We start from the raw sequence: 243,793 nt of genomic DNA on the forward strand, positions 1-243,793 counted from the left end.
CTGAACACTGAAGACAGAATAGGTCAGATGCACATGCTAAATGGCTATTTAAACATTTACTGTATAAGTGTACAAATTTCCTATCACATTTATAGGGGTTCTTTTTACAAATTCTTGATTCCTTAAAGACTTGTGGGTAATGAATCCACAAGTGGTTTAAATTTATTGAACTAAGCTGCTTTTTAGAAAATAATAATTTTATTTAAAACCAATTGCAACACTAATTACTGTTGTAATAAGTAAGCAAATTATCCTTCTAGAATTGAAGGAACAGCTCAATTTTGGGAAAACCAGGTTTTCAAAAATGAAGAATCCTGGGTACCAAAATTTGTGCACATTTTTTGTAATATCATCATAAGACTGTTACTATTAAGGGGGTTTTTCAAGCTTGATTTTGCTATTTTGAGCTCTCAAGTTTGAATAAGCAATCCAAATTCTTGATGTCTTTCCTTGCAAAGAGAGATAGAAATGTGCTCATATTTCAGTGTAAAATGAGGTTCCCATGTTACTACTTAGTATCAGATGTTGGGAATTGATGGAGCTGAAAACCCTGTGTACCACTTGTGAGGTCCACTTCAAACACATCTTCGAGAGAGTAGGCTCAAAACTTTGTAAAGAAAACTTTTCACAGCAACCCCTTTTCATGCTTTTATCAGAGTTTCAACTGATAGATATCTAAAAGCATTTTGTGTTCTTTCCGGTTTCTTCTTTCCTCACTGGAGAAATCAACAGTTCACTCTGTCCCATTAGGAATAATTAAATGGAAATACAATATTTCCCATTTTCTCAGTTTCCCAGATGTATCTTCCTTTAATTTTGTTTGCAAGTCATCAAGAATTGATCACACAAAACAATGAACCCTAGTAAGCCTCTAGTCTGAATAGCAAAGAAGAGGAACTTGCACACAGAGCTGGTGTCTGCCTTAAAGAAAAATATGTTAGTGGGTTTTTTTCTTTTTTTTTTTAACCAAAGTTAATTTTTCTGGTACTTTATGTTCATTCTGATTTCAGAGATTTCCTGAAAAATACCATGTGTGTATTTATGTATCATGTCAGTAAATAGCCCTATCAACTCATTTATAAAAGAGCTATCCTAAACTTAAAGACATATTACTAAAATTTCCCTTCTTTTTGGCTGGCAGATAAACGTATTATGTAAACAAAATGCTGCATTGAGTGATGTCCTATATCTGGAGAGAATATTAGAAATTGATAGCAATACAGACTGAAAATTAAGTAATGTGGTTAAACACATCTGAATGATGCCATTTTAAAAGTTGATTAGAAATAAATATGCCAATTGCTATGGATTCTATGTCTGACACAGAAAGATGGTTATTCAGTTTGTCTGTGAGAGTGAGGCTGTCTCCAGAGCCATAGAGTATGCTGTGCATGGATTGCCAAGAGGGACAAAAGATTGGACCACTATTGACACAGAAACTGGAATAAGATGCTGCAATAAGATACTGCATGCAGACTCAGGGAAACAAGTTTAAGAGAGGTTAAGAGAATCAAGATCCCCACTATTCAGATGAACTGGGCTAAAGATGAATAAGGAAACACTATTAAGATGTAAAGTGGATGACCAGACAGGATTATATGATTCTGATGAGAGTAACCTACTAACTTAACCTACTAACCCAGGGGGAGCACCCAAAAAAGAAATGAGGTGACCACTGTAGGCAGTCCAACACATTCAGTTTTGTTTGAGATATATAATTATCACAGAATCACAGAATATGCTGAGTTAGAAGGGACCCACAAAGATCATCAAGTCCATCAAGGCCTTCATAGGATCATCCTCAAGAGTCACACCATGTGCATGAGAGTATCATCCAAACGCTTCTTGAACTCTGTCGGGCTTGGTGCTGTGACCACTTCCCTGGGTAACCTGTTCCAGTGCCCAGGCACCACCTGGGTGAAAAACCTTTTCCTGATATCCAACATAAACCTCCTGCGAGAGAACTTCAGGCCATTTCCTCAGGTTCTGTCACTGATCACCACAAAGAGATCAGTGCCTGTCCCTCCTCTTCCCCTCACGAGGAAGTTGTAACTACAATGAGGTCTCCCCTCAGGCTCCTCTTCTCCAGCTGAACAGACCAAGTGCCCTCAGCGACTCCTCATACAGCTTCCCCTCAAGGCCCTTCACCATCTTCCTTGCCCTCCTTTGGACGCTGTCTAAGAGCTTAATGTCTTTCTTATATTGTGGCACCCAAAACTCCTACAATATTCAAGGTGAGGCCACCCCAGTGCAGAGCAGAGCAGGACAATCCCCTCCCTCGACCAGCTGACGATGCTTTGCCTGATGCTCCCCAGGACAGGGTTGGCCCTCCTGGCTGCCAGGGCACTGCTGACTCATATTCAACTTGCCATTGACCATGTCCCCCAGGTCCCTTTCCACAGCACTGCTTTCCACCATCTCATTCCCCAGTCTGTCCATACATCCAGGGTTCCCCCATCCCAGGTGCAAAATCCAGCACTTCCCCCTGTTGAACTTCATATGGTTGATGATTTCCCACTCTTCTAATCTGTGGAGGTCTCTCTGCAGGGCTTCCCTGCCTTTGAGGGAGTCAACAGCTCCTCCCAGTTTTCTGTCATCTGCAAACTTGCTCAGTATCCCTTCCAGTCCTGTGTCCACATCATTTATAAAGATGTTGAAGAGCACAGGACCTAAGACGGAGCCCTGCAGAATCCCACTAGTGGGAGGTCACCAGTCTGATGTTACCCCATTCCCTCTTACCCTTCATAAACTCACAGCAACATTTGCTATATTCAGCCAGCAGCAACTTCTGTTTGACACAGAAAACACTTTCTAGTTAGCAAGGATTTGGTATATAAATAACAGGCCATGGTGAGGGTTGGGTTTTGTTGTGGGGTTTGTTTTTTTTTTTTTACTTGTTTGGTTGGTTGTTTTTTTTTTGCTTCAAATGCTCTATTGTCTAAAATTTAGACCCATAACAATCTTTCCTTTACCAGGAGTCCTTCTGAAGTCAGTAGAATTATTTGTGATTTAAAAAAAATCTTCAGAGTAGGAAGAAGAATTAATCTGCTCCACCAGGTACTGCTAATAGTTGAAATAAACTCTTTCTCTGGCAGTGGTTTCAGTTAACCAGATGTTTGTTTTTTATTAGGATCATCATCTTGCTTAGAGAACTAAATACTGTTTTTTCTTTGGCCTTGCTGCCAGAAGTTTACTTTCAGGGAGTTCATGCCCTCCCTCATTCTTACCTGCTGGAAGAATGGGAGTATCAAATTAAGCCCTACTGTGATTTACAAATGTGAAATAGGCAAGAGAAGAGATTCTCGCTCTTTTGCAGCTCCTGTTTTTACATCTAAGCCAATGACCAAGAGAGATAAAATGTCAATATGCCCTTAAGGAAATTTGTCCTGATTTCCATTGCATAATGATTAATTTAATTCTCTGCATGAGTCTAAATACATGAGAGTTAAATGAAAAGACCAATCCTGGAAATGTGCTGAGACACCAATATTATCCAGGTAATGGAAATTTTGCCCTCTTCTTTTTCTAGTTTGTCTAGAAGTTTTCTAGGACTTTGAAACACAGAAGATCCTTGACTTTATTTACCTTTTAAGAAAAATGTCCTATCTCCGTTGAACTTCATAATATTTTTAAGGTTCTGAAGAGAACAATCTTCTACTTGTACCTTACTCACCCAGATTAAGGCATTGATGCAAATCAGTATTTCAGATATGGAGGGTTTGCCTCACACTCTCACATTTCAGAGTGAATCCAGTACTAATATGAATATCTCTATCTCTGTCTGAATTTCCATTGGGTCATGAATTAATTTTTGTAGATGTTTTCTGCCCGTGTCATACCACTGGCATGATAAAATAAATATTTTGAGTCAATCCCTTAAACTGAAATAAACAAATAAACTGATGTACTCCACTGCGATAGGACCATTTCCCACTGGTGTTTTGACTATATATTTCTTCTGAGTAAAACAGAAGATAAAAGGAAAGAATGCTAATTTTCCTTTATAAAATATCTTGAATTTTCAAATATTTTTTTAGTTCTTCTACTTCACTGTATTTCCTATGCTTAAAAAAAATGGAACCCTTACAATCTATGGGTAGCAATAAAACCTTTGAGAAATGTTTTTAATAAAAGAACAGTAGCCTGTGAAATGTGCTGCTGTGGTGTGCAGTAAGTATAGTGGTTCACCTTGAACACTTCTTTTATTGAATACTTTTGGGCAAGGATGTCTGATTGTGTATAAAAGCGTCTCGTGTGTGGTATGGAGACCTTGTGTGCTCCTTCCTTCCTGCCCTTTTCCTCCTCCTCTTTTTATTCAAGGATGCAGCTGCCAGACACAGAACTGTGCTCCTGTACAGTCTTCCCAGGAGGCCACGTGAAATCAAGTTGCTCACTGTGTGCCAGCATGGCTTTTGTTCCTTCGAAGGCAGAGCTAGGAGTCTGCTTCCACTGCCAAGAATGCAGGCAGGCTACACTGAAAAAAAAAAAAAATCCCTCTATTTTATTCACTGCACTGTTTCATCTTTTTAAGTAGCTGGCATATGCAGCTGGTTGTGGCAGGGAAAACCTACAAACATCACACTTGATGTTAATAAATGTGTTTGCCATTAAGTGGCTGTTGTAATGCTCTGCTTGTTTGCCTTTCTATGTGCACTTTAATCCTTCACTGTAACACTGCTGCTGCCTTGTAATTTGTCTCAGACATTTACATTGCTGGTTGCAGGTATACAAACCTCTGAGATCAAGTAACTGCTCAGACACTTGATAAAAGGATACGTTTAGCGTCTTCCCTATTCTGTCTGCCAAATTCAAGCACAGCCTTGATGCATGGAATACAAACTGCCTTATAGTCACAGACCACATTTCACTTCTCCTTGACTCCTGACTGAATGGTACAAACCATTAAGGAGTTTATGTGAGATCTTTAGTGCAGCTGCTGGTTTTACCAGAGTCTAACGATGTCTCCTGTGACAGCTTTCTATCTCTCCAGAACAGCTGGAGCAGCTATTCCTAGAATCCTCTGAGTGAAGTCCATATTTCAAATAACTGAAAGAGGATCATATAACAGTGCTCTCAGCAGGATGGCAGCCATTATCTCCTCTGGAGCATGCCTGCTGTAGAGAGAGAAGGCATCTCAAAACAACACCTCTGCAGTTCTGTCAGCTGCTGGGGAGATGTTTGCAAACACACGGAAGGGACAGTTCTCCTCCCCTCTCAAAACTACCCTCTCTTCTTTCTCCTCTGTGCAAAATGTGACAACTTGATAATGGCAGGTTTGTCTTAGAGACTGACTAATGAAAGTGTTAAAAACAATTTGGATCCAGTCTTGTACATGGAAGAGCACACAGGCTGGTCTCTGACACTGTGCTTTACCAGACTGTCTCTTTTCAAACAAAGCATACATAAGCTTAACTTTCAGGGACCTTAGCGGGACTTAAGCATATATTTGGTAAGATTAAGTGCTGTACTGAGCTGGGATGACTTGAGTGTGCAAGAGCCTGAATACAGTGATATGTATGAGACAAGGGGAGAGGAAGTGAGGGGGAAGTCCTGCTCACTTTCGCTTCATTACGACTGGGCAAAGGTTATACGCTAGGAACTAGCAAAAGGAGAGATGGGAAGATGTGAGTCCTGTAAAGCTAATCTTTCATATGTTCTCCTGACTTTGGCTCTTCATGTAGTTAGAAGATATCATAGCAGGCAAGCATAAGTGGAAGCTAATGTTCTTTCTCATAAAAATGTCCTGTTTTTATTTAACAAAACAGAAGACAGAAGAAGACATTATGGCAGTTTCTTTTGTTGCCATCAGTCACAGTAAGCTTAGTGTTTTGGAGCTGTACTACTCTTATAAGAAATAAGAGCAGTTTTGATGGCTGCAAAGCAACATAACCAGGGTAACTGAAATTAAATTCCCTACACTTGGAACTGAACGCTTTTTCACATTCCAGACTGTGAACTACCTTAACTTCCAGCATTACGATAACCTTACTTATTCTGTGTTGAAAGAAGACGTGCTTTTTGCAAAAGAATAAGCCGGTTTGCATTGCTCCTGTGTGCATTCTGCTCTGGCAGTCTTTTTTTTCAGCTGAAGTCACTTTTTTTTTTTTTTTGTCAGGCTGGCTTCCAAGGCAGGGAGCAGAGAGAGACTTTCTGTGCCTTTCAATTCAGGAACAGCAAAGAAGCTTTTCATAGTGGAGCACATGTAAGTTGTATGCTAAAGAGTGAATGAGTAGCTAAAATACCTCAAGAATTACTAAAAATAACTTAATGACCTATGGATTAATAGTTCAGCAGTGTAGATGTATAGCAATCAGAAAACTTATCAGACCCATGCAAAACAGAAGTATAAAAAGAGAAAATAAGGCAGAGACTGCATTGTACTGTAAGGGTTTGGGGGCAGATCTACAACCCAATGGAAAATCAGGAAGCAAGGAAAGGAGGGAAGAAAATCCACTACAAAATTCTATGGATCCAGGCTTGCCTTATTTCTAGTTTCTTAGAAAACATCTGAAGGCTAAGACAAATTCCTCAAAACTACTTTTCTCCCTTGCACCAGAGAACAAACCAACAGCAAGGGCCCCCTCTGACAGCTGTAGGAATCACTCAGAAAGACCTTTTTATATTTCCCCACCTTTAGGATTTCTTGTAAAGGAATCACATCCTCTCTGGGATAAGACAGAGAGGACAGCTATCTCAAAGCATGACAGTGCTCAAGGAGAGCTGACAATGAGAGAAGCATAACGGGTACAAAAGACCAGCAACCCCAGAAAAAGGGGATTATTTGCTTTTGCTTTTTCTTTTCACCAAGGCAAACCTGAATTGAGCTCTCTGTTGCTATTATTTTCGCTTGCAGTGATATGTTCTTCCAGATGTTACAGGCACTTCAGCTTTACTGTCTGTCCCCTGTCCTGTCTCGATGGCATGGCATGAATATTTAATTTTCTTTGGGCTTATCTGAAGATCTGTAGATTGCAGCTAAGTAACTAGAATTGTTCTTGTGTGTTCTGAGAGAAGGGACAGAAGAATTTTGAGCAGTGTCCTCAGACCTCTGCACTTAAACCAGGCTTTGTCATTGAAGATTTTCTGACTGAGAATTTTCACTGTTCTAATTCAGTATTTCAAGACAAGTGAATGGTAGAAAGGATATGTTTTGTAAGGTGTAATTATCTCTTTTTAGCAGTGAGCTCCTCAATGCTGCTTTGATTGTGATACCTCCACATCGCCTGATTAAATCAAAGCCAGGTTAGAGCATTAGGATTAAGGACATAAATTAATTGTAATTACATCAGAGCCAGCCAAATTAGCGAGTCATCAGTAATATAAGCAATGCTAAATGGCATCTAATTCTGTATAATAATTAATTGGGTTCTTCCACTAAATAAGACCTGACACATTGGTCCTTTATCAATCCACTAAAGACTGATTAGCCTTGGGTGCTTCTGACATGAAACAATTACAAAGGTTCAAATAAACCCCAACATGTTTATCCCCATTTTCATTTTAAGCTCCGACACCTTGCATTTACATACCTCTCCTAGTTTTCTATTAATTAGGTCCTACCACTCTTGGATTACTCTTATTCTCTGTGCCTGTCATTCTGGACAGCCCATTGCTAAAATTATGCTGCTCACAGAGCTTGGAAAGAAAGAATCTAACAAGATGGAAAGGGCAATCAGAAAATGACCAGTGCTGGTCATTTGATCAGAACAAGCATTCAGAGGAGTGCTGATTTCTGAGGCAATATCAAAGATGGGTAAATAAAGGTAAAGAGGAAACCTTCCTCTAGGTGGGTAACCATCAAGAAAGCAAGAAATTATTTTCTTATTTTATTATTTTAGAGAGTTATTATTCTAGAGGGACATCCAGATGTAGTCTAAGGAATTCAAAATAGTCTGGATAACAGTCCCCCCCTCTTCCCTTCCTCTTGTCAGGGAACTATGTGAAAATTGGAATAAAACCTTAAGGGAAGTGGTGGGATCATCAATACGTAGTCTTCTGAGACCAGTCTAGAAAATAAACAATAGCAGACATCCTGTAGAGTACAGTCTTAAATTTGCAGGTAGCTGGGCTAGCAGATCAATAGGTCTTTTTCATTTCTAACAGCAGCCGTTCTGTTCCACATGTATTCCAGAGGTGCTGCTGTTGGTTTCTTACTGGAAGTGATTTGTTTCTTGTTTGTGTGACAGAGGAAATGTGCTACCTAGTCTCTCAGAACTGTATGGTTGCCCTCCTGCTGCTCAAAAAGCATTCCAATTGCAGATCCTTCACAAAGAAAAACATATTAGCTGTTCTGAAACCTTCAATGTAGTCTGACTAACCTTTGTTCAGGGCAGGATCTCAAAGGAAGCAGAGCAACCCCAAAACCACCTTTGTATTCTTCAGGTCCGTTGACTTGCCAGGAAGTAGCTTGGCACTGCTCCTAACAGTCACGGAATATTTGGACAGCATTTACTGTAATTCTGGGTGCTGTTCTACTGTAAAAATTACATACCAGAGATCTTTACAACTTTTTTTCTGGTTATATCACAGACAATTGAGTTCATATGTTGCTTTTTGGATTGCAACTTTTAGTTTCAGTGCCACATGTAGTACTGGTATTTTAGAAAACATTTTTTGGGTCTTAAACCCAGAATTCTATCCTTCCTGAGTGGTTTTGTTCATAAGAAGCTCAACAGAGCAGTTTTTCACTATATCCATTTGCAAACCATTTACAAATATAGCAAGAGCTGTATAAATCCAGGTTTGTATTCTGTTTTATTTCTCTGAACAATGCATCAGTTTTCTCTCTGACTGTATCTGAGTTTGGGGACAGCCAGTGCCAAGGTGTCACCTGGTGAACTCGGAACTCTGGAATGAGCTTCCTGCCCCACTGCTGTTGTGCTGAACGTGGCGAAGCTCACAGTTCTCTCTGCTTGCTCACAGAAATGTTTATCTCTGACAGAGATGATGTTAAAAAGAAAACTAGACCAGTAATGCAGAGATTCATGTAAAGTAGAGGGAGGAGGATCTGGAATCATATAGGATGTAGGGAACAGCATCTGCAAACCACATTGAGAGTGCATGAGTTGGTACTTCTGAGAGCAGTAGCCTGAGCAGACTTGTGACAAGTGCTGTGGATGTAACACATTCTTCACCGGCTCTGCAAAGGCATAGGTTTTAGACAGGTAGTCATTTTACAAACAATGGGAATGGTTAAAATCATTGCTTCTAACCTACAGCTTGCTTTTTTCGGTCAGTCACATAAGGTGAGTTTACCCTTTGCGTCTGACTGCACTGAACGAGATTTGGGAGCACTCACACATTCTTTTCTTTCAGTTAAACAGCAAGAGAAAGGGGGGGAAAATGGATTTAAACTGAGAAGTAATTAGGACAGCAAATTCAGCTCCAGAGAAGACACTTGAATATGCCCTTATGTGCATTTTTGAATGAGGTGCTGCGTCAAGAGGCTTAACATGGTGTGCAAAGTTAACTGTCTGTATGACTTTATGGCTCAGAGACTTTGTGTTTTGCAGATGTAAAACCAAAGGCCAATATGATTCTGCATGGCTCTTTATTGTCATTTGTGTCTAAAAGTGTCATCTCTAAAGATAAAAATGGTGCCTCTGACTTTTAATGTAATTTAAACAGCTGACTATCACTATATCTCCTTCTGCTTTTTCACAGAAATTTTGCCTTACCTTTCAAAACAGTTAACAGAGATTTGCTGGGGGAAATAAATAGAACTGAAAAAATACTTCCTGTAATAATTTTTCTCTTGTCCAAAATCTGACATTTTCTATTCAGGGTCTGTATTTAAAACTAACATTTGACTAGTTTTATTTTAAAACATTTCTGATGCATTTAGTCTTTTTCCTCTTAATTTTTTTAAACATAACTCACAGTTGTTGTGCTTTTTCTGTAATATTCCCTATAGAAAAGTCCTCTTCATGTTCACTTATGCTATAACAAGGCAGGGTACCTTTGTAATGCATTTGCCTAATTGTCAGATGTTCTGAATTCAAGAAAAATGGTAGCCAGGGTGAGACCTGCTCTTATTTGTTCTACAAAATTTCCTGCAAGGACTTCTTGCTTCTGAATTCACCTAAGAGCACCCTGCTTTTAAAACCTGCCAGTGCTAGTTCTGCATGAAGTAGAGCCAATATTATGGGATTTTTATAAACGAAACCCAGTGACATTCATAGCCCTGTAATCAATTACTTGGTCACTTGGCCAAAGATCTGTTTTACTGTAAATGTTTATACACTCAGAGTGCCTCAAGGCCTGCATAATCGTTTGGCATACACCATTTGGTCCACAAGTGTAGCGTGGCCTTGCTTACACAACACACTCATGATGGCAATTGGTAGCAGCACACTGCAGTGCTCACAGGGTAATGGAAACAGGGAATTTAGTCCTGGGTATGGCAGAAGAGGTGATTAATCTGAGACTCTTTTAACCAAAATGTTTTCTACTGAAATATATGTTCCTATGGAAACAAGTGAATGAATAGATATGGAAATAAGTGCAGAAACAGACACACCTGCAGTAGAAAGTATATTTTATGTATTTTATAAAAAATCTAAAAAAGGTTGATCATATTAGTTGTAAAACTGAATGCCCTGTTTTAAAATATGAGACATGTCATAGCATATATGTTCAGAAAACACAATGTGAAAGGGATAAAAAGGTTCAGCTGTGCTACAGAGCACCAAAGAGAGAGGAAAATAGACAAAAATCAGCAGTAAAGAAGATTCTGCCTCTAAATCAGATTTGTTAGGGCTCCTTTTGCTTGCTACCTGCCTCTTAATTTCCAATGCTAAGCTGCCATGAGTGTTGTCTTACAACTACTTACAAAATGAAGATAAAGTTTGTTGTGTTCAAACTACCTGTGTGGCGAGTTCTCAGAATCTTCTGTCCCATAAAGCTCCAAAATTGAAAGCAATTACTTTTTAAAACTTTTGCTTTTTAGAATTCATCTCTTGATATTTTGTCACTTGACTACTCATTATTGACATGTAAGGTTACCAATATTGCTCTCATTAGTCAAAAAACAAGCAAAGTGAACAAGTTATAGATAGAAAATGGAAAGAAAATAAATGCATAAAATATACAGTTTTCTTTGCCTAATATAGATGTGGACAGATGAAAATCTAGATGACTTCTCTGAGGACAAATCAGTAAGGAAGACGTAGACAGCTTAATCAGAAAAGCTTACAAGTGTCCTCTCAGTGAGGAACCATTCTTGCTGAAACTGATTGCAAAACATTTATTAGGGTTTCTGACTCTGATTTGACAGACTATCCACTCTGTTCTGGATAGTCAGTGGGTGGCAATGAAGCTGTGTCTGTAATATGTTATTATTTGTAGGTGGTACAGTGTACAGGGTAGTGATGCTTAGGAAGGGTTCATTAGGGCAGGATGTCTGCACTAAGCATTATCCCTTATGTCTGGGAATCTTCTGTGTTTTCTAGGCAAGCTCTTATGTTTTTCATAAATTGGTTTAGGAGAGTAAGTCAACAACTTATTGTCCCATAATCAGAAGAAAGTAAAGGTTTCTTAAAACAAATTGTTTTATGCAGATGAGAATCAGAAATTCTAACACATTATTGGCTTACCTCTGTCATCTTGTGAATGCTTTGCCCTCAGGTACATCCTGATGGTTCAGAGAAAGTAGATAATTTCAGACAGTTGCATTGTAATGAAAAGATATTCAGAAATTTTGAAATTAGTGTGAACTCAGCTGATTTGAAGTATCACGCCCTCAAGCATTAGTTCCTTTTAAGCTATCTTCCTGCTGGGGCCAACCAGCTCCTGTTGGAGTTCAGCTGAGCTGAAGCACAAGAACAGGTTTCACAGAGTGGTGGTGGTAGGAAGTACAGAGTGCTTGATTGCCTGATCAGAATTTCTAACAGATTGAATAATCCTACTAATGTGACCTGGGGCATCAACTATTGAATGCAGAGAAAAAAAACTAAGGTCTGAAAACCAGATTTTTAAAGGTATGACACTTTCAAAGACAGAATTTGCAGGACAGACTTTGATTTAGCACTCTACAAACTAACTTGCAAATAACTGACAGAAAGTCAAAAGCTTAGACCCAGAGCCTCAAGGGGCTTCAAATACTTAAATACTGACTTCTGAAGGAACTCACACTACTCAACCCATGGGTACAATCTCTCCTCTACCATACCCCAGATGTCTTGTTTTTCCTAGATGAGTGTAGTGAATGTGCTACTTCTACTCATACCTAGAACCTTCTCCATCTTTTTGAAAATGGAACTACAAGGGTCAACCTTATTGTTTACCCATTCAAGATCCTCAAACCGTGCTTTTCTCTGCCTATGTGACAAGGTTGCTTGTTAAAAGCACTGAACAAAACGAACATGTGCTCTCAGGACGGAATTCCAGGCAAAAGAGGGAAGCAATGTTCCCTTCCACTCAAAAAACACACTGAAAGAAGGAGCTGATGACTGTACCCTTTTATACAGTGCTAAAAAGGCAGGTAAAAATTACTGGGTAAAATGGATGAAGAATTGGTGTACTTCTGAGTTCTGTGGGGATTGTACATTTTCTAAGTAAGGTAAAGCAGATTGTGGAATATAATCTGATTTCTGTTATTTTTCTTGGGATCTAAGTAAGAGATTAGGTAGTTTACCTGATAGCCACTATGTGTTTTGACAGTGCTATCAAAAACTAAGTGTTTCTCTGCTTGTCCAGAGTTTAAAGGAAACTTTGGTGTTTTGAAATATATTTGTCACTAAAGTCAGATTAGGATTGAAGGGGTTTTAACTTGCTGTTTTGGTTTGTGGGGTTTTTTTTAATATATGCATTCAACAAGCAACTGGGTTTTTTTACATATGCATCCAACAAAAACCCCCTTCATGTGGGGCTTTTATGCACTTCAGCTATTGATTTTTGTAGGTAGCAGGCTGTATGTGCTTACGTCTTTTGAAAGCCACACTTAGAATCTTTAAAAACCTGTCCTTCAAAATGCCGAGATGGTTTTGGTAAAGAGGATTCCAGTTCCTGGTCAAATGAATAAATATAATCCCTGGAATTTACAGCACATAACACCTTCTGCTTTACCTTTGCTAAGCACTCTATTCCTCCATGGGTACTTGCTTTTTGTACTGTGGACAAGCACTGGAATTCAATGGTGAATACTTTTGTTGCATGAGGAAAAAAATACTTGCTTGTCATTAGCTGCAGAACTTGAAGAAATCATCTGTAACTTAATAATGATTCTGCAAATAATGTAGAGTCACTTTAGTTCTTAAAAAAAAGTACATATATGTCCAAGTTTCATGATAATTCCTGCATAAAGAAGTAGAGCACCAAAGCTTGAGGTTACTGTGGCTCAGTGTATTTTATTCTAGTGTTAAATACCTGTCCTCTTGGTAGTAGAAGCCTGTTTCTTGACATCAAACTGTGCCTAGACTAGCACAGCTAATACTGGGAGGAATAACAGTAGTGTCCTCTGATCCAACCTTAGGAGGCCTGGGCAAATTGCCACAGATTACATTTTAGCAAGCCAGGTGATAAAAAAATGTTTTTTCAGGTCTGCTGTTTCTGAACTTTGGCGGTTATTGTCCTGCTCTTAACAGTGAAATGGAAAAAGCTTGTTATTCTAACAAGCTATTTCATTTAACAATTCTAACAATTCTATTTCATTTCAGGTGCCTTTCTTTTCATTGCCATGGAAATTATAGCTATAAGCAGTACAACTGGGGGGGGGTGGGTAGGGAGGAGGAAATGCATATTTCTGAGTTTCAAATGGCTCTTAAATTACACTATTTCAAGAAATTTCTCTCTTTGGTTCAACACACATTTATTTTATACATGCTAAGAGAGATACTACATTAATGTAAATAATTACTATGCATAGCTAACACCATCTTACACTTATCCTAATTTTGAAACCTTGTCTGTATGGTTATCTTAAAATGTTTTGCAACCCTAACTACATTTCACAGCACCTGAGACACTTTTATAGAAGCTCAGTTGAATTGACTTGGTCAGATTTTGATAGACAGTCAGTAGCAAAATAAAGACTGGAATCCTTCAGTCCTTGTTCTCTGTTCTAGCCATTAAAATATCTTCTTTGTGGCAATTTTATTTCACAAGGCAGCATATATGTGAAAACTTTAAAATCTAGGTTTTCCAAATAAATTAGTAAAATTTTACTTAATAGTTGTGGTGTTGGAAGGGATGAATCATGGTTTGAAGACTGTGTTATTGAGCTTTTCCCCTCATTACAAATATTCTCATGGGAAAGGCTTGCCTCATACATATTCAGATGTGCCTCACAGAATCATAGAATTGTTTAGATTGGAAAATACCTCTAAGATTATCAAGTCCTATTGACCTAACAGTGCCAAATCCACCACTAAACCATGTCTCTAAGTGCTACTTCTGCATGTCTTTTAAATACCTCCGGGGTGGTGATTCCACCACTTTCCTAGACATCCTGTTCCAATGCTTGACAACCCTTTTGGTGAAAAACTTTTCCTCAGTATCAAATCTGAGCCTCCCCAGCACAACTTGAGGTTGTTTTCTCTTGTCCTATTGCTGTTATTTGGAAGAAGAGACCAACACCCACCCCGTTACACCCTCTTTTCAGATAGTTGTAGAGAGTGATAGGGTCTCCCCTGAGCTTCCTTTTCTGCAGGCTGAAAACCCCCTGGTCTCTCAGCTGCTCCTCATAAGACTTGTGCTCCAGAGCCTTCCCCAGCTTTATTGCCCTTTGGACACACTCAGGCACCTCAGTGTCTGTATTGTAGTGCGGGCCCAAAACTGAACACAGTATTGGAGGTGCAGCCTCAATGTTGCTGACTGCAAGGGAAATTATTACTGCCCTAGTCTCACTGGTCACATTATTCCTGATACAGGCCAAGGTGCCTTTGGCCCTCTTGGCCACCTGGGCACAGTCCTGGCTCATTTTCAGCCACTTGTCAGCTAACAACCCTAGGTCCTTTTCCAGCGAGCAGCTTTCCAGCCACTCTGTCCCAAGCCTGTAGCGCTGCCTGTTGTTGTGACCCAAGGGCAGGACACGGCACTTGGTTTTGTTGAATCTCACATAGTTGGCCTTGGCCCATTGATCCAGCCTGTCCAGATTCCTCTGCAGAGCCTTCGTACCCTCCAGCAAATCAACACTCTTCCCCAGCTTAGTGTTGTCTGCAAACTGAGAGTGCACTTGATCCCCTCATCCAGATTGTAGATAAAGATATGAAGCAGGACTGGCCGCAGTACTGAGCCCTGGGGAACACCACTGGTGACTGTACATCAGCTGGACTTAACTCCACTCACCACCACCCTCTGGGCCTGGCCATCCAGACTGTCTTTTATTCAGTGAACAACGCATTTGTCCAAGCCATGAGCGGACAATTTCTCCTGAAGAATGCTGTGGGAGACTCTGTTTTACTAAGAGTGAGGTAGACAATATCTGCAGCTTTTCCTTAATCCACAAAGTAGGTTATTTTGTCATAGAAGGAGATCAGGTTGGTCACGAAGGACCTTTCTTTCGTGAACTCATGCTGGCTGGACCTGATGCCCTGGTTGCCGTGTATATGCCATGTGATGGCAATCAAGGTGATCTGCTCCTGAAACACATACAGTCATTCAATGTAAACCGCATTTTTCTTCTGCCCTTTGTGCACCCTTCTTGATTTGTACTTAATTGTGTACAACAGCAAGTTTTAAAATTGTCCCTGGCAAATTGAGATTATAAACAGAAGTAAAAGCTGCAGGGACGTGTTACATATTGGGTCAATCTTTCTATGTGGGATATCTCTCCTAAAATATGATAGAACCTGGTCCTGTGGGAGTCTTTTGTTCCCTGCTGGAAAAGGAATTTGAACTGTTGGGTTTTTACTATGTGTTTATATGCCTATAACAAGATGAAATGTAAGAAAGAGGGAATCCCACTAAAAAATCCTTTTGGATGCATTTTTGTTTCATGAACTATTAAAGTGAATGAGATGGGAGGGGAAGCTTTCAGATTTGGGGAAAGACATTCATGTAGTGAAAGAGTTGGGGTAGATTTCAGGAAATTTGCTGTCTGTTCCTGCTTCCTGTTGCTGTATACTTGGGAAAGTGACTTCATCTGTATAAGCCTCTGCTTCTAGTGTATGAAATGCAGATAACTACTTCTTTTGTCTGTCTTGCCTGTTTTGTGTCTAAACTTACCGAGGCAGAGACAGTTACGTTACGTGTTTTCTGAGGAGAGACTCTTCAATGGGGTCCTAATCTCACCCAGGTTCTCTGAGTGTCTCTGGTTGTGACAAAAATAAAAAATCTCCAAATATTTGTAGGGCTGCACACTGTGTTTCATAGCTGACTGTGTTACTGTTGCAAGGGTAGAAACAGACAGTGTAGTTACTTTTGGAGGCTGTATAGGAATCCTGGCACATTAGGTGCCTAATTTCTTTTGCTTGTGGCTTTGAAGACCTTCCATTTTTTATGAAAACTAGGTTGAAATGGAGAACTGCATCCTTTGTACACACACACAACATCATTTCACTCCCCAGCTAGGTTTTCCCCAGGTTAGGAACTTTTAGGCCTCTCCCTGCTTCTCTTTATGATAAGGTGCATAGCTGACATTAACATTAATGAGAACTGCATGTGCACTCGGAGGAGAGAATCCATGCCTCTGGGCATATTTAATTGCTATCAGACCAAGACTTCTTCTGCATAACATAGGGTATGCATAGAACATGATAATGAAACTGAGAGGCAAAGGGCTTGTTTAGGAAGGCGTGTATTCTGCTCTGCGGGGAAGCTCTGCAGAACTTGAAAAACTCTGCCAACATGGAGAGAAACATAGATGGCATGCAGGAGGAAATGTCATATTTGGGGAGCATATAGGCTGCAGTGTGTCTGAAACTGATAGTTTGGATTATCTTTGTAGTATACAATCAAGACATGCTGCTGAGAACGATTAGCTGTAGAAGCAAGATGCTAACTTTTTTCTTTAAATCTCTTTTCTTTCCTGCATGAGACTTGGAGGTTGCTGTGTTGTCTCTGACTTTCCAGCGACCTTGCTTTAGGTTGTAGTGAAGAGGAATAAAGCGAGTGAAGGCAAGATTAAAAGGCATATCATTATATTTCAGGGAGTGGAAATTGAGTGCTAGGAAAGCGCAGAAGGGTCTAGTGCCTGTGCTTTAGTCCTATCTCTGACTTCCTCTTTGAGTAGTTTGATTCACATTAGATTTTACTCTTCAGAATAAAGAAAAAATTTATAAGTTTCTTTTTAATTTTTCTATCCCAGAAAGTACTGAGTAACTTTCTGCAAATAAAGACTGAATATAAGCATATGATTAGCAGCAAAAATTCAAGCAGCTCATTGACTTCATGTACTGAGGGAGATGATTTCTTTGGAAATACTAATTTGTCTAAAATATTTTTCTGGATAAAAACCAGGGTGTTGAACTAAAGAATCAGGGACAGTTCTTCTGGATGACTGCATTATAGTGCCTGTGTGCTAAGGATGAGTATACCCTGAAGATATTGTGCCATACTGAGTTTCTCCTGAAGCCATCTGAAGTTAAGCACTTCACTAGATGAAAGGACGGAATATTGTACAATAAAGTTGAATACAGAGAAATTAATATAACTTGATCTAAAGCATATCAGAGATTTCTCTCTCTCTCATTTAGAAAGGTTGGGCCACCTCTTATGTGGTACAAAGCTATCTTAACAGTAACATATTTACCTATAAAGAAAAGAGAGGGATCTTTCAGCTATGCTGAGTGTTTTGGCCCCAGTAAACTGCCCTGGGATTTTTCTACAAGTAGGAAGAGGAAGACGTGACTGTGGTCACTCTGAAAGCTGTAAGGCCAATGGTCATTGATACCAGTTAGAGAAATCTAGTTAGAGAAACCTTTTGGAAGCTGTAATTTATACCATTTATGTTCAATGCACACTTAATCTATGAAGTGAAGGAAAACGAAGACAATTTAGATCCATTCATCCATAAAATAGGTCACCAAAGAGCTGGTTTAATATGGCACTAGTAAGAGCATAGTTGTGATGAGATAATGCTGGACTGTGATCAAATGAATGTATATTCTTTCATGTAAACAATGGAAGAGGCTTTTAGTGGAATTTCATAAAAAAAAAGTCATTGGATCAATGAGCCAGTTTCTACAGCATTTAATGAAGATTCTATTTAATATTGGGAATGGAAGTCTGCATATGCCTGTAGCTGATTTCTAATTAAAGAATAGAAGGTTCAGCTGAAGAGTAGTACTAAGAAACGTGCATTCAAAGCATTAGGAATAGCCTACTCATTTAGTGATGCATTATTACGCTTCTTTCTCTTGGATATCTTCTAGTTTTCTGAAGTTAAATATGATACATATGGGAAATAGATTGAAGTACATTAATTGCCTTATTCATCACGTCATTAAAGTTATAGGTCTTGCTGCAGACTAGCTGCAATGTCTTATTGTGTTTCTGGTACACATCATTAATAAAAGCACTCCTGCCAGTGGTATGCAAAATGTACTTTCTAAATAACTGTACAGTGATTTGGGGCTCACTTATGCAACATATTGCTACAAACTATTGTAATACCCCTGGCACTTGCTTAAACTCATTGGGCTAGTGATGGAATTAATGAGACTGGTGCTGCTGCAGTATGCTGAGCACGCTCAGCTCCTCCGATGCTCTTTGTCTGCAGCGAGGCTCTTGTCTTTCAGAGCTGGCTGCCGCTCTGTCTCCAGGGCTGAGCCTAGGATCAGATAATGAACAGCATATCACTGCAGCAGAGGGGGTAGGGGGTGATGGGAGAAGACTTATTATTCCTTCACTCTCAAACAAAACAAAATCATTGAACTGTCAGGGTCATTAAGGACCCTGGGGTTGTCATGGAAACGACCTTTGGGGGTTTATGGCTGTTAATGCATGAGTGACTGTCTGTATTATATGAGTGTGGAAGGGGTCACCGTTTTCTTGGTGGCTTCTAAAAAAAGCTGGATTGGATGGCTAATGTTCAGAAAGGAATCTCTGTGCTCTGTGGTGTGACTAACTATTTTGAATATAGCAGACTTTGAAGGGGGAGGCAGGAATAAAAAGCTTTAATGACAAATATTTAGACAGAAACATAATTACTTTTGAATTTTGTTTCAGTAGCAATGCAACTTTATTTCCAAGTGTCAGGAAATAAAGTCAGACTCCCTTATCTTTTTAGGATGTTGAAAAAAGCCTGAAAGCAAATGATTTTGCTTCAGATGATTTCAGGATAGCAGTGCAGACAGGGAATGACAATAGGGAAATGACAATAAATTTTAGAGCTATCACAGCCAGAGAAAAAAACATATTAATGTACACAGCTAATAATATCTCCCTCATCCTCATACAGTCTTTCTGTATGACCCTGGGCATATCATTTAATTGTTGTCCTGTTCAAGTCAATGCAAACCGTCAATTGACTTCAAATTTGTAATAACATTTGTTGAAAATTAAGGACGTTGGATTTTAAGAACATGAGCTTAAGGCTATAACTACGCAGAAAGAGAAGTTATGGTAAAAGTACACCAAAGATCGATTTTGCCTAACTTTTTATGCTATCAGCTGGAAGTCATCCTGGAATTTTGCTTTATCAGCCAATTTCTGGTGGCTGATTAACAAATAGGTGGTTATACTTCAGTTTTCAGTAGAGACTACAGCACTTGTCTCCATATGAAGAGATAAAAGGAGGGGGAGGGGGAGACAAAGAGGCAGCAAAGCAGGGATAATATTAATGATTCGCTTTATAGGCAGTGAGGAAATACCATCAGAAGCCAGAAATACTGAAGATAAGGAATATTTGGTGCTTTTTTTTTTAAGTTGTATGGAACTTAGTATCTATTCAGTTTGATTTTTCAGCTCTTCATTTTGGCAAAAAGTTCTGTGCTTATAGTATATTGACAAAGGGGCTGGATCCTTCTCCCCCCTTTCTCCCTTTCTACCTGCTTCCAACTGTGCTCACCCCCAGCCCCTGACTATTTAGATAAATGACTGTGATTGCCAGGTTAAAAATGGAGGTAGAATTTTACTTAACCCATGTTGTAGAGGAGGAAGCCTAGGTTTGGCTGTTCTGCATTAAGTATCCTTGATTTCGCAGATTTTATTTTTTTTTTAGGTTGTCTCAGGAAAATCACATCATCTTTCTGGACCCTCACCTTTTGTCTGTAAAGGAGGAATAGTCACACTTTTGTATTTCATACATTCCTTGTAATAAAGATCATAACACACTCAGGTGATCCATCAGAAGGGCTGCATAAATATCTCTGACAGCACAGTCAATAGCAGGATGTTAAACACAGGCACTTCATAGCCTATAGCTGATCTTCCCTCCTATTTGTGCAGCCTCAGAAGTTTCTTAGAGTGATCAGGCAGAGCAAATACAACAACGAAGTTGCTGAAGAACACAGTCTTATTGGTGTATCGGTGTGCTTGATGTATTTCAGAAATTCTGCTTTCTTGTAATTGTACTGGTTACAGCACATCTTTGTTAAATAGATTAGGAAGATAAAAGAATGTCATTGTATCTGACTGTGGTCAAATTTGAGTAGTTAAAAAAGGAACTGTTTTTCTATATGTTGGTGGTTGTGTAGAAAAAATTTAATTAAGCTAAGAGAAAAACATGTCTGGAGAGAGTCTTACTAGGCTTTCATTCACTGGACTCTTTAGAGATCTCCATATGTCAAATATATTCCCAGCCTAAGACTAGTTTCAGAAATAAATTTGTCTGTACTAGATAGAGTGAAAAATTTTGATGCCCATAAATCTTATTAGGTAACTAATTTTTTATTTCATTTGTTGAGAGTCTCTTAGTTTCCAGGCATTAGAAATCACTTAGAATCTAGACTCCCTCCTAACACATTTTATTTATCATCTCTTATAAACCCGAATCTAGAAAGAAACACAGACATAAACATGTGAAATAGTGAAATATTCAGAGAATCACACAGAATGAAGGGGAAGATTGCAAGGGACTACTGTGGGTCACCTGGCCCCACCTCCCTGCTCAAGCAGGGTCATCCTAGAGCACGTTGCGTAGGATTTCATCCAGGCACTTTGACTCCACAACCTCTCTGGGCAGTCTGTTTCGGTGTGTGGTCACCCACATAGTAAGAAGTTCTTCCTCATATTCAAGTGGAACTTCCTGTGCATCAGTTTCTGCCCATTGCCTCTTGTCTTATTCTTTTGTTCACTATTCTACAAGTTGCCATATATTCCAATGTACCGATTTTCTGCAGCCTCCCTCTGTTCCTGCTGTTTTGGATATATGTTGTACCTTTCAACATAATAATTCAGAGCGTAGTATATTGCAAGATTTGTTTTGCTTTTCTTTTTTCAGTAATGTTTTCCACTCAGATTCTAGTTCAGTCAGAGTTTCAGTAAAGGAGTCAACAATGATAAAATTAGAGGACAAATTATTTAGAGCCACAGCTATCACTGATGTAAACTGGACTAACTCCCTCAATTTCTCCTGAACTGTGCTCATTTACACCAGTTTAGGATCTTCATTGCTATTGCACTGCAGGGGCTGACCTTGGCTGGATGCCAGGTGTGCATCAAGCCTCTCTATGACTCCCCTCCTCAGCAGAAGCAAAGAAAAACAAAAGATTTATTCTCTGTTCCATCAACTGACAATGTACAGTCACTTCCCAGGAAGCAGAGTTCAGTACGCATAGTGGTGGTTCCGGACGACAAATGTAAAAACGAATGCCTCACCACCTCCTTCTTTCTGTCAGCTTTTATTGCTGAGCAGGCATATGGTATGGAACATCCCTTTGGTCATTTTGGGTTGGCTGTCCTGGATATGTCTCCTCCCAAGATCCTGCCCACCCCCAGCCTATTGGTGAGGGGTAAATGTGGGAAGAGACAGCGCTGACGCTGTGTGAACACTGCTCAGCAGCAGCCAAAGCACTGGAGTGCTAGAAACACTTTTCTGGTTACCAGTGCAGCACAGCTCTGTGAGGGCTGCTGTGGGGTAAATGAACTCCATCTCAGCCAGAGCCAATACATGCACTTTCATGGCAGCCCAAGGGGAACTTAGTGCAGGAGTACCATACAAACCAATCAGAATGAAAAGAGATGATATTCATTTTCTTTCTTGGTCTAAAGGGATTACTTTTGTAATTACACCAAGTTCTGAAATGACCTTAGATTTGTTCAGTGCCAGGGAATCTGAATTTACATCAGATGCTGCATAATTCATATGGCATGGACAGCAATTATGAGTTAATTGAGGGGTGTAATGTTTAAAAAAGACACATTATGAGAACATCAGGAATGTCAGAATGAAAAAAGGCTCTTCAGCCCATTGAGGCTCATTTTTTTAAAATATTATTTTCTTTAAAATTATACTGTCTTTTGAAGGACACGAGAGAACCCTATGCTCCCTGCTTCTGCACCATTTCTTGTTTAGGAAGCATCTGAGATGTTAATTTTTTTTTTGAATAAGTAGTTCTGATGAAATTATTCCTTTCCATTTTACTCACTGTTCTAAAATGTGTGCTTGATTATCTCTCAGCAGCAACCATAATCTTAAAATCAGATATACTTCAGTTAATACAGTCCTCTTGATCCTTTCTCACCTTTCAGATTATAGGGATTAAGTACTATAAACTATCTATGCTGTCGTTGCTTTTGTTCCTACAGTCAACAGAGTCAACACTTCTCTGTACCTTCTCACATGTATAATACCTACTTTTGTGAAGCTAGCTTGAATGGTTCACTGGTAATCTGAACAGAGTTTCTGGCCTGTTTCCATGCCTTTGAATAATGAGGACATTTAACACTGTTAAGAAAATATTTGTGTTTTGCATTTCAAGTGTTACTGTGCGGACACTAACTATAGAGGAAATCCACCTCACCTACACAAAGCCAATGTCATCAGGCTTTCAAAGAAACTTAGTGGAGGCAGGGAGATGAAATTCAAATATCCCAATCTATAAGCAGGTCACAACAGGAACAAAGGATCTTCATATCTGTTATTTCATTCTTGAGGCCAGAAAAAAGGTTGGGGCTGCTAGGTCCCTAGGATTCCTTCCTTAAGTTGCCTCCCTACTGCCCCTGCCATGCCAATTTGCTGAGGTCTGAAACAAGGTTCCCACTTGTAGCATGCAGGATGAACAAATTCACATAGTTTGCAGATCATAATATCCTATGCTGCTCACTGATAAGAAAGGCTTTGTTTACATATTAACCCTCTGAACCTACTATTTGAAAAAAAATCACTCTTGACAGCTAAAAATAAGTGCACATTTCTTTTTAAACTTGGATATATGGTAGAATCATTTTTTGTCTGGACTAGAAGTGGACTGAGTCCATTTCAAAAGTTACCTGTCACTTTTCAAAGAGAATTTTGATTTTGAATTTAAATTTATATTGAAAATATTCACTGAAAAGAATAAGGACCAAAACATTGTTTGGTAATTTTGGTAGATTTTTTTCAAAAGTCCATTTTAAAACCTGTGAAGTAGTAATTGATGTCATATTCAACAAATAACTTATCCTTTCAGCAATGGAATATACAAGTATAAGAATTTGCTTAATAATTTAAGCGACTTTTAATCTAAAATACATGAGATACACTGAAAACCAAGGGTAAATCCTCCAATTCTTTGGGAGAATTAATCAGTGACAGGGAAAACAATGTGTCTAAATTGCATGTATGAGTTACCTGGTATATAAAAATTGCCTCCATTGTATCTGGGCACTGTATGTGTGCATGTCACAGTATCTGAGGCAGCAAAAAATAAGTATCTGTTTTTACCAGAAGAATTGTTGGATGCACATGGAAGACTCAAGAGCTGAGGACCAAAGGAGAGAGGAGGCACTTCAATTAGCTTAATTTCATAGTACAACCATGTCACACACATGGATAATTATTTCATCACTATTAGTGATCCATGCATCAAAAAAGGCCAGTGCCAGCTTCCTGAAACACTAGTGAGTCCACTCTCACTTATTGTCAGACTCTGCAGCACAATTGCCTAGGACTGTTCATGAGGAGTTGCTTTCTTACCTCATTTCTGTGAGCCCTCAAAATCCTCTTCACTCATATTATCCTGAAAAAAAATTATTTAGGACTCAATGTTCTTACTGTACTCTTCATTTTCAGAGTCATCCATAGAAATTCTAAAGGCTGCCTATTTTAGTTCAAAGGCCCAAGGCATCCTTATGCCTACCTTTTTTCTCCCTAACACAAGTATTTTCTTTCCTGTTATTCCCTTTTGTACAGTACCTATTTCTTACTAAGATTTTTATCTAAACTCAACCCTTGGTTCCCAGATTTCTCTAATAGCTTGTCTGAAGACAAGGGAAATGTGGTAGTTCTAATCCTTCTGGCCCTCAGTACAGTATTTGGTGCCACATGGGAAACTGATGAAAGCAGGCAAGGTGGGGATTAGTGCAAGAACTATAAACTGAATAAGGCACTGGCTAAAAAGACCTGACAGAGGGTTGTGCTGAAGAGGGAAGGAAGGCTAGGCAGTTAGGTCCTCAAGGACCACTCTTAGGACTAATATTAATATTTCTATTTGTTGACCTGGGCACAGAAAATAGATGTAAGCTAATTACACTTGATGAGAAGTGGATAAAGGAGGCATTGCCCACAAGCAGGAGGTTAAGAATGTCACAAAAGGACTGGATGCTGCTCTATATTACTAGAAGTGGGATTTAATGTAATGTTTGAATTGTAAGACAACGGTTCCTACTGTAACAATGGGGAAGGCAAAATTCTGGGCCTTTTAGCTGATCACAAATCAGCTATGAATCACCAGTGCAAAACAATCGTGGAAATAGTGTGATCTGAGGGTGTGTCTGGTAAAATAATTAATATAGGCAAGCATTGATAGTGTTGAAGTAAGATTCCTTTTGGAATGATGAGTACATTGGTCTCAGATAAGAAACATGATTTCAAGGTATAACAGAAAAGGTTTGCTGGGATGAACAAGGAAACATATACTACTCCATGAAAGAAGGAAAAAATCTTTATTTGTTTAGCCTAATATAATACTCTTTTTTCTACAAGGCAAGTCTAGAAAAGAAAAAGGACTATTTGTCTTTAGAGAGAATACTGATACAAATAGAACTGGGCATCATATGTTACAGAAATTAGAAGGACTGCTCTGAAGCAGTTGTCCCAGCATAAAAGGCGTTGAGGAACTTCAGTGTCTTTTAAATGAGACTGGATGCCTTGATTAACTCTGAAAAAAAAGTCCCTTCCTGCTTAAGATCAGTAACATAACATCATCTTACTAACACAAAGACTAATTTATGAAGTCATCAGGAGGATTAGCAAACTAAAACTTTGAATTTCTGTGTACCTTTCCTTTCCTAGAGGGGGCTTGAGTTCAAAGGGAATAAGAGACATAATTTACAGCTATAGTTAAGGCATGGCTCAAATAGATCTACTGTCTTACACACCCTGTTATACTGATAAGAAAGCAAAGGGGAATGAGAGAAGGAATGAAGGTTAGACTTTGAAAAGTCATTTAGAACACATATTCTAATTAGTGTGCTAAATTTATATTATTTATTGGGGTTTCTTGGTTGCTGTTGTTATTATTGTGTGACTTAGAATGCCAGTCATGCATCATCCATATCTACAGAACAAAAAAAACCCAGGTAAAATATTTAGTAAATATGAGAAAGTTCAAATTGTTTTCCTTTAATAAATATAGTAGAAAGGTAATCAAATTTTTTAAATTGTATCTATTTTATTCTAAGTAGTGGTTTATGTCTTATACTTAAAGCTTCCAGCCCTTGTCAGGTCCTCTCTGGGCAGTTGTTCTCTGGAGCTGACATGTTGATGCTTTCAGTCTTGACTAGTACCGGAGGCTGGATAAACCTGACTAGCCTGACATGTTTAATAACCATATTTGTACAGCACCAGCACATGGTTCTTGCATCATAGAAATGTCATTTTTCAGTTTATTTCAGTGAGGAAATGTGAACATTTGACTTTAATTTTCTATTTATAGACTGTGAAGAAGGCTGAAAATGGTGGATAGATAAATAAAAGATTAGTAACAAAAAGTTGCTAGTTTTCTCTTCTAAATTAGTGGCTCTGATAATGATTTGGGAGATCTTGAAGGGTGGCAAGAGTTGCTAAGAGCCTTGAATATCTTCAGCAAGGAAGGACTGGTCCAGGAAGCAATAATTTCAATGGACATTGATTTGGAGCTGTAAAAGCAGCAGTTTTAAAAGGATTTTTGCATGTTGCTTGCTTTTATGCTAAGGCAGCATATATATCCATCCTCCTTACATTTTTGCTTTCCCTTTAAAATTGTAGCGTCTTTCAACTTTGGCCTCACAAAGCCATTGAGCAAATCTGTGGGGGAATTCTAATAAAATATTTTTGAATTGGTATCATTATCTAGAAATCTGCTTGCATTGAGTAGTATTCTGTATTCTGTTGTAAAGGACACAAAAATAATTGTCCATGAGAATAGGGAGTAAAGTCTGTGTTCCATGGATTATAACCCTTCCTGCGCCCCTTGAGGATAACAGACGGACTCTTCTTCAGACTCACTTGCTGTTTGAATCCAGGCAGCAGGGTTATCACTGTGCCCAGTCAATAGAAGCAGGTTGGCTGTGAAGGGGGAAACAGGGCACACTCCCTTACTTCTCACAGGCAGCAGTGCTTATTCATTCAGAACAAGAGTCCAGGAGCATCCCTGCTGCCTGTGACAAAGCACATAATGCCCCAGAGCCCAGGTCTCAGGAGAACAAAAATGAGACCTGGCTTTACGAGTACCTTAGCTGAGTGCAAGTAGTGCAAGAGGACTGAAAAGGCAAAACCAGTATGAAAGGAAGAGACTAGAGAAACAATCTCTTCAGGGGGAAGATAAATGTGGAATCTCATCAGCGTTCCTGAGCTCAGTCCTTTCCCTCAGGCCTATGCCAGGCTGCTCACAAGAAAGGAAGCCCATTGCCTAAACTATTTAATCCCTTCTTCTGGGTAGTTCAGAGAAAGCTCTCTGGCCTAGGTGAGAAATAACAGAGTTTTGTAAGGTTGTCTGTAGTCTTCATGCCTGATCAAACCAATCAGTGAATGCTGAGTGCAACGTAGCTGATAGAAACAGTAGTAATTTGATCAGAATAACTTTCCATCAAAATAATTTTGGCTGATATATTAGCTTAAAAAAAGGCAGATCAGGGTAATATGTATTACTAGAGCAGCATGCTAATATGGTCATATTCTTTCTGGTACCTAGGCTAATTCACAGCCAGCTCAGGTTATCTGGCAGAATACTGCAACATAATACACTGTAGTATCTTAAGGATCAGACCAGTCTTGAACTATATAAATGGTGACTTTAGTGTTCATAAAATTCAGTAATAAATTCCTATTAATATGATTTTATTCGTTGAATCATGTGAAAGACATGCCTCTGAGCCAGGGCAGGTGTCTGTTTTAGTTCTGCAGCACCATGCCATCAATATAAAACACAGTACAATGAAGTCAAAACTTCCCTGAGGATCATATCCAGCACCAGTGATTCATTAACTCAGGCCTCATGCTGGATGGGAACAGATTACTACAGTAAGAACAAAGGTGCCAGATGTGTAGTTTCTTGGCCATGTTTTAAAGTCTATGTGTCAAAGACCAAAATTAAAGGAAATGTTTGACCTTTATTCTGTAAGTCCCAGGAAAAGACTTCTGGCTAGTTTCCTTTATGTATGGTAATGTTAAAAAAAGACTTATGTAATTAAAAGCATTTTACATTAAAAAAATATTTAATTACTTTATCAGAACTTAATGTTGTCCTCTTGGGGCAAATAAAATAGGTTTCAAGGCCTGAAAGGACTAGGCACATGCTTACCTTTACATATGTGAGCAGATATTGAGAACAAACAGAAATAGCAAACTTCCCTGGTGAATTCCATGTCTTCAGGACAGAAGCCAAGACATGGTCATTCTCAATTCCTCTTCTGAGAGCAAAGGCCAAACTTTCAATTAGGTGTGGAGCCATGGCTTGTGGCCTTACCTTATTAATGGAGTTTCTGAAGAAAATAATTGGGAGCTGGTGGCAAGTTTCTATGCAGAGCAAATTATTAGGTTCTGTCTACCTAGCTACAGAATGCAGCTCTGTTATCAAGACTTTTCACCAAGAACATTATTTCTTATTTTCAGTGTAGTTCAGAATAATGAGAGATTCAAATAACTAGGAAATATATCTTGCAAGTGAGAATGAAGTAAATGGCTTGATACAAACATTGCTCTAGCTCATAATGCAGCAAATAAGTAACAGAAGTGTGATAATGTTTATTTTTTTATTTTTGAGATGTATTTTAGAAGATAATGGGCTGGAAGATTGGTGAGACAATGGTGCAGAAAGGCACATTCCTTCATGCTTCTGCAGTGCTCCTGAGTTCAAGCAGGTGGGGTTCGAAACTGTGCGACACTGCAGTGCCTTTGCGGGGTCACAAGTCTCATAAAAATGTTAAAATAATCCAGTAACAGACAGAGTGCTAAAGACCACAGTGCCAGCAAACAGGAGACAGGTTCATTGGGGATTTACATAAAGTATAAATTGATTAACCCTGAGAGCCCTGTGGGTGATTACTCTGCTGATGAGTAATTTCTCGTGCTGATACGTAGACCCTTCCTTTCCTCTGGGTCACTACCAAGTGCCCTGAGCATTATACCTTTGATGTTCTTCCTACAGCCTAGAAATGCCTCAGTCCTCTCTCTTGGTTTTACACTGTTAGTGAGGGCTGTGGTCCAGGCTGACTGTGGGCTTGCTCCTGGAGAGGGAGTTGGGGATGGAAGCCTGTGGTAGTGATGCAGAGAGCCAAAGCACTGGCCTGACCACAGGTCCTCCCACCATGGGCTCTCCCACCTGTGTGTGCAAAGATTTACAGAAGAGATGGGAAGTCGATCTGATTTTGTTCTCATGACAAGTAGCAGACTGCTCTGAAGACAGTATGAAAACACAACAGCCTGTTCAGGTGGGCAGTGCTCAGGGTCTGAAGACTTCTATGAGCAGATGCTATTTTATTGCACTGGCTGCTTTCAGGCTGGATCTGTGGGTTTTTTTGTCATTTGAAACTCTAATTGAAATTTAGGTCTTTCATGCAAAATTCAAAGAGAGAAACATTACAAGTTACTTGTTTTTCAAGTTTCTGGATATAGAGTTTGCTGAAAGATTTGTCACTGTTTCTCATTTCACAGCTTGCTTTAAAATGTCTTACGCAACGAAATGAGAAAATATTTGAAAAAAAAAAAGAAGGTATTGTAACAGAAATAAGGAGTGATTATTTTTCTTTGGATAATATTTCCTTTAATTTCCTAAGGTATGCTGGATTGTGTGTTAATGTAACCAGATATTCAATATATTCTAGATCTTGTTATTATAACTCTAATTATTTGTCCTGATAATTTGCTCCCAGTATGTAATAGTGCTTATATATAGGAGTGGGTTAGAGCTAATTGCCACATAGTTCTTTTTATTAGGGCTATAGAGATTAGTAGCCCACCCAAGTTTATGAAAAATATACACATTTTACAAGCATGTTGATCTGATTAAGGCTGAGAACAGTCCTTCTGAACATAAATACATGTAAATCTGTAAATAAATACATGCTAAAAAAGCAAAAAAAAAAAGGAGTGACTATTTAAGGAATGTCTTCCTTTGGTTTCCCTTGTGAAAAGCCAGACATTTTTCAGTTGGTGTTTTTATAGAGTTGCTTATATTTTAATTTTTTTATGGAGTAATATTGATTACTACTACTTACTGTTCCACTGAATCAAGAAGACTCTGCATCACCAGATTTGAAGATCAGTTGGTTTTATTTGTGTTTTGTTCCTATGTTGTGCATGGATTGCACAGTTGCAATGCATTTTCAGACTCTGATATCATACATATAAACATACCTCGGAAGGCCATAATAAGGTTGTTGCATAAGGTTGTTTATAAAATGGCTATTATTTTACAAAATAAAGGTTATTCTAAATTCCCATAAGTGGGTTTCTAGCTTGCCAGCTGAAGGCCATGCAGAAGTAAATCCTTTAAACTTCTGATATATTTATTTTGTAGGATTTTTATACTCTCTTTAAGAACTCAGTTCAATTAAAAAAGTATTTAACTATATATGGGAATTCTATTTACATTCAGAAAAATTTTATAAAATCAAATACATTTGCTATATTCACGAGATGTACAGATTTAGTTTTTTTATATTAAATGAAGATGTGTTAATGATATCTGGAATAATAATACATGGAAACCTATGAGGAAAGTGTTATGAAACATGGGTTTCTTATATACCTTCTGTTCTTTGTTCTTTTTAAAATAAATTATTATATCTATATATAATTTTTAATCTTTGTATAAGGGAAGTGAAAGGGAAAAATGCTATAGACATCAACATTTGAATGTATTCTTTTATGTGTCACATTTAGCTGGGATTAAGTGGAGCACTATATAGTATGTTTACAGTAATATTGTGCTGATATATGTTTCATGCTATAGCACTCATAAGTTTTGCACAGTGGTTGTGTCATAAGTTTCAAACTAGTAAAAATAAACCCTGAGGTGAAGGATTGCAATATGAAGTGAACAATTACAATATTTTTAACATAGTTATTATTTCATATATTGTAATACTTTTTCCTCTCAGTTTTGACTTATTCAACCCATTTCAATGCCCTTTGTTGAGCAGAATTCACTCAAGTGTTTTTCTCTTTGGACTCTGTGCTTCTCTTGTATTACTTCTCCTTCTGTTTCAGACTTTATTCTGGCAAAGGCATATATGTGTCCATTTTATGTACAGAGAACTCTACTTTCTAAAATCCTGCTAAACAGTTCACTGTCTGTCTATGAACCTGGATTCCTCCTTTGGCCGTTCTGAAGAGGTTAGACAGAATCAATCAGAAAAAGACCAGCTGGTGTGAAGTAATTTCCATATACTTTATGGGTGGTATTCTCACTGCTTTTCCAGCCTCTGCAGACTGGGTAATGGGATCAAACAGCTCTGGGAAGGAGTGTCTGTTAAAGATACCTCAGGTGCATCCAAAGTAATTTCTTCTTAAGGATTTAGTCAGCTTTGGGGCCTGAAAATTTCTTGTCTAGCTTCAGAAGTTACAGCAATTCCCTCTGCTGAGACTGTGTGAAGATTCAGACAAATACTGCCCTGTGATGATCTGCCCATGCTGTCAGGCTGTTGCTCTCACTGAATCCCGGAGTGACAGGAGCCTGTGAAAGTAGACGAGATTCCCATATTCTCAAGTGGACAAGAGATCTGACTGCCCAGAACTTAATTGTTGATTTATATGAGATTATGACTGAGGCAAAAAGAGACCAGTAAATCCTGCTGAGATTCAGTGGGGCAGGAAGTGTAACTGTGAGGCAGGAGGGAAAAGATGGCTTTAGCAAAAGGCCCAGTCATGTTTCTTATATTGCAGCACGTAACTGTCCTTGCAATCATGAGGAACTGAGTATGCGAAGCCCTACACTGATACAAATAATTTCAGTTATTTTAAAAACCTAGATTCAGTTGTATAATTATTTGATCTAGCTGCACATGTTCTCACTAGGGATAGTAGCCAAACAATTGCTGTTGCTATTAATATTATTTGGATAAATCCTCAGGAATACTGAACAACTGCATCTTTCTTGGGAAAACACCTGAGTCTGCAGGTGTTCAGCATAGTAGGCTTCTGGATAACTTAGACTGCATCCTGGACTTAACCCTTTTATATTGTCAGGATTCAAAGACATAGCTCTCCCCCAAGTCCCATCTTGCATTTGGAGAGAATATGGGATATACTGGCACTTAAGTTCCCAGGAAAATATGCTACACATATTTAAACCAATTACTGGTTATAGCATCACCAAGTATCTTTCATCTTTCTATGTAACCAGGTAAGGACTGGATCCTGAGGAACTCTTCACATATCAGGAGTGGGGGTTTTTTCTCAGGAGGACGTTTAAGATGGTCAGGAGAGCTTTATCTGAGGAAGAAGCACAGTGCCATTGAACCAAATTGCTTAATTAGTTGCATTAGATATTTAAAGTTAAATAGAGGCAGCCTGTGGTTTTTATTCTTGTTTTGAAAAGCTGCACTTTGTGAGGTACTAGCTGGTTATTTGGCATATGTGCAATCAAAACATATATACAACTTGAGTTATTTGTATGACAGCAGTAGAAAGATTATCATCATAACATCCTTCACGGAGTATTTCATATCAGGCAGCCTTCCACCGCTGTAGTTCTCAATCTTTATTAGATCTGTTATGCAAACACAGAAGGCTTCTTGAGTCAGCAGAAACTCAGCAAGCTGATATGTGTTGTTCATGCTGCCTTGCAAATGACTTGCCCTAATCACCTAGGAGTTGATTAAAGAGGAGGTTGATTGGTTAATTTGCTCTCAACCTTGGAGAACCCACGAAATTGATTATTATGGTAGTTATTTAAAATATGAGGTATGTCATTCTTTCTCACGGTTTAGGTGTATCAATATAAATTTATTGATCATTTCAAAAAAAAAAAGAAAAGAAAAAGATAACCAGAACTTCCCTGCTAGGCATTTGTCTATGTTGTTTTTAAATTAAATAAATTTTCATTAATATCCCTACTTGTACACTGCATGACAGGTTCCTCTGACTGATTCACAGAAGGCATGGAAAATGTGAGCAGGAAGATAATAAAACCCCCCAAACTATTCTCTCACTCTCATATGTACCTCAGTTTACCTTACCAAACATTTTCCTCTCTATAAAGAGTTAAAAACAACAAAGACAATTGGGAAAATCTCCTTCACATACAGTAGTAGCAAAGATAACCTAGAAAATACCTGATGTTCCAAGGGAAATGATGGGAAAGCAATTAATGGGGTGGAGTACTGCTATCCTGGTTCTAATGTTCTAGAAAAATGTTACAGTTCACAGCCCTGCCCTGGTGATGAAAAGGGAGAAAGGGAGCTGAGTAGTTTCCCAGCACTGCACTGAAAATGTCTGTGAATGCTGACAGGGCTTCATGGTCTCACACAATATACCATATGTTTCTCCTGGCAAAGATGGGAGTAGCTGTACTGAAAAGAGGGTAGTAATGCTTGAACGGTCAAGCATTTCGTGAAAGAAAATATTTTTATAGTCCTGCATGTCATTTTACTCTTTTTCTCTACATACTTTGAATGAATGAATAAATGATGTTTTGTTTAGAAGACAGCATTTTAAAAAAAATTATCTTACTAGTGTATTGTCAGTTTCCCAGAGGAAAAGACTTTACAGGTAGGAACACAGATGAGCTTCCTAGCCAGAGATGCAGACCAAAGGTCTGCTCCCAGAGTGATTGGTCAAGGGAGCATCACCATTCAGGAGAAGGGTCAAGGTGCAGCTAACATGGATAAAGAGGCTGTTGAAAGCATGGGCTGCCCTGTCACACTGTTTCTTCCTCTCCTTCTTTGCAGAAAAGAAAAGATAGATACTTGGTCTCCACATGGAAAATTACTCTGGTTTCTTCTTGGTCCAGATATCTTAGTAGAACTCAGCGGAATTTGCACTCTACTTTCACAGGCAAGAATAGTCACATTTCAGTATTCCTGTGGAGTAGGCCTAGTCCATGGCATGGACAACTGGCTTTCTCCTTTGTGTTTTGTCAGTTCCTCACCGACCTCACAGGAGGTTGGGGCCTGCCCCCAGTTCCCCAAAGCACCACCTCCTGTCTGAATGAAAGTCATTGATTGGGTCTTTGTCCCTTTCTCCCTTGCTTTGTCACCAGCATGGTCTAATCCCACCTGATAGGTTTTGGACTGGTTTAGTGTTTAGCTTTTTTTAACTTTTATCAGCTATATTAGTGCAAATCCTCATTTTCTGACTGCAGACTGTTCTCTGCTGGCTGCTGTAGTGTCTCCTGCACGGCTTCACTTACCTTCACTGGTTTCCTGGGTGCTTTAATTGAGGCAACTTCTGTTATCTGGCTGCATTCATTGGAGGTGCTAAAAGCCATAAAATGTAAGAATTGCACGCATGTGCCTTTTTGTGGTTGCATCTTTCTTTCTGCATACAGTTGATTAATTCTTCTGTACAATGCCTTGAGGAATTAGTGTGTCAAGTATCACATCTGATAGATCTGCTAAGTGCATTTATGAAGACATCTTAAGGCAACAGTATCGTCATACACTAAATTTATAGAGGGTATGTCTTGGGTCCTGTCCTTACTGGTAAACAATCATGCCTGTGTATCTCCTGGTAACTAATTTCTGCCTGAGAAGAGATGTTTGAGGGAGACTGCCAACAACTGTTATACTAAAATTATACACAAAAAAATGTGTGCATGCTTTACATCTTCTGCTCATTTCTTTGTCAGGTAAACGGGGTGCCATTCAGAGGTGTATAGTTTTTATTTTCATGATTTATTCAAAAGAATAGAGGTGGAGGCAGGAAAGACTGTTCATGAACATCTTTGGTCTTTTTAGTTGCCTTCTTGCAAACACTGGCACCTTCGAAGAGCTGCAGTTTCTCAGAACCCCGGTTTTCTAAAGATCAAATCCAACCCAACTAACCTGCAAGGAATGATGATTTGCTGCCTGTAGCTTTAAGCAAATAGAGCAGTAGATTTTCATTCTGAACAGGTGCCATGTTCACTACTGTGTACAGCTTTTTCCAGCTGGGGTTCATGCTACCAGTTGATTAGAGGCTTTTCATGCTGCTAAAGGACAGCGAATTGCTGTAGATCAAATGCTATCAATAAAGGCAGATGACCTCCTCTACTTACTGGGAGAAATTTGGAAGAGGAAAATCATATATATTCTATAAACTGCCACATTCATGTGTCAGAGAAAAAATACAAATGTCTATCACCTTTCAAATGGGTATTTCTGAGCAGATATTTTTAATCACCTATTTTTTCAAGTGACATTTTTCATTCACTAGAACACACTAGCACAATCCACATTTTTTATTCATACTCTGTTACCTGAATCTCAATTAATACAACTAACAGAGTGGCAGGAGAACAGACAGGACTTTAAAACAGCTTTATCCTGGCATAGATGGAGTCTTGTGATTACTGCATGTGAATTTACTTTCTGTTATCCCTGACCAAATATGGAAGCAAGCACTAATATCGCAAAGTTCTGCTAACTTCCAATTTGCAGGAGTTTCACAATGGAGGTATGACCTGTGTGCTGAGGACTGAAGCTTGACAAAATGCATATTTTCTTTACACACCTTCAGTAGATTTCCTGAAATAATGTATAGTCCACAGGTTGAAACTGCTTGAGTCTGCAGGTTTGCCCATATTTGGGCTGTGGAAGCAATGCCTCTGTAAAACACCTTAGCCTTTTTGATGCTATGCAGAGGCCACAGGATAAGGGCTCCCCACAGAAGGTGTGTTTTCGGGGAATGGTTTACATCTAGTTTTAGAGCATTCATGCTGTCAAAGCAGTATTATCATAGTTGAGAAGTAGATCCATAGTCTATCTTACTGCACAGTAAGGTAGCTAAAGAACAGAAAAAATTGAATACCAAAGTGGTAGTGCTTCGCTGTATTTCATCTCTTAACACACAGCAGCAGCTTTGCCTTCCAAAAAGCGTACTGGTGCTACAGCTTGACTGACTAAAAGTTTTTCACAATTGCTGATAAAGAGTGGGACCTGACAGTGCTAGGCACTGCATAGGGAGAAGCAGACAGACACAGCTCTCACTTGTGTAAAAGAATAGACAAAGATATACAGAAGGAAGAAACATAACCAGCAAGCGGCACATAGGTTAGTGCAAGCAAATCTCGGGTGACATCCAGGGCTCTGGTTTTTGAGAAAGACTAAGACAAAATGAAAAGGATAGAGAGTTGAAAAGGAGAGAAGATCATTCTGTTTTCAGTCATTAAGTATGAACGAGAGTGGAAAGAGAAACGCATGGAAAGTAATTCAGTTATGTTCCGTTCTCTCCTGTGTGTCCTGGGTTACTGCCTCAGCTTCAGAACAGTGTGTGAACACTTGTCATCTGCCTCAAGTGTGATGTCCAGCAACTATGGATAATACTCTCTATGTCAGTTTTATAAAGACATTAAGAAGGTTGCTTATGTAGTTGTTTACAGTTTTTAATTTGTGATATTTGATATTTGTGTCATGCTTTGAGGACACAAGATGAATGAATTCTGCTTACAATGTTTTAATACACTGTTACTGCATAGAAGCTTAAAGCATGATTAACAGAGATGGATGGGTTCATCTTAAAACCCCAGATCAGAATTTCCCTAACATCAAGATTCACAAATTCTTACCCTAGAACTTAATGCTGTTGGAGCAGAATAACATTCAGAGACCATTTCAGTGTTACCACATTTCTCTTCATATGGACAGCACTTGCAGGTCTTGGAGAAACATTCAGGCCGTTATTGCATTTATTGAGATTCTTAAACTATCAGTAATCAGAATAAAAATATTTATCCTCAATGTCTTTTAAGAAGAAAATAAATGCAGAACAAAGGCTTTAGGAGAAAAAAAAGTCTAATTTTTCATCACTTCCATGCTTATTTATCATTTTATTCACATTATTTAATAACACCTTGTATTCTGAGGTATTTTTGAACTTTGTCAAAAAAGAAGGTTTATTCAAAACAGTCTGCAGTGAAGAACTGTTTCAGTGACATTTTTCCATTTTTCATAACTGATAATTTGTGTATTATGACATTATTTAATAACTGGCCAGGTTGTACTGTCTCTAACCTCTCTAATCTGTCTAAGGGAAACGCAGACTTATCTCAGTTGGAAATACTACTCTCCACATTTTACAGAGCCAGCCCCTCATGGTTACCAACTTTTGAGGTTCTTCTTAATGCTTAATATTTTCTCAAATCAATATTCAGAACAAATTTAGTCATGATATCACACAGAGAATAGCTGGTCAAAAATTCCTGATATTACATATTTTTGCATAAGAAAATGTCAGCTCATTTAAACATTTTGCTGAAGCACATAAATTTTGATGCCACTCCTTTAGAAGCTGATAAACAAACTACTGAAAGTATTTCATTTAGAGTTTTTGAAAAGCATGAGTGTTTCAATAATTTATGTACAGACTAAGATGCATAATTTTATTAAGTGAAAATGAGAAATAAATGTATTGAGTTTATCAACACAAGTATTTTTCTTCCATTTCTAAAGTCCACAACATTTCCTATGAAATCAAGCACCAATAAATTGTTGTAGGAACTCTAAACAAAATTTCTCATAAAATGGAAAATCCGGGTTTCACAGAGTTCTACTGAGGAACTCTGTAGGCAACTCAGTGCTAGGCTATGTGCTTAGACAGCAATAGTCTGCTTCACAGACATTCACCAGAGAACAACTGCCTGTGTGGTAACTTTGAACAAAAGGATCTATACCTTTTAATAGAGCTTAAGTGAGTAAGAATCAGCATTATGTTAATTTCCTTCACTGGAAAATCACAGGCGTTGTATTGGAAAGTATAAGAGAAGCATCTTTAAAATATATGAAATAAGCCCTGCCTTTCACACTGTGCCAATAAAGTCTGGCACTGCACCTCTGGGTAGGTGTGGAGTATTTAGAGCAGCTCCAGATGAAAGCAAGGAGAAAAGCCTTGAAAGAGTAAAGGATTAGGTTGTGATGTCTGTAGAAGGCTGAGTGAAGACAGTATTCTGGTATGTAAATGTTATTTTAAAAGAGAAAGGGAATTTGTTTCTCAGATAATAATTTGTTTTACTGTGTAGAATGAGAAGTAATGGTTCTAAATTAAAGAGTTTAAGGCTGTAACCATGTTGGCAGATAATTAGGCACAATAACAGCTTAGCAGTAGATCTAAACAGCTGGTACTGTTTAGCCTTTATGTCTACCCTAACTGTGGGGTTTTCCTCTACACTAAATGCCCTGGACTCTGAGAGTGAACATCCTGACTGTCCATGAAATCTGAAACTGCATGAAGAATGAATTGGTTCAAATCCATATTTTCCCCATAGGCATTGATGCACATTTGATGTGCACCTGTAACAGATCTTTCAGATTAGCTTTCTCCAAATGGATTCTAAGTTATGAGTACAAAAATATTCTAAGAACAGAAATAACATAGGATACTGACTTAAAAACTGTACTGCTGCTCTGAATCAAACCATTAATGTACGTACCTTGAGTCGTACTCCACACAAACTTCTTGCTAGTGCTAAAGGCTTTGAACCAATGAATGAGACTGATGCTTTACAATTTAGATGCATTTGTCAGGTATTACATAAGTATAGCTCTTTTCCCCAAGGTCCTTTCCACTACTGTTTTCTACCCAAAAAGGGAAAAGTGGGATAGATAAACACGATAATTAAAATGTGGGAAGGGGTCAGTGGCCTGAGTGCCATGAATGAGATATATCTCTTGCAGATATGAATAAATTAAACCTTCATAATCCTTCTGTGGATTATACAGGGATGGTGTTCTGTTAATATTTCTAAGCCAGTTTCACAACTTTCTCTTTTCAGAAGTGGACATTTTGAAAGTTTTTTGACTTTTTTGACTTTTTATTTTTTTTATTCCTAACACTAAAATGGATTTCTTAGAGTTACAAAAAAAAGTTTAAGCTAAAAATTGCAAAAGTTTCAGCCTACAGCAAGTAGTTATGATAGCTTTATTAAACTATAAAATGGTCTTCTGGTTTCTAAACTAACAGTTTGAGTGACATGAACTTTAATTAATTAAATGGTTGCTCTTATTTTTAACTGAATTAGGATCTTAGATCTATGTTTCCTTTTTCAAGAAAATGAAAACAACTGGGGCACTATAAAACACTAAAATCAATATATTATTGTATTCATATTGCTTTTGATTATTTGAAAGTTTCTATTACTATTAAATGCTCAAGGAGTAACTACTTTCAAGCAATCTGATAACACTGCAGCCAAAATGAGACATACCTGTCAGGTTTTGCCAGCTTCCTCCAATACGTTGCACTGTTTTAATTTCCCCATTCATACATACCTGGACCAAATTCCTTTTCAAATGAAAATACCATTCTGCAAAAATTTATGCCTATACTTTAATCAATTAACCATGATTAATTTAATTCTATTAACCATTATTTAATCTCATTTAATGATATTATGACTGAATAATAATTTTATATGAAAATTTTTCCAGCTGAATATATTTTCACTCAAATTAGTTGGATCCTTACCAGTGGTACCAGGATATCTTTTTGAAATTGGGGAAATTACTTGATGAGAATTTTTGATAGTGACTGTGAGATGTGCAGTCAAAGAAGGAAAATGCCATTAAATTTAGTGTGTGGCTTTACTTTCCCAGTGCCTTTCCAGAAGCAGGATGATAGACTTTTTATGTCTCTGTGTTGATGTTGCTTTTTAGTAATTTTTGGTTTCTGATGCAATTGCTATCTGTGCCTCTTCAATGGGGAATTATAGTTCTGTGTACCACTTCCTTGCTTTCTCCTTTCCAGCTGTACAAAGCATAGACACATTTTTTAATCTCCAGTGGGTTATAGCAATCTGATTTCAAGTTAATGTCTACTTACAATACAAATGTCAGTAATATATGCATCTATGCTGACCTAACATGACCTCACTACAGTCAGAACAGTTTTTAATGGCCAGTGGGACCTTCCAGGTTATGTTTCTGGCTACACTGGTATGTAAAAGAAAGTCCTATCATGATTTTTCATTGCTGTGCAGCTGGTTACATTTTTCTGCAATAAGTGCCATTTGGGATAAGTATTATCAATTATATGGCCTGAGGCGTACGAAGAAGACTTATTTCTCAGTTACATGTGGACTTTTTTTTTTTTTAATTGATTCTTTGTAGACGTCTCTAGAAGTATGAAAGTATTACTAATCCCATTTCTAAACTTTGGAATAATGACCAAATGTGATCTAGTTAAAATGTTAAAAGATCTCAGCAGTGGAAATGTCAGTTTGTGTCAAAAACTGGGTTCTCATTTTCATATTCTGGGAATGAAACTGAACCCAGGTAGCTTTGTTTATCAACTCAACTATCAGTTTAGAGAGGTACGTGTCACACTGGTAGAGAGCTAGGCTAAAAGTCCTTTTACACCACTCACTTTCCCAAATTTTCCCCAGAATCTTCACACATAATGAAAAACCCATAATGAAAATCATAACCCTGATGTTACCACAGCTTTTGATTTATGACTGGATTTATTTATGGGGGTTTTCTCCCCAAAGTAAAGAAAAGCAATAACTTTATTATAAGATAAGAAAACTTCTCTAAATGAAATAGTTACATGCAAGCCTGGATATAAAATGAAGGGAAAATGCCACTTAATTTTTTAAAATCTATTTGAAACTTTTGGGACAACTTACTGTTTCCTCTTCAAATATCTAATTCAGAAGCTGTGAATTGTTATTTGGAAGTCCATATATATTGAATGCATAATTTAGGCTCCACATTTTAGATTCTTAAAAGCACCTAAACAATCAAAAGTAGACACTGTCTGTGTCCCCATTGCCACCTTCTATGAGAACAAGGGCCAGATAGGAACTACTGTGAAGTGGGAAAGGGATTATGAACTATGAACTGGAAAACAGTTATAGTGTTACCTTAGAGATATTTTTATAGTAAATTTTTCATTTGCAAGCTGTATTTTTAGTGTAAATGCTTGCAATTTTCAAAATATTATATGTGTTGTATAAAAGTTTGAACATATAGCTGCAGAATTAACATAAATATCTGAGAAAGTTTTAACTTTGCTTCAAAAAACACCAGATATTTTTATTTTGAGTTTGCTTATGTATAGACATACAAGGCATAAAAAAAGCATATTTTGATAAAGGTTCACTGTAACCACGTTCATTATGTCTGTCACATTTCTATAATTTTGTATTAAATTTAATTTTCTAAATTGTTTCTAAAGTATTACCAAAATTCTTAGAGATGTTTTGATAATCGATTACTTTATTATTATACACTTTTATGTAGTACAACAATTCAATAGATGGTTCAAAACCAACTCTCAAACATATACCTTACTCTGATGTTGCTTAAGTATGATCCTGAAGTTACCTAGTTCTTTAAATACTTTGCTGAATTGAAAAAGCTGCTTAAGACTCATGTAACAAAGACCATTGGAAAACAATGCATATAAAGATGATCTTTTAAAGCAAGTTCTTCTAAACTGGTAGATTGCTCATTTCAACTAGAGCATGATTTATCCTGGTTGCTTTCAACCTGTATCCCAGATGACTGACAAGCAGCTTCTAAGGAAAAAGCATAAAGAACATTAGCTGAGCTAAATTTTTTGTAATGGAGAGCATTGAAATGGGACTGTCTATACAAGTAATGATCTGGAGGAAAAGATAAAAACAAGTTTGGATTTATTTTCATCATATTGGAAAAACTGTGTCCCCTCTATTTAAAAAGATGCTGAAAAAAAAAAAGTTAGCTATTCCTTTGATCCAATACTTAAGGCTCCCAGTGTTTTTAATCATCTATTTCCAGCCTATATACCTGGTTAGCAACCAGCTCCCCATCACTTTCTGTCATATCCAATAACACTCCCTTCTTTTCAGCTGCCACGGGCAACTTTTGAGGCTCTTTTTTGTTGCTGTTTCTTGTCAGAAGTGTAATGGTTTATGCCCAGAGAATGCTTTTCTCCTAGGACATGCTGCCTAAGAGTATTAGCACCCAAAATAGTCCTTGAAGGTTTTGAGAAGACATATTTCTATTCCTGAGAGTCCTAAGCTTAGTTTTGGGTTACTGGTTCAGGTGAAGAGCTGCTTGCATATACCGGTCAATGGATTCATCACTTCCAGAGAAACAGCAATAACTCAAATGCATTTGCTCTGTGCACTCGCCTTTTTCATAATAGATAAGCTTAAGGGAAAAAAAAATTTACTCCAGCAAACTATTATTTTGGGTACTATATTAGAAAAAATCTACAGGGGAAAACAAAACAAACAAACAGAAAAGAACCCAAAACCAACAACAACAACAACAACAAAAGTTTAAGTGCAAATCTGATCCCAAATTCTAGCTGTCAGTAAAGATCTCTGACACAAATCACAACAGTACAGGCTGACAGAAGGACAGAGTTGTTCTTCATTTCCAGGATGCTGCCTACTAAACTTTGGTCTTGCCTCTCCAATTATATGAAGAGAGCTTTGCCAACAGTTAGTGGATATGATGTGCTAAAAGCACATCATGACAACCCTCCATTTCCTTCCTTATTTGTAGGACCCTGTGATACAGCAACTTTAGTTGCTTCTTTTGCAACTGTGAGAAATGAATGGAATTACAGCTCGGCTTGCATAGGAAGAAAATATTACTTCTGAAGTATAATACCTAATTTTTTTTGTCACTTGTGTTTACTTTGTGACCAGGAGATCAGTGGTGTATCTCTACTTTTCCACTAAAACACTCCTGGGACTGATGTTTTGCAAATCACGTAACAAAATTCTTTTTGTAAAGGCCACGTATGATCCATTAATAAAACAGATGTTGGGACTGAGACACAGGTGCAGCTCTCCTCCTACACATAAACACACAAGCACAAGCATACATACACACCCCTTTACTGCATGCTTTCAGTGTTACCATGTCACTGCACATTATCCCTGTCTTCTGGTACTCAGTCTGTCAAATTCTGCAGCTCTTGCTTGTGCTTCAGTTGCTTCATGGAAATCCACCATAGCATAAGAGAAAGGCTCTCATTTATTCTCCCATTAAAACAGTGGTGAGTCCCTTCCAGTGCTTCCCAAATATTGGACTAATGAAGATGAACAGCAGTAAGCAGACTCAGCAAGGCAATCTTCAACCTTGTGTCAAAAACGTGGCTATTGGTGTTTCATAGGGACTTTTCCTCTCTTCCCTCTCTTTCCTATGGAGAGATTGTAGCCCTCAGCAGCTCTCAGAGGGGACAACTTCTGACATTTTTAACATTCCATCCTTTTAAGGATGGAAAGGGTTACAGCTGTCACCCATGGAAGCTGGGCAAAGGCCAATGCAGAAAGCAGTGTTTCATGTCAGGTCTTCCACATCCTGAGCTGCAAACTGCCCCTTTCAGCAATGCAGTTAAACATGTGCTTATATCCTATTGACTTTCTAGCACTTAAACTCAACAGCTTGTCTGAACTGGGATAGACTTAAGCAAATGATTAAGTGCTTTTCTGTATCAGGTGTCAATGGAAGGGTGTTTTCTCTGCTTTAAATCTTCAGTCTTACAGTACAGGAGTTTACATAGAAAATTCTGGGTCAGCCAACCTTTCTCTGAAATGCTGTATCCTCTCACGGGTGCATGTGTGTCATTGTCTGGTTAACCAGCATGAGGTATAGTGCACGAGGTGGACTGCTTCTCCCTTTCCTCCTCCCAGCACATTTCTCCGTCACTTCCATTGAGGTACTTTTTTTTGTATTGATTCTGGAAAAAAAGTATTGACTGCTTGTTTCAATACTGCCCAGCATAGCTAGATGTAGCAATTTAGCTCTCTTAAGGCAGAAATGAGCAAACTCCCACCGAGACAGCCATCCATTGATTAACATCAAATACTCACAGCCTTTAATGTCATTCTGTACCTAGACTCCTATATTATTAGGCAGTGTCTGGTTCAGAAAACACGGGGATATAAATCCAATTCCATTCTTGCCCCCTCCCAAGAGGAGATTCAGAGATAAAACACAATCCACCTGAAGCATAAATCTGCAACTTAAGCTTAGATGAACAATATCAGACAACAGTTCTCCAGCGCAAGCTGTTGAATTCCTTTCCATGGATCTGTTTCCTCTTCTCCATCATCATGGAAATGGATGACTATTGGGTAATATACATCTGAATAAAAGCTTCATACTCTCACTTTGTCCCATGGTGAGTATGGCAATCATAAGAGCAATTCTTTTCATGAGCTTACACACCAACTTAACTGGAGGACCTTTGGGAAAGGGCTAACCTTTGATATCTTTTAGAACAGTATAGGACAGTTTGACTGTTCTGATTTGCTCTGAACCCATTTACCAGTATTAATCAACTGAGAAAGCCACTAATGAACTAGTATCAAATTCCCTAGCTCTATCACATAGCATAGAACTGCATAGCAGGGTTTCTGCTGCCTGCTAGTGAAATACCCCCCTGTGTGTTTCTAAATAGCAAAGATTTTCACTGTGGCGGAGAGTTGATTTACTTTTTTCCTTCTGAAATATTAGATTAATTGGACATTTCCTGAACAGTGTCTCACTGCTGCCTTTCCCAGTGTAAGATGAACTTTTCCAGAAAGGACCTATACAGCTGTGATTATTTTTACCATGAAGGTCTTGGCAGCTTCAAATCTCATACAGTTTCCACACAGACAAGAAGCTATGGCTGGTAGCGTATGAGGCTGAGCTGTATTAACCTTAAAAACTGTGGGGACGCTTTGTGTATGTGTGTGTTTTATTCAAGGCCAAAAGTCAATGCAATGAATAAGAATATAAGTTTGAACAATTTTAGAAAAGCTTGGTTTTAGTCCATTCTTTCCCGTTGGGGATGACATGATTACATTATATAATTACTTCATAGGAGTAAACATCATGGAGACAAAAGAGCTAAAAAAATTAGCTTCCCGTGAATTAAAATAGATTGGAAAGTTGCTGAGCCTTTTACTACCTAAGGGAGAGGTCTTGGAACAGCCCTGTAGATGGAATGAAACTGAATAGATGTCTAATAAACATTGTCAGAAGTTGATACGTTTATGAAAAGGGCCATATGAAATGGACGTTAGTACTTCAGCAACACAGGATTTGATACCCTGGGAAGCCATTTTCATGAATTTTATGTCCAGCATATATGGTATTGAAGTGATAGGCAGTGTAACTTGCAATCATTGTTGTCTATAGAAGCAGTTAAAATATCTATTATTTGATTAATAGGTGCTGAGTTATCATTCACTACATTTGAATTATACATGAAATAAATATATCTAAAAAATACCCATTGCATACCTATACCTTTATAAACCAGTCTGATGCATCACTGCATACAGGCACAGAAGTTTTGTCTGGATGCAGTAAATGGCAATATCTAGATCCACAGCTTCATGCTCACAACAGATAGCAGGTTCTGTAACTGTGCCAGTGGGAGGAGGAGGCCAAGTGGCCCAATACAATTCCTGCAGCAAGGGTAATGATGTGTGTAATGGGTAATGACCACTATATCTGTGCACCTCTGGTTAGTTATCCAGCCTCCTAATGGTCTGGAGAGTCCATTATCATGAACATATACAGAGGTTCCCCTGGACCAACACTGTGGAAAGTATATACAGTATGCAGTGCATGGTGGAAATACGTTGTTGGGGTGGTTGGAGCCAGCTTAGGTACATATGGAGACAGGAGGAGGGAGAGGCATTCCTTCTTCTGCACTTGTGCTGTGACCAAATGAGTAGATGAGAGAGCTCTGCTTCATACACCTCATCTCAGCTGCTGGCTTTGCAATCCAATTTTGTTTTTCATAATACTAAACAGACTGGACTGCTTAATTGATATGTAACCCCACACAGTTAGAAAGTTTAATGGAGCAATGGATCTAGGCAAATTTAGCCCCTAGGTTGATAATTTGATTCAATATCACTTTGTCATTACCTCTGTGTTTTAGTTCTGAGTTGTATGGATTTAGATAGTTTCTTCTCCAAATGTCAGTAGTACAGAGACTTTAGTATTATGTATTTGATTAATTTATTAATCATCATGGCTGGATTTTAGCTCAATATCAGCTGAGTGCAAAATAGCATAAACCAAACTCTCAGAAAATCTGTTTACTTTTCAGGGAAAAAATGTGAGACATCTTCTCTGAGGAAGACTTCCAATGACATAAATTGAAGAAATATTACCCTGTCAGAGTATTTTTAGGGAACTGTAGCATTTAATCATATGCTCAGTGCAATCTTGCTTTCCAAGCAAACACTGTGCACAGATGGTGGCTGGAGCCCGTCTTGGAAAGAGTTAACTTCCTCCTGACTGGGGGGAAGTCCACAGCTGCATCCCCCAAGTGCAGGGATTTCCAGTCTCTGGGCTGACCCAGCTGTCAAGAATTAAGTAGTTCCTCAGCACTCCGTAAAAGGGAGGTGCTCAGAGGGGTCGATTTGGCTCCTATTAGGGGTTAGATGCTTTGTGAGGGACAGCAGGGGAAAACACTAGTTAAAACGAAAAACATGCTCCTTTTCTTGCTTTTTTTCCTCCCTTTATTAGCTTCATACTTTGCACAAAGTTCTTTCATGTTTTCCTTTTAACCTGTTATACATGGGCAGATAGGGTGTGTTTTTGAGTTAGCCTGTTAGCAGTATTAAGCAAAGAGCTTTTTTCTTAGGTTTTACTTCTATTAGGGAGTAAAGGATTCCCAGGCAATTGTCCTCTTAAAAGCTGGGGAAGTTGGTCTCAAGTCTACCTTTGGTGACTGTGACTTGTCATGAAACATTTAGCTGAGGTGTTATAAAATTGAGCACTCTTTCTATCGAGTGAAGTTACTCTTCTTCTTCTTTAGATCTAAATGGTGTCATGGATAATTTTCAAAACCTTGATTAGGGATAAAGCTGCTGCTCTATCATGCAGTGTTCCATTAGAGGCTGTAAGTTAACCTAAGAAACTACAAGAAAGGCTGTGGAGGGAGTGGAACCTGGTAGTCATTTGAAAGATTAAATCTGATGAATTAAAAGCAGCTCTCAGACTCCAAAGAGAGGTTGTATAATCTATAACAAACTATAGTAGTAGAGAAGCCTTATCATGATTTGATCAAGGGTATTTTGAAAACCAGCATTAGAAAGTAGTCCCGTTAGCTCCTTTTGTGCTCTGGCATTATTTGTCAGTGGTGTCTGTGCATGCTACCTGCAAAAATAGCTTCAGCTGTGCTGAGTCTGGATCTTCCCAAATAGGCAACCATATAACTCAGTAGTTACGAAAGTAAGAATTTATTGAGGGCAACAGATTTGTATCAACACTGTGAGCTTAATTATTTTGTAAGAAATAGTGGGCCACCATATGCTATGAATAGTAAGGATACCCTCAAGCAACTCTGTTTACACAAGTCTGTTGTTCTGTCAGGTTGTTTTTCATTGCAGTGAGAATTGTATCTCATATGCTGGTTTTGAGACAAGACTTCTACTTCGCAGCAAAAAAAGAATCTTGCCCTCTGCCCTTCTTCTTACTGCTTAATGTCTGTATTCACTTTGCTATTACGTGTTTCTAGATGATTATGGAAAGTTTTTCTTGGATTCAGTGTGTTTCTCCTTTATCCTGTGGAGTGCAGATGTCATAATCCTGCAGCTGTAGCCTCACTTCCTTTCACTGGGTGAATGTTTGATACCAGGAACCCACTTTGAATTTACGTCAGGCTCAGGAGAAAAAACAGCATCTGACAGAACACTTTTTACAAACATATTGAATAAGCAGGCAAAAGGGTCAAGGGGAGCCATCCAAACCACACAACTTAGTAAACTACTGATGTATGGAAAGTCCTCCTCCTTTCATAATCCACATGTAAGCTGTTGGTTGACTAGGAACGCTCACTATTGCCTGCAACTTGCTAGCTGGTCCTTGTTCAGATCAACATCCCCTTAGTGAACTTTGTAAAACAGCAAGGGAATGGTAATATTTCCAGAGGAGAGAATCTATTCATGAAAGTCAGGAAGCACTTGACAGCATTTTGTTTCTCTTGCTTATGATGACTCTATTTTTTGTTCTTGCACTGTAGAGATTTATTCTTCCATGCTCTAAGGATGGATACAATAAAATACAATAATAAAACTTTTATTATTTTTTTTTAAAGTCTCTTTATAAGGTGTAAAAAGGCCTTTTACTGAAAGGAACCTTAGAACACCCCAGAAAGCAACAGGGGCCTGCTTTTAGAAGGCCAGATAAGACTAATCTCATGTATTACTAGGATGTAAGTTGTAATGGGCACTGATGTCTCAGAAGCATATGAAGTGTAAGGGCCAGCAGGCTTTACTGGACTAGTCATGTTAAACGTTAGGTCTACTAGAGCTGTTAATTATCAGTTTAAACTGCCACCTCTTGTATTTTTAATTAGTAAAGAATGACAATTTCTTTCTTCACCACGGGACAATGAAATATATTTTATAAGGCAAACAGCAGCTGCAGGGTGTGGGCATGGTTATTATAAAATAATCGTGCCCACAGGGATCAGGGAGGCATTTGGTTCTGCCTCGTGCCTCTTAAGAACCGTAGGGTGCAATTGCTGTGCAATGGCAGCCTCCCTGTCATTTCATATTATTTAACGAATTCCGCTACATTGTCTCCAAGCTCTGCCTTGCGGTTATTGTGAAGAAACTAAAAAATCTGCCATACTGACTGCATCAGCACTTTACCTCTTATTTGAGCTTACTGCTGCTACCAAACTAGCCTGGGACTGTTGTCTGTATGGGGTGGAGTGGGGGGGAGGACCTTACAAAGTTGTGAAACCTAGTGCCCAGATCCTGTTAGAAGGGCAGTCCTACATTTCAAGAGGCACATAAGTTGAGCAGGTCATAGACATTCATTAGCACCTTAATCTGAAGGGCTGTCTCTTTTTTAATTCCCATAATGCCTGTTTTACACCGGAAGCAATTACAGTGCTCCCTTCTAGTATTACTTTATAATCTCAGCTTTTGTATTTCACAGACCATTGTGCTTTACACAGTTAAGTGTAGTCAGTTGAGAAATTTGTTTACTTTAACTTGTACGTGAGCAGTATGTCTGTTCAGGAAAATTTTCCTGTCTTAATTTAAACATATCAAGGGACTCTTTTTTGGCTATGAGAAATGGTCTTCACCACTGGTCAAGTTATTTGATGTTTAGCCAACTAAATATTTGAATCTCCGTGTTCTACCTCTCTCTGTAAAGCTTTTTTTTTTGCCTTTAGAAAGCCTTTGTGATGAGTCCACTCTTCAGTCATCTTTTGAAAACTCTAATTAGATGGAGCCCACTGCTTTCCCTGCTCCCCCACCTTGAATCACTTTGTTGTTCTTTTCATGTCTTTGTCCTTAGCCCTATTATTCTCATTTCAAGTTAATTATTTCATTTTGATTTTATAGCATCTGTCAAACACTCTAGGCATTTTCCATAAATTAAATCTGTAAGCTTCAACTGAAAGCTTAGCATAAACAATGTAGAACAATTTCATAAAATAATCATTGTGCTCAAAACTGCGTATCACTGTTTCTTGCCCCAGTGTATCAACTAGCATAATGGAGCTTATGTTAAGGTTATTTTCCTCTACTTGTGGTAAAAAAAAAAAAATAATGAAAAATAACATTACTAAAAGGTCTTTCATGTATTATTGTAAATCTTATGAACTCTCAGAAGTCTTCCTGTTGACTACAGTAATTTTTATATTAGACAAAATCCTTGCAAAACTATTTAGAATAAAATTTCAACTATTGGTAGCGAAGTCAGAATTTTTGTGGAATAATGAGTCTCCTAGAAGTGGTATTGTATATCTGTCCATAAAAATTATGAAGTACTGACAAAGCAAACTTTATATTACATCACAAATTTCCCTTAACCCTATTAAATAGTGATTTAGGAAAATACTTATACTGCCATAATGAATTTAGTGAATTTCTGTGTATTGGTAGATGATTCAGAACTAGAAAATCTGTCTGAATTAAATAAAGTGCCTAATAAATAGCCTAACCAGTTTGTGTATTGCTGAGTTGTTGCAAATCTGATTTATGATTTAATGAGGTAGGATGTGACTATATATAATCTCTAGTATAGTAATCAACGCTGAAGGATCTGAATACTTTTTAGATGTTGGTGACTGTTTTACTCAAAGAAGAAACAAGACATTATCCTGATTTCAGGACTTGAGATGATTTGCAGAGAAATTACAGCATTGCCAGGAGCAGAACCTCTGGGTCATCAAGTCCATTCTGCTGCTATTATAGTGGCAGCAGCATAAAACCCCATCAAATTCCATCTTCAAACCAGCTCTTTGGCTGCATTAGAAAACTTCATTTCTCTAGTGACTGAAATATCTAACTTTCCACCAAAACTTTTCTGTCCAGTTCTTATACTGCTACTTGTCCTTATACCAGCTTTGTATCAGAGCACTGAAAGCTCTGCTGTTGATCACACTGACTCCTTTGAAAGACTATAATCATAGGGCTGTTAATTTGCAAATGAATAAACAATCTTAGCTTCCTTCAACTTCCTTGGAAGACTGTCTTCCATGTCATTTCCTAGTCAAAACCTTTCTGCATACTTTTTGCACGAGTTACTCTTTGTTGAACATGCATGATGCAGCAAAGCAGAGTAAGTTCTACCTATGCTTTATACTTTGCACAATGCAATTTATACTTTCCCACTTCTGCTGGAAACACCAATACTAACATGTCAGAGACATATTTACCTTTTTCATGAAAATGTAGCATTAAGTAGTTCCCGCTTACTGTGACACCTATTTAAAATATACAATATCTACTTTTCACGTTCCAGCTGAGAAAACTTCAGCTTATAATGGTAATTAATATTAGTCCTTAAACATGTGAGTTTGTGACTTGTTTATTTTCACATGTGAATATTAGGACATAGCTTGGAATAAGACCTTGAACTCTATAACTTGCATCTTGCACTATGACCACAGGACTCCTCTTCCACTTACTGCAATCTATATATGAGATATTTTGCCTGAGGTCAAGAAAATGTTACATCTGAAATGATAGCCATCTAGAAGTGCTCCATTTCTTAAATAGTAAAAGTCATTCTGTATTATCGTTTTTTGGTTGTAAATATACATTATGTAAACTTATTAGGAAATGGATTTTGCCCCAAAAGAAATGTTCACTGCACAGAAATGACAACAAACTAAAATAAACCCCAAAGCTAAATAAGAAAGTAGGTTTTAATTTTCAGAAGATTTATTTTTATTCTGTTTAGATTAATATTTAGTCCAGTTTGACTTGATTCATTAAGTACTTTGTAGTCCCTTCCTGTCACATTTTAATCCACATTTTACACATTAAAGTAATGAACTTTCAGTGGTACATAATAGTAGATCATAGCTATGTTCTGAGACTCATTTGTGATACAGAGAATACCATTATAACACAGATTTAAGAACGGAGCTTTGTTTATTTTCTCCAAGCTAGTCTCTTTTCTTCAAAACAAACAAACAAACAATAAACAAGGCATTCTTTGTAAAAAATGCATTAAATTATTATATGTCCCCTTCCAAAAAAAAAAAAGAGAGAGAAAATGAGATGAGGGGAAAAATGTATTCTATGATTTGATCTTGGGTCTACAATACAATATAGTCAGTATACTGACAATACAATATAGTCAGTATACTGACTACATATTACTAATATCTGTACTACTTATAACTTTTTGCCTAAATTGAGATATTTCAAGTCCTACATCTTTCACTGCTGATTTACATTGGTAGTTTGTCTTGAACAAGTTCTTTAACTCTCAAGATATATTTACCTTTACTTGTCTTTCTTTAGAGAAGAGCCTGTGCAAAGACCAGCTGGACTGAATGGTCCAGCATCTACTAAGAAATAAAAAATATGTTGTGAGAAAGGAAAGAAAACTTTACTTTCGGAAGGAAAGCAAAGCTCCTGATATATTAGGTAAGAGACTTCAGAACAAAACTGATGCAGAAATCATGCACTGGTTTTCTTTTAAAGAAAACAATATATTTCAATAATTTTTTTCACCTCCAAGGACCGTGTATTACTGCTGACCTTTATGGAGAAGTCACCTGTCTCTGAAGCGCAGTAATCTGTCTAAGACTGGCTTGCAACATCAAACTATCAAGTAGGAAAGGAAATCAAGTACAACAGCAACTGCAGCTGGAAACAAGAAAAAAATGTAAGTAAGCATAATTAACTAAGGACTGGGAATTCTAGGCTGTTTACCATAGTATATAGTTTAATTCTTATTTTAAAAAGAGCAGTTAAAATCTGAAGAAAGATCTCAGCTCTCACGCTGTATCTGAGAGCCATATGGTCCAATTACTGCCCTAGAGATTCCTATAGTCTTGCTTAATTTTAGTCCTTTAAGTGCCTCAAAAGTTCCTCTGAACATGGCACCCTGGCTCATGAAGGAGTAAACTGCAGACCCACTTCTCCCCTGCCTTCCGTCTTGTCACATTTTCAGCGTACGTTGTAAGCAACTCTGTGTGGCTTCTTACCTCAAACACAACAATGCATCAGGTAAATCTCATGTTTCTCTACAAAGGGAAATGGAGATCTTGTAATTAGGGCATTGAATGAGGCTCTGGAGATTGGGCTAAATTGGTGTATGACCTTGGCAAGTCCTTCAGTCTCTCTATGCCTTCGTTTCTGAACTGTAGGATCTAGTATTACCTATCCACTCACTGGGGAATTTGAAGCATAGTTGCAGTGCATGGCTGTCATTGAATAGTAAAATACCAGTCCAAATATCATCCAAAATATCCAGTCCAAAGCATTTGACTGACACTTTTTAACATGTACTACTGCACCCAGAACACTGAAGATAATAAAGATTAAAACTTTCCCCCTGCGAGTTTTACTCTCATGCTAAGAAAGTGATTTGTTTGGTTGTGATAAGGCAAATCTTTCTCCCCTCTGTACTTTCCAAGGCAGAACTTCCATTTCCTAGGACTGGTCTTCAGTAAAAAAGCGTTGCTACTAATCTGACAGTTTGTTTCCAACTGCTGAGAGCATGTCATTAAAAGGATCTTCCTAAACCACACATCAGTCTTCTTGACATCTGTCATACAGCTTAGATCACATGTATCTCTTTCTGCCTTATGAGAAAGAGTCATACTGTAGACATTCTTTCATTAAGTCTCATATCAAAAAGAATCAGATAGTTATTTTCGGCATGTCCAGCTTTCCCTACTAATGCTAACCACAGATCTACAAAAACATGCCTCGATTATCCTTTCTTTGCATCAGTTTTCTGGTTACTGACAAGCTTCAGAAAGACAGATGTGGCCTTTGCATGAAATCAGCTGTACATATTGCTAACAGATTGCTGGACAATCCGATAATGAAGCCAGTTAACTCTTATCACTCTATCTCTATTCTTCGTTCCCACTGATAGATGGGACTCTCTTAAACTATTCCCAGCCAGGCTCTTCAAACTGCCGATGCTATTTTTTACTCATTTTTCTCTTCTGGTCTTTCTATTGAAACTCTCTAGTTAAGTAATTAATTGCACTATTCTCTTCTTCTGGTTGCCCTCACCTTTGAGGTTGTTTCGATATTGTAAATAGCTTTTGTTTTCCACTTTTACGTGTGCACTTTCATGTCAGCAACTAAAATCTGGCATCACACTTGACTGTAATTCAGATGTCAGTTTGGATTGAAGCCATACCTTGGAGGATGTGCATTTGAAGTGGCAGGGAGTAAGTGACTGATAATGAAAATAAGCACTTATTTTGTCAGAACCTCAGCAGATCATTTATCAGGGAGCATATTCTAATGAGTGCCACCCACACCTACCAGATATGTCATTGAGGATTAGTTCAGACCCTTAATAAGTATATTGGTTGATACCCAAAGCAACTTGAAGGAAAAAAAGGGGGAGATTTTACAGCTTTAATCCAGAAGATAGTGGGTCAGAGACCTCTGTCACCCATATTAAAATCTCAGGCTTATTTTGCACTCTGAGTTATATAACTCAACAGTAGCAATTTAGCTAGACTGAATCCTCCACTTCACTTTCTGACTGTGCCTTTCTATGCATAATGTAATTGGTAGAATGTCATGATCTAATTGAGAGATATAGGCTATGTATTGTCACATGTTTTGAAATCCTTGGCCCTCAGGACTAATGCTGACTTGTCATTTCCATATTCCTCAGCAGCATAAACATAAATATTCCTACAGCTTCAAATGTGGAGGCAGCTTTGTCTTCAGTTCATATGTATGTCTGGGATTTGCACGGGTTTTCTATCAAAGTTATTTTAGTATACATGGGCAAACACTTAAAAAAAGGTGTTGTTTTCCTTTTTCTTGCCTCAACTTAGTCACTAGGGGTATTATTATTATCATCACAAATTTTAAACACTTTTGAGGAGTTTGAGATTTCCTCCTCTCTACTTTCTCACTTCCAGAATACGGAATTTATTTCTGCTGCCATTTTTCATGTTCTCTTCTTCACACTGCAATAATGTCAAAGTGATGAGGTCCTTTACAATTGCTTCCCCCCTCTGTCAGAGGCTTACTGATCATCATTTTTAAGTGTGAAAATTCCCCATCCAGTGATCATCTGACCAAGCTTTTTTTTCCTAGTGTTTTCCAGCTATGGAAATGACTTGGTCTTACATGTTTTTTTCTGTCATTTATGGTATTATCATAATTCTCTTCTTTTAGCCTTCTCTCTCTATCTCTCAAAAACCAGGCCTGACCTGGAAATAAAATCCCAAGAGAAATATATTCTGAATAAATTTAGCATTCAAAAATAAATAATGTGAGTATAGTGTTGCCAGGAGAAATCCAGAATCGTTACATAAAATAATTTTTGTTAAACATGAAACAGAAATAACAATAAAACTTCACTTGGACCATAATAAAATATAAGAATGAAAATTCTTTAGAGTTTAATAAAAATTTTGAGGTTTACTGTGAATTGTGAATTTCAGGTAACTAATGATAACAAGCTCATTGTATCCCATGTTGAAAAATATGCAAACCTAACTCTACATGAGTTTGAGTCAATAGACAGTGTTGTAACTGGTTGCCCAAAGGCTCAGTTGTATTTTAAATTTTCATGTATTTCATAAAAATCAGTAAATCTTCCAGTGAAATCACTGAGACTGAGGATTCAAAGTTTGGAAGCATGTTGCAGTTTTTCTTATTATGTATTTCAGTAATAGGAGGGCATAAGATGCAAATTAGGTTAGATGTTCACATCATTCTGTGCACTGGGGCAGTCAAACATCCTCTGGATTCCTGTCAGAGGTCCCAGTTGCGGGATTGTTCAGCTTGTCATCAGTGTCAACAAAAGAATCCTATTCCCTGGTTTTGCTCAAATATACAGCACACTACAGAGAGGTGGTCTGTCATGACTTTTGCAACAATGAGAAAAAGAAAACTAAAATGGAGAATAATGTTAACCTTGATTATGAAGTATTAATGTCTTCAGGAGGCAAAGATATGAGAATTTCTAGAGAACCGAATTTTAAAACTTACGGTATTGCCAAATGTCCTCCAATGAAAAATGTCAACCACACCAGACTGATCATGTTTTTACATTTGGTCCGCCCTCCAACCTCTTAATCAAATTTATGTGTTTAAGTTGGAACCATTTTGATACAGATTCCTATCTCTTTAGTTGTCTGGGAGGCACCTAGTGCACTTCAGGCACCCAGTAAAAACAATAACACTGAGACTCAAAATCATTCTCTTTATGTTTCAAGAAAGATTTGAGCAAGAATTAAAATCTGAGACTATCAAAATTTATAGGCTGACTGTTGTATACAGATTTTTGAACAATCTACTAAATGATTCCATTAAGAACCACTCTATTCTGACTGAAATCTCAGTCACTATTGTCATTATTAACACCTGGTAAAAAAAGTAGTAAGATCTGTTCCCGAGTTAACTGATTTTGGGTTTACCTGTTTTGATGAAGAATATACAGATATTTTAATTTATGCATGTATTTTAATTGTTTATGAATATTAGTGTTACTGACAACTTTTGCCTCTGTCCTTACAAAATGCTGTGCATCCATGATACATTCCATATTTTACATGCAATTTTAAAAAGAGAAGCAGAGAAAGAAAAACAGAAACCTTCTTTTGCTGAGGTAAAAATGTGTGAACAAAATACTGTCTGCAGTTACAGTTTCTCTATTCTTGAAAAGGTTTTAGGAGACTTAGAGAAGCAAAAGTGTGTGAAAGGATGATCAAAAGTTTGGAAGAGCTTTCAGAAAAAAAGGATTAAATAGACTAGGATCCTTCAGTTTGGAAAATAAATCAATGAGAGGGAATATGACAGAGGTCTATTAAATCCCAACCAGCATGCAGAAGTGACTCAAAAATTATCCTTTACTGTCACCTCTAATACAAGAACTACTAACTGACCTCAAGTAATGACAGGGTCAAAACAGTGAAAGGCGACGCATGGCAGAGAGGCTTCACCACAGGATACTTTGGACATTAAAAGTTTACATAATTTTAAAAAGTCATGTAGACTTATTACTGGAAGGAAACTTCTGGTTTGTATTATTCAAACACAGAAATATTTCCTCTACCTGAGAAAGTCTCTAAACTGCAAAAACTGATGAGTGCCAAAAGAGCGTATGGCAGAGATATATCACTGTGTGTTCACCCTGCAAAGGCATTTTTGCCTTTGGCCACTGTGGCAGGCAGGGCAGTGGGCTCAGTAGGTGGGAGGGTATGTCTCAGAGACTGGTAGAGTGACAGAGAAGGGTGGGCTCCTGCCCCTCTCGTTTAAACTAGTGTAATGTAGCCAAGTAAGTGAAATCACAAAGAGGTAAAGTCTGTGTGAGAGAAAGCACGTGCCTCATAACAGGTTAACTGAGTAACAGTACGTAAGTTAATGGTCATCATTACAGGCAACATAAAAAGTACAGTAGGGAAGGGATCTGCTTATGAGTGGTATTGAGTTTATATGTAAGAAAAATAGGTGTGTTTGTTTATTCTTTCTAAATATCTTTATGCTTTCTAAATCTAAGTGAAACTCCTCATTGACCAATAGTTCTATTTTCTGCAGTGATCCTCTTCGCTCATGTCTGTGTAAAAAAATTGGATTAGATGATCCTTGCTTCACATTTATATTTCTGTGCATTTTATGGTTATAACAGTCAGGGGCAACAGCACCAGGGATTGTGTAATATTTTGAGGAAGTGGGGAGAAAAGAAGAAAAATGTGTTAGGATTTGGACTGGAGCTCCTGCAGAGAGCAATGACTAAGATCCCATAAATATTTCCTGTTGGTCCATCAGCTGCAGAAATTAGTAAGGTTTTCCCCACCCATTTATTTTAAGCCTTCACAGTGCCATGTCTTCTCCATGAACTGTATTTAAAATGTAAATAAAAAGAAGGCTTTTAGGAGATTTAACTATTTCCCTTGATATTTAAATTATTCAATTATAACTAAAGCTATTAAAATACAGTTAATTAAAATGGTTAGATTGTTTTTCTTTGCACTGATCACAGCATTGCCCTACTTCTCCCTCTAGCTGTTTAATTCCTATTAAAAATTATAATGCTTTGCTTTATTCATAAATGCAGTAACCTTACGTACATTCTTCAAGTGATATCTTTGGTACAAACTGTGCTGGTTTTCTTCTTTTTAGCAGTGAAGCAGAAATTCTCCTGTAGTCTTTGGAGGTTTAATCAGCAGTAAGAGGACTCAGAATTTAAACATTTGTATTACCAAGTCATGAGAAATACCACAGCTCCCACTAAAAAGCTTTGGCTTTGTTTTGATGCAATATTATGTCACTAGGGACAGTAGGAGAGCCCTGGAGGTTAGTAAAAGATAGTACCTAAATAAAGGTTTTATAATTCAAAATATAAAATTACCAGATCTACACTTTTAAATATTTTATCTAAATAGTTTCACAGCACTCTGTTGGGAATACTGATCCAACTGAAGTGCGGAGGGGTAAGTACTTTAAAATACATAAAAGATGCATAGGCAGGTTCATCTCATCTCATCTTTATCTTCACAGATAAGGAAGAAAAGTTACCCCTCTGTTTTTTGACATTACAATCAGTACATTACAATACTTCTTCCTCCCTCAAGATCATAGAGACCTTTCTTGCAAGGCACTTGTTGCACTCTCCTCTTGGAGACAAAGCTAAGTTATAGTGAAGTGAGGAGATCTTGATAGGCTCACATTCTCACTGAATGGGCTTCTCTAAAAGAAGCTCCTTTCAGCTGTTTATGCAGCTTTGCATGGATTCATGAAGTACAAGACAAATGTCTGTGGAGGCCCAAAGGATGTTATGCAGCTACTGTAACAATAATGACATCAAGTCAAGGTGAGTGTGACAGGCCAGGAAGATCAGACCTTGATATATCTTTGGTTATCAAAGCACCGAGGAATTATGAGGTCAAATCCACAATATTGATTTTTTCCCTCCCTTGCTGGGGAAGGTTCACAGAGAGGGATGTGGATATGTCTGTTAAAGAAGGAAGAACCATAAATGATTTAGTGCTGTTTCATCTCCACCATGAGTATCTGCACAGAGGGAGAGCATATCAGCCTGGGAATATAACAGTTTATGAGATTTACATCCATAGGCCATTCTTGAAATTCCAGTCCTGCTGGAGCAGATATTTGAAATCCAACTTCTTCAGATTTCAAATTGGCCACTCTTGCTTATTTTGATGAAATATCAATTTCCCAAGAAGATACTTTCTCTTCCATGTTTCTTAAGAGCATTTAAGGCCTTAGACACTGTTACAACCCACAAACCTAATAAACATCATTTGCCATATACAGGATCGCCTAAAATAACAATGCTGTTGGGAATCTATGCAACGATTCAGTCTGTCTCCTGCTGTGTGACAAAGAACATGTAAGCATGGGGCAGTGGTAATGAGACAGCTACAGCCTGCTCAGGTTATGTATGAATGGGATGGGAAAGCTAAAAGGCTAATTTGAGGCTTCCTGATGTAGCACATGGGGAGGAAAAGAGTGCAAATACTGGAAGTTTAGTTTCAGTCCTGAACAAACTTAGGACCAGCTCAGCTTGTTATAGTTGATGGAAGGGTGACGTAAATTCAGGTGTTCTTGATGATTATTTTATATCTGTTTTCTGCAGTAGGTATTGCTTTATTGTGGACCATAACCTTGACCATAACAGGAGAGTAAGTGGAGAAATACAGTTTCTCTGCAGCAACCTAGAGAACTGCAAGCTGGAGAACACTTGGCTGGAATTTGAAAACCTCTAGTATTTCAGTCCATGCTAAACTTGTAACTAACTTTTAGCCTAAGAAAGGCCTGTTTGTTTCCTACAACCCTACCTGTCCTTGTGCTGTATGGCTTTTATTGTAACTATTGATATCTCAGTGGAATATAGCATGGATGGGTTTACTTAGCCTAACTGTGTCTTTCTGTAAGATGTAGATTTTCACACAGTGAAATTCATCTGCCCCTTGTATGAGGGTTTCCAGACATTTTTCTCATTGTTTTCCAAGGGTTTGCATTTATCTGAATCTTTTGGAGTCTTACAAAACAGCTGTCAGTGGGGCAGCTTCCAGAACCTATTCCAAGTGTACAGGTCTGGTGTCCAAGGCTTAGAAATACTGGGGTTTTCTATGATCTCAAATGAAAGATGTTGTTGACAGCTTTAAAGGAATTTTTTTTCTTAGTTGAAAATTGATTTGCCAGTAAAAGGTATCTGAGGCTTTTATGCTCTTTAATGCTTGAATAGTTTGACTAATTACCTCAAGTTCTGTTTCCATTTTGTCCTCCTTCTAGTTCAAGTTCTTGTCCAAGGACTCTAAATTAGTCTGAGGGTTCAGTGAGTAGTATTAAACAAACCAGTGATTCAGATACATACTACAGACTATGGCTCTTCACTTGTTCATTCAGTGGAGCCTCCTGCAGAGACATCTGCTTGTTGACTTATGATGAGGTGTGTGGATAGAAAAGTTTCTTCTGGTGTTTCTAAAGTGGTGGTTTTTATTCATACAAACCTTTTCTGATAGATTTCATAAGGAATTCCCTCTCCTTCCTTATCTAGGCTTTTAAAGTTGCAGTTGTTATCAGCACTCCAAATTTTCTGTCACTTGATTTGGTTAGCATGACTGATTCAGCTGGGACTGTGCTGGTAGAGGTCATTCATCCTACAGATATGCTTAGCACTTTCTCATATTAAGTATTCCATATCACATCTCCTTTACTGAAGGGAATAGCAGAAGCAATTTAAATATTTTGTTTCCAGAGAAGAAATTATAACTGTTGTGCTGAGGGTATATCAAAGAACATTTTTTATGGACTTTTTACATTATTATGATCACATTTTTCAAATAGGTGGTTGGCTTGATGCAGTCCTTGAGAAATCAATTTTGCACTGGCATAAATCTGTGTATTTAGAATAGTGGATTCCCGTTCTTTAGCAGGATTGGATTTCCTCATAGTTATCCATTTGTTCTTGCTATTGTATGTCTTTACTAGATGTGGGAAAGAGTCTACATGGAATTTAAAAATGGAAATTTTAGTTACTACTCTATTTTGTGAGCTGCTTAAATGGCATAAGTAAACCAAGTCTAGCTTTTCTTGCAAAACTAAAAAGTCCACAAGTCATTTGAGAAATGCAACATTAAAGTAAAAAAGACAGTTTGACTGATAGAACATGAAATAGTAAAAGTATTAGAGCAAGCCAAGTCTTGAACTTTATATTCACCCTCTGTGGTTTTTTAAGTACTCCTTCTGCAAAGAGCTAGTCCTCTGCTGCTGAACTGTCACACTGTATCTTCTTATGTGTTCCTATATGACGAAAGTTTGCTCCACAAAGAAATCTGATTGGTAGTGCAAGTTAAATCACAGGCCAATGCAAAATACTGGTTGTTTGATTTTGAAGTTCTACATCAATTTGATATTGACAGGGGGTAAAGGCAAGATAGAGCTTCAAATTCTGTCTTGATTTTAAGTCAATATTAATTCTAATCTCATCCATATATTTGGGGTTGGTTTAGAAAGTACCACAATTTTGCATAAATTATAAAATAATCCTAATTCGTATAAGATTTTCAAGCATTTCTCATGATATAGAACATAATTCCTAGAATCTTATCAATATAATTACTTTTTTATGGTCCCAAATTAATCAGGTTTTTTGGGTGTTTTTTTAGAATGCAGATAGGAAGCTTTCCAGGTGCAGAATAACTGCTTCCTGGAGATGGCAATATTTTATTGTAGGTTACTGATTCCCTGATACATTGGTGTTCTGTTGTAAAAACAAAGTGAATCAATCAAAAAAAAAGGTCTTAAAATCTGGAACGAATAACAGTTTTCCCCCAGCTGAAATTACACACAGTAAGAGCACTAGTGCTAAGTTGCTTAAAAGGAGAATAGAGATCAGAGGGTCTGTTCAAATGTTTGCTGCAACGACTGAGCACACCCTGCAACTCATCTCTTTTAATCCTGGGAAGCATAAGGACTGCACATCAGTTTTAACTGCAGCTTATCCTGACTCTTAAGATGCATTCATCCCGTGTATGCTCTTTGACATCTGTCATATGGTTATGTAAAAGTTTCCAATGTCATGCCTGACTGCTAATCTTGGATCAGGGTCAATTCCAGTCATCGTTCCATGCAGTGAGAGTAGGGTTGCTGTTACCTTTGTGCATTGCCAAGCCTGGTATCATTCATGTATGCAGTGCCATCATTCTCTTCTTGAATAGTCTTCTGTATTTTTTTGTCTTGTGAGACATACATATTTATTTAACATCATTCTTCTGTCGTGTAGCTCTGTGACCTCATTATTTGTAGTTCAAATCAAATAAAGTATGGATAAGATATCCAATGTGAATGAGCCATTAGGAGCTCTTCATAAGTAAAAAAAAAACCACTACCACTAAGTAATGTTTGAGATGCACCATTTAGTCGCATTTCAGATATTTTCATTGGTCTAACTGATACTCATTTTTTCCTAATTCTTATTTTATGTAAGAAAATTCATTCAGAATCTGATATTACCTGTATGCAAAAAAAGTTAATGATTAGAATTATGAACTTAAAGCAAATACTGGAAAGCACAAAAGCAGCCAGAACACAGTGCAGTAGGAATAGTTCATTCTTTTTCTTGGCTGCTTGTTTGTTTCAATATTAGAAACTTCGACTTAATCAAGGATGCTTGTGACCCATATGTCAAGTCAAAATGAACAGTGAATGAGATACCAGGAACTGTTCACAGAAACTATGTAATGAATAATTAACACAGTCTAGAATACAGAAACCTGTACGAAAGCAATTCAGTGCTAGAAATAGCAAAGAAAAAAAGCCTGACCCACACATCATACCGCATTTCTAGAAAGCCTTGATGCTGCCACACTAAGAAAAGCTAGTAGATTTAACAGCTGTTCACTCTCATTCCAAAATCCAAGTTAGAAGCCTGAAGCAGGTGTCACTTTCCTCCTCTCCTGTGACAAGTCCAGGTCAAACCCCTGGCATTTGACATGAATTCAAAGCAGGGACCTGCAAAGTTAAAACTATGAACATATACATGAGCTGAGCTGAAACAACCAGCATGCTTTGCAGGGAGTTGCATAAAACTCACATTCGTATGGACAGTTAGTGATTGTACCATTCAGTTACTGTGACATTCTTCAATAAATGCCAGTGTAAATCTAACCAAAATATCCATTTTTAATTCTACAAGAAATATCACCATTTTAAAGTTTCAGTTTGGATCAAGAAATACAGATTTTCAGGGAAATACAAATTATCAGAAAAATATAACTTGACATTTAATATTTTAATGTTAATTTTTACTTTATAATACAAATTGAACCGATTATTAAGGAAATGCCAAACTAATTAAAACAAACAAACAAACAAAACAATAGATCCGTTGATTCTTGGAAAAATATAGCTGTTTCACTTAGTATGAAGTAGCAATTTTCCAAAACTTCTTTCATTATAACAGCAGTTATAAAGCATTTTGTGACATTACTAGATTGTGAAACGACATAAAAATAAAAACAAGTATACAGGAGGTAAAAATGCCTGACCTGATATGCTTTGTCCACAGGAATTAAAAATGAACATCATCTCACCATATTTTTTATGAAAGTGGAGTTCAAAGAAAATCATAGAGGTGCAGTTAGAAGCAGCTAAAAATGGTTAACGGTAGACATTTGAGTGCAGTGCTAATGAGGCTACTGAATACTTTGGTGGCTCCCTGGAGTCTCTTCAGTGTTGGTAGATCTGAGTGGTTTGTGACAGGGGGAGCAGGGGAAGAGTTTGGTTAAAAATATTTAACAAAGGGCATAGCTTTTCTACACAAAATAGAAATACTCTATGGTATTGCTTTAAAGATAGATCGATAGTCATCACTTGAGCCTGACGTGCAACTGTACCTGCCTCTGCATACGGATGTCCAAGGAGGATAGTGAGGAACAGGACTGAAATCTCCTTGTAGCCATACAGCAGTCAGAGTTAATCTCCCAACAAGCTGATCCAGGCCAGCCATGTCAGAGTCCCAAAAAAGCCTGGAGAGAGAGGGAGCTTCGTACACCATGTCCTTACATCTGACAACCTGTAGTGTCAAATAGTGACACATTACAAATATATTCTCCAAGATTGTAGTGAGCTGGTTCTGGACACGCTGTTCTAGTAGCTCAGGAGATCTTACTTGAATCCCCACAGTTACTGCTGAGTTCTCCTACTGCATTGCTACCCCCTCTTTTTTTCTCTTTAGTACTATTAAATGACCATAAGGTTGTCCCTATGCAACTTTGAGATTTTTTTACTGTCTTTGCATTAGAATACTGTGCAACAAAAGTTTATTTTAGCTTCTAGCTACACTGGGTTTGCTTCTGTGCTTGTGAGCTATTTTCCAGTCTCTCCCACTTCCTTTTGGGGCCAGTATGCAAATCCAGGCTGTGTAACTGCTCTCTCACTCATTCTCCCGGTTCATCTCTTTGTGTGGGCCCTGCTGGCTCTCAGTTAACTGTCTGTACTCTCTTTGGGCAACTCTTGTGTTTGCAGGCATGATTTTTCTCTGTGAGCAAATGACACATTTAATTATAACAGTCATTGCCATTTCCAAGGCCTATAGAACAGACAACATGCAAGGCAGTGTCTGCGATTGTATCCTGTTTTAGTCATTCTGACTTTCCAGCATCAATAGATAAACCAGACCTCTTAAAATTTGCATTTTTTTCCTTAAACAATGTTTACTTGTCAAAACTGTAAAATGACAGACACAAAGAAAACAAAAGACTTGCTATGTTGATTTCACTGTGGAATTCATCAGTCTGGTCTGAGGCTGAGAGAATGTTCCTTTTATATCAATTACTACCATTTCATTGTGTTTGTTTATTTAAATCATGCTATTTTATTTCAAAAGAGTAAATCTAAAGTCTGTTTCTTAGGAACTTGGTAATTATACAGAAATCATATTGCTTATGATTGGTTAGTCCTTGCCCTCTGTCTCATGATTATCATTACAAGTGAAATGAAAACATTATAAACCTCTTATTTACTGTGCAAGAGGTAGAGTCCTCGAGGAAAGGTGTATAAATCAAGTGGACATTAAAACCACAGTGTGTTTGAAAGTTGCTGCCTGCTTGCCACAGATTTTTCCTTTTAATAAAAATTTTGAAAAAGAAATCAAAAAATAAGAGGCATTAAAGTGGGGTAGTATTAGCTCCTCAGTGTGATTATTCAGGAAGAGGGCTTGTTATCAAGCAGTAGAGAAACAGAAATTTGTACATTTTTCCTTCATGAATTCAGATATGGAATCCTTTGAGACTGTCATCCATGGATTTTCTAAAAGACAGGTTTCATAAACAGCTGTATGAGGCCAGCATCCAAAATCACCTTTAGTAAGAAAATAAATTTTATTTGTGACAAATAGAAAAAGTTCTGAGTGAAAGCAGAAAGTGGAGGCTTTTCAATTAAGAAAAAGAGACTATGTCCCAGTTCTGAATCTCACACAGAATCTATGGAGATTTTGCAAACAAGTGATGTTTAGATTAAGCATTCATTGAATGACCTTAAATAATAATCTCTGAAAATTATGCTTTACCCAGAGACAATAGATAAAAACAGAGATACCTTCTACAATTTAGAGAAATCTCTTCAGATTTCTTGGAAAAGAGCATCAGCTGCACTTGGCACAGTTGGGGAGAGGGTAGAAAATACACCTGTCAATCATACGTGTAATTTCTGATATTCGGGATGTTGCAGGGCCATTTTGAACCCCAAATTACTTTAAATGAGCATCAGAACTGCTCTAGCTCATGTCTTGACCTGAGACTTCTTTTTAGCCCCCAGGGGTCTTTGTAATTTTTCTGACACGTTACTTTTTCTGGGCCATCTATGCAAGCCACAGACTTCCCACATTCTGAAAGACTGTGTAAAGACCAAATCCACCCATCAACAAAACACAAAAAAACTTGAAAATGATCACGGAATTGGCATTCTAAAGGAAAAAAAAGAGGCAAAGAAAAGCTAAAGCATTTCCAAGTAACAGGGCCATCAGTCCCAGAGAAGACACTGCCATGTTTTGTAAAGCATTCCAATCCTTGAACAAGGGCAGAAAACTGGTGAGCAAGAGAGGTTTGAAATCAATATATAGGACATAACTTTAATGATAAATAAGACATGAAAATCAATTCTAAACAATTAAAATATACTAAAAGCTATGAATCAAGTGAATCAAGTCCAAGCAATGCAACTACTGGGGACAAATGATGGAAAATGAGATAGTACAAATTGACTGGAAAAAGCAATAGTCCCCAAAAATAGATTTTTTTAATTTTATATGAACAATAATGACATTTCAGAATGGAATATGGACACTCACTGTTCATGACGTTATTTGAAGGAAATCAGGAAGTACTAGAATACATTCTTGACAACTGGTTAAGTAACAAAGTTTTTAGAGTATGAGAAACTGGATATGGTAAATCTCTCAGCAATGAGAGGGAGAGGTATGCTCTGAGGAAAAAAAAATGTAGGATGAAGAACTAAGATGAGATTTTTAAAGGTACGTAGGAACTACAGTCATCTAATGTAATCTGTGGAAAATATTGGTGATTACAGAATAATGCAGTGTGGGATTTCAGCTTTAATAAAGGCAAATGATGTTTTAGTGGACCTATTTAATCTGTTTTCCAGGCACCTGTGCCTGGGCCAAGAGAACTGTGAAATGTTCCTCCTGCATTGGGCTGAACTCATCTGACTGCAATTAAAGCTTTGCTCTTTCCGTTAGGTTGGAAATTGTCTCTGAAACCTAATGATATGGAGTAACAGGTTCATACAAATTACTAGTGGTGCCTTTCTGTTGATCCAAATATGCAAATAAGGATCATTGTTAACAAGAGGTTGGTTAAATTCATTACTGTATGGGGGTTTTTCCACTACAACAGTACACTATCTTAAATTCTTTGCCTCTCAGTAAGTTGTGACTTCAGCAGGGGATTATATTGAAGACGCAGTTTCCATTTCCTCATTCCTTTGATTTTAAGGAAAGCCAAAAGGACTAATACACGCCGTTGCACTTCTGCTCTCTAATGCTGATCTGGCACATGACATTGTATTCATATTTTTACTTTAGGATTAATAAAAACATGGGAAAGCTATAACAGATAGGTTGCTTCTTAGCACTGATTTTTTTTTTCCTTTCAGATCCTAAAAATTCACTGTGGGGTTATTCGTAGTTAGCATTTGCATGGTGAGAAGCACTGACTTAGAAAATTGATAGGCACGTGAAGACCTTTCCTAAAGTTGGATTTTGCCATTGTTTCCACCACCAGTGTAGCAGCAAGATAAAAGTCACTGGCAGCAGTAATATCAATATTAGCAACAGTGACGTCTGAAAGCCAGTTGAAAGAGGGTAGAGGGGAATGACAGAGTGAATTGGCAGCCACCATCTCATCAGGAACGTTTCTCCCATATCTTTTGAATGTGGAAGAATTTTACAAACTTTTATTTTCCTTTTGTTGTATTATGTAGTTAAAAGCTTTACTCCCTGCCCCTCTCATTGATTAAAGAGTCATCAAAGGGTGTGGTAAGCTTTGTAAATGGTTGATAAGAGGTCTTGAAATAGCTGTTTAAAGTTACACATATAGGTCTATATCGATGAAAATGAAATAATTTCAGAATGGAAATATCTAGCCTTTAACTAACTCTCACTAAAAATGAGCTCACATACCTTTTTTATTATCTTGTTGTATAAATATAAATATGTAGTATGACTATAAATGCATTATAATTATCCATCTGTATTTTAAAAACTTATTAGTGGTTTTGAGAAACATTCTCTTTGTGAATATTAAGACACTCAGAACCATTTGACACCTCTTAAAATATGAGCTGCTTTTAATGGTTGACTATGCAGTTACGGTTATTAATATGTCCATGACTTACACAATTATAGCTGCTCTATCAGAAACCTCTCCAGATTAGAGGACTGTTCACATAACACCAAAAAGAAATGGATATAAAGTTTTGAATGTGTTACACATTTGTCATTTGAATGACCTATGATTAAGGTGTTTTATTTCAATTTTTTTTCCTCCCTATTGAGACCCTAGAATGAATCATTATAACAGACTATGAGATTCAGTTATTAAGATGTTTGAAATCAGAATTATTACTATCATCCTTTATGTGATCTTCTAATGAAGCCTCCAGTGCCAACAATGGAAATTTTCTTACCACAGGCATATATTCTAACAAGAACTAGGGTATCGTACTCTGAGATTAAAGTTCAAGGAGAAATAAAAATTAATTTCATCAGCAGTTTTCTAGTTCTTTCTCTTATAATTACCCTATTTCGACACAATATCCCAAAGATTAAACTGTCACTGAAATTTTAAGTTAGATCTGTTTTCTATTTGTAATATGAATGTTATCTTTGAAATTTACCACAAATTAGCCTTCGGGGAGCTGTAACAGATTATATTTGGATCTATCCCAGCTTGAATAATTGGTTAGGCACATGCTTAAGTTTGTCCATCTTCAGCAAAGTGTTTCAGCACATACCTAGGGCTCGGTGAGGACAATGAGGTATTAGTTGTGTGCTAATGGCTACATTTGAAAGTGATGTTTGTGCTGGTGTACCTTGGTCTGAGGTGGTCTGAGGTAAATAAGTAGAATGAAATTCCTCTGTCATTCTCTTGGGTTGAAAACCGCGTGAGTTTTGCATAAAGGAAAAGGAAGCCACAGAATAGAATCCTATTCTCTGTAACCCATATGAACAAAACAGACTACACTATATATTACATTTCATTTCAGCCCAATCTTCTTGTTAATTTCCATGTACAGTTTATGTTCAGTAACTGAAATCAAAAGATGTACTTTATATTTAATGCTCTTTGAAGATGATATTTAAAACAATAGCAGTAAGAATAATCGAGACAACAGAAGCTCAGTTTTTAAATTTAACAAAATAACTTACAAAAGGACAACTTTGTTTTGACTGGAGACTTTCTCTGAATGATTTAATCCTTCCAGATACTTTATTTACTTTTCTTATTTTAAGATAATGTCTTTTTACCTACTGAGCAAGCTCCTCTTTTCCTTGTGGAGGAATATCTCATCTCTGCTGCAACAGAGTGGTACAAGAATACATTTGCATTAAAAATATAATTTTTGGTGATAAGTTTCTTTATCTGAAACACATAAGAAAATGCAGACCACTGTATATGCCCTTTTTTCACATGTTAATTGTAATGACTGGCCTACTAAAATCTTCACAGAGCAGAAAGGAATTCAGTACAACTTGAGACGACAAAAAAAATGTGAACTTCAAACTCGATCACAAATGCAGACAAAAAAATCCATTCTTCTCTAGTCTATGGCTGAACGTTACTGTATAACAGTAACTTTCATGGATAATTTTGCTAACTCAAAACAAGGAAAATGAAAATTTCAAAATGTTTTTTCCATCAGCATGCCTTGTTTGGGGCACAGGACAGATGTATCAATAGTTCAGGTTCTGTCCCTGGCTCTATTTACAGATTTGCTGCTCATGTCATTCTGTCCAATTGTTTCATTGTCTTTTTTTTTTTTCATGAGCTTAGTTCAAAAGAAAACAAGCTACCAGTTGTACTAGTCCCCTTTTCTACCTACTCCAGAAGACACAAGTCTTCATAGTATCACAGCCTACTCTGTGATACACTTCTAAGGGTACATTGCACTGGCAGTAAGGCACTGTCTGGCCAGCCCAGCCCAGCCCAGCCCAGCTCACCAAAAGATTCAGGAGTGGGAGCCCAAAAGGGTCACAAACATATTATACTCTGAGAATGAGGCACATCAACATTATGTTCATTTCTTTGCTCTGAGGTAGTGTCAAGACTTAGAAAGCCCTTATGAAACTTGTGTCAGTAATTTATGTTAATTACTGATGTTTTAAAGCCAAACTTATTATTAGTTAAATGTCATGCAGCTCCTTTTCTTTTGGTGATTTTTTATTCATAGCAACAGAGATTATGGTCTACGATGTTCTTGAAGCTTGTTAAAGTGACAGTTCATGGATAACTCAAAAACTGTTTCTTTATCCAAAAATCCAGGATTACTTTTCTGCCCTGGGGACTGACAACTCATTATTGTCCCAATCAGAGCATGTGTAACTCAAAACTTGACTTAGATTCAGCCATGGCCTTTGTTTAGAACCTCCCACAACACTAACATCTGTTCTGTTCAGTAGGATTTTTCCATTTGGATTCTGAACAGCTCAGCCATCAGCTGTCTCTGGACCTTCTCCAGACTAAGGCTGCCAGTAGCACACAGTGTCCACCTCCCCACACCTGTCTGCTGCCGCAGCCCAACGCGGGCACAGGACCAAGGCAGCGCCGGCTAGAGCAGAGCAGGGCATGGGCCACAGGCCAGGCTGAGGTTTGCAGTGCCCTGCACTAGCAGGAATTTGCCAGGAGGGAGATGTGGCTCCCCTGAAGTCATCATTACTAACAGACCCATCTGGTGACAAATCCCTGCGCGAGTTGTGGTCCAGTTTCTCTTCTGATCCATATTATGATGTTGATAACCTCCATACATTAAAGTGTACTATCACTATTATTTTACCAGTGGTATCTACACAGCCCATTTGGAAAACAAGTGTTTAAACAAGATGAGATAAATCCACCTTGGAGAGAAAACACTTGTTTCAGAGAGTGTAATTGGAAACCTCTGAAACAGCAACTAACTATCTCACTGAAAGAAGGTAGCTTTTAAAAATATTGTAAATAAAGTCCATTGTAAATAATTGCTGTCACTTGGACCAATGACCTAAAAGTTTGCAAAACCTAACTCAATTTTCCATGTACTAATGCACTTGCATTATCATCTCTCCTGAATTATTCACTTGCTTGGTGTTAGTGTTCAAAACCCCAGACCATGAGTGTGTCTCTTTTCTGTTTGCTACTGTACAAACACAATGTAGAGAGAAGATTTTGTTTTGGAGTGACCACCAACATCAGCATTTAAAATATATACAATATAGTTAACTTCCTAGAACTCTTGTAGTAAGTGAATCTGTACAAATTCTTTAAGAATCACGTAACTAGTAAATTTTTAGCAACAATTTACAATTTTAATTCTTTATCTTTAGATTTCCTAATCCTTTTTTTGCCATGTGCCCTTTAAATTCCCTTTGCAGCCGCTCATCTCTCATCTCAGAAGTTTTCTTTAGGAGTTAATGTTAAATAGATTCATAAAAAATTCTACATATTGTTGCTAATGAATACTTCTATATCATTCCTACTATTAACTTGTAAAAAGCCTGAAATCATAGCCTGGATAAGACTATCAACTGTACAAAGTGTGGGATATATTTTCTCGTTTCTTTTTTGTTATAAACAGCTGCTTAGTTGTCAGAAATGAGTGTTGGTGCCAAAGGATGTATAGAAATATACATAACTTCCTTAGGTCTGGATGCATTTGCTTCATGTAGGTGCTCTTTTTCTTTGTGAGTAAAAAGGTATGTTATGACAGAAACATCTGAGATAAAACAAAGCTAGAAAATTTTAAACCATATAAAAATATAGGTCTGAATCTCTATGATGTTTATGAAAATGAGAGACAATATAAAACAGATGTGAGGGGTTTCCTTGGTTTAAAGGATTCATCAAAGCCCATGGCAACAGTGAGTTGTTTCTACTGTGTTTGTTTAGGAAATTGTTTGAAAATAAAGCAGGATGGTTTGTGAGGTTTTTGAGAGTTAGGAAAGAGAAACTCTAAATTTTGCTCTAAGACCTTGAGTGTGAAGTGATTCAAAGTCTGATTAATCTATTTAGTAAAAAGCAGCTTATGTTTTTAATTAATGTCACTGTTCAGACTCTTGGCAGAAATCTTTTGGAGTGGACGAAGATGCTCTTTATAGACATGTCCTTAATTTTATTTTTTTTTAAGTTACCTCCGCATATCAAGTGTGTTAACCTCTGTTTCCATGGACTCTCTTTTTAAACAACAAATGGCAGAATAGTCTGGAAAATGAGTATTACTACTAGCCTGCAGTAGCCTCTAGTGGCCTGAGGCAACTGGTTGTACACAAAATACAAATGCTGCTAGCACCCATGACTTTCCCTCTTTAGCTACACGGAAGTTAAATGTATATTTATATCTGCTGTATTTGTGGTAGCACTTAGTCTGAGGCCAGTGTAATGAAAGAGAAAAGAAAGTTTATGAAGTTTATGCACCTTTTCTGCAGAGCAGGAAAACAAGTCTGAATTTAAATTCCTGTTTGTCATGCTTAAACATTAGCTACAAGGGCTTTTGTGAAGATATAGCCAGAATATCAGAATGGATGTTTATTCTAGGTGAGTCCATGCTTGCTCATGGCTTTCAGGTCAACCTGTTTATATCTAGCTAGAGTCTGAAAGATCCCAAGATCCTTGAAACACATTGTTGATGGAAAAAATCCCAAACTTCCTATTAAAAGTATTTTAAAAATTAGCACTAAGAAAATGCCATCACAAGTGCTAGGCTACTGTTCATAACAGCAAAATTAACATTTTCTAAAACAATGCAAATCAGACTGTGAGGAAACCAATGAGCTGGTCTTAATAGTAGTTTAGAATTCAATATTGGAGTATATTTATGAGATTGTGTCAAGAATATTTAAACCTTTGTCTGACATCTTCTGGGTATAGATGTTGTAGAATCATTGAGACATATGTACATACAACACACTTTCACAGTCTATAATCAAAGGATAAAAGTCTTGTCCATCTCTCAGCTAATAAAAACCACAAGACAAAAATAAATTTAAAAAAATGAAAGGTGCGAAGCCTAAACAAGTATTGGAAAACTTTCAAGATTCTAACCTCAAGATTCTTGATGATTTAGACCCATATTCAAGAAATCAGAACATGCTGTTTCAAAGCACTTAGCTAGTGGTTTCCTTTCAATAGAGAGACACAGGTCGAAGACTAGGGAAGAATCTTTCTCGATAAAATGATTACTTTATTCAAAGATGATTTGGGCTTGGATTTCTGGTAATTCAATTTTCCATCATAGAGCTTGTTGGATTGAAAAGCAAAGCTTCTCCTCCTTATCCTTAATTCCTGTGGTTTAGGAGTATCACTCTCTCTCTCTTATTGCATTTCCACCCAGTCTCTTCAAACAAATCAAGTGTGAAACCTGAAACCATACAACTCATTCCAATAAGGTCTAAGTTACATCAGTCATTCATTTTATTAACACGATAAAGTCAAGATTTTTTTTTTCCTTGAAATCAAGTCTTTCTCTGTAGGATCACAAGCGAAAATGAGAGATTTCTTTGGTCATTTACAGTACCTTCATCAAGAACCTGCTTTGACTTGAACTCCAAAAAAGCTTCTCTCCCTCTACTGTGTGTATACGATTACATATATTACAAAAGTAATTCCTCACTTAATCACCTGAGTTAGGAGCCTAAAGTAAAGTGCTATGAATGCTCTCTGTCTATCACAATTTTACACAAATGCCACCTCAAGCTGTATTTAGCTAACAGACTAAGAAGCCCTGACAACATCGAGTCACTCACTGGGTGCCCACTAGTAAAGGAAAGTGTTAACCCTATGTAACCCAGCTGTCATCTTTCATCTTGCCAACAACATTAAATAACCAGTATTTTGGAACTAATGCATAAATCAAACTTTTTGTGTTTTATTAGAATTCATCTCAGTAGCAAAATGTTTCTAACCATGGTGGAAAGAAAAAAAGAAAAGGTCGTCTAAATTCTGTGCTTCTGTGTAACTTGTTTTATAATCATGAGTGCCCCAGGCTTTATGTTATAATTTTAAAAGAAAGATGTATCTCAAGGAAAGAAGGAAAGGGAAATTATGCCAGGGTGCACTTTCATTATTACTTTCAACTAATATAAATTCACAAGGATACCAAATGGGGTAGCTCCACTTTTATTGCATGTGTAATCTCTTCTGTCAACACAAATCTTACAGAGCCCTGTGGACAGAAGGATCAGGTATCGATCCTGATGAAAACTATCCCTTTTTGGTCTTGGATTAATTTTCATTTTTTCTTTTTGAACCCTGGTCAATCATAAAATCACAATTTTTTACAGGAGAAAAGTAGCAGGCATATGCAACTGAAGGACAAGAAGGGACCATTCCTTCTGACAGAAGCATGGACTTGGACCAGTTTTAGTTGAGAATGAAACTATTTCCTTGAATAAAGGAAGTAGAAGTAAGATTTAATCATCTGAAAAGAATCCATTAGTGTCCATGTTTACATGAGGAAACATACCAGCTTAGCTACTTCAGAATAACTGCTCTGGAAGAGTTAACTATGCAAGCTTCCTATCCCAAAGCTGAAATCACTGTTGTCTTTGAAGAGTTACTCCAGAATATTATAAATTTTTAATATAGCATCTCCATGAAAATTATTCCAGAAAAAAATGTGTTAGCCGCTTTCCTCAGAAACCAAGAGATAAAATTATAGTTTGGCTCACAAGGAGTACTGAGAATGTACTCAGCATTGATTTCCTTCTCGGACAGTTTGAAAAATTCAAGTTGTTTGCACAGTGTAGATAGAGCAAACAAGCATTTTCTTGCTTAACACTTGATAACTCCCCTTTGCTCTTTTCTGTTCTGCTGAATTGTAGATGCTTGGTCTAATTGTTTGAGAGGGGAATAAAATGTAGTCTAATACTTAAGAGTCACAGGAACAGGTCTAGTGATTTAGTATTACATATAAAACCATTAATGCAGCTCCACACCTCAGTAGAGCTGTAGTTCCGAATCTATAATCCTTTTTAAGACTGGAATAGACTAACCCAAATGCAAGCACACCTCAGTGCTCAGATTTTCAAGTTGCTCTGTTACTTATTAGCATTATGTGAAGGAAAGGGTAAAGCAGTCTGGATTGTATAAAACACACACTTTACCACTGTGATTTCGCCCAGTCCTTCACTCAAATTCAGTCAAACCTTTTTGAGTTAAAGGTACTTTAGGTTATTTTCTTTTCTCTTCCTTTTTTGTATATTCTTCTTGGATCTTAGAACAAGAAATAAAGTGATGAAAGTGCTAGGATGGATCTTGATTCCTGCTGGCATACAGGAATCTCTAGAAATTGCATTAATTTTCTTTGACTCAAGAAAATCTGGAATGTGTGGTCCCTGGATTCCCTTGGAGTTTGGTATGATTCAGTCTTATCTGCTAGACAGCATGTCTGGCTTGATTGGGAGGAAAATTGTATGTTCAGAGAGGTGTTTCCACCTTCTTTGATTTTCAAGCGAGCCTTGAGGAAGTTTCTCTTTTTTTCAGAAGTAATTTAGCTTTAATTTAAAAACTTGCAAAGCAAAGTTCTAACTCCTACACTTGGAAGATGTATTTGGAAAGCTTGAAAAATGAGATTACCCATTGATAAAAACCATTAGGTTTTTAGGATAGTTCAGAAATAGTAACTGAAAAAAACCCTCACAGTTTTGAGGTCTGGCTCATATTTTTATTATTTAATTATTAGCTGGAGTTGGCAGAACTAGGAAGAGAAATCTACAAAGATGGAATTACATATGTCCCAGATGTCCTCAGCCCTGAATGGTTGATGACTTTATCTAAATATATCTCTGATATTCACAAGGAGTGACAGGATGATTCTGTTTTAAAAGCACAACTATGTCCCATAGCACTGGGAAACTGGAGCACTGGATTTTATTCTGCTTTCCATATTTTAAAAATCAAGCTAGGCTTTTTCCACACTGTATGCACAAGATGCTCTGCAGGTGAAGACGATCTCTCGGGAAAACATGGTCCTTTATCTTTGCACGTCTCAGTTCCATATACATAAAGGAGAGATAATCACTCATATTTCTGGACTGGTACTGAGTGTTGTGTGGATACTGTATGCCACATATGACAGTGAACCTTTAATCAGGATTGTGAATTTATTTCACAAAAACTAAGTATCATGGAATTCTTCTGTGACAAATAAATATGTAGAATTTTTATAAGGGTATAAGGAATCATGTCAGTGACTGGACCATGTAGCTCAAGCTAACTCATGTAACCCAATGCCACAGAACCTCAGCTTTAGCTGGTATTTTCATAAGCCCGTAACTTACAATTTTATTTTATTTTTTTCATAATTACAGAAGTTGAATGTTCTGAGAAATGACAGAAAGTCTGCACTGGAATCACAAACCATTTATAGTGTGTGAAAAGTTAATAAATGATTACTGGATGTTCTAATAAATAATTATGGGTTGTTTATAGGAGGGTCAAATGTGACTCCTAACCATCTTTATCACTTTCTACTGATGTGCATGAAACCATCTGCAACCATCCATAATCACCACAAAAACTACAAGAACTTGCAATATGCGTTAAAAGAATCTATTAACCACATATTAACCCTTTCTTAAACCATTCAAATGGATTTTTAACATGAAGTGTGACTAAGTTAAACTCCAGGTTCTGAATTTAAGCTCTAGCATGTTGAGTGTCTTATGTTGACAGTGTGTCTTTAAGACCAATATGCCACCCTAGATATAGAGGTGTGACTCTTTCTTTGTGATTTTGTGCCTTAATGTAATTATTTGTGTGCTTTCTGTCTTCCCCTGTTCTAGCTATATGGGGAGTGATGCTTCAACAAATAATGGACAATATTCGCAGCAGGAGGCTTCATGGTTTTGTTACAAGCCCTTGGTTATATCTGTAAAATGTTAGAACAGTGGTTAATGACCAGTTTCTGCAAAACAACTGAAGTTCACTAAAATGAACTGTTCAACTATTGCCCACTTTTACTTTTGTTGCTGCCAGTTCATTATATATAAGCAGAGATGGTCAGATATTTTGTGTTAAATTCCTGCTCTCTCTCCATTTCTGCTTTTAGAATTTCTCCCTTATTGCCCAGCAAGTGCAGTGGTACTCATGGCAGTCTAGAGCTCAACACTGGCCAAGTGCTTTAGAGTGAAATGTGTGCACATGAGCAGTGAGAGCGGTTAGAAACCCCCAGACCAGCAGGTTGTGTGCCAAATTCATCCTGGGAGGAGGAGCTTGTGAATGAATGATGAGCTCAAATATGGGGTTAAGCAACTGTGTTGCAACTCCTTAACAGAGACATTTGAATATCCACTGGTTTGTCTCAGACTGAAATGAACACACAGAAATATTCAGACTTTAAGGAATGTGGGGTTGGCTCAGGACTTTGCACTGTTGCTGTTGGTAATACAGTGCTGGTTAATAGTAATTCAGGATGAGTTACGGGTTGTTTTACCACTCCAGTGATCACTCCCAGGCAGACTAGTTTCAAGCCAACTATACCTTCAAACATGGCCTTATGGGGCCACTGCAGTAATTAAACAAAACCTCTGTTATCTTGTGAGCAGTGTGTGTCGGTGGTTTTAACTCCAGAGTTATCTGAGGGAGGCATTCTTTGCGTGAACTGCATTTCATCAGTGCTGCTGATCAGCTGACTTGTCTGAGATGCATTGGTTTGGGTGTCAGCTCTGTACTATCTGGTCTCCTTTCCCACTGGGGCAGGCACTGTAAACTAGACATTAGTGGTTTTCTCAGTGTGGTACTTGTTTAATCCCATATATTGTTTTTACTTCACTACCTATAGACTGAAGATACTATTTCAGTTATTTTTAATTCTGTCATTCATAACGTATTTCAGTGGAATCTGGAGGAGTAAAAACTGAGTTATTTGAAAATCTCTAGTATAGTTAGACTTATAATGATTGGAACAGCTTCTGTGTGTTTACATATGTGAAATGAGTTTGATATGTTGATTAAATTCCTGCTATACAGATTCAACATTATAAAAATTGTGATGATGACTGACAGCAGCTAATATGTTTTTGATTGTCAGCTGTTGGAACAAAGCGGTTGAGTGGGAAAATTTTATACTTAGCTCTTTGCATTTTCTTTTTAGTTCAGATTTTTAATATGCTAGAGTACAGAAGTTTACAAGAATATTTGTTCTATGCACAGGAGTTTTTCACCAAAGCATTGTGACCAGGTGTAGATAGATGGCTGATGTTTGAGAGACTGCACAATATTAAATTTCTTTTATCAGCAGGGAAATGAACTCCTACATACTGACACGCTTTTCTCCCCCCATTGCCTACAGAACTGTTGCAATGTGAGGATATCTACCAGCTGTGTTAATGTCATTGAGGTTTTTATACTACTGTCGTGAGTTATTTTTATATTCTACTTCTACTACACAAATGTCAAAGTCAGTTTTGACCAACTTGTACATTTATACTAGCAGCTTACAATTTCACTGTTATTACATTGCTATACCCTCACCCACACCACTTAAGCTTAAAATTACTAATGGTACTAGTAAAATATACTTCCATTGATATTTGTATCTAGCTGCAAATTTGAAAAGATAACATGAATTTGAGAACATCCAACAAATTTAGGGCTAAAATTGCTTCTAGGTAGAATAATAACTAACTAACTAGGCATGATTTTAAATGAGAGAACTCTTTCGCTGCTGTGCAAAACACCTACCTTAGCCACTTGAAAACAATGAACACTCACCATTAAAAAAAAGTGCCTGCTTTTCTGGCATGCTGAGCACCTTCTCCTTTCACCATCTTTTAGATATTGAGTAGAAACAAGACTCACTGAAAGTGAGTGAGACTTGAATGACAAGATGGTCCGTGCAGTCTTTCTGCACAGATGTGAATTTTGACCAAAATGCTGAGAATTTGCTCAAATTGCTTTGCAGTTAGGACAGACAGTTGTCTGGAATGTGCTTCAAGAGAAGAAGAATTGTAAATTGAGATAATTTTACTTTTAAAATTATAGTCACAGCTTACATATTTCAGATAACAGATGCAGCTCTGCCCTGCAGCGCAGCCTTATTCTGCATATCATGTGATTTTTATATTGGGAATATATCCCATTTAAAATTAGAAATGCCTGCTGCACCAGTTTTAGTAGTGAAGAAATAAAAGTCATTATTAACAGGAATGTTTATCATACAATTTTCAGTCGATTAAGTTTCACTAATCAAATCCACATGACCTGAATCCACATACCACACCCCCTTAAGCAGCAAGTATTAGCATATTCAAAGAACCAGAAATCCTGATGAGTATTTGCTTTGTTTGCTCAGGAATGTAATGGAAACTGGGTGAAAGAGCAAGAGAGAGAGACTGCTCCAAAGGATGTTGTTTAAAATTCCCATGGAATTTCAGAGAAAGGAAAGGTGTTATTCTCACTATCCTGACATAACTGCAAGTTGGGTGATTGTATCTTACTGTTTAAATTTCTCTTGAAACAGGTCTCAGGAGGGAATGTATGATATCACTTAGTGATATCACTTCTGTGAAAACAAGGCAGACACTAGGAAATGTCCAAAATTTCCAGAAAATAAGTAACTTTTATTCTGAATAATCTTTGGTCAGATATGAGTGGTGTCCTTCAGAGGTCTGTATTGGACCAGTGTTATTTAATATGTTCATTAACAACATAGACAAAGGGATTGAGTGTACCCTCAGCAAATTTGTGGATGACACCCAGCTGAGTGGTGCAGTTGACACCCTGACGGGATGCCATCCAGAGGGTCCTGGACAGGCTTGAGAAATGGACCCACAGGAATCTCATGAGGTTTAACAAGACTGAGTGCAAGGTGCTGCACCAGGGTCGAAGCAACTCCCAGGTATCAATCCAGGCTGGGGGATGAACAGATGGAGAGCAGGAGCAGCCCTGACGAGAAGGGCTTGGGGGTGCTGGTGGATGAGAAACTGGACATGACCTGGCAATGTTCACTTGCAGCCTACAAAGCCAGTATCCTGAGCTGTATCCAAAGCAGTGTGACCACCAGGTCAAGAGAGGGGATTCTGCCCCTCTCCTCTGCTCTGTTCTGGTGAGACCCCACTGAAGTGCTGCATCCAGCTCTGGGGTCCCCAGCACAGGAAGCACATGGATCTGTTGGAGTCCAAAGGAGGGCACCAAGTTAATTAGAGGGGTGGAACACCTCTTCTGTGAGTAAAAGCTCAGAGGGTTGGGATTGTTCTTCCTGGAAAAGAGAAGGCTTCCAGGTGACCTAATTGTGGCCTTCCAGTACACGAAGGAAGCCTACAAGAAAGATGGAGAGAGGCTATTTACAAGAGCATGTAGTGACAGGACAACAGGGAATGGCTTCAGACTGACAGAAGGTACATTTAGGTACATTAGGAAAAAATTCATCACCATGAGGGTGATGAGCAGTGAAACAGGGCCCAGAGAAGCTGTGAATGCCCCATGCCTGAAAGTGTTCAAGGTCAGATTGGATGGGGCTTTGGTCAGCCTGGTCTAGTAAAAGGTGTCTCTGCCCATGGCAAGTGGTGTTGGAAGAAAGGGTGTTTAAGGTCCCTTCCAACCCAAGTCATTCTAAGATTCCATGATTGATTCTATGATATTTGTTCATTGCATAGGCAAGCCTAGCATAGGATGAACTGGCATTGAAACAAAAATTACGGTGTAGTATGAGACATACAAGGCATTGTGCTATTTTCAAAGCTGCAACTCTGTCACTGGTTGCACTACTGATTGCACTACCAGTTATAAGATTTCAGCACTCTGCCTGCTGTAATAGCATTAACATGTTTTACATCTCTGAAGCAACTTAAAGAGGTGTGATCTTCCTGCACTAGTCCTTCTCGGCTCTCAAAATCAAATGAAATCTCTTGTCCCACCCAGATCATTTCATTCCCTCACCCCATTTTATTTCACTGCTAGTGCCTGAAAGTCAATAGAAAGCCCTTAAGTGGATTACAGACTGATCCAGGGTAGCTGAATATAGAATTATTTCCAAACTGAAAAGAAAACCCAACCTAAACAACAACAAAATCTGCTTCTCAAAGGGAGGGAACAAAACAGGAAAATGTATCAACTTCCGTTATTTTTTTAGACCACTAACTGTTTTATAACATACTTCTGACTTTATGACAGACACTTTTTCACCTCAGTAAAAGATATTGGTTGCTGCTGCTATTGCAAGAGAAAATTTTAAAATACTGGGAATTGATTTTAAGCCTAAGCACAGAAAAAAATGCATGTATTGCCTCTATTGAATTTTTTTAAACTTAGTTGATGTCTTGCAAATATTTTAGTGCTATAATTGAGCAGAGCACCAAGGGTTTGGTGTGAGACAAACTAAAGCCATAGACAAAGTAAAAGGCCACAGAAAACACTTGTACGAGGTGTGATTGCAGTTTGTGTGGAATCTGAACAACTTTGGTTCTCTGATAGTAACATGGGAGGACAGAGAGGCCAGCAGGGAACATGTCCTTTCTGAGCTTCCTAACAGCACTCTGCCCCCTAACCAAGCACTAAAGACTAAGCAAAACCAGGTTAATCACCATAATTGTGGACAATATTTCCTCTTCTTTCCATGCCCTTTGTTAACTTCAATTCAGTATATTTAACCAGCTGATACTGTAACAAAACATATCAAAATCTGTGCTGAACTTTGGGAAGTGATCAATCACCTGGTTTGTTTTAAAAAAAGAGTATTGAAAATGAGAATTAAAACAAAAAAAAGGAAATGCTTGCTTTCTTTTAGTTTCTTTCTATTTACCCTGTTGCCCCCTCCTCCAAGTACATCTGTGACTGAGAACACAATAGCTGTTTGATAAGACACACATTGTGGGATCATTTTTCTAGCTTTGTTCTTCTGGAACAGTCAGGAGTTGGACAGGAGAATTCCTGAAACTCCAGGCCATCACAGGTGGGCAGCAGCCAAAATGGCCAGTGTCAGGATGTATGATCTGGAGAAAGGCAGATAGAACAAGACTGAGAACTCCTTGACACTAAGGCCCTTTTAGTTTAGCATCTGATCCAAAATCCACCTGCACCACAGAACTCTTCCAATTACAAGGGGATTTGAGTCAGGTTCAGGACAATAAGTACAACTGAGACCCAGCAGTTGTTGGGAGAGGATACTTTCAGGGTCTGATTTTCCAGGTCTTTTCTGTAATACATCTGAAAATGGAAGTTGCTGATCTGAACTGAACTTGCCCACTGAGAATTTCCTGCTTGGCCTTTCAGTGTCAAGCATGAACCTTCTTTAGTGGGCAGGAAAGCAAATAGATTTATTTGTTTACAAACTTCACTTCCCCAGCAAACAGTAGCTACAACAAATTTGTTGATCCAGGATATAATAAAATCTTATTATTATAAAGCAAAAGCCTTTCCTTTTTTTTCCAGCAGTTAAAGTCCTGGCACGCAGTGCTCATTGTTTAACAAAGGAAATTATCCAGCTCTTCTTTCTTGCTTCTGTGTGGTCTGTCATATGCTTATCCAAAGAATAGTGAATTGCAACTTGCTGTTCAGCCACAACATGGTCATAGTGCACCCCTTGGGAGGGATTATATATATTCAAACCAGAGAGAATCTCCTGCATTACTTTTTCCCCTCCCCTGTGACAACTCTACTTTCTAAATACAAGACACTGTTCGAAGCAGGCTAGCTGTGGAGGCTGCTTTGATGTCCTGCCATCACACTGAGCTGTGGAAAGCCTTCTTGTTGTCTTATGTAGGGAGCAGTTGAGGATATCAAAGGGAAGATGGGATGTTAAATTTTTATTGATGAATGTTTAATAGTTTGAGTTGTAAGCTGTCATGAGTAATGCAGTAAAAGGATTCATTCTGAATCTTGCTGTTTGCCATACAGTGCCTGAAAGTGATTAGTCTTTAAAGAGTACAAATCTTTATTTTTTTTTTCTTCAGCAATTTATTTTCTGCAGCAGATTAAAAGAAATCTATCATGATACTTAGGAGAGAGTCAAGTGGGCACATTAGGTTAATTCACCAGCCTCTCAGTTTGATACTTGAGTTTAAATCAGGTTTACGGAAAAAAAGCAATGAATTTAGCACTGTTTTCTGAAAACCCAAAAATGTGACAGGTTTGGCCACATCCCACTGGGCTTATTAGGGTCATGCATCTCATGAGGCGCAACTTTATACCTCCCGAAACATGAAATATGTTAACTAAGCAATGTATAGCAACACTAGGCGCAGTCTCCAAGATATCTGAGGAGTGATGTGTCCCCCTTCCCATTACTCCTACAAAAAAACCCCAAACCAACAAATAACCCTATTCTTCTGCCTCCTGGAACAACAAAGTTTTAAAATAAATGTAAAGAAAAACATTTTAACACCACTGCTCTCTTGTTCCTCACTCCCCATCGAAAAAATGTGCTGAGTATACATCTAGTGTTATAACATCTGAATATAACATCTATTGTTATAACATCTGAATATAATATCTAGTGCACACTGTTTGAAAATAAACCTGTGCCGACATGTGGGAAATTCTGTGGAATGGGGTAAGATTCATGTTGTTATAGGTTAGTCCTGTAATTAAATGCTTCTAGAGACAAAGAGCAAATCAGGTGTGTTCCTGAAGGAACTGAGCGTGCAAGAGGGCCAAGAGAAAGGGGATAGAGGGAGAAGGAGTGGAGAAATCACTGCAGGAGGTTGCTTGACTGGTACATGTTTCATTACCCTGCCAGGTAATTATGGACAGATAGAATGGGCCTGGTAAGTCTAAGTGATGATACAGCTACAGGAAACAAAAAGTTTTCTTTTATATTAAATGTGATTCAGGAATAAGTTTTGGTTAAATATAAGCTCTAACCAGCTATGGTTAAGACATATTAATTTACAAAGTTTTAGTAAAGTACAAACGTAATTTTGGGAAAGATGCAAGATACAACAGCCTTAGGTTCAGGTCCATATTTTTTTGAACTCTGTGAACATATAAAAACTAGCATCATCCTTTAACTGATACCCTGCTCTGTACAGAGCGGCTTTTTAGATGGGGAAAAAAGATGAATATCCTTTATGATTTCTAATCAACCCTTGATCACAGCTAATTTAGTGATTTTTGACAGCATGAGAAGCATTTGCATGCTGTGAATCCATATTTATCCACTAAGAAATGGACTGAGGTATTTCACTCATGTTCTCTTAGATTTCTGAGCAACCATCCAATATATAATGATTTTGGTTTCCTACCATCTGAGCTGGTGATGAAAAGCTTTCTCAGTTTAAGGTCACATTAATAATAGGTTAACCTCGTAACTATTGTCACTGTCAATGGCTTTGTAAAAGATAATTTTTTCTCTCAGTCATCCCAAAAAATAACAGGAAACAATGATTTTTTTAATGAGAAATCTCAGAACAAGTCTGGCTTAAACAAAAAAAAAAATTCTAAGGGCCATGCAAACCTGTGAACATAAAGTGGTGAGGAAAGAGAATTTTTCATGTGTGTGTCATTTATGAAGTGCATGAGAATAAATTTATGCACAGGGGTAGGTGTGTACCTGTGCCTTACACACCCTCAATCTCTGGTTTACACATCTGTGCAAAAGCAAAAGCATGTCTGAAAACCTACACTGCCTCTTTGTTGTCCATGTACTGATTAAAGGCAGCTGGAGTTTCCCTTGCTTGGAATAAATAGTTCTGGTTTCTGTTTTATTTTCCCTTTTAAAGACAGACTTTGTTTGCATAAAAAAATCTTCAGCACAGCATGATTTAACAGTCTACTCTTCAAAAAAGAGTGAGCTTTACATAGGCACCTTGAGAGGTAGACTTGAAGGGTGATAAACACTTAGGTGGACCCGAAGATTAACTGAATCCGGTTCTCAGTCTCAATTACAGAAGGCTGTAGTGAGAAGAGATGACAGGATTTTCCAAAAATATTGTTTGGGATTAGAAGACCCGTGGGGATTTTCCCTTGGATGACAGGCTGTTAAAGACTACTTAGAAAGTGTAAAATTTTCATTACTTTCCAAAATACATGCTTCACTACATCTCTGACTTTTTTCGTTCTCTGCAGATTCGTGACAAAATGTCTCACAGTTCAATGGTGAATCAAGGGGAAACAAAGAGCTAATTAAATTATCATGAATAATTGTCTACCAATTATATATGTTATAACAGTTCTTTGATGTAGGCATACAATCTTATCTGAATACATGTTTATCTAAACTATATCGACATGAACAATGGGAATGTTTATTACTAATTTAAAAAGAAAGTTTTTATAGCAATGCTTTTCCACTCCCTCTCTCAATAATAAGGGCAAGCACTGCCAAGTGGCTCCCTGATTTTTGAGAAGAAAACTGGAAATTGGAAAAAGGCCTGCAGAACATTATCTCATTGGGATCTCTCTCAGGCAGTGCGAGTAAACTTCAAGCAGAATACTTCTTGGCACAATAACCACACTTTTCCAATGCATATCAGAAAAAAATGATTTTTTTTTTCAAACATTATTTTGCGTTGCAAAATATTTAAGTAAATGTTCCAGGAGAAAAAAAAAAGCCTTATTTCACACAAAAATCTATCCATCCTTCCATTAAATCTATTTTGATATTTCTATCTTTGTTACCTCGTTTTGCTATTCTCCTCTCTGGGTTGGATTCTCTGACTGAAGTGTATCACCTATGAATGCTCAAGCCTGCTGGAGACCAACAATGGTAGTGCAGCACAGGGGCTGAGCAAGGAGGGAACCTGTCAGCATTGTGACTGCTTCTGTCACAGAAGCAAGGATTTTCTTCCGTAATGCCTCATTTCTATAACTTGGAAATTTGCTTTTATTTAGTGCTTGTCTTTCAATTTGCTGGTGTACAAAACTTTAAAAAAAATGCCCAAAATTTTTTTAGCTGCTTCCCAAATTATTGGGAAATAACATCCGCTGCATTTTCTGAATAAGAGCTAGGCTGTTGGGTTATTTTTACCATCCAGGCTTTGTCTAAAGCTGTGGTATTATGATATGTTAATCAGTGTATTCCAGTATATTCACACTACCTAATGTGGAGCAGTCAGTGAATATTTTATCATACACTCAGTTGCCTTAGGCCTTTAAAACATTTTTAGTACATATTTGCTAATACATGTCAACCACATTCCTTTTCTTAGTTTTTAAGCAATGCCATACATGGCCATCAAACAAAGGTGGGTAGGTATTGTACTCATCTCAGAGTCCGGTCCCAGATGTTTTGATATGCTGCATATTAGCTACAACTCTCTTCACAGTATATACTGACTTTGTTATACTTCACTGCAATGTATTATAAAAATACAAACATACCTTATTTCCCAGTAACTTTTTGGTGACACGTTAGAAAGTAAATGGTTGGGTCTAGGTCTCTCAATTGTTATATGCTGCTTAGTCTTTTCTTCATAATAACTGTATATTAAACATTATGCAAGGTCATATAAAGTAAGCCTTAGATAACCTTGATGGACAAAAACAGTGCCCTTGCAAGCACATCCTAGAATGATCCATTGCCTCTGGCACTCCTCTTGTTTTAATGATAGTGTTTTTCTCAGTCACGAGAACTCCGTGTGTTGATGGTGTCAGCAATAAAGTCTTCATGAAAGAATTGCTTCAGTTTCAGTGTGCAACTCCTTCACCCTGCCTTGCTGGAAAATTGTTCCCCTCCTTTCTTCTTTTTAACTCTGACCTTAAGTTTAAATTCTTGGTTACAGGAGTCCACAGAAAAGTATCGCCTCTTAATGCCCAACAGCCAGGGCTTATATTAGTGAGTGAGTGTACTTGATGCCTACAGATCACCATGGAAGTTAGTGAAAATACTCAGCTGCTTAGGAACTAAACAAGCAGAAGTCAGGCCCATGGTCTCCATCCAGTTCTGTCACAAGATAACATTTCTCTCATTCCAGAGGGATCATTTCCCAGTTCACAGAGCTAGAGTTATGGCACAGCAGCAGAGAAATATTTTTCTGGGCACAAGTGGAAGAGAGGATAATTTTGTTGTTTCCTGGTTTTTGTATATTCATTTGCAGACACCAAGGCTCCTCTTCGGGGTGGTCATTTAAATCTCTCTTTGTCTTTAAGGAAAGACGTAAACTTAGTCAGCAAAACTCAAAGATTTCTCTGTGTGTGTGTGTGTGTATGCACACCAAGCAAGTTTTAACTGTGTGTATACGAGTGTTTTCAAGCAGTTTCTAAAATTAATGAAAAAATTTATTTGAGTCATTAGAGCAAAAATCTGATAATATTTTAGATATGCAGATGACCCTCAATATTATCTAGAACAATTATTTTAAATTTAAAAAAAATAAACTGAAAGGTGTCAGGTTTTAGGTTAGAGCAGGAGGTTTCATTTAGACACAAGTCTGTGTCTAAAAGTGCAGGATGTGAAGATGATTAACATCAAGGGCTACAGAGGGGGTTATATCTCTGATACAGCATATGACTGAATTGTAGTAGTGCCCCTGAAGGCTGTACTGTCTATGGGAACACAGAGCTGGTGCAGGGATGTTCCACTTTCAGTGAAGATATAGTTGGTTTTGCCAAGCTCAGATTTTCCAGGACAGTTTAGAGGGTGACAGCTAAAATCTAAGGGTTTCTTCAGTCAGCATCACCTGCTTTGATAATGTTTATGCAGCCTCACTTGCACACATCCATAGCACAGCAGACTGTGGCCTTAGATTTATAATGGGTCACAATGTGGTCTGGGCCTCCTAACTACTCACAATCATTTAGTAATTGCATATATAAAAGTAAAACTTAAGGAAGAGAAATGTCTGTGTTTTGAAGTAAGGAATTCTGCTGACACTACAGATTTTGAAAGCACAATGTGCTCAATGAAAGTACTTGAACCTTGAAATAGAAATACAGACCTCTTAATTAATCTCTCTGTTATTCTGTAAAGTGCAAAGAAAACTAATACAGAGAATTTTCCTGTTAATTACAAATGGAATCTGTGTGTGTGTGATGGGGAGGAGAATGTTGGACCAGGGCAGGCAACACAGCATTACACTTCCTACATAATTATGTAGGAGGGGTAGGTTTATTAGGCTGCAGTAAGCCATTATTTATGTGGATGGAATCTTTATTAGAAAAGTACCTTTTAACACTGTTTCTGTTCAAGTTGAAGCAGAATATTTCATCTAAATCCATTCTTTCATGAATGTATATATAGGCTTAAATTATCTTCCTTAAGGAGAAGTTGGCCATACAAAAAAGGTAGCACTTCCTTTAATCTTTACTGTTATAGATTTAGTTGTGCTGGGTCATTTTTCAATTGCTGTAAACATTAAAATTGCTTCCTTTTAAGGTGCTACTATTAAGGCTAGGAAATACATTTAAGGGTGTCTTTGTTTTGTTGGTCGACATATGGAAGCATTGTTCACTTTCTTCCCATGTTGCCTAGCTGAGTCTTGCAGCACAAAAGGAGGATTTCCTTACTGCCATCAAACAACCTCTCATCTCCAAGGTAAAAGTGGCAGGTCAGTGAAAGAGGTCCACTGGCTATCTCAAGTTTTTGGGTAATCATTTAGTCTTGATGGTTTTGCTGACACTGACTGGGACTCTCTACCAGTGATTGTTCCCTGAGCTGCAGCACCCTTGCAGATTCACCCTTCAAATTTTTAAGACAGCTACTTACCCAAAGTGAATCCCATCTACATATCACATGAGTAGACAAACCAGGAAACCTTTCAAAGGCTAAGATCTTTAAGCTCCCTCAGCAAGGTCCTTCTGGTATTCACCTTTACTTCACTGATCTGCCTAGTACATGCTTTTTGACATATAAAAGTCCCTGCCCATTCCCACCTTTCTTTTTTCTACACTGTTTTAGCATCCCAAAAAGGGCACTCAAACAGATATTTTTCAGGAACATATGGGTGCCCTGTGCTACTGTAACAGTCTATTCTCTCCCTGCGTGATAACTTCCATGACCCTGCTGCAGTCAACCCAGACCTTGGCAGTTTCTGAAAAGATGTGATTAACTGAAAAGATGTGACAATATAGTAATCAATTACCATGACAAAAGCTGCATCAAGTGGAAATATTTTGCCCCGTGCCAAAAATCTGGATAATGGATGATCCTGCAGTTTGGACCCAAACACAGAGGTCTCTTGCCCTACCCACATTCCTGTAACAAAGATTTGGTTCAATGCCAAATCCCATTTCTAATCTTTCCCTTTCTGAGAGCAGAATAACCCAGAAATTTCACTGGCATCCTGCATCACTTCTTATTTGTTACTAAGCTTTTTCCAAGAAGATGGAAGGGGTTTTCCACTAGGAAATTATTCAGAGAAGATATACTAAAAGAATCTTAATCAAGACATCCAAATTACAGCTGTCACTCAAGAAGGAGTTGGCATGCTTTCTATAGAACAGGACCTATTTCTACCCAAAGGAGTCATGGTCATTAAATGGAGCAGAAATTGACCGATATTGGCCAAATACATAGCACTAAATAGCAATTCTTAATGGACAGAGGTCTATGGTCAGCCCTGGGATGACAGAAGTACCACAGAGACTGCATAAACTGGGCATGGGCCAGGCTATCCAAAACTTTCTTTGGCTGGAGAAGGCCCATAACCGCATCAGTAAACCAGATGTTTCAGTATTCTCTTCCCTGGAAATATTAGAGTCAAAATACAGGATACCTGTCCTCCTCTTTTGGGATCATGTATCTCAGCAACTTCCCCGATAAGGATTTAGAGTGGTTGCTCAATCCTATATCCAAGTCTAAGTAGGAGTGACTATTCACAGCCTTATTTTCAATTTTTCTCTGTTTATAATTCTGACACAAAACTGATTTTCACCCAACACTCTAAACCAAGTTAGTTTGTGAATGAAAGTGCTGTTTCAGAAAAGCTTTCCAAATTTTTGTTCTCAGGAATAATATACCTTGTTGAAGAGAAGTACTTACACCACCTCTCACCTCAAAACTGGCTCCCATCCCCATCCCTTGGACACGAAGCTGACAGTGGATCTAGATATGCTGATCAGGTGTGTGAAAAGGATGCATGTTCTGCCTGTGCCATAGAGCCATTAAGAAGACACTGTGTGCTTTAGAGTGGCAGGATATTTTGGGAAGGCCTAGTGGTGAGGATTATGTCATAGTACCCTGTGATACAAAGACTGGTGGATTTAGGCAACCCTCACCAGGAACACTGTGGGATATGGTTCATCCAAAACCTGGAGCATTGTTTAAAGGCCTTGAGTTACATTTCCTGGATCTCCAGCTAGGAAGCATACAGTACTCCTGAAGAGCATTCCAGAGACTAGGTGAGGTATGGGCATTTGGCCTGGAGGTCACCATCACAAGTGTTCCAACGGAGCAGTTGGAGCCAAAGCCTGGGTTCCCAGCTTAGGAGAAGGGCAGTGTCAGTACTCCCAAGTGACTAGCTAAAGGTCACAAAGCTGTCAGGGCTACATAACTCCTTCAAGAGCATACAACCTGGACAGGCCAACCACTTTTTCTCTTCTAGCAAATGTGTACCTGTCCCTCTTCCCCATCCTCTCAGCAGTGCGTTGTTCCAAATTACTTTGCACTGCATCTGATTTCTTGTCTTATCAGAATGTCTCACAGTCACTAATTCTATGATCTGTGTCTATTCCTCAGGATAACGATATAAAACAATCGAGGAGGGAAAAAATGGGTAAATGTAATGTGCCTTGTGAATGAAATATAGGCAGAATGGGATGTGTTGAATCTTGCTTTTCTTCTGCCCCACAGGGGAGAAACTGGATTAATTCATCATTTCGCTTAAGCATGGAAGAGGGCACCATTAAAGAATGCTTAGAGAGAATTAAAATGATAGGGCAAAATCATTTTAATCACTTGGTCTCAGCTTCATAAAAAGAGGTGAAATTCCTTTTCATTGGTCTTCAGAGTGCATGGATTTCATGCATGATTCCTCATCGACTTGTCTGCTGTACATAATTAAAAACTGTGATTTTTTTTTATATGCCCTATATAGCTCAGTGAATGCTGTATTGAAAAAGATTTGCACTGTCTGAGTATTTTTCTTCTATCATTTGTTCACTGTTACTCTCCAAGAAAGTAACAATTATTGAAATAAACACATAGATGCCAGAGTAAGACAACCTGCTGTGCGCAATACAAGCTGTTCTGACCTAGCAAACAGATCTTCTAGAATCAAGAAACACATTATTATGAAACAGAAAGGGAGTGAGAAGTGGAAAGCATAAAAAAGCAACACACAGAGTTCTACTGAAACATACACTAACCTCCCTCCAAAAAAAAAAAAAGTGTTGTTTGTGTTGTTTTTAACAAATGAACAGTAGTGGAAGGAGCAGAGACAGATTTCTTTAAACAGGCAATCCCTGAGCCCCATCAGAAGAGGTGGGTCTTGTCGCTGCAGTAGAACTCAGCTATTTCTAGACCTCTGCCTTTCTGAAACAAATGACAGCTACTGCTTTGTGACATTGCTTTACCAGGCACTAAACTGGGACATGGAAATAAAAGGATTAGTTATGCAGATGACATAGTTACACAGAAGCTGGCACAGCGGATGCTCCGTATGTGGAATATAATGTCAGAGTCAATACGTGAGCATCAAACTCTGAGCCTGGGTTTCTGCTGCCCTTTGTCTTTTGTTATTTGCCATCATGAATCTTCCTTCGGTACTACAGTCCTAAGGAAGTCACTGAAAAGAGATTCTCAGTAAGAGGGCTCAACTGTACACAGTAACCATAACTGGGAAAAGAAAGGTTATCTTGATGTCCTTCCAAAATAGGGGTGGGGAACAGCAAGCCCTCAAAATCATTATGAGCTTCACTTGCCTTCATACAATTAAAATATAATCCAGTTGCTGCTATATGCATAAATTTTACCTGTATGAAAGTGCTAAGTATTATTAGCAAGTAGATAAATTTATGTGAAATCTAGGGATTATTATGTTATAAAAAACCCGAACAAATAAACAAACAAAAAAAGAAATTTGGAGATTTGAAAGTGCAATGAGAAGAGTGCCTGCTTAATCATGAAGGACCAAAAACCTCTCTAGAGCTAGTGAAACACCCAGCAATCATTTGGTGACTCGTTCTGCTATACTGGCAAGAGTTAACATCTAAGTGCATTGCCAGAGTCAAACAAGGCAGGGACAACCACTGGGAGGAGGCTTAAAATTCCTTCCATCTGAGTTAAGGCAGGTTGGTGGGGTAAGGGAAGCATTTGATCTGGATGGGACCCCATTCAGGCTGCAACCAAGCCCTGCACAGCTGCTCACTCAAACTCTTTCTTGTCATTGCACCCTGAAGCACAGGGAGCCAGTCTTGAAAACTTGGGTGAGATTGTCAATTGGATACAGCATGTGACAGAAACACCTTAAGGATTTCATCTCAGTGTAGGGGCAGTTTTTCTCTTTCCTATAATGTATGTCAACTAAGTAAATGTTTCAATTTTTGTAGTGTAAATAAAGACCTGTCTTTCCTTTTACCGTAAGCTGATTCATACTGCTGCAAACTCAGGGTAAGAGGTGAAAAACCAAGGTCTTGATCCCCAAATCCATCATTGTCAATAGGAGTCTACCCATTCATGTAGAATGATTTCAGAATCAGGCCCTAAGCTGTTGTGTCTCTGTATACAAACACATTTCTGTATCTGTGTGAATATGTGCTAATGTGTGGATGTGTATAATGCTTTGTGTATGGGTGCATATATGTGTGTATTTACATACACATTCTTACTAACACAAATATATATTTAAGATTTACAGTTCTGGAAAACCTAGTGAATAATGTAAATGATTAAAGCAGATGCCTCACAGAAAATATTGTTCAGAACCCCTCATTTAAATTCAGCCTCTTATTCACACTTGGTAATACACTCTGCTGTATGAATTATGGATTCCTGTTTTTATCTCTCACACTACACATGAATGTTTGATAAAGATTGTTTCCAATATTATATTTTGTCATAATGCTCATCAAAAATTCAGTCAGAAATGCTTTCCAGTAATTATGCATTGACTTAGCACTATGGGGGAAAAAAAAAGGGAAAAAAAAGCCAAATGATATTATCATTGTTTTTCCTGAATATTTGTCCTAAATAAGACTATGAGACTGACAGGATTTGCAGCCAAAATTCCTTATTTATACTCCACCCAAATGGAGCCAAGGCAGTTACAGTATGTTTTTCACACTGCTCTACAAATGCTTCCGTCTCAGCGCTTTGTCTTGTGAGGAAAAAAGGCTGCTTTATGCTAAATTATTCGTAATGACTTTGTGAAGTGGATTAATATCCAGAAGGGGTCTGGATTTACACTGGAGAAATATCAAATTTACCTCCTTAGGGAATGAGGATAGTCTTATTATAAGGTTTCTAGGAAAAAAAAAATGGTACTGTCCACAGTAAGCCAGTAATGTTTGCATTTATTTTCTTTTCTGTGTTTAAAATTACAGCTCCTGAAGAAAGGCCCAATTAGAGAAAAACAAAATATTTTTTCCCATTTTAGCTGGTAACCCGTGTTGTGACTCAAAATGCTACCCAATTTTCCCCTTTTGTGTAGGGTTCTCTTCAATTTTGTCAGACTGTGCCTAGGTCAGCTGTCCAGAGGGGAATCTCTTTGGCTACGTCTTTATTCACAAGGGGGGCAGCATAACAGACGCTTATCTGCAGCTTGAAACAGTGGCCACTAAGGACCCGGTACCTACAGTGTGTGTTTGGGAAAGGAGAGGTTTGGGTTAGTTCTAGTCTAGTTTCATAGACTGACTTCCTAACCCCCTATCATGAACTGGCATGCATAGATGTGTGCTCCTGGAATGCATTTCCCATTTAGTTTCATTTAAAAGGAATCCAGTGCTCTCCAAGAGCAAACCAAAGCAAAGAGGCAAAACTGGAAGATTTGTTCTAGAAGGACTAGTCTTAGCTCATCCGAAATGCTAACATAAATGTAGACATTGACTTTGGATCAGTCCTCAGATGAGGCTGTCAGAGTTAGGAGAGACTGAGGCTCCAAGCAGATGTGGTTACTGGTGTGAACTTTTTGGGGAGGAAGAATTGTAATCAAGTGTAAGTGACCAATCTTGAAGGCAAGTTACTCTTGTTTGGGAGAAACCTTCTTTGAAATTGTCCACACTGGCAACACAGTCATTTTGATTCTCTCTCTCTCTCTATGTGTGATGCAACAAATGCAAAATCCCTCTGTATCTACTGAAGAACTAGAGGAATCCTGTATGAGGAAGGATGGGTTTCCTTTCTAAAAGGAAATAGCAGCAATAGTGGATTCATTTTTGCTTTTCTGTCTGCTTCTCCCTGCTGCACTTTTAGCTGGGGAATAGCCTGCTCTCCTCAGCATATGGACTGTGAGGAGATAAAAGGCAGTCTTCTTTACAGAAAGACCACTTCCTTTTCCAAGTGCAATTCCCATTCCTTCATTTCTGTTGACATGTGTATTCTCTTAATGTTATTTGAAATCCTTTCATGATTGTGTTGAAAGCTCAAAATGCAGTGATAAGGAAAAGATTGATCCATAATGGAGCAGTCCAATATTGACAAATTTCAAACATGTTTTATGTAGTATATCACATAAAGCCTGCCATTACTAATCTGCCTTAGATACATATGTACTCCATATTACCAAAGATATTGCCATCTCACAATCTTTCTTCACAGTCAGTTCTCGCAACACTAGTTGTTCCTACATAGTTGGTAGGAAAATGTCAAGGACTGGCTTGTCCAAGTTCACACGTGTAGACCGCCCTCAAAATAGTGCACTATATGGTGGAATGAAGTAATGAATAACTGAAAATGTTTACACCTTAATATCACATATAACTTCTTCTGAAGAAGGCAAAGTGAGAGAAAAGCAGAAGTGCTCTATTTCTTTAGCAGTGCTTTGCAGCATGGTGCATGTGTACCTGTGGAACAAATCAAAAGATAAAATTAGTATCAGGTTGTACAATCGCTATTCTATGGAACAGAACAAAAATTTTCAGTCACTCACTTCCAACTGATGTATCCCTTTAATTTCACAGCTGCTGCTTTATTATGCAAAAGTTTTTCAGGTTACTTCATGATATGTTGTCTTCTCTTAAATTCAAATTTGTGAGTAGCTAATAGGGAGAGATCACCATTTATTTTTCACAAGTTTTTCAATTATGACTTTGATGGGGATTTTTGTTTCTGTTTCTTGTCTTCCTTTTGATTTTCTCTGTAGAGTTAGTAAAGCCCTGCACATCTGCGAGAGTAGAAAAGGAATAGTCTTTTATACTGTGATGAGGTGTGAGGCATACATTTTGTACCTGATAAGGACTGCTTCCTCAAGAAGAGAGGACAACTTCTAGCTATAGATTTCTCAACTTGGGTATCTCTGTCCTACCCACCAATACTTCCACCACTTCTTTCCAGGGCAGAAATTTCAGTCGAATCCAGCTGCTTAGTCAGACTTACCTTCTTGCTTCCCCTGACTTTACACCTGGGAAACTCCCTGCTGCCAGGCTCCTCTGGGACAAGCAGGGTTGCAAAGATAGCCCCGTTGCTCTTCCTTCAGCAACCAACTTGCTGTGGGAAGTTCAGAAATTTCTAAGACAAGAACACGTGTTTAAGTGGTGAGAGAGTCCTACTGACTTTCTGGATGCAACTGCTGTACTTTATGCTTAACTTTTTTCTATCACATTTTATTAGAAGCTCCATTGTGGAAATCATTAGCACCTTTCTACATGAAGATATGATGACAGGACTTCTGCCTGTGGTTTCCAGAGGCATGTCCTTCAGGGAGTGCCACAACTAACATAATGTTAGCAGATCTGTGTGTGAGCGTACACATCCATCTATCTATTTAATAAATGTTACACACAAGTTACTCCAGCTAAAGGAATTATTCTGCCCCACGTGGACATCACTATGACATATTTCAAGGCAAAATACTGCATATTTGAAGTGTCAAGTCCTTAAAAAAGGCACACTTTGTACTAGTTTTGGTTATCCATGGATGCAAGCCCAGATGCCATCAGCATCTCTTAGGAAATAATTAAAATATGAAAATACTTACTGAAGTTGGTACTTTCACTTTACAGCCAAGGGAATTCGTCACTTCTACTTCTTAGGCCAGATCTATCCTAGTGTTCTTAAAGGCAAGCTTCACATTAGATGACTCTTATGTTTGCTGAAGGCATTATTGACATTAATCAGATGTATGCCAACAAATGAACGTAATGCCTGCATGACAACAGCTTAAGGTCCATAAATACTTCAGTGACAACATAGTTGTATGTGGGTTTTATGTATCTGAATGGATGACTTGAATATACTCCGAAACAGAGTTCACTGACTGGATAAAAAGATCAGAACATTCTGCCTCTTGAATCTTTTCTTTGTTGCATCACTCTATGTTTTCCTCTTTTATTTTGGAAATGAGTAAAATATTTCTGGTATCAGGCCAGATACTCAGTGGAGCTCTATCCACACCATTCCAAATAGCAATAACATATAATTTTGGAATATCACACCAAAAAAGAATTTTGCCCTACACATCAGGAATTTATCCGCTAAACTTTTTGCATCAGTAACCATAACAAATCATTATCGGTTCCTCTTCTACTGCCTATTTGTTCTGTGGTTAAAGATGAGTTACTGCACAGTTTGGGTTAATGGAGGCATACTCCCCTGAGACAGAAGTACACACTGGTTTTAAGATGGGGATGGGTATTTTATTATGGTCTATGACTGATTTCAATGCTGCTTTATCATCTGCCAGCATGCACACACAAACTAATAAGCTATTCACTGCTTTTTGCCCCTGAGGGCACCTTTCAATAAGGCAAGTCATTGATTTTTACCATCAGACACACAGACCATAAGCCATTCCCTGTATGATTCTATCCTCAGTGGTGCATTCTGCAGGGGAAACTGGTCATTTTAGTCACACACATGCACATTCACACATGCACACGCAGTAGCCATCCATAATCTAGATCAGATTCCCAGATATTTACTTTACCTGCATTAGAGGAACTCTTCATATTAACCTCTTCCGCAATCCTGTCAGCATAATTTGTGTTAAAAATACTTTAATGTAGTGCTGAGGCCTTACACAATGGACAGAATACACCTTTTTTTTGACCCTGACAGCATGCCTCTAGTATATAAATCAGCAACTGACCATCACTGCCACTCTTTCAAGCAGTCCTAGCAGGGAGCCCAAAGACTCAATTGCAGTAATGTATATAATCATGCCTTTTAGGTTTTTTTTTTCCTAGGTATGAGAGGGTCTCTCCTGTGGAATTCTGTGGTGTTGCCTTAAAACCTTTTACTGTTTTATAGACCAAGTGTTCTTAAATTTTATGACCTAGCTCACTCTATTTAAAATATAAAAAGCACAATATGGGTCATTGTGGTTTTAATCACTGCCACTGTCTTCTACTCTTGCTCTGATAATGTGCTTTAAATCCATCAATTTAGCTTCCTTAAGCTGACCAGACCAAAAGAACGCAGATGCTTAGCTTCTATCATGCAGAGTAATTCAGATTTTGGTGAGATCATACTGATGTCCTGCAGCCAAATATCTGTCCATTTTGTACTTGCCTCTTCAGCAAGCTGTCCTTAGGAAAACAACTGACATACCAGCTAGTGTCTCTTCCCTGGCTACAAGGTGTAAGGAAGAGCTCCAGTGCAGCACCTCATTTTCCCCTCTCATCCCTTCTTCAGCCACCTGCCCAAAACAGCCAAGGGAAGGGTTAGTTCAGTACCTGGTACTACATGGTGCTTGTAACACTGAAAGCATCCTGGCCTGTCTAGAAAAGTGACCTGTAATGGCCTTAAGCTATCTTACCTCCATCTGAAATCCTAGTGACAATTCCCTCTGGGCCACTTAGGCACAAAATACTATGCTATCCCAGAGGCTTCACTTTCAGTGAAATAAAGCAGTTTTTAACAGCTTTAGTAGTACATAGAAAAAAGACCTTGAAGCTATATAATGTGGATTATACATTTTTATCTGTTCCATATATGATATTTCTTAGCATTTGTAGCACATCTAAACTTTAAATAATCAGAAGTATCCCAGTTTAAAATATTTTAAGCAGTTTCCCCAGCAGCAAATAAGGATTCCCTAAAAGAAAACTTTCTTAAGAAAAAGTTAATTATACTTCTGATGAAATTACAGAAACTAAATACCGTAATGAGGTAATTCAAAATTTCTCATTAAGAGGTTTCTGGAATTTTTAAAAAATATTTCTTAATTCTTATTCCTTTGCACTAAAAAGCCCACTAAAGAAAATTATTCTGAATGCCAACATTACTGCAGGAAGTAAGTTAGCATTTATTTTTCAGCTATCTCTAAGTATTCATTAACTAGCTTGATGACTTATATTTTCATAGTGTACACAGCCTTGTTTAAAATTCAAAATATACATGTAGCCTCTATTAAATACTACAGTATTGAGCTGATAGCTATACTGCCATCTCTTCCACAATAGCACTATATGCATTGAAACAAATCAACTTCATCCAGTCTGTAGATATACTGTGAGCTTTGATGCCTATCCTCCCACAGGGGAAGGGCTTTATGTGTTAAAATTATGAGTTCGAAATATAAAGATTTTTACATAATGAAAATTGTTTTCTACAACCAAGGAAAAGGCACTTTAAAGTGTATCAGGTACATAAGTCTTTCAAAATCTGTTTGGAAATCTAGGCAGAAAAATACATGTGCAGTTAATTGGCATGTGTTGTTGATCATAAGCATCTAAGCAGCCAACTGCATGTCCTGGTGTGATGAGGCTATAAAATATGTCTCTGGTTAGTGCAATGTAAGTTTGCAATATATTTTTTATATACAGACTGGACTGTGAATGTCTCCTACAGCACTGTATTACATGCTCAAATTACATGATCTCTGACCTCAAGAATTTGTGAATTTTGTTGTTTAAGTGAGGAAAATTTCAAGTTCTGGTTGTCCAAGGTTAGGGAGAAGGAATACCTGTCTGGAGGACAACTAGGAAATTGAGATATTTATGACAGTGGTGTTGAGAATAAAGAATAAAAAATCAGAACTATCTCAGTTCATCAAACATCAGTAGAAATCTGTTTCTCCAAACTTAATATCAAAGGATCACTTTTTCTTCTGACAGTGTCTCTGAGAAAAGCAGCTAAGCCTCTGATTGCTAATTAAACCATTGCAAAAAGCCCTTAAACGAAGCACCCCCATGCCTGACTAACAACTCAAATCTCAAAGGCTTTCATAATTGAAAGGAGAAGAGACTAAATTAGGAAAATGTTAGAGAGTTAATGCATGACAAAAAATGTTGTTTTGTTTGTTTACAATGAAACAAAAATCAAGAGATTGTCTTCCCTAGCTGTTAGAGGGCATACATTTTAATACCTGTCAGGACACACATTGAAAAGGAATAACCACACAGTCTCAGACCCACTGTCTAGCCAGAGGAGTGTCCCGTATCCTGAAAGAACCAGCCTTGCCTTTTTTTCTTCCTATTTTGTCTGAATTTATGGAAGAGCTGTTTAATTCTATCCCAAGCTGTCCCTTAAGGTCTGTCTGAAGGGCTCTTGGAGAAGAAGCATTTGAAATTCTTACATTATCACTTACAATTCAGTCAGGACAAGTGCCCCAGCCCCCCATCCTGACTCCCCGATACTCAACAGGATGAAAAGGCCTCCCGTGGCTCTGATTAAGGTGTTCCTCCCTTCCATGCAGGTGTGCCATGCACAGCTCCTGACTGATAGCTGCTCTACAGAGCTCGGTGCTGGGGGAAAGTCAAGATTCATGCAGATCTTCTGAGGAAAATCTTTAATCAACTGCTACACTACAAGGGCTATTTTTAGGAATATTTCTAGTTGAGGTGATAAATGAGTGGCAAGCAAAATAAACATATCTTACTCCACAAGTCCTGCTGTTAGAAAAGTATAATGCAAAGACTGACAGACGCCTGTCTCCTTTCTTCCATAGTCAAGTGGAAACATAGTGATGCAAAACCAAATCATCCAAATACATAAATATATTGTTATTCCCAAATAGAAGGTGATCCCATTCTCCTTCCACCATATCCCATAGTTTAAACATGACCTTCTCTTTTTACTTTGGCTTTCTTAAGTGTCAATTTTGCCTCCTATAAATAAACTTCATAGTTAGATCTCACTAACGAAAAAAAATTTGTGTGGATTTGGGCAGGCCTTTGCTGCTCTGACAGTACCCTTCACAATGAACGTTTGTCAGCACGCTGCTGTTATTTCCTAAACTCTCTGGGTGGTTGTGTGCATGTGTTTGGAGTTGTGGGGAACGTGGAAGCTTTGTTGAAATTCCCTGGGTGAAACACTTGGCTGAGCTGTTAAGCATGTGTCTAAGCAGGGAAATGGTGAGTGTTCCAGCCTCATTTCTCACTTCTCACGGTCCAGATGAAGCAAGAGTTTAAGGTGGTGGATCCTGCCCTTGCTGATAAGATATTACTCCCTCCCATGCTAGAGCAAACCAAGTGACAGAGAGAAGTGACCCTCCCACTTGGATTTAATCTTCCTGGTGTGCATTTCATATTCAATTCCTTGGCCAGGATGCTTTCTGAGCAAAAGGTAGCCCCCACTAGATAAACCCTTTTGACTGAAATTGCGATCAGTTTCCAAGGTCTACAGAAAAGGGATTTGGTTGAGCTGGAGAAAGATTGGGTTTTATTCTTTATTCTTCCTTCCCTTCCTCTTCAAATAGCAGCTGAGTACTCAGTTCAGTGGGTTTAACTTCAGTGAGGATAAAACTGCTGGAGAAAATGGTCTCACCTGAACCATTTGCCATCAGTGAGCTTTCGGATCTCAGAGAAGCCCTTTCCCTGCAGGTTGCAAAAGATGAAGGCAAACTCTTTAAGGATTACTCACTTATCAGGTTTCTGATGTCTGAGCCTGGAAAATGTGATCTATGACCAGTGGAAAAGTGGTAGAAGATTTTTATGGAAGTTCCAGAACTGCCTTTGCTGTAGACTGTAATTACCCTGTAATGAGTATCCTAATATCAACTCCTCTTGCACAGAGCTGTCTATTCCCTTAAAGGGAAAATAGTTCAGCTCACGGGTAAAATACTTTGAAATGAGAAACCGCTTTTTTTTTAATATGCTTTGCATTTATGAAAAGCAATGTTTCAACATTATTTTAAACCTCCCTTCTCCATAAAGGACTAGATTGTATTCTGCCTTCCACTACTGACATGGAGTTGTCACAGGCATCGGGTCTCTTGCACTGTCATAGAGATATTTTAGTAAGAAATAATCAATTATTACCACAGTGTGTTTGAGTTTTCTATTACCAGTTTGGAAATTTTCATGTAACACTATTGCAGAGTAAAAATCACTATGAGACTTCAGTGGAGGTGCTTTGCAGGTAGACATTAAGCCTTACAGAAATTCAATGTCAAGTTGTCAGATGTAAGTTAGAATTGCTCTCCTAATTTCGGAGAAGAGATGCTGATAAGAAGCTGGCCCCAGACCTAGAAAAGAACTGGTTTGTCCTATCCACCTGCTGGTACAGAAGACTTTCAAAAAGTATACATCTGAATGATGTGTCAAATCATGCTTCCATTTTTCTTGTGACAAAACTTCATCTGTTTCCCTGGATGATTATTACACAGTTGAACAAGTCTCACCAGTCCTGGTGACACTGATGAGAGAGTCACAATATTAGACTGAAAAGTCCCCGTTATCAATTCCATCAAATTATTTCTAGTGATATCTCTCTCAGCTGCTCGAAGAATTCTACACTTGTCTTGCTGAAAATCACGCTCTGAAAACCACAGCCTTTCCCTCTCAGTTGGGCCCAGTTTAGCAGGCTTGGCTGGTTGAGAAGCACCCGTCACCCTTGTCTGTGCCCGTGAGGTGCCAGGACAGCACACTGCACCTGCACACACCAGGTGCCAGCCATGCCCCTGCAGCGTGGTGTCATATGTTGTGTGTGCTGGTTTGGGCTGGAGTAGAGGTAATGTTCTTCGTAGTAGCAAGTATGGGCTTCGTTTTGGATTTGTGCTTGAAACTGTGCTGATAATTCAAGGATGTTTTCCTTGCTGCTGAGCAGCATTAAACAGTCAAGGCCTTTTCTTCTTTTCGCCCCACCCCGTCAGTGGAAAGGTTGGGGTGCACAAGGATTTGGAGGGGACACAGCCAGGATAGCTGACCCCAACTGACCCAAGAGATATGCTGTACCATATAGCATCATGCTCAACATATAAAGCTGTGGTGAGAAGGAGGAAGGGGAAGGCTCAGAGTGATAGCATTTTTCTTCCCGAGTCACCGTTACGCGTGAGGGAGCCCTGTTCTCCTGGGGTTGGCTGAACACCTGCCTACCCATAGGAAGCAGCAAATGAATTCCTTGTTCTGTTTTGCTTGCATGCACAGCTTCTGCTTTCCCTATTAAACTGTCTTTATTTCAATGCACAAATTTTCTCACTTTTGCCTTTCTGATTCTCTCCCTCCCACTGGGGAGGAGTGAGCAAGCAGTTGCCTGGAGCTGAGTTTCCGGCTGGGGTCAAACCACAACACTGTGTCTGTTGCAATTTCTCTCTATATACACTGTTTGCTGTGTGGAAAATGTACCTGCAGGTAGTCTCTGGAAGTAGCCCCATGTAATTAAAGAATAGAAAATTATAAAGACAAATCAATATAAAGGCACTTCTGGCCTTTGCTTGAAATACACGACTTCACCCAAACCCTCTGCTGTCTTCTCACAGCAATGTGAAATGACTGAAAACATCTGCTTTGAACAAGTCAACTTTTGCATTTCAGATTTAACAAAAGCATCAAAAATTATTTCAGGCCGTGAAACAGTACACTGAGAAAAGGTTTCATGTCACCTCCAAGCTGTATTACTTTGAGCAACCATATACATTTCTGCTAAAAAATTTTTGTCAATGCAGTAGTACACCACATAAAAGTTTGGGTACCTGTGACACAAAGAGCAGTTCCTACTATTACTAAAGAATCCTATATATAATCTATAAGAGAGAGATTCATGCATCAGCAACAGGACTTTGTGATATATGTGGGCACTGAGGTAGTCACTATGTTTCAACTTATTTATAGTTCTGTATAATTGTACTAAACTCCCTTTAAATTCATGAAGAAGAGCTTTTATCTGCTCTGGACAATAATTTCCAAGTAGTTTTCAAGTGTAACATCAAGCAGACAACACAGGAGCAAGAAGGGATCCCAAAGCCTTCCCTTAAGTGGGACACTGGAAATAAACTTGAAGCATTTTCAAGAAAAGGAAAAAATGCATCTCCTAACAACTGATTTTTCTGATTTTTTTTTCCTTTTTTTCCCTGGCTAATAATGTCTCCAGTGACTTTAATTTGACTTTTTGTTGTGGTCCACTCGCTGGGCTCTACTTCTCTTTTTAAAAGTGGGACTGTTCACGAGACAGATTTTCCCAAAGACTTGCAGCTCTACTTAGTAATCAGTCACCCTCAGATGAATATTTTTAATTATGAGCATCTGGCTAAATCACAGGCTTATACAAAAGACATATAAGGTCATCTTGTGCAATTCACTGGCAATGCAATATTGCTCACTACAGGACATTTTCCAGCACTTTGTCCTATCCTTCCTAAATTAATCATAGTGGATTCCTTCACTTCTATTAAGGGATTGTTGTGTAGGTTAGTAACTCCTGCTTTTGGGAGGGGTGTTTTTCCTAATATTCATGAACCCAAACAATAGCTTCAGTAATTTGAAAACATTGAAAATTATTTTCCTATTGCAATTCTGTGATGCTGTAAAGATGCAGTGGTTCATTCTAGGATAGTAATTTTTTTTTTGCAATATCACAATAATAAGGTATTATTTCTAACCCATCTGTGCTAAGTTTTGTCAATTTTTGTGTTGTTAGAACAAATTAATGGAGATTTTGAAAATCCAGTTAGTAATCTTAGGGTTTGTACTGAGGTTCTCCAAGTATCTTCCCTCAGGGTTGATTTCTTTTTCTTTTTTTCTTTTTTTTTTTTTAAGTCCAGTATTACAGTTTCCATTTTAGAAGGCTCAAAAACTTAATCCTACTGGACATTTTGACTGATGTTAGTGAGAAAGGACTTCATTCACACAGGCACTTTTGGAAATAGTCCCTATCACTTTCCTCATTGCAGAGCAGAAGTGCTTTTCCCTATGGAACATGGTGCCATTGTCCTACAACAGAATAATCCCTCTGGGCAGGTATTCCTTGTCATTTAGTTCAAGGAATTCTCTGAGGTTTTTCTCAGGGAAAAGCCTTCATTTTTTCCTCATCTGCTTATAATTTCATATTTCTTTTATTTGTCAACAGAGAGAATGGGAAAGGTTAAAATACTTTAGTAGCCTGATAAAAATTTGCATCAAAACCAAAGGATTAACAAGCTTTTTATGAAAGATGCATTTTACAGAGGCATATTCAAGTTAGTGACTCCAGCTGCCATTAATTCCAGCTGTTCATTTCATGAACTTTAGATTTTCAGTACAACTGAAAAAAAAAAAAGAAAAAGAAAAAAAGGAAGTACGCATTTATGAGGGACTCAGGCTCTTGGGAAGGTGAAGCCTGACTCGGAAGGAAGGCATGCTCCTTCTCCTATCCTAATGCCTTAGCCTACTTTTTACATTTTACTAAATTAGTTTTACTTTCCCTGATGCTTTCTCTGTTTTTTCACTCCTATTTTTTATTTTTTCATCTTTGCATATAAACCAATGCACACATTTTAGCTGATCTCCTGAATTGCAAAGCCTAAATGAGTTTGGAATGACACAAAAAAGTTAAATAGTTTCTAATCAAGAGAAGGGAGTAAATGATAGGTGCATGTAAATCTCTGCAGCTTCATGAAAGGAAATGAGGTTGTTGTGCATTCTAATTTGAGGCTAGGTAGCCATGTTAACCCTGAATTCATCTTTGAATTAAATCCTGTGGATTTATACTAAGGGTAGATTTTAGTCTCTATGTTTTTAGAGTAGATCAGTTTATTGCTTTAGTCGTGAGGAGCTCTACGTGTTTCCTCTCTTCCCTCTTTATTTTACATGCTCTAAATTCTAGTGAAACAATTCACTTGCCATCACAAGGAGTGTTTGACAGAACAAAACAAAGCTGTGCCAATTTTTTGATGATACAGTACTGTGCCAGATCATACACTGTTTCTGTCAGTGGCCACATCTGGTACTTTCCTTTGGTCGTTCTGTTGGGAGACTCGTCAGCTCTGGTTCATTTTCTATTATTATCTTTAGGGCAGGATACATCCTTTCCATCTCCCTCTTGAAGGCTTCATGCCTGATAATAGTTGCAAAAAGGTTTTAAATTAGAGGCTACTAAATAGGAGTTAATTTTCCAATAGCTTGAACTTTGATTGATTTTTGTTTTGAGCTTATTAGATAGCCAGATCAAGGGTTGTTCAGTCCTCATTTTTTAATTAATAGCTATACCACAGCTTGAATCAGGTCCAGCTTGAAAAAAATCTGACTAGTACCATTGAACACTGTAAAAAGCCTGACAGTTTTCTCCATGATACAAATCTGTGTGTACAAATTTCAGTATTTGCAAACAACAAGTGCCTGTGCTCTTTCCTCTGAAACTCAGTAACCAAGCTTTTGCAGGTCTCACTGGTGAGAGCATAGAAAATATATTCAATGTGTTCATAAAATATAGGAGGTTTCTTGGGGGTTTTATTTTAGTTGGAGGAATTGAGCTTGTAAAATATAGTAAGGATGGGCTCATTGGTAGGCTGACAAAAAAGCATTTGACTTTATCTTCACATTTACTCTTTTTTTTTTTTCTTCCAGAGCTAAATTATTGCCTCTACAATTTGGCTTACAGAACATTTATGGCTTCTCAACCTGCCTATTTCCTGAAAAGATTTATGCATTAGTTTCATACTGAATTTTGACCTGAAATTAAAGAGTCAATCCATCTTCACAAAATTAAGGAAGCTATTGTAGAGAAAGACAAAATAGAATTTTCAAAATGCAAGTAATTTTTTTCTGTATTAATATGGGCAAGAGGCACTATTATTAAAAAGGACCAGCTTTCACATAATTTAAAAGGATATGAATATTGTGTAAATCTGAATCTCAGATTAGTCTTTCATAGATGAATAACAGCATATAAAGTGTAGTCCATTTCTTTGTGCAATATCTGTAAAAACAGTGTCTGGTATCATAGGGTTTCATGGGAATACAATCATGTATGTGGCTGCCATTTGCAGACATTGGTATAAATGTATTGATATAAATGACTACAAAAGGTGCAAGACAATGGGGAATGACATGCCACATGTCACAAACTATTCCAATCTTCTTGTGCTATTTAAGCAATTTCAGTCTGACTGTGTCCCTTGTGACATGAGGCCACATCTTCCTCCTGGATTAGCTCTGCTGGGACAGTAAGCGAATGTAGAATTTGATATATTGTGTTTGAAGTGTTTCAGTAAAATTTAAAATATTAATAGGTTAATAATTTCCATTGATTTATAGTCAAATTACTTTGAAGTTCTTCTGAATTATGTCTGTCCTGGATTAATTAAAATAACACACAAAAGGGTTAATACAATAAGGGCCAATAAAATTAAGGAATCTTCTTGCTGCTCCTCTCAAATGGAAGAAGTATAAAAACAATCTTAGCTGCATAACTTCTTGACAAATTTCTTAAAGGATTTGGACCATTCAAGACTAACCCTGAGTACCACGAAAGCTCAGTTGCAGTGCTCCATGACAGTACCAGACAGCCTTATTCTAGAAATCATGAGAAAGTGTAAATTTTACATAAATCTAAGCTTTCAAAATAATTCAAGTGTATTCGGGAATCCATAATATAGAAATCATTGAGGATCATTTGTCATTATGTTAAAAGGAGACTAGGGAGAGATCAGAAGCACTAGTTGTCCCAGTGCCCTCACTTTCACCCCTAGCATCAAGCTCTTTTGCACATTAAGCTTCTTATAAGTCTTCTGATTTTTCAGCTGGTCTTGTTACAAATATATCTCTGCTTTGTAACGTCACAGTGTTTGCTGGGTGCACTGTGCTTACAGACACAGGAAAGAGCAAGGAAAAGCATTAGTTAATGGCTATGTGTGAAACGGTGACTGAAAGCACATTAACTGTAATTATTAGTACTCTCATTATTTTTATACATAGATACAGATTATATATATCTACAGATATAGGAAATCCTCTGTAAATTTGAGTATCTCAGACACCTTCCTCACCAGTTAAAAAAATTTTGTTACTGTACGGTCAGTGTATGAAATGGTTAATAGACTTAAAGGTTTGTAAATAAAATGAAAAATGTTAGATTGTCTGAGATGCAATAGTCCCTTTAAATAGCTCAGTCATCCCTGCTACTGAAAAACATCCATGACATCCCTCAGATAGCTTATAAGATAACGGGGGGAACTGGAGCAGTGGTCACGAGCAATTCAGACTCATGTTTCTCTGTGTCCAGCCGTTGAAAGCTAAACAATATGAAACTTCAAACATTTGTTTGTATAGGAATGGTAAATCTAGATATTTGTGAAAAATTCACTATTAAATAAAGTGCCAGCAGATGGCATTGAAGAATATATGTCATCATTCCTGTTTCTTGTATAAGGAATAAGGTTCCATGTGTCCATGTACCACAGATTGCTTACCCCATGCACCTCCTGAACATTGTATGGAGTTCACTAAAGCAGCCAATTTACAGCAGTTGGAGACCCTGGTCTTAGGTGTGAGAAAAGTTAAAAGGTTCTAAGCTCTTAGCTCTTTACATATTAAAGTTTTTATTTATCCTTTCCTATGGAGACAGGCTGAGAGAGTTGGGGTTGTTCAGCCTGGAGAAGAGAAGGCTCTGGGAGACCTTCTAACACCTTCCAGTACCTAAAGGGAACCTATAGAAAAGCTGGACAGGGACTTTGACAAAGCAGTAGGACAAAGGTTAAAGACTTCAAATGGAAAGAGTGTATGTTTAGGTTAGGTATTAGGAAGAAATTCTTTACTGTGAGGGTGGTGACGCACTGGAAGAGGTTGCCCTGAGAAGTTTTGGCTGCCCTGTTCCTGGAAGTTTTTAAGGCCAGCTTGGATGGAGCTTTGAGCAATCTGGTCTAGTGAAAGGTGTTCCTGCCCCTGGTGGGGATTTGGAAGTAGATGGTCTGTAAGGTCTGTTCCAACTCAAACCATTCTCTGATTCTATGATTCCATGATCCTCTGGACACAGCCATCAAATTGAAAAATCCTGACTGGACTGTCATCAGTAACAGAGAAACATCACAGTGGGTCAGGTCTCCTGTTGTTTCTTAATGTCTACCATGGTTGTGTGCTGTTGGTCCCATTGCCAGTAAATTAGTTAATAGCTTTATAGTCCCTTTTAATAATGATTTCTCCAGATCATGTTTTTACCATTTTTACTTTATATTTGCAATGTGGAGGAAGAAAAGCAAGGGAAAATAAGAATGTTCAAGGAGAAAAAAAGTTAGACAATCAGAAAAAAGAAATGGTGAAATAAAAGGCTGAAACATAAATGATACTGAGATCATGAGGATTTAGTTAGAGATCTCACTTTGATTATGAAAAGTGGTGGAGGTTTCATTTGAATTGGTCTTAGTTAGCCTTAACAAAACCAGATCTGTTTTGATTGCCTTTTGCAGTCCATTCTGATCCAAGGATGATGGGTAGAATAGATCACACAAGAAAACAGAAAATACGAATATGGCAACTTATTTAGGTGGTCGGAAAGTTGGGAAACACAGATGCTTCAAAAAAATAACATTGAAGACATTTCCTTATCATTTGTCTTTCTAGAATTACGTCTTTCCTATTCCCTAAATGTATCTTTTTTCTGTCTTGACTTTTTCAGTTTCCATTTTGCCACTTTTTTTTCCGTGGTTTGCATATCTCTCACTTTTTCTTTGAAGGTAAATAGATAGGATCTATATTTTCTCTGAGGTGTGTTTCTCCAGGTCAAGAGGTTTGTACAGCTCCACTTTGAAATCAATAGTAAGAGCTTATATTCATCTCTCAGTAAATGGAGAAGGTCTTAATCAAACACTGAAGATGAGTACAAGCCTACTGGTTGAGTTTGCTGGCTGTAATAAAATGAAAATATCTACTGGATATTCTTACAGTTTAATGGTGATGGGTGATGTCTTCCTCCTTGTCTTTTGAATCTGGCTGGTTTTGAAATGCCAAATCAAAGACACATCCAGTGAATATGCAAAGACATCTCTGTAGAAGAAGCAGCTGCTTGCAGATTGCTTTACTTAAAGTGCTTTGAGAGGCGGGGTTACCCAATGGGGAAAGAAGCTACAGACTAATTAAGAAATGGCATGTTTCTTCTTCCTTGACTTAAAATTCTCCATAGAATTTTTTCATTATTGAGTACTTCATAAGATCCCAAGCCTGCTGAACTTTGAAAACTTGCAAAAAGCTTTCTTCTACAAGTTTTAATTAGAATATTTCCCATTCCAGCTCATGACAAAACGAATATGTGGCCTCTGATTGGTCGTCATAATCATTTACCTATCTCAAATTAAAGTTATGGGGTTTATTTTAGATCTGTACAAGGAGGCTCTGCTCTTTTTCTTTTCTAGTTTCACTTATGGTATTTTATAATAAAGTGAAGGAAATCCATGTAGTTATACAGGCTTCATCGAGCAAAGGTGTGAAGTGTTGGATTTATTGTGGCTTTTCATATTCTCAGAAAACCGAGCTGGCATCTTAAATGCATCCACAGATGTCAGACATCTTGTGAAGAGAACCAACATGCTGTAGTATGATATACTTGGCAACACAGTGCATCCAAAAAAGGGAAAATTGTTTGGCTGTGTAGGATAGACAGTTGATTTGACTGTACCTTCTAGCCAAACAGTCACACTGAACTGATTGTGTTATCACTAGTTCATTTTACTCCCTTTCCCCCCCATTCCATTTCACACTAATTCCTTGTTTTTAGCATTGTCACCCAGTGATCTTTCTGTCCAAGGCTGTGGTGCCAACAGCAGTGAAATTTTATAACATTTCTTTAGTGATTAAGCAAAATGTTAATTGGAAAACATACAATATTTCTTTTGACCAGATCCTGTGTGTGGAGAATTGAAGGAAAAAGAACCATGAAAGCTTAAATAACATTAGCTGCATTTCCACATATATGGAAATATTAGGGAGTAGTAGAGTTTACTTACTTGTAAGTCCCTCATTATGAAGATGAATAGAGCATAATCATCTATTATGTTCATCTTTTTTATTAATTTTAAAAAATGTTTTCTATATAGACACCTGAGTCTGCAGTTTCACTGCTCACCATTCTGATCCAAACCCCACTTTGCACAGGGACAGCATTTCTGTCAAATCTCACAGCCTCTGTTTCAGTTTCATATTTCCCTGGTCTTGTGTTTCTCTGGTGCTACACAGCTGTCTCAGGGCATTTGCCAGACCATTTGTAGCATATCTTCTCTCAAGGGTTCATGAGCTAGATGTAGCTCACCAACCTGACACCAAGTGTCCCACCTGACAAGTGGGACAGAGACCACAGGAATGATGGGCCACAGCACTGAACTGCCACTGAGGGCAGGACTCTGCGCTGGTGCCAAAGGCTTCCTCAAGTCAGCAACAAATATGACCCATCAACCCTGACTCTAGGGTGGTCAAATAACTTCATAGGCTGAAGTCTCAGAAACTGAGACCTCAGAAAAGCCATGCTGAGAAAGAATACTAACCAGAACTAGGTAGAAGCTACAGTTGTCACCCATGACATCGCTAGCACCCACAGAAGTTCAGAACAAGCATACTGTCCACATACTCTCACAGCCTTCTGTAATTTGCAATTTGAAATTTCCTGTTCAATAGCTCTTTATGGATTCTTCTTCTATGAGTTTATCATTTGCTGAACAAACGTAAATTTTAGCACCTATAGTGCCCTGTTATGGCTTCCACAACTGTGTTGCATGGCAAAGTAGTATCTTTTCTTCTAAACCTTCTACCTGATAGTTTCACTTGATTCACTGTTCTGGAAAAAACAATGAATATTGATTCTCTATCTACTGTCTTCATTCCACTTGTGTTCTAAATATGTCTATCATACACCCAGTCAGCTCTCTTTCTTCCAGGTGAAGAGCTGTGGTCATTACATTTATGAAAACCCTTGCATCCCTTAAACAATCTTTCACTCTTTTTCAGTTCTATTCTGTGTCTGATTTTGAGATAAGGACCTGAGAATCTGAAAGGTTAGGAAGAGTGACTTTGTGATTTTTTTTTTTACATCCAGAGTCATAAGACATACGAACTATAACAACCATAATACAAAATCAGGCATGAAGATTGCAGTAGGCATGAGTAATCTGGTGTTATAACTTCTAGAATAAACCCACAGACTGTTACATCTTGGACTTGTTAATTTGTTTTTTTTCATGCTGTGTTATTTGTGTAATTTTATGCTGTTTAAACTAAGCCTTTTTCTAACCTCTAATAGCTCATATCTCATTTTAATTGCTCTAGTACATTTTTTTATTATTTTCATGTATATTTTGAGCTCATGTTACCCCACAGGCAGAGCTCCAAAGTTCCTCCAGCACTGAGAGCTTTGTCTCCTTTTTTTCCTATCAGAAGTAGAAAATATCCCACTATCCCATAAAGGCCCCTGACCCCCAAAGCATCTAGTCTTGTCTCTAGTCTAACTGGCTTCTCTACAAAGAAACCTGTACAATTCAATTGGCTGGAATTAGGCAGTTACAACTGACAGATCTGCCTTTAGGAAATACTGTGAGATAATTCTGATCTCACAGAAGATGTACTAGAAGCAACCTTTCTTCCACGTATTCTAAAAGCAGTCAAAAATGTAAAGCAAAAGGTTTTTTCACAGTATCTAGGAAATTTAGGAACAGAAATCCCAACAAGACATCAAAGTTTGTCCTTAATTCCCTTGGATGCTTCTGGAACTCCCATCCTCAAGCCTTGTCCTAGCTGCTGGCCCTCTGTAGCAGGAGTATAAGCCCCCCCCAGCAGCAGGAATGTGTTGCTCTATTCAGCAATTGTGCAGGAGAGAACTGCATTTGAACTGCATGTGAACAGACTCCCTTAAATCACTGTCTGCATCTAAAGACTGGCTCGAGACTCCCTCTTCCTCCTCCCCATTCCTCCCCAAACGGCCCAAGTCATGAGAGAATATTGCTGGATACTTTGAGGAAGGACAGAACTAAGGAAAGTTTTCACCAGCTGCTTCATGTGCATAAAAGCAACTGGAACTATTTTACATTATGTAATGAAGCATTGTGACTGTACCTTCCCCACAAAAGGATCAAACCTGGGGAGGCATAGTCTACAATCTAAGAGGGTTTTTGGCAGGTGGGAAATTGAGACACAGTGTGATTTAAGTAGCTCACCCAAGGATAGAAAAAAGGAACAACGGCTAGAGCATTAGCTTGAGCCTTGTTAGTTTAACTCAGTGTCTTGTCACATGCCTTGTGTGCTTTAAATAGATAATTATATTTTTTTAAATTAGTATGAAGTAACTGCATAAAAAGTTTTGAAGTGCTCTAGACTGTTGTTCTGGGCACACAGATAAGAGGAGAACAAGAGCAGTCAGACTAGGAAGTTCCTGAGCCATGGATGATTACCATATGATCACATACGATGGAATTACTGTTTTATTGACATACGGGCTTAAGCTCAGGCACTTTCTGAGGGTGAACTTGATGTTTGAAAAGGCTTTCCTCTATCTTCTCCTCTTTGATAGGAAAATGAGAGTGTTGGGAGCGGAAATGCTGATCTCTTGTGCAGTGGGACTTATGCTGTCTCAAAAGGGCTGTCTTTATGAGCTAATAAAAAGATTTCAACAAGGAAAACCATAGAAAGGATCTAGTAGTTCTTGGCTATTTTGAGGAAAAGAAAGGGGGGGGGGGGAAGGCAGAAAAAATAATAATAATGCAACCTCCTATTTTCTGACATGGACAGTTGGCAATTCTGTGTTTTTCCAATTAAGATGATAGCATCTGGACTACTGTAATCCTTAAGGTTGTAAACTGTGTCATGTTGCCCAGAGTGGATTCATCAGTCAGCTGGTGATAATTTATCTGATTAAAAAGAAAGGCACTCCCTGTAATTTTACTGTGGGGTGGCTATGCTGTTTGAGGGGGTGGTGGTGTCTCACTGTGGGAAATAATTTGTCTAAAGCATCGTAGTGGAAGAAAAAAACCTGCAACAAAAGTAAGGAAACATTTTCCTTTGTCCCCTCTTCCCTGTTCAAAAATATCTAATATAAAAAAACTAAGATGAGGGTTTAAGATTAAATTTTTCACCCACTACATTAAATTATTTGTTATATACTGCAGTTTGTTCCTACAGTGCTGCTCAGGCTTGCTGCAAAGTGGAGAGAAAAACATGCAGCTTTAGAAAGGAAGAGCAGCATGGCAGGTGGGGCTGTGTGACAGCTGCCACCAAGACAGGTAACACAGGGAATAGCAGAGGGAAAAATAATCAGCAGACCAAGGGGCTGGGAAACCCTCAGCAGCAGTGAGAAGGGATTAGGAAGGTAAAACTTGAAAGAAACAAAGAGGGACTGAAATGAGTTTCACTAAGGTGTTTGCTTTAGTCCTTTCTCTGGCATCCAGCTCAACCTTTGGATTAGTAATGCTGTTATCCTGAAAATGTATAATAGTGGCTGCAAAGCAAGAACTGTTCCTGTAGAAGGAAATAGTTTTGTATTCCCTGTCTGAAAAAATGAGAAGGAATCCATCAGTATTTTGGGGACTTCTGTGACCCAATGAAGTTTCTTTTAATTTTTTCTAAATCATTTGTGCCAGGCATTCAGAGCTAGAGTTCTAGTCTGAACAACTTGCCTGCTGAATCAGGTTTTCTGAGACACATTTAGACTGCTGAAATGCAAAGAAAGACTATCTCCAGAAAGAAATCTAAGACTCTCTTGGAGTTAAAGAAATCTTCCCTCACATAAGCTCTTTCTTTGAGCCTCATGTAAATATTCACACCTGTAAGTATTCAGCATGTAAGTATTCAGCACACCTGTGCTGAAAAGGGAACACACAACACCTGTGCTGAGCAGATACAAGAGGTTATAAAAGCAATGAAAAGGGTAAACAAGCTCTTCACAGTTTTCTTCAGAATTCAGGTAAGGAGGGGCTCTTGAAAAGTTCTCTCTAAATCTTTGGTTTGGTTGTTTTTTTTTTTGTTATAGTATGGGATAAAATTCTAAACGTTTTTTGTATTTTTTTTCCAAGCCATTGGCTTGCACTGACTTCAAATTGTTACTTGCTTTCCTTAGTAAGCCCTTGTACTTTTTTGGTTTGCGTAGCTCCCTCCTTTCATGACTGGAAATAGGAGTCACACACGGTTGCTGTAGTTTAAGGTGTTCCAAGAGTCATGAGCCATGGATGTAGGTAGAGTGTCAACAAATATCAATAAACAAGAAATTTTGGATAGAAGCTAAACTCTAATGTTTTGGAGAAGAAAAGCTTTGATGGGAGCAAAAATGGTGATTTTTCATTAAAGGCTGTGTGAGGTGGTGTGTTGGTAGAAACTGCTCTGGCAATTTCTGTCTGACCTATTTCTATATATCCAAGAAATGTCGGTTTGCACCCAGCATTTTTTCCCTATCAGATTCAGTACTGATGGCAAACTGGTTGCACGTTTGTGTGAGAAGTGTGCAGCTTCTCTGTAGCAGAAACGAGAAGGGGAGCTGGGATTTGCTGGGCAGGTGAGGATCTGGGAAGTGTATCTGAACTTTGGCTCAGTTTGCACAAGTATATTGAGATCCTGTAAACACCTTTGAGCCCAAATTGCTGAGTAAAATGTCCTCCTATCAAGACAATTTCCTTGAATCTACTCACTTCACCAAATTCACTTCAATATTCACTTCACCAAATGATCTTGAAAAATGCAATAAACTGTTAGCTTCCCCCTCAAAAGCAGGCTGAGAAAGTCAGATAAGATGATGATTTAATGTCCTTTGTAATAACAGACAAAACTAACGGAGGGGCATAACCAGCCTTCTCTCCAGCAAGACAATACTAGATTCAGTGAATCAACCCTGGGCTTTATAACAAGGTTTTTCTGGTGGAAGAGACTAATATTCTTTTCATTGTGTTATAGTGGCAGAGTACACTTGCCGTGAACTTTGCAGGAAGTGTGGGTGATGCTTCACTAGAATGGAGGTGAAACTTGTCTTTCAGCTTGTGATTCCCTCCTACAGGAGCCACCAAGAGGAAACCACAAGGTTTTCTGTTTGTTTTGGATGAGTGAACTACAAGTGGCTCTAAGCCCTTAGTTCCATCATGGGTCTATAAAAGATGTGAATTGACAGCGTCAAACTGACTTACATTAATCTTTGTTATGCACATGGTACTCCAGCTTCATTGCTAATCTAGGTATGTTCACTATCAGAATTAGCTTATTATTAAAAGATGAGCCAAGACCAGGACAAACCCCTACTAATCTCTCCTCCTTCATCTTCCTGCCACTGAGAGCAACCCATTTACCTTTTTTAGGGGATTTTTAGCTAACAATCTGACAAGTTTCTTTTTGGTGTAGCTGGGAATGTGTAAATAGATAGGGATTACCTGAAAATGCTGCTAATAAATTAGTATATGTAAGGCTCAAAAAAGCTTAGGCAGACAATCAGTTCTGCAAAAGAAAATCTACAGGTTGGTTAAGAGCAAGGAGCAATCTGTGCTTATGAAGTCACACCATGCAGGGTTACTGGCAGGAGTATTTACCTTGCCAGGAGTAAAACTGCAGTTTCCCAGGCAAGTTCACGTAGCAGTGCAGGTGTGGGGCCCACTCCTCCTGTGGGAAGTATCTTCTGGGCACAAATAGCAGTAAGTCATAGTTTCCTGAAGGACTATGCTCTGTAGATCTAAGCCAGTGTGTTACATATGTGCTTAGTCTTGCAAGTGCCCCCTTGATCTCAGAGAAGAGGAACTGGTGCCCGAATACAGGAAATACAGAGCCTGGTTGCCCCTGTGCTGTGCAATAGGGAAATGGAGGAAAGGGTCTTGTATGAATGTTTCATTGATGTAGGAGACATTTAAGTACTTTTTTCCAGTGAAATAAATGGCCTCAGCTACAATAACTTAGGTGTAGCTTCTGAGCATGGATGAGAAGTGGAAACTGTAGAAAATGGCTGGTCAGCCTCTGCTTTGGAGGCAGAGCTATAAACTGCAGGGGCAAATTAGACAGGAGTATAATATCTTATATTGAGACTTGATTCTTTTTGCTAATCAGGGATTAAATAACAGTTTAGCCATATAAATTCCTTCCACTTTCAATACACAAAGGAGCTGTGCTCATTTACTCCAGCCAAGAATGTGATATAATAATTTTGGGAAGCTTCCTGTTTCTTTCATGTTCACAAGAGTTCTGTATTATGTAAAGAGACTGTGGCATAAATGTTACCTGGCCCAATTTTTGTGTGTAATTAATTGACTTAGCTTTTTTCTCTGCATGCAATTCCACACACAAAAGGATGATTTAAATCACAGTTGTTGAGAACACGTCCATGTTTTATGAAGAGAAAAAATCCTAAATACTTCTGTTTTATTTCCACATTATACAACTGTAAAATTTTAAGCAAGTAATATGGTATTTTTCTACTGAGCCTTCAAGATGCAAGCTTTCTGTTTATTGCAGAAATGTCAGTGATCCTACATAATTTGTTCTAGAAGAATCTAACCATGTATATTTGACTAAAAATTCTTCTTGGGATACTTTTGTTCAACAAATCCAGCCCAAAGGCATCTACATAGGGATAGTTCATAAGAAAAAAAAAAAGAAAGAACACTTGGGGATGAAAGGTACTTTATAGAGTGCATAAGCATTATGACAAGGTTTTCAAATGTTGCTCGACTGAGACTTTGATAGAATATCTAGAAATACCATTTTCCTGGAATGACAGTGTCATGAAGTCATTTGAGTAGTAATTTGTTGGGAGCAATACCTGTGATTTCTGGCATGTGCTGGAAATTTTAATTTGGGCTCACATCTGTTGAGAATAAACACTAAAAATCACTAGGCTGGTAAAATATATAAGCTACATTTTATGACCTTGAGTTGAGAGAAGTTGCAGTATTAGTGGGGCCATATTTTGAGTTGCAATAAAAATGGTTTCTTTAAAGAAAGTCTCAGCTTGTACGGAGAGGAAATTTGCAGGGAGTTTTTTTTTTTAAAATGCAGAAGAGTCTTCATCAAAGGGGAAAACTTGAAGAGAAAAGAAAAATAAAAGGGGAGCTGTTTGAATTTTGAAGGCTAAATACTGCATCAAGATGGAAAGAGGATAGAGGGAGAATACAAAAATGATGCAAACTGCAAAAGGGAAAATAATGCAAAAAACAGCACATCAAAAAATGGAGAGTGAGGTTAAGAAGAAGAGTAGAGCGAGTAAGAGAAAAAGCATTAGAAAGAGTGCTGGAATTATGCCAGTGCTGGGCTGTGGTAATTCACAAAAGAAGCCTGATAGCTCTTGTAGTGAGGGTCAGACTAATTGAAATTTGTCCCTCTCCAATTCTGATGGTTAAACTCCCATACTGATGAGGGAAACACATAGAGAAATGCAGAATGAGAAAGAGCTCTCCAGCATGACTAGGAACACATTTAAATAGCAAATACACAAGGAGAAGAATGTAATTTTTCCAAACTGTTTTTTCTTTGTTTCCAGCACACAGTGAATTATCACTGAATTATCAGTGACACTGAACATGAATGGAATTCAATCAAGTTCCTTCCAACTTTAAACAGCAGGTCTGAGGAGACTTCTTAAATGTGAGTCATTTTGCTGGGTATGAATATATGTTATTAATTTTTTTGCATTTAAAAAATAAATCTTATGATTTGGGGAGAAACAAACTGAATTCCTTGTAAGTAACTAAATAGTTGAATGTACATTTTAAATACAGAGCTTAGTGAAGGCTGAACCACAGGATTATGGCTGATTGTTCTTTAGAGAGTCTCCTGTAATTAACATTATCAATAACATAAAAGAGGATGGTATTTATGATGCAAGGTCTGCAGCTAACTATGTATACTAGGAGGTCTGATCCTTCTTGTCAATTTTATCCATCATTAAATCATTGCAGGAAATAGATGAGGCAAAGATCCTTGACTTTTTCCAGAGCATTGTCTTCTTTTGTGTGATGTAAGTTAATAATTTTTTAAAAGCAAAATAGAATTTTAAATATAAGGCTGAAAGAAATTGCTTAAAGAACCATTTTTCACAAATACCTAGTATTGTGGGAAAGTAATTATATAGAATAAAAGACATGCTCAGTGTTTTTCACTTAAGGTAGGAAATACCTGTCAATACACTTTAAATTTATAGGACATAATTCTTGTGTGTCACTTGTACCAATTTAAGGGAGAGGCAACTCTGCTGAGGTAATGGTGATATAAAACACACTGAAGATCTGCCCAAGTGGTGAGGGCCTGATTCAGCCAAGTATATAAACACATGCTTAAATTCATTCCCACTCGCAGCATATGCTTACATGTGCTATTGCTTCACTATGGCACGCAGTTTGTCAGCTGTAACATAGCCCAAAAACCATAATGTACGTAATTTCAGTACGTAGGCAGAGCTGTAGGCGTGTGAGTAAATGTGTCCTCATCGGCTCCCGGGCCCTTCAAATGGAGTGTGAGTGTCACTCGTGTCTGGACTCTGCCCTAGAGAGCTCCTTGGAGCTGGTTTGAGAAGCCTTTCCTAGTACCAAGAAGGGCTTTCTGTAGCTGGATGAGGTGTTTTCGTCTCGAATTCTTTTGGAATCTCTTTTCATATTTAGTAAAACCCAGATACTCTGTTAATGCATTTAGATAACATAGTGATTGGCACCTTAGAAATACTTTAGACAGACAGATAAAAAGATTCCAAATGCATCCTTTGTGAATTTTTAATACAAAGATTTTGCATTGTCCAGTGATGAAAACAAATCATCTGTAGAAAGACAAAACTGTTTTTCCATTCGTATCATTCGCTGAGGACGTTTGTGTGTGTTCAGTGTCTGATAGCATCTTAAAGTTAATCGCTTCGCCATTTGTAGCAACAAGATATGTCACTTGACAAGCATTTGTATTTTGTATCTTCCTCTTCCTTTCTTGTTTTTTCCCCCAAGTTCTGTGCTGTATGATGAGCAGGTGATGTTTTCTGGCAGCAAATTGTTTCTTTACAAACAATACAGAAGGTTTGGATTTATTTCAAATTCCAGAGAAACCAAATAAATTGGTAATTTTTTTTTTACTTCAGGTTTTACAATTACTGCTAGATCAAAGAAACTTCTGTATTGTAGTTCTTACGGGGGTCCAATACCCAGAATCACTGTGACTGGACTCGACCTTGCTTTCATTTTCAGTTTGCTGCACTGACATTCTCTTCACAACTCTTCCCAAAATTATCTATTACCAAATTATTCATAGAATCATACAATATTTTTGGTTGGAGGGGACCTTCAAAACTATCTCACCTTAATACTAATGGTGAGGAGGAATTTTATTAGTGTTCGGTGTGTGGTGACAAATAGTATATTTTATAAATTAATTTCAAGTTAATGCTAAATTATAATGGAAATACATATTGCATACACTTTACTGCCAAAAGAGTTCATCATGATTAATGTTATTACAGTGAACACCAAAGTAATTAATAATGATTTGCCCTTCTTATAAGTGGTACCAATGTAGAGAAAAGAAGGTTAGCCTAATTAAATTCCACAAACCACTTTAGGGCTCTGCTGCATTGTGGAGGTTGTTTTTTATGTTAATTAATTCTGTATGAAAGGTTGCTGAAGTGTTTTAATATTTTTTTTGAAGCGGTACAAGGAAATATTTTGAAATTATTTTTTTGTCCAGAGTACCTTGACCAAGCAAGATGGAGTCCTTTCCCTGATAAGCTCCTGCATGCTATATAATTATAGTAAATAATAATAAACTGAAGATTCTGATATTTTATTGAGGGATAGAGCTGAAGTTGGGCAAGGGTGTTGCTGTGTTCTGAGAAGACACAACTGAATAGGGAGCAAATCTCAGGCCTAGAAATCCAGTTCACTTGCTTGCAGTACACAGAGTTGCTGGACAATACATTATGGACTTAACTCCCCTTTTCAACTGCTTACTGTATTCATTCCTAGTCTTCCACACAAATGAATGCTGGACCAGCCTTGGCTCAGATTTTAATTTCCACACATCTGATTTCCTGATGATCTAGTGTTGTAGTTGAAGGTGTGAAAGGGTACAGTTTTGTCCGTTGTTTGCTTTTTTGGTTCTTTTTTAATCTGTCTTAAAGTAGAGAGGTAGAAGACATCTTTGGTAGCATTTTGGTGACCTGCCTAGTTCATTTCCAGCTTCCCTTAACTGTTGTTGAGTAATACAAATATTTCAGACTCGAATTCACACCAACAAAAATAGCTGTGAAAAAACAAATGCCTCTCCTTCTACTGAAATTCTTGGAAATGTTTTTACTTTTAACCTTCTAATAGACCTGTTTGGAAATCCTATTCAAGCTGGATTTTTCAAACCCCAATTCCCTTAAGCACATGCTTCATATGTTAGACATGTGTTTAAATTCTCCTGAGTTAGTTATGTACTTAAGGGCATTGCTGAATAAAGAAGGGCATGAGCATGTACTTAAATGCTTTGCTGATCAAAGGAACAAACCTTTTGATTTGATCTACATTTAATGTAAGTTAGATCACCTACCCAGTAGTCAGGAATTTACCAGATGTCTCTATTAAAGGCACAGTTCTTGATTAAGCTATGTTCTTCTGGCTGTGGAAACAGGAAGGGGGCTGCATATTACAGCACATTCCTTTCTTAATTTTTCTTTTGTGACACTGATTGTAAATTACATTTTCAAATACTATGACCTCACTGCAAATAAAAGAAGAGATCAAGATAGTAAAAATGAAAAGAGGGGTTTGGTTGTTGAAGTCATATATTCAGAGTAACACCAGAATATTTCAATATGTTTTATGTTCTTAATGTTTTTCTTTCTATATGCTGTACAGTATGTAATACATCTCTTCCTCCTTACACTAACAATTTATATTCAGGATACTCTAATGAAGTACATCTTGAGTCTCCTTTTCACGGCTAATGAGGAGACAACAAGAATTTGACTAATACTAGTACAATTACTGGAGCAGTGAAGCGTGCATCTCTGATTAGATGTGATAATTTGCAAGGCTGGGCTCTTCACATTAAGTTTGCAAACAGTTTAAAAATCACTTCCTCTATTTATCCAGCTAATCTCTGTTTAATGACTCCAGACATGACAAAAGAAAGAGAAAATATCTCTTAAAATCCTATACTTCATTTATGAAGCTTGTATGTAGAGCAGAGGTGTAATTGATAGCAAATCTTTTCCAGAAGATTTTTGGATGAAGCCATGCAGCTGACTTTTTACAATGCAGCAGTATTTTTATTATTCCTGTAATACTGAGTCTTCTTTTTGTAGAGATTTGTTGTCTTTGTCCAGGTTTAGACATAGCAGATTTTTGGCTCATTTGATTTCTTTTCTTTCTGATTCGCCCTTTGAATTAAGTACTTGATTATCTATAAAAAGTGAATATTTTTGTTGAGCTTGCTTGTTTTTTCTCAGAAAAGGTTGGTTGAGTGACTGTTGATAGTGCTGTTAGGGAATTCATCAGTCATCAGCATCACAGACAGATGGGTTTTAAAGGAAATCTGGCATGTGCCATTCCAGATTTTTGAAATGCTTCTTTATCTTTGAGGCCTATGTTCACCATTTGGATTTGAAGCAAAGATGCCTGAAATAACAGGAACTAAAGTTAGAATTCTTGATGAATTTAATTAAATAAATAGAAGTAGTTCTTGCTGTCAGTGGACGACATCCTGAGGCAGGAATGAGATGATCTTATTTTAAAAGGGCAGCCAGCTGTTTCAGATGGACCTAAAAATGAATGTCTTTATGTAAAACTCTGTCCCAGAACACATCACTGATAGAAATAACATGTCCTAGGTGTGATTGCAAAGAAAGAACTTGCATGAAAGGATGTAAATGAGTTTGCCAAGTCACTTGATATGCTCATGCCTGGACGAAGTGCTGCCGCGTTGTCTCCATATTGCACAGTGGCACCACACAAATGTGATTTCTTTTAGGATCCCCTAAAACTGAGTAAAACCAGATTGAAAACAAATATTCTGTCATAAAAATTTAGAAAGGATTCAAGACTGTGATTCACATAGATATTTTCTGGAGTTTTCCCTAAAATGTGTAAAAGCAGATGTATGGAATGAGGATTAAATGCTCAGCCTGTTGTTTTACATATATTTACTTGTTTATATAGCTTTCAGAGAGCTTGATTAGCTGTGTATAATGTATCCTGTTAAAGATGGGCTCTGGAATTTCCCTGTCAATTTTGCTTAGAGATACCTAATACTTTTTTGTTTCCACTGAAAAGCAGCAGCTGCTGCAATGATTGTGTGGAATAGACAGAAAATGTGCATCAGCTTCCTTCTGGACCTATGGAAGCTATTTGTGTCAGGGAGAAGTGGATCCTGAGAGCAGTTTTGACAGACTGCATGGAAAAAACATCTTTAAATACTGAGGGCATCTGAATCTTTCTCTTCTTCTAGACGCAAAAGAGATAAAAATAGAAGATTGTGGAGTTTAGTTCTTGGGGATGGCAGGTTTCTAAAACTCATCTGAATTCCAAGTAGCAGGGCATCCTCCCTAATGACTGGGATAAAGAAGGGTGGAGGCAGTGCAAAATGACATCACTTTTTGCTGTTATTTAATGTGATGGAAGATGGCCAGAAGATTGCAGCTTCAGAAATGGAAAAAGCAGATGAAGGATTTCCTTTATTTTTGGTCTGCAGTCTTCACTGGTGGTCCTAATATGGCCAGTTGTCCGATTTCACTTTTCCCCATTGCAAAGTAATGGATTTAAGGACCAGGAGGTAGCATTTGAATATGTGTTGTCTTCATATAATTCTTAATTTTTTTTTACAAAAATTGGCTCATTCTGCTTAGAGCTGGAACTAAGGAAACTATTTCTCACATGAGGAAAAAGTGAATAGAAATTACACTATAATCAGGGCTAGCAGTAAGTGTGACTTCCTTGTGTGCTCCTTGTTCCTGATGCCATTTAGAGCTGTCATTCTTGAATCTCTGCATGTACTCTATATAACTGATATTACTTTGTAATAAGAAGTTTCCTATTTCTAATCACAACAGCACAGCTGGGAAACAGAGGACTGCTTTTGCTCTTGCTCAGTACCTTGGGAGGTAGCTTATTCCCCCCCTGGGTGAAGATGAGGATACTGCAGTGTTTTCATGCCATTTGGATTGTATTTGTGATTACTGGGAAGTATCTTCACCATCACCCAATGAGTAGTTCCAAGCTAGGGTCCAGTGCTGTCTCTAATCTCCAAAGGTGTCTGTGAGGCATTGAAGAGAATTACTGAGTTACTTTTCTGCTTCCCTGTGCCTCGAGGCAGGATGCACAATAATGTAAGGGTTGGAGCTACTTTGTCTCCAGCTGCCTGTTGGTGTCGGGCTGGTTTGTGTTTCAATAGAGCTTTTAGAAGCCATTTAAGCCACAAGATGAGATTTTTTTTTTTTTTAGGAGATGTTTACTTACAAACAGATTAATGTTAATGCAGTTGAGTGATTAAAAAAAACAGAAGCAACAAAATCAGTCATTAACCTTCAGTTTAGAGCCTCTACTAACTGATTGTTGGTTTCAGCTTATGGGGCTGGCTAATGAACTGCTGCTTTTTCTAGAGCTCATACCTTGGAAAGTTCCGAGGGCTACACAATTCCCACTCCTTTTGAAGCAGATAATTAGCAGAGACATCCTGATTTAATTCATTTCCGAATGAGGTAACACCTTCATTTTTCTCTTCTGTTTGCAAATTCTCTGACTGTATTAAAGGCAGGACAGGAAACCTTTCATTTTTTCTGCTAGTTAGTAATTTTTAATTTGCATTCTCTGGTGTAAATAGTAAAGTATGCTTTGCCTGGTAGCCAAACAGGGTCTGATTTGGATCCCTGTGAAATCAATGCAAGTCTTTCAGTATGCTTTGTAGTTTCATAGTAGATTAATCACTTGTACTCACTTTAAAAGAAACAAAACCACTTGTGAGCTGGGCAAAAAAACCAAACCCAAGTATCATGGAAATTATATATGGCCAGAAATCTATGCTAAAAAGGGCTTTTGCTTGAAGAAAGTGGCAGCAGTTAGAAGTCACACTCTCAATTTATCTCAGAGCCAAGTAATTCTCTAAAATAAATCCCAGTAGTTGTCACACATATAAAAAAAAAAAAAGGCAGGTTGGTACTCTTCTGAATAAGCCCATAATAAAACCTTAAGTTTATTCTGTTGACAGTTCCTTAAATTAAAAAGTGAATATAGCAAATTTTTCCTCCCAGTTGTTTTTCACTGACATTATCAATGTAGTGGAGCACTGTTTCAAGCATGCAAAGAGTGTCTTTGCCTTTGTCTGTCACCTGAAGTTCCTGATTTCACCATAGCAGTGTCTTTGCTTAGTCTCTTTATTTTGTTACAGTCCACAATGAGAAAAATCTGGAACCTAATGAGGCAGCCTAAATTCTCTTTTATAAATCACATTCAGGATCCCCAGTGCTGGGTTTGCTGGCAGTCTGCCAGGTACTGTGCTCCACTGCACAGATGTATCGCCTTTCCCTGCTGAGATTACTCACATGGAAGAGTTCAAGTATCCCTGAGTATGTCCAGGAGCATAAGCAGTTCTGTGCTTAAGGCATTAGCATGGCAGCCCAGAAATCTGAACTTGGAGTTTAGGCCACATGTCCCCAAACATGCAGAGAAATCAATATCATGAATGGCAACAGTGTCAGATTTGTCTGTTTGTAAAATAGCAATAATATTTCCTCCTTTCTTCATTCACATGGATCACAGACTCCTTAAGGAGTAGATGGTGGTCTGGTAATCACAGAAGTACTTGTATTTTCCCAGGAAATTTGTTCTTCTACCAGGAGGAATGTTGAAATATGATTCACAAACCAACTGGGAAACCACTGTGAATTCCAAGTTTACCCATTCCCTCAGGTTGTTTCTACCTCTCTGTGTATCTGACTTATTTGAAACCTCATTTCCTAAGGAAATAAGGTTTATGAAAGCATCTTTACCTGTCTTCCCTTTTTGAACCAGACATGTTTGTGAATGGAGTTCTTAATCATATTAAAATCCTAATAAGTAATAAAAAAAACCTCCTGGAAAGCAAATATCTTATCAGAATGTCCACTGGAGGGAGTGAAAAATAAGCATCATTTAAATTGTTACTAAAGCATAAAAACCTGCATTATGAATGCTTAGCTGCTTGGGGAAAAAAAAGGGAGCCTTTGGAATTGTTGCTGTTTCAGGTGTTAGAGAATCCCCTCCTCAACTAAAGCTTCTTTCCTGTGTGAATTACTGAATTTCAAACAAGGAGCAATAGAAAAAGTTCTTTTTTTCTATCTAATACCTACTGGATATTTAATTAGGGTGACCTCACACATATTCAGTTAAAAGTCAATTAACTAGAAGATACTAGTCCAGTGGAAACCACACATAGTTAGCTCACAGAACAACTTCTCTGCAGATTCTTTGTAACTTCGTCCCCAGATGTGAGCTGTCCCTTCTGATCATTGTGCTATTTCAAACAAGTTGTTCACACACTCCACAGACTTCAAAGCAACTCTTGTACAAAGCCAATCATCCTCTAGTTTGGAATAAATATGGATTTAACTATTTCTTAAATTGCAAGTTAGAAAATGCCCTTAAATTGTAGCACTCCTTTCCATTTAGTTGTTGTTAATCTGAAGCTAGTGTGGTGCTGTTTGCTAGAAGAGTCTTCTCATGACAGGCAGAAACTGATGCACAGGAAGATTCACCTGAATGAGGAAAAACTTCTTTACTGTGCAGGTGACCAAGCACTGGAACAGGTTGCCCAGAGAGGTTGTGGAGTCTCCTTCAGTGGAGATGTTCCAGAACTACCTGGAGGAAAGCCTATCCAGTGTGCTGTAGGATGACTCTGCTTGAGCAGATTGGTTGGTCCCTTCCAGCCTTACCCATCCTGTGATCTCTTTCAGTACCCTGCATTTTTGCCACCTTTGTGGGAAATATGTGCTGTTTCACCACAAATGAGGCTCTTCCTCCACGACATTTTGCAGGGGATTTTATTGTGATTTTGTTTGTTACCTCAGAGAGACTTTCATTTGTGTAGGTACTTACATCAGTTTAAGCCACGTTTTCAGTTTTCTGAGCTCTCTACCTAAACCTGGAAGTCCAAGAGCTGTGGAACATCTGCTTAGGAACTCCTTCAGAGCTGAAACTTCAGGTCATTTTCAGAGCGATTTCTGGTATGGTCCATAAAATAGACAATACAATTGTTAAAAGACAATTAATAATGCTTCTTTAACTAATTAAATGCTTCTGTAACTAATTATCAGGCTTGTTCCTCTTCATAAGCTCTTTACACGTGGATGTGGTATAGGCAGGTAGGACATGAATTTCACCAGTGAACTTTTACCCTGAGTGCTTCACTACCGTAGAGGTAGATTTTGTGCTTGAGGACTACTTTTGAGATGCAAAGTTCCAGGTCATAGCTGTTGGCATTTGGATGTGCACCACAGCTGAAAATGTACAAAATGTTTGCCATTGTCAGAACAGGAAGGCCAGCTACAACAAAAACACTGGTTTCATGAGGAAGCACATATATGCAACAGCACACCAAGCATTCCTAGAAGGAATCTGCTGTCCTCCTGATGTGCAAGGGGAACTTATTTTTGTGTGTATTTTCCATTAATACTGAAATAAGGGTTCCTTGCCATAGAAATCTTAAGGCACAGGTTTGGGTCATGTAAGTTAAAACAATTAACTCATTCATGAGGCAGGAATTTTAATTGAGATCACCAAGGCTGAACAACAAGCGAGTTATTCACAAGTAGAATTATACCTTTTCCCAGCCCTTTCCTCTAAATATTTGGTCATAGAAGGGCTTGTTTTAGACCAACTGCAGAAGAAAAAAACATTACACTTAGATTTGATATTCTGTGAGTGAGTGGAAGTTGGTAACACACAGCTATATTTATCTTGTCCTGTCATTTCAAATGTACCTTACCCCACTCTATGGAATCATTTCTTATAGATGCTGGCAGCAGTCCTTGCCATCTCATACCTGATTTTTTTTTTTAAAGCCAGACTTGTTTATTTTAGACAGGTTGCTTCATACCCTGTTCAGAAATGAAATGTTTTCTTTGTGTATGGAATTTGACAGAAATGAAGAAAAATCTCATCCATTTTCCTCAGTTGTCCTTACCTCATATGAAGGAAAACATTCACAGCTGTCTCTGGTGTCCTGCAATGCAATAATTTTTCTCAGAGGTAGACTAATACCCGAAAACCTGCTGACAAGGCCACTTGCCTTCTGTGATACTGTAATGTCTGGACACTGGGAGTATAAGTATGATCTCTGCAAATTTCCACTAAGCCCAGTACGCCTTCAAACAAACTCATAGCTTGCTATTTAGGCTAACAGAAAATGTACAAAGATTTTTTACTGGCACTGAAATGAATAATTTCCAAAGCACCCCAGGGAGCTACACACATAGGTCTTACTGCAAATCAATGAGATTTGTGCTCAGTAGAAAATTCTCTCCTTGGACAATTATTGCAGACATGTATTAGCAATTGTACTAAAACAAATCTCCAACATCGGATGAGTTGTTTTCTTTCTCCTTCTTTGTCACTGGGTTCGTCTTTCTTTCATATAAGTGTAGTGGACAGTGCTGTGCTATTGAGGCACACGTCCAGTGTAAAGCTGAATTGGTTTGAACATCAGTTGCTGCTCTAATAACCATTTTTAAGAATGAAATGAATATGCTACAGTCTGCACAAAAGGACGATAAATGTAAACTTAGATCAGATAATTAACATGCCTTTGTGCAAAGTGCTTGTAACAAATCCCAAGAAACTATTCCACGATTTTTTAAAGCAAGGAGGTTAAGCTTTGTAAACTTGATGAGGTTTGTCTTTCACTCTTTGAAGTGATCTAGATGAAACAGGGCTTTTTTTTTTTGTTTAAGGTCAAGAAAATCTGAGTGACAATGGATATAAAACATTTCAACCTCAAACCAATTCATTCCAACTTCACAAACTGAAAAAAAAATACGGATTTTTCCTGTGATTATATAAACAGAAAGGTTTAGACACTGCTTTCAGAGATGCTAAACAGTACAATGAATTGTAATAGTGCTGGTGGGGAATAAGATCTTGATGAACAAAAGTGAGGATAATGTATTTTCTGGAGGATATCCAGATTTATTTTTTTTTTTAATGAGACTTACTAAGTTTTACCATTGATTCAAGTAATTGAGCTGAATATCAATCACTGCATGACTAGAAGAAAACGCCTGGCATATGCGTGAGAAAAAATTCTGGATGGGGATCCCAGTGCAGTTCCATAATCCATGCCTAATGCTGTAGTAGCACCTGCAGTATGTCACTGCAATCTCACAGAGCAAAACCAGGTGTGTACAAAGGAAAAAGCCTTTTACAAGCCAAATACTGTGGGCTGAAGTCAATAGTGGCTACACCCTAAGAAGGTCAGAATTAGACTTTAAACATTCATTCAATTTTGTTAAATTGAAGTATGTAACTGTTATCATGATGGTAAAAAATTTTATTCTTTCCTGTGTATCTGGGGTTTTATCCCATTACATGCTGACCTCGCTTATATAATTCGTAAAAGGGTATTCCATTAAAAGTAAAAGCTTTTTTATTTCATTTTGTCCATATGGTTCAATTTTTAATGTCCATCCTCTAAGTGACCAAACATTTACCAGGTTCGCTAACTTTCTGTAGATGACAGTGTATTATGGCTCTGTTGCTCTGAAGTCAATCCACTGGTTTTCTATTTATTTACTTAAAGAAATGAACAGACCTTTTTTGTCCAGGCTGGCCATCTTCTAAGATAGTACATGTATATCAGAATAAGCCAACACTTTCAGGTGCTAGGACCAATGTTACTTATTGGATACAAGTGTACATTGTCAAGCCAAAGTACATCAGAACTTTTCGTGTTTAAGCTCTTCTCTGACTTTTTTTTTTTCTGCAATTATATAGAAACTGATGAGTGCGAGATAGTCCTATATGACAGAGCTGAATTTTAATCAATTTTTCTATGCACTCTGGAAATCTGTCAGACTACTAACTTGCACTGGTAGTTGGTGGTTCAGCTAGTTTGATAGTTGAAAAAAAGCAGAGCTGGAACTACTATATACACCTCCTAGAGGTTTCAAATCAGTAATAACAAGGGAATACTAAAAATATCTAGACGAAATTACAAATTAAATTGTAAAAGTATGAGTGTTTAGGTATGGCAGAGTAGCTATCAATTAAATTTATTTTTGCAATGGAAAGACAATGGATCAGATTTCCTAGCTCCTTTATACTAAAAAAAAAAAATAAATCAAAAAATAGATTGAATCTTATCTGAGATATCCATTGCTGTAAACTATTTCTCAGCTGTATACTGTTAAGAGGCAGGCAGTATCTTCAATCAGTGCTGTTAAAGCAGTTTGTAAACTACTTATAGGTGGGATGTGCAATCAGCCTCAGTGCTGGGGTATTTCATGTTTCTTCTCTGTGCTCTCCACTCACTTGCAGAGACTAAGAGAAGTAGCTGTGACTACATGGGTTTTGGTTAATGTAATTCTGAAAAAAAAAAACCAAACAGTAATGAACAGAAATTATTTGTTTGCAATTAAATTGGGAGGAATAGGTTTCTCCTGTGATATTTTAACTTTTAAAAGAACTAAAGCCATTTATTTTTAAAATAAACTAAGAATCTTGAGACAAACTTGAGCTTTTTGAGTGACAAGGAGAGCTTGTAGCCACAATAGTATCTATAGTATCATTGAAGTTGTTTGCAGCGTACTTCAGAAAATAGTTCTGCAGTAGTGTGGTGCTCTGGTCACTTCAGTAAACCAGTGCTGCTTTCCAGGCTTGTAGTACTTTTTATCCATATTTTCAACTTTGTTTAGTTAAAGAATAATCTCTGTGTATGTCAGTGAAACAAGCATACTAATGCTACAATAGCTTCATTAAAGTTGTTATAGCATATAGAGGTTTTATGCTTCGATTTATTTTCAGAATGGAATATCAAAATGAGATAGAACTTAAGGTTTCACCCACCGTAAAATTCATAACGGTTTTTGGTGTGAACTAAAAATAAGGAACAAGTAGAGATGAAATTTTTAGAAACTGAACAAATTTCTACACTTTCAAATTATTATTTACAATACATACCACATTTTGCACAGTTTCCAGAAGAAATAATTAAACATTCCACATGATAATTTTTTTCCTCAAGTGTTTTCTTATTACTGTAAACTTTCCTTCTCACTCCATTTGCTCATCTCTTCCTGTTTTCATACATGTGTAAATTTTCTGATGTTCTGCTTTTATGGCTTTGCTACTAATACACAAGAGTACTGTCACATGCTCATATGTATAAAGTGGAGATAGCATCTAGTGGTATATTTAGTAACTAGATTTCCAAGAATTTTTAGAACATATTTTGGTAGAAAGGTGTATTTATATTCATAAATTAGGTTGCTGGTTACTAGTTATATTTGTGCAGAAGGTATAACCTGCTATCTGATCAGGTCTTAATTAAATCTTGGGAGCAGTAGATGTCTCATTAATTAATTTCATGATATTAAATAAATTTAATATAAATTCAGTACAATACATATGTAAAAGACTAAACAGTTGTACTAGAACTGACGGAATAGATCTTAAATTAGTTGCAGATAGTTTTTGGTTGTGATCCGTCAGCAGACAAGGTGATAGGTAAAGCTTTATCTTGTTAATACTTGGTTCATGAAGGAAGGGAAGAAATAAAGCTAGAGGTCTTTCAAGCAAAGGAGTTTTCTTATACATGTATATGCTGAAAGACAGTTTGTGGAAACTAAAATACTCATGTTCACAAAGGTTGCCTTTTTGATTTTAAATCTAATGAAATCTTTCCAAACTAGGGACCACAAAAGCTGAGGCATCCTATCCATGTTACCTTGAAGGGACTTGATACTCACCTTGGGAAACCTGGCCATCCTGAGACGTTGCCCCAAAAGTGAAGTCTCTGGAGTCTAGGCAAGTTACCCCAAAGCTGAGCATAGGCCTGTAACATCCGTCTCTGCAGTTGTGGCAGAAACTCCACGCTCTGCCCTGAGTAAGGAGCCCCCACAGCAGCCCCAGCAGGTTCTGCCCTGTAGCACAGTGGCTGGTGGCTGGCACACGGAGCTGGAGCCCAGCTCTGCCACTCTGCAGCTTCCTGCTGCAAACCGAGGGTAAAGACTTGGGTGAAAACACGGGAATAACTCTCCAGTGCCTCTGATTTCAGGGCTGAACTCCCCACAGGTCTGTCTAGAATCCATTCAGTTTTGAGAATTGTTAGGCTTAGAGAAAGTGAGTCAGTCAGTGCAGCTGCAGGGTCCTGAGAACTTATTTTCTGTGGAAAAAATGTGGGTTTGACAATATCTCGCTGTCAACTCAAATTTACCCAAACCCAACCTCTAGAACAGGTGTATTTCCTGGGAATGGGAAACTTCTTTTTAACTGGTTTCCCTTAGAGTTATAATCATGACTCTTTTTTTCCCCGTATAATTTTTACTGTCCTCCTTCACTTTTCCAGGTTATTTTTTTCCCCAGAACTGAAGTCTCTTTAGAACAGTCATCTTTGACCAAGTATAGAGGGGAATAGTTCCAGGAGATGCAAAACAAGTAAGAGAGGAAAATACCTTTAAGAGCTTCTTAAAATACAGAGAATAAACCTCACATTTCCTTTTTGAGAATTTTCTTTTTTCTGGAGTTAGGGATCAGAAGATGGCGAAAAAGTCACTTACCTACCCTGTTATAGATTTGATTCCCACATGAGACATCTCTGTTTCAGCCAGCTGGGGGGTTTGCATGTATTTTTTTAACACACAGTTGAGGTATTTCTAAATCCTGTGATGCACAGAAGTCACCACTTGCACAGGAGGGGTTTAGTCCAATGGTTGTTGATGGAATCTTTGCCATTGATTCCCAAGAACTTTAGATCAGTCCTTAGGTAAGCACAGCTACTGGCTGTAATATTTTTAAGGGTGTCCCAGGTTGGTTATGAAGAAAAAGGGGCAATGTGACTTCATGCATAGAATACTTTCCAATTTATTGAGTTGCTGGCAGCTTCTGAAATCTCTCATGCTTAATGTAACAGGGAGTGTGCCTGAGCAAAGGAGACTGTAAACATCAAGAAAGGAGTGAAGTCAAGGCCTAAACACAGACAAGTTGCTTTGGAGTTACTAATGTGTTTTTCCTATTAAAATGATGCAGCTGCCAGCATTTCACGTTTTTCTTGGATGAACACTACACAAATGGGGAGATGCAGAGATGCCCCATGTCCCTTCAGATAAACCATGGATAAACCATGCACATTTGGTAGTAATCGAACTGGAAAGAAGGCAGGGTTTCTATTGGCATTGACTGATATGGTCTGGTTTATATTAGGATGGAATTTCTGAGACTGGGTATGTATTACTCTAACAAACAGTGGTTGCTATAGGAAATATATGAGCATCTGTATTATTCTACATATACAAAAAAGACATTCATACTGACAGTTTCCTGGGATTTGAGTGTGTTGGGGGGAGTTAATGGACATTAATTGTCATACTTGTGATTTCATGTCTTGCGTTTGTCGTCTTTACCCTTGTCATTGTTATAATTATGTATAGTCTTCAGGAATCTGTGTGGGCTGTAACTAGTCACCAGTATACCATTTTGTACTTTCCATCTTCAGTTCCATCTAGCACAAGATGATGGTTGAGAACAGCTAGAATAGATTGACCAGAGCAATCTGTGACTGAACAATCCGATAGCCTAGATAATACAATGAAATAAATGCTTCTGTGGACTAGGAGAGAAGTGGATGTCTTTTATCCTGACTCTAATAAGGACAAGGGGGGAAAAAAGTCTGCAAAGAGGTCAAATTAACATGACTGGATATTTGAAATCTACCATTAGTTCAGAAAATAATATGGAAAACTTCTGTAATGTCAAACTGTAGTCCCTGTTATTGTCTGCAGTGCTCATTAATAGTCACATTTTCCTCAACATTTACCTGGATGCTGGGTGGCAGAAGAGTTTGACTGGATGAAGGTAATGTCATGCAGCTTCCAGTTCTTCCTGTGCCATGGACATTATCCATAATTGTACATGTGGTAGTTGCAGCCTTCTGATACATCAGGCAACAATTGCCATCCTATTCCCCAAAGACCAGCAGATTTGAGAGGTTTGGCTCCAGCATCTTTCAAGTTCCATATCTCAACAGCTTGTGTGAATGCCAAGTGCATTCATGGAGTGCTGTAATAAATTTGATAATATTGTCCTTTGAATGAATCTGTGTCACTGAGCCAGCACATAGTGAGTGCACACACTGCAATGCTCTGTATTTTCGTAGCTCTGTGATATAATAACAGAAGGATAAAAAGTAATAAGCATAGAAGCACAAAGAAACCAGAGGGCCCAGACTTGGGGCACTTGCTAATGATACTGTACAGAAAAACTGAAAATATATTAGTACAGATAGAGCCTGAGAATATACAGCATTTGAATTTTGATCAGCTTTTCATACATGCAGTTCTCAAATAGCAAGCATATTTATGAGGTTCAAACTGGATTTACTGTCATAGTTTGATAACGTTATGGTTTAACCCCAGCTGGCAACGAAGGACCATTCAGCCACTTGCTCACACACACACATTCCCCCCAGTGGGATGGGGAGGAGAATAAGAAAAAAGGTAAAACCCATGGGTTGAGATAAAAAAATATTAATAATAGAAATAAAACGATTGTAATGAAAGAGGAGGCAGCAAAAGGAGAGAGAGAAATAAAACCCAAGAAAGGCAAGGGATGCACAGTGCAGTTGCTCACGACCTGCTGACCAGTGCTTGACCCATTCCAAGCAGCAGTTGGCACCTCTCAGCCAACTGCCCCAGTTTATATACTGGGCATGATGCTTTGTAGTATGGAATATCCCTTCAGCCTGTTCAGGTCAGCTGTCCTGGCTGTTCTCCCTCCCAGCTTCTTGGGCATCTCCTCAGTGGCAAAACAGGGGAAACTGAAAAGTCCTTAAGGTCAGCACCAGTTAGTGACAATTAAAAAAAAAAATCAGTGTGTTATCAACATTATTCTCATACTGAATCCAAAACACAGCATTGTACCAGCTACTAGGAAGAAAATTCTGTCCCAGCCAAAACCAGGAGAAATGGACACACTCCATCCCTTGCTGACCCTTGTGCAGAATCAGCTTACTCAAAACCTCAGAACAGTGCTCAGAGAGTATCTAAGGCCAGCTTTTCCATGCTCTCTGCACCCAAAGGCAAATGACTCTGTGACTGAAAGGTGTAGGATGTGTAAAGTGGAGGTGGTGTTGCCGAGCTTCTGCTAACATCTGGTCATTAATTTCAGCTTTGGGGAGTTCCAAAACGTTGGCAAACACAGCTCCAGCTGGCCTGGGGACTGTGGCTTCTCCATCAGCAGGTAAATAGGCCAGATGGTCTCTAATTTTACTACTGTTTCTAGTATAGATGATGAGCCTTGGTCCCTACAGAGCAATGCACCTTCTAAACACTGAACGTTTTTTTCCACCTTTTGACCACATAGAAACAATGTAATTATTAGAAGAGTAGTAAAATTATTAGAGCTGTGGCTAAAAGGGAAGTCTGAGTGGGAGCAGCAAAGAAAAGGCAGCAATGATCACCTCGCTTTTCTCTTTCCATTTCCGAATGGCAGAGTCTAGAAATCCATTTTAAACAGCTGCACTTCCATTTGTGTTTGCTATAAAACAAAACTGTTTCACTTGTAGGAAGAAACTTTGTTTTGTCTTTGCCATTTCTGTTCCTTTCAGCAAACAACAACAATGAAAGACCAAAAAAAACCACAAAAAACCCAAACAAACAAACAAAAAAAAAAAAAACAGCCACACAATCAAATGAGAAAACACCCCAAATCCCATCAAGCCCTCTCTAGAGCTGTAGAGCTAAGAAGTGCATTAGAAAGCTAAAAGAATCCAAATGTAAGTGCTTTATCTTCAGTACTTGTTCAAGGGAATCTTTCTCATAGCTGCATGAAGCATAAAAACTTGTAACAGGGTGGGAGGATGAGATTTTGGAGAATCTGGAGCTGGAACCTAAGGCAATATTCAGGCAGCGATTATGCAATTGTTGCATAATATGAAGAGGCTTGCATGAATAATCTTATTAACATTAGAGTTTCACAATCAGGCAATTGAACACTGCACTGTTTAAAATCATCTGCAGTTATGATGGAAAAGTCAGGAAAATTGCCATTAAAAAAATAGAGGTCTCATAAATATGGTCTTTCTCAGCAGGGGTTAAGAGTGTAAGAATGTCAGAGGAAAGAATAGAGGAAAACATTTTCTCAGTTTACATATAGCAGGAAGGATTAGTTTTAATGGTTTCCCTTGAGAAATAGAAAAGGTATAGATGATTATTATAGATTGTCAATAATTTTTTTTTTATGCCTGAGAAAAGCTTTGAACAGTGGGATTGACAAAATTGAAAGGAAAGGGGGGACAAAATTGCACTATTCACCTGAATAATGAGCAAGTTTTTTATTTGTATCTAGCAAGTGCCAGATCCACAACAGGCAGGATTAATTCCCAACCATTTGATAATATTCTGTGCTAATGAAGCAGCAGCTAATCAGCAGGTGCAGCTTCCTCTCCCTCTAATTTCTAAGGCCCCTGTGATGGAGAGAAGGCCCCTACTCCCAGGGCTCCTGCAGCCCATGCTGGGTGAGGAGCCTGGGCTGCTGAGGGGGCTGTGCCTCCAAGGAAGGCAAGGGCCAAGAACTTCCTTAAGAAGTTGCAGCAGCACAGAGGAGCAGACTGTAGTGTCAGTGCCACAGCTGGAAAAGCCGCAGCATCTCTCCGAGCTCTTTCTGTGTTCCCAGCGGGAGAACACACACGCTGAGCTTGTGTTCATGCCAAGGGCGGGCCCAGCTTGGGCTCCGTGCGGGGCGGGAGTTGCGTTCCCTCTGCAAGATTCATGTGCCACCTCCTGCAACTTTGCCAGCTCCAAAGCAGCCATGAAGCTCTGCACAAACACACAGGCGGCGGCAGCACAACTGCTGCCAGCAATGCTGTGGAAAACAAGTCATTAAATATCTGATAGATGAAGTTTAAGCTAGATGCCAAAGCAGAAATAAACCTCTCTTAGACTGCCTTTTTTGTTTGGTTGGTTTTTGGTTTGGTTTTTTGTTGGTTTTTTTTTTTTTCAGAAGGTTTAAGGCTATGGAAAATGAGTGAGTCTGTAAAGATGTATCTCTAGGTATCAGGAACAAGGAAGAATGACAGCTGAAATTTAACCTGAGTTCACATTGCCAGAAAGAATTTGAATGTTTAGGTCCTGATATCTAAAGAATGTGTACAGTCATCTGTGCAAAAAGACTGAAAAAATATGTAGCTGGTTGAGGAAAGGCATCTGCTTTTATCTCATGCCACACCATTTGAAAAAGCACATCCAGTGCCCTAAACACCAATAGCTGCAGAACACTGGAGCCTTTCAAAGCTAGTGTGCTTCTAGCTGGATTTATTTGTTAGGTTTGTAAGGCTTTTGACATGCCAGAATGTACAACCGTTTTCAGACCAAATAGAACTGGTATAAAATAATAATTTTGTAGTTGTTCCTATGTGACAATCCATGTCAGGACGATAACTGTGAGGCAATCTTCCCTATTCTGGTTTCTCTTATCCTCTAAATAAAAACAGTCATCTAGTAGACTTCCAAGCTTCTTGGGTGCTTGGATGTATGTAACAGATTTGGATATGACACTAATCTTAAAGTTTTGTTTCTATGGGAAGATACATCTGGAGAATGTACCGAAGGCATAGTTATTTTCCTCTTTGTCAGCCAACGTGGTCTTTTGATGCTTTCTAGAGTACAGAGTTCTCAACATGTTCCAGGAAATAAATTCAAAAGAGATACTAAAGACATATCCCTTTGGTTTAAAAACTGTATTTTAGAGTGTGGCAGTTTGCATTTTCATTTTTGGGGAGAAAATGAATAATTGGTAAGAACAGGCAAATCTGCACTGACACCAGTGCAGCTACATTTGTTTAGATCAGCTGAGGATGTGATTTGCTGTATGACAAAATATCTCAACTAATATAATTAACTAAAGCTGTAATCAAAGCCCAGCAGGGATGTGGGTTGTTGCAGCAGTGTAAAATAATAAAAGGAACAAAAAGCTGAAAATTTCCAATATACCAATATACATGAATATGTTCAGCTACATCTGCTGTTCAATTTTTTTTGTATTTATGGATGTGATAAATAGGGGGACCATGTCAGGATAAGAGGAGGCAGCTAGCTGAGTTGGGAGAGTTTGCCTCATAATTCTGAAAACTGCTTTTTCCTTTGTCTTTATTCAAGTAATGAACAGGTAAATGTAGACCTGTGGCTGCTGGCTGAGCAGCAGAGAGAGCTGCTACCAGGGCTTAAATAATCCATTTTCTTATTTATTATTTGCAAGGCTCTGTGTTTGGCTCATCTTAGGAAAATCACTGTCTCTCTCTGTGCTTCAGCTTTCTCATCCTCAGACGTGTCTGGCTGGATGTCCAAGGCAGAGCTTGCTCTTGCTCTGTACCTGTCATTGTGCCTCCTGCAATGAAACCAATGTTCAAGTAGGTGACACTTTCTGACCCCCTCCAGCAGCACCAATTAGAGCCACTGCAGTAATCACCAGGAATAAATACTTACTGGAATAACCCAAATCCCTGAACTATAAAGAAGTACAAGCTTGACAAGTACAAGTGTCCAACACAGCCTTTGACTCAGTTTAGTAAAGTGGACCTCTGGTCATTTTTTTTCCAGATTGTCACAATATCCAGGAACCTCAGCTTTTCTCTTGGCTTCTGGTCTAAGGAGGAAGGCAGGGGACGAGCGTGAAATGCTTTATCACTGCCACTGTAAACAGTTTGTGTATTTGCTGTGGAAATGTGTTCTTATGAGGGGTCAGGCTGTAATACCTTGTACCTTGCCAGCAGAAACATGCTTTATTGCAACCTTCTCCCACTAACAGGGTTCTTTTTATACATCGGGTTCTTAAGAGAGTACAGTTCTTTTTGTTCTCAGTGGTATGGTGGGCACAAAGAGAAAGTGTTTTCTGGTAATATTTGTACATAAAATACAAACCACCATTCAAAACAATGCATTGCATCTTTGTGTCACTGAACCCTCAATAAAACCTTTTAAGCAAAAATCATATTATGTAGATGCCAAAAGGGACAGATGGATAAATTAATAATAAATAAGTGTTTATTATCAGTGTTATTCATTTCTACTTTAGCAACAGAAAGAAACTATGCAATAAGAGGTTCCACAATAGAGGAATGAAAGAACAGAACACCCAGTACCATGGGGCAGGATCCTGCTGCCAGAGCACAGGTTTCCTCTCGGGTCCAGGTTTGGTTCTTCCGGGGTTCAGATTTCTTGGTAAATTAGAAATCCGCACTTATGGCAATAATGGTGCACAGGAAAAGCTACCCTCTTTAGTTGAACTTTAGAAACCAGGAGACTGAAAATAAAAATATCAGAGCTAGGAATTTCAAGAATGAAAGAGTACATCTTGAAAGACAATCATAAAAATTTCCTGTTTCGAGTAAATTTCTGACCTAGGAATTCTGGTTGTGAGAAGTGCCTTAATTTCCCTGTAAGTCTGTCAGACAACTACAACACTGGTCTCAAATTTTCTGTTTCTAACATTTCTCAGTTTACTTGCTCTCAAGTTCTCTTTGTTCAAAATACCTTAATTCTTTAATGCCCAGGCTTTGTATAAAGTACAGTTTGCTAATTTTTTTCTCCGTTTCACATTTATTATTATTTTTGAGGATGGTTATTGATTCTTCAGATATCACAGTGCTCAGGTAAAAATATTAATGGCTAATAGACCTACAAAGAGCAAAAGGTAGTACAAAGGTAGCAAATGGTGGTGTACATTGCTAAGAGCTGTCTCTAATATGCTCACCAGGCTATTAAGAAAAATAAGAGAATTTGAGGCATTGTCTGGGAGATACAGGGTTGATGTTAGCACTGTTATCACACTGCAGGGCTTTAGAACAGTGTGGCTGCCTTCTATTCATCACACACAAGCTCAGTTGAACTGCACCTTCTACCACTTGCTACCTCAAAAGAATGTGAATTTGGTCGGGGCTTTGTAAAATTAAACAGTAGCTGTTGTAATTTGTACTGTCTGCTCTCATCAGCAGGCAGGAAGTTTTTCAGGTTAGGTTTTTGGTGTCGTAATTTTAGTAGCAACTTAGTCACAGTGAAATTATCTGAATAAACTGCACTTAACTAATGTGACAGTACATCAGAATTGAATAAAAATTAATTCTTTATGGCTAAGTTACATAAAATATGGACTACTTCTAATATCAAAAATAAATCAAATACTCTTAATACTTTGCAGTGTTGCACTCCATAAAAAAATTCTTTTTCAAACTGCAGATAGTGACACACACCTTTGTAGTGATAATTTTATTCTTTAGGATGCTGAACGATATGCTTGGAGAACAAACTTATACACATGTATGCCAGATTTCCTGGTTTATTTTAAAGATTTTTATTAAGTAAATACTTCACTTCCTGTCTTTGTGCTCCTTAGAGTACACTCTTGTGCATGTACAGTCTAGAATCCAGACAAACAGGACTGCTTGCATTAAAGAGAAATCAAATATATGCATTTTTCTAATATCTGGAGACATTAGCTAGGGAACTTAAAAATGTGGTTTTACATTTCGAAATTAAAGGGGGAAAAGGGTTAAAATTATTCAAATGCCTTATATGGATTAATCACCAACTATCTTTTTGTCTGCCTAGGATTTTATCTTTGTACCTATTAACTGGGATTTGAGAAAAGGATATAATTTTGTGTTGGGATATTGAAACTTTCTTGAGGTGTTAGCTGACAAAGAGCAACAAAGACAAATGGTAATAAAACCAAAAGCTGGCAAACTAAGGGAAAGTTTCACAAATTTAATCTAAGTTGTATTGATGAAGTAACTCAGCTTCAGGCTTCAAAGAAAAGCAAATAGAGCTTCCAGTCGTATCCCTCTGGGATGAAATCCACTGTTGAGAAATTTTTACATTCCATACATACTTCTGGTTCTAAGTCTGAAAACATCTGCAAAGAAAGGATGTCTTCAGGTGACTATACCTGTCTTGCCAGGCAGAGAATTTAGGAAATTCTGAAAGAAAATAATTGTCTTGGAATACTAATATGCTTTTCAGTGCAAACATCTGTTTTGGAAATCCCAGTGGATTTTGAGTTCTCTATCAGCATATTAAGAATAGGATTCAGAAGTGCTATACTGTGACTCACGTCACTTTTGGCTACAGAAAGTTGGAGATAAGGTCTCTCTGAGAGTTGATGACTCCTTTCCTGTTTTTACCTCTGCACAGGGTCTGGCACAGAAACAGAGAAAATGGTTGAGGCTGGCAAGGACCTTCTGAGATCCTTGGTCCAACCCCCCTGTACAAGCAGAGTCACCTGGTTACAGCAGACTGCCCTGTGACTGTGACCAGTCAGGTTTTGAGTATCTCCAAGAATGAAGTCTCTCTAACCTCTCTAGACAACCTGCTCTATACTCACTCTATACTTGTGGTTTTGGTTTTTTTGTTGGGATGGAAGTTCATGTATTTCACTTTGTGCCCATTGCCTCTTCTCATGTCTCTGAGCACCACCAACTATTGACTATCAGTCGTTGACTACCAGCTAATATTATACAAAAATAATAGTTTGCCTCACTGGAAATTTATTTCCATTTGCAACTCCAACAGCTATGAACTGGCTCAAGAAAAACAGGCAACAAGATCAGTTTTCATGCTGATCAGTTTTCCTTGCCGACATTTGGTGAACCAGACATTGCAAAAATTATATAAATCTAAAGCAGAAAATCTGTCATTTCAAGACTAACTGTATTTGTGTAGAACTCAAAGTGTTTTCCAGATAAAATGAAGTCATGCAAAGCTGTGGTCATGCCCAAAGCCAAGGAACAGCTGACTAGAGCTGAGAACAGACTTTGCATTAGACCTCCAACCCAAACAAGTCTAGGGTCGAGGACTGATGTGCTTTGTGTAGTTTCAGCTATCCCATTGGAAATATTGCAGAAGAGAGCCTGCACTTATGTACTTTAGCTAGTGTTTTCTGCCCTTTACCTTTGTGCAGATTAGGAACTATTTTCCTCAGGGAATGCAAATCTGTCTGAGCCTATGAGGTCTCTGTCTTAATCAGATCCCCTGTTTTAATCAGATCAGCTCTTCGTTCTCTGTTTTTACCTTTGAGATGACGTACTAACAGCCAGAGACAGAAAACTCATACCATTGAGTTGATGGCTATCCCTGAAATCAAATCAATTTAAAGAATAAACAAGCTCTTACATTGGAAAATAGATCTATATGGGAAGACATCACTTATCAACAAGGTTGTGCATTAAGGTCTGGTCTGTGCTTGCTTTGAGGTACTGAGCAACCCAGTGTGATGGCAGAGTGAGGGGCAAAAGCCCCCTGGCTCTGGACACAATTTTACTGCTTTATGATGGAGGTATTCCAGGACCCTCATAAAACAGGGTGTATCGCTGTCTTCTTGAACACAGTCAGACTCTCTGAATTTCTAAGGGAAAGACAAGTGAGATAGCTACTGCATTTCAGCTGCTATTCTAAAGAGTCGCTATTTTAGAGTGTCTTCCTCTTTACTTAAACCACAAGTTGTCTGATCAGAATCCTGTGCAAAACATACATGTGAGATGAGCTGTGTCTACAGGGAGCTGACAACCATGTGAAATGGGCAGTGCTGGTCCAAGTCCTTAGAGAAGGGTAGTGCAGCACACCCAGGTGAGGTGGTGTATGTACTGGAAAGTCCACTTAGCAGAGAGCAGGGGGGTATATTTGTATTGGAAAGTTAAGGTTTTACATGATCAAGCTACCAAACAAAAATTGAACTGTAAGTAATAAAGTATATAACATTGTGAAACAGATCGAGAAGAGAGCCAAGTGCCTACATGAGGTCTGAGATGGATTTCCACTAGGAAAATAATTTTAAAATCCATCTATTTTTCCTTATGATCATAAGTTAATCACATAATATATTTATGACAGGTTTTACAAATGTGGAAAATAGCTTTAGTTTTTCAGACTGTCAAACAAACTGATAAGTCATGGCGGTAAGTTCATGAAACCTGTCTTACTTAAAATGCTGTTTCACTGACATATGCCTACTTACTGTTACATGTACCTATATTGCTAAATAAAACCAATTCTGTGTGTATAATCACATATTATTTATTAAGCACTGCAGCAGCTGCTTGCATATTCTGGTAGGCACACTGAGAATCTATTTGTTGTAGTGTTGTCTTTGTGAGCAATAGATGAGGAACTGCTGTTATTTATTAAGAGGGCATTAGAAGTGAAAATTTAGAGACCAGAAGAAAAGATAATATTTATGTTTGTTTAGGTTTGTTACCATGGTACTTAGACTAGTTACCATGGGAATGGAAACAAATTGGTAAGTTACCATTACCCACTAGTATCAGTACTATAGGGGGCTTTGTTTTTAGAATCCACTAACCTCAGCTCCATTGATTTGCTCAGAACCTTTTTTCCTCATTTAACTTCTTTCTCTATGTTGAAAAGGAGAAAGGAAAAAATCCCTCGTGGAAACCATTATTTGAAGCTGTATGATGAAAACACAGAAGGTGACTGTAAGATAAAAGTTAAAAAGGCTCACAGTGATTGATCCAGGTAAAAGAAAATAGAAATTTAGGCCAAACAACATTCACCAACTAGGTTATTCAGGGTGAGGAGTATGACTGGTGTATTCCTTAAGGACAGGGTCTTTCTGCTGTCTTGTCTCACATATGCTCATAGACATGTTCAATAAATAAGTTCTGTTCTAAGTCCATATGCAGAATGGCTATTTTGCACTCAGTGCAGAATTGCAGTGTAATTATGACAATTCAGTTTTCAGGGAGGGATGGCTAGAAATACTGTGGATGAAGTACAAAATGTAAACATGTCAAGCAGAGTGAAATGCAGAATCATACTAAAATTAAAAAAATAAAAAAGAGGCCTGATAATATACATTGTACTGTCTTAGTATGTCTTCATTGTTATAAATTACAAAAGAAAATATTATTTACATTTATTTTTCTTTTCTATGGTTCCAAATAAACCTGCTGCTTAACCAATACTTAGAGGTGACCAGGGTGAGAGATGCTCTTTTAAATTTGCAGCTTTTGAAAGCATGTGTCTACCTGAAAATCTCAACAATTTTTCCTTAAGAGCACACACTCCACCCAAGTAATTCTGGGAGCAAATGTCTTCTAACAGATTCAAAGGAGGGAGCAAAGAAATAGAATTTTATATTTACATTGTAGATTATTTTTAAGGCACTCATGAATGTATATGTTTGTTCTTTTTAAATTTCTGATTAAGTGCCTCTTATTGTGGATTTCTTTGCCTTTAAAACAAGCAAACATCCCAAAATCGTCACAAAATTAAGCAACTAGTATGGAAATACTCTATGACTGTTCTCCCAGAGCATCATCCTAACACTGCTCCTGGTCCTGCACTAACTTGGTGATTTTCTTCCTCAATCAGTGATCTAAAACATACCATGAAAAATACTTAGGACAAGCATTAGGAAAAATCAGATGTTGGAGAATCACTGACAACACAGCTCTTGTAATAACCCTGCTTTTAAGATATAATATTCATCTTAGCATGCAATTTAAATTAAACTGCAGAACCCCGTTACAGATACACTACCTGTAGCGTAAGTACTCTCTGATGCTCATGGGTACATTTTAAACAGTAGTTGTTTTCCTGTATCAGCAGTGTGAAACTTTTATTTGTTTGCATTATGTATCTCTCTGTCTCCAAGTACTCGCATCTAGTTGATCTTTGTCTTTCATTAAACATTGTTTCATCTCAAATTCTCAGAAGAATTGCTAACTTTTTGATTGATTAACTTCTAGAGGCAGCCTCAGCTGATTTACAACTTTACTTCTGAAATTACATGCTAACTTATATTTGGTAAGTTTTAAAAGCAGGACTGGTGGAACTCGTCCTTTCCAAAAAAGTTGCTCTTTGAGCTTTTGAAGTAGCCTAAATACTGACTGGAATTAAAGCAAATATTCACAGAAAGTGCATAATGAAGGTAGTGGGAAAGGGAGAGTTGAATTTTATAGAACTGGTTTCTGTAAAATGAATTTTACTACGGTCCAGAGCCACAAATGTCCAGAGCTGTAAAGTCATAACCAGATTAAACTGTGCTCAAGGTGTTCAGATGTCTTTGGTTATTGGTTTTGTTTTTTACTGAATACTTTGTAACACTTGGGTGTAAATGTCAAAGGTTTTCTTGTTAGTGCTTTATGTAGGTTAACTGCCAGTTTTAGAGATCTTTATCAACAATCAGTGGTGCTTGGACTAGAACCATGCCTTCCACATGGGCTTCTCCAGCTCTTGGCTCTGCCAGCACCCACAGGCCTTAGTTACAGTAGGACCTCACTTTTCAGACAGGGCTGGCTGTTAATTACACACACACTGTGTCTAATCCTGGGGACAGGAGACAAATTTAGTGCTGAGAATCAAGCCTATGTTCTTAACTACCTCAAGCAGAGAGAGAAAAACTCAAAAACATGCTGTAATTTAAGCTTAAATTCCCTAAAATCACAGCAAAGAAAAAGTTTCAAATTCGTTATTTGAGAAACAATGTGAATTTTTAATTTTTCTTTTCTAAGCCTCTTGATACTTGGTGTCTGAGTTGGGGTTTTTGACTGTATGGCACCAACCATATGTTGAAATTTTATTAAAAAAACATAATGGATTTCCCCAGCCACACTCAGCAGTAAAACTGTTAATTTTCATCTGCTTAAAATGTTCTTATTAAAGAGAGTTAATTGCCGCTTCACAGGTTTTTTTCTTTTCAAAGTAGAATTATGGTTCTGCCTGACATCAAACAAAATTGAGCAAACATTGGAGCTTGTGCTGCAATGCAAACAGTCCTGGGGAGATCACCATTTCTGATCCTCATGCTTTATTCCAGTGGTCTACAGCAGTGTTTTGGAGGGTTACCTGGTGTCCAGCTGCAAAAACACTCCACCTGGCCCTTCCAACCAGCTAAACTCAGCCTTTTCAAACCTAAAAGCCTTCTGTGCAAACAAACATCACAAATAAATACCAGAGTGGGCCTGTCCCAGTTAAACAGCTGTAAAAATAAAAATTAAAAAGGTTTGCCTTAAGACCAAGCTGTGAAACCACAAAGAAAGCATCTGCAAGCAGCAGTTAGAACAAATAATACTTTCCATTCAGCTGTACAGGCAGAGTCACTTAGAGGCAAGTTTCTAGGATGCTGCTTATTACATTTAATAGCTACTGTCAGAAGAAATAAAGTCAAGTTGTTTTTTGGGCTCACTTGCAAACAACAGGCCATCTTAGTTTGCAATATCATGGAAAACACAATTTTGGGGGGTAAGAGGCCTAACTAATTAGTTTAGAACCGTAACAAACTGGAAGGAAAAATACCATCATATACATTCCTGGTTTAATTCCAAGCATTGCATGTTATCTTTTTAATTAGAATCATAGAATCGATTGGGTTGGAAAAGACCTCCGAGATCATCGAGTCCAACCCTTGGTCCAAATCCAGTCCATTTACTAGATCATGGCACTCAGTGCCACGTCCAATCTGCGTTTAAAAATCTCCAGGGATGGTGAATCCACCACCTCTCTGGGCAGCCCATTCCAATGCCTGATTACTCTCTCTGTAAAGAATTTTCTCCTGATATCCAACTTAAATTTCCCCTGGTGGAGCTTAAGCCCGTGCCCCCTTGTCCTATTGCTGAGTGCCTGAGAGAAGAGACCAACCCCCACCTGGCTAGAACTTACCAGAATTGATGGAGTCTGTACAAATAACATGCTAGAGGTGAGTTTTATGTAGCTGCATGACTTGTTGTCTGACTAGCCTTACCTCTAGCAATACACTTTCAGAGATCTTACCAATGAGCTTTAAGGTCTATTGACCCCAGTTTTATAGTCTCTCTATCTTATACTTCCCTTTACTTTCAGCAGAAGGAATTTAATGCTTGTATTTTATCTCCTTAGTAGGAAGTTCCGGGCCTCAGCTGAAAATGCTGGCTTGAGGTAGGCTAATGCTGAGCTGCTGAGCTTTGCAGTGGCATATGTGCAGGCACATGTTCTGCTTTCTTTTCTCCTGTTGCAGCCATGCCTGGAAAATGCCATGAAAATGCACTGAGCATTTTGAACCATTTCAAACAACTGGAGCCAGGTGCAGGGGTTCCTCTGCCACTCCCCCTGCTGGCATCTGAAGCCAGCCCAGCTGGTTGGCGATTCAGGAGAAACTTCTGCACAGGGTGAAACATCAAAATGTTGTCCACTCAATTCTGTCCCTTCAGGGTTTTTTCAGAAGTGTAAAGCAGCACGTCTCTCCTTCAGCTAGCCAGTCTATTGGAAGTGGGTGTAGACTATGGGAGGCAGATCCCAAAGGCCAGTACCAAAATTACCCTATGCCAGGGGATTCATAGGGGCTAGATTCCTGTCTAATCTGTCAGCCTTTTACTCCTCCTTTTCGCTACGGCAAAACGCTTGGTGGTAGGAAAGAGCTGTTGCCTACAATTTTAAGGGATTATCCCAGTGGTTCCGTGTCAAACATGTAGTATAGTTCATATTCATTATTTCACATTAGTTTCTCTGGTTTTATATGCCATTACCTTTATTCCAGTGAATGACATATTTCTTAATTGTTCAGGCTGGACAGTGTCATCCATCTGAAAAAGAGGGGATGATTTCTTGAAATCTAAATGTGAAAATCATTCTCCCTGGCACCTAGTGTCCTGAGGCCCTTCCTCGCTGCTTCCATGCTACTGCTGGATTTGTCTGTCCCAGGCTTTGCGTGAGCTCTATTGCCTGTGTAGAAGGTGATCTGAGGATTGCTTTTTTCCACTTACACTGCAAAAGTACAAATTGATTTCAACTTTGCTGAATATTTTGGCATGCTCTGTATTTTTTCATTTAGAAACCAATAAGTGTCTATAAGTTTCCTTTGCTGACTGCAAATCAGTACTTTAGATGAGGCCGTGAGTTAAGAATTACCTGCCATAATTTTCAAGATTATTTGGGTTTTCTTGCAGTAAAATGACTAAGAGATGAAGGGATTTGGAGGGGGACAGCCTCAGACTCTGAGGAGCTCTCTCTGAGGGCTCCCTCTCACAGAGGGGAGTGGGATCAACACGTGGAAGGAGGTGTACCTCTCTCTGCTGCTGCTTCCATGTATTGAATCCAAGGGGGAAATCTGTCTCTCCAGGCTGACCTTCCAGTCACTGATGGATTTGAACAACAGCCCAGGCCACCAGAGCTGGAGTAAGAGCAAATGAAACAACATAGACTCAACTTCTGGGCTTCTGCTATCTCATTATCTCTATTACACACACATCACTGGTACCTCAAAAATTTTAAGAAAAGGTGTCACATCTATACTGAGGTAACTTTGGTGGCTCTTTCTGCATGACCTTAGGCCAGCTGGACCACACACTGTGTGCACCAGCCACTGCAGTCTGGACCAGTGACAGGGCTGTGTGATCAGACTTGGATCTGCAGTTGCTTGCTCAGTTATAGACCAGGATGCTGCAGAAGATAAACCCAGAAGCAGGAGCAATAAGAAATAAAGGTCACAACTATCTGAACCTCATAAAACCTTTCTAAGAGATCAGAATGCAAATGCAATGGTTATAAATAACTTGTTAGAAAACTGAATCTGAGAGACTGTTCAGAAGACTTAAACTTAGATAATTTAAAAACTTAGATACTTTAAAAACTTAGATACTTTAATGTTGCAGCTAGCAACATTCAGTATAAAAGGAAATTACAGTTTAAGAAGGTGTGGGTAGAGCAAAATACTATAGGGAAATACCCATTAGGAAATCAGCTTTTCTTCTCTCTTGCAATCTCCATTTAAGACCTTCAGTGCCCTTTTCAAACAGAGATTAAATAATTTATATGAAATGAGGATGCACTGTGACCACTGGTAGAAATTCAGACACATAACTCATGTATTTTTCCCATTTCTCCACATGCTTTGAGTCTTTGTGTTCAGACCATCTTACCTATTCTATGCCATAGGATCATATTTGGCAAAAGCATATGAAAAACTGCAGTGGATCTTTCATTCTAGCTCTCATAAGCAAAAAGAAGTAATTCCATTTTTTTTTAATTGCAGCATAAAGATTTATTTTTTTTATTTAAACATTAATATTCCCAGTTTGGGTAGATAATTTATGATTATGTCAATAACTCCAAATACATAACAGTAATCACAATCCTTGCAGTGTTCTTTTCTCCTTCCTGTGAATACATAGATTGATTTAGCTTCTCAAAACTACTCCTGAAATCCAGACTACAAGCTCGTGCCTGCTGCTTGACTGAACACTACCTCTGCTTTAAGAACATGTCCAAGTATTTGTTTGAAGCCTAATGTGGGCATTCTAAAATTCAAAACTGCCAGCCTCCTGAAATAAAAATTATTTCAATTTCCCTGGTCCCGTGTGACCCTGGAAAAAGTATCTAATGATGGGTCCTGCTACATTACTGCTGAGGCCAGCACCCTACTTGGTAAGCAGCACAGCACCAGGTAGGACATGAGGGCAAATCCTACCCCCTCCAATATTTCAGAAATATATGTCAAAATGCACAAGTTTTCCCCCATAGTAGGGGTACAGTAATGCTGCCCATCTACCTGAATTATTTAGAGAGATTTTATTCATAAATTTGGAGAGTTTTCTGAGAGGTATGAAAGACCCAAACCATTTTCTACTGAAATTATGGAAAAAATATTTCACTTTATGTTAGATTTAGGTTTATTCATGTGTATATAAACAGCAGTCCACAAAAATTAATTGTAGTACTTTTAATGAAACATTTTACATTAAAAATATTTTCACATTCAGAATTTAATATCTTTGCTAAAAAGCATCAACAAAAAATTCTATAAATGTTATTTTACCATCTTAGTTTAAATCATAAGCAAATGCTAGCAAAATCAACATTGAAGTCTTTATTGTACTAAAAATGCAGATTTTTGGTTGCAGGGAAGTATTGTCATTTCCATACTATATTCAAAATAATAGAATATTTGCTATAATTGCAAAAATACTAAAAAAAATTTAGAAGGCTTTATTTTTTTAACCTCCATTTAAAAGTGTCTACATTATGAACTATTATCTTTTTTTGATCACATTACCTGTTATGTCATTTTTATGCTTTGAAAGTCTCGTAGAAATATGAGGACAGGCTGCAAGATCATTCCATGAAAATTGGAGCTTTGTTTATTCCAGCCTTGCCCACTTCCAGGAACAAGTCCCAAAGTCTTAGAACATATCTGACAAATCTTTCTGAAGAAATTCATCCATGATCCACCTGGGAATCATGTTGGCTAACAGTTCAATGAGCACTGGTCATATCTGGCTGCAACATTTTAAAAATGCAGAGATCCTCCCATTAGTGGCATGAACTACCACTGTTCAGAAGTTTGGACAAAATTATTTCTTTTCTGAAGAAAACATTGTTTTTGAAAAAGTATTTCAACAAATCATTCCATATTAAATGTTTTCTTTTGAAACAAATAATTTAGTTGTGAGTTGTCCAGAAAAGAACAAATCTACCTGCTTCTAAAGGTTCACTTTTACAAAGAAAACTGGATATCTTCCCTGTCTTGATCTGGAGCTGATGCAGTAAATAAGGTATTAAGAAAGGGCCGGAAGCTCTTTTTAATGCAGGGAAGAAAATCAGATTAATAACTGTAATGTGTTCGAGCAGCCATTTATTTGGGCTAACATCGAGATCGCATAAGCCAAGTGCTATTAGGAACTTTGCATAGCAATGTAGACTGAAGCTGGCAGGGCCAAATACTTGAATGGAGTAGCATCAAAAGTGCTTTTCTAAAGGCTGGAAACAGAAAATTGAGTATACCATGTTTGATGTAGCTTCCTTTTTGACAGTTGTTAGCTTTTTAACAGATTTTAAAATAAACTGCATTCCATCATTTTTGTTAAATACATTTTATATCTATTCTAACTTCTGAAGATAACATAAATCATCTTCTTTAAGGAGTAGTTGGGTTTACAACATAAATTCTATGAAGAGTCAAATGATAAGATAGTATTTTTCACAGCAATTCTCATGCAATAACATAATATATTACAATTAGCAATATATTAAACATTTAAAGTATAAAGAGCCATACAAACAGTCTGAAAAGCAAAGCCACATTACTCCTCATTTAGGCTAGGATCATATATGAAATGCTTGGACCTCTTAGAAATATTCTGAGACAAAGCTTGGTTAATCTGGTATGAAAAGCAGACAACAAATATCAGACTTTATCTTAATGCAGATAATAGCATTCCAAGATAGATGGCACTTTATATGTGAGAATGTGCTACACAGGCTTTTGGATTCCCTCAAGATCTCTTTATTAGCAGGTATGCTAAAATTGCATGTGTAGTGGGGTTATAAATATTGTGCACAGCCTTGCTTAACCAAAATAAGTTGTCTTATTTGCTAGTGAAATTTGATGTGTTGTCTAATAAACAAGCTATTGGGAATAACTTGTGGGGTTTTCCTTATATAATTATATCTAATTCCTGGTAGTGCAATGACACATCTCAAGAAAATCAAGTTATGTCGATAGAGCAATAAAATAATAACAGTAAAAAAATTATGACTACACTTGAAGTTTTACTTATGACAATAGGCAGTTGTACAAGAATAAAACATTCCAGCTTCTGTTCAATAATTAACTATGAATAGCAACAAATGTAATTTTCTGTACTACTAAACCTGGACTGCTCAAGAATTTACATTATAACATAATTGCATGGATTAGACTCTGTAGCTTAAACATATACACCAGTAGTGTATCACAAAAACTTGTTAGCACTTGGAAACTTTTGTCTCAATCCATTATAAGACATGTATCTGCTACTAATCAGAAGCAGGAAGGCTTTTCTCTGTGTCCTGAGTGTTGGCTAGGAGGATTACATAATTGGTTTATTCTCTTTGAACCGAAATATATTGTGTTAGAATATCAGCCATTCAGGAAAAAGTTATTAGATATTGACCTGACATTAGAACCGTGGGAACGTCTGCAAAACAATTTTAAGAAATCTGTAAAGGCGGCAGAAACCAAGACTAACTCTAATCCAAGAAAAAAAAATAATGGAAATCTCTCTCCTTTTTCTTAAGGATTCCAGTCAGTCAGCTATTTCCTAAAGAAATATTTCTTTGCACAGAACTTGCTCTTAGACATCATTAGAAGACCAGGGGGAAATCTCTCATTTCCTGTACTCAGGCCCACTAATACACATGGTCTTCATTAAACACTATCAGTTGTTGCTCAGCACGTGTCCCCCCATCCTATCAGCTATTTTACATGGGAATCCTGTTGCATGCATGGGTTTGATCCAAACAGCAGTGTTGTGGTAGCTTTACTCCTCTGAGCAGGTCCATTGTATTCACTGGGATTGAACTACTGAGTAAAATTTCAGTGAGTTCATCCTGACAAGATTGAGTGCTTTATCTGTGTTAGCCTAGTGGACCTTAAACCCATATGTCTATATCTTTGTCACAGCATCAGTAAATACCCAGGCAACAGACCCATAGTCAGAGAGCTTTGTTAATACTTCCACGTGGTGTACTTTTTCCAGCTTTCCTCCTCATACTGAGCACAATGTTCCTGTCCATGCCCCAAAATTCCATAGATATAATAAGAAATAAAGACCTTTTCAGGCTTGGAAGCAATTTTAATCCAAAACCTATGTCTTTGTTACATTCCTCAATTGCTTAGTAGGAGAGACTGATTTGAAGGAGATACAGACTGAAATAAAGAACAACTTTGGCTCAAGCTCCAGGCAGTGAGACTATTACAGATCCCTATGGACGTGGACTACTTGCAACAACTATGAATGATTCCCAACTCTTTCTCTTGCTACTGTTGTATGAAAAACACCATAGACTGAGCATTTCAGGATATATGAGCTTTTTTTAATTGAAAGTTGATTAAGTTTTAAGGGATAGTCACAATATTTATGTATATAACATCTTGATAAAAACACAGTGAAGAGTTGCCTTTTTTCCCCCTTCTGTCTCCTGCTTTCAGCTTGTTTAATTTATCCATAACCTTAGCTATCATTTATAGTTTAAGTGCTGTATAGCCAGACAGGAGATTCCATAGAAATTAAATTGGAAGGATTTTCCTGCTCAGCTATTTTTAATATGGAAACTCCTTGATGGGAGAAAAAGGAATGCTTTTTTTCTCTGTTCTAACTATGACCTGAGAACAGTATTCTTGTGTTTTGCACCAAAGATATTAAAAACAATAATGCAAACAAATCATCATTGAAAAGGTGGTAAGTGGTGTAATAAAGAGTAAAAGCAGGGCAACCTTTCATCACCACTGCAGTTCAGCTGCCAGAGCTCGATAGTATTTTTCATTCCATTCTACTGACAAATCTATGGCAGCAGAGACTAGAAGATATAAAATTAAAATCTTTGTTGTTTTTCACATAAATTAAATACAGGTGCTGAAAAAAAAGGGAATCACACAACCTGTGATTGACTTCATTCAACTGTATGGACAGCAATGGCCTCAGACTATGCTCAGGAGGGAGTTTTTTAGGCTCATATATAGGTACAGTGTGGGATAGAGCAGTTTGAACCTGGGGTGGTGTGAAAAGGTTGGGTTCTATAAGTATGAAGATTTAGTAATAAGTGTAAGAAAACTATAAATTATTTCAAAACATTGGACATTTTTAAAGCTAAGGCTTTTTCAAAGAGTAGTCTTTCTTCTTAGCTATATTGTAAAGACAACTGGCAAACCTCAGACAAATTTTGTAGGCTGGAAAGGACACGGTGTGCAGAGAAAGAGGGTTCTACTGCTGCATTGGGATGTCCCAGCCCCATCTAAGGCATTTCAAATTGTATGGCAAAGCTGTGCAGATCTGGCCATCCTCTGGAATCTACCCAAGCATGCAAGATCACGTGGGGTCACTCTTGGTTAAGGAGGTTATTTATTTTAACATGTGCTCTAATGGAACTTCAGTTTTAAAAGAATAATTTAAGCAGCTTAATAGTATGGGAATACCTGATGTTCTTTGTTCAAATTAAAGGATAAAGGAATTGATCTGAGGTAACAGGAACATGTGGCCTGGAAATAGTAAAGTGGAAGAATTTGAAATAATGTTTTTCCTATGTTGTTTAACCATCATAATTTTAGACATTTAATTGATCCTCTTGCTCTGGCAATGTGATAGCGACAGTGAGTATTTGTATAAAATCTATTTGCTCTTTACTTGCATATTTAAAGAGTTGTTACTAGCTCTCTGTCAAATTTTCAAATAGTTTAAGGAAGAAAAATATTTGCTGTAGGCATTCTTTGCATTTTGTTTGAACCATGTATTACAAATAAATTTTTATATTAAACTAACTCTCTCTATATTTATTAAGCAGGTCATAAAACTTATTTCTAGATGTGAGTTATTTATAATTTTTTCTTTTTTTTTTTTTGGTCTTATAAATCAAACAGGTTTGTGTTAATAGCTCCTGATTTGATCACTCAAACATTTTAAACATGGTGTTACTGCTTAAGGAAAGATGAAGTAGCTCTTAAGCCATTTTTAGGACCACTTTTTGAACAATTATTTGCTTAGAATGAATTTTGGTAGATTTCCAAAGATCATCTCAAGTAAGCCAACAGTTAACTGAATGTTTCACAAATGGCAGATAATAGATATATAGAAAAGTGGAAAATTATCTGTTTGGATTTTTTGATTGGCTCCATTCAACACATAAAATGCAAAACAGTTGCTATATGAGAGGACACATACCCAAAAAAGGAGCTAGTTTGTTTTGTTTAACAGTTTTTTGGCTCCACTGTGATAAGAAAAAGCATTTCTCAGATGTTTTTCATTAGTCTTACTCCTAGCTACTTTCCAGATAAATGTGAACTCTCCAGAAAATGAGAAAAGCAGTATCATGACTCTGAGGCTGCAGAAATAGATTTCCTATCGGGAAGAAAAAAAATAAAAGTACCTAAAAAGCCTAAAAAGACAAGGGATCAGCAAAATATTGCAGTATCTACTACACTTTAAGTATACTTTGAGATGAAACATTGTCCTTACTCAAGGAATTGGCAAAACTGACATTGGCTTCAAGAGAGAGACATTTCACCTTCATTTTACCTTCACCTCACTTCTGTGCTTAATTGTGGCGATGAGCACAGGGCTGAAGTAGCTGAGGTGAGGACTAATGCTTTATTTCAGGCTTTTGGATATCTGGACTCCCATTCTTTGACCAGTTGCCCCCAGTCAGAAGAGCACTTTGCAGAGCACCTATAGTGCACTATCCTATGGTATCGTGGAAGAACCTGGTTTACTGCGCATTTTGTCAGAGAGGTGACACTGCTTTTTCAAGGGTCACTTCTTTGGGTGAGAGGCTCCTTGTTCAGGCAGTATCAAAAAGAAGTGACTATCCCAAAAAAACAGCCTTTTTGTAAATTACGTCATCTTAACAAAATGCTCATGTAATACCAGCTATTCATAGTGCCTTATAGATGCCTTGTTCATACCCTGTTTCAAGGGAATCAGTGTATAGACAAAGTAATACATATCTAAAATGCACCAAGAAGCATCACTCCATTGAATTTTTCTACCATCAATAGTCTTATTTCTCTGCACATAATTGTTTACGAACTTACTGAAGATTAGATTGTACTATATTTTATCCTTAAACAGACACAGGCTAATGACCCTCTGTTGTTATAAAATTGGCTATTCACACAGGATGCTGTAAAAAAAATCAGTAAAACCACCTGAAAAATAATTTTAAAAAAATAGACTCTATTTTACTTTAGAAGGAGGGGAGACCTCTTTAATTGCATTTCTTTTAGGTATTTCTGGAGGACATCAGCTTTTTTGATAAGACTGGATGGATAATTTTTATAGTATTAGACTGAATATTAGGGAGTCAGCAGTGAAATCAATCTAACTGAATGAGATCACAAAGTGTTTTCACATCTAAACTTCAAAAGTATTATGTGTGCTTTTTGCTCAAGTCATGGTGTCTTCAGTGCACATAAAATATTTTCCTGTCCATATCAAGGCACATTCAGAAACGCCTGGATTTCAGTGCCATTCAGGCTGAGAACACCCAGCATGGCTTTGGTCTAGATCTAACCTGGCTTTGTCAGCTTCAGTAAAGCTTTGATACACCAATAACTATTTACACCAGCTAAAGATTTTATGTGTATTCTTTTCTCTCCCCTCTTTTGGATAGTCTCTTGCTTGAAATCAGTATGAATTACAACAGGGATAAATAGAGAAGCACTTTTAATAAAAAGAGTTGCATGTTTAAGATTGTGAATACTGGGAGCAAAGTTGAATGAAAAAATACATACAGATCACTGAAGGGTTTCTAGCCTCTTCCAAGTCTCTCACTTTAAAAGCATTTCAGTATGAGCCCTTGCATCTGCTGCAGGGAATAAGTACTTATCACAAGCTGCTACAGCTAAATTTTGAAGTCTTGGTGTTTGACCTCTAAGAGCCTGTGAAAAGGGAGATAACCAGATGAGGACAGAATATGTACCTTTATTTTATTTGGAGTTTAGTTTTGGGTCAAAACCACATGAAAGTAGAAGAGACTGGATATGTTGGAAAATGTGGGGATAGGGAGCTCTGTGGTTTAAGATAGCTGTGTGTTAAGAGGATATTGAAAATATGTGCATTACTTCATTTTTAGAGTCCATGGTTGTAAAAACTAAGGTGTCCTTTATTGACAAAATCAACTGCATCAATCTTTTTAGCCCTTTGCACATGTTCTGACTTCTTGGCAGAGATTCTCCAGATTCCTATTCCCTGCAAGGTGTATTCCTCCTTTGTATTCCATACAGGGTGTTTCTTCATTTCTCTTGCTTTTTGCATTTTATCCCACCCACTTCGTAAGGGACAGAAATTTCTTATTTCATCATAAAATAAATGAGTGAATAAAACCAATTCTGCAGACCTGGCCATGTCCTAGCTCAACTTTGCACAAGTAGAGAAACATCTTAAAAGAATACTTGAGTCAAGGACAAGGAAAGGAAACTAAGTTTTCAAAAGGCAAAAAATGCAAGCAAGCAGGATTTTTGCAAGCTAAAGGAAAGGGAAAGGAAAGATAAATATGGTCAGTCCTTGGCTAAAGCAAAGAGGAAAGTTTTACATGAGAACTAGCTCAATGGTCTGGAATAGGAAGGTGAGAAGGTGTTTTGCAGATAAGTGTAAAAAACAGGATGAGAGCAAACAATAACCATTATCCATGGGAGTCCTATAAAGGCAAAGAAATTACAGGTCAATATTAACACGTGGTTTTGAAGTAATAGAAAACTGGGAAGGGTATGTAGAGATAGTTCAAGATGAGTTTTGGAAATCCAGAGACAAAATGTAAACTGTGGATAAACTGGCAGTACCTTGAAGTACTTTAGCTATTCAAGAGCAAAACTCCATGTGAAAGTTCTCATAGGGTATTTCTTACCCATCCCCTTAGAGGGACAGCTGGGAAGCTCAAGCCCGCTCAGTAAGCCTTTGGATTAGAAGAGAGCAGGAGCAGTGCAGGTTTTCCTGTAGGGCTGTGCATGTGGAATTTGCACATTCCTCGTCTGCTCTGTGCCTTGCTCCTAAACTAGTAACTCCCTGTTACTAGTTTATCTCTTTCAGGAGCAATGCCTTCATACAGAATATAGACCACGTAAGAAAAAAAGTCAAGCCTTATCTGTGATTGGAAGCACACACGTTTTTGCTAAGGCCCTTCTCAATGGACCCCTTGGATGCTATAACCATGTCAGCAACCTAAGTTCATACCCATTGCAGATTGCAATTTAAATGAGTTTCAGCAGTACCTGATGTTCCTTTCTTTTAGACCTTTTTCTGCATCCCCCATCTGCAGGTATACATTCAAACAAAGAAGGCGCAAGAGCAAAGATTAAACTGAACTTAAAACAGACCCCTTCAGCACTCAGATAGCTGTGTCCTTTGTTCACAATTCACTTACAGCCCTCCCCTACATTAAGCTGAGTATCTCATCCTCAGCAAATCACAGGACCAGATGCTCCTTTTGACGTGTGGAGACAAGTCACAGATTTGGAGGCTTTCTCAATTTGCATTGGCTAATGTAACAGTTATTATAGCTACATTCCCAATATTGGAGAAACATGCTTCCCTGATTTGCTTTGATTTCTTGTCAAAGTAGCTTACAGGAGACACTAGTAGCTATTACTTGGTTTACTCTCTCTTCTGTTAAGTTTATTTTAAAAGTGGCATGAAATTAATTTTTCCACTTTGGTTTATTTCTTTTTCATTAGTGTTCAGTGTGAAATGGTTCAATCTGACTTCTTTCTCTAAAAACAAGAATCTGACAAGAGTGAATGTAGTGCTAGCATGGTAGGCACTGACAGTTCCAGAGTCCAATGTTTATTGTTAGTACTGTGGTACAGGTACAGTTTCTGCAGTAGATTGTAGTCCCAGTCATGGACGTGTGCCCCATTGTTCCCTGGGTACTGTACCAGCAAGAAGCAAGAATAGACAGTGGCAAGGTAACCTTCGGTAATAAGAGATTTGTTTAGACTCCGTATTTGGCCAGTGTGCAGCTCACGCTGACACACAGAGTCAGAGCAGAGCTGATGAACAATGCTGTTTGGGTGTTTTCAGTAAAGTTATTCTCTCTGAACATGGCAGTTCACGAAAACCCAAATATGTGGATTTGGATGAAATTCAGATAAAACTCCATGTGATCACATTAGCTTCAGCTGAATCTTTGTGGTGGCCATTGTGGCGCAGAGATTGACATAAATTAATTTATATTGATATTTGACTTGAACATTACACTGTTACTCTGAGTACTAGTAAAGTAAATGAAGAGAGGATTTCATGTGTGTGTCGGGGCAGGGGTGAATTATCAGCAATCTAAAAATCTGTTCACACAGTGCAGAAAACTAATGTTTAGCACTGGCATTAACAGTGTTCTCTCATTTTTCAGTATAAATCGTATGCTCATTCATATTGTAACCTATATTACAGATCTATCTGTAATATATGTCTATATATATTTTATCTATTTGTAATATATTTTATCAGCTGGACGCAGCCAAACACACAAATCTATGTTGTACAGGTTGCTACATAGTGCTAGGGGATGTGAAAACGTGAGCAGGTTCCTCAGATTTTTTCTAATCCATGTAGAACAAATAGGCCTTCATTTTTAAAGGCCAGGACCAGATGTGGTAACTGCATGGCACTTAATTTTTCTTCCTTGGAACAATGAAGGACTGAGGTGACCTTGTAACTTCAAGGAGTCTGCAGCAGTGATTTCAAACCTGACACTTAGATCAATCACTAAATCATTCTCCTTAACTGAACTGACTCATTACCTATTTGCCCACCATGAAAAAAGCAAAAAGCATGGTCCTTTTAATGCCCCTCTTGTATTTCAAAGCCACTCCTGTGTAAAGCCTGTCCTACACTCTATGCTATCCAGGCATATAGCAGCCAACCTTTATAGTGGAGAAGCTGCAGGTAATATAATAAATGATTCCAGAAGCAGCAGGTTTAATTAACCTACATCTCCTCCACTCAGTAAGCCAGCCCATGACAGCACTGCCTACAGTATCTGCAGCTCTCCTCCACAAACCCAGTGCCCCATTTCCTCCTCCTCTCCCAAAGATGCTTACAATCTGCCCCCCTACCATTTCCTGAATCCCTGTCCATACCTCACCCCCATCTCCTGTTCCTCAAATCACCCAGTATTGCAATGTCACACACTTTTCCTATGCTCCTCACAGTTCTGTGCCCCCTTCCACCCTCTCCCTGCCCTCCCTCTATACACATTTTGGCTTTCTGCTCTGCAAACATGTATTTGTGCTGACTGGCAAGCTGTGCTGATCAGGCAGTCCACACACACATGCAACTGCCCAACTAGCTGCTGCCAACTGAATAAAGAAAGCCTCTTTTCTCCATGTCTTTTCCTCAGAGAAAGGATTAATACGGTCATTTTCTCTCATCTACCAACTCCTGATTTTCATTAAACTCCTAGGAGAGGAAGATTTTTGAGACCTGTATCCCGAAGGCACTGTCAGATATGGTTGAAATTGGCTGGCAGGTTCAAGATCATTAGGGTCAGGACTGACAGACAGGCTGGTAGCATGATTACATTATTCCTCTCCTTAGAAACCAGGCTAAAAAAAAGTAGGTTTGACAGTATAATTGATACAGGGGTTTGTGAGCAAAATAAGCAATGCCAACAAAAAGTACCTTTAATTTGATACTTGTTTGTCTGCAGTAAGACTTTTGCCAGTATTTCTTAAATCTCTTAAAGGATCATGTCCTCACTACCGGCAAAAATGCATTCCTGGCCTAATTCTGATTAACAGATAAAATGCCTCCCCAGCAGCAACAGATCATGCTGTAAGAACAAATGAGAGCAACGACTTCATTAGAAATTCTGTGACAGTAAACTCAGCTGTGTTATTTCCAGTCCAGTCCAGCACACAAAGCACTCAGTGTTCCTCGAAATTTCCCGTTTCCATAACACTTGTCAGGAAATGCTGGGTATATGATATATAGACTTCTGTATCGAGCGTACTTAGTGCCATTCCTCTGCTCATCGGGGGCAATGCACCCCACCCTGAGGTGGACGTGGGCAAGAAAGGAGCATAGGAAAGCATAGTGAAGAACTGGGGTTCCTCACACAGGAAAAATAAAGGAGAATTGTGCACGGTTAAAACTTTTAACTGCAGAATCGCAGTGCTGTGTGATAAACTGCGTAGACAGACCAAATGACTTCCTGAGCAACTTTAATCCCCGGTCTGGCAACAATTTACAGTTTTCTCTTGGAAGCACCTTTCAACTCAGCACACCTCAGTTATCCTTTCGTGCAGTGTTCATAGTTTTTACCTGTTTCACATGGGTGGGGTGAAGTTTCATTAATTAACACTTGAAGATCCTAAAGTAAGAAAGTGCCGTGTAACTGCAATGTATCCCTTTTATTATTTCCACACAAGCTGTTTTGATCAGACTCTTCAGCTGCAGAGCCATCAGGAAATCTCACAGCAGACAAATGTGGAGGTAATTTTTTCTTTACTGAATTGAGCCCCTAGGAGTTAACGATTGACTGCTAATAGGTTTATTCCATTAAATAGAGGCAGAAGGAAGGTTTTGCCTGATGAGCAACAGACAAAGAAGGAAAATATCCAAAGTGAGCTCTGTGGAATATAAGTGACCATCTTATGGCATACGTTGGAAGTAGATCTCGGAAAGGGACAAGGTTTGTATTTATTACAGTCTGAAGGTTTGCAGTGAAGTTTGGGCTACACACTGCCTACTTTCAGTTCACAATTTAAGAAGGGAACCTCTGTAAGAACAAGCAATGAAATCCTTCCTATTGCTAATAGAGAAGGTTTGCAAAGTAAATGTTTATAAACCTTTCATATGAAGTTAATGATGCTTATTAAAATGTTAAAAACAGCCATTCACAACAACTCCCATTTTTAAGAGCAGTTTTATTATCACACTCTGCTCTCTGAATTAATGGGCAGCTTAGTTACTTATTTGGTTTACAGTAAATGTTGGCCAGATTATACAATTTAGTTCATGAAATATTTAGAGGTTTTTGAAGTTATAATAATTTATGAAGTCTGCAGTGTCAACAATATTTGTGACGCAGTGAATTTGGCCCTTGAAATAATTCCTAACCTTGATACCTCTTTCTGTACTCCCAAGATTCCAACTTTCCTTGCAGAATTATATTTGTATAATGTTTTTGTCTCTGAAATATAGCCACTTCTAGTCTGTGGAACTTGCCATTTTATGTCAAATCACACAGGAGTTCAGGACTGGAATCAGTGACATGCTATTCATAACTTCAGGGAATATGTGACCAGACACAATTTACACTTACACAGACTTGATTTGGGCTAGGAAAACAAGATATTACATGACTGGAATCACGATATGAGCAGATGAGGAATTAGAGTTTTAAACTTTCTGTATTTATGGCTGTGGAAAATGCTAACAACAAATGCCAAATGCTAACAGTTTCTGGTTACTTTGAAAAAGCATCCATAATTTATTGTCTATGTAGTATGACTGCAATTCTGCATGAACTATAAGCTTATTGCTATTGCTAGGCTTTACATATGGGCCTAAATTTAAACATATGTTGTTTACTGTATAGGGATAGACTGTTGAATCAGATATGTAAAAAGTGAACAGATAATTTTTGGAAAAAGTACTGAAAAACTGCTAGTAAACACTTCTGGCAGTGTTTCTTGTCTCTGATTTTGTGTTTAGTTTGGGTTGGTTTTGAGAAGAAGGATGGGGCATTTTTCTTTCTTTTCATTCTGCATAATGCAGAGTCAGTCTATCTTATCATCCCTGCTTTTCCTCTCGCTTCCCCTCTACTATCTAGAAATCTTTTTGTATGAAACAATTCACTCCTTACCTATGTGCACTTGTACTCTACTCATCTGGCAAAGAAATTCTGGGAATTTGATTGTCTTTTAATAAAGGGACATCGTAACAGTTAGAAATACTTTAACATTCAGACCAAACTTTCAGTCATCAAGGGTATATTTCCAGGAGAAAAAGGGCAAGGAATTGAAATCATTTCCATTTATCTAAAAGTCCAGAAATTTCCACAGGAATTTTTGCAAGTGGGACTGGAACCAGAAATTCTGCTCTTCCAGGCTTTAATGAATTTTCTAGTTTGCTGTTGAGAAAGAGATTCCTTACAATTGCTTCATGACAAATTTTCCCTTTTTTTTTTCTCCATGTTAAGTGAGTGAGTATACTCCCCGTGGTTCAAGGTGGGGAGAAGGGGAGCATCGAGGACAAAATTAGTTTTAAATAAAGAAGAAAAATATGATTGCAGTACAAAAACATATCAAGGGATTCTAGGGCAGACGTATCAGCTGAAACTATTTTTATTACTAGTAAATAATTAACTGGACTTAAAACTAGTAATGTTTTAAAATTTCGATTGCAGTCTTGCTGCAGTGCTAAAGCAGGAACAATCTACAATTTTTTTTCTACATTGTCTGTCATCCTAACTTCTAGTTTGCCTTTCTTTTAACCATCTCTCACCCCCAGACAAGTGGTGTTCTATTGCTACAGTAGGGATTGAAGAGTAATTTTCTTCCATGAGTTCCTACATCATGTCACACAAGTCATTAGTGTAAATATATAAAATTGTATAGGTATTGAACAATTTGCCATTTTGTATTTATTTACGCTGTGATTCTCTACAGGACCAGAGAGGACAAGATGTGTGTTAAAATTGAAAACAAAAAGAAGTTCTCACACTCACTAGCTTGCACAGGATATGGCTTCAGGCCAAATGCTTTGTGCCAGTGTTTGTGTAAAACTGCCAGTGCTTATAGTACTGCAAGTGCAGGATGCTGAGAGCAGGGAGTCACTGAGCTGTGGAACAGTGGGAACATCAGCCAGCTTCCTCAGTTTAGTTAGTGAAACCATGTCACCAGAAACTGAGGTCTTATAAAATGCCTTGATGGAAACTGCATCATTCTATATTGTTCTAAATCAGACAAGGGCAAAGTGAGATTAGCATTAAGAGAAGTTTACAATGCACTCAGAAGATAGCAGACACTATTTATGAAGAACTGGTTTTGTTTTTAATTAACTTCTTATCATGGATGTACATTTTGAAAGATCTAAAAGGTAAAAGGAAAGCGGCATAAAAAGTATTAGGTAATAAAGAGAAAGAAAGAATAAAAAAGAAAGATCTTTAACATGAATGATCTATAACCCATGAATGTCACCTTTTTCATCTTCTCTGACCAGATTTTAAACAAAATCATTTTAACACGAGAAACAGAAAAGAGAGCAAGCACTTTAAAGAATATTTAGGCAAGGTTTAAGTCAGCAGAGGATGTTCATTTTAGAGTACTCAAGGAAACCTCTCAAAATAATCTCTGAGTAATTTTGCGAACTTGTGAAGACTGGTAAAGAGTGAACATGAAATCTTCCTTTCAAAAATTAAAAAAAAAAAAAAGGAAAATGAGGATATGAGTAATTATAGACTGTTCAATCTCCACAAACATTCTAAAGTTATCTATTTAAAAGGAACTATTTTCTTCATGGAAGATAATAATAAGTGATTCAGCACAGAATTGTAGATGGGATATATCTTTCATAAAGAATCTGGTATTATCTAGCATTACTTTCCTAAAGGGATTTGGAAAGGGTAGTCCTCATATGATGACTGTAATGGGAATGCACATCTTGCTAAAAGATTCAAGCACTGGGGAATTTCAAGTCAATATCTATAGGGACCAGTTCTACACTCAGCTCTTTTATTATTTGCACTAGTATCTTGTACAATGAAATATTACGGTTACATCACTCGTGGGTGACACTAAAATACAAGGGTTTGGCTGCAAGCACATTGAAAAGCAAAACTGTAATTCAAAGGCATGTTGATAAATTGAAGAAATGGCTTGGTGTCAACAAGACTAAAATCAGTAGGTGCAGCCAGAAACAGAGCAGTTAGAAAGTTCAGAATACATGCTAGGAGTTATAAAGGATTACAGTCTTAAATTGTAAGCAAGGAGTGTGATAGTGTTGCAAAAAAAAAGGCAGGTCGTGTTTTGGGGAGTACTAACAGAAATGTCACATTAGAAATAAGAGGTGTCTGTATTGCTCTGATAAGCATGGCTGAAGCTTTAACTGGTAAATAATTCTGAACACCACACTCTACAGAAGATGTATACATATAGAAAAATTTGTAAGGGAGGCTGCAACAATGATAAGAGGTCCATGAAATGTAGCATCCAAGGAAAGTTTGAAAAAACAGTGCTTAATTATCCCATAAAGTAGAAGACTTGCAAGAAATACAGGTCTTTCATATATATAATCTACATATTTTTAAGTTGTGAATAATTATGATCAGCGGCCTGCAATGATGTAAAAAATAAATCTGCTTAACTTCTGAATTCTGTGTGTTCAGAAATTGCAGTGGTTTACACAGCAACATTCTGATAAACTCCTTAACCAGCAGTTTTAAGAACAGTTTAAATATGGTAAGGATGATTTAAATATTCTTGATTCTTCCTTCTTGCAGGGAGTTTAACTAAGTGCTCTCTTGAGATCCCTTCTGTCCTATGTTTCTGTGATTTTAATTTATCTGGAATTCTAAAAAAATTTGGGTCATTCTATTACTTTTTTTACATCAAGTGAAACTGTTAGAGATGTCAATAACTCCATAAGCTAAGATACAGAAACTTTTTAAAAACTGTCTTGCCATAACCAGGTAGTCCAAGAAATAGCATTTTCAAGATACACTATATAGCTCAATTAAAATTAAAAAATAACCAAAGAAAGATTCAGAATACCTACCATTATTTCTTAAAGTCCAGGTGCTAGGAATTGTATTTCAGTTGGATGCTGGGAAATGATAGGCTATTTCTTTCTCTTTACTTAATCAAAATCACTGGCAATTGTCAGTTCTCTTCTTACAAGTAATGTTTTGTCTAATAATGCCTTTTGAGTCTGAGTTGTGTGCTGTAGGTTCACTAGACCATATCTGCTCCAAATAAGAAGCTAAGGCAATCGTGATTCCATCTTCACATCTATCAGGAAAAGAAAATTCTATTTTCTCATTGCACCTTTTACACTTTAGAGTGAGTCTCCTGAGTCCTTAAAGGAGGCTGACTTGACCTGTTTCTTGAGGGTTTTCTGTGGTCAGAAACACTTTTCTTGTTTGTGCTTGACATCCATATGAATAAGACTCAGCCCCACTGCCTTCTAGATAAGTACTGACAGTGGAGTTATTTCTGTTTGTACAAAACAACAGTGTCATAAGGACATTGAATTTAGTCTTTAGATTGTGAGCACAGATGGGAAATCACATGCATAGGCTTCAATTATGTAGTTTGGGAGAGCTCTCCTGGAAACTGCACATACAAATAAACCTGCCCATTGGCCCATCTATCTTTTCAAAATTATAGACAAGACTGTAGTGTTTGGTACTTGCATCTAGACTTTCTGCTCGTAGAAATCAGCATGGATTGCACGTGAGGAAAGACAATTTGTACTTAATTAGGTCCAGGATCCTTAGGCAAATGTTGTTTGCTCTTAGAGATGTATAAATCAGAGCAAGAAAAACTGAATTTGAATCTTTAAAACCAAGCAGTGAAATAGTTAAATCTGTACATTGTCCTAGACTTCAGTTTAGAAATTACTACTTGGGATGATTAAAACATGCCAAAAAGCAACCGCTATTGGGTTTTTTCAAGTCTGTATGCTTATTAAAACCAGAGAGCATGTGAAACGATGATATAGTCCCTTAACTAACAGTTTATCTAGCATGAAGGAAAATACCATTATATCAGTTTTGATGAAACCTAATTGCTATTTGACTGTGATCACATTAACTGGTTTGTGCTCCTAGAGTTACACTTTAAAGGTGAATTCCTGAGTGCATTAATGAGCTTAATATCAGAGTCTTGTTGAGAAGAAATATTTAGTGAGTTATGTTGATCAAACATAATTTTGATCACTTATACTTGGTATTCGACCTGATTAAATTCTACAGAATTCATCTTCCTGACAACAACCTTTTTTTCTGCTCATACTCACCAAAAAAGAAATCCCTGGATCCCAACTGTGCCTGTAATGAAGGTGAATTGTGTTTAATGACTTAAAGAGTGCCATTTTGTGCTTAACAGTTTACATATTGCAAATTACCCTGTAAATACTCTCTTCCTAGATCAAATTAATTGCATAGCAAGTTGTGCTGAGAGGCTGTGAATTTTCTTTGCTGCTTTACCTCCCATAGTCTGGAAGCTTAAAATGTTTTTCTTAAAATCCTATGCAAAACCTTTATCTTACTACCATATGAGTGCTTGAACACAGACATGGAATTCATGATGGATGCAAATGTTGTCACTTGATATTTAAAACAATAAGCTGTTATGACATTTATTGGACTTTGACTTGCTTGCCTTTGTTCATAAACCAGTGCACTGGAAATTGTTCAACTTTGCGTTTTATGCACATAGCTCATTGATTTTAAGATAAACAAATTAAGATCACCTGTAATTACTGTAATTACATAGAGGGATCCCTGAGTATACATTGCCTAAATGCAGTTTACTCTCTGCTGGATACAAAAAATTTTCAACCGTATCAAAGTCCAGCATCAGTCAACTTTGAAATGAACATTTAGAATCAAGGACCTGGACAAATAAGAGATGTGAAAGGAAGCAGTAGGGAAGGGGAGGTTATTATGTCCATAACTGGGAAGTGAGTGGCCATACAGTTTTGATTCCTTTGTGCTGTGCTTCATCTACCCACCATTCATTCTGCTTTAGTGATATGCTTGTGTGTTATCTTCTTCTCATGGCTCAATTGTTTCATTTTAAAATAAATAATTAAATAAACTGTTTCATAATCAATATGGTGCCTAGATAAGCATGCCAGGTCAAAAGACAAAGCACCTCTTGGTTCCAAATTACTGGATAAGCTACTTTATTTATTATTAACTTTAAAACTATACCAATTGTATGAGGTTCAACAAGGTAAAGTGACGGGTCTCTTGTGGGACAGGAGTCACAGCAACTCCATGCAGCTGGGGGTAGAGTGGCTGGAAAATTGGTCAGGGGAAAAGGACCCTGGGCACTGACAGGCAGCTGAACATGATCCAGCAGTGTGCCCAGGTGGTCAAGAAGGCCAAGGACATCCTGGCCTCTATCAGTCAGAAACAGTGTGGCCAGAAGGCCAGGGCAGTGATTTTCCCCTTGCGTTCAGCACAGGTGAGGCCACACCTCGAGTTCTGTGCACAGTTCTGGGCCCCTCACTGTAAGAAACACATTGAGGTGCTGGACTGAGTCCAGAGAAGGTCAATGGAGGTAGGGAAGGAACTAGAGCACAAGTCTAATGAGGAGTGTCTGAGGGAGCTGGGAATGTTTAGCCTGGAGAAAAGGAGGTTCAGGGAGGACCTTATTGCTCTCTACAACTACCTGAATGTAGATTGTAGTGAGATGGGGGTTGGCCTCCTCTTCCAAGTAACAAGTGACAGGACAAGAGGAAATGGCCTTGAGTTGCACTAGGGGAGGTTTGGATCGAATATTAGGAAAAGTTTATACATGGGAAAGGTTATCAAGTATTGGGATAGGCTACCTAGGGAAATGGTTGAGACACTGTCCCTGGAGGCATTTAAAAAATCTGTAGATGTGGCACTTAGAGACATGGTTTAATGGTAGGCTTGGCAGTGCTGGGTTAATGGTTGGAGTCAGTGATCTTGAAGGTCTTTTCCAGTATAAATGTTTCTATGGTTCTGTAATTCTATCCTTGATAACAGAGGTTATTTCGTCATTTCCCCCTTACCGAAAAGACATTTTCCTAAAAGCTGTTCCTGTGTGTCTGAGATGAGCTGAAACTGAAGGTAGAGATGAAAACTCGGTTGTGGTAGTTAAATGATCTTTAAGGAAGAGATCCAGGCCACTGACTTTGGATCAATATAAAAATCACATAAGTCACTGATGACTACAGCCAGTCGTCATGTTCAGTGACAGGGAGGTGAGCCAGGTTCATAGAGGGCATGAAAATATTTCATTTGGAAAATACCCCCAGAAGCCTCTACAATCTTCTATCTTACCAGCAATTTTTGTGTTCAGCTGGTGTTCTCATTTTCACTGTGCAGTTTCTGGCAGTGGCCCATTTATCAAGGGCTCTGTCAAACACAAGTCTTTAATAGTTTGGCTGAACTGTAGTGGATTAGTCTGAAGGTGTACAATGCAGTGCTGACCTGAGCTTCTGATCACATGAGACTGGAGCTTCCAGTGACATCTATTCCAAGAGAACTCAAAACAGGAAGCCTGTGATCAATATATTAGTTACAGTCTCATATAAAAACTGGCTTTAAGAAAAGAATGAAGAAATTACAGGTTCCCATAGATTTGAGTAAGGCAGGAATGACCAAAAGTAGAATGACCAAAACTTGGAGTATTTTGTGAGAATCTAGCAACTGATCTAAGTGGAGACTTCTGAAAGTAAACCATCTTGCAGGGTGTACACAAATTCCCATCAATTATGCAATATTTTTCAAAATGTGTTTTGGTTATGGAAATCCTTACAGAAATTCGAACTTTCCTTACAGAGGTCTGAAGTAAAAGCTGAAGTGTGAATGCCAAACAATGTTACAGAAGTAATAAAAATACCGAAGGGTACTTTACCATTGTGGTGATGTCCACATAGGACTTTGCACTAGTTTACCTAAATTGGCATTTAAACTTGCTTTCTCTGTGTGCAAAATGATAGTGATGCAACAGTAAAATTTAGCTCGTTTGAAACTTCACTTTCAGTGTTCAGATGGTTAAATAGACTTCTGTGCTTATCACCTTCTGTTTTAACCTTTGTAAACAGTCATTGAGAGAAGGGAATGAAAAAAAAATCAGAATATACATATCTTGTACCAGAAACCAGAAAGTATAGGTTATTTTGTTCTTTATCAATTCTTGTCCCACTTTTGCATTTGCATTCTGGCTCATTCCATTCTCATACTGGGGACATGTTAAAATTATCTTTACCAGTTGGAGAGCTGAATGTCAGTGCAATATGCAGGATAAAATAACTGAGGAAAAAAATTAATAAATCTGTCCTTATAGCAGGAATACACTATTATACTGTGTCTGAGGTATGGGCCAGATATTGAGTAATATAGAAAAAAAAAGCCAAAAGATTGAATAACTTCTTATTAAGTGAACATTGTCTATTTCATGCATTGAAAGGAACAGGGTCCAGAAGAATCAATTGTATGTGATCATGTAATTAAGGACTTTATCATATCATATATCCACAAGAAGACCCTCCAAGAAGTTTCATAAACAAATCTAATTTTAGTAATTTGTAACTTTTTAAAGTACTTGACTTTAGAACTTTAAGGATGCTCTTCTAAGGTATGCCTTGATATGTAATTTCAATTTTTCAGCCTCTGCTGTCATTTTACATTTCTGTTACTCTATGAAACTGATTCAGTCCGTTTTCAAAAATAGCTGTACTCATTGACTATACAATGTATATTTACATTGTATAAATAAGAGCCCCACAAAGAATACAAACAAGAAAGGGTTATAACAGTGGGGCTGAGCTACAGCAGTAGTGAGGTAAAACAGATTGGCTTAATTGCAAGAGCTTTGCATGATGAGTTTCTGGTGGGAGAGTATCTTATTGCTTAGCCAGATGTTGTGAGTTTGCCCTGCATGCGAGAGAGATGACACAGCTCATTTGCTCTTCAGAGCCCTGTAGTGTGAGGCAGGGAGTTGGAATAGTTTTGTTACTACAAAGGTAGGGGTTAATCCTAAACAGATTTCTGTGCTGTCCTCTTTTTTTTTTTTTTTCTCTGCTCTTTCTTAACACAAACAACAAGCTTTACTAAAATATGTAACTTTAATTGGAAACCACTCTGCTGTAGAAGATGATGGAAGACTGCTAGGGCTGTAAGTAATCCAATTTTTATCTATTGTATCAAACTGTTTGTATCAGTTGTTGTTTTATTTGGTGTCCTTTCAATAGGATCAGTCATATATTTGGCTGTGAAACTTATTGTGGAATACTTTGAGATGTCATATGTCTTTTTTTATTCGAAACATGAGAGAAATGAAGCTGAGTAAACTGGAAGGTGGTAGGAAGTCAAAGTCTCTACAAATCTCGTCTTAAACTACTGCTTAGCTGTGAACCCTTGCTTGTTGAGCTGTTGCTGTTTGGCCCCTGAGAGGTGGATGCATTTCAGTGGGAATAGATGCAGGCTTTTTCTGCTGGAGGTGAGGGCCTGATGTGTAGATTTTTGTTGCATACATTTTTGTTTTGATTGTTACTGACATCAGCAGAGGCACGATGTGCTCTAGCAGTATAGGACATGTAAAGTGAGTGATAATGCCAGGGGGTGGAGAAAAACATGTTGACTGTAGATTTAGCTGAAACTGGCTAAACCACTAATGAAAAATAAATTAAACTTCTATTTTATTGGTGATCTCATGCCTTTAATAATAATAAGGTGAAATTTAGATATCACTAAAAGTACTGGTATATGACTGAGTCATATGGTACAAATCCTGATGGGTAGCTAATCTTGAGTCACTTCTTGAGGGTATGTCTGCAAGAGTGGGCACCAGGATGGAACAGCTGTCCAGGCCTTGAGCCGTGAGGGGTGATGGTGCATAGGAGAGTCCAGAACACACAAAACAAGGAGTGCATTACTGCTACTGCATCTTCTGCTGATCTTTAGCTTTACAATTGCTATCATTCAGATATAAAGCTCTTTCCCAGAGCTGGAAAACTCCCTGTTGTTCTCACTGTTTGCAGATATGAGCCTGCAGTGCTCACGGAACAGCTCTGCTGCATCTGTGCACATCAGTGCTTCTGTTAGCCTGGCATCAGTGACCATCAGTTCAAACAGCTCTGTTGTGCTATGAGGTGGATTTCACTTGTGCACACTGTAATTTACAGAGATTGGGTGTTACACACAGGACTAATATTAATGTTGTATGCCTTCAGATTTCAATTATATTAGTGTCTGTTTACTTCCTTATAGCTAAGATTCTTCTTTCTAGACTCGTAAAGGTAGTGTCTTTAGCAATTTGTGTTCTTACAAGTTGGAAACTATGAAAAATCAGACCTGTAACTTAGAGTTGTCTATTTAGGGGACAGAGCTCTCTGTGTTTTCTGTGCTGCCTGGACACTTATGAGTTGTCTTAGTATCTATTGCTCTGTGTGTATGCTTTGTGATATGGACTAATACCTCCATTTTGGAATCGAGAAAAACTTCCTCAATGACTGACAGCACCTATCTGCATAGTCAGGTAGATGAAAAGTCGGCTATATGCTCTGCAATTTGTGCAAAGAGAGCCATAGGACAATCTAAACATAACTGACAACCACAATTAATGCAAATGTAGACTACTGTTCATGGGCTAAGGTCAACTACCAGTAGCAGAGACAGTAAAATGTAAGGTACTTCTCCCAAAATACTGATCATAATGTCTCTTATTGCATAAAGCTCCGGAAAAATAATTTGATTACATGCTGAAAAGTCTATGTAAGACATAATGTTTTCCCACCCTAAGCAGTTATAGAAAAAGTTAACATAGTCTCTGTGAGCAGTGCAAGGACTAACTGGCACATGCTGGCTGGGCTGTGAGGGTGGGTAGGTCACCTCCTGTGGGTTTACCAACTCTCTGCCCCCTTCACAGGATGGCTGGCCAGGACTGGGACCTCTTAAGTGTGCCTCTTAACGTAGGTTGATGTGTGGGGGTGCCTTTGCTAAAGATCACCTGTTTGTCAGGGGCTTCCTTCCCCCTTTATTTTTCTTCTTCCTTTTTTCCTTTCTGTGCCGAAGTTTGGTGGCATAAAATCCTTTTAGTCTTTCACTTCAAGTCCTCAGGGGTTTTATTTTACTAGATGTCTAGAAGAAGGGAATCTTCTGGCTGAGCGAGGTCCGGAAAACCAGGTGTACATGATTTGGCTGAGATTTGGGAGTCTGACTACTACATTGAAACCTGTTATTGGCTGCTGTGCCTTTCTCCAAATCCATTCTGCTTCTATCTGAGGGTCTGCAGTGTGCCTTGCTGTTTAAGGGAGTAAGGGCAGTGTCAGTGATGCATCAAAGCCTGTGAGTTTATTACTGTTGGCTGATGCAAATGTTCTTTACGAAGTAATTTGGTTCCATCTTAAAAGAAAAACAAAGTCAGTCATGCTGCATCCTGTACACACTGTGTGTGGCTTCCCAGTTTCATAATACGGGTCTCCCTTCCTGCTCTGTAGCCGAGCCTCAGCTTCCACTCCTCACCCGAGGTGATAATGAAGCGTTGCTTTGTTACTGCCCCTGTCACAAAAGCAAGGAGGTGGAGGTGCAGGGCTGGGGGAGGCCACGGGGCTGTTGATCTTTTTCAGGAACTTATGGTTCTGCATGCTCAGGTTGGGGTTAACTCGCCTGAGATCAGGCAGACCTGGATGCTTTTATTTGCTCATGGCTCTTCCACTGCCCAGTAATAGCAGATAATGGAAAATCAGCTGCATCCTGGCTCTGCCAGTAATAAATTTCTTCTCCTGAGCAACCCAGACTATCTCCGGGAGCAAATAAAACATAGCATCCAAACTCTTCTCTGTTTGAACTGCAAGATCTTTTGACTATGTTCAGAGCAATCTGATCAACAAAACAATTGATTTTTTTCTTTTCCTCTCTTCCTCTATGACTTTAAGTGTCTTCTATGTACTTTATAAAAGAGAAAAGAAGCTGTAATCAAAAGTAAGGTCTGTATTTCTAATTATAAAACTTGACTCTGTTTTACAGGATCATGCTAAAACAATTTTTTTGAGATTTTTTTGGTTGTTGAGATTTGCTTTGGTATGGGTTTTTTGGGTTGTTTTTATCTTTTGAGGGGGGTTGGTTTGGTTTTTTTTTTTTTAAAGGAGCCATTGTTACTGCTAATCAATTTACACAAAAAAACCCAGAATGACAGCTGGAGAAATTCAACTCCTATTTTAACTGATGTGAAAAACTACAGGTTTTCTGTACTTTAATGCTTTAGTAATCCATGTTCTTTCACTCTTTGTCGCATTTACAGTTTTAATCTTTTCCATCTTCACTGGTTGCATAGCAATTTATGTTATGTTTGTAATTTCCTTATTTTGTGTGATTATGTTCTGCACCTATGAGATTGCTGCTTCATTGCATCTTACACTTATAATTTTTAAAATGTATCCATCTCCAGCGTTGTCTGCTATGGTTGTCTATGAGAAAGAGAAAAAAAATAGAAATAGTCATTGAGTTTCCCTTTTATCTATCTTTTCTTCCTTCTGTGTAACTGTGGTCTGTGAACAAGGTTGGTGTCTCCTATTCACTGCCATGCTGTGGTCTCTAAGTTTAACTTTGAATTAGCTGTGTCCCAAAAGAAAACAGGAATTCTCCTACATGGAATCTGCTTTAAAAACAACAAAACCAGAAAAACTCATAAACAAACAAACAAAACCAACTCCCCCACACATCAACCAACAGTTCTCATACATTTAGTGTAATAAAAATGCCCTGCTCTTGCACGTTAGATTTAAATTCTGTTCAGTTTGTTCTACTTGTTATAACTGTTCAGAAGCAAAATGCATTGTGCTTGTGTCTCTGAAGTGATTCAGTAGCATGCAAAAATCTAATACTTCTCGGGTTTTAGAAGGCTACAAGGTAAAAGATCTTGTGAACATAGTATTTAACAGCTAGTGGAGTTTTCTCAGACCATTAGAAATTTATACTTTTTTTTTTTGAGAATACATGAAATGCATGTTGAATGGAAAAGTTGGTCAGGCTCTGTACTGACTAGTCCTAACTATTCACTCTGCTGGGCTTTTCATTATTGCCCTGGTTTTAAATGCACATTATGGTTCCTTCTGTCTTGCTCTTTTTTTTTTTTTTTTATGGCTTCTCTGAACAGATAGTGCCTCATTGTACAGACAATACTGAACCTTGGCTCAGAAGGCACAAATGAAGGTTTTCTTGCATTGTTTATTTGTTTGGTAAGGGCAGAGTCAAGTGACAAAGCTTACTGTGAAAACCAAAAAGCCATGGATTTTCATTGTCAGGTTGTGTATTGGCACACGACCATACAAGAAAGACAGGCTTCCAAAAATGTCTGATTTATGAGAGAGGAGAGGGAGTTAAGTGAAATAGTAAGTCAACTGGAAGCATCTGGGGGGACTGAACAAATGTAGAGAGCAGTTACAGGAATGAAAACTAAGGTAAATAAAAGCAAGTATAACTGACAGATAGGTCTTGAGGAAAGTAAGGATAGTGAGAGAGGAGAATAGCTTAAGGGTATATACTTAGATGAAGGGAAGGTTGTTGATCTTCATAATTACAGCCACAACATATTAGTAAACTCTAAGCACAAAACTGGCATAGAATGCTTGAACTATCTTCAAATATAAGAATCGTTAAGAGTTTGTGGTTGCAATAGTGTTGGGTGCTCTGGTAGGGTTTCTGCCATATGCCTACTTCTAATGGCTGTGATTTGCTCTGATACCTCTCTGCTGGCCACTGTCATGATGCAATTCCAATGAGTTGATGCCCACATTCCTGAGAAAAACTGTCATTACTCCCAGTCACAAATTACTACTCAGTTACTGGTAGGCACTGACTGACAAGTGAAGCACGGTTCCTGACCACGCCAGCTTTCATCTAAAACTGAAGGATGAAAATATCGTTATACAGAGAGATGCAGAGGATTGTGTGTCACCTTCACATTTTGATCAGAGTGGTAATATCAATAGGGAAAGGCCGAGGTTGTCATTTAGAAATATGGTGGCAACAACATATATTAAAATGAAGAAAGGCTTGTGAGTCTCCTGTCCTGACATGAGAATTATAAAAAACAACAGACTTGTGAATACCGCAGCCATTCATCCCTAGCTGTGTTTCTTGAAGCCTTTCACATTTATGTTAGGAGCCGCAAAAACACAGCATGTGGGGAAAATCATTTCTGAGACTTTAGATTTGCAGTTGATTAAGCACTGATCAAAAGCATGTTGATCGTGACTTAATGTTCTCCAGGCATTGATCAAGGGCATCTTTGGATCTGGAGCTCACAGTGAGATGCAAGTAGCAGAGACCTCCCACAGCAGGAGAGAGGAGATCTTGGAGAAAACTAGATGGAGATGCTCTACGTGTTGGGATTGTGTAGACTGCTGTGCCCAAAGCAGGGAGAAAGTATGAGGACTCATTCTGCCTTCTTGCCACCACACTTTATACTTGCTGCCCAAGAGGAGCAGAAATAAGAAAATCACCAGAATTCTCAGAGAGAAGAGTACATCTGTGCACAGTGGCATGAAAAAAAGTTTGTTGCTTACTCATCCAACCCTGACAGCCCATGCCAGGCTGCATCCCTCAGTGGTAGAAGGCTGACACGTGCCCACTAGGGTGGATGTTTGTAGCTTTACTGGTGAGAGGATTCATCTTAAGAACACCAGTCACATTTACCAAGTAAGCCTGAGTGATTTTTGTTTCAGAGCTCAATTAAAGTAAATTGAAGAATTACAAGAGAGGAGGAAAATAAGTGTTCACAAAAAGAAACATTGAAGATGCATTATGTCCTTAGCCTCCTTCCACTAATGGATCTGATTCCTTAATGAAAACAATACCACTCAAGAGAAGATGGATCAGAAGTGGAACATATGCAGCCCAGCGTAGAGCGGTCAGCTGGCCCGTGTAGCACCCTCTTGTTGCCATGGTGGAAAGGGTGACTGCAACTGTGAGAGCAAAACAAGGGCAAGTACTGGAAGTCCTTGTCAAATGCTACCAGAGACCTGTCACCAGGGTGAGGGGCAGCATGTAAGAGCTGATTTGGAGAAAAATGGCTAAGCATTGTCTAGCCAAAGATATTGTGAGGGAACTTGATATCCAGAGGTCGAATGAGCTATTGGTGACTGACTTTAAGAGGTCTGAATCCAAAACCAGGCAATCAACAACCGCCTGAATACTGTGAGATTTGAAATCCAGACTGGAACTTTTTGATATGTCATCTCAGTTTTCAGCTCCAGTTGTAATAAAGAGTAGCAGAAGAAAAGCAGGAAGACCTTTGCTGGCTGCTCTTACAACTACAGAGGATCAGCTGCTGGTTAAATAGTGGGTGATGAACAGAATCTGAAACTGGAAGGGATAAGATTATAAAAGTGCTTCTAATAGAATGGCAACTTCAAAAGGGAGATTTCCATGTACACAGAGTGAAGAAAGTGCTGAGAGTGTACTAGAATCAGCCAGATTTTGTGGAGTGTGCAGGTCCTTTAAGGATTCCTCACCTAGTGAGCTGATTGAATAAATGTTGCAAACAAAATCAGTTCCTGGGATTCTGTGTCCTTCCTCTGGCTGTCTATGACTTTCCATTCAGTTCACTGTTTTTCCCTTATACAGATGATGGTGGCTCAGCTCCCTGGAGAAAGAGCTGATACTAGTTATCATTTTATCATTGAACACAGCTGCTCTGAATTTTAATAGGTAAGTCTTCTGCATCTGCAAGTAACATATGGCTAGCACAGAGTTGCAGCTTCGAGAGTCTTTTCCTGCTCACATCTCTATCAGGTAACTGTGGAAAGGAAACCTGCCACTTCAGCAAAGGCATTTGTAGCAGACAAGCTGTGGGAAGATATACTGTGTAAACATGCTGCAGTTAATGTCAGGTATCCTAACGTGTGCTTAATATAATCTTTCTGACTTTGCATTTGTATACAGTAATATCCTCTAGCATTCTGCAGTTAATAGATTAAGTGCTTCCAGGGTGGCACGATGGATAACACGTATATAGATCTGTAGTTAGCAGGAAAGGTCTTCACTCAAGCAGGAAAGCTCACCTAAACCTCCAGCTTCCTCAGAAGGGATGCATCATAACTAGAAGGTGCCTTTTGGCTGCAACAACTAGAGCTGTAGCAACTTCACAATCTCAGAGGCAACTGGAAATAAAGCATCTGAAAGTGTTATGTACAAGGTCTTGCCACTTAGACCCACATCCCCAGGGCAGCTGCCCACATACTTGTGCTCCCTGCTCTCCTAGGATGTGGCCGTTCTTTTTAGAGCGTATTTGCCATTTCAATCACATCTGTCTGCTATTGCATCAAAACAGGTATTGAATTTTCTTGCTGTCATGGAACAGCAGATCTTATGCAGCTGAAAGCAGTACCTCAGATATCTGAAAACAACTACCCGTTGCCTTATCAGCAGGTCTGCAGCTCTACTTCCAAGAATCTGAATCACAGGAGATGGAGGGAAAGACGGTGATTGTTGATTGGTGCAGAGAGTGAGGGGTTATTCCTCTAAACTTTGACCGGTTACAATATATGTTCCTTACCCTTTTTATTAGAAATCACAAATGGGAGACTTGTCTAGGTAAGCAAAATGTGCATGGATGCACCCCATGTAGGTAAAATAAGATGATGCTCAGGCTGACACACTGCATTGCACAGGCATAATGACACATGGTTATAGCTCGTGTATATCTCTCTCAGCTGTATCTGCTCTGAGGCATAAAGAAGATAAGTAACTTGTGCAAGGCCATTCAGCAGATCACTCGTGAAGTCAAAAAATGCAGAGGTCTTAAAAGCAAATTATCAGTCAGGAGGCAAAACTGTTACTCTGAGAACTCTCTCCTTTTTTTTAATTGTTGTGTTTTCGTTCTAATTTGAAATAAGCTGTGTATTTCAAAGACTAAGTGACTGTCAAATAAAATGAATCAAGGTAAAACCTTTCTGGGATGTGCAGGAAAATGAAAAATTCTTTGATTTTATTTTTTTTCATTGCCACTCCCCATTTTCATTAAATGTTTACTGTCCCTGAGGAAAAAATCTTTACATTTCAGTTAAAGAGCAGTACCACATAGTTAACTCTTTTCTGCTACAGAATATTTCAACCAGCCCTACTAACTAAACAAACTAACCAAAACAGATTTTTATAGTCCAGGTAAATAGAATACTACTCGGTGGCAAGCTAACTTTTCAAAGAGTTGCATTTACTGTGACTGCCTGACAGTGTGTCACTGCATTTCCCCACAGGGGAACGTTACCTTGTGGTGTAGGTTCACAAAGTCCTTGAAATACTAAATGCTCGGTTGGCCAGGTATGAATATGACCTTTTCTGAACCAGTGATGTGGCTTTTCAGTGGCTTTTTTTTTGTTTTAACTGAGTTGAGACCTTCTGTTTCTTTTATTTTTTTAATGTGCTTTGCTGCCTAACAACTGAGCAGTAGGAGTGGCATGTAGTAGGAGTTGTGAAAGGCAAACTGTAATTTCTAGAATACTGGAAAAGAAACCTACACAGCTGTCAACTGCAAGCTGTAGCACGTTTAAACCAATGACTGCATCTATAAGCAAGAGGGAGGGAAATAAAGACAAACAAGTTTTTTCTGTCTTGAAACAAAAATACCAGTATAACTGTACTGAATAAAATAATGGGAACTAACTGTGGTCTTCTGGAAAAATTGCACCAACAAATACAAAATGAAATTTAATGCAGGCAAGAATGATAGATATTGTTACAGTTCTACTGATGTTTGTAGTAATGGCATCATTGATCCAGGAAAGGATTCTTAGAGTGCAGTGAGCACACATAGTTAATATTGGTTAATATAGTTAACAACAGAAGTGAGTATATTGTTTCCACAAGATGTTATGTCATGTGCCACATGGTGTCTGTACAAACTGCAGCATATGCATTTTGGGAAGGGGGGAGATGGAGTTGATAACAAGGTGTGAATTCCAAAGGGAAGGGGCAGCAGACAGCTGATGAGAGTAGGGTCTACTTCCACATTAACCTTTTCTGCCACAGGGGAAAATGCACTGTATCTCTTCAGTAGATGTAGAAATCTGCAGTCACTCCACTCTGAACTGCTCGCTCTACCAGTACCAGTGAGCTCCAGAAGGCATTTTGCTGTCTGAGGAGCTATGCTTTTGCTGCTGCTCCTGGGCGTGCATTTACACACTCCCACCATGAAGCAATCAAATGCTGTCCTGGCCTGTGTGACTCTCCTCCTGAAAAATTCATAGGACTGATGTATTGGTGTAACCAGTGACTTTTTTACAACATATCTTTCAAGTCCAGTGGTTGGGGTTTTTTTTCCCCTGTACGTTTGGATATGTCTGTGGTTCTTCACTCACCCTGTGACCTGGTTAAGTGCTGCTTCATTCCTTCCCCGCAAGCTGAGTGAGGTTCCTTACTGGAATAAGAAGTGTCTTTAAACAGGATGAATCTAGACTCTTAGGTGGCATAAATCACCACCGCTCACTTTTCTTTGGTGAAGCAACACTGATTTGCTGTTGCTGAATTTCTGCCCTAATGTCTCTTTAGGATGCAAACAGCAGTGAGCTCATCAGTTAGCAGTGGCCAGTTTTCAAGAATACAAAAGGTCCTGTAGTTCACACACACAAAAATTGTCGAGGTAGAAAAGAAAGGCCTTACAGGTGGGGGATTTTGCCACACACTGATTTTCTTTTTCCTTCTTTCTTTTATGGAGAGAAATAGAAGCTTTCATTTTTAGTACTGCTACCATGCAAAAATTCAAAGATTAATACAGTGTTTTGGCATAAGTTGTATTTATGTCCACATCATCTGCAGGCATTAGCACTGATAACATGATACCAGTCAGAACAAACCATTACTAACCAGTCCTACCAATCACATTTTCCATTTGAAATAGTGGCAGCTGGATAGCACAAGCAGCTTGCATAAGAAAAACTGAAACAAGAGCCTTAATTTTCCTTGGATAGTAAGGAAAGGAAGCAGCTACTTTGGTTGTCCTCTGTTGCAGTGTAACATCCCCTTCCTTAAAGGTCCGATTCTGCTTATGGAGCCTGTGCTGGTTGCAGCCTGGGGAATGTACAGGGCTATAATAAATAGGAACAGTTTCCCAGACACCAGCAGTGCCATTCCAGGCTCAAGCAATTAGCCCAGAGAGAGCTCCTGACCTAAGTATGCCTGTTAAATGGAGAAGGGAAGCAGTCTGTGTGCACACCGTGTGTCTCTATCTCGTATGGCTCTGTTTATTGACCAAAACTTAAGACAGTGTCTTGTGTCCCAAATGGCTACTCCTGTGCTCTCAGCTTCCATGTTCACTTTCTCATCCCCTTTCATGCTGCAGAGCTCTCCCTCACTGTCCTTCCCTGGGGTCACACTTCTGACTATTGCTTTCTTTACATCTGTGTTTTTTCTTGTTTCTCTCAAGTATCTGTGGGAGCACAAATATAATTATAAAAATTCAAAATTTGAAAGCTTTTCAAAATGGCCCTGATATAGCATCTGTTATCTTGTATGAGCATCTCTCCTATTTCTAGTTCTCTTAGTTATGAAAAGATCTTGGTTTTCCCTCTTTCTTAGAAAGGGTGTACGGAGCTCATCCGCCAGCTTTGACATCTTCTATATGTTCATATCTTGTCAGGACAGCTTTTTCTGTTGGAAGCCTTGGTCAAAGCACCACTCAATGTTGATCAAGGCTGTGTTTGTCCATCCGCTTGTTAAGGCTACAGCAGGCTATGAAGCCTGTCCATGTCTTGTCAGGATGCAGTTTGACACTTTAACCAAGATGATTCAGTGATGACTGCTATCAAAATGGGACTGAGCTAATCATTAGTACATTGCTGTGCAGCACCAGCACTGGGCTGAAGGAGTGGAGGGACAAAATCTGGCAGAAATCTGGTCAAGTTTTTTTGTTCATTTGTTAGGGTGAGTTTTTTGCCCCTGTAGTGCTCTGAGCAGGTTCACTGTGGGGTTAGAGAAGCGCAAGGTTTGGCTCAAGCCACAATGACAGAAATACATGCAGGGGTGTGGAGTAGGGTGAGGCTCACTGTCAGTCTGGCTTAATTGCATGCTGGCACACTATGTTGCCACACCACTACCCCAGGCCATGGCAGCAGTAGTGCTGAAGCTGTGCAGTGTCAGTCTCTCCCAGCATGGATAGGGCAGGAATGACAGGCAGGAGCACTGTGGCTCATTACCCACTTGCACCAACTGTGCTGCATCGCGGTCTGAGATGGCTCATGATTTGGACAGCCCAGAGTCTGGCCCCAAGCCTTGTGTTTTAACAACAAATAATACTTATGAGGAATCTGTTATGAAAGTGTTTTCTTCCAAATACTCATGGTTTAAGGGAGTCCCACCCAGCAAGGAATTTCTGTTTCATCAGGTGCTGGAAGGTTGCTAGGGAAGTGCAGGCATGTCTGTCTCTGGTGTGGGACCACAGCACATGCTGCAACCAGTATGCAAATACATCCAACCTAAACACACTAGAAATCCAGTCTCTGACTCACAATGTGGGTGCCTTTGAACTCAATTGCTTTGTAATTTCTGGCAAATGGGGGAAAGATGACCAGACAAAAGAAGTCAAGGGAAGAGCACGTCTTTGTTTTCCACTAACCCATTTCTCCCTCATCATCTGCCAAGAGTAAACTTTAATTTTCAATAGAAAAATAAATCTAGCTAGACTTTACATACAGAGAATTGTTTTTAAAGTGAATGTTAGTTGAAGGAAAACACTGCCTTGTTACAGTAATGTTTTTAAGCTATATTAGCAGGCGAAATTAGATCTTTAGAGTTGAGGCAGGGGATGAAACACAGGCAAAGAGCAGAAAGGGCTTATTCCACTGTTGACGTCCCCCTACACCCCTCTCTTCCAAATATGATGATGGCTACATATCTAACTGCAGCAGATTGCTTTAGCTGATGCTCTCCTAGTGGGTTAGCAATTGGAATTAGGTATTTTGTCATGCTTCACTTCTTAGCAGGCTCTTCTCAGACTTGAGAAATCTCATGTAGACAGAAAAAGTTGGAGCCAATCTGGGATAAATCTTTCCCTTCCCTTATAAGGACTCAGATTCAGAACTGGTATAAAATGAGTTATCCCATTACGTTCTGTGTGACATGGCACCACCAACTCTGCTGAGGCTCTGGTCTTCTCCTCCACAGTGTGGGGACTGTTTTTGATCAGCTCGTAGCTGGTGTGATAACCATTACCCCTTTAGATGGGCCTGCTCGAGGGAAAGTTTTGGGTGCCTTTTGAAGGCAGTAGTGCTTCAGGAGTCAGTGACTGCAAGCTGGCTATTACTTTGAATATGGAATATTTCATGTGGGTTAATACTAGAAAGGCTTTTCTTTCTATTTGCAGTCAGAAAGAATTTAGGTATTCAGCAGCATTTTCCTTCTTCACATATGCAGAGTGAACAAGTTCAGGAAACTGGTTCATCAAAAACCCCACACTTACTCTTGCTAACTTCAAGCCAGATTGCACAGTAAAGTGAACTGAGAAAATCAGCTGCAGAAATTATTGTGCTGGCATGAGAGAGGGGTGACACAGGAGCAGAAACGAGCAGCCAAGGGCAGCAATTATATAAACTAGAATAACTATCAAAACACTACTGACTGAATAAAATCCCATAGTACAAATGGATCAGGATGTAAAACCGACCAAAGGTACCATAAAAGTAAGGCTCACTCCATCTAGCTTTATGCTGTTGGCATAGTTAATGTGGATTGAGGCATCAGAAATGAACACCCATCATCTTCTCTCCAGTTTACTGCGTCAGCCCACAAATTCCCTCTGTCCTCAAACCAAACAAAAAACAAATCTGTTGATCTTCTCAGGTTCAGAGAGTTGGTGTGACCACCCCAAAGGAGAGTTGCTGGCAGCACTTGTGGGTTGCCACTTGCTTATCAGGCTCTGACAACACCACTGTCCTCGTGAGAGCACAAGATGTGACTTGGTCTCCTGTGAACAGATGTGTTCCTTTCAAAATCATCTGAAACATTTGGCTAGTAGAGGGTCTGATCAAAGCAATGTGGATTTACAGTACAGATATGGATTAAATATACTGTAAAGGAGAATCTCTGTACTGGGGGTTGTCTAGTGCAGAAGTTATACTGAGGATAAAAGAGAACATTTTTTTTTTTTAAACCGTATTCAGTCTAATAAATTCTGTATTAGATACCAGTTTATTTCTTTACACTAAAGATTTAACTATACATTGTGATGATATTGTGTCTCTGCTTCATTTGGCAAAGCTAAATTTCTCTGCTCATGTCCTGCATTGCTATTCAAGGAGCTCATAATTCTTTTTTTTTTTTTTAGGGTAATGTTTTCCTGACTTCAGCCAGATGAGCAGCCTTTATTGTTTTACATCTAATTACCTGCTAAGGAGTCACACAGTTGCAAATCAAACACATATGAACAATAAGCAGATTTCATTTTGTTTTTTTAATCTGAAAGACAGAAGCTTCTGAGAAAACAAATACAGTCTTTCAATTTTTTTAATCAGCAGAAGTTTCAGAGTAAAAACCAAACTAGTACCATGGTGATATTGGTTTCACTGTGATAAGTAAATACTCTACATGTAACTGAATTTAGTTCCAAATTACTTGAAGAGAGTGACTGTGCTGATCTCCAAGTAGAATGTCTTATCTTTTCTGTTTATATGAGGGGAGGTTAAGTGTCTGTGTAAAATAGTGTGATTAACTTTTGGAGACTGTTTTCTCTTTGTTTGTTTGTACAAGCTTGCATTGAGGACTCAAGCTTAGCTTAGTTTTCAGGGACAGACTCAAATACTCTTGTTTAGGAATATCTTGTAGAACATAATTTCATTGTGCATAAAAATACTATGCTGTAACGCTCTGCAACTTTTAGCAATTGAACAGTCTTTTCTGATATTTTATAGACATTTCCAGTCCAGAAATTCTACAGAGAAACAAAACTTACGACTTTTGTTGTAGCAACGGAAGGCCTGTTGTTACAAGAGTTCCAGGCTCTTTTTTTTTTTTAAACATACAAAAAGACAGATAAGGGACTTAATTTGGTAGTGGTGGGGGGTTGTTTGTTTTAATGCTGCTTGAAGGGGACTCGGTTTTGAAGGTCCTTTGAAATACTGGGCATCATAAATGTCTCTGCCTTTTCTGGTTCTTCTATATCAATCTTACTTTGTGTATCAACCACAAGACATCAGACACTGTTTTGTCGCTTTCATATCTCTTCAAATCTGCTTTTGATTGCAATACTTTACACCAGAAGTAACAATTTTATATGTCCATCCTATAAATGCTGGGATCTTGCCAACATCATGAATTTCTCCATTCCCAAAACCCTTTCCTATTCTATTTAAACTAGCTAGTCTCATTTTCAGAGCTGTGCAGGGTAAGTGTAAAAGAAAATTGCCACTTCTATCAATTATAACAAAGAGCTATGAGAAAGAAGCAGAGGTGAGCTTCAAGATTCCCTTGTAGATTCTAAGGACTGACCCTAGATCTTCTAACAATTTCATTAAGATATTCACATTAGGAATGCTCTTTCTGAGTCAAGGTCTGATAGAGATGATTAGAAAATGTCTGAATAAGTCCATTTTGACTAAAGGCTTTCCTTATGAACTGAATCAGATTTTCTCTTTTGAAATATGTAGTATTGTTTAAAAATTTCAAAATATTACAATGGCAAGATTTCTTCAGGTATGTCACACAGATGGTTAAAAGCATGCAGAATGTAAGAGACTGATTTTTCTGCTTGAACAAATGAGTGTAGCTGTATTCTCTACATTACCTATATCACTGGAAAACAATGTAGTTGATTATACTGGTTTATAAGTGAAAATTTTGTTTTGAAATTCATATCTGTAAGGGAAATGCAAGATATGTATCACAATTTATTTTTTTTTTTACTAATTAAATGGAATAATGTGTTTTATCCTATTATTCTACCTGGAACATATACACACACTTTTAATAAAAATACACTTGCTCCAGCTTTCCCAGAACAGGAGAAATACACTGGATTTTGCAGGTCACATGACCAACCACCTAAGCAACCAAGCATAATGACTAATTCTTTTGCAGTAACAATTACATTAGTAACTGATTTTCTGTTCAGAATCTTCTCTAACCTGCACACACCTTTCCAAAAAACTCCCTTTAACTAACTGTTCCTCAGTCTATTCAGGAGAGAGAAAGCAGACAAAGGATAACTAAGAAATCTTTTGTCAGACTGTCTAGAAGTTGTTAACTGAAGGGTTTTAGTAGAAATGCCTGTTCTTTGACAAGTCTTTTCCTGGTTAAGCAAAACTTCAGTAGTCATTTCTCATCAAATTTCTTTCAGATTTTAAATTCTTGAATCTGATGTACTAGATCTAGACCACTTTTGCTTTTATTAGGCATGACTGATTCTAACAGAAGCAAATTAGCCCTGACCTGCAGCACTCAGTTTGTTAGCAGTGCTTTGCCTCTCCTGCACAAAGAACATGTTAATTCAATTAAAACATGTCATACTTGTGTAACATGCTTACCAGGCAAGTTACTAATTTGAAGACTGCTAAACTTATTCTGATTTGTGAAGCCGTTTCTGAATTTTTGTCTCCTAAGAGGAAATATTGGTTGATAATTTTTAATTTTATATAACGAAAATATCTACTAGGGCAATGTTAATGAGCAGCTTGGCTTGACTTGGCCCAGGAGAGAAAAACAAAGCTCTTGGAGTTGTAACACTGATACACAATTTCAGCAACCTATCACAGAATGGGTCAGGTTGGAAAGGATCACAATGGGGTCATCTGGTTCAACCTCCCTTCTCAGGCAGGGTCATCCTAGAAAAACATCGCAGAGGACTGTGTCCAGACAGTTATTGAATGTCCAGTGAGGGAGATTCCACACCATCTCTGGGTGATCTGTTCCAGTGTGCGGTCACATGCACAGTAAAGAAGCTCTTCCTCAAATTCAGATGAAAATTCCTGCCCATTGCCTCTTGTCCTATCTCTTGGCGACACCAAGAAGAGATTGGCTCCATCCTCTTGGCACCCTTCCTTCAGACACTTGTATACATCTGGGACAATGGGAAACTACTAAGACTGGCCTAGCTCAGGGTAATAACACGTCCTCTTATAGACCAGCAGCTCTAACTAGTTTAAGATCAGGAGGCCAGTGGTAACGGGTTAAAATGGGTTTCACCTTAGCAAAAATGAATTTAGTTTCTTGACCTTGCTTTAACTTATTTGTGTTTCAGTATGTCCAGTTCCTCGTTAGTAACATGAAGGAAATAATTCCTTTTCCTGTAGTTCTGCCTGACTGCCCTACTTAGACTGCAAAGTCTTTGGAACAACTGCTGTCTGATCTAATGTGCATGTACGGAGCAGAGCACAATGAAGTCCTGATCTCAGCAGGAGCCCCATCTGCTACTGCTGAGATAAATGATCTTTTCAGTACTGGTTGTTTTTTAATCTCTTTAAATTACCATAAATACATTTTTAAAGCCATATGCTTTCATTCTATGTCCCACTCCACTGAAGAAATCTGGGTTTCTGTGGAAATATAATTATGTAACCATATAATTAAAGACCGCATCATACCCTGTACATGCAAGAGGGCTGAGTTGAGGTCAGGTACCAGACTGATCTGCCACTTTGTACATTTCAAGTACCTAAACTTACTTTAGAAAGGTTATTTGAAATATAATTTTGTGTATGTAGTTTTATACTCTTCTAAAAAGAAAGATTTCTGTTGACTTGCAATTAGTTCAATTAAACTCAAACTGGCTGCTGGTAGAAGAAACTGATTGTGAAGAGGCCCACTAGTTTCTGGGCTTGGGTGTCTAATGTGGGATGCTCACTGAGAAATCCAAAAGAAACTTCTCATTTTGTGAGAGGAGACAGAGAGAGAGAGAGGGAGAGAGAGAGAACTACGTCGTAGCAGGAGTACAGCCCACAGGAAGAGCTGTGTCAAAGTGGACTGAGGTTAGCAGAAGCTTTGGGAGTGGGAGGACGTTTTATATTTTTCACTCTATCTCTCCCTGTTGCATCAGTGTCCGTGTGTTCCCAGTTTAGCATGTGGCACTGCTGCTATTTTGGCAGAGGCGTGAGCATAACATTACAATGTTTGTTAGGGGTTTGGCTGAATACCCAAAATTGCTAGAATATTGCAGATGCTTTAAAGCAAGTGGAAAAGTTCAGAAGTCTATAACTTATCCAAACTGGACGAGGAATATATAGGCCGAGCAAAGAGCATGTCTCTAATCATAAATATTTTGTCACTGTCAACTTTTAGCATTTCGCCTTACATGGAGGAAGTGTTGCAGCCTTTCAAAAAATACCATGAGTTTCTTTGACAACAGAAATTATTATTCAACCTGGATGTTGATACTGCTGCCATTTCCAGTGTAACAGTATGTAGGGAATAAGGGTCACTGGCTCTTGACAGACCTTTCTCTTTCATGCCCTGAAGAACCAGGGTAATTCCTGTGTTACCTGAGCACTCAAACTTGACTTGTTATAAACTGCTGCAGGGGGCACATGTGCAGAAAAGTGAGTGGAGGAAGATTTCTTGAACCAAGGTCCCTGCAGTATATGTTTGTGTAAACCCAAAGACTCAGAACACTGATATTTATTTTGGTATTCTTTTTTTTTTTTCTTTCTGAGCAGAGAAGGTGTGTATACCTAGAACTTGTTTACTTTTATGAAATTTGAAACACCACCATTTTTTGTCATGCTGGTGTTTTAAGAGTTTCATGGTTTCTCATAGTTCTTCTGCTAGTTTTGGTTTTGTTGTTGTTATTGTTGGTTTTTTGTTTGTTGTTTTTTACTTCAGGAGAGATTAGAGATTTACATACAGAAAATCTTTCCTTCCTCAAGAAATCCAACGAACAAAGAATGCTTGTAAGCACCAGGTGCAAAAAAAACCAAGGTAATTGTCTGTAATTGTGAGATTCTTGCTAACACAATATGTCTCTCAGTTGGATATGTACACAGCATCCATTTCTGCCGATGGAAGTTACACAACAAATTGAGGGTACAATAGGGCCATTTATGTTTAGCTTCTTTTACATAAAATGTATTGATTTTTTTCTTTGGTAGGGAACTGTTTTTTAAACAAAATCAAACATTTACATGTATAAAATATAACATCCATAATTTTTCACAAGTTGTTAAATTCCAATTAGGGTTCTGCAATCTGTACTTACTTGGTAGTAAGATAATTTGCCGTTACCAAAGAAAATACATTTGGTGTATTTCATATGTAAATTAATTTACTTCATAGAAGAATTTAAAAAGGCTTTGGAAGTTGATGCTTTTGCTAGCATCAACATTTGCTTATCTTTGAATGGTTTTTCATAATAACAGAGTCTTTGGCACTCCCTTTTGGCCTTCCACCCAGTCTCAAGGTACCTCTCAAACACAAAGCTGTACAGTTCTGTGTCATCCCCATATTACAGATGGAGCACAGATAAATCTCTGCCTGTGGTCTGATTTAAATCACGTGTTGGCTTCAGCTTCCAGTGATGGTGGCCAGCTGGCTCTTTTTGAGATAACCAGTGTAAACTTCCCAAGCAGCTTTGCCTTACACTTGCTGAGCTGCTCTCACTTTCCAGCAAAAGGCAGGTTCTGCTGGCACATGAAGGGTGCTCCCCTGCTTGTGCTGAGGCTTTGCACCAGCTGGGTGCCTTGGCTGCTGACTGTTAAGCCCTCACATGAAACTTAACCACCTATGCAAATAAGATATCCAGTGTTGTGAAGAGTGGAGGCTAGAGCATTCTTTAGCTGATGTCTCATGTCTTGAGCAGTCAGATAGGCCAAATCAGACTACCTGCTACTCTGTGAAAACTGGTTATTCTTTTATGTTCACTGTTAGTTCCTCTTTGGATGACAAAAATCTAGATTTTTTTTTTTATTTTCATGCACCTATTAAGAACAGAAAAAACGAGATTTTCATGATAGGTGATGAATCCTTTAACTCTGATCTCATTACTTTGAATAGCATCTCAGATGTGTTTAAAATTAGTCTACTAAAGCAGGTATGACCTTTAGTGAAGAAATAATTTAGAACTGCTTTTTATTCTTAATCAGGTTCCTCTCCAAAAACTTCTTCCAAATTACAAGTATTGGACTGTTTTGTTGACGTGTTTTATCTTGAAAAAGGGCAAATTATTTAATGTGACTAAAATGTCACACAATTTTATAGTTATAACTATGGAAATAATTGTTCATTTATTTTTTTTACAGTCTTCTCTAGATGATATATAGAGCAGAAACATGGGTTGGAGTTACTGAGCTGACAAACTTTATCAAAACACTAAACTTGAGAGAACCAAAATACTTCTTTTTCTATCGTTGCTTCCAAAACAGGTCACCAAACCATTTGTCAGAATTAGAACACGATTGTAAAATTCTCTTATCAAAATTCAGTTACGTGCTTTCAGATGGCTTTAATAACAGTCCTGTTCACATCTCCTGGTTATTAAGAATTAACAAATCAAGGAAGGGATAATAATTTTTATCACCAATTTATCTAGAAATTTCCAGAAGTCATTTTACTCACTGTGTAATATTAGTATTGTAATGTGCTTCTTTTAAATCTTTGAAGGCTAACTAAAACTTGGTCTGTTTGTTTTAACCAGTGAACAGCCTGCAGTATCCTTCACTAGCAACTGCTGTCTATCTTTAGTTTCTCTTTCCTTTATTAGTTTATTTGCTATTATCACCTCATTTCAACATATTTTAGGACAAAGAGAGAAAAGCCCATTCTGACGTATGGGAGGGTTGTTGGAAGTTATCCAGGGAAGTCTTCCAGATCTGTGGGGATAGGAGGGCAGAGCAATGAGCTATACCCCATAAGGGATGTCTTGTCCTCCCTGGGAAAAGTCAGAACAGAAACTACAACAGGTGAGTCCTGGGGTCTGTCGGTTTGTGTCACTGTCCCAAAGGAAAGTAGTCACAGCATGAAATGAAGGTGGAGGTGAGAAACAGAACAATCACAGAAAACATGCCTGTGGCCATATTACCTCAGGCTGTGATCTTGTGAGGTCTCGCATACGGGGAGATCAGTAGCTGGACTGCGGAGCTCCAGCGACCGCCCGGGAGCTGGTGGGCACGCTGGAGCACACAGCAGTTGTCTTTCTCTGCATCTGCGTTGAATCAATGTCACAATGTATTACTCTGTGTGTGTGGTGCAGCTTTCATGTTACATGAACATTTGTGGATTTGTGTGCGCTCAGGCCTCTGAATACCACAAAGGGTACACATGTGACACACTGTGGAAAAGGAGGGGAAGTGGCAGGGAACTTGTGTGCTATCTCTTCATTACCTCATAAGGTGCTGTGAGTGCCAATAAGTGCAATGGGAAATACTAGTCCAGGCTATGGCTTCTTTTCTTATTGCTAACGACTGTTTTGCATAGCAAAAGGCTGGAGGCAGTGGGTACACTCTACCAGAAATTGAATACAGGGCTTTGTTGAAATAGGGCAGTCAGTTTTAGTTATGGTACTGTTTTAAGAAGAGGATAGAACATCTGGAAATGGCCAGAATGCTAAATTTTTTCTTCCAATACAAAGAGAAATTACCAAATTATTTAAATCATCCTGGTATAAATTGAATTCTAGACTGTGAACTGGCTAAGCAGGTTAAAGTCTGAAGTATTGGTTACAATCACCTTTCACGTGCAGCTGAAGAAACGCTGACATCCACAGATACCCCAGGCAGCATCCCTACCATGCTGCACCATTGAATAGCTCCCCCATCCCACACCCACATTCCCCATCCCATACCCCCAGTTCAATTCTTCCATGCACTTCAACATATCCAAGATGTCATCTTTGCAGGTGTCCATACTAGGCTTTCCTGATAAACTGGACAGGGGACATATTGGAAAGGAATAGAGAGCAATGAAGGAGAAAACACATTTCCCCTCAGACACATTGTAACTGCACAGGTTTCTTCATTTGGCTGATTGCTGTGTCTGTGCACACTTCTGCGAAACCAGAACTCACAGCGTGGATCTACAGAGCATTCATATGGCTTGGATTGCGTGATCCAGGACAGAGGCAATGGGGACAAACTGATACATGATACTCCACCTGAACATAAAAGAGCGTTTATTTATTGTGAAGGTGGAAAAACACTGGAATAAGTTAAACAGAAAATTTGTGAAGTCTCCAGATGTGGAGATAGTCCAAACCTGACAACAGTGTACTGGCAATTCTGGATGGCCTGCTTGAGCAAGCAGATTGGCCTAGATGATCTTCTGAGGTTCCTGCCAACCCCAACCGTTCTGTGCTCCTGCGTCATCTTGAAGATCTATTTCCAAAGCTGAGGTTTCTTTCATTTTGCACACACGCACACCTTCGTATGACAACTAAGTCACAACTCCAGCTCCCATCACTTGGGATTTCCTCAATGCTGCTTATTCCAGCAGTAGTCTTTCATTTTGCCATTTTTCACTGGCCACATCATCTGTGCCAAGGCAGGCTAAGGATGCAGAAGGGTCTTGTCACACAGTGGTCTGTCAAGAGCACCATTAGGAACTCTGAGCTAAGCTGTTAGTAAAAATTGTCCTCAAGCTCCTAGTGTGGCTACACTGCAGAGCTGTCTGGCCCAGTTACAGATGTGGCCCTGTGCCTGTGAGCTCAGCATGAGAGGGGTCAATCTCGGTGCTTGGGAGGACACCCCAGCTTGGGAGCTCTCGCTCCTGGTGGATACCTCCTGTTTTCTGTGGGCAGTGAGGAAATAGAGGTTTGTTGTCTTCTTAAATGGTGATCATTTCAGTGCTCTGGCTTGTATTATTTATTGTGCTGGTGTAAGCAATGTATTGCAAATTGTGGCGCATGGCAAACATGACTGTCCAGAGGTGGGAGAGGTGGCCCTCTGGTATTAAACAAAATGTGTCCTTGAACAATATCTGCCATGTCACAGTCATCATTTCTTCAGCCGAGGGCAGCAACCTCAGTGCCATGCCCTTGTTTGTTAAAGCCTCTTCCCAAACAGACAAAGCCTGGCACGCTTTCCCTTTTCCCTCTGGCACAGCGCTCCACCCCAGCAGCATTCTCAGCACACAGCTGCGTAAGGGTTATTTTCTCTGGGAGGTGGTTGTGTGTGGGTACGTACGTGTACACACACACACACACTCACACAGAAGGATGTGTTCTCCTGAAGAAGAAAAAACTTTGTCAGCAAATTATCTCAGCTTATTTCAGCTATTATAATCCTCTTCAAGCCTCAACAAAGCACCCATACATGTTTGATCAAGTCACTATTAAAGAGAAATATTGTGTTGTTCTTGCCAACTGGACCACCTACACCTTGGTATCGCTATAATTATTGTCAAATATTATTGTTACAAGAGGACACAAACTGTGTAGATCTTTCTTTAATATGACAGTGGCCAATTTAATGGAACATTACTGATTAGCACAGCCAGTGCAGAGTATGCTAGCATACCTTTTACAAAACTTTATGTTACAGTTGAATGGATTACAGAACACCTCTTGAATGCCTAGTGGCTGGCGTTGTGCCAGAGTCTGTAAAAAAATTGAAAATGCAGCTTGCTTTCTCCTTTTTCATAAAGAAATCTGAAAGCAGAAGCACTGACCTTGGCAAGCTTCTTGCATTAAGTTTTCCAATAGGCAAAAGAACTATAAATCAAACCAGAATAATCCTGTGTGTGTTTTTGTTTTCATGCAGGCTGCTAGGATTGCACTTAAAGGACTTGATTTTTATTGCTAAAGGAATGTTTTTAAATCATCAAGACCTAGAGCGTTTTGTGAGCTTAGTCCAAATTTCATCATCATCTTTTGCAATTTGCCTAACGCCCTGGCTCCCATGGAAATACAATTTATTTCTCTTGCAAAAGTCATTACAATCTATGAGCACAAAGAAAGAAACCTGCAGAACTGAAAATGAGCAATAAAATCATGACAAAATCTGCTACCTAGATTCTTTCCCCTAAAGCAGAAAAATAAGATAAACAGTGCTTCTCTTTCTCTCTGAGTTATTATTAGTTCAGTATTATTTATCATACGGCTTGGAAATCTTAAAAGGTTACAGTTTATTCTTCATGCATGGCTTTGGGGAGCCTTTTGACTCTGCTGAGAATTATAACATGACATTGTTTTCAAAATGAAAGCTCTGAACAGATTATTTTCCACATTATCTAGATAATAGAGGTGATAGATGGGACTGAGTCTAGCTGGTGTAAGCAGTTGTAACTCGTTTAAATTATGGAAATTTGCACCAGCAAAGAACCTACCCCTAAGGAGAGAAGTCTGGAGGAAATGTTCTAATTCAAATTCATGTTGCTTTTTGGGTTTTGCTTTTGGTTAATATGGACATAACTTGCATTTAGGTTTATGGTGAAGAATATTAAACTGAACAAAAATTTAATTCTATCTCTGTGTTCTTTCATGCTAAACCATTAATAGATATGTTCCCTGAGCCTATTTGCAAGCTACATCCAGGTCAGCTAAACACATGCTTAGATCAGAAGCAACTTAAAAAGTCTATGTTAACACCAGCGGGACTTCCTGTGTGTTACAGCAACTTTGCTAAATATTGATTATTATAAACACATATTTAAACTTAAAAGCTATAGTGCTTTCCTGACTGTGGGCTTCAAGCTCTTCTAAAATACTGTATCTTCAACTTAGACTAAATATATTGCTTTCCATAAACTTTCCATAAATTATGTATTTATATGTGCTTTTCTTAATTTACAGCATTTAATATAATTACTGTGCTGTATGTGCAAGCAAGAAGTACAGGGTATTGGTAGCATTTTCCTTGTTCTTTCTCCTTTTTCCCCAGTTTTTCAAACCAGATCTTTGACGTGTGATTTCTGAGTTCCAGCACCAGTTGGCAAGGGCGAGTCCTCAAACCCACCCACAGCTGTTTCTGTCAAAGTATCAGATCTGTGGGGCTCAGAAGCACACAGCTGAGCCATGAGACACAAGTCTGTAGGGAATGATCTTTTTTCCTACTAATTTTCTGAATGTGCTGTTGGAGCACTTATGAAGTTAATTAACGATTACAAGTGTAATGAGTGGGCCTCCTTTACAATGGGTGCAGTTTACAATTACGATTTTTATTTCTTTTCATGCTCTAACTAAAACTTCCTTGTTCCCAAGTTCCCAGATGACAGACATATGTTTAAGTGTACTGGGGACAGCCACACAACTTAATCTTTGGCCTAGGTTTTTTTCCTGAAATTCCTTTCTTTCTTTATGAATCTTCTTTATCTGGCTTATTTCCTTTGGTTTCCCATCACCAGAATAAAAGCTTCTATATCCTTTTGTACTCTGGGACAAGAGTTACACTGTGAGAAACCACCTGAACAACATTGGGAATCATGAAAATAATTGCACTAAGGATTCGTCTACTGCTTCATCGGCTGCATTTTATGTTTTTCTGTGGAATTGTTTCAGCAGATGTAAATCCCCTAGATTGTACTGTAAGAGTAGCATATTTTACCTTAGCCAAAAACAATTCCTAAGGTATTTGGCTTAAAATAAAAGTGTCCATATAGGGTTTTCTTATTTAACTCCCCTGGTTTAAAAATGTAGTTTTACTTACATCTCTAGAGAAACAAGTTGTACTAATTAAAGATCTAGCATCTAGTTTAAGACCCTGTCTAATAAAGCCGGGAAAAAAGTAAGATGAACTAGTTTTACCCTGAAGTTGTCATATATTAAAATGAAATTACATTAAAAGCCGAGACCATCACCTTATCGGGCTATACTTTCTAGTTTGTATTGTTACAATATTATAACTATGAGGGAGATGTGTTTGGGGAAGGTAAGCTGTGGGGTAGGACAGGGGACAATAGCAATATATCAAATTAAGTTTAGCTAATTTAGGCCCACTTAAAGCTGGCAGACACCCTGTAACTTCCAAATATGAATGGTCATGGAGTTTGGGGGCAGGGATGTTCCTCTCTGGTTATAAAGCTTCCCACATCTCTTGGGGTGTGGTGTGGAGGAGGGAGCTGTTCATTTGGCTGGATATATAAATGTGCATTTTCCTGTAAGTGCTCTTGCATGGTCAGGAAAATTATCTCATATACAGAATATCTATGAAGTGTCTTGACCAAATGTATGCATTCAGCAAAAATGCTCCTGTAGCTTCTGTAAATATCTCTGGTCCACAGACATCTCACTGGCTCACAAATGCCTAAGCACTGCTTGTGCACTAAGTTGATAGGTGCCTTATAAATACTTCAGCTGGATAGAAATGGCACTGGCTGCATCACTGCCTCACATATCAGATTTGATAATCATTTTTGTACCCCTTTCCACAGTGCTCAGTAACAACCAGGTGGGTACTGTCTTTAAGTATGAATGTTTTGGTGGGTTGGAGCATCAGAACACAGAGTCTTTACTGGTAAAAACTGCTTAAGGGCTTTGTTTAGTAGCACTTTTTGGAGACTGGTACAGCAGCATCAAATCTCTGTCTATGAATACCTGCATGTGGTTGTCATCTGGCAGGAAACAGGTGATCTAGTCAGTATACAACTGCAGTTCAGCTGACAGCACTCTAATATCTTAATTAAAGGATCCAAGTTAATCTCCTACTCCCAGCATACCTATCAATATACCATTGATGGTGTTACAGAGGTGGCCGTGTAACATTGAGTAGGTCTGCTATACACTGTTTAATTTTTTTACTGTGTTTATGTATGTCCAGGGCAATTAATGAAGTGAATGGTAATGACCATGAAGATGTGGGTGGTTTGGGGTTTTGGTTAGTTGGGTTTGGTTTTTTAATAACTACACAAACACTGCACATGAATTCCTAGCAGAGGTCATGTTTAATAAACTACATTTGATGTATAATATGTGATACATGATAGCATGTCATGTCTCACCAGTATACCAATAATATCTTGTGCTTTACAGCATAGATATTTTGGGATGTTGGGTATGAAAGCTCTTGAAACTAAAGCCTAATCTTCTACAGAGAATTGCGTACTTGCTGTCAGCCTTGTTCAAACATACATTTCAGTCATCTTCCATAAGTCAGGAACCCCAGATTTGTTACATCCTCATGGTGTAATTTCCTCATTCAAACCACTGCACTGGTAACCATTTAAAGACACTATAAATAGTCTCAATAATTTGACTGGCTGCTAACCTAAGGAAGATGTGCCATTTATAATTTCATCAAGAGACAAGTATAAGAGAAGGTTTAGGGGGGGAGGACACACACCCCAACCCAGCCAAGTCATTGAACTTTCAACACTACTATTGGACATAAAACATTAAATGAACAATATTCAATATGCAGCTTTTAAAGCTGTGCTTGCATTTTTTTCTGGCTTAGTTTGTCTTAATCAAAATTGTTTGGCTTTTGTTTCAGACCATTGGTGGTTATGGTCTGGTACAAACAGGTAGTGACCACACTTCTAAACACTCATTTAGATGAGAACCATCTGGTTTCTGTAATCTGCCCAGGTTGTAATTTTATGATAATATCTTTGAAGCTTTCTGTACCTTCATCTGAAATTGACTTCCTTTCAATATGTATAATCCTTAGTTAAATTAAATATTAAATATGTTCTTCTGAGACCTGTTTAACCACACTGGAGGTGGTGTTCTGGAAACAGTTCTTTGGAAAGGAAGAAGAGAACCACTTAGATTGAGTAAAGACTATCAAAATGGACTGATAAAACAAAAATAGACCACTAACAACAGTCTGGGACAGAGAATCAAGCTATATCTGCATGGCATTGACACGTTTAATATAATAAAATATAATAAACGTAACAAATACAATAAAATGGTGATGGGGAACAATCTTGTGAAATTGTTTTAGATGAGCTTCTGTTTCCACAGCAGAGTTTCTGCGTGGGTCTTTTTAAATCTACAGAGATATTATCTTGAAATCTGTGGAGATAACTAAAAGGTATCTAAAATTATTTGACTTATTGTCATATCTCTTCTTTTATTAATAAGCACTGTAAAAAAAGCAAAATATGAAAAAGACCATCCTCTATGATTACATGTAGACAAATATGAAAATAAATGAGCTGGGATCCATGCAAAGAATTCTGTACACTTCAGCTAGTTCTCTAAAACATATGTGAAGTTCTTAACATTGCTAATGCTTTAAAATCAAGCTGAGATTCTCACAAAAATTTCAAGGAAGATTTGGCTACAGATTACTTCTAAAATTGGCTAAGGCTTCACAGTATAATACTCATTTCTTTCTCCATCATAGTCTAAAACAGTCATTACTTCATGAGTCAATCATGCATGCCAGAGTGCACAAAACTAGAAATTAATAGTATCTACTAAGCATCCTGTACTCTGATGTTACACAACATAAAAGAGGATGGTGACTTTGACACTTCCAAAGTGAATTTATTGAATTTAATCACTTGATTAATACTGATTCTGGTTGAATTACGAACAATTCTTTGCTGCCTATCTCACCTTTTTCTTCAAATCACAATGAATTCCATGAAAAATTCTTGCTTACACGTCTGCACTAAGCCATATGAAAGCAGAATTCAATTAACAGAGAATCTGTTAAAAACCCACAAAACAATGGAACCAAAACCTCAATCTGAGGACTGCATCTGATTCTCCATCTTTAACATGCTGCGATGTGTCTAGAGATTACAGCACATATGGTTTGCAAAACCACCCACCATTTCAATATGTCTGAAATATACAGTAGTACATGTAGCATCACAAGTTAGAAAGTAGGTAGAAGACTGGATGTTAGTGTTAAACCTACAAAACCACAGAATTATGTGTTCAGAGTAAATATGTGTTCCTTTGTTCCAGCATCGCACCCTTTGTCTCTCTGTTGGGCTGAACTGGAAGAGTTCTCCAGGCAGTGGGTGCTTCATGCTCCAGATGTGTTGCACTACCAGGGCAGAGTCAAGGACACTGTGTGTGTTGGAGGAAAACTTCAGCAAGGAGGCTCTGAAATGAGTCATACCAATGGCACCAACTCTTGCAATTTCTTGCTATGCTTAAAAGCCTCTGCAGTCTTTACCTTGAATATCACTTTAGGTAGTTTTCTGCACGAGTAGTTTTGCAATACTTTCATGAAATATAGTATGCTATTATAACAGTTTAAAACAGTCATCAATATTTCAAGTAGAAAATGTAAAGATCTTCTCAAAACAGTTACTGTTTACTGTACCTAGTCAAACAGATGTCCTGTTGGATTTGCAGAAGCCCAGGGATATAAAAACACTATCCTGATAATAGTACAGATCACAGTCACACTGATGTAAATCTGAGGACATCTCCACAGTCTTGTTTCTTGCACTGCATATTTGACAAAATAGAAGACATTTAATTCCTGGTCAGAGGGAGGTAAAAGAGCCTGGCTTTTTGTCTCAGCAGTTCAGTGATACTACTGAAATTGTCTACCAACCTGTTTTTAACTCCTCCTCAATCATCCTTTAATATAAGTGGGAAAGGGATCCGTTATTGATTGAGCTACTTGCTTTTATCCAGCCTGCCTTAAGCTTGAAATAGATTTCTCTTGTCATAGAAATAATAATACAGCTTTCTCATAGTGGAGAAGGGGGTCCTAGGTGATGTGAGAGTTTTTGTTGCTCACAAAATAAGTCAAATCTGTTTGGATAAGCAATGGCACCAGTGCCAGCTTCCACCCAGTGACAACTAGTGCTGCACAAATTGATGTGCCACCTTAATGCTACGGGATTGATTGAACATTTCCCTGCTGTTACTTTCTTCTGCTGTTGTCTTTCCTCAAGAGAACAGTGTTCCTAACGTGACCCCTTTTTCTTTGCACGTCAAGTGATGGAAAATCACCTTTGCTGAACTTGTGGGAGTAGATATTGATTTCAGACACAGTGATGCAAACCAAAAGTAACTCCTTGGGAGCTGAAGGCATTGCCCCAAACATCGGTCTGTGAAGCTGGAGTCAGACTCCAGCTGCTGGCCTCCAAGCTTTTATTTCTTGCCTAATGAGAAGTAGTATTTCTAATACACCAGTGCTGCAGAGAGTCCTGAGTCATTTGGCAGGAGTGAAAATTTATTATTGTTTATTATTGATGCTTATAACACAAAACATTGATGTATGTCAAATGTATCTCAATACATTTTCTTAATGTTCATACCTATGACAAATGTATTTATATTTCTGCAACACTTTATGAGCACTAATACCAACATTTAATTTTCATAAAAGCTTTTTTTTTTTAAGGAAAATCCCATAAAGCCTCATCACATAACACAGCTATCACTTACTGTGCAACAGATATTTTATGCTCATTTTGTGTCACTTCAACTCTTTTTAGAAAGTGCCAGATATGGACATAGCTAAACTCAGGGCAAATTCCTTCAGCCCTGCTGATAAGTCCTTGTTTGTGTTACATAATATACCCAAGGTGAAAAGGTGGATTAAACTTGAGCTGAGATAAACATGAAAAAGTTTGTGCATTTAAAAATAGAAGAGACTGGGGAGATAGAGGAGAGACTTAAGAAAATCTTATCAATTAATATAATGATCTAAAGACAGATGATGTTGTACAAAATACTAGAAGCTATTTTCTCTAGAATTCGAATAAAAAATGTGAGTTCTCATACAAGTCACTAGTGGCTGTCTTATTTACAAAAAGTTAGGAGGTGCAGCTCTTGGTGAAATGCCACCACAACTAAGTGCCACCGTGTTAATTAGACTGTGAGTATGCTTTCTGAAAAAGGCTTGAAAGGAATTGCAAAATTTGCTACCAGACTTATGTAGAACCTTTAAAAATCTGAAGCATTTTGTTAATGTCTGCTGTCCAATTAGGTTTTTTTCTCCCATGAATGATTCATACTTATACAAAGATTTTTCTCTATGCAAAAGCTACAGAAATAGGACCATTACTACCATCAGTTGTCATTAATCCTTTGTAGGCAGTCAAGACACTTATAATAAAACCATACAATCCAGAGAAAAATAAATATTTATTATTACTTAAATCTACTTTCTGCAGATTCTTACAGCCATTAGAAGTTTAATATTCATAGGAAGCTTTGTGGGAATGCTGTTGTGGCAAAGAAGTGGATTCCATTCACAATGAAGAAAAATAGTACTTCTTGTTAATGTGGACTTTTTTCTTTTATTTTCTTTCAAATTTGGCTCCTTTTGATTTTAAATTATCTCGCTGATAAGCAGTTTTTACAGCTTATCAATTGTGGCACACCATTGATCAACTAAGTTATGTGGTACTTTTCCCCCTTCCTGACGAGGAAACAGTTGTTGCATTTTTTCTAACAGAAAAATGGGGGCTGAATATAGGTGAAAGTGAGGAAGACATGGTGACCAGCCAGTGTCCATGGTCATAGAGAATGAATATATGGTTTTGTGGCCAAGTGAGAGCATTCACAGAGCTAACAGCGATTCCAGACAAGTTGTACAAATACAATGCTCTTTGTGAATATAAATTTAGAGATGGACAGAAGGCTGTACAAAGTGAACAACCATTCACACTTCAAGCATTTTTTTTCTCTAATGCTGTTAGTACAACATTTAACCAGCCTTCCACTTATAAAGTAATTCAGTGCTGATGCTTTGCCTCTCAGAGGATGGAAGACATTTTTTTTTGCTGTCATTTGCCTGAGATGGTACTATTTCCTGGTGCTTTAAAGTAAATAATTTATTGTAGCCTGGGGCTTTCACTCTAAGACTTTTCACATATGATACACTACTTACCTTAGCATTGCTGTTTATGTATTTACATTGCTCTCATCTCAGCGTTTCTCGGGCTCCTGTGCACCAACATGTCTTCCACTCCCTGCAGAGGAGGAGTGTAAGTCATTAATGCTTCTGTATCCCTGATGATTTCATTAAATGAAGTTTAATTACTTCCATTGCTTTTGTATAACATAATCTAGTGCTCATTTACTCTATTATTAACATTCAGAGGAATTAAAATAGGGTGCATTTGCATCAGTACACATTGAGCATGATGTAAGGCCAGGCGTAATTAATTTCTCTTGCTTACAGCTATGGAGATTGTTAATTTTGAGGGGGGAAAAAAAAGGCAATATGTAGGATTTGATTTTTAGTTGCATTAGGCTACTTATCACTCTGGAGTTGTAAATCATCATTTTAGTTAAAAGTGTTCCTATTTTCACTTTTGAGCACTGTTTACCAGAGTGCTGTCAAATGGTAAAATGTAATAGTGGAGCTAATTCTTTTTGCTGCAGGGGGAAAGAAATGATACTACACATTCGAAGCTAAATTACTGGACTACAGATCTAGCTCCTCTTATGAATGGTAAAACTTTCAACAGCTTTGAGGAGAGGTGTGAGTCTCTGCCAGCCATTCCTAACTTTCTGGATAAGACAAGTAGCTCTACATAGTTACCAGTCAGGTTCAGTCCTCCCCCCAACCCATACACCATGGCTTTGACCTCATCCATAGCTCTAATCCTTGTCAGCCCCAAGTTTGTCATCTCTTCACTCTGGATAGGAGGTCTGGGAGCTCCACACCCCTCCCGTAATATACCCAAAGATCTGTAATGGGATCACAGCCTGTTCATTGGAAACCACCGCCTCAAATGACATCAGTTGCACAACTGCTCCATTTAGGGAGTTTTAAGCTCTGTTTTGCTACTCCCAGACTGACAGAAAGCCAGTGACCTATTTTATAACAGAAAGTGCTGAAAAAAATGGTTCTTCTGAAAAATCAGTTTCTTCAAAAGCTTGCTAAAATGGGAACCCTGAAACTGAGGAATACCCAAATCCTCAAGCACTTTTTAAGAATACATTGCTTATGTAAGTGGATTTGCTAACAGAAATTAGACTGTTTTAAATGAACCATCCGCTTAGGAAATATATCACTTCAGTAGCCTTCCTTGACCCTTTGCAAAGGATCATCTGCACGTGTTTGTTCAGAATTTTCGGTAGAGGAATATGGTTGCCTTTCTTGTTTAATTCTTTACTGTTTCCATGTGATAGGATGTCAAGAGATTGCTTTTCCTGTCCCCTGTCAATAAGTGACCTGCCTTAACCAGGCACTCAGAAATTAATCATAACACTTGTCAGCACGTACACCAACGATTGCTAAGGAGCTAACCACTCCAAGGCCATCTGTAGCAGCACTTGCTGTTCATTTCCCAGTACAAGCGTTAGTGTGGTTGTGTCTTTGCCAGTCAGTGTTATTCAGGAAAAGTCATCATGAGATGGGGGAAGTGAAAGAGAAATACTCCGTCAGCTGTATCCATTTTGTTATTGCTTCCTGGTCATGAAATCAGAAAGGGTATAGCAGTGGAGAATGGGGATATAGCAACTGAGAGGGAGGTGGTCCTGTGGGGGCAGGGGGAAGGAACTGGGTAATTGTATGAAAAGAGGCTTTAGCAAGTACTTTAGGAGTCTTCTGTTAGCCCCTGACAAAATCAAAAGTAAGGACTGAGCAGAGGTGGTCAAAAGAATCCCAGCACTTCACCAGTGATGTAAACCGCTGCTGTGGACCTTATTCCCAAGGAATTTGGATCACAAAGTCGTAGATATTGTACATCTGTTTCAAATATAAATTCTTCTCTAGTTAACCTAGTCATCAAACCCAAAGTCAAAAGCACTGGGGGAAGCAAGACGTCTCTTTGCTTTCATGCTCAGGAATTCCAAGGAGAAGTGGAGGGGGAAAAAGATACAGAAAAACCTACCCTGGACCAGTGTAATAGTGCTCAAACTCCTGGAGAAGATTTAGTAAGCAAGGTACAAGGCATCCATTAAAATCTCTGCTGAAGAGGTACAGATTTATTGTGTTTAAATTCTTAATTCTCAATCTTGGTTAATTTTGGAATTACACTGGAATTCCTGGTTTATGCAATTCCCAGTTTATGCATTGAATTCAGATTTGGAAAAATAAATAATCATCACTTTAACTGTTCTACTTGCTGTGCTAGAAATACAGAGCTCAGTCTACTTTCTCATTGATTTTAGAACATTCTGATATAATCCTAGGGCATTTGATGTAAAGAAAGAAAAAAGCATCCAGGAGATCTTCCTGAAATGTTATTGAATTAAATCTCTTTTGTTAACAAAATGTAGTCCATGAGCCTCTTAAACATCCTTCAAGCTGGATTAGACCAATGAAATAAGTAATATTGTACAATGAGACTTAGCATGTGAGGGTTTTTGTAATGGGCTGGTTTGGATAACTGAACAGAATCAGAAGTTCCATTTGAGAGAATCAGCAGTCTTGTTGTTTCAGTCTAAGAAATATATTTTAAATTCCACAGATAGAGTTACCTTGAAAAATAACTTGGGGACCAAGATAAGTGGTCTAAGAAATTGTTCTTGAGAAAAGTTGGTAATAAATTATATTGCTAATACACCTTTTCTTCATGCTACCAAACCTTGCTGAATGCCTTCCGTGGGCCAATAAGAAGTAAACACATACTTAAAATTAGATTAATATTGGATGAATAAGGCATTAATAGGGCAATAGCTTGAAGCTATTGATGATAAATTTAATTTGAGGAAATTTAAAAAACTGAAACAGAAATTAGTTGTACCTCACAATTTGTTCAAAAGACTTCGTAGTACCCACATACCATAAAACATAAAGAAATAGGGAATACTCAAAGGATATCAATTGAAAGTGAGGGTTTTTTTCTTTAAGTGATTTTTTTTCTCATGTCTCCATAGTCTTATTTAACAAGAAGGGTCTTAAAAAGTCACAAACACATCTAGAAAAGTTAACAATATAAGTTATGATACCTAGATGTGTCCAATTAAAAAAACCCACAATATTTCAATAATTAATATTAATTTTCTAATTAAAAAAGTTTCATGTTTGAATTCCAGGATACTGTGTAAATTGGGGAAAAAAATCTTTCTGTAACTTCTGCTATGTACAAAGCTTTCCCTGAGATACTCTAAAGTTACATGAACTACCCTGTCTGCGCTTTTGTTCTTACTGAAAATCATCACCAGTTTTCACCATATCAGAAGGCTTCTTGCAATACAGTAGTGTCTTTGTGTCTAACTTTGATAGGCCACAGAATTTTCAATTTCTTGGTTCAAATAAGCATCACTATTGCAATCTTAACACTTTTTTTATAATGAATATAATATTCCTAAAAAGAAGAAATCCATAGCTCTCTTTTTTAGTTATGAAATTACACCACCATGCAGGCAGAGTAGCTAAATATTCTGGATAATCATCTTTTATGCTAAAAATTTCATGTACAATCAAGAAATTAATCTGTTCTTCATGTGGAACATTTCACAGCAAAACAAATAAGATTTGAGGAGCACCTAAATGAAATGGATGTGCAGCCCTTAAACTCCACAGTATTTCCAACAATTTGTGATTTATTAGAACAGACTTTTTAAATACTGTATACGATATTTAATATTACAGTTAAATAGTGTATACGAAGCAATTACACTGTCCTCTGAATATCTCTGGCCTGAAGCAGAGAATGGACCTTATTTCTCATAGTATTGTTAAATCTTGTCTGTATTAACAGAACAAAACAGCATAAGCAAACTGCAGTAGATCTTTCTTCAGTATCTAACTGCAGAAGTATAGAGGGAGCTGCATCAGTTTGCAACTACCAGGAATTTGATCCCATATTTTTCTATGTATTATATGTTAATCACCTGTGTTTACCCTACCTCCATTTAAAAATTTGAGCTACTAAAAAGAATGTGTTTTCTAGGAACGTAAGAACATGAGCAATATTACTCCCTCTTTTAGTTATATAAAATTATTGCTGTTCACAATACAAAACCATTGCATGATACAAGAGTACAAGTATTGTTTACAGCGTGGGAGTAATACCATAGATTTTCACCATGAAACACACACACTCAAAAAAAAAATCTTGCTTTAGAAGTAACATGAATCATGTTGTTTTGTTTTCTCTCAAAGGAAAGCACATTATAATTATTGATGATATTGCTGAGCAACAGACAAGTACAGTGCTTTGAAATGTACCAAGAGGAAGCTGTTGCTAGAAACTACTTTTAGTAATTTCTAGCACCAAGTAATTATTAGTTCATTTCTTCTGTCTTGTGTCAGAAAGGCAACATCATTTTAGAGTACTGTGTCAGGTTCTACCCCTATAGGGGTAGGAATTATCCCTGTTAGTGACAAGCAATGATCCCATAAGTGTGGCTCCCAAAAAGGAGGAACTACATGCATGTCTGGCTGGGCAGTTATAATGAACTATGAGATGTTGCACAGATAATGTGCACGTACTCAGGCCTTCTTTGAAGGAAAAGAGTCCCCACTGTATGAACATTTAGGTCCTTTAGCTGAACATCTTTACCTTCTGCCTTACTGCTTTGTAATACCTTCAAAATTCTGGGTATGATTCTCTCAGGAACATAAGCAGAATAATAAGTCAGTGTACTGCCCTTGCATGGCTAGATGCACCTGTTGCAGGAGGTGTTGTATAAGCCCCCAGGCTTCTCTGTCACGACTTGATACTGTCCTAGTCTTTTCTGAAAGGTCTGGTAGTCTTTTCTGCCAGTAGTCATGAAGGACAATACAGTATTTGTTGCTTGTCTCTGTTTCTTGGTCTCCTGCTTCCCACTACTGTCCAGACTAGGGCTCCAGGGCAGCAAGTTAGCATTGCACACTATTTTTTTAAATGATGTCATAGCTGGTGTTGGGGCACTTGGTTGGATTAATTATACCAGAACTTTGGTATGAGTAAAAACTACTATGTTTCTGGGAATTAGGGTGTTTTTTTGATGAAAAATGAAGAAGTTGACAAGAATTTTTTCTTTGACTCTACACTGAAAAACAAATATACAGTACAGACATCAGTCTCAGTGGCACCTCTGTCTAACATCATCAATATCTCACAGCTGGAATAGAAGAAGAGTAGTGTAATTCACAGGTTAGAAGATATCTGAAACCGTTTTCTGGGTTTGTGATCACAATCCAAGTCTGGTTTGCTGCCTAGTATTAGATCTTGCCAGTTTTCTTCCTGTGGTGATTCTTTTTCACACATAAGAATTTTCAAGGTGAATTGGCATGTCAGACTAATGAAGTTGTGAGTGGTTATCCACTGGGGACATGAGTATTTAAGCACGAGATCGTGGCGGGTAAATCTCTTGATTTGAGCCTACCAGACTGTGGAGTTTCCCTCCTTCCAGAAGCTATATTTCTCCTATTTTCTGGCCTTCATAGTTAATTGTGTGTCTGCAAAGACCTAGTTGGATTTTTAAGCCCTTTAACTTTCTCTTTACCATGATAAATCTGGCACTCTCTCCTAGCTGTGTGACCTAAAGCAAATCTTGAATTCTGGCTTTACTTTGGTAATGACTAACTGTCATATACCCGATAGGATAAGTAAACCCAGCAGTGGATCCCCATTTTTACTGACTCTTGTTCCTCAACTGGGAACTTCATATAGTTCAGGAGTCGCTACAGAGCACCCCTGACACACTCCTTCCTCTTAGGATGGGGCTATCACATCAGTTCCTTCTATTTTTCCTAGATTTTGCTTTTGAGCACCATGCCACACAAATCCATTTAAGTGACCTCAACAAAGCAAGTTATTCTTACTGGGCTTTTAAAAACATTAATAAGTCTGGCTTGGTCTCAGCTTTGTCCAGACTTGTCCTATTTCTTCTTTAGCAATTCAAAGGAACACATTGGCTGTCAGGACATTTGGGTAATATTTTGGGGCTTTTGCAGAACTTTATTGTGCTGTGAAGGTATATTAGCCTGCACATATCTTTATTATTGTCTACAGGACACACACCCCAGCTCAGGGTCACCAAAAACTTCTAATTTCTCTGCCAATTGACGAGGTAAAGAGAACGTGCAGTAGACCCTTAGGAAGGCTGAAAGGAGACTATCTACCCATCACCTTTATCACAGAGACAAGCTCAGCAGAAAAATACCATCAGTCAGTAGAGGCTCTGCCAGTGCTCCTGACCTCAGGTTGTGGAGAACCCCAGTAAATTTTTGTTTTGCTTTCCTTGTAGTCGGCTTAGAGTCTGTGTGTCTGAGATTTAGATTTGAGAGAGGACTTGATTTTTAAATTAGAACGCAAAAATGAGAGGCTTCTGGAGGCATGAGGGCACACTAAGAAACTTCTGTATTGCAGTGTCAGATCTTGTCCTTTCCCTTCTTCTCTGGTTTTTGGAAGAGAAAAAATCAAATCAGACTTTCTGAAAGAAAAAAAAATAAATAAATTAAATTATTGTAATGTTAATGAAATAGAAAAAAAAATCTCTGATTTCATACACTATATTTATTCAGAATACCCTGAAAGACAGAGAATAGCTTGTAATACCTGATGGAGCAAAAAAGGAGGTAACAGCTTACTAAGACAGTGATCTAGCTATGCACAGAAAAATTACTCTGAGACCAAGAATCCCTGGGAGAAGTCCTACAAGTTATGAAGCTGCTGAGAGAGATATTTTATAGATATTTGAGACATTTGGGTTTAAGACAGGCATTATTTTTAGCCACATCTTCTACTATAAAATTAAGTAATTTATTCTACTGGTAAAAAATATTTAAGACAAAATTGCTGTATTGAATAAGGTTTAAAACATTTATAGAACATGTGATCAAAGCAGCCAAGACAAAAGCCTTTAACTTACTATAAGCCCTTCTTCCACAGTCTGAGAAGTTATTTTCTCTCTCTGGTTACTTTGAAAAAAGATGTCACTATTTATACCTAGCAGTCATATACTTTAAGATTTCTAAATAGATGGTAGAAGAATGGGTTTGGAGGTTGTGGTGGTTTGAAACTCCCAAGTTCAAGCCCCCCCTCCCACAGTTTGCCTCTGTGAGAGGGTTTAGTGATGGTATGGACTTGATATCTTTTTCACCCCATGTGGAGAGTTTTCAGACAAAACACAACCATTCGTTATTGGGGGAAGGGGAAAATATTTACAAAAGTTTATTTACACCCACATATATATTTACATTTAATTAAATTTCTCTTCTTCTTCAGTAAAAGTCCAAGAAGAAAAAAGTCTTTCTATCACTTCTCAGGCCACAGTTCTTTCATTTCAGTTTTTTTGTGGCACTGGTTAGTGTCCTTCATTTTCCTGAGGCAGCAGATTTAAGAATGGCAGTCAGGATTTTTGTTCTTACTTTGTGGAAATTCCAAACCCCGAGCCCGAGCCTTCGGAGGATTTCCTTGTAGATCTTCACTCCTCAAGGGTTAGAACATTGAAGGCAATCTTAGCAATGCTCTTTTGCTCTGTCCCAGCTCGACAGCTTGATAGAAACAGCAACAGCAGCAGCAGAGGGCACAGCCACCTCCTCCGCATTCCGTTCTGGCTCAGCTCTCAGGACAAACTCCGGGTTTTCAGCTCCTTTCTCCCTCTCTCTCTCTAGCTGCTGCTGCATTTCGGGACTCCCTAAGGGTTTGGAAGTCCACCCCTCCTCTTCAAGGAGTCTCTGGGGTTTGGGAAAGTAATACAGTCTTACCCCAAACCAGCTCTGTTGAGTTTTCCTCTGCTTTGTTGCCAGCTCTCCCTCCTGCAGGAACATCTCTGCATCTTCCAGCCGGCTTCACATTATCTCATTGCTACTGGCTGTCTTTTGGCTTTCAGCCATCACTGTCTCTGTTCAGGGCTGCTCCGCTGCCGCTTTCAGTCTCTTCTGCTGCTGCTGACAGTAAGGAAACTTTTCCAGTTCTTGATTACGGGACCAGGTCCAGCTTTGACACTATACCGGGTCTCTTGTAGCCTCAGCTGGGGGCTGGGAGCCCTTGGCCCCCAGAGGGGCTCACTGGCCCCCTGCTTCCTCGTGGCTTAGATCATGGCTACCCACCTTCTACACTATCTTCCCTACCTTCTCTTCCATTTCCGTGGGCACGTAATTTCCGTAGGGCGAACGTGGAATATTGATTGGTCCAGTAAGAGTGTTATCAGTGGGGCAAACCATTACTACCTCAAAAAAGGTTTTTCAAACCACCACAGAGGTCTTGGATTCAGTTTCAAAGTTCTACCAAGTCTACATGGTTGATGTGATAAATGAACCTGGATCTGGTGTCCAGTTTGCAGTCGGACAGAAAAGGTAATGGTATATTGTTTCTAAGAAGAATAGGTAGGACTACTCAGAAAGCCTGTATGTATTTTAATTCTACCTTTGTTATTTACTTGGTCTGTTTGTTTCAATTTCTACAACTGAATAAGTTTTGTGCTTGTCCATGTTTTAAAATGCATAAGTACTTTTCAATGAAGGGAGTACATAAAATATTTAGTTCCCTATGTTACCCCTCCTAGTATAAGTAGCACCATGGGGATATTATTCTGGGATACATATTGTTTTGTTTGTAACATTAAAATTGTCATTAGCTCATAGTTCGTAGCTCATAGCGTCATTCTTTGACTGAATCATTAGTATTTATTCCAAAGAGAAGGGAGCCATTCTTAAGTCCTTTGTTACTCTTTGAATTTCTACCAAGACAGATGCTGCTTAATACCCAACAGGCAGTTTTGTACCTTACCTAATACCTCCGTACCAAAGCCAGCCATCTCTGATCTGGAACTGAATAGCAAATGTTTCTTGAAAGTCAAAATGTACAGTGCATCTGGTCCATGTTTACTGTAGCAGTTAGGAATGGAAAGAAATCCTCTGTCTATATTAGTTAAGCATGTCCTTCCACAGACAATAAATCAGTCATGTCTGGTAGGTTGGTGTTGGCTCTCAAGGCATTCTGGTATCCAGCAAAATAGTTCCCCATAATTTTCCCATTCTGCTCAGCCTCCTTGCCTATAATGGAGCGGATGTGCTCTTTATTTTTCTTTCCTTTTTAATAAATGTTGTATGTTTGCCACTTGAGAGTTCTCTAGGGTCTGTTCCGAAATTATCAAAGTTTATAGCACACATTTTCAAATTAACATTCTTAAATATGCTTACAAAATCTGCTGCTGCTCCCCAAATGCATCTTTCTACATTAAATTGTGTGTTAACGCATCTGAATAACCATTTGCATTCACAGAGAATGTACAAATAGATGCTCAACAAATTTCGAAAAGATATTCTGTGAAAAGTTTGACAGTTATTTAAGGCAAATGTTTTCTAACGTAATAGCATATGTGTGTGACCAAATCCAAGAGGATCTGAGTGCGCTTTCTGGTTTGTTATGATGCAGATGATTCTCAAAGTTACCTGCTCAGAGAAGACCCTCTAAATTTAAATCTCACTCTAAATATGGGTGTGGATTTCAGCACTACCAAGGTTTTGGGTTTTTTAATCCCTTCTCCTCCTATTATTTTTAGATTCTCAAGATCTGTATATATACAGGGACTAAAACCACAGCAAGAGCAAGCAGAAAGATTTTTCAAACAACCTTTAAATTAGTAAATTAAATTAATAACCCTTACATTTTCAATGTATGCTTATATTCCATTGGCTTGTCAGAACCCACACACTATCCCAAACTCCAATTATTATGTTTCTTTCCATAGATTCTGGCTGTGCAGGCTCCACAAAGTATCTGAACACCATTCCATTTTCTTTCTGCATTGGAAATTTTTACCAAAAATATTTATCACTTCCAACCTCCATTGACAACTCCTTTGATGTAAGAAGCAGAGCTGATTCCAGTTTGCAAGTCTATACTTGTGATTTTTACATGGAACTACCTGTTATCATCCTAAGACATCACTCTCAGAGTATTTGATTGAAAAATACCAAGAAAGAGACTTCACATGTAAGAGATTTATAATTTTTGCATTGTTACTTTTCAACGATTTTTCAATTTCGTCTTCTTTGACATTCAACATATTTTTCTTAACTAAAAATAATCTGTAAGATTATAGTGCATAACATCTCACAGTATATTTAATGTAGTTTTTTAATATTAAATCTAATTGCTGATATTGTGAAAAGTAAAAAAGTTGTTGGTCAATATGTTCTTCAGACATTCTCAACATTTTCATCTTCTGACTATTGCAGAGTCATTGCTGGCAGCATTGATTTCCCCCTAAAGTAACAAGCACTTCATGTCAAAGCTCAGGCTGTTGATCACTTCGATAGCAACCTTTTCAAACATTCAAGATAAAAATCCTGCCCAGTTAAAACCTCTGTCCTATATCACTATTTCATACTACAAAAAATAAGTATGTACACAGAGTCAGAAGGATTATTATGCAAAAATTCTGGACTTCTTTTATGAATTTCTCCTTTTTTCCCATATTGCACCTGTATTAAAATATGTAATTTATTTGCAAAATCCCAAAGGTTGCCAGAATCTCTTTCAAAGAAACATTTAGACTTACATAGGATTTAGTAACTTTCATAAACTTTTTTTCTCTCCTTTTCTTTAGTTCTGTCAGCTTCCTCATCTTTTAGTTTCTGGCTCCCTTAGAACAAAAGAGTCAGATGAACACAGTCTATCTTTGTCAGATAGACAAAGTCTATACCTTTTTGAATGTCTAGAAGGTGCCTCGTATTTCAAAGTGCTCCCACAAAGGAGCAATAAAAAGTGCATAGCTGAATTTCTGACTGCAATTTTGAGCCAGAAATAGGCCTGAATTCCACAATCAAATGTGCTTCTGTAGTGCTGAGTTTAACTGTTTCATTTCAGCCCTTTACAGAGAGATCGAGCTGTGGAGTTCAAATCCCAAACTCTGGCTGGCTCTCAGCACGTGGAAAGTTCAAAGAGTTTGGAGCAGACACTTCTGCTGTAGTCACACACTGTATGAGCCCAAACCTTGAAGCAGGACTCAATCAAGCAGACCAGATTGACTGAACATACCTTGTGATGTCACAAAAGTTATTGCTTCCCTCCCCTCTCTTTTTTTGTTCTTTTGCGCTTTTTTCACCTCCCACAATCCAAGTTTCTAGTTTGTCATAAAGCTTTGGAACCAGGGTTTGTGCTTTCATTCTGAACATTTCATAGAGCTTTAAACCATACCCAGGAGCTGTCTTCTGTGTTTTACAGAGAAGAAAAATCACATATCTGGCTACTTATTGAAATTATAACTATTTCATTCACCTACTGAGGACAGTATACTCATCATTTGCAGGCAGCAAACAAATACCTTAACAGATGGGAATTTATATTGTTTCCATGGTTACAATAATAAATACAATGCTGATCTGCCCAGAGTAGCTCTTGTTTTTCGAAAGGGTCTTTAAATTATTTACATTTTCCAATGGATTTTAAACTTCATTTATGATGATAATCTAGAAGCTATTTTTTGTTACTACATCATTTATGCTAGACGTGCCGTTGTTACAAGAAAGTGAAATATCTAATTTCTTTAAAGCATATAATTAGTGAGTTGAGTTAAAATAATACTGTGTTCTGTGCTTATTCTAACCACCACTGTTCTGAAACATAGAAAGATGTTAAAAGCAGCAGTAGAGATAAGGAAGCAATCTTGAATTTCACCTTTTTCTTCTTATATACGGGAATTGCCAAAGAATTCAACCAAGAACTGGTTAAATACTGAGAATAGAAATGATGAAAAATCAGTAGGTTCATTTGGGAGGAAAAAAAAAGAAGGAAAAAGTTTATTTGTAGGCCCTTTGTGATGGCGATTGTGTTGTTGCATGCATTTGAACAGTACCTCAAATTATAGCCCACATAGTAGGTACTTTAATCCACAAAGAAATATTGCCTAAAGTGGTAAAATCCCATTTATTCACAAACACATTATCTCAAAATTAATAGGATAAGATTGCTGAATAAATTGTACATCAGCATGTTCCATTCTTCAGTCCATTTTTGGTGTCATCATTAAAACCTTTTCAGTACATTTTGTTACCTAGTTGACCTAAAGGTAAACTTATCTTGAATCTGCCTGTATTATGCTTAAACTCTTTACAACTGCCATTTTAATGGAAATTATTTAGTTCAGTATTTCTCTTTCTAAAGAGTATAAAGACTCTGGAACAAAGAGAATTTCTTTGTAACTATTTTTTCCCCCTGGAATCAAATGGAAATGCTGTTGATATACAATGCAACAGTCAATTTGTGCAGGAATTTTCCTTTCTAAAGTAAATAAATACTGTATCCCACTGAAATAAGAACAGACAGATTTGGAAGGGAGAATTTCACAAGCTGCACTGAAATATGGCAGATTAGGAAAGCCATTCCTGGTGCTTTTAATGACTTGGAGCAGTCTGTGAGTACACTGAGCAAAGCTTGTGTGTTCTAGTCATTGTCTGTTGTACCAAACTGGACCCCAGGTTTGGTTTGTAAATTCTGTTGTCTAATCCTGAATTCTGTTGTCTGTGAAAAGCTATTTGGGCCTCTTTGTATTGAAAAACTAGCTAGATTTGGAGGCTGGGGGAAGGAAGGGCAGAGACTGGGAGCTGATGCTAGACATTGATTTTACTGTAACAGCCTGGCCCGACACATTGCTTAGGAAAGACTCAGTAATTACTCTATTGAGTTGCCTTCCCAGGCTCAGGATTCAAATTATGCAGGCTGAATATGTGGCAAAACAGGATTAAAAATGCATTTAAGGCAAGAGCTGTCTGGGTTGAATACAGACCCACTGCAACTTGCCAGAAAAACAGCAAGCCAGAGCAGAGAATTCAAGAGGGAGTCTGTCTGGATTTAAGTGTTGACCAGGCTTTGGGCTCATATATCAGCTGAAGGGTTGTGGAGAGCAGCAGCACGTCTCAGGGATCCTTTTTGTTTTGTAAAGATTAGTAACTCCCTAGTGCTCCCTTCAGCGTAAAGATAACCATGCTTAAGAAATTACTTGGCTACACCTGTTTTCCTAGCCTGTCTTCCTCATTGATTTTGAGTAATCTTTTCAAACAAGACATGAAATTCAGAGGTAATATATCTTAAGAAGCCAGGTGCTTGAAGGAATGAAATGCCTGCTGGTGATCTGAGGCAGTAACAGGGCAAAGCAGTGCTCCAGGAGAGAGCAGCAGGCATTGCTGCAGGTACCCCTTGGCACGTGCCTCTCTAGGACAGGTCCCAGCACTGCCCAGGTTTGGACTGGGATCCCAGCACAGAGATTTCCTCAGTGCACTTGATCTCCCTGCAATAGGCTTGCACTGAGTTTTGTCACCTGCTGGGTGTGAATGATGCCCAAGAGTGCAATGGAAAACACTTATGTAGAGGACTGTGAGCCTGTGAATCAACCACGAGTCACAGTCTCAAATTACAAAATCAAAAATTGCAGTAAAGGATTTGGTAGTGCTGTGTGTGAATGAAGGTAAAAATCTTATTTCTTTACATATATGTATGCTGTCTATCAATGGTATTGATATTAACACCAGTAACTAGAGCTGTTTTCAAGCAGATATCAAGCAAGAATAGGAATTCTTGGACGCACAGGTCTCAAATGCTTTAATGGAAAAGGTAACTGTAGTTGCTCTGCTGGCAACAGTTTACTAGGCCTTTGTGACTTACTAAAGTTCAGAACAAAGATTCTTATTCATCCTTCTGATAATCTATTGTTTTACAGTGTTGTGATGCTCATTTCCTCAGAACTGAGTGCATTTCTGAATTTCACTCCTTAAGATGCACAATTTATCCTTAAGAAGCCATAAACTTTGAGGTAGTTCTACCTGCCTCAGAGTCTGCTCTTGTAGTGCAGGCAGAAGTAACCAAATCCAAGTGACTCTACTTCTGTGTACTTGCTTTGTTTGTTTTAGTTTTAACTTGAAGATGTAATCAAAGAGAACCCCAAGAACTTCAGGAATTACAGAAGAAACCAGAACAGTCTCTTATTAGCTGAAGAAATAACTGTGTATAATGAGCTTTTTTAAGGAAATCTATAACAAGATACTACTTCTGAATGAATGTGTTCTTGATTAGCAAAATACCCCATAATCACAGGAAAGTTAGTGGAACACATGGTTTTAGCCTTCCTGTTAGATTCTCTTTTTAAGAATCTGGTAATATTCTCTGAAAGCATGCAAAATCAAAAAAATTACATGATAACAATTAAAACTCTTTCTCAGGAACACTACTAACTTTTTATGTTTATGTCAGAAAGGTGATTATAATTTGGGGATGGGGGAATGGAGGAGCAGGGAGTAGGTAGGTAATTGTACTAGAAAACCAGTTGTGTTGTGCAGTTTAGCACATGTAAAACATGTTGATGTCTTGATCATTAAGCAGATTTCAAAGGTAACCAGTACCAGCTAGCATTGATCATCTTACTAGTAATATTCTGAAATATAAGTGAAAACAGATGTTATGAATATTTTGTAAATTCAGAAGTCTTTTTAGTTAGTACATAATTTTATATCCCTGACTACTAGCATTAATAAGGTCAGGGCTTCACCCTTGGTCTCTAATACACTTTGTAGCATACAGTTTGGCAGACCTAATTTTAAGTCTTCCACTTTTACACATTCCTATCTCATTTTCATGCTATTGAAAAGGCAATTACTCCTTTTCTCTATCATTTTTTATTACTAGTTTTACCATATTTATCCTATTTAAACTGTCTCTGTTTTCCTAATGGTGATTTTGCAGTTCAGAGGAAAAGGAGTCAGGAGAACTAGAAAACTTTGCTGAAACCAAGTTTGAGGTAGCTCAATAAAACACAATTTTCAGTAAGGCTCAAGGTTTGTAGGAGACCCAGAGCCCAGATGTCACAGAGGCTCCACCACCAATATTCTGTACTACTAGTCTGTTTAGAGGCTTTGAGAGGCAAAAATCAAGTGTTATGTGACTAGTCTTTGTACTGCCTACATATGGAGGGAAAACCACTGAAAATGCATAAACATTAACCTAGCTTTTCCATGTCATGGACTCATGTCCTTTTTTCCACTGAACACGGTCCAAGCATAAGTTATATGGCTCTTGATTTCATTTTCTCTCTCACTTTTCTAATGTCTTTTTGGCTGACTAAAATACCCTAAAGTACTAAATCTTCTTGACCTCAGTTGTATACACTGGTGAAGGGCGATGAAGCAAACAGTGGACTTCTGTGCTAAGGAACATGAAAGATACTGTTCCTTCTCTCAGTGATCTTTCCTGAACTGTTGATGTCTTCCAGCATACAGTGTCAACATCTGTAAAATATTCCAAGCTGATAATTGATGGGTGGGACAAGTCCTGAGGAGCCAGTCCCAAGCTGCAAATCAAGGGCCTGTTTCCTGTAGCAAGAATCAAATATGGTAAAACAGTGCTTCATTCAGCTTTGACATTAATGCTTTCATTTCCAGCACCATCCAAACAGCATTCTTATTTGGTAAACTCTGGGTAAACTCTAAGTACAGGATAACAAAGTAGCTGTCACTTTTTTATTGAAGAATAATATACGCTTTGATGACTTCGAAGAAAAGCTAAACATTCTTTTCCTTAAGCTACTTATTTCTATAATTATAATCCTTCTCTAATGGATATTTTCACTCTATGGTAGAGTTTACTCCTTTGGCACTTCTTTTTTCTTTTTTATGTAGAAGGGACAGATAGGGATAGTTTAAATGTGTTCACAAGATAGGACATATTTAGGCTCAGACACTTCAATCTGCAATAAAGAAAAAAAAGAAAAAAATAAAAACAAGAAGCAAAACCCATTGGAACTCAGGAAGTTATGCTTCATTGACAGGTTCTTCTCCTTTCCCCTCTCTTGTGGATGCAGGTGTGTTATTCTTAGTAGGATGCAGAGGTTGTGTGATTTAACTAGTTATTTGCATTTAACACTGTGCAGTAAGCTGCAGTTTCAAACTAGATGATATTTGATGCATCAGACCAATAATCAGTGAAAAGTGACAACTGTCCTTGCTGCTGTTCCATCACAAGTCAGCTCAGTCAGAAAAAAAAACCCTGAGAGTGAGAAGCAGCTGGGCCTTGGAGTAACTCTACTTTTATCATTCTTCCATTCTGCAGATTTGTTTTGCAGAAATATTTTGCTCTACTTAATATTTTCTCCTCAATATATACAAGAGACTTCTCTCAAATGAAACGCAACACCAGGGATGCAGAGCAGTTCAACAAACTGTGCACAGAGATTAAATGCTGTCCACCATGATGGCAGAGCCAACACTTCCTAGATAGTCTTGCACACTTTGCACTTGTAAAGGGAGAGCAATTTATTCCCTTGAAAATGGAAGAAGTTTTTTGTTTTGAATGAGTCCTTTGAGTGTAATCCTCTTCATATTTCTGCGTGCACAGTGGAACAGCCCATGGAAAGGACCACATCTACTATTCCTTAACATAAACATTCTTCTTGTTACCTAAATCATCATCTATTTGATCTCACTGAGAGAATGAAGAAACAAAAGTTCCATGCTGTGGCTCTTAAGATGGAATTTTTTTTCTCAGTGACAAAATGAGCTCGAAGTTCATGTAACAGGACTGTGCTGTAAGGTTTTATCATCTCTGCTGTCACCACTGAGGAGTTACTCCCTTGACTAATTCACCAAGGCAGCAAACTTAAATAAGTTCTCGCACAACTGTTTCTTTAATGTACCAAAATATATCTACTATTAAGAAAGAATAGATATATAATTTTTCAGTGTATCAGTGTTTCAATTTTGATAAGCAGAGAAATACGATGACTGTTGAACCTGCACACAGAAGTAATTCTCATTTAACTTGAGTGGAGCGGGATGGGGGTTAGTCCCCTAAGCAATCTGAGGTTTCTGTGTGGGAAGTACATCTTTTTGTTCAAACCTGTGATGTTTAACCATACACCTGTCAACTTTCCTTTAAAACACTCCAATTGTACCATTTTGGTTGCAGTCCCGGTAGTGGGTGGTTGTGACTCTCCCTGTTGTGAGCAGAACCCAGAGCAGTCATATCAACATTAGGTAATGACACCCTAGAGTTGACAGGCTTCCAAAACCTTTTTGGTCTCACAACTGATACACATGTTCATAATTGATTTGGATTGTGGGGCTGGTAAATACAGCACTGAGTAGCAATTAATGCTAACATTTTCGTTTCATTTCATTCTGTCAAATACACTTGACATTTTTTTTATGTTTGAGATTGTCAGGTATAAAGCCATGTGTCTCATTATATGCCTATTTGTCACCTCCCATCAGATTGCTGCCACAAGTGATGCAGGTAAAACCTCCCTGCTCTTAATTCTTTTAATTCACTGGTTTTGCAAGAAGAATTTATAAAAGATGTGCCCATAGATGCCAGTAATTCAGATCATTTTCCATTACTGCCTCATTAGGAGTAAACACATGGGAAAAAAAATATCTTTCCATTTAAAATAAAAATAATTTTTAAAAAAGACCTAAATAAAGACACTTCCATTGTTTTGGTGCCACTCAGAAACAGAAATATATTTCACTGTGAATTATATATGTTTCTGCTGTTTTAAAACTGAACAGACAAAGTTATGTCTGTGCAAATGGAGGCTGGCATTGGTACCTGGAATTCCAGTGAGCCAAGCCTCCTGTACCAGCAGCACCAACAGATGTGCCACATTTTCCTCTTCTGTTTTTAAGATAGGCTGAGATTCTTTTGGCAACTCATTAAACATATTCACAGAGCATCAATTTAATAAAAAAAATTATTGTAGAAATGTCTCATTTTTCAGCTGTTCCATTATTTAGTGAACACGTAGTCTGATTAAGATTTGGTCTTGCTGGCCCAGAATGTACTAAAAGACTTTTTTTGAGGCTGCTGAACAGCTACTGTAACCACTTGATCACTGTGAAACTACAGGTTGTTTACTTACTGTGAAGCTACTGATTCTCTAGCAAGTGTTTCCAGTTGGGGTAGGGGGGGGAAATCAATGTCCTATTCATGGTATTAATACATGTATTATCTTTTCTCTTTTTGCCAGTGCTGGGAATTTTTATGCATATGATAAAAAATACTGCTTTTGCTATCTCATCTTATGCATATCGACTTGGGGATATATCAGTGTCAAATAGGACATCAGTTTCAAAGAGTACTTAAAAGGTAAACCTGTGACATGACAAGTAACATAAGAATACCTGATCCAAGAGGGATCATGAAAAGCCTTTAACAAGAGTACGAATCCCTGACATCCAGATTTCTGTCTCTGCATGATAGGGGTTTGCAGACAAGCTGGAAAGCAACTAACAGGATAAATCCCACCTCTGTTGAAAATCTCATAGGTGAGAGTCCAATAGACCCTGTATTGCTTTAGTGAGGAACTCCTTCAACCTCAGAGGAGATTCAGGTGCTGCAATCACAGGCTCTCCTCCTTTTTTGACTGCACTAGGCACCCTTTACTGAGGTTTCAAAGGGAAGGCAGGCAGGAGAGCTGGCTGTGGCTGGGCCTTTCCTCACACCATGCTTCTTCCCCTGAGTCGATGTGCGAGCTGGGCGAGCAGGATTCATACTGCTGGTGAGTCTGGTGCTCAGGTGATTTATTAAGCAAATAATCTAAGCAGGGACACCTGAAAAACAGAGAAGTTAGCTATGAAGATTTCCCAAGACATTACTTTCTCAATTTTCAGAAGTTGAGCAAGTTTTAACAACTTTAATCATTTGTTGAACTGTGAAGTGTAATCAGGATTGAGAGTGAGCTTTGGGATTCTTAGCCCCATTTTGTCTGTCCACTCATTCACTACTTTCTTAAAAAAGAAGAAGAAAACTGAAACCCCTCCATACAGTGTTGGAAAATTTGAAAATCTGGAATCTGGAATTAAAGAACTAAAAGCTTTATTTTCTTTTTTTGTTGTTGTTTGTTGTTGTTCTTTGAAACATATTAACTAGCATTATTGCCTGGAGTACTTTGAAAGCCTTCAAACTTGAAAACGTTAACATACATTAAGTAGTTAATTAAAAGTTAGTCTTGACCTATTGGCTAAGCAGTTTCAGTTTTCTGGCAGTTCATAGTTCTGCTTCCTCAGGATATGTCAATTCTCTAAGCTTTTCAGCCTAGCCTGCACTGTGCAACTTGCTTTGCACTGCCTTTAAAAAGAAAGAAATCAAATAGTTCTTCCGCTGTCACCAAATAACTGACTGTTAGTGGTGGGACTGCTAAAGAGTGACCACAAATATGAAGGTCAGTGTTCTAGAGCTTTTTGTACTCTGCATTTCCCAGGGACATCTGTGCAGTGTCTTTGAAGGTGGTTGGTGTCACAGTTGCATTACGACCTCTTAAAGTATATCATGCCACGTGAATGAGTCTTTTGCAAATGTACACAGGCTGTGGTGGGAGGGGGGTGCATTAATACATTATTATATAATTTTAAGTCTCTCTAATCTCTTTCCTTTTTACGCAAGTTTAGCAATTTTACAAAATCTCATTTGAGCTAAATCATGTTAGAAAGAGCCTAATAACAGCTTTATTTCTTGGTATTAAATCGTATTTAATTTAAAAATCAAAAGCACCACAAAAACATTATTAAATAACATTGTGATGCAACTCTTAGGAATTTACTGTGCTTTTTCTCTGTAGCAGGTGCCATTGGTACCTGCTAGCAGGACTAATCAAATACAAAACAGATAATAGAGGCCCACAGCATCAGTTTGCCTACATAGCTACATGTGTATATATCTAGAGATGTATACATGCTGATGTTATAAGCACATATATATATACTGTAGTGTGTTTTGTTACTGTTATAGCATTATCCTTTCAAAACCAAGATTTTTTTCCCAAATGATCTTCTACTAGAATTTATCAGTTTTATTCTTTTAATGATTGATACTTTTTCTATGATGTGCTATTTGGTACATAGGACTTTATGGATTTAACAGTTTTATTAATTAGAGAGGTTTCCTCTGCACAGTAAAATGGCTCAGTATGACAAAGGAAGCATCATAAATTAGTTGATTTGTCACCTATCTGAATGTAATCCAGCAGTGATTTCATTATTGTGGTTATTTCCCTTCAATTATCTGCAAACTTAAAATGCTACGTAACATCCCTGTATCAAATGACAGAGGAAAAAATGCAAACGTGACTGGGTTTCACAAATAACCTTAAGATTATTGGTGCTTCATATTAATTTTTATTCCTTAAGGAAAAATATTTTTTGAGATAAACTAAACACTTATTAAAGTACTTTAAATGAGCTTGGTCTCCCTGGAAGACAACAGATGTCATAAAATTTCCATTTGTGAACATGTAACACATGTTAAGGAGGGCTGCATGCATCCAACATGATATGGTTTCTCTGTAAGACACTTCCTCAGACGTATCACTAGTGGGATCATCAAAGAGTTGTATAAAATACAAACTCTTCCTGTTACTGTGAGTACCTAGAAGGATACAGGATGAGTTTTCAGCATGCACAACTGCATTTTTCAAGGCCTATAGAACTGACATAAAACTGAGATGCTAAATTGTCCCAGGTGTCTTCTCCAAACTAAAATGCTATGGCTTTATTCACATATTTATCCCAAAATAGCTGTAACTGTTTAAAAAGGGATTCTATTTTCACCCATTGTGAAAAGGTAATTTAAGTAATCTTGTGCTGAGATGAACCTGGAACATTCATGTGATTTGTTATCACAGCCCAGATACAGGGTAGTGATTTCTCGAACGGTAAATTTTTAAACTTTGAAATCAAGTGAGTATTGTGAGATACACTAAATTCTCCAGGATTCTGATTGCCTGAAAGTCTGGTGCTAAGTACAAGAAATGCTGTTGCCTGGGACGCTGCAGCTGAACTTTAAAAATAAAAATATCTGATTGCACCCTATTGAATGAAATTTTTACCTCTCTGCACTGAATGTTGTGCTTCATATAATATTAGTTAGTATCACGCTATGAAAAAATTATAGGATCATAAGATCATGTCTCAGCAGAAGCCGTGATTAAACAGACACAATTATATGTTTTACAATTGAATAGACAGTAACTGAACTAACTTCCTACCCCCATGGTCCCAAGTGAAAGCACTCAGTGCATGGAGGATATTCCTAATGATATACAGAGCTTGAAATGCTGAAGGGGAGCAGGAGGAATAGAGATTTGCATTTCTTCCTTCTCCAGGGATGTAGCTTTTCTGCCTTTCACCAGCTGCCTTAAACCTGAGTAAAGGAGTGTCAGAGAAGAAAGTAAAACAAAATTGTCCTAAATTATGGTACCAATTTATTGATATCCCACACTTTAAAGGCACTAAAACCAACTAAAAGTAAATAAAATATCTCAAGTAAAATATTAGAAAGAAAGCATCAGGTGTATTCTTTAGAAGCATACGTGCAGCAGACCAATATATCCAAAAGCTTACAATTAGTGAAAAAATCATGAAAATGTGGAAATGCCTGGAATTCTCCTAGTGACCTCAAAATGTGTTCATAATCACACGTTCAAAATTTTTAAAAAGGTTGATGATTATCTTCTGCTTAAATATTTGCATTTTTGCTGTAATGACTTCTCTTTAGTCACTCATTTTGTTTCTAGTTATGTAATACAGTAGTGTGGATATCCAATGGCACAACATATTAAGATACATGCTGTATCTAAGTGATCATAACTGATTAGGTCAGAATCACCCAAGAATATAGACCTCCTTTTCATCTTTTTTCTTCTGTGTGTGGATTACATGTTTTTCTTTTATGTCATACACCAAATAGTTAAGTGGTTTATGGAGAGAATGATAAAGGATCTTTTATTTCTGTGGTCTGGTATCACTGAGTTTACTTCAGTTTCAAAATAATATCGAACATTGTGAATTTCACGAAGGCAAAACTGAGAAAAAAATAAATTGTATGAGCTAGCTTTGTCAGCATCTCAACTAGAACAGTATCTCGTTGTTCCCCTTCAGCATATCATTGGTATGTGTATCTTTGCAGAGAAACTATCTGAAAATATCAAAAGGAAGTCCTGAAATGTGAAGTCCAAGCCAAGTTCTTATTATGAAGGATAATACTGGCACACTGGTGTCTCATTGTTACAGGCCATCAAAAAACCACAAACGTGAAGAGAACAAACTTAATATTGATTCATCCTTTATTCACTCACAGCAGCTTCAAGATGTAATTCTGACCTCAGTTATGTCTCAATATAACCAAATTAACTCAGCAAAATTACATCAATTTTAAGCCACAGTGGGATGAAAATCCCACCTAAGGTATTTATAACACTGACTTCTAAGCAAAATCGTTTCAAAGTACTTCATCCTCATCAATGTATTCTTCTTTTCATTTGTTTAAACAGTCATCTAACATCACAATTAACATCTAACACCTTTTATTTAATTAATTAATTATGTGTTATTTATTTATCATTATTGATAACAATTTTTCCTTTATTTTAACAGAAAATGTCTCTTTTTAGTTTTAAAAAGCAATAAGAATTGGCTTGGTTTTTCTATTTACGGGGCACAGTACAGATCATACAAACAGGTAAAAGTAATAGAAAGGAAAATAATGAAGAACAAAACTATCACTCCTTTTGAGATTACATAATCAGTTGTGATGTGCTTTGTACTCAAGATGTCCAGTTTCTTACTATTGAATGAAAAATCTGCTCCAAAGACACTAAAGGAAACACTGACCAGCACTTTATATGAGCTGCAAATATCAAGACAACTATTTGCTTATAATCATGTCATCTTTCATTAGCACTTTTCCAGCTCTTAAGGAAATCCTGGTTCATGTAATGGGAAGTGCCAAAGGTAAATTATCAGCTACCTGCAGAAAAGTATAACCTGCAAAAAACCTCTTATTTAGATGACAAAACAAAAAAAAAAATGAGTGGTGATAGTTAGCCTCCTGTGGGAAAATTCTCCTCACAAACTCAATTCTAATTGTCTTAAATTTATGGGTTTGTTTTGTGTAATAGTAGTTAGATTTAGATACCTCAAGTAACAGCATACAGTGCCATCTACCTTCTCTTCAGTAAGTCATAGAAGTGGGTTGTTTTTTTCTTCTTAACTATATTATTTTTGCTGAAACTATGACTTCAGGATAACTCATCCCATTTGGAGAACTGTACTTGCCAGAAAAATTTGACCTTTAAAAAAATTCTGTGTATTAGCACCAAAAAACAGAGAGGGGAGGGATGATAATGGTGTCAGTTTCTCCCTTGGGTTCCAGTCTCTGTTCCAACTAGTGTTAAATAACCAGAATATTTCAGTGTGTGTGTGTGTGTGCTAACATCTTTTCTTGGTAGCTTGGTAGAATGTGCTTCAGATATTTACTCTGGTTTTTATGCATATCTCTCAAATCTCAAAGTGACTTGGCTCTTCTTCAAGAGTCTATCTAGTGTTGGACCCTGTAGTGTTCCCCATCTCCCTATAGTGTTGGACAGCTTGAAGAGAAAATGCTAACAGCAGTTAGAATATTTTATAGTCCATTAGTTACAATAGTCTTCTTAAAATGGACTTGTAAATTCAAGTCCTCTTTAGAACTTCAGCTAATCTGGGTTTCCAGCATCTTTTGGCTCATTTTTTACTTTACATACTTGAGGTACCGACTCTAAGAAGAATCAGAACCCTTCATTCCACTTCTGTCTTAGGATTGCAGTGGAAATTTAGTCTTTAATTTTTGTTAGAATTAATTACGTCAGGAATGTCTTTAAGAAAATAAAGCAAATCATTTATTTCCCACAAAATTCTTTTGTGTCAAATGAAAGCAAAGGAGATTTTGGTTTTTTATGCAAAGAAAAAAGTTCCCTTCTGTTCAGAAGTAAACTTGGTTGTTGTTTTTACTGGTGCATTAGATCAAACTGCAAACTGAGATGCTGGTACATGGGCAATCAGGGGACCACGCTGAACCCTGTGAGCAGGGATGTGCAGGAAAGGCCAGAGGTCAGCTGGAGTCATCCTCACTGGGTGATAAATGTGCTCCTGAGCTGCAAGGCAGCCTGTGTTTGTCTGAGATCCTTGTCACAGTCTCATGGTAAATTTACCGCTCGTAGATTATAGTTTTTGGTGTCCTCCTCTGTACAGTGAGCAAGTGTCACTTTGGCTCTCCTGTGAGGCGAAGGAGATAAGTGTCCATGATTAATGATGTGGACACTATCTAGCAGCAGGAGCCCATCAACCTGTGACAACTTTCTATTCCATGGGCATTAAACTCCTAAATGCTGTCACAGTCCTGCAATAGATTGTAACAGACAGCAGGGAACAAGAAACAGGAAGGAGTTTCATAAACATTTTCTTTTCCCTCAAGTAGATGAATTTTACTAGTAGTGCTTTTTGCCTCCATTATTGTGTTAGACCCAAAAAAAGTTTGGAAAAAAGTGAGTTTCAGCTGCCTCCCAATCTCTTTGGCAAACACCTATTCCCTTCTGGCTGTTCCTGTGGGACTGTGATCATTACTGTGCTTTGTTTGCTACTTTATTTGCTTGAAAACATGGTCAACAAAGGCCAGTGTTTCTCTGGGATTGGGGCATTTATTAACATAACTGCTGCAGGAACATACAGCTTTGGCCCTGGCTAGATTTAATAGAAACAGTGGCTATTTCTCTCTCTTCCAAAGTCCCAGAATTGGCAGACATTTTAAAAGACAGAATTTTTTTCTTTTTTTCTTTCTTTCTTCCTACAGTTGATCTTTTTTTTAAGTTGAATAGTGGTGGCAAAAAAATGAAACAAGCGGAAACCATTTTAAAAAATCTTGACATGTTCAAGCATTTTGAACAAAATTCTTAGAATTTGCTCTGTGGCTACTGCCCTCGCAAATAAACAGCACCAGGAAGATTGAGTAAAATATGAACCAGATGATGATATTAAGGGGAGACTGTCTGAGCCTTGTTGAAAATCTGGAGCTGGGAGGGGGCTGAGGTCCAGGGCCACTGTCCCCTCTGTGCCCACCTGCTCGCAGCAGAGCTGCTGCCACCCCAGGGATGCACCTGGCTGTGTCAGCCATGGATACAGCAAGGATGGATGCTGTCAGGTGAGCAAAGGCTCCTGCGTCTGAGCATTGCCTGATGAGGAAGAGATGCTGGAGGGAGGGGAGACATGGCAAGGCTTTTATGTCATTCAGAAGTGGCTGATGGTAAAAGGGCAATTTTGCTTTGGTCTGGAAACAGAGTATATGGGAGGATGGGTCTCAGCTCTTTGAGTTCCCGTAGAGAGCTGCAGCTGGGTCTTGAAGACACAAATGAGCCTTAGTAAAGTGCAAAATCTGTGCAGCAAAATCTGCAGCCCTTTCCTCCTGGTCTAAAAATCTCTGAGGCCAGAGGACACAGCGCACTCCCTGCCCAGGGCGCACCATTTTCTGCTCCTGGTGCTTTCACACGCAACATCTTACACATTTCATTTCGAATTCAGCAATGCAGAGCTCCCTGAGAAAGAGTTAATCTCAAAAGAACAACTTCTCACAACTGTGCTTAGACTCTCAGCTTTCCTAAGAGTGCAGCAATGTGCAGTTAGACAGCTGAATTTTCTTTTAAGGTATTGCTTGTTTTTTCTGTGCAGTCTACTTTTTTTTATTTATGTGGTACAGCTGTGGATGAGCATGATACGGAGCATTGTGTTCCTTCTCAGGTGTGAAAAAACAGTTGCGTGAGTTATGAATGTGTCATCTTTACTTGAGTGTATTGGTACATCCCATATGTTATTGACTTATGAAATGAATACTGACAGTAAAGAAGAAACATAATGAATAAAATAATTCAGGAAGATCCTAGAGGTAAAGTTTGCAAACAAATTTGTTCAATTTTTTCCAAAAATCAGGGAACACAGTCATACCTGTGATTTTGATATTTTAAATGTAGAGGTCAGCTGCAAAGTTCAGATCCCAGTTCCTGCATTTCATACAGGTTTATATTCAGGGGTTTTCCACTCATCTGCTCCAGAACGTTCATTAGAATACACTGTAGCAGAGAGAAAAGAGAGAAGGGATCACATCCCTGTAGCTTGTCATGATTATCTGTACTTTCAGTAAAGAACTTGAAAGCAGATTCAGAGATCCCAGCACTCCAAAACATCTCTTTGGGCAGAAGCACAGTAAGACAGGCTGGGACTCCATGGAGGAGTTACATGTGGTATCTGACACATTGTCTGCCAGGGAGATAACTAGCACAGGACCCCTTTGGGAGTTGCACCTGCCAGATCTGCCCCAACCTCTAATCATTTTCTTGATGCATGAAAAGAAGTGTAAAAAAAGAAGACTTTCTTCTGGTTTTGCCACTTTTCTAACTGGAAGAAGCTATTAGACATACATTCTCCGAGGCACTGAATCACTTTAGTACCCTTAGGCACTAAAAGCCCAAAGACCCTGGAAGTGTTCAAATACAATATGAATAAAAAAAACCCGCTTTTTGCCACCAGAACAATCCTGTGTTTGCGTAAGTTAAAACAGAAACAGCATCCTTAGATCCTGAGAATTCAAGGAGCTTTGTTTTTATGTTCCCCACTATTCAAAAAGTCTTTGACAAAAACAGTTTTTCTTGGACGTCTGAACAGGGGGTTAAACTGGAGTCATTCTCTCACTGCTTCTGGAAGCAGATACTGTTGGTTATTGCTGTATGGACATATTAGCACAATAATAATATCATGCAAAATTTAGACATTATGAATTTTGAGTGTGCAGCACAGTGGCTCTCCAACCCTATCTGGACTTTCTGGAGATACAGTCAGCAATAATATTGCAATAGTTTGGTAAGGAGCCATCCACACTGGACTGCTATTGGTAACAAGAGCCCAGAAGGCTGAGAACTGTGGCCTGCCCACAAGAGCTACCTTTATCAGCAAGAAAAGTTCTTTTAGGAACTCACTATGGCTGTAATGTGTTACTTGCAGCAGCCCCAGATCCTGAGTGATGGGTTCATTTTGTCACAGAGGGCACAAATAGATGGGAGGTGGAGGCTGATTCTCACAGCAAAGGAAGCCAAAGCAGGAGAAGTGTTATAAATTTAGAGGAAGAGACTGTGTGAGGGTGTTAAGCCAGGAATTCCTTTGATTCTGCCAATCAGTTTCTAAAATGATATATTCAAATTCCTAAAAATGCAGAAGTGACTTGGGTGATTTCGGGGGGAGGGGAGTAAGTCAAGGCGAATTATATTCCTCCTGCCACAATGTAATTCCAGCATTCTTTCACAGCTATAAATCTCCCTCAGAAAGCTTTGAAAGTCTTTTTGAGTGTTAAAAGCTTGGGTGGTCAAGGTCAGGTGAGTTCCTTCCTCCCTCTTTCCCCAGACAATGAATACTTTCAAGAGGCCTACCCTTCTAGTTAGGTTTCGTTATCTCCACTTTTTATATCCCTCTCCCTCCGGGAAACAAAGCAGCACATACAGCCAGCCAGGGACTCTACCAGAGGACTGCATAATTCCTAATACAGATTTAAAAGGGAAAAATCCTTCTTTTCTTTCCTTGCATATTCCCAGGAGAGATGATCAATATCTAGTGAACTGACCCATGGATCCATTTGTCCCTATATGTGACGATGCTCTCTCCTGAGCCATACCTGAGAATATCATGTTGCACAGAAAACAAGCACCAACAAACACCTTCCAAAAGAATAAAATACTCTGATCTTAAAATGATTCTGAGCCATATTCAGATCCTGCTCCATTCTAATTTTCACTCGTATGTGTCTGGTTTTGAATACCTGCTTTGATTTGTGAAATAGCAGCACGCACTCTTTCAGATAATAGGACACACTTGGCATTTTGGCAGAGAGCAGCTTGAAAACAGTGGCTTGTTCCAACAGTGATTTTAAAGGTATAGGATGATGTTCTGAAAGGAAGTTATACCAGCCTTTCCCATTGATTACCTTAAAAATCTCCTGTATGCCTCTGTAAAAATGCTGCAGATTGCTGTATTTCTCAAATATGAAACTGCAGTCTGCAGCATATACATCATGTTAATCCCTTTGATTTTTAAAATTCTTGTCTCCCTTTCATCATCTTATATTGACAAAATTTCTGTGCCTTTGAAAATGGAGGTCTGATCATTAGGACCCTTCCAAGCCAGGTCTTGAGATGCTTGTTCTTATTATGAAATAGGGCCAAGGTTTAATCACAATTACCTGCCATGCTGAATACGATTTGTTCTGATCTACACTGACAGGTCAGTTATGGTCATCATTATACCAAGTCCAAACACAATAAAATTTCATAACGAAGGCAAGCACACAGACAGTGAGTTTTAAGCAACAGAGTACACCTTTTGTTGTACATGTAAGAAGAGGTATAACATGGAACCATATGTACTTGGCATGTAGAAGGAGATAGTAAAAGCTGTGAATGTTCAAACCATTTCTGTACTTCATAGCTAAATCCCCATTTAAGATGAGGTTTTATTATCAGCAGACTGTTTTTAAGAGGTACTGTTCTTTCAGTGGGGTTTGAGAAGCAGGGGCATTTGTGACTGCAGTAGGTATCTTCAAAACAATGAACTTTCAGAAACTGCCCGGGTTTCTGGACCTCTCAGAAAAGATATCACAGCTTTTATAAGAGCTGGAACACTGCCAGAACTACCTGTCTGCAGGATTTATTCTCAGCTCTACAGAGAGTCCTACGTTGTAAATCTAAACTGAATTAAGGATTGGTTCCTAAATTCCTTTGGTTTCAGCAAGACTCTGGATCTAAATAACCCTATATATCAGGATTTTAGTGGTGGATAATCTAACTTATTGAAGAATCTTGTCACTTGTGGCATCATGCCAGTAACTGATCAAATCAAAAGCTTCAACTTCTTACATATATCTACAGAAGAGCCTTTTTACCCTCTTCTTTTTTTTTTTCTCTTCCAGTACAAATCCAGAATATTTACAATATAGATAGTGCTGTTTTTTCCAGTTCGTCCTTTCATTTTTCAGGTATCAAGACAGTTTTAACTGGACCTTGGTTTTTTCTTTCTTTGTACCTATGCAGCATTCCCTCTCTTACTAAGATCTGTTTCTATATGGGTTGTTATAGTCAAGGCATAATATTTGTTTCTCAAAGAAGATAATATGTGTTTCTTAAAGGCAGGTTTATAATTCTGGAAGACTAAATCTGGATTTCTACATGCATGATGCTGGCATGTACATATACCTCCTGATGGCAGAACTTCTGATATGTATTTGAACTGGTCTGTGCAATGAAGTTATAAGAATAGACTCACCCTTTCCATAGCTGAAGTCCCCTATTTTATGAATGCCCAGCAGAAGATAAATTTGAATAGATCTCTTTCAGCACCTTCTGAAAATGAATTGCTTCCAGTAGAGAACAAAAAAAACAGCAGTACCCAGACTGACATTTTGGGATACAAACTAAACAGTTCTATGATTTTATGGGATCAGGATGCCGAGACAAAAGCATGGCATATATAAATGAGCTGGCTATAAAAACTTGCTACATATTGTTTATGTTTATGTTTGCTCTTGTCTAAATTTAGACCCTCCTTATAACGTGACTGCACAAACACATCTGGCCAGATGCAATTCCTGCAGTTCTGTGGGGTCTCATTACTTGCATTTATTAAAAGCTGTGAATATTTTTGCTCTAAGTTTACTCTGGCTTTAAGTAGGACTGCTCATGATAACTGTTCTGTGTCCCCAAGTGTTTTAGTGGGTTTTAGTCTCACGCTTAAAGTCAAGTACATATTTCAATGTTCAAGCAACTCAGATGGAAACCACTATCTTCCTAAAACAAGGTCACTACCACAATATGATCTGTTGGCATGATAACCAGCTGCATGGATTTTCTTGGTTTGACTCTGTGGCTGGTAGTACACAAAAAAGAAGTTGTATGGCCAACATCCCCTTCATTTCCAGCATCATGACTTTGGCTGAGTGCAGTATTTGTCACACATGTACAGAAGGACCCCAGCTCCCACCTCTGACCCAGCTCAGAGCCACCTTTCCCTCTCACTCTGCCTCATCCCACAACTGATGCTCTGTGGGTCCTGTCAACCCAGTGTGGGCACAGCATTCACAAGCTGGGTCCCCACCCCAAACTCTCCCAGCAATTCCCATCTTTGATTTCACTGGGAAACTGCCATCATATTACTGTGTTGTCAGATCATTTCTAATTACTACAGAGTATTTGCAAGGGAATAGAGGCAGTTATTTCTGCTCTGGGTGTGCAAAAACTATAGATGATTAAATTTTACAATGGAAAGGAAAATCCAGGTGCTCTCCTGAGGAGAAAATTCCAAATGCCAATAATGCTATTTGGGTGGGAGTAAATAATTATAGGGTTTGCTTTGGATTTTCCTTTTGTTTCATGTAATTATTTTCCATCTACTCCTTTGAACTATTGAGATGTTGAAGGCAAAATCTCAGTAATTTCCTTTTCTGTCATACCCAGCAAGACAGTAGGAAAATATATCATATTTTTAGGATAAAGGATAACAACAGCTGGTGTCAGGCTAGTAAGTGAACCACATGTTAAAAGCTCTGCTGCATTGCCAAAGACAAAACTCATCCACTTTCTGGTATGTCTCCTACACACAAGTCAGAGTGCAAAGTCCCCACTCATATGTGGGGAAATAGGCTGGCATTTGCATAGGGGGAAGCATGTATGGAAATTTGCAGTATGGACTAGCAGAACATGCTAAAAACAAATGCCCAGTTGCAGTAAAAATGTAGATGACCTAGGTGACCCTGGTCCTAGTTTTGTTGAAACTATCAGGTCAGGCAATACTTCTACCACTCCTTTTGCACCCCACATATCTGTCCTTAGCTTCAAGTGGGAAATGTCACCAGCACCTCCAAGTATATAAAAACCCTTGCCTGTTTCTGCTGCTGGCAGCTTCTTTAGTCTGCACAGATGGGGCACTTCTCTCTGAAAAATCATGCCATAAATTGCACAGACAGTCAGCTGTTCTGATTCTGTCCTTGCTGCCCATTTCCCACTCCCTTTCTGCTGGAGAAGATTCCCCTTTTCTGAAATATTGTAAAGAAACTTCTCTATTTCTAGTGAAAATTAGAAACAATTCTTTAACTCTTTTTTCTGTGGCTATTTAACAACCTCCTTTAGCAAAGTTTACTAAACAGCAATGCTGTCTTGGCCACATCCAGTCATTCAAACTTTGGAAAGAGGCTGTTTCAGGAAGTCAGTCCCAAGGGACCCAGGTGTTCAGTGTCCCTTGGAGGAAGTGCAAACCCAAAAGATGCCTGCTTCATCGAAGAACACGGCTGCCAGTTGAGTGTTTCCTCATAATCAACATGTGCACGTGCAGACCTATGTTCTAAGACTCTCCACGGGCTTTGTTTCTTTCACTGTAGCTGAAAACCTCCTCCACGAGGTTTGTGTGATCTTTGTTTCTCTCTCTGTATGTTTGGTAGTGTGTAGTCACACGCTGATAATAAGGGGGAAGAGAATAAATCTTTGCATGACTTAATAACTCACTAAGATTCGCAGCAAGGAGAGGAATGGATGTGTGGCTCCCGGGAGAGTCCAGAGACCAGAAACACTGTCAGAGCCTACATGGTTAGAGGCTGGAGTTACCCTCTCTGTGCCCAAACATAACTGCTCCAGAGGAGCTCGGAGGCACCAGTACATGTGCCTGGCCCTTCCAAACACAAGCTTAGGAGTGATGAAATTTTCTGTTTCACTCCAGTCTGGTTCTGGAGACTTTGCTTCTTACTTTGTTCTCTCATTTGAGTCTGTAGATTTAGTACAACTGGGAATTCTGGATTATCATTCTCCTGACCTTGCATGTTATGTAATAGTGCCTGCACTTCTGCAACCTTTCTATGGCTTGCTATAGGTATACATATATTTTAATATCTCTTTCTTTGCTACATTCTTAGGTTGACAAATTAATTGTCTTTTTCAGAGTTTTATGTGCAACACTTGCTTGAAAAAATGTCTTCTGTGCTTTTGAAGAGACAGTTAATGTCAGAAATAAGTGAACACTCTTTTCTTGTCCTTCAAAAGGCAATTGGAAAATTGTATGAAACTCCTTTATTGCTCATACTTTGAAGTTCCCAGAAAGATGGTTTCATTTTCATGTTGGTGAACTTTAGGAACAATATCCTGACCAAACATTAAGTAACACAGACACTCTGGGTTAAAGTTTTTTTTCCTTTCCATTCCATGTGACAGAAGCTTCTATTGCATCCAAAATTTTGGCTAATTAAATTGTATTCATGCTCAGGAGAAAAAAAAAGCAGAACAGAATAAAAAACTTCCTGAGGAACCTGCAAAGGGTTTTAAACAAATGAGGACCTGTTTTATCATTTCAGTTTGTTTTCTTGATAGGTGATTTCAAAGGAAAAATAGGAGTTCCAGGTAGAAAATTCAGACAAAATAGATGTATCTAATAAAGTTACTGAGTCTTTGCAATTTTTTTAAGTTGGTAGTATTCACAGCTCATATGCTTTTTAATTATTTCTCTGTGTGATATTTGTGTTTTCTGCTGGATTGATGTTGTGATAAAAGGGTTTTGTGAAATTGGCTTTGTTTCTTCATCCCAGAAAATAGACGTTCTCTTCAACGCCTTTTCAAAACTGCAGCAAACATGCTAATCTATAAAGGTCCATTAGTCCTCTGAATACTACATGAAATTCTAAAGACTAAAATTTTTAAGATTATTTCATCCATATTTCATCTGTACTGAAACCAAATGTCAAATGTGCTTAGTATGCTTACAGTTCTCACAGTAAATGGCTTGCACAGCTCTATTTTCGAACTTGGAGGGTTTAGAGCACGTGTTTTTCAACTTCAGATGGGTTTTATTTAATCTGGTGCTAAGGTGAAGTATCATGCACGAGCATTAATGTTATGATTTACTGGAGCCAATTAAATACATTTCATCATCTTATATATTTCCATTGCAGATTGGGTACCTAGTTTCCTTTATAGCTCAGCTTTCAAGCATCTTGAAGTAGTGACAAGGCTAAACTACTTGCATGTTTTAAAAACAGGAATTTCACAAACTTTAAATACAATTTTTTATTTATTTTTATGATTATTTGTCTAGATTTATGAATGGACTTTGGAAATCAGACTGGAAAAGACCTGCTCTTAAGACCAATAAGGGTTCATTCTTTATCTAGCATGAAGAAACTTACACTGACTATTTTGCAATCTATATTTTTTAGCAGGTTTATTTCCTTCAAGTTTGTCTGTGAGAAAATTCCAGCAAAGTAAATTATATAATCTATCTGAAACTACAAAGCTAGTGAGAAGTGTTTTATCCAGTTTCACTTACCATGATTAAATTCGAGTTCAAATAAGATGCAAGATGTGAAATGGATATATAGTATTAGAGATTTTTTCAATATATTTTGGTGCATTTATTTATAATAAAAACATTTATGTGCATTGCAAACCCCTTAATACAAAGTCTGCAGAGTGGACCGTTTAAGTCAGATCAACACTTGTCCTCCTCATCTCATCTCATCTCATCTCAAAATACGTAGTCAGAGGCAGTTCAGTATCCCTAGAAATTTTCATTATGCATTCATAAGTGAAAGCACAATAGAGCTTGGCAGTCTTGGCATTAACATCCTTGGTTTAAAACAAGTCAGAGAGACGCATCACTGGAGCCAATTTCATTGTTGAACATTTCCGTATGTTAATAACAGGAGTAATGGGAAGGCTTATATTGTTATGTGTAAAAAGTAAAATAAAAAATAAATGGAAAATAACACTGAACTTATGCTTTTACTTCCCATAGAATGATAATACCTCTTTGCATGGTTCTAAGGTAAAAATGTTTTCTATCCAATGATTGTTTTCTCTTGTGACTCACAAAGAGAAAGTATGGAGGCTGTTAAGGAAAAACTGCAGGTCTATTAAATTTACATTCATACCAACGTCAGTATTAAAGACTTTGGGGCTCGTTTCTCATTTGCTACAATGCAAATGTATTCCATATTTTACGAACACTTCAAGGCTATTTTCTACTGCCAGAACTGTGAAAAGTGCCCAGAGGGTAAACAAGAATCAACAATTAGCCTGTAGCCAAAGCCTCCAGCCTCCAGCCTGCATTAGGAGAAAATGCCTGTAACAAGTCCTCAAGATCACTATCTTTTCAATGTATTGTTCAAAACTTGTATTACTATCAAATCAACAGGGAAAGAATGGCTGTTTGAGGGTTAGACATGAAAGTGCCAGTGCCTGCACCTCCTTTTCCATATTTGTAGGTAACTTTCTAAGTTTTTGAAAGAGTCCTAGCAGACTTTCTCATAATCTGTTTTATTATCCCATTGTACTTGGCTGATAGCTTGTACAAGTGACTGATAAGCCACTCAAGTCAGAGTGGGTGGTTTCTGACAGTAGGTTCTGCCATTTCCTGTACTTGCTGCAACTAATGAGAGAGTGCTTTGGTAACAAAAACCTGGGCAATTCTAAGGTTAATGATTAAGTGAGCCTAGGCCCACCAGAAATATATTTTCTGTACCAAATATATCCTCCATTATTCTTGGATAGTGCTTTTACCATTTAGAGTCTCTTAGAGCAGTAGAGTTCTAGAGCCCTCTTTTTCAATGTGACACTCAGCTCTGTCCATCCGTGACTCTGCAAATTCAGAATGAGCATCAATAGCCATCAGAATGTGCTGTGCTTCCCTCATGGGAAGAGTTATAAAGAAAACAGGCAGACACTGGCTTGCCCAGCAATTTGCCCTTGGTTCTGCACCCAACCCAAATAGCCTCTCTCCGGGGTTATCCTGTATTTTGGCAAACACAGAGATTCAAAATCACTTGTCCCAGAGAAGAGTTGGGTTGGAAAAGAGATCTCTAGTACCTTTACATATGGCCACTGAAGATGGCATTTCAGCACTTGGGGTTAGTAATGTTTGGTCATAGCAAGGATTAAAAGGTTTAAAAACTGCCCAATACAAAGAGAAATAAAGGGGTTAGGGGATGGATTTTCTGTTTGTTTGTTTGTTTAGGGTTTTCTGTTGTGGTTTTTTTGTTTGGTTGGTTTCTGGTGGGATTTTGTTGGGGGTTTTTTTGGATTTTTATTGAGAAATTAAAATAATTTTTTTAAAAATTAGGGTTAGAACATGCAGGTCTTACTTCAGCAAGCGCCTTAAGAAAAGAAAATTATAATTCAGCACAAAAAGCACATGTTCATTTTGCAGTCAAACCTCCCGAACGAGAAAAGGTATAGATCTTGACCAAATAATTGCAGTGATATGTTCTGTAAATTCTTTAGTTCCTGGAAAATCCTGAATGTTTTGAAAGAAAGTAGCAGAAAATAGAGGACAACTCTGAGCCCCTCATGTCTCCAAACCAACTGTTTCCTCCTTCTCTCCTACTCATTTCATATTTCCCACATGAGAGGTGGAAGCTCTAGAAGTGAGTATTAAACCACAGTTTAGAGATTGAGGTAGCAAATAAGTAAAAGGGACTACATTCCTGTCATTTTCTGTTGCTGTGATCCTTCTCTTCAAGACTGCATCACATGTGATGCAGAATATACCAGATAGGGCCCTTGTGAGAATAAAGGCACTGAATATTGCAAAGTGGTGCAATGGGAGCCATATATAAATGCTAAGATAAATACAGATTTGATAAATTACTAGCAAAGGCACTGGAGGGAACAATACAAGATGATGCAGTAGGGCTTTTTCATCTCACTCTCATGACCCTTAGAGAAGGCATGGCTTTCCAGAACCCTGTACCTGAGGCAAGATATTTTAGTCATTTTATACGTAATTACCCCTTGAGACCTCTCAGATGCTCAGATAATAAAATGTAGCTGTAGGTCTTCAACTGTGCTGATATACGGATGTCCATTTCAGAACAGGAAAAGATGCCATATGTCAACATTTCTTAGCTCTGATTGCCAGTGCTAATATGTGTGAATGTACTGAGAAAGTATGGCTTCTTTAAAAATTTAACTTAGCTGCAGCTTGTGCCCAGCACTGCAAGGGTTTAATCCTAAGGCTTCCCACACGATGGTAGGGAGACATGCAAGTTGTTGAGATCTGCACTGAAGACAGCTCCTATCCAGCTGCAGATTTGTCCCAGCTGTCTGCACTGAGCAGCCATTTACCTTAGCTCTATGTATACTAGCAGCTAAAAGCTAATTTAAACGGAAACATTTCAGTCAGTTAGTGAAAGGACAATAGTCATCTTTGCTCCTGACATTCATGTTTCTCAGAGCTGTTAAGCAAAGTGATAATTTGCTGCAGAGGAAGTATACTAGACAGAAGACGTTTTTACAAGAATATGTTTATTAAGGAATACCTGTATAAAAAACGTTTTTTTCTTGCATCACTTTTTCTGACGGAAATATTACTTACACTAAAATCCTATTAAAAAGTTGTTTAATTTAATAACATTCATTGTATTAGTTCCCCCTAAAGTAATCACTTTGTTGAGAACACACTCTCTGTTTCTTTATTTGATCTGGGAATAAAGCTATCTTGTCTTTACTTCAGTATCTCCTTTTTATTTTTTTTTTCTAGAATAAATAAACATGAAGCTGTCACTGCAGAGCAGGCACTGCCTCTCCTGTTATAAACCTTTTGATTTCTGTATTGAGAGAATTTTTTTGCACAATGATTCTTTTAGAATATGCTTGAAGTACTACATTTTCCTACTTTCTTGTTTCCCATGTAGATACATGAGTAATCACAGAGACTTTTTGCTGTCCCAGTAGATTATATTGTTCTATCAAGTTTTATGTCCTTCTCATAGACCTGGTCAGGTTATTTATCATGAAAAAATGATTTAATGTATCAGGCAGTAATTTTAGTATAATTGTTATTATAGCAAGCAAAGCCACCAGTTGTGAGATTTGAGCCCTTTTATACCAGTAAAACACACTGCAGTCCTCTGTTCCATAAAGTCTTAGTTAAAGGGCTTGACTTATGCACTCTTCACCCACATGGCTATCATTAGCTGCTAAATTTTTGTTGTGTGGCTAGGCCCTGAGTTGCCTCCTACCCCTTGGTACAAACTGCCACATTTACCAAGGGGCTGCAACGTCTTCTGCATAAATATTGGAGATCTTGGCCTCTAGAATGTGGTGGCTTCTTGGCAGTACCAGCCAAAAGACCACAAGTCAAAAAGAAAAAAAAAATAAATCCATAAATAAATCCAAAAACTGTGGAGAAACTGGATCTGTCACAGACAGATTACTGTTATCTCTTCTAGAGCATGATGACAGCTCTTTGGATCTCAGCTCAATGTTATATCCACTCTCCAACAATTAACTGTTGACTTTCAACACAGCTGTAAACATGGTTATACTACACTGTTTGCGTACTATACACATACAGAAAACATCAACAAAATTCTGTTAAAAAAAATACAAATTTCTGGGTCTATTTACTAGAAAAGAGTGTATGAAATCATGAGATGTCAATGTTGTGTGTTTTTCATATTTAAGAAACGCTGATTTGCATGGTTTCTGAAAATCCAAACTGGTAATCTATTTGAGACACCACCAGCTTTCAGAGGATGTATTTAATCAAAATGTTATTATTTGCAGGTTTCCTTCTAGCTTAGAAGACACCACCCTTGTTGTAATGTGTTATATTGGTGACTGGGTAGTTCTGGGGGCTAATGAGGAGATATAAAATCACGGTGAACCCAAGTGACCATTTCGAATCTAACCCAAGTAAGTACTGTTCTTTTGATCTTTGATCTTGTATCTGATCAAAGTAGCTATTTTTCATTTAGTCTTTACTCTGGTATCTATTTGATAAAAACATATGAGAAATGATTTGACTGTGTCACTGCAATTTGCCAGGCAGTTGTAAGAAACCGTCTCCCAAACTGATGTATTTATTCGGTAGCACCTGTGAAGGAGGTAGCAACTCAACAGGAACAGAAATCCTGTCATCATTAGTCAAAGAACTGACACACTCAAAGGAAAAGAATAAATACCCTGGGCTTTTTCCTGGTTTTCTTGCCTAAATAACAGCACTTCTTTGTTCAAATAACATCTGAGATCTTAGTTAAGCAGTGGAAAGAAGGTGGCTTTACGTATCAAAGAGCAATACAGGTGCTAGACATCTTCAGACAAGATGGAAATGCATGTATACCCATGTATAGAGCACAGGAGGCTAATTTCAAGTCCTGGGAAAAACAAAATACCAGAGCCTCTAGCATTTCTGTGCCCCATCCCTGGCTGTCCAGGAATATGGTGAAACTTCAAGGTTAAAAATAAGTTGACCATAAGATGAGGTTTCTCGTTTGTCCTAAAAAGAACATTATTTTATTTACCTCATCACTGTTGACAGGATCACCATCAGGAAACAGTCAAGCCTTCTTCTCAATCCTTGCAAGAACTGTGGTGTTTATGTCAGCTTGAATTCTCTGTTGCCATAATTCAGAGACCAGTATGTCAATCCCTTCTTAAAACTGGAAAAGGGGGGCTCATGACTCAGTATGTTTCTTTGGTACCTTAAGAAGCTACCAGGACCCTGCCCTCTGCACTGCCAGGAGGGGTAGACCCTCTGCCCTGAGTTTTGGTGCCTGAACCCCAGGCACTGTCACCAGAGCCCCACCAAAAGCAGCGCCCCACTGCCCCACAGGGCAGGTTTGCCCCAGATGCAAATTTCCCAAGGACTGAAAATACGACTCAATGTTGACAGCTGTCCCAGGCTTGTTAGCCCCAAAGAATCCACGTTTGGTGCAGTTTCCTTTTTTTACCTAATTCTCTTTAAGGGAGACAAACTGTAAGTGGATTAATATAAACAAAGAGCAAGTAGTCTGTGTAATATAAGAGCAAACATTATAGATTATGAGCTGAGGGACATGGCTCAAAAGGCAGCAATTCAGCAGCCAGTCAGAATCACCAACTAAATTTTTCTTTACTTACTTTAGGGTTTTTAGTGCCCTCTGGAAGGACATCAACAAGATTTAGACACAAGCATATCACTACCGTAATGAACACTGACAAAAAAAAATGAGAAATTGGAACTGGAAATGCATTTGCAATACTTCTTCTTTGGGAATTACTACCATAATTACACCAGTTTAGAAAGCAATACCTTTGTAAGTGCTTTTACCCCGTCATGTATCACACAAGGGATTATAGCATTTTAATGACCTTGGTGGCTAAATTGTACAATACCTATAATAGTACAAAATCTAGGAGAATTTTTGGCCCCATCGAGGCCATAGAAAATCTCCTACTGATTTCATTGGAGCCAGCAAAATCCATCCTAATTTTTCAGGTGTGACCAGCTCCAGTCACAAGAGGGGCTTATATTGCCCTCATACTCTTAAAATAAGTGTGAACTGGTACTTTTCATATACGTATGCTACAAATGCCCTGAATTTTATTTCATGAAAGATGTTATGACATGGAATACATTGTTTCTCCATGAAACATGCACCTTTTAATACCAGCTACTGAAAGGGTGATATATACATCACTATTTCTCCTGTCACCAAATAAAATGAAATTCATAGACCTGCTCTTAGCTAATGTGATACATGTTTTATGGCTAAATAAGGCCTTGAAAATGAAAATCTTCTGTCCTTCTCATGAGGTACATAGATCCAAATTAAATGAGCAAGTTACATTAAGGCACCTACAAACCTTGAAAAAGGTGTATTGGCTTGTTCATTCTTCCTCTGGATAATAAACTCACTCGTCAAACATCCAGAGGGCAAGCCAAAGGAAGTGAACGTTGCCCTGCCTTAGCTTCCTTTATATGTTTTCAGTTTTCTGAAATTGGGCATATCTTCTGTAGATAGGACTATAAGAGATTGATAGATGCCTTAAGATTGGTTTGCGCATGAAAAGGTAATAATTGATCCCTGGCCACTTCATGAACCAGCATTTAGTGTGTTGTGCAACTTCAGAAATAAATCTGAATAACTACTTGAAAAATAAAAGGAGGTAAAAAAGCTCACTTTGCTTCAGCTTTAGGAAATATATGTTGTGTTAGAAAAGGTGTTAACTGACAACATGTTTTAACAGACATGGCAATAAATATGTCCAAGCTCCAACATTTTCTCCAGTGTGCAAACTGCCTTTGCAAGAGCCTGGAGAGATTCCCGCTGGTCTCTGCAGGATTTGGCTTGAGCTCCTCTGCAGGAATTAGTTCGTGCCAGTGGAAGTAAATAGGCCCTTGGGGATGCTGCTGCTGCCACTGAGGTATTTATTTTTATAATAACTTGTTGGCCAGTGCAGGGATAGGAAGTCACAACCACAGCTCCTGCATTCGAAACTCCACACCATTCATCTTTATCAGTTAGAGCCTTTGCAAAGATAGGAATGATAAGAACCACAAACTTGAGGACCTGGCTACCAAACACCTCCTGGCCCCCGATGGCCACTTGCCATGCTTCTGGGAGCAGCTTCTTTCCCTGTGCTCTGCAGTGCCTGCTGGTGCCTCCCAGTAGCCAGCAAGCAAAGCCAACTCCTTGGACCACAGGGTAACCCTAACGTATGATGAGGGCAACAGATCACGGGATTTTTCTGACTCATACAGACCAATAAAATGCATTTCTTAGGAAGGAGCCTCCCTCACTATTTACTATTTCCAGTGGCTGCTCACACTGTGTTATTATTCAACAATATTTTCTCTAGCTTGGCCCCTTTCTGGCTCACAGAGCCCAGCTCTGTTGGAGAAGCTCTTCTTCTAACCTCCAAAATTGTAACAAACAAATCAATCTGTTCTTACTTTCAAATCAGGTAGGAAACATGAGGGAAGCATAACGCCCTATTCACTGCCTTCAGGGAAAAGAGGGTAGATTGGTCAGTGACCACATTTCATTAGTCAAAGAAGAAACAGGATTATTCTCCTTCCCTTGCCAGACTCCGTCACTCAAAGAAAACTGAAACAGCAATAAGAGTGATAATGACACGGCACTTTCATATCATGCATGCTCTTTTATCAGCACTTACAGACTCATGAACACAGAGTGAAGCCCTGTAGAATTGGCTGGTTTTCGAATTTTTAAGAGTTGTTTTCCCACTTATTTCCTGTTTTCTTACCCAGCAGGCCCAACCACATCCAGAACCTAGATAATACTTGTGTCAGTATCTCTGCCAGCTTTGTTTAAACTCCCTTTCCTACACTTAAAACAAGCTTGAAGCTCCACTTATTCCCCTTCTGATACATAACTTAAGCAAAACTTGGCTTGAGGCCAACAATATCTATGAAAGGAGACATAAAGCTTGGGCAGAATAGGAAACAGGTAATTCTGCTGCTATTGCAAGTGCTGGAACATAGACGGAGAATTTTCTAATAACCTTCTCCAGCTGCCAGTTACTTGTTCAAAATGAAACACATATACTGTAGGAGGAAGAAGGGTGATGTGTTTCTAGGTTAAAAGAAATGTTGTCTGACATCTGTTTGCCACATGGTAGCCTTAACCAAAAATTTTCCCTCCTCCCAGCTGTTGCCTTGTTATGCACTCATTGGTTGCCTTCTCCACTCCAGCAGTGGCTTTGAACCTACAGCATGATTCCAGAATCTGTAGGCTTTGTTTCATTTTCACCAAGTCCGATATCCCATTGGAATTCACCTGGGAAAGCAGTCAGAAAAAGTGACTGAGAGCTTCAAAACACAGCTCAGAGCATGAGAGTCCTCCATGTTCCGACAGGAGTTGAACTCCTCTGCAGTAGGTGGCCTCCATAGAAAATCATGAGCGCCCTGAATATCCACCCAGCCACACAGCAAAGCCTAGGTTAGTGTTGGACAGCTGTTAACACCTTCATGATTTGTGAACAAACATCAAAGGCCCCTGAATCCCAGAGTCCTAGCTCCCTCTCCTGGCAGAGCACCGTACCGGGAACAGAAACGGGGGCTGCGCGGGGTGCTCCCCCGGCACAAGAAGCCTGAACCCCAGCTGCAGCTCAGCCAAGGGAGACGTGGAGGAACTGTGCCCTCAGTAATCAGGAGCTCCTCTCTGCAAGGAGCCCAGTGGTAATCACACAGCTATAGCTTTACCAGCAGATTAATACAGGATTAGCAAAGTCAAAATCTATTCTAGTGAAGAACATCTGTGACATAGCTTTAGCTGCATAAAAAAATATGTACTTGAGCACAGATAAAACTTCATTGCTGCGTATTATCTGCAGTTCTGAAAGTTGGGGGTAGTGCAGTTTATTCTCTAATATTCTGACACTAGGCTGACTTGTGCAACTGTGCCATCATTCCTCTCCAACACCACAGCCTTCTTCTGTTTGCTGTTTCCCGTACATGCCGAGCCCACAGAGTGCCTCCCCAGACAGTTACTTACTCCTTGAGAAGCGCACATCTGCCTGACCAGATAAGAACCTGTCACTACAGCAGGTAATGTACAAATACAGGGGGTCTCATTAGTAGTCTCCAGCCCTTCAAAAACATATCATTTGTTTCCATATGTGAAGGCACAGCTTATTGCCCCTCCATTCCAAGTAACATCCACAACATCCGCATTTGGTAAAAGCACCCACTGTCACCAGTGGGCACAATGTCTGTGGCAGCACCAGAGGTGGAAGTGTGACACCTGCCATCATGGCCCAAGGTTGAGGCAAGGTCCTTCTTGGCCAGCAGCACGTGCCTCCACGACTTCAGGGAACGAGCTGGCTCTTAACAGGGCAAAAGACAGCAGGGGCTCAATGCAAGCACACAGGCCACTGAGAGTGACCCAACCTGTAAGTTGTGTACAGGCACATGAAATTTCGCTATCTCAGCCACTGACCCTTAGCAACTTGGGTTGGGTACACCAGTGGTTTATTTCGGTAGAATTTTGATTCTGTTAATCTGTGTTTCCACACCGTGGGTGGCTGAAGTCCACTGAAAGCCTCCCTCCCGAATGGGTGGGCTGGGATGGCAGGGACAGAGCCTGTTGGCATCCTGCTGTTTCTGTGGAGAAGATTGAAACAAGGTTTCCTGAACAAGCAAAACAACAGGTCTCTCTTAGGTGCTTACAGTAGCCTTTTTTTAGACAATTATTCGTGGGCTCTTTCAGTCTTTGGCAATGGGGTTACAGCTCTTGTTTATGAGAAGCAGAAGGCACCTCACAGATGTGCAAGCTGGTTTCTGCTGTGGATATGTTTTCTTCTAGGTTTCACGCCAGGGCAGTTTTCCCAAACCAATACTCTTCCACTTACTTCAGGACTCCCCTTCACTCTCCAGCATCAGCTACAGCTCCTACTTAAATAGTAAGACCCTAAGTATGTTCTTAGAGGTCCATAAAGCAAAGCCAGAACTGCACAGAAGGTATTTAGTCAAGGCAAAGCTGTGGCTCATAAAATGTCTCATTGTAAGTTGACCATCTTGGTCATAGGAGACTTTCTGTATATTAATCAGAATAAAATTATTGTTTCTTCCTCAGAGAGGGAAAATGAGACATTGGAGAAGAGAGAGAAAGACAAAGGGAAAAGGATACTTCTGGATATTTCAAAGATGTCTAAACTTCACTTCCAGATTTCCCTGGCATGCTCATCAATTTCATGTTAAGAATTATAAGCAACTTATTTTTTCATCTTCTCTCCAACCAGAGTAGGTAAGCAGTTTTAAATTTGAGAAGTAGTTTGTGGTCTCAAACAGAGAAAGGGAAGGTGTATCAGCAAGAACGAAAGTTTCCAGCGTTGCAGAGCACTGGATGAAGTGGTGGTGTGAGCCCTCACCAGCAGCAATCCCGGGCAGAGCCCTTCCTCTGAACCTGACAGTCTGCATTTCCTGAATCAACAGGCCCAATGAAGGGTTTGCTCTCACCACCGTTACTCATGTAAGAAGCTCTGAAGTTGTGTCAGGGGAGTGTTAGCTTGGGTATTAGGGAAAGGTTCTTCACCCAGAGGGTGATTTGGTACTGGAACAGGCTCCCCACGGAGGTGGTCACAGCACCAAACCTGACAGAGTTCAAGAAGCAGGATGACACTCTCAGGCACATGCTGTGACTCTTGGGGTGTTGGACTTTGATGACCCCTGAGGGTCTCTTCCAAGCATTCTATGATTTTATGAATTTTTACCTGAGGGGGTGGTATGCATGCCCAGAGGCATGGATGGGAGACTGTAAATGGATACTAACTCTTTTTCTAATTATTATTTTGCAGAGCTATGCATCTACAAGTGGAGCTGTCATTCTGCCTCCCAAGTACCTCTTCTGGAAAAGATCTTAAAATGTATTGTTTCATGTGAAAAAGCATTCATTGCTTTGCTCCCAGCTGCAGCTGATGTAGTAGGAGAGAGCTGCTCACTCTTAGTTTACAGACCAGTTTGGCCACACAGCCTGCTAGGTAAAGACAGGCCAGCACACTCAGATTGGTGCCAGGAATATTGCTGCTGATTGTGCTTACCAAACCATGTTATGTCAGCTGCATCCATGTCAGAGGAGCATGTGCAAGACCAGTTACAGCTAATAAGCCTCTGTCTGAGGGAAAAAATGAGACCAGAGTGAGATTTATGACAAATTCAAGCACAGAATAAGCAGTATGAACAGATGAGCCTCAAAGAATGGTAAGGTCCTCTTTACGTACAAATATTTTTTGGGGGGAGGGGAGTGAAGAAGGAATAAAATCAGAAAATAATAGAATGAATTATAGCAAATACTCTTTCTAAGTAAAGTCATTTTGCATTTCCCATGGGAGTCAGTTGAATGAGAGAAGGCAAAAAAAAAGAAAGAGAGAAGACAAAAAAAAAGAAAGAGTAGAAATGCTTGCAACACAGAACAAACCTTGAGTGCCAAGAACATGCTCCAGATTTTTTTAAAGATGCCTGGCTCTTATCTCAGCCTTGATTCATCACAGTTTACTCCCAGAATTACTCAGAATTCAAGGACCTTGCTCCTGTGGGGTTAATGGGTTACATTCAGCATTGAAACCCATGACACAAATAGCTGCTTAATTATTCACTCGAAGATGGTTTTAGTGGCTAATCTAAATAAAAACAGCAACAGCAAAAATTACATTGTTTTACCTTCTGTAGGTGAAATGATTTTTTCTTTTAACTGTATAATCCGGGACGGTGCACAGGCAGGAGGGGGCCCATATAAAGGAGGGGTTGTGCTGCTTCTGACACAAAAGATTAGCATGCTCATGACTGAAGAGGAGGAAAAGGAAAACACTGCCATAAAAGTGACAGTTGAGGTGAAGAATTGTGGTGAATGTGTAATGCACCACTGAAAAGATGCAGAAGAAAACATACCAAACTGGAAGTCGTATCATATCTATCCCGCTA

The 243,793-nt window shown here is 38.2% G+C and overlaps 1 long non-coding RNA gene across 2 annotated transcripts; it reads left to right on the forward strand.

The window, feature by feature from the left end:
• The first annotated feature begins 122,416 nt into the window (after positions 1–122,416).
• LOC116790285 lies at positions 122,417–243,501 on the forward strand. Of its 2 annotated transcripts, XR_004358299.1 has the most exons (7): positions 122,417–122,483; positions 233,869–234,011; positions 236,155–236,283; positions 240,803–240,922; positions 241,680–241,776; positions 242,042–242,120; positions 242,671–243,501. It is a non-coding gene; the product is annotated as an uncharacterized LOC116790285 (long non-coding RNA). The 2 variants fall into 2 exon arrangements; XR_004358300.1 differs by lacking the exon at positions 242,042–242,120.
• The last annotated feature ends 292 nt before the right edge of the window (positions 243,502–243,793 follow it).

The sequence above is a fragment of the Chiroxiphia lanceolata genome, chromosome 8, assembly GCF_009829145.1.
Source record: "Chiroxiphia lanceolata isolate bChiLan1 chromosome 8, bChiLan1.pri, whole genome shotgun sequence".
Taxonomy (NCBI): domain Eukaryota; kingdom Metazoa; phylum Chordata; class Aves; order Passeriformes; family Pipridae; genus Chiroxiphia; species Chiroxiphia lanceolata.